The sequence below is a fragment of the Rana temporaria genome, chromosome 9 (assembly GCF_905171775.1).
Source record: "Rana temporaria chromosome 9, aRanTem1.1, whole genome shotgun sequence".
NCBI lineage: Eukaryota > Metazoa > Chordata > Amphibia > Anura > Ranidae > Rana > Rana temporaria.
The window spans coordinates 145147703-145404992 of NC_053497.1; the positions used below are offsets into that span (position 1 = coordinate 145147703).

Genomic DNA, 257290 nt, shown 5'->3' on the forward strand with positions numbered 1-257290 from the left:
TATATACACTTAGAAAGCATGCTGCAGGAATCAAAGGGACAATGACACACTCCACCCACAACATCACACAATGGGTGCAAATGAGTCCCCCTCAATCCACATCTTAGACAGACTTTCTGACTCCATGATAAGCTATTCTCACCTGCTACACAATACACATTCCTTTAGTGAACATAAGTCAGACATCTGACCTTTAGAGTGTGTTAACTGACAACACATATTAGCATCAATATAACTTTCACACAATACAGGGTTAGTTAGCATAGCACCATGAAATATCTTAGGAGCCAGGCTTAATTAATACAATAGACAATAGAATGCAATCACAGCAAGCTTTCATCACTACAGCCTGGTAGCTGGAGGTGATTAACATCAATTAACCTCTCAACAGTCTATGTTCCACATTGAAGGAGACACTCTATTGACCTGTTGTGTTCAGAATGAACAACTTGTAATATTTCAAGATATCCTGCAATACATGAATTATCATTACTATCATTACTATCCCATCTCATGTAATCCATGATATCAGTTCTCAGTCAGTTCTCAGTCATCCTATGTCCCTAGTGGACATAGGATGACCCAAGACACAATAGTCATTGGTGAAGCTGACACAGGAGTACCCCATATCCTTCAAGCGCCTTTGGGTCCCACGGCCATAACGTCACAATGACTTACTGTGTACACCCTGAGTTTTAGCTGTTGTCACCTGCTGACATTCCTGCAGCCAAGGACCTGACCTGTCCATCAGCACTGCTTTTAGCAGCTGTTTCAGTAGTGATCGGCAGAAGCTGATGTACCTGCATAGTGCTTGTTAAAATGGATACAAGTATTGGTGGCAGCTGCAGCTCTTAGCAGTAGTCTATTGTATCTAATTTTTTTTAACACATGTGTTACAGCTCAAGTCTGCCCCCTGTGCTCTTCTCTTGGAGACCCCCACCTGTAGTTTATGTTTTTTTTATATACTATCTATATTTTAGTTTCCATTAGCATTTACAAACAAGTAATGGAATACATTTCACAATCCAACCGTATCGCCTGGTTACTTTTCAGAACTGGTGCTATTGAAATTTAGAGGGGGTCAGAGAGTTAAGTGACTCTGACCATTGTTAATTAATTCAAATTTGGAGCTTCTGTCCTAGCTTGGCTGTGCTGTGGGCTCATGCTGTTGTTCCTGGGGTGCAGTTCCACCCCAGGTCGTCAGGTGGCAGCAGCGAAGTCAAGGTCTGGATGCTTTTCCCCAGCAGCCTATCAGGAGGAGACTTCCTCGCTGTGCATGCTGGGGAGGGGTATTTATGGGGCAGACGCCATATTCCTAGGTCTTCTCCTCGTGTGGCGCCCACCTTTTGGGTAGCCATTCCGCGGCACCCCGGCAAATGGCCTTCCGGGCCGGGGTGCATGGTGCTACGCAGAGATCCTGGCTTCGTGACCACGTTGGCCCGGAGCATTTGATCTGCCGTTTGGGACTCAGTAATCGACTGGGCCCCCACCTAAAGAGGTCCTGGGCTGTCCGTCCTGTTGGAGGAAGCTGTTCGGTGGAAAGTCTGCCTGAGGAGTGCCAAGAGAGGCTGGTGTTCCTATAGGGGCCTGACCATCCATTGGGGTCCAGAGGAACCGGACACTGAGAGGCTGGATGTTGGTCACCTATCAGTCAGTAACCTAATCTAAACTACCTGAAGGAGATCCAGGTGTTTAATTCAGTCAAGGGGATTTCGGACTACTATTTTCTGCAACCATTGGGAGGGTCTGTGGCAGAGACTTAACCCCAAGCTCGAGTGTCATTCTGGCTGCCAGACTTGTGAGAGAGGCCTGTCCAGGTGCCCTATACCCACTCCGGCTGGAGTGGCGAAGTGAAAGTTTGTCATTGTAAGCAGGACTGTTTCCCTTTTGCATACACCTGAATGTGCATTCTCCATCTCTGCTATTCTTCTACTCTTCACCAAGTTCAACTGTTTTACCTTGTTGGGTAAATAAAAGCACAGGAAAAAGAAAATTCCATTACTACGGCTCTCATCAACTACCCTAGACGGCGGAGTCACAGAGGTAACATGCCACCCAAAACAAACCAGCAGCTCCTCTGGGGGTAGTGCTACACAACCATTGTTTAGCAGACACAGGCTTAAAGCTGAATTCCAGGAATTTAGCAACTTTGCGAAAACTGGAGGAGTCTAATTAGGTGCATGTCACCTCCGGGACTTCTCTATTACAGTGCATCCGGAAAAAATTCACAGCGCTTCACTTTTTCCACATTTTGTTATGTTTCAGCCTTACTCCACAATTGATTAAATTCATTATTTTCCTAAAAATTCTACAAACCATGGCCTTCTCCCCGATCGCTCAGTTTGGCCAGGCTGCCTGCTCTAGGAAGAGTCCTGATGGTTCCAAACTTCTTCCATTTACAGGTGATGGAGGCCACTGTGCTCAATTGGACCTTCAATGCTGCAGAAATGTTCCTGTATCCTTCCCCAGATCTGTGCCTCAATACAATCCTGTCTCAGAGGTCTACACACAATGCATTGGACTTCATGGCTTGGTTTGTGCTCTGACATGCACTGTGGGACCTGATATATAGACGGATGTGTGCCTTTCTAAATCATATCCAATCAACTGAATTTACCACAGGTGAACACCAATTAAGTTGTTGAAAAATCTGAAGGATGATCAGTGAAAACAGGATGCACCTGAGCTCAATTTTCAGTGTCATGGAAAAGGCTGTGAATACTTATGTACATGGGATTTTTTTTATTTTTCTCTTTAATAAATTTGCAAATATTTCAAACAAACTTCTTTCACTTATTGTTTGTAGAATTTTGAGATAAATAATGAATTTAATCCATTTTGGAATAAAGCTGTAACATAACAAAATGTGGAAAAAGTGAGAGGAGAGAAGCACACACAGCAGCTATGCTTGCCCCTCCCCTCTGCTGCCCATTCACGGAAACCTTTGTATTTTGTGAATGAGTTGCCATAATACAAAGGCTTCTGCGAATGGCCAGTAGGAGGGGAGAGGTGGGCATAGCAGCTCCAGCGACTCTGCTTTTGAAGGAACTGAGACCACAACGAGCGGCAACAGAGCTCCGGAAGTAATCTTCCTACAACAAAATAAACCCAGATGTGAATAATTGGGGTAAGTCTACGAGGCAGCAGGCACATCATTAGACTTAAAGGAGCAGTAAAGGAAACATTTTTTTTTTCTGAAATGACTGTTTACAGGCTAAGCTCTGGAGCAGATACTCTTACAGGGTGCAACTGCACTTTGCAAAGTGCGCAGTCTAATTGCCTTTAGTAAATTAACTCCAGAGTGTGCTTGCATTTTTTTTTTGCAAAGTACTGTACCTGAATTCCTGGAATTCTGATTTAAAGCCCAAGCTTAGTTAAAAATAACTTTCAAAAAACACAGCACAAGGGACATTACCATCAACGTGGTGTGTCTTCTGTGCTGCTGGATCCTGTTTGAGTTGAAATCTTTCTCCTCTGATCCGTCACTACCCACGCCACTGTAATGTTATGGTGTTAAAAGTGCCGAGAGACCTGTTGTATGCACTCATGTGCTGATTTTTTTCCCCTTGAATTAAACTTTAATAAAATATTAAAATGCTTTAATAATATATTTGCATGTATCTATCTAATGCATACAGTTTACTGTGTATACACTAAATAAGGTCATATACACCTGAGAATTTTATGCTTTTTACATTTTTATATACTTATCTCTTCAGACAGGTCTGTGACATCCAGTACTCCCAAGAGTCAGTACTTACAAGATGTCCTCAGTCCTCTTTTTTGAATGATGTTGGGTATTGTTCCACTCAGAAGACTGAGGACATCTAGTGGAGGAAAGGAAAAACTGTGTGGGGCAGTGCTGGAGAGGAGATGAATATTGCAACTCAATGGGCTAGATTCAGGTAGGGGGACGTAAGTTTGTGCGGGCGTAGCGTATGTTATTTACGCTACGCCGCCACAATTTAGAGAGGCAAGTGCAGTATTCACAAAGCACTTGCTCCGTAAGTTGCGGCGGCGTAGCGTAAATCTGCCGGCGTAAGCGCGCCAAATTCAAATTGTCAAGAGGTGGGTGTGTTTTATGTAAATAAAACATGACCCCACGTAAATGACGTTTCTCACGAACGGCGCAAGCGCCGGCCGTGAACGTATCCCAGTGCGCATGCTCCTAATCACGTCGCAAATAGTCAATGCTTTCGCCGTGAACGTAATTTACGCAAAGCCCTATTCGCGAATGACTTACGCAAACGTCGTAAAATTTTCAAAATTCGACGCGGGAACGACGTCCATACTTAACATTGGCTATGCCTCATATAGCAGAAGTAACGTTACGCCGGAAATCAGTCCGCAGATCTCCACTGAGCCGATGGATGACAAGCTCCTCTCTGCTCACTGACCGGTGAGGGGCTTGTCGGGCACCGCTGTGTCCTATGGATCGATCTAATGAAAACGGACAGCGTGTCCGTTTTCATCAGATCTTACCCGATCTGATCCGCATGGACGGATGGGGACGTGGCCCCCCATACGTCTGTTTTTAGCGGATCGGGTCGGATTCCGACGCTCCATAGCGATGCACCGTGACAGGCGGACCCGAACGGCCCGTCGTGTGAATGAGGCCTAAAATTCCTCCTGGAAAAAGTATAAATCTGCCTTTTTTACACAATGCAGAGGATTAACCCCTTAAGTTCCACAGTGAGTATAACAAGCATGCTGTGCTGCATATACAGACAGATTTTACTGTTGTGGGTTCAGTAACACTTTAAATATTTAAAAGTTCTAGATGGTAACTATTTAACCAAATGCCGTTATACAGCGGCAGGTCGGCTCTCCTGCGCAAATCACTGTAGCTGTACGGCGGCACACTCTCGCTGCAAACTGCAGGAGCGCGCCCGCGGGTCGGGCGGACTCGATGTCCGCCTATTACAGAGGCAGAACGAGGATCTGCCAGGGTAAACAAGCGGATTCCTGTTCTGACAGGGGACGTGACAGAGATATACCCAGTGATTGGAAACAGTGATCTCTGTCATGTCTCTGCCAGCCAATACCCCCTACAGTTAGAACCGCTGAGGGAACACGCTTAACCCCTTGATCGCCCCCTAGTGTTAACACCTTCCCTGCATTTTTAAAGCACTGATCAATGTAATAATGTCACCGGTCCCCAAAAAGTGTCGTTTAGGATCAGTTTTGTCCGCCGCAATGCTGCAGTCCCGCTAAAAATCGCAGATCACTGACATACTAGTAAAAACAATAAAAATAAATAAAAGTCCCTAAATCTATCACATAGTTTGTAGACGCGAATAACTTTTGTGCAAACCAATCAACATATGCCTTACCAAAAATATGTAGAAGAATATATATCGGCCTAAACTGATAAATGTGTTTTTTATATATATTTTTGGGGGATATGTATTATAGCAGAAAGTAATATAAATAAATATTTTAATTGTTTTTCAAAATTGTTGCTTTTTGTTTATAGCGCAAAAAATAAAAACTGCAGAGGTGATCAAATACCACCGAAAGAAAGCTCTATTTGCGGGAAGAAAAGGACGTCAATACCAGAATTGCATTACATACAGAGTGCAGAGTTCAGGGGGTTACAAAACTGTCACTTGTAAACACAGAAACCAGACTTCTGTGTTTACAAGTGATTGTGGTGAGCAGGCACCAAAGGGACTGAGCCAGAGGTGGTGGAACTGAGTTCCCCCAAGTTCCCCCTGAAAAAAAGCCCTGCTCTTACAATCTCCTGTACCATGTCTGTAGTCTTTTACCATATCTTGCATTATAACTGCAGTCTCTGACCATCTCATGTGCCATGTCTGCAGACTCTGACCATCTCCTGTATCATCTCGGCAGTCTCTTACAATCTCCTGTACCATGCATGCAGTCTCTGACTATCTCATGTACAATTCATGCAGTCTCTGACCATCTAATGTACCATCCATGCAGTCTCTGACCATCTCCTGTAACATGTCTGCAGTCTCTGACCATCTTTTGTAACATGTCTGCAGTCTCTGACCACTGCCTGTGTCATATCAGGAGTCTCTTACCACCTCTTTTACCATCTCTGCAATGTCTGACCATCTCCTGTGCCAAGTCTATAGTCTCTGACCATCTTTTGTACCATTTCTGCTGTCTCTGACCATCTCATGTACCATGTCTGCAGTCTCTGGCCACCTCCCGTGCCATGTCTGCAGTCTCTGACCACCTCCCGTGCCATGTCTGCAGTCTCTGACCACCCCCGTGCCATGTCTGCAGTCTCTGACCATCTCCTGCACCATTTTTGCAGTCTCTTACCGTACATTTTATCATATCTGCTGTCTCTGACCATTTCCTGTACCATGTCCTCAGTCTCCTATTATCTTTTGTATCATTTCTGCAGTCTCTGACCATCTCTTGCATCAGGTCTGTAGTCTCTGACCATCTCTTGTATCATGCCAATAATCTTTATTTATATATATCCTATTGTGTGTCTGCTGCTTCTGATAAGTAATATTCCCTAAATTGTATATGCAGCCCTTTGGTGATGTGAAGGGTCTCACTATATCAAGCTGGTTAACCACCACTGTCCTATTTTAAACAATAGTGTCACCTGGCTCTTACTGACATTTTCATGAAGGAGCCCCACTGACAACCACAAGGGAAATGATGGTTTATAACAAGTAGTGATCCACAATAGAAGAGTGCCAGATTGGCCTCATTGGTAATGCATACACAATGCCGTTTGGTAAATGAAGATATGAAGCTGAAGGGCACACTGGGGAGCCATGTGAGTTATCACCGTCTGCCTTACCGCCGGCGCCGTCTATGGCTGCTACTGCCCAGTCCTCCTGCGCCACCTGACTACTAAAAAGGAGTTCTAAAGCTATAAAGTCACTTCTGTAATATATTGCTGGTCTGTGAGATTTCACAGACCAGAAATTAGAGGATTAAAATACTGCTGTGATAATTAAGTTAACCACAGACATAAGACAGCTGATGGAAGGTCTAATTGAGACATAGAATACGACATAGAATAGCGGGTATAGAAGAGAAATGACCCCCCTTTAAAATAATCACATGTTGCTTTGCAGCCTGAAATGAAGACAGACACGGTTTTCGCTTTATCCAGCTGCAACTTATAACACTAACCAGGGGCGGACCGCGGACTGACAACTCATGGGGCCCCCGGGCAATAGAAGATTATGGGGCCCCCGGGCTTACAGATGGCCACCACGCCAGGAGGCAGTGCAGAGGCGGCTAAAATCTCGGGATTTTCACATCAAAAGCATGTCGGTTTCGAACATATCAAGGACAGATCTAAAAAAACATAGATTTTTTACATACTGTACTGAGCCTGGCAACCCTGATGGGGGCCCCTAGTGGCATGGGGCCCTCAGGCAGTGCCCGAGTGACTCAATGGTCAGTCCGCCCCTGACACTAACATGTCAGAAGAAAATAAAACAAATCCAAAAACAGAATTACTGTGATCAGCTGTGATCATTTCCTAGAGCAGGGGTCTCAAACTCAAATTACCTGAGGGCCACAAGACAAGTTTCCATATCCCATGGGGGGCCGCATGCAAACTTTCAAACTTCAAAAACAGTACTGGTGTCAGCGAACGCATTAACCCTGACCACTACACTGCACACTGACCACTCACCATCAGGGTACAGCACATCAGGGCACAGGGCACAGCACACATGAGTGCACAGCGCACATCAGGGTACAAAGCCCAGCACATCGGGGTAAAAAGCCCAGCACATCAGGGTACAGGGCACATGAGAGCACAGCACATAGGGGTACAGCACAACAGGCCACATCATGGTGCACGGCACATGAGGACAGGGCATATCAGGACAGGGCACATGGCACAGTGCAGGACATGGCACATCAGGGCACAGCACATCAGGACAGGGCACATGGCACATCAGGGTACAGGGCACATGAAACAGCACATCAGGGTACAAAGCCCAGCACATCAGGGTACATGGGGCACATGGCACATCAGGGTACATGGGCCACAATCACAGCACATCAGGGCACATTGGGCATATTAGGGCACATACGAGCACACCAGGGCACATGGGGCACATGAGAGCACATCAGGGCACACCAGGGAACATGGGGCACATGAGAGCACATCAGGGCACAGCACATCAGGACAGGGCACATGGCACATCAGGGTACAGGACATGGCACATCAGGGCACAGCACATCAGGACAGGGCACATGGCACATCAGGGTACAGGGCAATTGTACCCCATGTACCCTGATGTGCTGGGCTTTGTACCCTGATGTGCTGTTTCATGTGCCATGTGCCCTGATGTGCTGGGCTTTGTACCCTGATGTGCTGTTTCTGTAAGGGCTTACCTTGAGTGGAGTCCATTTTGCAGATTTGTAAGCTCACCCTTGCAGGTACACACAGCCCACGGTAATACAGGTAAGACACTACCTGGGCTGTGAGTCTGTGCACGGTGGCTAGATAGAGATTAGCCCAGGATAGTCAAGTATAGCCGTGGCCCCGGATTCCAGAGAGAGTCAGGTAAGTACTGACGGAAAGTTCAGGGTTTGCAGACAGGAACCAAAGACAAGTCCGGAGCACAAGCCGTGGGTCAAGGGATGGAGAAGGCAGGGAAAGTCCAAAAGTACAAGCTGGGGTCAGAGGGCAGGAGACGGCAGCAATCCAGGGTACGTAAGCCAAAAGGGTCAGAAGCCGGGGTCAGTCTTGTAGGCTGAAGACAACTACAGGATCACAGGAACCGTTGGCACAGACAGGACTATCAGAGAACAATGAACTGACACCTGCCTCATAGTGAGGCAGGGCTTTATACCCTGGTTGATAAGGAAACCTGCCTCAGCTGGACCAGGATAAACAGGTGCAGATTGCAGGGAGATTCAATAACAGGCAATCAGCACATAGTTCAGAACCAGGCTTTGATGGACAGCAAGCAGAATATGAACTTGAGAAGTGGCAAAGACCTGGAGCAGCAATGGAGAAGTCCTGGGTTCAATCCCACCCAGAGCCACTTGGGGCGTGACCACGCCTCGCTGTCTGTTTGGCACGGTAGCAATCGTGACAGTTTCATGTGCCCTGTGCCCTGATGTGCCATGTGCCCTGTCCTGATGTGCTGTGCCCTGATGTGCATGTCCTGTACCCTGATGTGCCATATGCCCTGTCCTGATGTGCTGTGCCCTGGTGTGCCCCATGTTCCCTGGAAGAAGATCGGTGATCGGCTTCCGTGTAAGGGATATCGGTCCCGAAGAGGAAAAGTTAAAGCCGCCTCATCTGTGCCAACCAGTACCGCCTGCCAGTGCCCACACAGTGTATATGAGAGCCCACCAGTGTATATCAGTGCCAACTATCAATGCCCACCAGTGGTGCCAATCAATGCCTCATCAGTGTCACCTAGCAGTGCTGCCTATCAGTGTCACTTACCAGTGTCCATCACTGCCACACATCAGTGCCCATCACTGCCACCTATCAGTGCCCATCACTGCCAGCTATCAGTGCCACCTATTAGTGCTATCTATTAGTGCCCTTCAGTGCCACCTATCAATGCCCTTCAGTGCTACTCATCAGTGCCACCTCTCAGTGCCCACCAGTGCCACCTCTCATTGCCCACCAGTGCTGCCTCATCAGTGCCCACCAGTGACGCCTCATCAGTGCCCACCAGTGCCGCCTTATCAGTGCCCATCAATGCAGACTATCAGTGCAGCCTCATCAGCATACATCAAAAAAGGAGAAAAAATACCTGTTTGCAAAAAAAATTACAAAACATAAAACTGCTCTGTATTTTTTTTCTAATTTTTTTTACAAAAAATAATAAATACCATCAAAAGAAAGCTCTATTTGTGGGGAAAAATTATAAATAAATTTCATTTGGGTACAGTGTAGCATGATGGCACAATTGTCATTCATAATGTGACAGTGCTGAAAGCTGAAAATTGGTCTGTGGAGGGTTTAAGTGCCCAGTAAGCAAGTGGTTAAAAAAAATCTATGGTCACAACACATGCTTTCATTTTATAAAATCAGCATTGTAATAGCAATACAAACAATAGTCATATTTGACAATCCAATATTAGCTTTCATGAAAAATCTCCTTTCATGTTGTTCTGCCTGTCTAATGGGCACCTCCTTCCACAACTTCCTGGATTCCCTGCATGCTTTGCAGATTCTCCTCTGCTGTTTACTTTCCACTTATAAGGACTATATATCCCATGGTACCTTGCTGCTTGCCAACTGTGATTGCTGTACTGACTCCACCTGCTGAAACTCCTCCTCTCAGCACCTCTGTAGTTCAGAAGGCAGACTCTGTGCAATGTATGACACGGGGCACAGTGACTCTACAAGTCATTGTGTTCAGGGAAGTAAATGTGTGGGGATCTTCACAATGTAAGTTTACAATCTTAACCACTTAAGACCCGGACCTTTAGGCAGCTAAAGGACCTGACCAGTTTTTGCGATTCGGCACTGCGTCGCTTTAACTGACAACTGCGCGGTCGTGCGACGTGGCTCCCAAACAAAATTGGCGTCCTTTTTTCCCCACAAATAGAGCTTCCTTTTGGTGGTATTTGATCACCTCTGCGGGTTTTATTTTTTGCGCTATAAACAAAAATAGAGCGACAATTTTGAAAAAAATGCAATATTTTTTACTTTTTGCTATAATAAATATCCCCCAAAAATATATATATATAAAAAAAAAATGTTTTCCTCAGTTTAGGCCGATAGGTATTCTTCTACCTATTTTTGGGAAAAAAAATCGCAATAAGATTGGTTTGCGCAAAATTTATAGCGTTTACAAAATCAGGGATAGTTTTATTGCATTTTTATTAATTTTTTTTTTCTACTAATGGCGGCGATCAGCGTTTTTTTTTGGGACTGCGACACTATGGCGGACACATCGGACAATTTTTACACATTTTTGGGACCACTGTCATTTTCACAGCAAAAAATGCATTAAAAATTGTTTACTGTGAAAATGACAATTGCAGTTTGGGAGTTAACCACAAGGGGGTGCTGAAGGGGGTTAAGTGTGACCTCATCTCTGTTTCTAACTGTAGGGGGGTGTGGCTGTAGGTGTGACGTCATTGATTGTGTTTCCCTATAAAAGGGAACACACGATCAATGACGCCGCCACAGTGAAGAACGGGGAAGCTGTGTTTACACACAGCTCTCCCCATTCTTCAGCTCCAGGGACTGATCGCGGGACTCCAGCGGCGATCGGGTCCGCGAGTCCCGCGGTCACGGAGCTTCGGACCGGGTCACGTGCACGCGCGACCCCACGGCTGGGCTTAAAGGGCAACGTACAGGTACGTTGATGTGCCCAGCCGTGCCATTCTGCCAACGCTTATCGGCGTGAAGGGGTCGTTAAGTGGTTAAAGATCATTTACATTAATAGGAGTAGACTAGAAATAATACAAATACAATGTGGAAATCAATATAAGTGTAGCACTACCCCCGAAGGAGCTGCTGGTTTGTTTTGGGTGGCATGTTAGCTCTATTCCTTCGCTGTCTAGGGTATACTGTCTAATAAATTTCTATTTTTTATACAATAAAATTATTTTATTATACACCTTGTTTTATACACTTTTCTACCTTGCTGCCTAAAAACCCCATTGGGGGATCCTTCTATGTTTCTATTATAGGGGTGAGCAGCACTCTTCCTTTCCAGTCTTTTCTATTTCCCACCCTGGATCAACTTTACATAAAAATCTTAGTACCCAGTTATATTATGTACATTTAGGAAAGTATCCAGGCCTTTCTTAACCACTTAACCCCCGGACCATATTGCTGCCCAAAGACCAGAGCACTTTTTGCGATTCGGCACTGCGTCGCTTTAACTGAGAATTGTGCGGTTGTGTGATGTGGCTCCAAACAAAATTGGCATCCTTTTTTCCCCACAAATAGAGCTTTCTTTTGGTGGTATTTGATCACCTCTGCGGTTTTTAGTTTTTGCGCTATAAACAAAAATAGAGCTACAATTTTAAAAAAAAATTAATATTTTTTACTTTTTACCATAATAAATATACCCCCAAAAAATATAAAAAAAATTTTTTTTTCCTCAGTTTAGGCCGATACGTATTCTTATACATATTTTTCGTAAAATAAAATCGCAATAAACGTTTATTGATTGGTTTGCGCAAAAGTTAGAGCGTTTACAAAATAGGGGGTAGTTTTATGGCATTTTTATTAATATTTTTTTTTTACTAGTAATGGCGGTGATCATCGTTTTTTTTCGGTACTGCGACATTATGGAGGACACTTTTGACACATTTTTGGGACCATTGGCATTTTTATAGCGATCAGTGCTATAAAAATGCATTGGATTACTATAAAAATGCCACTGGCAGGGAAGGGGTTAACACTAGGGGGCGGGGAAGGGGTTAAGTATGTTACCTGGGTGTGTTCTAACTGTAGGGGGGGTGGCCTCACTAGGGGAAATGACTGATCGCCGCCGGGCACCCGCGATTGCTCGTTACAGAGCGGGGACCGGGAGCTGTGTGTGTAAACACACAGCTCCCGGTCCTGTCAGGGGGAGAAATGCCTGACCGTCTGTTCATACAATGTAAACGTTTATTGCGATTTTTTTTTACGAAAAATATGTAGAAGAATACGTATCGGCCTAAACTGAGGAAAAAATATGTTTTTTTATATTTTTTTGGGGGATATTTATTATGGTAAAAAGTTAAAAATATTTTTTTTCAAAATTGTTGCTCTATTTTTGTTTATAGCGCAAAAACTAAAAACCGCAGAGGTGATCAAATACCACCAAAAGAAAGCTCTATTTGTGGGAAAAAAAGGATGCCAATTATGTTTGGGAGCCACGTCGCACGACCGCGCAATTGTCAGTTAAAGCGACGTAGTGCCGAATCGCAAAAAGGGGCCTGGTCCTTTACCTGCATTTTGGTCCGGGTCTTAAGTGGTTAACAGGGCGTGTAATTACAATTTTTGATGCAATACTTTGCAGCGGGCTTATTCCTGCACTCCAACTAGAGTATCTGTGAGGGGTTGCAGTGTTGTGGCACCAGTGCCTAAGGCCCAATTTTTCTGCCCCTGTGCCCAGTGTTGTGGCACCAGCACCACCACCAACAAAGGCCCAATTTTTCTGCCCCTGTTCAACAGGGGCATGTAATTACAATTCTTGGTCTAATATTTCACAGCAGGGCCCATTCCTGCGCCCACCAAGAGTAACTGTGATGGCTTACAGTGTGTGCCACCACCACCACCAACAAAGGGACAATTTTTCTACCACTGTTCAACAATGGCATGTAATTACAATTCTTGATATAATAGTTCAGACAGCAAAACAAAAGTTACAGGGGTGATAACCCTTCTCTATGTTTTCCAAAAAGCTTAAAAATAGATTTTTTGGCTTGAGCTACACTTTAAAAAAGTACCAGTTCAAAATTACAAACAGATTCTACTTAACAACAAACCTACAGTCCCTGTCTTGTTTGCACCGCCTGTATACTGCTGTTCAAAGTATATAGGGCCAAAGGGGCTGGTAATGACCTGGGGGGGGGGGGACTCATGATATTTTTCTCAATGATTTTCATCCATATTGCAGGAACCAGACATTACATTAAAGCCGCAAGCAGTTTTAAATGACTTTTTTCTTGTAGTAATGTCATTTTGTGCAGGGACAGTTCTAAACACGGGAAACACGTGCCACTTCACAGGCATACTATAGACACCCAGCAGGTACGATATTTAAAATAATTTTTTTAAATTTTTTTTCACTTTAAGCTCATCCCTAGTGGAGGATGATGATGGTGACTGTTGGTTATGGGTATATGTAATGCTGGTAAGGAGTGAGATGATGATGGTGGGAAACGCTGGTGGTGAAGGGTAATGATGTTGGTGGCTGGTGATGCCAGTTGTTAAGGTTGATGCTGATGGTGACAGGTGGCAATGGCAGTGAAAGATGACAGCAATGGTGTTGGTAAAACTAGCAAGTGATGATGGTGATGGCAATTTTTCTTTGGCAGGTCTCCCAAAGAAAGGGGTCTGCCTTGCTTTGGCCTGGTGGACCACAGGTACCCCAGGCCCTGTCATGGGGGAGGACCATGTGTACACCCCTGTGCGCTTTTTTTTGCACCCTGTTAGTTTTCTGTGTCTGCACTGCAGAGCTTAAGGTGCTCTCAGTGCTGGGGGTGTAGGGTGATGACCATGTGGTGGATGGTGACACTGGTAGAGTGTGGTGGTCCCTCATTGGTGAGGTCAGTGCTAGGGGTGGAAGATGATATAGTGGTTGCTCATTGGCAAGGTGCTGTCAGTTCTTGGGTTGGTGGGTGATGGTAGTACAGGTGAATTGTAGTAGTCGCTCATTGGTGAGGTGCTGTCAGTTAGTGGGGTGGAGGATGATGATTAAACTGGTGGTCACTCAGTGGAAAGGTGCTTTCAGCCTGGAGCTGGAGGGTAATGGTGATACTGGTGGGTGATGGTGACCAGGGCCGCCATCAGGGGGGTACAGGCAGTACACCTGTAAGGGGCCCGGAAGTCCCCAGGGGCCCGGATGGCAACCCCCTTTTTTTTTGTAAGGGGTCCGGAGGTCCCCAGGGCCCCAGATGGCAACCCTCCTTTTTTTATTTATTTTTTATAAAAAATATATATTTTTTTTAATATTTTTAAAAAAAATTTATTAAAGGGCCCAGAGGTCCCCAGGGCCCCGGATGGCAACCCCCCTTTTTTATAAAGAAAAAAATACATTTTCTTTATATATATTTTTTTTTATTTTTATTTCTTTTTTTTTATATATGTATTTTTTTTTTTATTAAAGGGCCCAGATGTCCCCAGGGCCCCGGATGGCAACCCCCCTTTTTTTAATTTATTTTTTATAAATTTAATTTTTTTAATATATATTTATTTATTTATTTTTTATTAAAGGGCCCAGAGGTTTATTTTTTTATTTTTATTAAAGGGCCCAGAGGTCCCCAGGGTCCCGGATGGCAACCCCCCTTTTTTTGTAATTTATTTTTATAATATATATATATATATATATATATATATATATATATATATATATATATAATTTATTATTAAAGGGCCCAGATGTCCCATAATTCCTGATGGCGGCCCTGATGGTGACACTGGTAGTGCCTCATTGGTGAGGTCAGTGCTAGGGGTGGAAGGTGATGTAGTGGTTGGGTTGCTCATTGCCAAGGTGTTGTCAGTTCTTGGGGTGGTGGGTGATGGTAATACTGGTGGATTGTAGTAGTCGCTCATTGGTGAAGTGCTGTCAGTTCTGGGGTTGGAGGATGATGATGGCGGGTGGTGGTGATACTGGTAATCGCTCATTGGAGATTTATTTCCAGCGCTGGGGGTGGAGGGTAATGGTGATGATAGTGATACTGGGGGCTGCTCATTGGTAAGGTACTTTTTGCGGAGGGTGATGATGATGGTGCTGGTGATATGGTGGTTGCTAATTGGTGAAGTGCTCAGTGGAGTATGTGTGATGATGGTAATGCTGGTGGGTGACAGTGATACTGGTGGTGGCTCATTGGTGAGGTGCTCAGTGGAGTATGTGTGATGATGGTAATACGGGTGGGTAACAGTGATACTAGTGGTTGCTCATTGGTGAGGTGCTCATTGTTCTAGGGGTGGTGGGGGGATACTGGTGGTTCCTCAATGGTGGCGGGTGGAGGTGATACTGGTGGTTGCTCATTGGTGGGGGTGGAAGTGATGATGGTGATAATGGTGGGTGATGGGGGATACTGGTGGTCGTTTATTGGTGGGGGTGGAGGTGATACTGGTGGGTGATGGGTATACTGGTGGTCGCCCATTGGTGGGGTTGGAGGTGATACTGGTGGGTGATGGTGTTATTGGTGGTCGCCCATTGGTGGGGTTGGAGGTGATACTGGTGGTCGCCCATTGGTGGGGTTGGAGGTGATACTGGTGGGTGATGGTGATACTGGTGGTCGCCCATTGGTGGGGTTGGAGGTGATACTGGTGGGTGATGATGGTGACACTGGTGGTCGCCCATTGGTGGGGTTGGAGGTGATACTGGTGGTCGCCCATTGGTGGGGTTGGAGGTGATACTGGTGGGTGATGGTGATACTGGTGGTCGCCCATTGGTGGGGTTGGAGGTGATACTGGTGGGTGATGGTGTTATTGGTGGTCGCCCATTGGTGGGGTTGGAGGTGATACTGGTGGTCGCCCATTGGTGGGGTTGGAGGTGATACTGGTGGGTGATGGTGATACTGGTGGTCGCCCATTGGTGGGGTTGGAGGTGATACTGGTGGGTGATGATGGTGACACTGGTGGTCGCCCATTGGTGGGGTTGGAGGTGTAGCTGGGGATCAGGATCGCTCCAGAGGAGGCGGCTCAGGCAGGAGGAGACACCGGGTAGCAGTGAGGGGGAGGCGGTACAGAGATCACAGTGATCCGGAGATCGGAGAGGAGCCGCAGGATGAACACATCGCAGGCGAAGGATTACCTGTCGGAGCGGCACATCCCCCGGCTGTTCGAGGTGTGTGTGCCCGCTGTGTGGGTGATGTGATCGGTGTGCCCGCTGTCCGGGTGATGTGATCGGTGTGCCCGCAGTGTGTCCGGGTGATGGATCACATGTGTGCTCGGTGTTGTGCAGTCCGATGTTTTGCTGCAGATGTATGCGGCGGAGATCCCTCTGTGATGTGTTGTGCTGTATACACGATGACAATGTATGGCTGGGAGTCGTTGTGTCCCCTCCTTATCTGGGGGTTCAGTGATCTCCATTGGGGTGTTTATTACTTGTATTTACTGCATCAGATCTGATTAGTAAAGTTAATGACTATAGGAGACATTGTACATAGGAGACATTGCCATCCCTTGCTTCATAAATCTGGTAATCCTTTACTGTGATTAATACAGGCTCTTCCATGCATGAGTTGCTTCTGAAAATGCTAGTTTACTGGCTGCTTCTGGCTTTCCAGTCACTGCACCACTACAAGTGTGCAGCAAGTGAAGTCAGAACTACGCTGCATACTTTGGGGATCAAAATGAATACAACTCAATTGGATCAATCAAGATTTACTGGGGCAGAAACACCTCAAGGGTTAAGGTAGACCACCCCGTCCCAACCACGTTTACATGGGACCCTGGTGAGGCTGCACGTAATGGGCGCTGGTGAGGCTGCACGTAATGGGCGCTGGTGAGGCTGCATTTGATGGGTGCTGGTGAGGCTGCACGTGATGGGCGCTGGTGAGGCTGCATTTGATGGGTGCTGGTGAGGCTGCACGTGATGGGCGCTGGTGAGGCTGCATTTGATGGGTGCTGGTGAGGCTGCACGTGATGGGCGCTGGTGAGGCTGCATTTGATGGGTGCTGGTGAGGCTGCACGTGATGGGCGCTGGTGAGGCTGCATTTGATGGGTGCTGGTGAGGCTGCACGTGATGGGCGCTGGTGAGGCTGCATTTGATGGGTGCTGGTGAGGCTGCACGTGATGGGCGCTGGTGAGGCTGCATTTGATGGGTGCTGGTGAGGCTGCACGTGATGGGCGCTGGTGAGGCTGCATTTGATGGGTGCTGGTGAGGCTGCACGTGATGGGCGCTGGTGAGGCTGCATTTGATGGGTGCTGGTGAGGCTGCACGTGATGGGCGCTGGTGAGGCTGCATTGATGGGCGCTGGTGAGGCTGCATTTGATGGGCGCTGGTGAGGCTGCATTGATGGGCGCTGGTGAGGCTGCATTGATGGGCGCTGGTGAGGCTGCACGTGATGGGCGCTGGTGAGGCTGCATTTGATGGGTGCTGGTGAGGCTGCATGTGATGGGCGCTGGTGAGGCTACATTTGATGGATGCGGGTGAGGCTGCATTTGATGGGTGCTTCATTTAAAAGGTGGGTTATACTTGGGCAGGGCAAAGGGGTGGAGTCAGGGGTGGAACCAAGGGGGCGGCAAAATCAGGTTTTCGCCTAGGGTGTCACAAATCCTTGCACCAGCCCTGTAAACAGCCAAGAGCGGGGCGCCCTGTCCTCATTGGAGGAAGGGTGAGCAACCACACCAATGTCCTGTGTCCCCCAAGGAAATAATAACTTGCTTCTTATGACAGGTTCACTTTACAGCTGAACTCCAGGTACAGTACAGTTCTGTATTCATTTACCAGACAAGTGTGCCATAAACTTGTAATGCAGCGAGTTCAGGTACTTGGCATTACTTAGTATTACCCTCCATTAACCACTAGAAGAAGGCTAGGCAGGGAGCCAATCAGGCGCTGTTTACAATGAAAGTCCCCGCTGCTTCAATGGTTCTCCAATGTGACAAATAAACAACCCCCCGATCCTGTCTGCATTTTTAGTGTGGGTAAAAAAGACTCAGCTATACAGTAAAATGTCTGTGTTGACTTCAGGAGCCAATCAGATCCCTTCATTGATTTTCCACTGTGCAGGGGGAAATTGACATCTGGGTAGTGATGGGTTGCAGCATCATGACAGATACATTCCCTTTCTTCCTGTTCCCAAAGTGAATGTGCAGCCCAATAGTTGGAATAGTTGGGACCCCTGTCTGGAAGTGTCTCATCAGGGAGATCTGTTTCCACTTCCTGTCCCAGAGGCACAGCAGGAAGTTAGAGAAAAGCCTCGTACACACGACCGGTTTTCCCGGCAGGAAAACTGCCAGGAGAGCATTTGGCCTGGGAATCCCGGCCCTGTGTATGCTCCCTAGCAGTTTTCCCGTCAGGAAAACACACGGGAAAATAGAGAACCTGCTCTCTATTTTCCCGACGGGTTTCCCGGTGTTTCCTGCCGAGAAAACCGGTCGTCTGTATGGGTGAAAAACCGCGTATGCTCGATAACACTTCGCCGCATGCGCGGTAGCATACAAGGTTAGTGCGGGGTGTAGTAAGATGGTGGCGACGGCATCGAATGTGACGGGACACCGGCTCGTTGTAGTCGATGACATCATCGCGTTCTTGCCATTCAAAAGAACGGCGGGATTTTGTGTTGCCGTGTGTATACGCGGCTTTTCAGGGCAAGCCTGCCAGGAATCCCGTCGGGAATACCGACGTTCTTTTTCCCGACGGGATTCCCGATCGTGTGTACGGGGCTAAACAGTTGTCAACAGTTATCGTTTTCACTTTGGAAGAGTTCCCCTCTATACCTGTTATGCCGCGTACACACGATCGGAATTTCCGACAAGAAAACCGTGGATTTTTTTTTTTCCCGACGGAATGTTGGCTGAAACTTGTGTTGCATACACACAGGGCCAGATCCTCAAATATCTGCCTATCTTTAGGCAGGTGTAGCGTATCTAAGATACACTACGCCGCCGTAACTTACTTTTTTTTTTGGAATCCTCAAAGAATTTGCGCCGTAAGTTACGTCGGCGTAGTGTATCTTTGGCGGCGTAAGGGCGCGGAATTCAAATGGATGTGATGGGGGCGTTTTTTATGTAAATACGGCGTGACCCGACATAAACTAAGTTTTTTTTGAACGGCGCATGCGCCGTACGCGGGGGTATCCCAGTGCGCATGCTCGAAATTAACCCGCAACAAGCCAATGTTTACGACGGTGAGGTCATTCTACGCAAATCCCTATTCGCGAACGACTTACGCAAACGACGTAAAAAATTCAAAAGGACGGCCATACTTAACATTGAGTACGCCTCATAATAGCAGGGGTAACTATACGCCGGAAAAAGCCGAACGCTAACGACGTAAAAAAATGCGCTGGCCGGACGTACGTTCGTGGATCGCCGTAACTAGCTAATTTGCATACTCGACGCGGAATTCGACGGAAACGCCACCTAGCGGCCGCCGAAAAAATTCACCTAAGATCCGACGGCGTACTAAGACGTATCTTGTTTTGTGGATACAAAACAAAGATACGACGCGGGAACTTTAAAATTACGCCGGCGTATCAATAGATACGCCGGCGTAATTCTTTTGTGGATCTGCCCCACAGTCACACAAAACTCCGCAAGAACGCAGTGATGTACAACCCTACGACGAGCCGAGAAAAATGAAGTTCAGTGATTCTGAGCATGCGTCAAATTGATTCCGAGCATGCGTAGGATTTTTGTGCGTCGGAATTGTTGATAAATTAAACCTGACGTTTGATAAAGTGAACAGTGATTTTTATCTCCCTGAGTCATTGCTGATTAATGGCCGTGGGTCTAGCGTACAAGAGCGATCGGAGGAGTGGAACACCGCCTCACACATTTCTCAGCCTGTGGGACACGTGAAACGTAGCGGCTGAGAAGACAGATCAGCACACACATGATGAGACACATTTGTTTTTGTGCTGGTTGATCACAGCATCTCGTGGAAGGCTCGCTGTCACAGAACACAGATTGGCGTCACATCCTCCTCCTCCTCGTTTATTGCGTTGTGTAAGACTCACATATTTTTGTAGTTCGAAAAAAAAATAGGCTGATGCAAGGCTGCTGTTAGAAATCACGGGGCCCCATACAGCCTACCAGACAGTCCCCCCCTTGCTGGCCGAAAGGGGACTGAGGACACAGATTTACCAGTCCCTTTCTTTACAGTCTCAGCTACACAGATGAATGAATAGGAAGTGCTCTGAGGCTTCCTGCTCATTCACTAACCGAAGCATAATAAACACGGTTTACTATGATTCAGTGGTGAATGAACACAGGAGTGATTGGTACTGATTGCTCATTCAGGAAAGGAAGGGGCCGGTAAATTACATTTACCGGCCCCTTCCCCTGCTCTCCATACTGAAACATCTCCCTATGTGCCGATAGCAGCTGCAGGCAGGAGAGATGAGGAGGGAAGCGCTGTGGGGGGGAAGGGGCACACAGGGGATCTGAACAGAAAATGGAAGGGGCACATGTGCCAGGACCAATCCCAGTGCAGCCGGAGGGAGAAAGAGGAGGAGAAGCTAGCAGCACTGCAGGGGGAAGCAAAAGAGGACCAGTGTCTGCAATAAGACAGTACAGCTCAGCAGGTGCCCGGGCCCCCCCCCCCTTTTTTGAACTGATGGGGCCCGGCCCAGTACAGGAGGGCTGGCTGTACTGCCTTATCAGCGGCTCTGATCATGATCATTTCCATAGGCGTGCGCACAGGGTGTGCCCAGGCACACCCTAATCACCATGTGCAGCATAGATTCCCCTTACTGCCCTAGTAACCCTTCCACCCACACTGCTGCTGGCTTCCCTTCTCTCCCGGTGGCTGATGCTGTGGGGATGTTTTAGGCTAAACGGGGGAAGTGGCCGGTAAATATGTAATTTACTGAGCCCTTCCCTTTTCTGAATGAACACAGCGAGCGATCATTTGTGTATGTTTGAGCTTTGGGGGTGCACACCCTAATGCAATAGGCTGCGCACGCCTATGATCATTTCTACTGTCATTGATCTTAAGCTGGCCATAGATGGATCGGATCTCAGCTGGTTCAGCAGGGACCAGCCCAGTCTCGATCCATCTATTGGCAAGCTGGTTGTACCCAAATTGATTCACCGACCGACTTGGGTACAACCAGCTTGTTGGATTTTATACATGCGATTACTGCCAGCGGCATATAGCCACTAGCGGTGATCATCGTGTTCTGCCGGCTGGGAAGACTTTCTGCCAGCAGAACACAATAGCGCTTGCAGGAGAGAATCGCCCACCAACACTGTGTTGGTGGGTGATTGGATTGGAGCCATTGTTTTTCCTCGTACCCGTGGTGGAAGGAAAGAAAATTCGAGATTTTCCTAGCTTGTGACGGAAAATATTGATTATATGAAGACAGGAGGCGAGTATCTTATGCATTATCTTTCTTTAATAATGCCCATAGCAGAAATACAGTAAACATTTATTGTAGCTTAAAAGAAAAAATTCAAAGAACTACCCTTCCCAGCAGTCCCTGGGCCAGCGTAGCCCCTCCCAGACCGTAATCTATATAAGGGACTGTCTGAGGTAACCTATTCCTCTTTCTTCATGCGAATTAGTGTAAACAGGAACCGAAAGTCCAATTTGACATCTCCGCGGCTGCCGGGAACCTTCCGACCGGAACACAACATCTGATTCTGGAGGAAACGAAAGGACAAGGCCAACACGGACCAACTTCATCCGGACCAACTTCATCCCAACGGTGACTATAGGAAAACCAAAACCACTGACCGGTCAGTCGTCTTCAGGAACATGGACCAACGGATTTAGTCAACGGCATCCCGACTCCGGATCTGGAACGTAGTAGGAGCCTCCATCTGCGGTGAACTAAACCCATGGATCGAAACGGAACAGCAATCCCGACGGGGTTAGTGAAAACGAACTGCCGGGGCGTACCAGCCTCCGACTTGCAGGGTGTGTGGTTCAACAGTCTAGAACGAAAGAGAGACAACCTCGTGACAGGGTTGGGTCGGGAGGGAAGATACTCGCCTCCTGTCTTCATATAATCAATATTTTCCATCACAAGCTAGGAAAATCTCGAATTATACCTCAGACAGGAGGCTCATATCTTATGCAAGTTCAAAGCTATAACAATGCATATATAGATGATAACAAATGAAACAACTACAAAATTGATATAGATATGTGTTCCTCCGATCCAAGCAGAATTGGCGGAAAGCAATCGAGGTTACCAGTCCGCCGCTAGCCGTAAATCCTATAGGGAGCCGCCCGGGGTGATGACCTAGGAGCCACCGCTCCTCTGGAGGGGTGGGCGCCCAACGGGGTTACGTAAGACCCTGCCATTTCCATGATTGATCGTACCCCTCTGGCTAGCGTAGCTGAGGAAACCGGAAACTGAGGTTTAGCGTAGGAATGAGGAGTAGGAAGAGATGCGAAGATCGCAGTGGGACCGTGAAGGACTAAGAAATCCGTAGACAACGGAGTACGATGTGCGGGGAAGAACGGGTAGAAAAAAACGATGAAGTCCCGCCGCTGTCCTACGCACGACGGAAAAACCCAGACTCTCCGAGGCGGGATCCGACGCCTGGAATGGCCAACGTCGTGACACCCGATATGCGTCTGACGGAATCAGACACGAGGGGGCAGTAGCTCAAACGACAATAACCTCCGACAGAGTGAGATTGTCCCCCCAGTCCTGGCGCGTGGTCAGGACCACTGATCACCTCCCAAGAGCGTTGATACCCTGGGTGTGATGGGCGTTGAAACTTAACGCTTACTAAGTCGGTACACCATGGGTGTTATCCCACCGGTAGTAAGTCTACAAGGGAGCGGTAGTCCGAGTTTGCAGCGCAGGGGAGCTATAGGACCTCCCGGACTCAAACGAGTCCACCAGGTAGTTGGTCATCTCAGACGAACGCCTTCATGAAGTTAACTTGTCGTTGATCGCCAACTAACCCAGAGTCCTCCGGATGATCGAAATGTATATCTAGTCCCAAGGCCTAGATCAAGGCAAGTGGAACCCCCGTTATAAAAGAAAAGGTCGCTGTCCGTGACCGACACCCCGAAAACCCAACCATGTGAAGAGAAGTAGGACGTGCGTCGTGAATAGAGGGTGCAGATCCCCGTACAGACTGGGGAGAGAAAGGATCCCATAAGGGAGCAAGGGCCAGGAACCGGTGCAGTCGTCAGTCGATGGAATTGGGCGGGTAACGAGAATTCCAATCTAACACCATAGCGGAAGTGCCTGGGGTACATTTCGCAGCTGGAACGATGTCGCGTTCCAGGCAGAAATGTCAGAGATCTTGCTAGATCCGTTAGGATTTTGGGTCAAGGACCCCCCAAGCGAAGGTCGTACTGGACCGCGGATACGGTGTCCATACGCAAGAACACACAGTAGGTGGACGTGTGTGGCATTAGAGTCCTGATGGCAAGACGGTCGTCAGGATTTCCACGTGTGAACGTGCAGCAGAGACTCCGCTGTGGGCCACGCCCCTCCTGTGGACGAGGGACCGCATCGAGTACCCCAACCGAGGTGGATGGCAACCTATTCCAAGATGAATCCAACGTGGAGTTGCAGGTGGACCTGCCGTGCCGTCTGTCGACCTGACGTAGCCACCACCGTAGTTCAATTATGGCTTCCGTGTCCAGAGTGACGACGTCTGTACAGTGAAGCCCCTGGCAAAGACGTAGGGACTGAGACTCTGAAGGTCTCGACAGTGAAAAGAAGCTGGACAAATGGCCTGGATTAACGCCGGAAACAGGCCGACCAGGCGAGCCAGTCCGCGTAAGGATACCCGTCGTTAGCCCAGCACGATACTGACCTCGTGCAGATGGCGGCCAAGTGGTCATGGGTAGCCGAAGGATCACTAGGTTGGTGTCCACCAAGAACCCTAAAACTCTACCTCCTGAGATGGGGAGAGGATAGATTCCCCGTGATCTATGGGGAACTGTCCCGGAGGCGTGTTCGTTCGCCAGGCGAGGGGTACGAGCCATTAAGAGTAGGTCGTCCAAGTAGATAATCAACCTCACCCTTTGTGTCGCAGAATGTCGTCACTGTATACAGTAATTACGAGAGATTTCTCAAGTTACTACCGGGCTATAACCGCCCTCCTTTCCTGACCAGGAAGACGTTGTTGGGGAAACCCGGGGGGAGCGGGTCCGTCTCCACTATCGTTTGGGTGAACCAGAGGCCCTGCAATTCGTTGTCTATTAGGGCGGTGTTCAGGTCTGAAGACCGAGGAAAGAGGGACTAGGTCCATCTCCGGTCCTATAATCCTGATAGACCGGCACTGTACCGTGTTAGACTTTGATGACGTTTGGGCTCATCCGGGATGGAATAGAGCCCTACCGTCTTGGAATATCTTAATCAGCGTGATCCCGACTAGCCTGCCCTCGGTGGTCGGACCGGGGTCTGATTCGGCTAGGTGAGACAGCTGGGGAACAAGCCACGTTAAGATTCGAGTGGCGGTGTCCAGTCGGACCCGTAGTGTCCACGCATCCCAGGAGGCGACCGCCCGTTGTGCCCAGCCCCGATTTGGGACAGGTCAGTCGGCTGTTCAGCGGCGTGGCCTGCTCACTAAGGTGTGGGATGATGGTGATAGGTCCCAAAGATCCAAGGCCCTGGTCTGTATGATCCGAAGGACCTCTCTATTCCCAGCTTGGGGGATTTCCCGTGTATGGTGGGATACCCCCAGGGTATGGGGTTCACCTCGGGAGTGTGCACAGCCATAAATGGTAAAGGAAGAGGGTTACGCCATGAAAATGATTCGGTGAGTTTTTCGACCGATCTCCGGATCCATTATGTGATATATTGGATCACCTCGGGTGGAGGTGCCCAGTCATCGCAGTGTGGATGGCATATCGCCCCCGGATCTATAATGGCTCTCTACGAGAATCCATAGAGTGTCACCCTGGGAACAGGGTTGGCGTCGTCATAGAGCGCCATGTGCCCACTGCCCTAACACTCATCATCATTCTCATCATCTACAACCTCAGACTCAAGGTGTTAGCCGCTTCAGACTCCGCGGACAACTCTGGAAGAGTCCACGAATGGGTCTGGCTTAGTCCGTCTAACGGATCGCTGCCTCTGCATGTGCATCTCCCCGAGGCTCGGGGGTCGGTCGGAGTCTGGGAGGGCAGTGGGTCGGCAGTCCGGGTAGGGTACTGCCTGGGACATATTATTTACTTCCCCTGTCGGGGAGTCAAGGGCCACAGAAACGTGGCAGCGTTTTGGAACGCCCAGCCCTTCTCAGGGGCGGTAGACCGTTGCCGGATGGTCCGGGCATATGGTGTGCAGGCGGGGGTAACCGACGACATGGTCGTAAAGATTGGTCTACCGATCAGTTTTGGCAACTGTGTAACACTGTTGAGATTTGGCCTCCTAGGACTGTGTCCACCCTATCCGGGGTACCGGCATGAACAATGCCATGATATTCATTAAATTGTAGAATCTTTGTACAATTCAATACAATTTTTTATACATATTTGTATAATTTATTTATATAATGAATATATAATTTGTATAATCCATCTATAATTTATTATTTGTAAAACTGAATAATGGATTTAGTTATATATTATAAGTAATAATATATATTAATAATAATATCATTAATAATAAATGTATTTATTCAAATTATTTAATTTAATTTATTTATTTATTAGATATTGATTCATTGGAATGAAATATATATATTTATATATATATATCTGAAAAGATGTACTGCCATCTAGTGGTTGAAAGCATGGTGAAACAGCAGCAGGTTCCTGGCTATGACACCGCTGGGAAGGACATCCTGCGGTGTGAGGGGAGCCTGACGAGATTCTAACTCCAGAGGCGAAGTCTCGCGAGACTACGGCCTCTGGAGTTCTTATTGGCCCGAGGTTGTGAGGGACGGAACGGTCGATGAGAACTGTTCTCCCCCGTCTCGCTCTCGATACCGAGAGAGGCACCGAAAGAGAGGAGAGGAGGCGAGGAGCGGTCGCGGCGGAGACCCCGCCCCCCACCTGAGTGCGCGAAGGGGAGCGTGGGGAGGGAGGGGGGGGGGACAGTTGCCCAGGCATGGCGCCCGCTGAGGGAGCGAATGAAAAACAGCGCGGATCACGGACGCCGCAGTGCTCCGGCGTCAAAGAAAGGGAAAAAACCCGAGCAAAGAATCAAAGAATTGGAAACAAACAAACGTGGCCTCTCAAACATATCTGCCTGACACCGCTCCGGTGTCAGGCAGACAGAAATAAAGCGCAGAAACGGGGGATAGCAGGGAGAACCCCCAGTATTCCACATCTTCCAAAACTACAGAACAATCAATTCCGACAAAATACCTGACACCGGGGCATTCGGTATCAGGGAGGAATTCCAGGGAAACTCCCCATGTTCCACAATACCTCAAACATATCTATCAGAGACCATATATACAATCAAACAATAAAGGTACATGAAACACCTATCTTGTAAATAATAAAGATACAAGAAGTACCTATCCTGTAAATAATAAAGGTACATGAAATACCTATCTTGTAAATAATAAAGGTACATGAAATACTTATCTTGTGTGCTCTGCCATGAGCAGAAAGAAAGAGGAATAGGTTACCTCAGACAGTCCCTTATATAGATTACGGTCTGGGAGGGGCTACGCTGGCCCAGGGACTGCTGGGAAGGGTAGTTCTTTGAATTTTTTCTTTTAAGCTACAATAAATGTTTACTGTATTTCTGCTATGGGCATTATTAAAGAAAGATAATGCATAAGATATGAGCCTCCTGTCTGAGGTATAATCTAATCATCAATGACTTGCCCTAATGTAAAATATGTCTGCTGTATATCATAGGGAGGTAACGGGGGAGATGTCACTACATTACTGAGGTCCAGATCTGTGGACAGATGTTGGCAGAAGAAAGGAGGGGCAACGCTCCATGGAATTTCCCCTAAATAGCCTATCAGCATCTCAGTTATTACATCCTGCGTCCTCCCCTCCCTTCCATCGCCACAGCAAGCAATTACTAAGAAAAAATGCTATAGTAGTCAATAAGATTAAAAATAAATACCAGAGAAGCAAGAATAATTGGATGCACACAATTACTCTGTAACCTGAATGCTAACCTCCTAACCACTTCAGCTCCGGAAGGTTTTACCCCCTTCATGACCGGGCCATGTTTTGCTATTTAGAAAAGCGCTTCTTTCACTGGTATTTGTGCGGTCGTGCAACGCTGGTTTTTTTATTTTTGCAATATAGACAAAAAACTACCAATTTTTTTTTTTTAACCACTTCCCGCCCGGTCAATAGTCAATTGACGTCCGGGAAGTGGTTGTGTAATCCTGACTGGACGTCTATTGACGTCCAGCAGGATAACATGCCGACTCGCGCCCGTGGGGGCGCGCAGCAGAGCGATCGGTGATGTGGGGTGTCAGTCTGACACGTGATCAGCCGTGTCCAATCACGGCTGATCAAGATGTAAACAGGAAGAGCCGTTGATCGGCCTCTGATAGACGCGAGTAGAGGAGAGCCGATCGGCGGCTCTCCTGACAGGGGGGTTTGCGCTGATTGTTTATCAGCGCAGCCCCCCCTCGGATGCCCACACTGGACCACCAGGGAAGCCCACACTGGACCATCAGAGAAGGGGGCAACAATATAAAAACAAGAAAAAAAGAGAATAGATGCCTATCAGTGCCCACAAATGGGCACTGACTGGCAACATAGGCACTGACTGGCACAATATGGGATCCAAAAGTGATGCCCAGCCATCAGTGCCACCCCTCAGTGCCCATCTGTGCCACCCATAAGTACCCATAAGTGCCCATCGGTGTCGCCTATGAGTGCCCGCCAGTGCCGCATACCAGCGCCGCCTATCAGTGCCCATCAGTGCCGCCTATCAGTGCCCATGAGTGCCGCCTCATCGGTGCCCATCAGTGCCACCTCACCGGTGCCCATCAGTGCCACCTCACCGGTGCCCATCAGTGCCGCCATATCAGTGCCCGTAATTGAAGAAGAAAACGTACTTATTTACAAAATTTTCGGTCTTTTTTGCAGAGGTGATCAAATACCACCAAAAGAAAGCTCTTTTTTGATATAAAAATAGTTTGGATACAGTGTAGCATGACCGCGCAATTGTCATTCAAAGTGCGACAGCACTGAAAGCTGAAAATTGGCTTGGGCAGGAAGGTGCGTAAGTGCCTGGTATGGAAGTGGTTAAATACCATTTTTTGAAAAAAATACAATTTAAAAAAAATATATATATATATTTTTTACATTCGGGCAAAATGTATTCTGCCACTTGGCTTTGGTAAAAAAAAAAAAAAAAAGAATCCTAATAAGTGAATATTGATTGGTTTGTGTGAAACTTATAGCCCCTACAAACTTTGGTTGTGCTCATAAGTTTACATACCCTGGCAGAATTTCGGATTTATTGGCCATTTTTCAGAGAATATGAATGATGACCCAAAACCTTTCTTTCACTCATAGTTAGTGTTTGGCTGAAGCCATTTATTATCAATCAATTATGTTTATTCTTTTTAATTCATAATGACAACAGAAACTACCCAAATATATATTATATATTGCAACGTATTACAATATTTGCCCGGGGCTTTGTCTGCTCTATATAGACACAGAACAATGTAATGGTTGGCAAAGTCAAGCAGTTTCGATAAAGCAAAGGTGTTTGTAGCTAAAAATAAAAAGCTCATAGACTTTCCACTGCAATGATAACATCAAGCAGTAAAAGCATTTGTGATATGTCTGTGACGTATTATATATCTTCTCCACAGAGCCTGCTTACAGGCCTTATGTACTATCGACCCGAAGACCCCATTAATTACCTAGAGTTGTGTCTGCAAAAGGTTCGAGATTTAGGAGGACCCGAAAAGGTGCAGTGGGACACATTCCTGAGTCGCACATTACCTCCGATCAATGGAGGCCAGGGAAAGAAGAACACACACAAATCCGGTGAGTATCGACAACATGACAACATGACACTGATTTAGCTAATGAGGTAGAGGAGGTGACAACCTATGACCTCCATGGTGAACCTTCTACAGAGATTCAAGAATACCCATCCCTGCCCGGATTCAGATAGGAGATACGACGGCGTATCTCCTGATACGCCGTCGTATCTCTGAGTCCGGCCGTCGTATCTATGCGCCTAATTCAGAGAATCAGTTACGCATAGATTTCCCTAAGATCCGACCGGCGTAAGTGTCTTACACCGTCGTATCTTAGGCTGCATATTTACGCTGGCCGCTAGGTGGCGCTTCCGTATAGTTACGCGAGGAATATGCCAATTAGGTATTTACGCCGATTCAGAAACGTACGTCGCATTTTCTTACGTCGTTTACGTTAGGCTTTTTTCGGCGTATAGTTACCCCTGCTATATGGGGCGTAGCTAATGTTAAGTATGGACGTCGTTCCCGCGCCGAGTTTTGAAAATTTTACGTCGTTTGCGTAAGTCGTTCGCGAATAGGGCTGGACGTCATTTACGTTCACATCGAATCCAATACGTCCTTGCGGCATACTTTGGGATATTTCACGGACGGCGCATGCGCCGTTCAAAAAAACCCGTCAAAAACGCGGGGTCATCTTAAATTTAAATAAAACACGCCCACAACATCCCCATTTCAATTAGGCGGGCTTACGCCACCACACATACGTTACGCCGCAGCTAAGGGCGCAAATTCTTTCTGCATACGGAACTTGCGCCCAAAGTTACAGCGGCGTAACGTATCTAAGATACGTTACGCCCGCAGATAGATAGAGTATTCTATCTGAATCCGGGCCCCTATGTCCGTTTTTCATCCATCCGTTTTCGGATGAAAAACGGACGCACATGTATCCCTATGGGATTGCGGATGTCAGCGGATGAACATCAGTCTCTGCTAGGCTCCATTTCTGCAGACGGAGGAAAATCCTATTTTTCCACCTGTCTGCGGATCGGATGAACACTGACAGACGTGTTCATCCGATCCCCCCATAGAGGAGGGCGGCGATCTGACAGGGCGGTCCCTGCACGTGCACAGTGTGCAGGGGCCGCCCTCTCATCTGCCAGCTCAGCGGGGATCAACGGAGCGATCTCTCTGAGCAAACGGGTGTTAAAGGAACAGATCCTCACGGGATCCGTACATGTGAAAGGGCCCTAAATGGTGGAAATTCTAAAGAAGCCCTCCAGGGTTGTAAGATCTCAATTGGTATAAAGAATGATGTAGACATCTTCAGCTGCAATAATAGGGTAGGACCGCCTGGTCATAATTTGAAAAGGAACTAGCAAAAGTGTATGCGTTCATGAAATGATGTAGAATTCGGAAATCCAATAGGTATGAATCATTTTTGGTAGGAATAAAATCTGTTACTAAAGCTAATAGGAATTGCCCTTTGCAGGCAGGGACCATGGGCCCATATAGTGTAGCAGAAAATATGGAAAGTCTATTTAGTGCTAGCTGTCCTAACAGATGGACTACTGCTCCGAGTCAGCTGTTAGGGTCCACGGCTAAGGAGACCAGACACGTATAGCTACACAAAGGAAACAAGACCAAAGGATATATATATATATGTATATATTAAAGTGATATTTATTTACAGTGAGAAATACTGTAGCAAACAATGAACACAGCAAACCATAAACACAGCACACAGTAAACATAAACCACTCCAGCAAACAAGAACAAGAATAACTAATGAACCTAACTGCTATCTATATACAATGGGGTAGATCCACGTACAACAGCGCATTACTGCACCGGGCGTAGCGTATCTAAGATACACTACGCCACTGTAGCTTACTTTTTTTCTTTTGAATCCTCAACGAATTTGCGCCGTAAGTTACGGCTGCGTAGTGTATCTCTTGCGGCGTAAGGGCGCGGAATTCAGATGGATGTAATGGGGGCGTGTTTTATGTAAATATGTTGTGATCCGACGTAAACAACGTTTTTTTTTAACTGCGCATGTGCCGTCCCTGGGGGTATCCCAGTGCGCATGCTCGAAATTTAACCGGAACAAGCCAATGCTTACGACGGTGATGTCATTCTACGCAAATTCCTATTCGCGAACAACTTACGCAAACGACGTAAAAAATTCAAAATTGTACGCGGGAACGACGGCCATACTTAACATTGAGTATGCCACCATATAGCACCTTTAACTATACGTCGGAAAAAGCCGAACGAAAACGACGTAAAAAAAATGCGCCGGGCCGACGTACGTTCGTGGATCGCCGTAACTAGCTAATTTGCATACTCAACGCGGATTTCAAAGGGAACGCCACCTAGTGTCCGCCGAAAATTTGCAGCTTAGATCCGACGGCGTACTAAGACGTATGCCTGTCGGATCGATCCCAGATGCTGTCGTATCTTGTTTTGTGGATAAAAAACAAAGATATGACGCAGGAAATTTAAAATTACGCCGGCGTATCAGTAGATACGCCGGCGTAATCCTTTTGTGGATCTGCCCCAATATCTACAACATAAGGGACAAAGGCAACAGGGATGCAAGGAAGGGAAACACGACTGGGAACAAGGCAGAGGGGTGCAGGACACAGAAGGTTCAGGAAAGGTATCAGGTGCAATCTGGTAGCAAGGAGGCAATCAGACAGGATAGTGGCGCCCTGATGCAAGGGAGGAGCACCTGCTGGTGGACACTGGAACTGCAGCCATCTGCAAAGTGAACCCCAGTGCCACCAGCAGGTGAACTCAACCCTGACATCAGCCTTCTTCAGGGCCTGCCAGCCCTCCTGGCTGCATCTGCCCGACATCACTGCCCGCAACAACACAGTCCACACTACTGGCTCTGCACCCATCCCAGACTGCACACTACCAGTCCTCTCAGGCGTGCCTCCTCTGTCCTCATGACTGTGCATGTCACTCATCAGCCATCCTGGCTGCAACCAGTTCCCTCCTGAAGACTTGCCCAGCAGTACTAGCTCCTGCTGTGCTCTCTGACTCCTCCTGTGCCTCCTGTTCAGATCCTTCATGAGTTCTTGACGTCGTATTTTACGTCGTTTGCGTAAGCGTACGTGAATGGGGCTGGGTGTAGGTTACGTTCACGTCGAAGGCAATGAGTATTTGCGACGTGATTCTGAGCATGCACGCGCATTTGCCGTACGATCGGCGCTTCATTTACATGGGGTCACGATTCATTACCATACAACACGCCCCCTACCTGCCTATTTTGAATTAGGCGGGGTTACGCCGGGCCATATGCGCTACGCCGACGTAACTTAGGAGGCAAGTGCTTTGTGAATACAGTACTTGCCTCACTATGTTATGTCGGCGTAGTGCAAATGGGATGCGCTACGTCGGCGTAGTGCAAATGGGATGCGCTACGCCGGCATTAAGATACGCACCTCTACGTGAATCTGGCCATATGTGTTTACATGTTGTCCATATCCCCCCTTATTCTTCTCTTCTCAAGAGTGAATACATTCAGTTCCTCTAATCTTTCCTCATAGCTGAGCTCCTCCATGCCTCTTATCAGTTTGGTTGCTCTTCTCTGCACTTTCTCCAGTTCTCCGATGTCCTTTTTGAGAACTGGGGCCCAAAACTGAACTGCATATTCCAGATGAGGTCTTACTAATGATTTGTACAGGGGCAAAATGATATCTCTGTCTCTGGAATCCATACCTCTCTTAATACAAGAAAGGACTTTGCTCGCTTTGGAAACCGCAGCTTGGCATTGCATGTTATTATTGAGCTTATGATCTACCAAAACCCCCAGATCCTTCTCCACTACAGATCCCCCCAGTTGTACTCCCCCTAGTATGTATGACGCATGCATATCCTTAGCCCCCAAGTGCATAACTTTACATTTATCTACATTAAACCTCATCTGCCACTTAGTCGCCCAATCAGACAGAGCATTGAGGTTGGCTTGTAAATTGGAGACATCCTGCAAGGACGTTATTCCACTGCATAGCTTGGTGTCATCTGCAAAGACAGAAATGTTACTTTTGATCTCAGACCCAATATCATTTATAAATATATTGAAAAGTAAGGGTCCCAGCACTGAACCTTGGGGTACACCGCTGATAACATTGGACCATTCAGAGTAAGAATCATTAACCACGACTCTCTGAATTATGTCTTTTAGCCAGTTTTCTATCCATTTACAAACTGATATTTCCAATCCTGTAGACCTTACCTTACACATGAGCCGTGTGTGCGTAACTGTATCGCTAAAGCCACCAGCAGTAATCGTATGCAAAAAATCAGACAGGCTGGTTGCATTCAAGTTGATCGATGGATCAGCTTGGATACAATTAGCCTGCCCATAGATGGATTGACTCTAGGCTGGTCCCTGCTAAACCGGCTGCATTTTGATCTACGTATGGCCAGCTTTATTTTCTTTCTTGTTTTCTCCTTTAAAATGTTATGAGATGGGATTTAAAAAAAAAAACACTCCATCTGCAATGTACAGTATATAGTGGTGCACTACTGGCAGCTTGCTGGGAACGTTTTAAACAGGGACAAAAGGTAAAACATCAGAAATCCTAATGGTATAACGACCCTATGCAGGAACAGGAAAAACATCTGTTTAACAATACCATGTTGATTAGCAGTATGAAGTTCAGCACAACAATTAGACTGGACCCATATGGAATATGTAAAGTACTGAAGTCATGCAAAATAGGGCAGTTTGGAGACATTCTCACCCATGGTTCCTCCAGAGATTGTTAGGGTTTCCATGAGCTGCAGCTGATTGACCTCCCATCTCAGTGGCGGCTGGTGCTCCAAATTTTGGGGGGCTCAAACAAACTGAAAAAAAAAAACATCAAGCGCAGCCACTGTGCCCATCAAACGCAGCCACTGTACCCATAAATTGCCACCACTGTGCCATCAAAAGCAGCTACTGTACCCATCAATTGCTGCCAGTGTGCCCATCAATTGCCGCCACTGTGCCCATCAATTGCTACAAGTGTGCCCCATCAATTACCGCCAGTGTGCCCCATCAATTGCCGCCAGTGTGCCCCATCAATTACCGCCAGTGTGCCCCATCAATTGCCACCAGTGTGCCCCATCAATTGCCGCTACTGTGTCCCATCAAATGCTTACCTGTCTCGGCTCTGTCCTCCACGCTCCGAGTCCTCATGTCTTCTCCCATCCTCTTCCTGTCCTCTGCTATGATAGGGCATCCAATCACAGTGCCTGTCGCTTCAGCCAATCTGGTGATAGGGTAACCAGACCCGATTGGCTGAGAGGTGGGTCAGTGTTAGGGAAGCGATTTATTCGCTTCCCTTACACAACACTGTGTAAACAGCGAACGCACAGCATTGCGCCCCCTGGTTATCAATTTGGAAGTCTATTGGAGCCTATGGCTCAAATCAGGACGCCTATTAGAGCCGAAGGCTCAAATCAGGCGATTACAAAAAAAAACACTGCTGTAATTCAGATGCCCGGCACCCGACAAGAGGCCGGACACCTAAATAGGGGGCAGCAGCAACGACAATAGATAAATTCATGCAATGCATGATTCTATCTATTGGTGATTGACAGGTGCAGGAGAGAGGGGGCAGCGCTCCTTTATGGACGCACCGCCACTGTCCCATCTGATAGTACCTCCATAGTGCCACTTGGTAGAGCCAGCTTCATGCCACTAATGATCTTTTTAGCTGTCTGTAAGGGTGGCATTCTAACTGCCACTGTAAACTGGGAATTCTTCCCATTGGCTACCAATATAAGGGGCATTCTCCAATAACCCATCAATGAATTGGTTTTAGCAGGGGTTCCCCGAGACCTAAATATTATTTTAAGGAACGTTTGGTGAAGGTTGGTCTAGAGTAGGTCTCAGCCAGCACTGTGCACAGATAATGTAACACACAGCACAGCCAGAATGTGAGCACATTTCACTGTCCGCAGCCCACATCACAATAAAGCTATGTGAGAGAGTATAGGTATGTGGCCACAGTTGTCTGTATATTGTCACTAAGTTACTGTTTTTATTATAGCTAGCAATACATATCATTTATTTTGGTATAATTACTATTTTTCATGTTTATCTTTCCAGAGGGATCCCAACATATGCGCCGCTATGAGTGTCTTCCCCCCATCCAATCTCAATTCTCCATCGACAGTGATTCGGATATGACCGAATCTTCTGGGCTTATTCAGGAATATGACGTGTTCGATCCAAACAGGGCGAGGCCCAAAATCATTTTTGTCATTGGTGAGTTGTACCTTTCGGTGGCAGTTCTGTCATTGATTGACTCATCTTGGCCCTGCAGAGCCACCATGGTAATTCTACTTTGCTAACTGTATGCAGTCAGTTTAGGCCAGGGGTCTCCAAACTTTCTAGTGCCCCATTGATGGTGTCAGTAGGGAGGGTGGTGCTTCATCATTTGTATCAGTGGGAGGAATAGTGCCCGATCATTGGTGTCAGTGGGATGGGAGGAATAGTGCCTCATCATTGGTATCAGTGGGAGGAATAGTGCCCGATCATTGGTGTCAGTGGGATGGGAGGAATAGTGCCTCATCATTGGTATCAGTGGGAGGAATAGTGCCCGATCATTGGTGTCAGTGGAATGGAGGAATAGTGCCTCATCATTGGTATCAGTGGGAGGAATAGTGCCCGATCATTGGTATCAGTGGGAGGAATAGTGCTCGATCATTGGTGTCAGTGGGATGGGAGGAATAGTGCCTCATCATTGGTATCAGTGGGAGGAATACATACCACCCAACAAGCACGGATTCTGCGGGATTTCCCCGCACTGACTGCATATTCCCGCAGTCCCGCAAAAGGGTTACATTTCCTGCACTGAGAAGATCCGAGCTCCCCCCCCCCCCCCCCCCCCGCTCAGTACTGCAGTACTGTAGGAGGAGGCGGGTATAGATAACAGTTCATGTCCCATCATTTTTTGGGAAAAGAAATACATTGCAATCTGCTGAAATGGGCAGTACTGCTGGAGGAGGCGGGTGGAGCTGAATGGCAGCCTATAGGAGGAGGCGGGTGGAGCTGAATGGCAGCCTATAGGAGGAGGCGGGCGGAGCTGAATGGCAGCCGTCCTATAGGAGGAGGCGGGCGGAGCTGAATGGCAGCCGTACTATTGGAGGAGGCGGGCGTAGCTGAATGGGCAGCACTGCTGGAGGAGGAACCGTAGCACGTCGATGACTGCTGAGGGAAGAGACATTCTGTGCAAAGGTGAGAGGCATCCACTTCTTTCCCCCCCCCGCTAAACAACCTCGACCCCCACCGCTCAACAACTTCGACCCCCCCTCTCCGCTCAACAACTTCGATTCCCCCCCCGCTCGGGAGGTATGGGAATAGTGTCCCATCATTGGTTAGTGGGAGGAATAGTGCCTGTGACAGACTTACCCGGGACACCCTGGACCCTCTTATGTCTAAAATCATCCTATGTCCACTAGGGGCATAGGATGACTGAGAAATTATATCTTGGACTACCTGAGATGGGATTATTATGTAATTATTATCCACAATATATTCCAGGATATCTGTAAAAAAACTATTTACTGTCTGTTGATTCTGAACTCAACGAGTTAATTGTAAGAATGACTCATTCATAATGTTGTGACACATACTGTTAGATGCTAATGCCATCACCTCCAGCCATCTGTCTGTTCTCTGTGCTAATTGACCCTGCTATTGTGTGAAGATGTCCTGTGTTTACACTTATGATAATGTGTATTGTATAGCAGGTGAACGAGGAGAGGTAACGTCTACTCTGAAAGGTCATATCTATGAGTCGCCTAGTCAGGGTAAATGATTAGTTAATTAGCTCATGTTAATTTATGTTCTGGTTACCTCCTCTTTAAACTGTATATAAGGTTGTATTCTTGGTTCTATTAAACACTCCATGTTCAGCAGACAAACAAGTCTCGTCTCATTGTGTGCTTTAACCCGGCAGTTTTCCTATGGGAAAAGACTGCGGTGGAGTATACACACATCCGGGTTTCCCGACCAAAGCTCTCATGGCAGTTTTCCTGTCAGGAAACCCGGTCGTGTGTAGGGGGAAAAAGTAACCAAACCAAACAGGTTCTCGGTTTTCCCCTTTGGTTTCCCAGCGGTAAAAACCTGTATGTGTGTACTAAGCATTAGTTTTGCCCAGAGATTTTTATTGGGGTTTAGGTCTGGCCTGTTTCATGGCCAGTCAATAAGGAAGAGCTATCTACTAACCAAGCTTGCCTTCCCACTGCCTTTACTAATGCTGTATTCCATCTGTATTATACAGAAGTGGAAATAGTTCTTCTTAATCTTTTTTTCCTAGGGGGTCACATGACCTCACATCTCTGGGTCTCGATTGGCTTGATGAGAGCAGCGACTTTACCTCACCGGTATCAGTGTGCTGGGGTTTGTCAGAGTCTCCCCCCACCAGCTGCAGCTCTGTGGTCACGTGACCAATAGGAAACAGTATACCAAAAGAAGACTCTACTGGTAGTCATGGACTTTTTGTGGACTATACAGAGACAAACCGAGTATCATAAAACAGTTCTTTATTACATATCATTAAAACAACAGTGATTCAGTGTCATTAATTAAAGGCCAGTATGTCAAGATGGTAATCAAGACTTGTGTGTCCTAATAGTAACATAAGCTCTCAGTCCATGCTATCAATAAAGAAAAAAATCTTAGGAACAGATTTATAGGTCCTGTGCTTTCCACATCATTCCAGCATTGACCAATAGGAAACAGATTGCACATCTAAATGTTACACATGAGGGCAGATCCACAGAGATCTGCACCCGCGCAGCGTATCAGACATACGCTACGCCGCCGTACCTTACCTGGCTTTAAATCGAATCCTTAAAGATTTTGCGCCGTAAGTCACGGCGGCGTAGTCTATCTCTGGCGGCGTAAGGGCGCGGAATTCAAATCGGCGATTAGGGGGCGTCTTTCATTTAAATGAAGCGCGCCCCCGCGCCGAATGAACTGCGCATGCGCCGTCCCTAAATTTCCCGCCGTGCATTGCGCTAAATGACGTTGCAAGGACGTAATTTTTTTTAACATCCCGATTCACGGACGACTTACGCAAAAAAATAAAAAATTCAAAATAAACGCGGGAACGACGGCCATACTTAACATGGCAGGTCTAACTATACGCGACGAAATACCAGCTTTAACTATACGCCGGAAAAAGCCGACTAGAGACGCTGTAAAAAAATGCGACGGCTGCTCGATCGTCGGAAATAGCTAATTTGCATACCCGACGCGGATAACGACGTGAACGCCACCCAGTGGACGCCGAAGAATTGCATCTTAGATCCGAAGGCGTACGAAGACGTACACCTGTCGGATCTAACCCAGATGCCATCGTATCTTGGTTTGAGGATTCAAACCAAAGATACGACGCGGGTAATTTGAAAGTACGCCGGCGTATCAGTAGATACGCCGGTGTACTCACTCTGTGGATCTGAACCATGGTGTGCAGCACTACTAAAGCAAATGGGCTGGCAACATTGAAAGCTTGATTAGTAGATAGCCTTTCTGTATTCTTTATTAGAATGGGATAAAAAAACTGTCCTTTACAGTCTTGACTGTTATGCCGCACAATCAGAAATTCCGACAGCAAAATTACGATGTGAGCTTTTGAACGGAAATTCCAACTGTGTGTATGCTCCATCGGACTTTTGCTGTCGGAATTTCCACCAACAAAAGATTGAGAGCCGGTTCTCAAATTTTAAGACAGAAAAAAATCCGATTGTCTGTAGCAATTCCGATGCGCAAAATTCTGACGAATGCTCGGAAGCATTGAACTTCATTTTCTCGGCTCCTCGTAGTGTTGTACGTCACCCCGTTCTTGACGTACGAAAATTCAGAGAACTTTTGTGTGACCGTGTGTATGCAAGTCAAGCTTGAGCGGAGTTCCGTCAGAAAAACCATACAAGGTTTTTTCCGACGGAAAATCCGATCGTGTGTACGCGGCATAACAGTTGAAAAATTGTAAGGTAATCTGGAGTGATGCAAATAAAATAAAATATTGATTTTTGGGAGTGTTGGCATGAAAAGTATCCATTGAAGGGTCAGTGAAGACCAGCTTCCAGAGTGATGAAATATCCTATAAGCTGTATGTACTAGGGTTACACGTCTAGTTATACTGTTGCCCGTATTCAATCTGTAGAAAGGATGCAAAATGCTAAAAAATACATGGAGACAATATCGCAACCAACACTTTTTTCTTTTGCTATAAACTGATGACAGCATGAAATGTGATTGGTTGTAGCAAGTTATTCCTGTCCTGTACCCTTCCCTCCCTCCTGATTTGAATGTGTCTTCCGGTATCACAGGTGGTCCAGGCAGTGGTAAGGGGACTCAGAGTACAAAGATGGCGTCTCATTTTGGCTTTGTCTGCATATCCGTGGGTGATATTCTACGTAAGCAGCTTATTCACCACGCCAGCAGTGACCGCAAGTGGGAGCTGATAGCTCAGATCATTTCTAAGGGGGAGCTTGCCCCTCAGGTAGGTGTCTGCTGTTTGGGATATAACTTCTAAAATATTATTTGTATGTAATGCAAGTTTCACATTTGTGCGATGTGGCAGTGCCAATACGTTGCCGCACGTTACAGTGACGGCTGCCCCGTCATTTAAATGAGCTGCCTATGGTGCTTAAAATGGTTGTAAACCTCAGACATGAAATATGAACAAATAGCCAGATTCAGAGAGACGGGCGCATCTTTAGTTTGGCGTAGCGCATCTCATATGCGCTACGCCAATGTAACATTGAGAGGCAAGTACTGTATTCACAAAGCACTTGCTCCCTTATGTACGCCGGCGTAACGTAAATGGGCCCGCGTAATTCAAAGTAGCAAGGCAGTGGGCGTGTTGTATTATAATGAAGCGTGACCCCATGTGAATGCATGGCCGAACGAACGGCGCATGCGCGCGCATGCTCAGAATCACGTCGCAAAAACTCCCTACGATACGACGGCTCAATGCGTACGACGTGAACGTCACTTACGCCCAGCCCCATTCACGTACGACCTACGTAAACGACGTAAAATCCGACAGCACTTCCGACGTCTATACCCTAAACGACTTAGACCAGCTTTTTGGTGGTTTAACGTTACGTTGGAAAAACGCCTTACGTAAACGACGTAGATTACAGCGACAGGCGCAAGTACGTTCGTGAATCGGCGTATCTAGCTCATTTACATATTCGACACGTAAATCAACGGAAGCGCCCCTTGCGGCCAGCGTAAATATGCACCAAATATACGACGGCGTAGGAGACTTATGTCGGTCGTATCTTGGCCAAATTCAGGCGTATCTGGTTTCCAGAATACGCTTAAAGATTCGACGGCGCACATTCAGACTTACAACGGCGTATCTACTGATATGTCGGCGTAAGTCTCTCTGAATCTGCCTAAAAGTATATACGTCTGTAGTGAGTACTTGTCTCACTCCAGAGCACTAAGGGTCATTTCGGTCTGTTGCTTTGTTCCTCTGCTACCAGCATGAGTCACATCTGACCAGTGGCTGCCCATCCATACAGGGCGTAGGGGCGTCTCCCCCCAAATCCATGCATCTGACTCCTAATCTACATGCAGGGCGCCGGTCGCATGGATTGCAATGTTTTTTTTTTTTTTTCTGAAGCACATGATTAGAGCCGTAAACTTTAATTGGCTTAAAAAAGGGTGGGCTCAGGGTGCAGAGCACTGCGCCCTGAGCCTATCCAGTTGTTGACAATAGCGAATTAATATTCGCTATTGTCTTCCTGATTCTCCTCCCGGCCAATCAGGAAGCGGGTCCTGAGACCCGTTTGGCCGAAAGCAAAAGCGACCGTATTGGCCACTGAGGGGACACAGGTGGGCGGGGGGTGGAGTCTGGTTTGTTTTCCACCCCCCCAAATGGAGCACCAACCGCCACTGTGTCTGCTGACAAATTTCCAGACACCAAGAGAAAAGTCCCTTCCCTCTAATCAGCTCTCAAAACTCAACTCACTGATGTAATTTCAGCTCCCCGCCCTCTACTTTTCAGAGGTGAGAAATACTGGGTAATTGCTAGACTTTGAATGGATGTAGGGGACAGACAGCTGTAGATAAACAGGTACAACTTATGTAGGATGATTTATTTCATCCCTGTGCATCTCTTGAGGCAAGTCACTGTATATGGAAGGGTTTACAACCACTTTACCACTTTGCACCAAAGAAGTACATCACCCCTTTTTTTAAATCGTGCCCCACCAAAACGTACGTACTTTGCAAGTATGCATTTTGTCGCAGCTTTGCTGTGGCTGGTGTAAAGACTGATTTGGGTATTTATACTGGCTAGTTACAGTATAATACTTATTTTATACAAAATACTCATCTGGGTTCAGGACTGAAACGTTGAATTTATGTCCTAAAAAAAAAGAAGAAGAAGAAAAAAAAAGGAAAAACCTTTTATAACCGTAGACCTCATTCCATTCACTCAAGGGGCCCCCCTCACACTGCGGAAAGCTCATTCAACACCTGCGCCCTAATACATACTTAATGTCTGTCAGTTAGCAAGTCTATTGGAAGTAATGTATAACTGGCAGTGCAGGGAAAGAATCGGCACTCCCCCTGCAGGCAAACAGGGAATATTACAGCCTCTCAGCTTCAAAATGCGTAGAAATTGGGGGAAGCATAATGAAAATCAATACATAGGAAAACCTTGTTGTTGTCCATACAAAAATTTTGAGCACCAGCCGCCACTGCATAATGGTCTAGTATGGATCACATACTAGCTCATTATGTTCAGTGCCGATCCTGGCCTCCCTGGAGCCCTAAGAAAAATTAAATGTCACATTAAAGTTGAGAAGCGCGGGGGGTGGGGGGGGGGGGTGTTTGGCGGCAGTGACATGTCACATTAAAGATTAAAGTTGAGAAGCGGGGGGAGGGGGTGTTCTGCTGTCGGAAATGACATCTTACATTAAAGTGAGAAGCAGGGGGTGCTGACTTCCTATCTCTTCTCCCATGCAGCCAGCGAGTTATGAAGTGGGGTGAGGGGCCAAAAATGACTTCTCACCAGGTGGGGCCTCTAGTAATTTGGGGGGCCCTCTGCAGCTTTGCGGGGCCCTAAGCGGCTGGCATAGTGAGCCTATAGGGCGGATCGGCCCTGATTATGTTACACTGACTTGCAAATAAAGTGTTTGTACAGCTTAATTGTGATTATACGTCACAGTTGTTTTGTTTTCAGCCTTTTTAAATTACCTTTAAACCCCTTTCACACTGGCACCGCTCCACGTTAGCGTTAAAGCGGCGATAGTTTTAACTGCGCATTACCACCATTTTAGTGGCGCTTTACGGCCGCTAGCGGGGCGCTTTTAACCCCTGGGCACTAGCGGGCGAAGGTTCTTCGGCAGCAGTGCCCATTCATTTCAATGGATAGGGGCAGTGGAGGAGCGGAGTATACTGGTATAAACCACCCCAAAGATGCTGCTTGCAGGACTTTTTCCAACGTCCTGCAAACGCACCGCTCCAGTGTGAAAGCACTTGGGCTCTCACACTGGGGCTGCAGGGGAGACATTTTTCAGGTGCTTTATAGGCGCTATTTTTTAGCCCTTTAGCGCCTGAAAAACTCCCCAGTGTGAAAGGGCTCTAAATCCCAAAAAGATCAGATAATTCTAGGCATTCTACCACCAACTGTATCTTTCATTTCAAACTGTTGGCGATATGTTCAGCCAATGAAGGTGCTTCTAAGATGCATTTGATCAGCAGTCGACCTCCTCCTGATCTGCTTCAAGCGTCCCAATAGACTTGTATGAAAATCTGTTTGAATCAAACAAAAGTCCACTGACACAGGCCTTTTGGGTATTCCTAGTGAAATATACCTCATCAGCGCAAAGAGGTAAAAGGCTTTGGGTACCCTGAGCCCTTTAGTAACCAGGCTCCCACCCCATTCAGGCAGGATCTGTGATGAGCAGCGTATTTGCTATGACCCGGTATATCTCAGAACACCCCGAGGGATAGGCATGACTGAGAAGCACAGACACTAGATGATTGCTAGGAGCTCAGAACACTGCAGGCTGGCAGGTTGTAGACACAAGCACTTTGGCATCCCACCCTTTGCTAACACCCGTTTACTTACATACATAGTCAGGTTGAAAAAAGACACAAGTCCATGTAGTTCAACCAAAAGAAAAAAAATAGAAAGCCTCTATATACACACACACACAATACCCACATTTGATCCATAGGAAGGCAAAAAAATAAAAAATCCCAATTCAACATGGTCCAATTTTATTCAGGAGCAGTGGCGGCTGGTGCTCAACATTTTTGGGGGGGCGCAAACGAAAAAAAAACAAAAAAACAATTGCAGCCTCACTGTACCTATGAATTGTCACCACTGTGCCATGCCATCAAATGCAGTCACTGTGCCATCAAAACGCAACCACTGTGCCATCAAAACGCAGCCACTGTGCCATGCCATCAAAACGCAGCCACCGTGCCATCAAAACGCAGCCACTGTGCCATGCCATCAAAACGCAGCCACCGTGCCATGCCATCAAACACAGCTACTGTGCCATCAATTGTCACCACTATGCCATCAAACACAGCCACTGTGCCCCCAATTGCCGCCACTGTGCCCCCAATTGTTGCCACTGTGCCCCCAATTGTCACCACTGTGCCCCCAATTGTAGCCACTGTGCCCCCAATTATTGCCACTGTGCCCCCAATTGTAGCCACTGTGCCCCCAATTGTTCGCTGTGAATGCTCTCAAACTTTCTGACAACAAATGTCCGATGGAGGATAATCCGATCGTATGTACACAAATCCATCGGACTAAAATCCAAAGTTCAAACGAGCACACAAGTCCATCGGACTGAAGTCCAAAGTTCAAGCATGCATGCTCAGAACCAATGCTAAACATCAGACAACAATAGCAGAAGTTGCCCAAAGGGCGGCGGTAAAGAGCTGAAAAACCACGTGGTTTGGTGAATGTTGGTTGAAAAAGTTCTGCCGTGTATATGCATACCAAGTTCACGGCAAACGCCCCCTTCGGACAAAAATCCACGGAAAAGTCAGATGGAAGTCCGATCGTGCGTATGAGGCTTAAGATTGCTGTCATGTAAACTCATCATAGTAACAAATGTGTGGCCTGCTTGTATCTATAAGGCCCCTTTCACACGGGTCCCTCCATTTATGACACGTGACTAGAAGGATCAAAATTTTCATGCAGTATATCCTTATGGACTGCATGCCTTTATAACCGGGCCTTTTAAGGAACACTGGACCAAACGCAATGGGTCTGCCTGCAGGTCCACTCTTGTGAATCTGACTGGCTGTGAATTGCAAAAAAAAAATGAATGCCATACAAATACACTGTCTAGTTCAGTTTTGTATTTAGTAAAATATTACATGTAGCTTCAAATGCAGCTAGTATAATTATCTGAATATATGTTTATATTATCCATTAACTATCTGCATAGTGGCACTTGTAGTTGGGTTGGGGGCAGCGTGCTGAGCCCATCAAGGCTTGATTGCTTTGCATAGTGCTGTCAGTGTCAGGCCTCGTACACACGACAGAGTTTCTCGGCAGAATTCGTCGAGAATCTCGGTGAAGAGCCGGATTCTGTCGAGAAACTCGGTCGTGTGTACATTTTCGGCCCGATGGAGCCGCCGAGGAACTCGTCGAGCAAATAGAGAGCAGGTTCTCTATTTTCTCGATGGCAGTGGATTTTGGCTCGACGAGTTCTTCATCGGGCTGTTTTTTAAACGAGAAACTCGGTCGTGTGTATGCTAAGAAACCTGTCAAAAACTTAGACACTGGAGACCAACATAGGTAAAACTAGCGTTTGGAATGGAGATAGCACATTCGTGTCGCTTCCAACATTATTTAATCGTTTATTTGCAGCGCTTTACACAATTTTTCCTAAGGGCACAAAACAGCAATATAATAATTTTTTTTTACGATATTCACACAGAGTTCCTTAAAATTAGGTGGAACCTTTTTCTTACTGGACTCAATATTTTTTTTTTTTTTTATTGTCACCTTATTTTGGTCGTGTGTTTTAAATCCTGCTTTTAATCACCTTAATTTTAATTTTTTTAAAAATGCAAATCCTTTTATTTTTTGTAATGTCAAGTTCCCCCCATAGAAACCTTATTGCTTTGTCTTATCTCATGTGTCCCTTTCAAATTACACCTTATATCCAATTTTTACAAAATAAGAACCTGCCTTCTCACTTGCAAAATTGAAATGTAAAAAAATACAAGGACAAGTATGAACTGTAAAAAAAAAATGTACCATTTATTTTGGTAATAAAAAAAAATTTTATATGCAAAAGTCAGCACTGGAGAGCTTGCTGCCATTTGTGCACAGCCAGGTGTGGCCTGATGTGACTGGTGATCAGTTGGAGGCCAAAATGGGGACTTGAGAGGTTCATTCAGGAAGTCACGCATCAAGGTCTTGGACTCCCCGAGGTCAGAAACTGGAGCAGGGCAGGCAGATGTCACCAGGTTGTGGTACTACAGCAGCCTGAACTCTGGTACACCACATGGAAGTAAGGGAGTCACTTTCTTGATTTCTTCAAGGCCTTCCTTGGTGGCTTCCCTGCAGCCTGCTCTTTCACCTTCTCTGCAGCCTTCTCAGCAGCCTTCCTCTTCTGCCTGGCTGGAGGTGGTGCCACAGGGGTAGTACTCATGCCAGGAGGAGGAGTAGACGAAGGTGGTGGAGGATGAGTAGCCGACGGTGGTGGAGGAGGAGGTGGAGGAGGAGGAGGAGCAGTAGAAGGAGGAGGAGTAGTAGAAGGAGGAGTAGAAGGAGGAGGAGCAGTAGAAGGAGGAGGAGTAGAAGGAGGAGGAGCAGTAGAAGGAGGAGGAGTAGAAGGAGGAGGAGCAGTAGAAGGAGGAGTAGAAGGAGGAGGAGCAGTAGAAGGAGGAGGAGTAGAAGGAGGAGGAGCAGTAGAAGGAGGAGGAGTAGAAGGAGGAGGAGTAGTAGAAGGAGGAGGAGCAGTAGAAGGAGGAGGAGTAGTAGAAGAAGAAGAGGAAGCAGAATGTTCAGATGGAGCAGGAGAAGAAGAGGAAGAAGAATGTTCAGATGGAGCAGGAGAAGAAGAGGAAGAAGAATGTTCAGATGGAGCAGGAGAAGAAGAGGAAGAAGAATGTTCAGAAGGAGCAGGAGAAGAAGAGGAAGAAGAATGTTCAGGTGGAGCATGAGAAGAAGAAGAAGGTGGGGGAGCTTGAGAAGGAGCATGAGAAGAAGAAGAAGGTGGGGGAGCTTGAGAAGGAGCATGAGAAGAAGAAGAAGAAGGTGGGGGAGCTTGAGAAGGAGCATGAGAAGAAGAAGAAGGTGGGGGAGCTTGAGAAGGAGCATGAGAAAAAGAAGAAGAAGAAGGTGGGGGAGCTTGAGAAGGAGCATGAGAAGAAGAAGAAGGTGGGGGAGCTTGGGAGTTATGTGGTGTGTGAGGATGGGGATGGCGGCAAATCACAGTGTCCTCCGTGAGAAGACCCCTCACCCCCTGATTTGCGAGGGTGATGAGGAGGCCCTCAAAGAGGAGGCGTTGGTCTAATGTAATTTCTGACATTTTGGCCAAAACCACTGTGACAAATCCCTCCTGAGCAGTGGGAGGCTGTTGCAGGGTTGCATGGGCGTCCCGAATGAGGGCTAGTGAGGCGTCACGCACCCTTGTATCCCTCACCTGCCTTCTCGGACGCAGACGAAGAGGAGACACCTGGCATCTTGTGCTTGGCCCAGCAACCTCGTGCAACCCACTTGGGCCTGCCACCTCATCCGCTCCACTTGGGCCTGCCACCACGTTACTGATACTTTGGCCTGCCAACACGTCCAAGATACTTGGGCCTGCAGCCTCCTCCAAGCCACTCACCCTGTCCTCCTCCTGCCTGGCATTTTCCTGATCCTCCTGCTGCCTGGTCTCGTCCTGTGTATGGAAAAAAAGTAAAGTTTTACTATTTTAAAAATTTTTTGTTTTATTTATTTAAGCTCCTGACTGTTGCATTTTTTTTTGTCACGACTTAGCTAAGCCAATCATTCTGACCCATGTTTTATGGTCAATCACACCACAAAAAATCATGGCCAATACTGACAAATTTTAGGAATAACACTTTTAGATCTAATTTTTATTTACCTTTAATATCTTAATTTACATCTCTTTAACAACATTTAAACACCACACATTTGCACATTGAAAGTACTATATACCTGGCTCCAGCTGGGCAAATCCGGATCTTCATCCAGGATGGAAGGCTGCTGAGAGGGTTCTTCTGCAGAGGGAGCAGCAGGTTGGCTGGAGGGAAGGCTGGACCTTCTGTGGCTTCTGGGGCGAAGGCTAGAAAGTGACTCCCTAACCTCCAGGTGTTCATCCAGGAAGCTCAGTTTGCTGTAGTACCACAACTTGGGTTTAAATACCCGCCCTGCTCCAGCTCCAGACCTCATCGAAGCCAAGACCTTGTTGCGTGCCTTCCTGTAGGTGCCTCTCAAGGTCCCAATTTTGACCTCCAACTGGTCAGTTGTCACATCAAACCCCACCTGTCTCCGCACAAGTGGGAGCAGGCTCTCCAGTGCAGTTTTGCGCAATTCTCTATTTCTAGAGATGGGGTCTTTGGTGGCCCACAGAACAGGAAGTTCTTGCCACCTATCAATGAAGATCTCCAAGAAGTCGGGTCGGTTAAAGAGATTCATCTTTTCCTGTCCAAAACCAAGGATAAAAAAATAATGTCACTACACAATCTATAAAGTCAATTACTCTTTCTCACAAGCTAGCCCTTAAAGGGTCACTAATGGATAACTATATTTTTGGAGGAAATGACTGTTTACAGTGTCTAGAGACATACAAGTGCATACATATAATGTGCCTCTAGTTTCACTTTTGTTTTTAAATTTAGTTATTGTTTCTGTGAAGTAAAGAGACACACAGAACCCAAAAAAAAATAAAAGCAGGGCATATTTTAATTTCTAAAATTATTAGCATTGTTTTGGTTGATTTTTAGACACACAGCTTAGACCACAGTGACAAGCTCCCCTGATAAATTTGAGAGGGAGCAGAACCAGGAAGTGATGATTTATGCAAATGATTACAGCTGCTTAAAAGCAAAAAGGGACAATGAGGACATGAAATCAAGACTGATATAATGTAAAGTTAGTTATTTCTGCCCCAAACAATTTTGGCTTATTGCTCCTTTAAATGTCTGTCTTTCCTGAATATGCCACTGCTGTCCCAAGTTCGAAGCATACCTACACGCTTGTCGTTCAAACGTCTTTCTTACGCAACCCGGTCGTATGGACGCTACATGTGTTCGAGCCTTATATACACTCCGCACACGACATCCGCCCATGCTTAAAAAAAATTGATGTTTCCCCCCCGCCCCTTATCTTCCGTCGCAAAAACGACAAGGTGGAATTGGCAGCAGATCATGTTGGGTCAGTTCCTAGGAAACAGATGACCAGTTGTGTCGAACTAATAAGCCAGATCTCATCCTCATTTGTGTATGAAACGTTAGTTAGATAAAAGCACTCCCGATATAGTTTGGTCAAGACATAAAAGCGACCATTTGCATCATGTTTAAACCGACTTGTTTTTAGAAGACATCCTGATGAGAACCGAGATTGCCCACACAACAGTAGTTGGATCAAAATGCATAATCAAAGCGTTGTTTACGTACGACGGCACTATAGCGGACCATTACCTTCAAATTTCAAACTGGCTATGTTTTAATTTATGAACCTAAGATGTAGGCCACAAAATCATTCAATCAAGAAAAACATGTAAAATGTAGTTACATACCGGTCTTTGACCCGATCGTTATCTCCGCCGTCTTCCACAAACTGTGAACGCCCCTTTTACTCACGTGGTAGCCCTTTATACACGCGCATGTGGGACTTTACGCACGTCTTTCCGCCCCTGACGTTCATGGTATCGTATTTTCCCCGCCCCTTTTCCATCTTTTTTTTGTTGGAAGCACATGGAGAATATGGCAGCACGGCGAATCCGTTGTAAGGCCTCCAACATGACCTTTGAGGAAATGGTGGAGATGGTCCTCATCCTCAAAGCAGAGGACTACGATGGGAGGCATGGGCCATATAAGTACCCGAACAAGGTCAAGGCCGCAATAATGGAGAAGGTGAGGAGGAGTCTCCATCGCAAATTTGGAGTGAAAAGGTCCAAGGAACAGATCCGGAAAAGGTGGTGTGACCTTAAGAAACGTGAGCCGGAACAAATGAAGAGGATCAGGAGAGTGATTAGAAGAAGTAAGTTTGTTATATATTTTGTAAGATTTGTTCCGCGCCATGTGTTTTTTATTTCAGGTTGTACTGTAATATTTTTTTAGGCACAATAATTTGTCGTCAAACTGGACGTCCATTCGGAACGACTAAATATTGTGTTTAAAATCCTACAAATTATGACATTTTTTTAAAATTGTGGTGAGATCAATCGTGAAAATTATGTAGATGTGCTATTAAAACCACAAAACTTTTTTTATTAATTAAATATACAGTAAAAGGAGAGTCTGCTCAGCAGTCGGTGACACATGTGGACTCATTTGCATAATTGTTGTCCCCTTTAATAACCCATTTTGGGCTTCACACAGAGCTGAGGTGATCCAGTGTATACTTTGTTGGCTTACATGTTTAAAAGTAGACCAAAGCTACAAGATTTGTCAGGATCTTTGTGAATGCCTTCAATCCTGTGTTTTGCCCTGAGGGGTTTTTCTAAACATCAATAGTCCCAGAAATTTTATAAAGTGAATCATATTCCTCTTTCAGGCCTATAAGCTATAAAAATCCTGTTTCCATTTTCTTCATTCTCGTAGGGCGTCATGAAGCAAGAAGGGAGCAAGAAGTCCAGCAAGCCACACCCCCGAGGGATGGTGATGATGCGCAGCCTGCCACCACATCAGGTAAAGTAACATATAACTAACCCAGCTTCAGGTAATGTAGATGTAGGCCTGCCTAATTTAAAAAAATTGTTTTGTCCCACATTTCAGGATCAGGTGGTGGCTTGGACAGGCATACTAAACAGATGCTGATCTCCGAAATATGGGCCTGCAGAGAAGAGGTGGAGGAGATACATCTGGCCAACAGAAAAATAAACGAAAGAGCAAGGAGGGTGGAAACTAAATTAAAAAATTTATTGGATGTTTTGGGGAGAGTCTGAATCTGAAAAAAATACCAAAAAAAATTTTTAATACCAGATTTTGATGTTTATTTAATAAAAAAAAAAAAAAAAAAAAAAAGAATATAACCAGATTTAGCTGTTTATTTAATTAAAAAAAAAAAAAATAATAATAAAACCAGATTTTATACTTTATTTAATTAAAAAAAAAACAAAAAAATAATAAAACCAGATTTTATACTTTATTTAATAAAAAAAAAAAAAAATAAATAATATAACCAGATTTTATACTTTATTTAATAAAAAAAAAAAAAATTATAAAACCAGATTTTATACTTTAATAAAAAAAAAACCAAAAAAATTACAAAAATGATTGTATATTGTATGAGAAAAATCACCCACAAAAATACAAAAATGATTGTATATTGTATGAGAAAAATCACCCACAAAAATACAAAAATGATTGTATATTGTATGAGAAAAAAAACCAAAAAAATTACAAAAATGATTGTATATTGTATGAGAAAAATCACCCACAAAAATACAAAAATGATTGTATATTGTATGAGAAAAAAAAAACCAAAAAAATTACAAAAATGATTGTATATTGTATGAGAAAAATCACCCACAAAAATACAAAAATGATTGTATATTGTATGAGAAAAAAAACCAAAAATATTACAAAAATTATTGTATATTGTATGAGAAAAAAAAAACAAAAAAATTACAAAAATGATTGTATATTGTATGAGAAAATATACCAAAAATTTTTGTAGGGTATTTATGAAAAAATAAAAATAAAAAAATTAAGAAAATAAAGAGCTTTTGAACATCAAAAAAGTGTGTGGTGTTTTTCCTAAAATACGTAAAATTTTCTATGTGTTTGGTTTGGGGGTCACCTGGGAAATGTTTGCTAGTTGATAATGAAAATACACTTAGTTACACTTAGTAAAGAACTCCAAACAACACAAGCAAGACATAACAAGTTTAGAAAAAAGATTATGATTTATTTTTTTGAAAGCTACAATTAGGGCAAATTTGATTGAGATGGTATTGCCCCCCTACCCATGAAATAGTCCATGTATTTGTCCCGGACTTCACGGGCACTCTGGGGGGGCAGTCCTGTGTGGCCAGCTTCAAGGCCCGCCAAAGTTTCTGCAGGGGTCAAATGTTGTGCCTCGGGCCCAACCAGGGCCATATAATTTGGAGATTGTCTCCGCAAAAAATTGTGGAGAATGCAGCATGCAAAAATAATTGTATTCCACTTATATTCCACCATGTGGAGAGAGGTGAGGAAAAGGCGGAACCGGCTGGCCATGATGCCGAAAGTGTTCTCAACCACTCTACGTGCTCGGCCCAGCCGGAAATTAAAGACACTCCTCTCTGGGGTGAGGGTGCGCTGAGGGAATGGCCTCATAAGATGGGGTCCCAGGGCAAACGCTTCATCAGCCAGGAAAACAAATGGCAGGCCTTCTACATTCTGGTCATCCGGTGGCAATGACAGATCATCATCCTGAAGGCGAAGCGCGAACTCCGTCTGCCTGAAGGCTCCCCCATCCGATACCCGTCCATTCATCCCGACATCCACAAAAAGGAATTCATACTGTGCTGACACCACCGCCATCAGCACAATACTGTTGAACCCCTTATAATTAAAGAACTGGGATCCTGAACGGGGTGGAGGCACGATGCGGACGTGCTTCCCGTCGATGGCTCCCCCGCAGTTGGGGAAGTTCCATCGGGTCTGGAAGTCCAAAGCCACAGACTGCTACTCCTGTGGTGTGGACGGAAGCTGGGGAAGAAAAAAAGAAAAAAATAGCCACATAACCTTGCAAGCAGATTATACAAAGACATTATAAGCATTATAACATTTCTGGGAACTAGCATATTATATCTAAATATATTTAGCCAATTAACACATTAAACACCCCCTCTGATGGGCCAGTGCCCAAGTTTGGGGGAGGGCTAGATGAGTTTGGGAGTACTAAAAAAAATTAATTTTGATTATTGGTGAACATAGACTTTACAACACATTTTGGAGGGGAGGGCTAGATGAGTTTTGGAGTCCTAAAATTAAAATAAAAAAAAATTAAATATTGGTGAACATAGACTTTACAACACATTTTGGAGGGGAGGGCTAGATGAGTTTGGGAGTCCTAAAATTAAAATAAAAAAAAATTAAATATTGGTGAACATAGACTTTACAACACATTTTGGAGGGGAGGGCTAGATGAGTTTGGGAGTCCTAAAATTAAAATAAAAAAAAATTAAATATTGGTGAACATAGACTTTACAACACATTTTGGAGGGGAGGGCTAGATGAGTTTGGGAGTACTAAAAAAAATTAATTTTGATTATTGGTGAACATAGACTTTACAACACATTTTGGAGGGGAGAGGGCTAGATGAGTTTTGGAGTCCTAAAATTAAAATCAAAAAAAATTAAATATTGGTGAACATAGACTTTACAACACATTTTGGAGGGGAGGGGGGGGACATTACAATGGATATAACACAATACATTGGGAAGTGACTAGACTAGGTAGGTTGGGGCCCAGGATAGCATGCTGGGGAGGTAAGTGATGGGAAATATGCATGTAGGCCAAAAAAGGGGCATCAAAGTTTACATCATGCATGGGGGCAAAGGGGACATTCACAGCATATTCCAGACATGGTAATTAGGGAAGGAGGAGATAACTACAAGACATTAGCATACATTATAGACATAAAATGTGAGATTAAAGGAGAAAACTTACCCTCATATATTCCTCCTGCAGAACCTGGATGATGGCAGAGCAGGTGTCAGGAATGATGAGGCCCAGAGCCTGGGGGGAGATGCCCGTCGAGAACTTTAAGTCCTGAAGGCTTCTCCCAGTTGCCAGATAACGGAGGGTGGCAACTAGCCTCTGCTCAGCACTGATGGCTTCCCGCATAACGGTGTCCTGCCTGGTAATATAGGGGGACACCAAAGCCAACAGGTGCTGAAAGACGGGATCAGACATCCTCAGGAAATTCCTGTAATCAACAGGATTATTTTCCTGAAGCTCCCGCAGCAAAGGCATGTGAGAGAATTGGTTCCTACGGAGCAACCAATTCTTGGTCCATGAACGTGTCCTCCTCCTGTTCATGAACTCATCGTCTAGGTCATAAACAAACAGACCTATAGACAGAAGATGCTTAGCACGAAGTCGGCGACGACTAGGTGCCTGCAACATGGCTACAAGGCTAGTTACGAACGACAAATCAGAATTGCACTAAACAGACCGCAGTGAAGAACAGCAAGACCTATGAAGAACGACCCTGACAATGAAAAACGCGGGGACAGGACCGCAATGTAAAACAATACGACCTGACCGCACGTCTCGATTGCCTAGATACGACCCACACAAGTACAAACTGAACGGCAGAGATCAATCTGAAAGCACAAAGACTGAAAAGCACGAATCGTCACTCACCAAACTTTTACTAACACGCGTAAACACGGAATCAGCAAAAGGAGCCCCAAGGGTGGCGCCAACAAAATCAAACCTCCCCTTTATAGTCGCGTCATACGTCGTGAGCGTCATCGCGCCGGAGAACGACCAGATTTTGGTATGTTACGTGTGTACGCAAAGCAAGCCTGCCGAGCTTCTCGACAAGTTCAACAAGAAACTCGACGAGCAACTCGACGGGCTTGGCACGTCGAGTTTCTCTGTCGTGTGTACGAGGCCTAACACTTGTGTTGGCTTATCACATAAAAAAAACTAAAAAAACAATACATTTTTGGCTGTAACGTGATAAAATTTGGAAAATTCCAAGGGGTATGAATACTTTTTCAAGGCACTGTATGTGTGAACATCGGTAAATGATGACCCCAGTGTGCAAGGTGCCTAACCAGAAATGACCAAGCTGTATTGCTTATCTGCAGTAGAGGAGAATGAGGACATTAAGCTGGCTTGGCTATTTGGCACATGGCATCTGTACCACAAGACTAGAACGGAATTACAATTTCTTTGCCACGATGAACAATCAATGTATATGTATTTAAGTTCTACTTTTTTGCTGAAATTCAACTTGATTCACAATTGCCTAACATGGTGAAATATCTGCCTGTTCGAGGGGAACACCCTTGACAGACATAAGCCTCGTACACACGTACGGGTTCCCCAGCAAACTTTTTACCGCCGGGGTAAAACGAGGGGAAAGACGAAAACCTGCTCGGTCAGTCTCTCCCCCTACACACGACCGGGTTTCCCGACAGGAAAACTGCCATGACAGCTTTGGTCAGGAATCCCGTCCGTGTGTATGCTACATCGCAATGTTTCCCATAGGAAAACAGCCGGGTTAAAAACCACCAGGAATCCCGGCGGGAAAAATAAGAGCTGGTTCTCTTTTTTTTTCCCCGGCAGTTTTCCTGTCGGGAAAACTGTGATGGAGCATAAACACGACCAGTTTTCCCGGCCAAAAGCTCTCATGGCAGTTGTCCCGACGGGCAAAGCGGTCATGTGTACGGGGCTTGAGTGTAGGATTGTGTGATTTTTTTTTTTCCCCTTTTGGATGGACTTTTCCAACCTGACTATGTGACGAATGACTATCTCATGAGTTTCACGTATTCTCATTTCCTCCTAACACATCTGTTTGTCTTTTTGTATACAGGAAACAACAATTGAGGAGCTGAAACAGCAATTCATCAATCAGCGGGATTCCTGTGGATTTGTAGTTGATGGGTTCCCCAGGGACATTGGGCAGGCCTTCACATTTGAGGAACAGGTACTCTTCACATATCTGGGTACTATTCAGTTGAAACAAGTCTGACCGTTGTGAGGTGTTTCTAATCAGGTGATCTTTTGGTCATGGTGGTCACTGGCAGCCAGTACTGTTCCTAATCATGTGTTCTCTTTGAGCCTTTGGTCTTGATGATCATTGGCAGTGACTGGTCATATGATCACGGTGATACTTTGGTTGTGGTGATGTCAGGTAGAGTCCTTTTGGCATACACATTCTCACGCTATGTTTAAAGCGGAGGTAAACTTTACTTTTTAACTTGTACCTACAGGTAATCCTATTTTAAGTCTATATAAACCCCCACATATAAGTCTATATAAACCCCCACATATACTCAGTGAAGAGACTCTCCTCAGGTGACACACAGAGATGAACACACATCCTCCTACAGAGGGGAAAATAATTATTTGATCCCCTGCAGGTTTTCTAAGTTTGCCCACTTACAAAGAAATTAAGGGCCAGATTCTCAAACGAGATACGACGGCGTATCTCCAGATACGCCGTCGTATCTCTAAGTTGCGCGGTCGTATCTATGCGCCTGATTCTTAGAATCAGTTACGCATAGATTTCCCGTAGATCCGACTAGTGTAACTGTGTTACACCGTCGTAATGTAACTGCATATTTACGCTGGCCGCTAGGTGGCGCTTCCGTCGAATTTCGCGTTGAGTATGCAAATTAGCTAGATATGCGAATTCACGAACGTACGCCTGGCCGACGCAGTACATTTACGCCGTTTACGTTAGGCTTTTCCCGGCGTATAGTTACCCCTGCTATATGGTGGCGTAAGTGCGGCGTACCAATGTTAAGTATGGCCGTCGTTCCCGCGTCGAAGTTTGAAAAAGTTACGTCGTTTGCGTAAGTCGTCCGTAAAATGGGGCTGGACGTCATTTACGTTCACGTCGAAACCAATGACGTCCTTGCGGCGTACTTTGGAGCAATGAACACTGGGAAATTCCACGGACGGCGCATGCGCCGTTCGGGAAAAATGTCAATCACGTCGGGTCGCAGTACATTTACATAAAACACGCCCCCGTGATCCAAATTTGAATTAGGCGGGCTTACGCCGGCCGATTTACGCTACGCCGCCGCAACTTACGGAGCAAGTGCTTTGAGAATACAGCACTTGCCTGTCTAAGTTGCGGAGGCGTAACGTAAATCCTATACGTTACGCCGCCGCAAAGATACACGGTTCTATGTGAATCTAGCCCTCAGGGTCTATCACAGGGGTGTCCAAACTTTTTTCAAAGAGGGCCAGATTTGATGAAGTGAACGTGCGTGAGGGCCGACCATTTTGCCTGATATTCTTTGAATCATTACAACTCGTCCGAGCACTAATACACTGCCCAACACGTTTCCAAAAAAAAAATAATAATAAAATAAATAAAATAATTTTAATTAGAGAACTGTGAAACAAAATAAGGGTCAGTGCCCATCATAGCAGCCTAATCAGTGCCCATCTAAAGCCACACAAGTGCCATGAATGCAGTCCCACCATTGCCATGAATGCCATGAATGCAGCACCCCCATTGACATGAATGCAGTACCCCACTGCCGTGAATGCAGCAACCTCATTGACATGAATGCAGTACCCCACTGCCATGAATGCAGCACCCCCATTGACATGAATGCAGCACCCCCATTGACATGAATGCAGTACCCCACTGCCATGAATGCAGCACCCCCATTGACATGAATGCAGCACCCCCATTGACATGAATGCAGTACCCCACTGCCATGAATGCAGCACCCCCATTGACATGAATGCAGTACCCCAGTGCCATAAATGCAGCCCCACCATTGTCATGAATGCAGCCCCACCACTGCCATGAATGAAGCACCACCACTGCCATGAATGAAGCACCACCAATGACATCAATGCAGCTCCCCCATTAACACGAATGTAGCATCCACATTGACATGAATATAGACTCGCCATTGCCATGAATGCAGCACCCACATTGCCACAAATGCAGAACCCCCGTTGCCATGAATGCAGCACCCCCATTGACATGAATGCAGACTCACCGTTGCCATGAAAGCAGCACCCCCATTGCCATGAATGCAGCACCCCCATTGCCATGAATGTAGCATCGACATTGCTATGAATGCAGAACCCACATTGCCACAAATGCAGAACCCCCGTTGCCATGAATGCAGCACCCCCATTGACATGAATGCAGACTCACCGTTGCCATGAAAGCAGCACCCCCATTGCCATGAATGCAGCACCCCCATTGCCATGAATGCAAAATGTACATTGCCATGAATGCAGCACCCCAATTGACATGTATGCAGCACCCACATTGCCATGAATGCAGCACCCACATTGCCACGAATGCAGCACCCACATTGCCACGAATGCAGCACCCCATTGACATGAATGCAGCACCCACATTGCCATGACTGCAGCATCCCTGTTGCCATGAATGCAGCACCCACATTGCCATGAATGCAGCACCCACATTGCCACGAATGCAGCACCCCAATTGCCATGAATGCAGCACCCCCATTGACATGAATGCAGCACCCACATTGCCATGACTGCAGCATCCCTGTTGCCATGAATGCAGCACCCACATTACCATGAATGCAGCACCCACATTGCCATGAATGCAGCATCCACATTGCCAGGAATGCAGAACCCCCATTGCCATGAATGCAGCACACACATTGCCATGAATGCAGCACCCACATTGCCAGGAATACAGCACCCCCATTGCCATGAATGCAGCACCCCCATTGCCATGAATGTAGCACCCACATTGCCATGAATGCAGCACCCCCATTGACATGAATCCAGCACCCCCATTGCCATGAATGCAGCACCCCCATTGACATGAATCCAGCACCCCCATTGCCATGAATGCAGCACCCCCATTGACATGAATGCAGCACCCCCATTGCCATGAATGCAGCACCCCCATTGACATGAATCCAGCACCCCCATTGCCATGAATGCAGCACCCCCATTGTCATGAATGCAGACTCACCATTGCCATCAGTGCAGCCTGATTCATGACCATCTGCAGCCTTGGAGGGGACAGGGAGGGTGACGGGACGAGCGCCAACAGATTACATACAGGAGAAACTGCCAGACTTTGGTCGTGCCTGGTCTATCATTTTCATAATAGATGTATTTTAATCGATAGAGACAGAATATCAAACAAAAATCCAGAAAAACACATGATACAAATGTTATAAATTGAGTTGCAGTTTAGTGAGTAAAATAAGTATTTGATCCCCAATCAAAACATGACTTAGTACTTGGTGGAGAAACCCTTGTTGGCAAGCACAGAGGTAAGGCGTTTCTTGTAGATGGTGACCAGGTTTGCACACATCTCAGGAGGGATTTTGGTCCACTCTTCTTTACAGACCTTCTCTAAATCCTTAAGGTTTCTTGGCTGTCTCTTGGCAATTCAAAGTCTCAGCTCCCTCCATAAATTTTCTATAGGATTAAGGTCTGGAAACTGGCTAGGCCACTCCATGACCTTAATGTGCTTCTTCTTGAGCCACTCCTTTGTTGCCTTGGCGGTACGTTCTGGGTCATTATCATGCTGGAAGACTCATCCACAACCCATTTTCAGTGTTCTGGCTGAGGAAAGAAGGTTTTCATCTAATATTTTACAATACATGGCCCCTTCCATTGGCTCCTCAATGCGGCAAAGTCGGCCTTTCCCTTTATCAGAGAAACAGCCCCAAAGCATAATGTTTCCACTTCTGTGCTTGGCTGTAGGGACGGTGTTCTTATGCCGCGTACACACGATCATTTTTCGGGTTGTAAAAAACAACGTTTTTCAGGCTCTAGAAAAAACGAAGTTTTTTTCAACTTAATCATTAAGCCGGTCTTGCCTACACACGATCGTGAAAAAAAATGCTCTAGCAAAGCGCGGTGACGTACAACACGTACGACGGCACTATAAAGGGGAAGTTCCATGCGGATGACGCCACCCTTTAGGCTGCTTTAGCTGATTTTGTGTTAGTAAAAGACGATTTGCGCTTTTCTGTCTGTTACAGCGTGATGAATGTGCTTACTCCATTACGAAGGGTAGTTTTACCAGAACGAGCGCTCCCGTCTCATAACTTGCTTCTGAGCATGCGGGGGGTTTTCACGTCGTTAAAGCCCACACACGACCATTTATTACAACCCGAAAAACGTAGAATATAGCATGTTCGAATTTTTTTTTGCCCGTTTTTCAGAACCCGAAAAATGCTCTGAAGCCCACACACGATCGTTTTTAATGACAATGACATCATTTTTTAGAACCCGAAAAAACGGTCATGTGTACGTGGCATTGGGGTCATAGTCCCCAATCCTTCTCTGAATCATTTAGATGTTCATTGGCATGAGTGTACATTTGCCTTCACGAGGGAGGCGACTCGCCGTGTTTAGAGGAAGAAAAATGCCCACTATGACCCTAAGAACACCACCCCTACTGTGAAGCACGGAGGTGGAAACATTATGCTTTGGGGCTGTTTCTCTGCTAAGGGTACAGACCGACTTTGCCACATTGAGGGGCCAATGGACAGGGCCATGTATTGTAAAATTTTGGATGAGAACCTTCTTCCCTGAGCCAGAACACTGAAGATGGGTCTTCCAGTATGACAATGACCCAAAACATACTGTACTGCCAAGGCAACAAAGGAGTGGCTCAAGAAGACGCACATTAAGGTCATGGAGGGGCCTAGCCAGTCTCCAGACCTTAAAGGGGTTGTAAAGGAAAAACATTTGCCTAAATAGCTTCCTTTATCTTAGTACAGTCCTCCTTCACTTACCTCATCCTTCCATTTTGCTTTTAAATGTCCTTATTTCTTCTGAGAAATCCTCACTTCTTGTTCTTCTGTCTGTAACTCCACACAGTAATGCAAGGCTTTCTCCCTGGTGTGGAGAAAGCCTCTTGAGGGGGGAGGGGGCGAGCAGGAGCGTCAGGACACTCTATACTTTGCAGATAGAGAAAGGAGCTGTGTGTTAGTGGGCGTCCTGTGTGTTAGTGGGCGTCCTGACACTTTAATTTCTTTGTAAGTGAGCAAATAAACAAAATCTGCAGGGGATAAAATAATTATTTTCCCCACTGTACATAAGTTGTACCTGTTTATCTGTAGGTAAAACCCTTTGCTAAATCCGTTCAATGTCTACAGTTTACACAGCATTCGAGATTGTCAGAAGGCAAGGGATCTGATCACTGCACAGCATAGAGCAAGAAGTTGAGTGTAGTCTAAGGCCTGGTACACACGATAGGATTGATCCGCGGATACGGTCCGCACCATCGGATTGAAATCCGCGCCGAATTCCCATCGCGGTGACGTGTCGCGCCGTCGCCGCGATGATGACGCGGCGACGTGCGCGACGCTGTCATATAAGGATATCCACGCATGCGTCGAATCATTACGACGCATGTGAGGGATGGGTTCGGACGGATCGATCCGGTGAGTCTTTACAGACCACCGGATCGATCCGCTGGTGCCGATTCCAGCGGATAGATTTGTAAGCATGTCTACAAATTTTTATCTGCTGGAATTCGGAAATATCCGCGGAAAAATATCCGCTGGAACGTACACACCAGGGGATCTATCCGCTGAAACCGATCCGCTGAGATTTTTCAGCGGATGGATCCTCTCGTGTGTACGGGGCCTTAGATCTAAGAGGAGGAAGTGGACACAGCGGAAGCTGTCAATCACAGGCTGTGTGCTTGAGCTCCCATCCCCATCCGCCTGGATACCTCTGAGTCAGCATAATCAAAAGTGACTAACGTACATAGCAGAGGAAGAGAGGCAACTGACAGAAATCACAGTAGTCATTTTGGATAGAGGCAGGTAGACACTATAGAAGGATTTGCTTTGTTCATTTCAGAGGTTTACAACCACTTTAACAGTGAACATGTATGTCTCTTTTTGTTGATTGTATACCATTATCATTTATACTAAACCACAGATTTAAGGTCCCTGTGATCAGCAAACATTTCACTCCCTGCAGATTGGCACTCCAGACCTGGTGATCTTCTTGGCATGTTCCAGCCAGCGGCTACGACAGCGCTTAGAGAAGCGTTCTGCACAGCAGGGGCGACCGGATGATAACGCTCACGCCATAGACAAACGATTGGAGAATTTTAAGCAGAACCTGCCACTGATTGTCAAATATTACCAGGATAAAGGGCTGATAGCCAGGGTAAGTGAAATCAGTTCCTGCAGATATCGGCCCGGATTCACAAAGCACTTACGCCGACGTATCTCGAGATACGCCGCGTAAGTGTAAATATGCGCCGTCGTATCTATGCGCCGTGCCCACAGAACTAGATACGCCTGAAAATAGGCTTCATCCGACCGACGGAACTTTCCTACGCCGGCGTATCGTGGGCGCATATTTACGCTGGCCGCCTCATTGAAAATATGCAAATGAGGGAGATACGTCGATCCACGAATGTAGTTGCGGCCGGCGCATAATATACATGGTTTACGTAGGTCGTACGCCCGACGTAAAGTTATTCCCCATCTATGAGGCGCAACTCATGCAAAGGTATGGACCAGGGAACAGGCTTCGTATTTTACGTTGTTTACGTAGTAGTACGTGAATAGGGCTGGGCGTAGGTTACGTTCACGTCGTAGGCAGTGATCCGTCGTATCTTAGGGAGTAGTTCCGACGTGATTCTGAGCATGCGCATTGGGATAAGTCCACGGGACGGCGCATGCGCCGTTCTTTTTAAGTACTTCTATGACGCTTGGCCCATCATTTGCATGGGGTCACGCCTCATTAGCATGGATCACGCCCACTACCACTTACGCTGAGGAAGCCCAACGTATCCTTAACAGCGAGTGGGAGCGAGTGCTTTGTGAATCCAGTGCTTGCCTCTGTGCGCTGCAACGGCGTAGCGTAAAAGAGATACGCTATGCCAGCATAAATATGCGCCAATGTATGTGAATCCGGGCCATCATGTGTATGTTCAAATGTACCCCAGACTTAGAACGCCACCAGGATCCATATAAAGCTGGTCATACATGTTATAATATGAATGTACAAAATCAGCTTAGTCTTCTGTAGATGTATCAACCAATAACGCAAAGACCTACTTGAACAAATCTATTCAACTTACATCCAATCAGGTACTGTGTAATGCCGCATACAGACAATCGGACATTCCGACAACAAAACCGTGGATACATATCCGACGGATGTTGTCTCAAATTGTCTTGCATACACACGGTCACACAAAATTCCGAGCGTCAAGAACGCAGTGACGTACAAGACGTACAACGGCACAATAAAACGGAAGTTCCATACCAAGTGCGCCACCCTTTGGGGTCCTTCTGCTAATCTCGTGTTAGTGGAAGTTTGGTGAGAGACGATTCGCCTCGTACTTTTTTGTCCGTTACAGCGTGACGAATGTGTTATCTCCATTACGAAGGCTAGTTTTACCAGACTGAGCGCTTCCTTCTCGTACTTGATTCAGAGCATGCGTGGAATTTTGTGCATCGGAATTTTCTACACGCGCTCGGAATTTACGAAAACAGATTTTGTTGTCGGAAAAATTGAGAACCAGCTCTCAAATTTTTGTCCGATGGAGCCTACACGCGGTCGGAATTTCCGACCAAAGGTTCCCATCGAACATTTGTTGTCGGAAATTCCGAGCATGTGTACGCGGCATAAGAGTAAATAAATCCAAAGTAGAACACAAATGTAATGTATTTCCAGCTTTCCAGTTCTTAGATGTCAACTGTGGCTGCATTCATCTTCTTTTATCTGGCTTTTTTTCTACTATTTTCACACTTCCTGTCCTAGGGTGACACGCACTCACTGCACTGTATCTATGAAGGAGCAGTGTTGTCACCCTAGAACAAGAAGGCCCCATACACACGATAGAATCCATCCGCTGAAAAATCCCAGCGAATGGGTTTCAGCGGATAGATCCTATGGTGTGTACACTCCAGCGGATCTGTTTCCGCAGATATTTTTCCCCTGGGATGGATTCCAGCAGATCGAATATTTGCTGACATGCAGAACAAATCCATCTGCTGGAATCCATCCCAACGGATGGATCCGCTGGTCTGTATAGACTCACCGGATCCATCCGTCCGAAGGGATCCCCCGCATGCGTCGTAATGATTCAACGCATGCGTGGAATTCCTTATATGACAGCGTCGCGCACGTCGCCACGTCATAATCGCGGCAACGGCGCGACACGTCATTGCTAGGGGTGTAACGGATCGTCACCGATCCGTGATCCGAACGGGCCACCCCGTTCGGATCGGCACACCCCGCGATCCGCGGAGCGCTCCGGAGCCTAGGCCTAGGAAAGTCCCCGGCTTCGGCCTAGCTCCGGAGCGGCGGCCAGTCTGCTTGCCAGAGCCCAGCGTGACACGCCTCCCCGGGGAGGTGTGTCACGCTGTGCACTGGGCTCTAGCAAGCTGAATGGGAATGTTAGCAGTGAAGCACTGGTGTGAGAGGAGGGGGGGGAAAGGGGGAAAAAAGAGCACAATAGCAATTCACAGGGGTGGATTAAAGAGGAAGCAGGTGAGGCTGTTTGGGACTTAAAGTACAATCTTGATGTTTTTTACAGCAAAATATATATATATATATATATATATATATATATATATATATATATATATATATATATATATATATATATATTTTGCTGTAAAAACATCAAGATTGTACTTTAAGTCCCAAACAGCCTCACCTGCTTCCTCTTTAATCCACCCCTGTGAATTGCTATTGTGCTCTTTTTTCGGATCAGCAAAAAAAAAAAAAAAAAAAAAAGGTTCCTTTTTTTAATTGGTCCAAAAAAAAAAAAAATATTATTTTATTATATTTATGGTCGTTACCCTCTGACCGAGAGAGATGTGGATCACATAAACACGCGACAAGACTTACAACATAAATAGACCTGAAGTGTGCCTTGGTGGTCTGGTCAGTATGCCAAGAAAAGGGGGCATACCCAAGGTAAGTAATGGGTAGTTAATTGAAGAAGGATATGCTGAGAAGTGCCCTGAAAAAGGGAAGGGTGGGAGGGTGTCGAATGCGATTGAATGCGCAGACTCACGGACATGAGGTGAGCTGGGAAGAGTCGGCCCAGTGACGTGTAGTACTGCACACTGAACCGACAAAGAGCATGTGTGAGTGGGCTGCTTAAATACCTCCGGGCTCCTCCCATAAACTCAGGCCACCATACTGGCCTTCTTATTTATGGTCGTTACCCTCTGACCGAGAGAGATGTGGATCACATAAACACGCGACAAGACTTACAACATAAATAGACCTGAAGTGTGCCTTGGTGGTCTGGTCAGTATGCCAAGAAAAGGGGGCAAAAGACTCAGATAGGGAAATAGTTTATATTGATTTCTTGTATTTATTTAGCCAGCTTGGTAAAGGCTTGTTCCATTCCTTCATGAGGATTAGGGATGTATGTGGCAAAACAAGGAGACTTCCATCAGCCAGGTATCTTGATTACGTAGTCTGGTACTCCCTGTTGGGAGGCAACTGAGGCTGCTCCAAAGAATGTCCAGAGAACTGACTGGGGTTTGAAGCCCAAGTTACTTAGGAGGATTCTGACATGCTTGACACACTGGCTGACACTCAGGGAGCTGGTTTAGAAAGGGCAGCAATGAGCTACCATCAGATTGGCTGGGTAGATGGAGCAGTAGTGGGTCGAGCACCGTCACTGGGCATCAGGCGTTGTGAGTCTGAAACAGGTTGATGTCAACCCCAGGGGCTGGTTTGTTGCGTTTGCAGACTGTGAGAGTGTAGTGGTTTGAAAGCGAGTCGGGTGGCGTCGGAGCAGTGTGTGACTGCTGGAGCCGCTGACTAAATTCACTAGGTTGTAGGGAACCGTAGAAGGCCTGGTAGATGGCTGTTCGGGTGACTAGTCTGGGCAAAGCCCTAAACAGGGAACGAGTAAGGATTTTAGACATGTCCCTAAAGAGGGGACTCTTGAAAGGTAGGCGCTTGCCACTGACTACAGGTTGGTGCTTCTGTATGCCCTGTAGGAGGGACTTGACTGCATGGGCTCGAGAATACTGACGGTTTACTGGGGTCCTGCAGGGACAGGAAATGCTGGATGCCATCTAGATATGGCGTGATAGTATTGAGAAATGGTCAGCTGCATGTGGCAATACGATATGAAGGCTAGGATGTGTCCAACTGCTGCTTCGGGGCAAGGGGCCAAAAATTTGCGATTAGTGTTCCAAGCAGTGCGATAGGCCTTCAGTGTGTTGCGTGCCAAGGAGTGGTTAATAAGTTGGATTGCGTTGGTGAGATGTGACTTCAGTCCATCGTCAGCAATGTCCATGGTGGGACAGGGATAGTTGTTGGGTCGGCTCCAGGCTCTTGCTGGAAAAACATCCATTCCAAGGTTGGAATAGGAAAGCGCATCAGCTGCTTTTTGCATTTGCCTGGAAAAAGGTCTACATAAGATATTAACTGGTGACGGAGTGACAGCTGCGCGAGCCTGTGCAGGAAGTGATGGGGAGTGACTTAGATCTACCTTAATTGATGATGTCGGCTGTGGCCTGATTGTCTGTGGTGAAGAACAGTGTTTGTAGTCAGAGTCTTCGAGTATGAAACTGTGATAACCCTAACACCCAAGGCCTGAGGTGTGCCTTGGCCTAGCTGGTCGGTATGCCTGAGAAGAGGGCATACCCTGAATGTGAGAATAAGAATAAGAAAATGTAGAAAGAGGAAAAAGTGTGTATGAAGCTGGGGGAACGGGTGGGTGGGGAACCTGAAAATGGCGCCAACACAGGACCCGGCGTGGGAGGAGGCTAAGTACTCAGCAGACTCCTCCCACAAACACAGGCTAGCCTTCGGCCAGCCTTTACACTTGTAGTCAGAGTCTTCGAGTATGAAACTGTGATAACCCTAACACCCAAGGCCTGAGGTGTGCCTTGGCCTAGCTGGTCGGTATGCCTGAGAAGAGGGCAAAAATACACATGTTTAGGTATAGAAGGGTAGAGAACAAACCGTCCAGTGGCGTAGCGTTGTACCTGGAAGGCAACCGTATACGTATCCACTATGACAGGAGAACCCACCGACCCATGACTTTGTGACAGAAGGAAACCCCGTATAGAACCTGCGAACCGTTCAGAACTAAATGACCCAAGAAGATGGATCAAGCCTGATGCCCGAGACAACCCCACCACAAGAATTAACTGCTTGTGACAAGAGGATGCATGGGGGAAATGGAGCAAGGGCCAAGGGATTGAAATCCTTCAACGGTGAAGTGGCTCTGTGAAAATCCCCCAACCCCTGGCCTACCCATGCTGATATGGGGAAGTGAGAGGGTAAGAGCCAAAAAGAACAACTGACAGGAGAGTAAGTGTCAGCTACCTGGAGAATGCATACAAGGCCAATGCACTAGGCAATAGCATCATGGCACATGGGAACCAAGCCAGACTCCCAGACTTAGGGACATAAACCAGCAAACAAGACAACAGACATGCAACAACAACCACCCCCTCTGCACCTACCCAAGTACGAGAACATGAGCAGACACGTCAAGACCACTGCGCGTGAATGAACCTGAAGACAGCCCCCCCCCCCACCCTTGTGTGAGTGGTAAATGAGCCCGAGTAACCTGCAGCGCAGACACAGGCAATTAACTGAACACTCAGGGCTAGTGTACCCACGGAGCGTGGTGGGTAGTCGTATAGGTGTAAGAATGAACGTGCAACGTATGACGTATGGTATACGGGCGAGAAGATTGTGGCCAACAATCATTAAAAACGAAACCTCAGCCCGTATGGATCTGTAGACGTGACAGATCCCGAGATGCGAGTACTAGCTAACTAACCCAGGATGCAACATGACAAAGTACAACGACATGATGACCAACGAAACAACCCCACCATGACAGACCACGCTATGACCGTCACGCTGGGGCAGAAATGACAGAAACGCAGAGACTGGGGCAGAAATGACAGAAACGCAGAGACTAGGGCAGAAATGACAGAAACGCAGAGACTAGGGCAGAAATGACAGAAACGTAGAGCCAGAAATGATAAGTATGAGAATATAACCAAAACGTTGAGACCCCTGTGCGTGAATGCACATGCTAACAGCCGCCCCCCCTAATGTGTTTAAGAAACGAAACCTCCGCCCATACGTATCTGTAGACGTGACAGATGCTGAGATGTGAGCACTAGCTAACCAACCCAGGTGCAACGTGGACAAGTACAATGAGACATGGTAACCACAAAGAAGACAACGCTATGACAGACCAACACTGACAGACATCATGGGGCAGAACACTATGACAGCAATCGTGGAGCAGAAACGCTATAACAGAAATCGTGGGCCAGAAACGCTATGACAGAAATCGTGGGCCAGAAACGCTATAACAGAAATCGTGGGCCAAAACGCTATAACAGAAATCGTGGGCCAGAAACGCTATAACAGAAATCGTGGGCCAGAAACGCTATAACAGAAATCGTGGGCCAGAAACGCTATAACAGAAATCGTGGGCCAGAAACGCTATAACAGAAATCGTGGGCCAGAAACGATATAACAGAAATCGTGGGCCAGAAACGCTATAACAGAAAACGTGGGCCAGAAACGCTATAACAGAAAACGTGGGCCAGAAACGCTATAACAGAAATCGTGGGCCAGAAACGCTATAACAGAAATCGTGGGCCAGAAACGCTATAACAGAAATCGTGGGCCAGAAACGCTATAACAGAAATCGTGGGCCAGAACGCTATAACAGAAATCGTGGGGGCAGAAACGCTATGCCAGAAATCGTGGGGCAGAAATGGTATGAGAGAAAATGCTGAGCCTGACACGTCGAGGCAGAAATGCCATAACCGGAACCTGGGGCAGAAAAATATGAGAGAAATGCTGAGTCTAAACTCCTGAGCCTGTAATGCTGAGGCGGAAATACGATGACAGAACCCTGGGGCAGAACGCTAAGGGAGAAACGCTGCGCCTGAACGCTGAAGACGCTGATGAGAACATGACTCGCACGAGAAACGCAACCCAAGAGGACCTAATTCGCATGAGAAACATCATCGCATGACACGTAATCGCATGAGGACACGAGCATGAAAAACGTAATGTATGGAACAACATAATACATGAGAAACGTGGTCGCATGAGAACGCAATCGCATGAAAACATGAGCATGAAAAACGTAATGCATGAGACAACATAATGTTTGAGAAACGTGGTCGCATGAGAACGTAACACATGAGAAACATAATCGCATGAGAAACTATCCTGTGAACACAATCGCATGCAAACTACCATGTGAACTGTAATCGCATAAGAACGTAATCGCGTGAGAACTACCATGTGACCGTAACCGCCTGAGAAACGTAAACACATGGCATGACTCATGAGAAACGTGATCGCATGAGAACTACCATGCGAAATGTAGCCGCATGAGAACTACCATGCGAACCGTAATCGCATGAGAACGTAAACACAAGGACACGACTCGTGAAACCAAGATCGCCATAAGAAACGTGATCGCAATTGCACGAGAACCACCATGTGAAACGTAATCGCATGAGAACTACCACGCGAAACGTGATCGCATGAGAAGATCGCATGGGAAACGTGATCGCATGAGAAACGTGATCGCCTGAGAAGATCGCATGGGAAACGTGATCGCATGAGAAACGTGATCGCCTGAGAAGATCGCATGGGAAACGTGATCGCCTGAGAATATCGCATGGAAAACGTGATCGCCTGAGAAGATCGCATGGGAAACGTCACCGCATGGGAAACGTCACCGCATGGGAAACGTCACCGCATGGGAAACGTCACTGCATGGGAAAAACATGAGAGAGAGAGACCTGAAACGCAGAGAGAGACCTGAAACACAAAGAGAGACCTGAAACGCAAAGAGAGACCTGAAACGCAAAGAGAGACCTGAAACGCAAAGAGAGACCTGAAACGCAAAGACTAAAACGCCCTGGGGCAGAATGCTGTGACGCAGAACACTAACGCTAAGACAGAAAATGCATCGGCTGGAAACGTGGCGCGACTGAAACGCAATGACAGGACGCTGTCACAACTTGCAGCAATGTAAGAAAACTGCCAGCGCAACCTGTGGGAGGACAACACAAAACCCCCCCCCCCCATGCTGCCAGCTTGATCCCTGAAGAAATGGGTGATAGGCTGCTGGCATGACCCCATGAATGAAGGGTGTACATCCCCCCCCATGCGGGCAGCCCTGCACGTTCCAGCGCCAGCTTGACCCGTGGAGACCCCCCCATACCTCTAACGTGCTTCTACAGAAATGGTGGGACTGCCCCCCCCCCCCATGCTGCCAGTATGACCTCTGAAAATGCGGGTGGACAGCAGCCCCCCCCCCCCAAACCTGCCAGAGGGACCCCCTGCAGCACTGGGATAACAATTCACCCCCCTGCCCTCAAGCTGGGAGCAGTGGATGGATGGATGTATGTATGTGGCACAGCGCCCCCCCCCCCCCGTGCTGGGAGACGTGGATGGATGGACAGATGCAGCACAGATGGATGCCCCCCCCCCCCGCACGAGCAAGGAAGCCAGTGACCCTGGGTGAATGGTGGACAGCCCCCCCCCCCCATGCCGCTAGCATGACCCCGGATATGCGTGTGAGCAGCCCCCCCCCCTATGTAGCCAGCGTAGGACCCCTGCAGCCGTGAGGTGAACACCCCCCCCCCCCCTGCTGCCAGCGTAGCCGGGGAGGAGTGGATGGATCATTGTGCCCGGGAGGAGTGGGTGGACAGCAGCCGGCCCTGCAGATGCTGGAAGCGGGTGGGTGGCCCCCCCCTGAAGCCCGGGGTGCGCCTGGAGAACGGGCGGGCGGGTGCGGGAGGAGGAGCCGGGTCAACTCCGGAGGAAACATGCGGATGGTGTCGGGGCCCCCCTTCCCCTCGTGCGGCAGCGCGCACCCGGGGAAGTGGGCGAGTCCCCCCCCCTGTGGGAAGACAGAGAAGGAAGGCGGGCTCACGCTCCCCCGATGATCGCACATCCAGCTGGAGCCCTGGGGGTAGTGGAGGATGGATGCCCCCCCCCCCCCCCCCCCCGCACGAACGCTGGGAGAAGCGGGCGGCCCAACGAGCAGGAATGAACACGGGTATGGCCGGGAGGACAGGCGAAGGCAGCCCCCACAAGCTGGGTGGGACATGGGAACGAACGAGAGGCTCCACTCCAATGAAGCCCACGAGGCTTCTGCTGCCGCTGCTCTGCCCCTCCCCCCTCCAACCTGAAAATGGCGCCAACACAGGACCCGGCGTGGGAGGAGGCTAAGTACTCAGCAGACTCCTCCCACAAACACAGGCTAGCCTTCGGCCAGCCTTTACACCTGTCCTGTTCAAGTGTGGTCCCAGACCTGGGCAGCTGCCACGATGGGGTGCAGCACGAGGTGTGATGAAGACTGGGTGAAAAAATTAAGAGAATTTCTGGGGGCCAATTTTTGGAGAACCAGTGGCGGCCTAAAAATGGCTGCAAAAGCCTTTGGTGGCTCGGCTGACACTGCCAGGATGAAGATTGAAATGCTGTTCTATCAGGTGGGGAAGTTGTCCCACATAGCTAAGTCTGCTACTGATGCTTGGTCTAGTTTGAGGACTTGGACTGGATCTTGCATTGGTGTGAGAAAATCAAGACAATACACAGGTGCTCAACAAGACGATATACATGCACTCGCAGGCCAACGTGCACTCGCAGGCCAACGTGCACTCGCTGGTGCTGGATGAAAAACCTGAACCAACCGCAGGGAAAAAACAGAGAAAAGATGAGCGGCCCGCGCGCCACTGAAGATGAACGGCCAACTGGGCGCCACTGTGTGGCTGATCGTTTGTCACTGAGGTGTGTTTGCAAGTTTAGTTTGTATTCGGGTTTGCACGTAGGTGCCTGCCGCAAAGTGTTTTATACTACTGCAGACAATATTGTGCGGTTGCAAGGGTGTCAGTGAGTGTCAGGTTGCTGGGACGATATTGTGTGGTTGCAGGGGCCTTGAGTATTAAGGTTTGTTTTGAGACGGCATTGCAAGGGTCTCAGTCTGGTTTGCTGAGACGATATTGCGTGGTTGCAAAAGGTCTCGATAAGTGTGGGGCTGCTGAGACGGTATTGCATTTGCAAGGGTCTGAACTATGGTGTGAGGCTGCTGAGACGGTATTGCGTGGTTGCAAGGGTCTCGATGAGTGTGGGGCTGCTGAGACGGTATTGCGTTCGCAAGGGTCTCAACAATGGTGTGAGGCTGCTGAGACGATATTGCGTGGTTGCAAGGGTCTCAGTCTGGTTTGCTGAGACGATATTGCGTGGTTGCAAAAGGTCTCGATGAGTGTGGTGCTGCTGAGACGGTATTGCATTTGCAAGGGTCTGAACTACGGTGTGAGGCTGCTGAGACGGTATTGCGTGGTTGCAAGGGTCTCGATGAGTGTGGGGCTGCTGAGACGGTATTGCGTTTGCAAGGGTCTCAACGATGGTGTGAGGCTGCTGAGACGGTATTGCGTGGTTGCAAGAGTCTTGATGAGTGTGGGGCTGCTGAGACGGTATTGCATTTGCAAGGGTCTGAACTATGGTGTGAGGCTGCTGAGACGGTATTGCGTGGTTGCAAGAGTCTTGATGAGTGTAGGGCTGCTGAGACGGTATTGCGTTTGCAAGGGTCTCAACAATGGTGTGAGGCTGCTGAGACGGTATTGCGTGGTTGCAAGAGTCTTGATGAGTGTAGGGCTGCTGAGATGGTATTGCGTTTGCATGGGTCTCAACAATGGTGTGAGGCTGCTGAGACGGTATTGCGTGGTTGCAAGAGTCTTGATGAGTGTAGGGCTGCTGAGATGGTATTGCGTTTGCATGGGTCTCAACAATGGTGTGAGGCTACTGAGATGGTATTGCGTGGTTGCAAGAGTCTTGATGAGTGTAGGGCCGCTGAGACGGTATTGCGTTTGCAAGGGTCTCAACAATGGTGTGAGGCTGCTGAGACGATTTTGCATGGTTGCAATGGTCTCAACAGGTGTCAGGTTGCTGGGCCGAGATTGTGTGGTGACAATTTTTCATTTTTTTTTCTTTTTTTTCTCCACTTTTTATATCTCTTTTTGCTTTTTTTTTTTTTTGTTTGCGTTTTGTAAGAGTGTTGCAAGGGTCTTAACAAGGGTGTCAGGCTGCTGAGACAATTTTGTGTGCTTGCAAGAGTCTCCATGAGTGTGGGGCTGCTGAGACGGTATTGCGTTTGCAAGGGTCTTAACAAGGGTGTCAGGCTGCTGAGACAATTGTGTGCTTGCAAGAGTCTCCATGAGTGTGGGGCTGCTAAAATGGTATTGCGTTTGCAAGGGTCTCAACAAGGGTGTCAGGCTGCGGAGACGAATTTTGCGTCGTTGCAACGGTCTCAACAGGAGTCAGGTTGTGGGGCTGAGATTGTGTGGTGGCAATTTTTTTTTTTTTCTGCACTTTATTTTTTTTTTTTGCGTTTTTTTTTATATATTTTTTTTTTTTGCGTTTTTTTTTTTTTGTTTTTTTTTTTTTTTTTTTTGCGTTTTTTTTTTTTTTATATATATTTTTTTTTTATCTATTTATTTGTAAGGGTCATGTGTTGCAAGGGTCTTAACAAGGGTGTCAGACTGCTGAGACGATTTTGTGTGGTTGCAAGTCTCGATGAGTGTGGGGCTGCTGAGACGGTATTGCGTTTGCAAGGGTCTCAACAAGGGTGTCAGGCTGTGGAGACGAATTTTGCGTAGTTGCAACGGTCTCAACAGGTGTCAGGTTGCTGGGCTGAGATTACGTGGCGGCAATTGTTTTTTTTTTTTTTTTTTATATATATTTTTTTTTTCATTTTGTAAGGGTCATGTGTTGCAAGGGTCTCAGCAAGGGTATCAGACTGCTGAGATGATTTGCATGGTTGCAAGGTCTCAATCAATAAGAATTGGGTTACTGAGAAAGGATAGAAACACCTGGTTTGTTTGTACCTTAAGCAAGCAGTATAAGGTAGAAGGACAACGCCTGTTTGAATCGTAGGTTCCGCAGGGGCCACTAATGAACGATATGGGAGACAACGAATGGTAGCAAATTGATAAGACATAAAGAATGTAATAACAAATCTTACTTGCGACAGTGGGCCATGCGAGTGAGTCTGCGGCGGACTGTGGCTGGAGTGAAACATGTCGGGAACGTGTAGCGTGATGCCGTGCATGGGGCAAAACAACGAGGTTTGGTGTAGAAAATAGAACACGAGAAGTACGTATCAATGCTTTGTAAGCTCCACTGCGGGAACCAAACATATGGTACAGGTGACACCATGAGTGGCCACGAATTTGACATGACAAACAAGCTAACGAATCCTACCTGGGACAGTGAACGTGCGACTGGGTTTGCTTTGGACTGGAGTGGATGTGCAACACATCCCAAGAGTGTATTGTGGCGCCATGCATGACGCACAGGCAATAACTTTAGTCAATAAATGAGAGAGAAGAGCCGTGTACAAGCAATTCGTAAGTTCCGCTGTAGGAACTAAAACACACGACATGGGGGAAACAATGAATGACAACGGTAGAAAGTATGCAATGTATCTGATACAAAATGGTTGTAAAATGCATGAAATGAAATCCGATACGAATTGATAGTAAGGAGTATTGAACGAATCTGATACAAATTGGTTGTAGAGTGTATGCTACCCCTTGCTTTGAAACCGAACACCTACCAACCACCCATCCCCCCAGGCTAATCAAGTGCAGAGAAGGCACCATGTGAGTCCAATTACCACCTCAATCTGCCAAAGAACCCATACAAACACATGTCAATCTCCAAATGGATTTACAAATGAATCGTATGTTTGGCAGAAGGAAGTTACAAATGTATTATGCCTGAGCCAAATGATGTTGAAACATAAGCAACAGTAACTCAGAGGCAGTTTTTTCCCAAAAGGGATGCAGGATAGGAAGCATAACGAATTGCAAGATTGCACAAGATACGAAAAGGTTTGAATCCTACCTGCGACAGTAAGCGGGAACCGCCGGCGAAGACCATGAAGGGAGAAGCCGCAAAGCGCTTGCGATGTCGAATGCGATTGAATGCGCAGACTCACGGACATGAGGTGAGCTGGGAAGAGTCGGCCCAGTGACGTGTAGTACTGCACACTGAACCGACAAAGAGCATGTGTGAGTGGGCTGCTTAAATACCCTCCGGGCTCCTCCCATAAACTCAGGCCACCATACTGGCCTTCTTATATATATATATATATATATATATTTTTTTCTTTTTGGACCAATGAAAAAACGGACCCTTTTTTTTTTTTGCTGATCCGAAAATGATCCGATCCGTGACTCCTGATCCGAGGATCGATCCGATCCGTGAGTTTTTTGATCCGTTGCACCCCTAGTCATCGCCAGAGGATTTCGGCGCGGATTTCAATGCGATGGTGAGTACACTCCATCGCAGAGAAATCTGCTGAAATCCTCGAGAGGATTTATCCGCGGAAACGTTCCGCTGGAACGTATTCGCGGATAAATCCTCTCGTGTGTATGGGGCCGAAGTGTGTTAGTTCTGCAGAATATCTGCTTCTCCCCTTATCTCCATAGCATAGGGCTGAGGTGTTCTGTAGTTCACGAGGTAACAGGGTTGCCAACTTTCAGTAAATTTACAAACAGTTTGTAAAATCTGTAATTTTTGCATCTGTCCATGAATGTCCCTCAAGGACGTGTACATCAGACTACACGTCCTTGATGGACATTCATGGACAGATGCAAAAATTACAGATTTTACAAACTGTTTGTAAATTTACTGACGGTTGGCAACCCTGCGAGGTAACATTGCTGCTAAAATTGCTTGAGATAACTCTGCAGAGTAGACAGGATAGTACTGGACTTCTGGCAGAATCAACAGATATGTCTTTTCGATAAGAGCAAAAACAAACAAAACTCTTGGGCCCAGATTCACATAGAGCGGCGCATCTTTTGGCTGGCGTAGCGCATCTCATATGCGCTACGCCGATGTAAAACAGAGAGGCAAGACCAGTATTCACAAAGCACTTGCTCCGTAAGTTGCGGTGGCGTAGCGTAAATTGTCCGGCGTAAGCCCGCCTAATTCAAAGTAGCAAGGAAGTGGGCGTGATGTATTAAAATGAAGCATGACCCCATGTAAATGAAGGGCCGAACGAACGGCGCATGCGCGCGCATGCTCAGAATCACGTCGAATTTACGCCCTAAGATACGATGGGTCAATGGCAACGACGTGAACGTAACCTACGCCCAGCCCCATTCACGTACGACTTACGTAAACTACGTAAAATCCGACGACTGTTCCGTCATCCATTCCTTTGCATTGGCTGCGCCTCCTATTTGGTGGTTTATCTTTACGCCGGACGTACGCCTTACGTAAACGGCGTATACTCATGCGACGGGCGCAAGCACGTTCGTGAATCGGCGTATCTCGGTCATTTGCATATTCAACGCGTAAATCGATGAAAGCGCCCCTTGCGACCAGCGTAAATATGCGCCCAAGATACGACGGCGTAGGAGACTTACGTCGGTCGGATCAAGCCAAAATTCAGGCGTATCTTGTATTGAGAATTAGGCACATAGATGGACTTACGCGGCGTATCAGTAGATACGTCGGCGTAAGTCTTTCTGAATCTGGGCCTTGGAGCCTGTTGGGTTGAGTCATCTGATGGTTTCCTTTGCTGGCCACAGAAACATCATCTTTGCATTTTGTTTTTGAATTGATTGAAACATTTTATAGTACTTGGGAGTACTTTCTTTTAGTGAAGAATGCGTTCATTTTGTGATCAGGGAAGAATGCCCTTCTCTTACATAGGCAAACAGGGAAGAATACCCCCTTATATTGGTGATCAAGGAAGATTATCCCTGTACATTGGTGAACAGGGAATATTACCCCCTTACATTGGTGATCAGGGAAGAATATCCCCCTTACATTAAGGCTCAGTGGAAAGACTGTGCCTCCCTTACATTTGTGGGGAGAATACCCCCTTGCATTTGTTATCAGGGAAGATTATGCCCCTTACATTGGTGATCAGGGAAGATTACTGCCCTACATTGGTGATCAGGGAAGATTACTGCCCTACATTGGTGATCAGGGAAGATTACTGCCCTACATTGGTGATCAGGGAAGATTACCCCCCTTACATTGGTGATCAGGGAAGATTACCCCCTTACATTGGTGATCAGGGAAGATTACCCACTTACATTGGTGAACAGGGAAAATTACCCCCTTACATTGGTGATCAGGGAAGAATATCCCCCTTACATTAAGGCTCAGTGGAAAGACTGTGCCTCCCTTACATTTGTGGGGAGAATACCCCCTTGCATTTGTTATCAGGGAAGATTATGCCCCTTACATTGGTGATCAGGGAAGATTACTGCCCTACATTGGTGATCAGGGAAGATTACTGCCCTACATTGGTGATCAGGGAAGATTACCCCCCTTACATTGGTGATCAGGGAAGATTACCCCCTTACATTGGTGATCAGGGAAGATTACCCCTTACATTGGTGATCAGGGAAGATTACTGCCCTACATTGGTGATCAGGGAAGATTACCCCCTACATTGGTGATCAGGGAAGATTACTGCCCTACATTGGTGATCAGGGAAGATTACCCCCTACATTGGTGATCAGGGAAGATTTCCACCTTACATTGGTGATCAGGGAAGATTACCACCTTACATTGGTGATCAGGGAAGATTACCCCCTTACATTAGTAATCAATGGGAAGACTGCTCCCCTTACATTGGTGGTCAAAAGAAAAAATGCCCCCCCCCCACAATCCCCCTTACATTGGTGATTAGGGAAGATTACCCACCTTACATTGGTGATCAGGGAAGATTACCCCCCTTACATAGTAATCAATTGGAAGCCTGCTACCCTTACATTGGCGGTTAAAAGAAAAAATACCTCCCCATCCCCCTTACATTGGTGATCAGGGAAGATTACCCCCTTATACTGGTTACCAGGGAAGATTACCCCCCTTAAATTGGTGATCAGGGAACAGTGCCCCCCTTACATTAGTAATCAATGGGAAGACTGCTCCCCTTACATTGGTGGTCAAAAGAAAAAATCCCCCCCCCCACCAATCCCCCCTTACATTGGTGATCAGGGAACAGTGCCCCCCTTACATTAGTAATCAATGGGAAGACTGCTTCCCTTACATTGGTGGTCAAAAGAAACCCCCCATCCCCCTTACATTGGTGATCAGGGAAGATTATCACCCTTAAATTGGTGATCAGGGAAGAATTCCCCCCTTACATTAGTAATCAGTGGGAAGAATGCTCCCCTTACATTGGTGGTCAAAAGAAAAAATGCTTACATTGGTGATCAGGGAAGAATGCCCCCCTTACATTGGTGATCAGGGAAGAATGCCCCCCTTTACATTGGTGATCAGGGAAGAATGCCCCCCTTTACATTGGTGATCAGGGAAGAATGCCCCCCTTACATTGGTGATCAGGGAAGAATGCCCCCCTTTACATTGGTGATCAGGGAAGAATGCCCCCCTTTACATTGATGATCAGGGAAGAATGCCCCCCTTTACATTGGTGATCAGGGAAGAATGCCCCCCTTACATTGGTGATCAGGGAAGAATGCCCCCCTTTACATTGGTGATCAGGGAATAATGCCCCCCTTTACATTGGTGATCAGGGAAGAATGCCCCCCTTACATTGGTGATCAGGGAAGAATGCCCCCCTTTACATTGGTGATCAGGGAAGAATGCCCCCCTTACATTGGTGATCAGGGAAGAATGCCCCCCTTACAGTGGGAGTCACAATGCCACCCCAACAAACAGCCAAACAGTTAATTGGTGTCATGTTGCTGGCTCTATCCAGTGGCCCCATCAGATGGGAAAACAATCAGACACCGCTCAAGGAACCCCCAACAACCTCTGGAAAACCAAAAAACATTCCCCTCTGGGTGATCTATGTACATTGCAGGGATTTTAACAAACTTTGTTGCACATTCCTTCCTTTTGCTATTCGGCAGATATAGCCGTTTGTCTGTGTCTGTCCATGTGGTAAGTAAATCTAATGGGACTGATTTCACAATTATCAATCAGCTGCTGAACTTGCTGGGGTTCTAATGAGGAAAGTAGTAGGGTCTCCACCCCCTTAGACGTGATTCCCTTTGGGAGTATCTCAGCATACATGACATTTTTGTTGTAGGGGATGCCCAAAATCTGACTTGTATCTTAGTGCAGACTTCTGGGAAAATCAGTGAGCCAATCACACAAGCAGGAAATGACATATCTGGGGGGCGTTCTGTATACCATCTGTATACCGAACGCCTCCAGGTTGCCATATGGCATTTTACAGAAAATTATAGAACTGCAGATGGAAAATGAAAGGTAGTTTTTAAGAATATTAAATTACAATATGACTTTAATGAAGCGATGATAAATATGCTATATTCATTTTCTATTTTTTTCCCGCAAAAGCAGGGGTTTCAAACTAGCGGCCCCCCTCTTGTTGCGAGACTACGAGTCCCATGAGGCTTTGCAAGGCTGACTTTTACAAGCATGACTCCCACAGGCAGAGGCATGATGGGACTTGTAGTTCTGAAACAGCTGGAGGGCCGCCAGTTTCAGACCCCAGCTTTAAAGTAAACCTCTAACTTCTGCTTCTGAAAGTGCTAGTTGTCTGGCTATCATGCTGATCCCATGGCTTCACTGGTCAGAGTCACTAACCCAAAACAAGTATATAGATAAAGGCTGCTGACTTTTCTGTGACTTTCTTGATCTGCATACTGTGTCGGTGACGATGCGAGATCGGTGGATCAGCATAACAAACAGGCAAATAGCATCTTCATAAGGAGATCAGCAATGGTAATCCTCTCATGTCAGATTAGTAAGTAGTTCTGTTTTTGGTTCCCCACTTCCAGTTTGATGCAGACAGAGAGGAGGACTGTATCTTTGAAGACATTTGTTGTGCTGTACAAGGACTTCTTTTCCCCGATGGTCTTGGAGTCGAAGGTGAGTACACTACTTATATATTCATAATGGCCTCACTACTATGTGATTGCCCTACCTTCAGTGGTAATACCCTTTTCTCCTCTTTGCTCTAGAATTCTGCCCCCAGAATTTCCGCGCCTCTTTTTCAGATGAGCCCATAACACCAAAGGAGTTGGAACCTAAGGAACAGGTAATTGGCATTCCAACTTATTTTCTTACCCAATTAAAGCTGAGTTCCAGGAAGATATAAGAGATGAATATATCAATATTGTTAATGCAAGCAGCGTAAGTACCCATGTATGACCTGATATAAACACCTTACATTCCCTGTACAGAGCTTAAAGCGGGAGTTCACCCATTTAAAAAAAAAAAAAAAATCTCCCCTTAGCTTCCTACTCGTTCGGTCTAGGGGAATCGGCTATTTGTATTAAAATATGAGCAGTACTTACCCGTTTTCGAGATGCATCTTCTTCCGTCGCTTCAGGGTATGGGTCTTCGGGAGCGGGCGTTCCTTCTTGATTGACATTCTTCCGAGAGGCTTCCGACGGTCGCATCCATCGCGTCACTCGTAGCCGAAAGAAGCCGAACGTCGGTGCGGCTCTATACTGCGCCTGCGCACCGACGTTCGGCTTCTTTCGGAAAATCGTGACGCGATGGATGCGACCGTCGGAAGCCTCTCGGAAACCTGTCAATCAAGAAGGAACGCCCATTCCCGAAGCCCATACCCGGAAGCGACGGAGAGGATGCGTCTCGTAAACGGGTAAGTACTGCACATATTTTAAAATAAATAGCCGATTCCCCTAGTAATAACGAGCAGGAATCTAAGGGGGAAAAGTGCCCTCTAAGGGTGAACCCCCGCTTTAAGTACTGTACTGTCCCCGGTGCTGATTTAAATAAAACATATTTTTTTCACATTTTGTCATGTTAGAACCAAAAACCTAAATGTATTTTATTGGGATTTTATGTGATAGACCAACACAAAGTGGCACATAATTGTGAAGTGGAAGGAAAATGATAAATGTTTTTCATTTTTTTTTTTTACAAATAAATCTCTGAAAAGTGTGGTGTACATTTGTATTCAGTCAATACTTTGTAGAACCACCTTTTACTGCAATTACAGCTGCAAGTCTTGGGGATGTGTCTACCAGCTTTCCACATCTAGAGAGTGATATTTTTGCCCATTCTTCTTGGCAAAGAAGCTCAAGCTCTGTCAGATGAAGAGCGTCTGTGAACAGCAATTTTCAGGTCTTGTCACAGATTCTCAATTGGATTTAGGTCTGGACTTTGACTGGGTCATTCTAACACATGAATATGCTTTGATCGAAACCATTCCATTGTAGCTCTGGCTGTATGTTTAGGGTCGTTGTCCTGCTGGAAGGTGAACCTCCGCTCCAGTCTCAAATCTTTTGCAGACTAACAGGTTTTCTTCTAAGATTGCCCTGTAATTGGCTCCATCCATCTTCCCATCAACTCTGACCAGCTTCCCTGTCCCTGCTGAAGAAATGCATCTCCATAACATGATGCTGCCACCACCATGTTTCACGGTGGGGATGGTGTGTTCAGAGTGATGTACAGCGTTAGTTTTCGGCCACACATGGTGTTTTGCTTTTAGGCCAAAAAGTTCAATTTTGGTCTCATCTGACCGGAGCACATTGCTTTTTATGGCTTTCTTTCAACAATGGCTTTCTTCTTGCCACTCTTCCATAACCGATTTGTGGAGTGCACGACTAATAGTTGTCCTGTGGACAGATTCTCCCACCTGAGCTGTGGATCTCTGCAGCTCTTCCAGAGTTACCATGGGACTCTTGGCTGCTTCTCTGATTAATGCTCTCCTTGCCCGGCCTGTCAGTTTAGGTGGACGGCCATGTCTTGGTAGGTTTTCAGTTGTGCTATACTCTTTCCATTTTCGGATGATGGATTGAACAGAGCTCTGTGACATGTTCAAAGCTTGTGATATTTTTTTATAACCTAATCCTGCTTTAAACTTCTCCACAACTTTATCCTGACCTGTCTGGTGTGTTCCTTGGTCTTCATAATGCTGTTTGTTCACTAAGGTTCTCTAACAAACCTCTGAGGGCTTCGCAGAAGCAGATTTATACTGAGATTAAATTACACACAAATGGACTCTGTAGCGCTACCCCCGAAGGAGCCGCTGGTTTGTTGTTGGGATCGGCGTATTAAGTTACCTCAGTGTTGTCTAGGGGTGTAACTGATGAATAAAGTAGTGAGCGAATGTCCAGTACACGAAGAAAGATTTTCAAATGCTTTATTTCAGGCCCAACATAGCCAACATCAACATGCAGTAGGAAGGAAAGGTTGATGAAGCGATAGAGAACTTGCGGTATCAGGCCTGGATATGGAAAGAGCAATCCTGCTCTCTGCAGCACAATAATAGTAGTCACCATTCGTCGCCACTCTAGCCAGAGTTGGTGAAGTGCCCCCGGACAGACTTCTGCCACAAGCCTGGCAGCCGAAGTGTCACTTTGTGTTGCTGGGAGGAACAGGCCTCTGCCATAGACCTAACTCTAGGGCCTCTGCCACAGGCCTAGTACTTGAATGAGCTAAATGGACGAATTGAGCGAATCCTCCCAGTAGATTGAACATAGGTCACCGGATGACAGCAAGAGTACCTGTCAGCATTCCAGTCACCAGATCCCCGATGGTTCGTTCAAGCTCTGTTGGACAACCTGCCTCCGGGTTCTCCTCAAGCCGACCCCCCAATCGAGCGGCCCCCAGCCTGGGATCTTCTCAGTTCAGTGGGGGACCCAGCAAGTCACTGGGGCCCCTCTCTGCAATATGGAGCTCCGCGTAGCATGCGACCCCGGCCTGGAAGGCCATCGCCGTGGTCCGTTGGATGCGCGCACCCTAAAGGTGGATGCCGCACCTGGAACCCGCGGGAAGAACCAATAAAGATGGCGTCTGTCACAGATATACCCCTCCCCAGCATGCCTTGCGAGGGAAAGACTCCTCCAATTGGCTGCTGGGGAAAAGTGAGTCCTCCAGAACCCCTCTAGCACCACCTGTCGCCCAGGGGTGGAATCAACCAGAACCCCTGGAGCGCAGACTGACCTACAGGACAGTTCCGGAATGACAGCAGCCCACAATTTAGAAAATTGTGAATGGGAGCAAAAATAACTCTCCCATTCCCCACTAACTTTAGCATAGTGACCATACTGAAAGTAAGGGGGTGCTACAACTCTATTTACTAATTAGGTGACTTCTTTTTTTTTTAATCCACTTTATTTTTATCTTTTTTCTTTTCTTATTTCATACATAAATATGCCTACTCGGCATCCATTGCAATTCAAATGACATACATTATACAACATTTAGGTGACTTCTGAAGGCAATTGGTACCACTAGATTTTAGTTAGGGGTATTAGAATAAAGGGGTCTGTATACAAATGCACCCCACACTTTTCAGAGATTTATTTCCAAAAAAAACTTTGAAAACCATTTATCATTTTCCTTCCACTTCAGAATTATGTGCCACTTTGTGTTGGTCCATCACATAAAATCCCAATTTAATACATTTATTTTTTGGTTGAAAAATGTCAAAACGTGGAAACATTTCAAGGGGTATGCATACTTTTTCCAGGCACTGTACCCCAGGCTATTCTTCTAGTTTCAGCTTGCTATGAAATTATAAAATGATAAATGCAGCCTGCTTAAATGCAGAGGTTTTTCCTGGGTCATCTGCCACTTATTTCTGATGATCGTTGCCATGAATGTTTGCGAATGTGTTTATGCAAGCTCCTCTGTCATTACACACTATGATAATCAAATGAGCTCCTATTAGAGGGATAGCTGTGTGTTTCCAGACATCTGAAACCAGGTTGTGTGACATGGCCCCTGGTGCTATTATTGTACGTACAAATAAGATGTAGGCACTACCTAGTGTGTAGCTTTTATGTCTCTGCTTGACCTTCCAAATGCCACGCTGCATGGATTGCTGATTGTGCGACACTTTCATTGTACACTTCAGGGACTCAACTGTCTTCTCAGCTGTGGAATGTGTGATAAAAAAAGGCTCAGCTACAGTGCCACTTATTCTAGAAACACAGGTCTGTTCAATGAGAAGTACAGCTACTATTCTGAACCACTTCAGCCCCGGACCATTTTGCTGGTCAATGACCAGGCCACTTTTTGCGATTCGGCACTGCGTCGCTTTAACTGACAATTGCGCGCTCGTGCGACAGGGCTCCCAAACAAAATTGGCGTCCTTTTTTCCCCACAAATAGAGCTTTCTTTTAGTGGTATTTGATCACCTCTGCGGTTTTTATTTTTTGCGCTATAAACAAAAATAGAGCGACAATTTTGAAAAAAAATGAATATTTTTTTCTTTTTGCTGTAATAAATATCCCCCAAAAATATATATAAAAAAAACATTTTTTTTCCTCAGTTTAGGCCGATACGTATTCTTTTACATATTTTTCGTAAAAAGAAAATTGCAATAAGTGTTTATTGAATGTTTTGCTCAAAAGTTATAGTATTTACAAAATAGGGGATAGTTTTATGGCATTTTTATTAATATTTTTTTTTAACTAGTAATGGTGGCGATCTGCAATTTTTATCGGTGCTGCGACCTTATGGCGGACACTTTTGACACATTTTTGGGACCATTGGCATTTTTATAGCGATCAGTGCTATAAAAATGCATTGATTACTGTAAAAATTTCACTGGCGAGGAAGGGGTTAATTATGTTCCCTCATTGTATTCTAACTGACTAGGGGAAGTGACAGATCGCTGTTCATACATTATATTACGTGATTTTGCGCAGCCGAGCCAACCTGCCGCCGTAAAACTACGGTGGGCGGTCAGCAAGCGGTTACGGTACGCCGCCGTAAATTTGGGCGCAAGTTCCGTATTCAGAAAGAACTTGCGCCCTTAGTTACGGCGGCGTAACGTATGTGTGTCGGCGTAAGCCCGCCCAATTCAAATGTGGATGATGTGGGCGTGTTTTATGTATATTAACTGTGACCCTGCATATTTGACGCTTTTTACGAACGGCGCATGGGCCGTTCGTGAAAAAATCCCAGTGCGCATGCTCGAAATTCCGCCGCAAATCGTCATTGCTTTCGACGTGAACGTAAATTACGTCTAGCCCTATTCGCGAACGACTTACGCAAATGCCGTAAAATTTCCAAAACTCAACGCGGGAACGACGGCCATACTTAACATAGGACACGCCTCATATAGCAGGGGTAACTTTACGCCGGAAAAAGCCTAACGTAAACGACATAAAAAAGCGCCGGCCGGACGTACGTTTCTGAATCAGCGTAACTACCTAATTTGCATATTCCTCACGGAAATATATGGAAGCGCCACCTAGCGGTCAGCGTAAATATGCAGCCTAAGATACGACAGCGTAAGAGACTTACGCCGGTCGGATCTTAGGGAAATCTATGCGTAACTGATTCTGTGAATCAGTCGCATAGATACGACGGCCCGCACTCAGAGATACGACGGCGTATCCGGAGATACGCCGTCTTATATCCTTGCTGAATCTAGCCCATAGCGTTTACAAAATAAGGGATCGTTTTATGGCATTTTTATTAATATTTTTTTTTAACTAGTAATGGTGGCGACCTGCAATTTTTATCGGTACTGCGACATTATGGTGGACACTTCAGACACTTTTGACACATTTTTGAGACCATTGGCATTTTTATAGCGATCAGTGCTATAAAAATGCATTGATTACTGTAAAAATGTCACTAGCAGGGAAGGGGTTAACACTAGGGGGCGAGAAAGGGGTTAATTATGTTCCCTCATTGTGTTCTAACTGAAGGGGGGGTGGGACTGACTAGGGGAAATGACAGATCGCTGTTCATACATTGTATGAACAGCGATCTGTCATTTCTTCTCCACACACAGCTCCCGGTACTCGCTCTGTAACGAGCAATCGCGGGTGCCCGGCGGTGATCGTGCCCGCCGGGCACTCGAATTGGCACCAGGGGCGAGCAGGGGGTGCGCGCACACCCCTAGCGGCCGCAATGCAGAATCGCGTTATATTACGTGATTTTGCACAGCAGAGCCAACCTGCCGCCGTAAAACAACCTGCCGCCGCAAATGGTTTAACATGTCCTATTGCTCTGACTGCTGCCAATAAACAATGGACCAGATTCAAGAAGCAATTGTGCCTGTGTAACCATAGGTTACACGGCGCAATTGCTTACTTGCTCCGGCGTAGCGAATGCTCCTGATTCAGGAACATCGCTACGCCGACTGCAGCCTAAAATCTGCGTGGCATAAGGCTCTTATGCCATGCAGATTTTAGGCTGCATTCTAGCGATGACCGCTAGGGGGCGCTCCCATTGTGATCTGTGTATAGTATGCAAATTGCATACTAACACCGATTCACAACGTTGCGCGAGCCCTGCGTACGCAAATTACGTAGTTTGCGTACGTCGGGTTTCGCGCAACGTTACACATCCTAATAGCAGGCGCAGCCAATGCTATAGGATACCCACGTTCCCGCGTCGCGAGATTTAAAATCTACGTCGTTTGCGTAAGTGATTCGTGAATGGCGCTGGACGCCATTCACGTTCACTCTGAAGCAAATGACGTCCTTGCGACGTCATTTGCCGCAATGCACGTCGGGAAAGTTTCCCGACGGAGCATGCGCTCTACGCTCGGCGCAGGAGCGCGCCTAATTTAAATGATTCCCGCCCCCGGCGGGATCATTTACATTGCGCGCGGTTACGCCAGGCAATTTTGGCGGCGCGCCCTCGCAATTTACGGAGCTACTGCTCCGTGAATCGAGGGCAGCGCAAAATATTTGCGGGGGCGCAGGGCAAAATCGTTGCCCTGTGCCTCCGCAAATAAAGCGCAAATGTACCTGAATCTGGGCCAATGAAATCCAATTGGTGGGTAAAGCTGGCTTTACACTGCTCATTTATTTCATTCAGCCAGATTCCTCCAATCACTCCTCCCCCCCCCCCCCCACTGCAGGGACATTGTATTCTGACATTGTTTTTAATCCACTTAATGACCGGAAGGATTTGCCCCGTTAATGACCAGGCAATTTTTTGCGATACGGAACTACCTAAATGTATGTCCTTTTTTCCCTTTTGGTGGCATTTGATCACCTCTGCGGTTTTTATTTTTTGCCCTATAAACAAAAATGTTTTAAAAAAAAATAAAATAATAATAATAATATTTTAGCTTTTTGCTATAATAAATAAAAAAAAAAATAAACACATCTCTACCTCAGTTTTGGCCAATATGTATTCTGCTACATTTTTTGTGGTAAAAATGTGTATATTGATTGGTTTGCGCAAAAGTTAAAGCATCTACAAACTATGGGATAGATTTATGGCATTTTTATTATTATTTTTTTACTAGTAGTGATCTGCAATTTTTAGCGTGGCAGACAAATCAGACACTTTTGACACTTTTTTTGGGACCACTGACATTTATACAGCGATCAGAGCTAAAAATAGATATAAAGGTATTCCCGCGCTACTGTGGAACAGCTAAGTGATTGCTGAGGATGTGAAAAAATATGTATCAACGGCTACAAAACACTGAGAGGTGAACCACAACCTAAGTAAATGCGCTGGGCTTTTGACAAAATCCGGGCGCCTGGTCGCAATTGCAGTCGTTGCAATACTTTCTGTCACACAGTATTTGCGCATCGTTCTTACAAGCGCACATTTTTGGGGAAAAAATACACTTTTTTCAGTAAAGTTAGCCCAATTTTTTTTTATATTGTGAAAGATAATGTTACGCCGAGTAAATTGATACCCAACATGTCACGCTTCGTGGAATGGTGACAAACTTTTACCCTTTAAAATCTCCATAGGCGACGTTTAAAAAATTCTACAGGTTGCATGTTTTGAGTTAGAGGAGGTCTAGGGCTAGAATTATCGCTCTTGCTCTACCAATCGCGGCGATACCTCACATGTGTGGTTTGAATACCGTTAATATGCCGGCGCTACTCACGTATGCGTTCGCTTCTGCGCGCGAGCTTGGCGGGACGGGGCGTGTTTTCTGGCTCCTAGCTTTTTTAGCTGGCTCCTAGATTCCAAGCAAATTTGTCATACCCTGTAAATGCGTATATAAAAAGTAGTGCTGAGCTGTTGTTATATATACTAAAATTATCATAAAAAGCAAACGCTTAAAATCAATAATATAAAACCAGTGCAGGGTGCAGAATGTTTTGCGCAAGTGGCAATAAAGTAAAGTGCAAATCAATAAAGTGCCTAAATGTCCTGACGGTACTAGAAAATAAATACACGTATCTGAACTGCAGATAATGTAAATAAAAACATATGCTGTGTAAACTTTCACAAAAGAATACAAAAGTTCATGGGTGAACGTGCTGAATCACAAATGTGATAATGCAAACAAAGTCCAGAAGTGTGCAATCACACATAAAGTGATGAGTGCCAAGTGATGGCTCTTCAGTGCCTTTTGCTGAGATAAATGGATGGCCACTTACCTCACTGCTGTGAGGTTATAGCATGTAGATAAAGCCTGAGGCCCCGTACACACGACCGAGTTTCTCGGCAGAATTCAGCCAGAAACTCGATCGGAGCCGTATTCTGCCGAGAAACCCGGTCGTGTGTCCACTTTTGGCAGAGGAAGCCGACGAGGATCTCGTCGGGCCAAATAGAGAACATGTTCTCTATTTCCTCGTTGTTCAATGGGAAATTTCGGCTCGCGGAGATCCTCGGCGGCTTCACAAGGAACTCGACAAGCAAAACGATGTGTTTTGCTCGTCGAGTTTCTCGGACATGTGTACGGGGCCTGAAGGTGTTAGCTGTGGTCCAGCCTGCCTGTATGGTCCCTTGGAAGGTATAAGTATGGTCACTGGGATTAGGGAGCGGCTGTTGAGTCCGTGGTATACAGTATTGGATCCCCAAATGCTGTGCATATATAATAGCAGGGGGAAGGTGAAAGCAATCCCAGAATAGTGTAGTATGTTTTAAAAACGAATGGTGTTTATTACATATAAAGCCTCGTACACACGACAGAGGAACTCGACGGGCGAAACACATCGTTTTTCTCGTCGAGTTCCTTGTAAGGCCTAGTACACACGAGAGGATTTATCCGCGGATACGGTCCACCGGACCGTATCCGCGGATAAATCCTCTCGAGGATTTCCACGGATTTGGATCCGATGGAGTGTACTCGAAATCCGCGCCGAAATCCCCTCGCGATGACGTGTCGCGCCGTCGCCGCGATGATGACGCGGCGACGTGCGCGACGCTGTCATAAAAGGAATTCCACGCATGCGTCGAATCATTACGACGCATGCGGGGGATCCCTTCGGACGGATCGATCCGGTGAGTCTGTACAGACCACCGGATCGATCCGCGGGAGCCAATTCAAGCGGATAGATTTGTAGACATGTCTACAAATTTTTATCCGCTGGAATTGGGAAATTTCCGCGGATAAATATCCGCAGGAATGTACACACCATAGAATCTATCCGCTGAAACCGATCCGCTGAGATTTTTCAGCGGATGGATTCTATCGTGTGTACGGGGCCTCAGGCTGTCGAGGAACTCGACAAGGCAAGTTTCTCCATTCCCGTCGAGGAAATAGAGAACTTGCTCTCTTTTTGGCTCGTCGAGTAAATATACACACAACCGGTTTCCACAGCAAAAAAATATCTCCCAGCAAGTTTCTTGCTGGTTTTTGCCGAGAAACTTGGTCGCGTGTACGAGGCTTTAGACATCATATAGGGTACTCACATTATTAACATAAATACAGCTTGTCAATCCACGAGCGCCTGCGTCACTTCTGGTGCCCTTTACCAGTGATGGACGAACATCTGACGGGACGGTTCGCGAACGCTAACCGCAAAATTTTGCAAATGTCCGCGAACCGCAAGTTCGTGGCGGGCCCCATTGACTTTAATGCAGGCGAATATTAAAAACCTGTAGGTCATATTTACAGCCACAAAATACTTACTAGCTGTGCACAAATAGTCCCACAACATGGACACTGACCTATCAGATGTATTAAGTGAATAAACGGATACATAAGTAAGTGTCGGCCATCACAGGCCCAAAACATTAGCCGACAGGTGTTCACCTGACAGCAAACAACTTTGTATTCTGTGGCTGGAGGTACATTAAGCTATTCACCGGATATAAAATTGAGTGGCGGACAGTACAGGCCCCAAAAATTTGCCAACGGCCGCAGGCGTTCACCTGACAGCAAACAACTTTGTATTCTGTGGCTGGTGGTACATTAGGCATTCACTGGATACAGAAGTAAGTGCCGGCCCGTACAGGCCCAAAAAAATAGCCCATAGGCGTTCACCTGAATTTGAATCAAACATGGTCTACTGGTCACATGTGTTGAATTCCTCCAGGATCCATGCCTCGTTCATTTTTATAAATGTGAGGTAGTCAACGCTGTTTTGAGCTAGGAGAGTGTGCTTATCGGTCACGACCCCCCCCTGCTGCGCTGAACGTCCTTTCGGACAGAACAATGCACGAGGGGCAAGCCAACAGTTCCATTGCAAATTGTGCAAGCTCTGGCCAGAGGTCAAGCCTGCCCACCCAGTAGTCCAGGGGTTCATCACTTCTCAGTGCGTCCACATCGGCCGTTAACCTGATGTAGTCGGTCTAGGCGTTCCCTGATGCTGGATCCAGAGGACAGCTGTCGATGGGTCGGCTGAAAGAATGATCTCATATCATTAGTGACCAACACATCTTCAAACCGCCCTTTTCTTGCAGGCGCTGTTGGATTGGTACCTGAAACTGTTTCTCTGTGAGTGAAAATTCCTCTGCCAACGCACGCAAAAGCAGAATGCAGCATTTCTCGTAGCAAGGCCTGGAAGTGCTGCATTCTGATAGCCCTCTGTGATGGTGGTAACATTTCCGCCATGTTTTGTTTGTACCGGGGGTCTAAGTACATTGCCACCCAGTACTGGTCCTTGCCCTTTATGCTTTTTATACGGGGTCCCTCTTAAAACACTTGAAGGCCCCCATTTGCACTAAACTGGAAGCGCTGTACTGGCCTGGCTCCTGCTCATCATCCAGGATAATGTCGTCCTCGTTCTCCTCCCCCCATCCACGGACAACACCAGGGATCCCAGAAAGGTTTAAAGCATGCTCTTCTTGCTCCTCCTCCTCTGCCCTGACATCATCCTCCTCTGACTCCTCTTCAGACTCCCGTTGTTGACTTGTCTCTGGTGGAGTAGCCCCCCCTGGAGTTCATACAGCATTGCGACTTCCTCATCTTCCTGCTCCTGCTCCTCGACGCCTGATCAATGACACGACGCAATGCACGCTCCAGAAAGAAGGCGTAAGGTACAATGTCACTGATGGCGCCTTGGCTGCGACTGATCAGTTTGGTGATCTCATCAAATGGCCGCAGAAGTCTGCATGAGTCGCGCATGAGCAGCCACTGGCGCGGTGAAAAAAAAAACATGCTCCCCAGAACCTGTCCTGCCGCAGAGTTCGTACAGGTAGTCGTTAACTGCACATTTCTGCTGGAGCAGCCTATCAAGCATATACAAAGTTGAGTTCCATCGCGTCGGGCAGTCACAAATAAGACGTCTGACGGGCATCTTGTGTCGCCGCTGAATGTCAGCAAGGCGAGCCATGGCCGTGTAAGATCTTCTGAAATGGGCCGAGATTTTCCTGGACCTCCAGGAGAGGGAGGATGGAGTAGGAGGAGGTGGAGAAGAAGAGGCAGGGCTGCATGCAATCTGTGGCGGTAAAACCAAATCTACATGGGTGCCACGGGTTACATGCTTGACGGCCGTCAGAAGGTTCACCCAGTGGGCAGTTAAAGTTGTATACCTTCCCTGCCCGTGTTTGCTAGACCACGTGTCAGTGTCGGTGCCAAGATACATCTGACCACAGTGTGCCAGAGATACATTCACTTGCCGCTGAACATGGCCATATAGCTCTGGAATGCCCTTCTGTGAAAAATATTTCCGTCCTGGGACCTTCCATTGGCCACAAATTTTCGAAAGGCCTCCGAGTCCAACAGTTTATATGGCAGTAGTTGGCAGGCTATCAGTTTCGACAAGCCAGTGCTCAACCGTTGGGCAAGAGGGTTATCCGGCGTCATCGTTTTTTTTACGATCAAACATTTGGGCCACGGAAGCCTGCCTTTTTTCAGAAAAACTTGAGGAAGGCATGATGAAAGGTGGAGTGGAGGACAATTGTGAGCATAGAGGGGAAGGAGAAGAGGCTGGACGGTGAGAGCCTGAAGTGTGGCTTTGTGGGTTCTCATGGCGTTACTCCCACTGAGCTCGGTGATGGGAGGCCAGGTGCCTTCTTAAGGCGGTCGTCCCAAGGTGAGTGTTGGGCTTACCGCGACTTATGCGTTGACTGCAAAGGCTGCAGATGGCAACACTATTGTCTGCAGCGGACACGTTAAAAATAGCCCACACTGCGGAGCCATGGGCCGGCATCCTGGGAGCGTCAGATGTGACTGTACATGGTTGATGGCTTGCTCCTGAAACATTAGGAGTCTGGTTTGTCCCTTCTGTGCAATGAAAGTTTGGCCTGCTTCTCCTCCCTATCTCCTGGTCCATCTCTCCCTCTGAACTCCCCTCCTCTTTCTCTCTTGTGGGCACCCATGTGACGTCTGTAGACACGTCATCATCGACATCACCTTCCCCATCACTGACAATTGAGATCTCAGAGTAGGCAGCAACAACGGGCATCAACCTCCTTGGGCTGATCTGAGTACTGTCGTCAGACTGCTGAGTGCCGGTTGTTGCTACCTCCTATTCCTGATCGAATGTCAAGAATGGCTGCGCATCGGAAATGTCTTCTGATGGATCGGAAAATAATTCCTATGACTCAAGCGGAGGTTATGTGGTGGTGTTGGTGGTGAGCCACTCAACCAAGTCTGGTGCGTCCTTTGACGTAATCGAACAAACATTGTGCTACTTCCCACTTTGGCTTCAGCCTGGTGCTCCTGCCCTACCCCTACCACCCCTGCGGAAGGGCCTGCCTCTTCCTCTGCCTGTCATTTTTTAAATGACCCTGTGACAAAAGTCTCTAGAGAAGCGCAGTATATGTGGAAGAAGGTATATAACACCCTGCTTCAATCTGTCGTTTTGGGGGGGCCACTGGTTTATCGCACCAGTTTTGAAACTTTTTTTTCAGGAAATTTTGTCACTGTGTGTAGCAGAGGAAACGCAGCGAAAGCGACAAAAATTCTGCAGTACCCAAATACACTATTATGAAAGTATATTTTTAGATAACACCTGCTTCAATCTGTCGTTTTGGGGGGGCCACTGGTTTATCGCACCAGTTATGAAACTTTATTTTCAGCAAATTTTGTCAATGTGTGTAGCAGAGGTAAAGCAGCGAAAGAGGCAAAAATTCTGCAGTAACCAAATACACCACCAGTCACAATGCTGCACAGTACAAATACACTATAATATGCTTTCTATATTCAAAAGTATATTATAAGTGTATTACACCCCTATATACTGCACACCAAACAATAGTACACCTATACCAGTCCTTGAAAGGACTTTTGTGGACCTGTTAGGTAACGATTTGTGTCACTACAGTCTGTCCCTGCTCCACACACAGCAACCTGTCCCTACACTGACAAAAAGTATATGAGTGTATTACACCCCTATATACTGCACAGCAAGTAGTACACCTATACCAGTCCTTAAATGGACTTGTAGACCTTTTAGATACGGTAGCTATTTGTGTCACTACAGTCTGTCCCTGCTCCAAACAGCAACCTGTCACTACACTGTCAAAAAGTATATACGTGTATTACACCCATTCCTATTATGTAGTGTAAACCCACATTCCAGTTATTATGTAGTGTATACCCCCCATTCCAATTATTATGTAGTGTATATCCCCCATTCCAATTATTATGTAGTGTATACCCCCCATTCCTATTATGTAGTGTATACCTCCCCATTCCTATTATGTAGTGTATACCTCCCCATTTCTATTATGTAGTGTATACCCCCCATTCCTATTATGTAGTGTATACCCCCCATTCCAATTATTATGTAGTGTATACCCCCCATTCCAATTATGTAGTGTATACCTCCCCATTCCTATTATGTAGTGTATACCTCCCCATTTCAATTATGTAGTGTATACCCCCCATTCCTATTATGTAGTGTATACCTCCCATTCCAATTATTATGTAGTGTATACCCCCCATTCCTATTATGTACTGTATACCTCCCCATTCCTATTATGTAGTGTATACCTCCCATTCCTATTATGTAGTGTATACCTCCCCATTTCAATTATGTAGTGTATACCCCCCCTTACCAATTATGTAGTGTATACCACCCATTCCTATTGTGTAGTGTATACCCCCATTCCTATTGTGTAGTGTATACCCCCATTCCTATTATGTAGTGTATACCTCCCCATTCCTATTATGTAGTGTATACCTCCCCATTTCAATTATGTAGTGTATACCCCCCCTTACCAATTATGTAGTGTATACCACCCATTCCTATTGTGTAGTGTATACCCCCATTCCTATTGTGTAGTGTATACCCCCATTCCTATTATGTAGTGTATACCCCCATTCCTATTATTATGTAGCGTATACCCCCCCATTCCTATTATGTAGTGTATACCCCCCATTCCAATTATTATGTAGCGTATACCCCCCCATTCCTATTATGTAGTGTATACCCCCCATTCCTTTTATGTAGTGTATACCCCCCATTCCAATTATTATGTAGTGTATACCCCCCATTCCTATTATGTACTGTATACCTCCCCATTCCTATTATGTAGTGTATACCTCCCCATTTCAATTATGTAGTGTATACCCCCCATTCCTATTATGTAGTGTATACCTCCCCTTACCAATTATGTAGTGTATACCACCCATTCCTATTGTGTAGTGTATACCCCCATTCCTATTATGTAGTGTATACCCCCATTCCTATTATTATGTAGCGTATACCCCCCCATTCCTATTATGTAGTGTATACCCCCCATTCCAATTATTATGTAGCGTATACCCCCCCATTCCTATTATGTAGTGTATACCCCCCATTCCAATTATTATGTAGTGTATACCTCCCCATTCCAATTATTATGTAGTGTATACCTCCCCATTCCTATTATGTAGTGTATACCTCTCAATTTCTATTATGTAGTGTATACCCCCCATTCCTATTATGTAGTGTATACCTCCCCATTCCTATTATGTAGTGTATACCCCCCATTCCTATTATGTAGTGTATACCTCCCCATACCTATAATGTAGTGTATACCTCCCCATACCAATTATGTAGTGTATACCACCCATTCCTATTGTGTAGTGTATACCCCCCATTCCTATTATGTAGTGTATACCCCCCATTCCTATTATGTAGTGTATACCCCCCATTCCAATTATTATGTAGCGTCTACCCCCCATTCCTATAATGTAGTGTATACCTCACCATTCCTATTATGTAGTGTATACCTCCCCCATTCCTATTATGTAGTGTATACCCCCCATTCCAATTATGTAGTGTATACCCTCCATTCCTATTACGTAGCGTATACCCCCCATTCCAATTATTATGTAGTGTATACCCTCCCATTGCTATTATGTAGTGTATACCCCCCATTCCTATTACGTAGCGTATACCCCCCCCCATTCCAATTATTATGTAGCTTATACTCCCCAATTCCTATTATGTAGTGTATACCCCCCATTCCAATTATTATGTAGAGTATACCCCCCATTACTATAATGTAGTGTATACCTCCCCATACCTATTATTATGTAGAGTATACCCCCAATTACTATTACAGTGCTTTTAAAATGTATTCATACCCCTTGAAATTTTCCACATTTTGTCATGTTACAAACAAAAACGTAAATGTATTTTATTGGCATTTTATGTAATAGACCAACACAAAGTGGCACATAATTGTGAATTGGAAGAAAAATTATAAATGGTTTTCACTTTTTTTTTACAAATAAATATGTGAAAAATATTTGTATTGAGCCCCCCTGAGTCAATACTTTGTACAACCACCTTTCACTGTAATTACAGCTAAGGGCCCTTTCACACGGGGCAGATCAGTAATGATCCGCCTCCGTGTGCTCCGTAAGCTCAGCAGGGATCGCTCCGTAGATCCCTGCTGAGCCAGCAGATGACAGGGCGGTCCCCGCACACTGTGCAGGGACCGCCCTATCTTTTCTCCGCTCTCCCCTATGGGGGGACCGGATAAACACGGACCGTCTGTCCATGTTCATCCGATCCGCAGACGGAAGAAAAAATAGGATCTTCTTCCATCTGCAAAATCGGATCTTTGCGGAGGCGGGTGATTACGGGTGTCAGCGGATGTTTATCCACTGACACCCGCAATCACATAGGGACCAATGAATGTCCCCTTTTCATCCGCAAATGGATGGATGAAAAAGCGGACATATGATCCGTACGTGTGAAAGGGGCCTAAGTCTTTTTGGGGATGTCTCTACCAGATCTAGAGTGAAACTTTGCCCATTCTTCTTTGGAAAATAGCTCAAGCTCTGTCATATTAGATGAAGAGCGTCTGTGAACAGCAATTTTCAAGTCTTTCCACGGATTCTCAATTGAATTTAGGTCTGGACTTTGACTGGGCCATTCTAACACATGAATATGCTTTGATCTAAACCATTCCATTGTAGCTCTGGCTGTATGTTTAGGGTCGTTGTCCTGCTGGAAGGTGAACCTCCGACCCAGTCTCAAGTCTTTTGCAGACTCTAACAGGTTTTCTTCTAAGATTGTCCTGTATTTGGCTCCATCCATCTTCCCATCAACTCTGACCAGCTTCCCTGTCCCTGCTGAAGAAAAGAATCCCCACAACATGATGCTGCCACCACCATGTTTCACAGTGGGGATGGTATGTTTAGGGTGATGTACACTATTAGTTTTCCTCTTAGGCCAAAAAGTTAAATTTTGGTCTCTTCTAACTAGAGCAATTCTTCCACATGTTTGTTGTGCCTCCCCCACATGACCAGATTTGTGGAGTGCACGGCTAATAGTTGTCCTGTGGACTTCTATTACTCCGTATTCCACACACACTTCTATTACTCTGTATTCCATACACACTTCTATTACTCAGTATTCCACACACACTTCTATTACTCTGTATTCCATACACACTTCTATTACTCCGTATTCCATACACACTTCTATTACTCCGTATTCCATACACACTTCTATTACTCCTTATTCCATACACACTTCTATTACTCCGTATTCCACACACACTTCTATTACTCCTTATTCCACACACACTTCTATTATTCCGTATTCCACACACACTTCTATTATTCCGTATTCCACACACACTTCTATTACTCCGTATTCCACACACACTTCTATTACTCCTTATTCCATACACACTTCTATTACTCCGTATTCCACACACACTTCTATTACTCCTTATTCCACACACACTTCTATTATTCCGTATTCCACACACACTTCTATTACTCCGTATTCCACACACACTTCTATTACTCCGTATTCCACACACACTTCTATTACTCCGTATTCCACACACACTTCTATTACTCCTTATTCCATACACACTTCTATTACTCTGTATTCCATACACACTTCTATTACTCTGTATTCCATACACATTTCTATTATTCCTAATTCCACACACACTTTTATTACTCTGTATTCCATACACATTTCTTTTACTCCGTATTCCATACACACTTCTATTACTCTTTATTCCATACACACTTCTATTGCTCCTTATTCCACACACACTTCTATTACTCCGTATTCCATAAACACTTCTATTACTCCTTATTCCACACACACTTCTATTACTCCGTATTCCATACACACTTCTATTACTCCGTATTCCATACACACTTCTATTACTCCTTATTCCACACACACTTCTATTACTCCTTATTCCACACACACTTCTATTACTCCTTTTTCCATATACACTTCTATTACTCCGTATTCCATACACACTTCTATTACTCTGTATTCCATACCCACTTCTATTAATACGTATTCCTTTCCTTTATTCACTTTTATGTTATTTTGTATTTTTGAACACTCTGTATTTTTTTTTAAGTTTTGTTGGTCCACATCCAGTACACAACTGTCACTCTATATGAAGGAAATTGTGTTGCTCTTTGTATTGTGTAAGGTAAGAGAGTATGCAGGTCTCTTATGTACTTCCCATTTATACACCCAATCTTATATACTTCCCATATTATGTACTCTCTCGTCTTATGTACCATCCCATCTTAAGTACAACTCCCATCTTAAGTACAGCCCCCATCTTACGTACAACCCCCATCTTACGTACAACCCTCATCTTACGTACAACCCTCATCTTACGTACAACCCTCATCTTACGTACAACCCTCATCTTACGTACAACCCCCATCTTATGTATAATCCCCATCTTAAGTACAACACCATCTTAAGTACAACTCCCATCTTACGTACAACCCCCATCCTACGTACAATCCCCATCTTACATACAACCCCATCTTATGTACAACCCCCATCTTACGTACAACACCAATCTTACCTACAACCCCCATCCTACGTACAACCCCCATCTTACATACAACCCCCATCATACGTACAACCCCCATCCTACGTACAATCCCCATCTTACGTACACCCCATCTTAAGTACAACCCCATCTTAAGTACAACCCCATCTTACGTACAACCCCCATCTTACGTACAACTCCCATCTTACGTACAACCCCCATCCTACGTACAACCCCCATCATGTACAATCCCCATCTTACATACAACCCCATCTTAAGTACAACCCCCATCTTACATACAACCCCATCTTACGTACAACCCCCATCTTACGTACAGCCCCCATCTTACATACAACCCCATCTTACGTACAACCCCTATCTTACATACAACCCCATCTTACGTTAAGTATAACCCCATCTTAAGTACAACCCCCATCTTATGTAAAACCCCAGCTTATGTACTTCCCTGTGCCAAGAGTAAGTTTGAGTCTTAGGTCAATGTGATGTCATTAGTCTCTTGTAAATCCTAGATTTCATTCTCTGTAATATCAGACCAGCACATACAGCATCTCAGCTCCCTTCGCTGCTTTCATGCAACAGGTACAATTTTTCCAAGATCCTTTTTGAACACTATTTGTACAGATGATCAGACGTTCCTTATCTCACACTCATTCATGTATATCAGCACAGGTGAACATAATACCTGTCCTCCTGACATAAACAGGTTCATCATTTGATAAGAAGACGTGACTCCCAGAATCCTTTGCAGCGCTGCTATTTAAATGACAAGCCTACATGCCATAACATTGATGTCTTGATGATAGTGAACAGTGATATCACATGCCTTCTAACGGAATGAATGGATTATTCAGGCAGTGACCAGCCTTCCAGTCCTCCTCTCCCCCCTCCCGTCCTACGCCAGCCTCACATCGATATGCAGGTCACATCTTGAGAGATTGCTGTCCTTTACGGATTGTGATATGCAGAGAGATCCCTTTCCCAGCAAGCACTGCACCAGACAGCTATATATAGAGGCAGGGATAGCCAGTGCAGCTGCTTCAAGACACCAAGACATCCCTGCCCCTTGGTCTCCCTTTGCCTAGGCACGAACAGGTCAGTACCCAGGCGGCAGCAGTGCCAGCCTGCAATTTAACATCTTGTTTCCTGGAGGCACTGGACATTTCACTATTGTAGACAGCTTTGTAGGTCCAAATATTCAGTGGGGTGGATAGAAGCGGATGTGTCTGAGCATTGGGTCACTTGTCCCACCTGTTGCTTTCTGCAATGTACTCAGTAGCAAAGTTTTGCTATGCAGATCTTGTGTGATCTACATTTAGAACAATATATATATATATATATATATTTATACCTGAACGTAGTGTATTCGGGCGACTTTTTGGGAAGTGTTAATGTTGCTAGGAAGTGGTGTCTGTTGTCATGCAGGAAAACTCACTAAAAACGTATGTACATGCATTTTTCATGCACTTTTGATGAAATTTCATTGAAGTCTATGAGCCAAAAATGCAATGTGCTGCGTGCAAAAAAGTCCCTGCAGCTTTCCAAAAAACGCATTGCAGGAAACTGCATAGATGCGAATGGGACCCATAAGAAATAAGGTTAAATGGATTGTAGTGCGATTCTGTGGATCTACAAACACACTAAGGGCTAGATTCAGCAACAACATACGGCGGCGTATCTCCAGATACGCCGCCGTAATTTCAAATCTGCGCCGTCGTATCTTTACGCCGATTCTCAAAGGCAGATACGTTGAAAAAATAGGCTTCCTCCGCCGACGTAACTTGAATACGCCGGCGTATAATTGTGTGCATATAGAATATGCAAATGACCTAGATACGCCGATTCACAAACGTACGTGCGCCCGGCGGAATTTTTTTACGTTGTTTGCGGAAGGCTTTTCCGGCGTAACGTTGCTCCTGCTTCTATGAGGCGTACGCAATGTTAAGTATGGACATCGTTCCCGCGTCAAATTTTTAATTTTTTACGTCGTTTGCGTAAGTCGTTCGCGAATAGGGCTGGACGTAATTTACATTCACGTTGAAACCAATACGTCCTTTTGGCGTACTTTGGAGCAATGCACACTGGGATATGTACACGGACGGCGCATGCGCCGTTCGTAAAAAATGTCAATCACGTCGGGTCACCACCCATTTACATAAAACACGCCCCCTCATACTCATTTGAATTAGGCACGCTTACGCCGGCCCCATTTACGCTACGCCGCCGTAACTTAGGAGGCAAGTGCTTTGTGAATACAGCACTTGCCTCTCTGATTTACGGCGGCGTAGCGTAAATACGATACGCTACGCCGCCGTAACAATGCGCCCGGCTACCTGAATCTAGCCCTAAATATATAGATGTTATGTTACAGTGTTGTGATTTTATTTTACATTATGTTATTTTGTTTCAGTGTTGTGATTTTATTTTACATTATGTTACGCTGTTTCAGTGTTGTGATGTGTTAGGCCCCTTTCACACGGGACAGATTCGTTTTGACGGACTCCGCTTGCTCAGCAGGGATCGGTCCGTTGATCCCCGCTGAGCAGGTGGATTACAGATCTGTCTCCGTTCACTGTGCAGACATGGACCTGTCAGAGCCCCTGCTCTCTCCTCTATGGGGAGACTGGATGAAAACGGACCGCCTGTTTCGCTAAGAACTGTCCAGTTTTTAGCGGATTTTGTTGGATGGGATGTCAGCAGGCATGTCGCTGATATCCGCCTCCCCATAGAGGACAATGGGTGGCCCGATTGGGTCCGCCTGATAAACGGACAGGTGGACCCGATCGGTCTGATCGTGTGAAAGGGGTCTTATGTGATGTTTCAGTGTTTTGATGTTATGAGTGTAAGGCACGGTTCACCGTACTGCGACCAAAAAGTTGTGGGTCTTACAGTGCGACTTTTCCAGGTGACTTCCTGGCTATTGCTAGCGACTTGAGTACTACTTTAATGCAAATTTAGAAGCAACTTTTAGTAATGACTGGGTAATCTTCCTGTAATGTCAGATCCAAATCACATCCACATAGATGAGGATCCCACTTGGAGGTGACTTCCATTAAAGTCTATTGCCCTGTACACACGACCGGATTTCCCATAAAAAAAAAAAAGTTGGATGTTTTTTTCGATGGAATTCCGCTCAAGCTTGGCTTGCATACACACAGTCACACAAAAGTTCTCTGAACTTTTGAGCGTTACGAACGCATTGACATACAACACTACGACAAGGCGAGAAAAATAAGTTCCGAGCATGCGTCAAATTGTTTTTTTTTCCTGTCGGAATTCCATAAATACGAACGGTTTTTCCTCTATGAATTTTTTCCGTCGGAGAACCTGCTTGCCCCATACACACGACTGGTTTTCCCGTCTAAAAAAGTCAGTTGAGAGCTTATGGTCGGGAATCACGAGCGTGTGTGTGCTCCATCGGGCTTTATCCAACAGGAAATTTTCCAGACGGAAAAAATTCCTAGCAGAAAAAAAACGTTTGTCTGTATGGAATTCCGACAGGAAAAAAACACGGATGCTCGGAAACAATTCAACGCATGTTTGGAAGCATTGAACTTATTTTTCTCGCCTCGTCGTAGTGTTGTATGTCAATGCGTTCTTAACGCTCGAAAGTTCAGAGAACTTTTGTGTGACCGTGTGTATGCAAGACAAGTTTGAGCGGAATTCCGTCGGAAAAACCATTCAACTTTTTTTTTAGGGGAAATCCGGTCGTGTGTACAGTGCATTTCTCTATCTTTTTCTGCCAGTTTTTCCCGTTGGAAAAAGTCCGATGGTGCATACACACAGTCGGGATTACCGACTAAAAGCTCTCATCTGACTTTTTCAGATGGGAAAACCGATCGTGTGTACGGGGCATTCGGGTAGAAGTCACCTTGAAGTAGTACAGGAACCTTTTGTAAAGTCGGAGTGACGTCAGTAGTGCAAATTAAGACAGTTCTCATTGACTAAAATGGGATTTCGCATGTCATGTGACTTGGGGTCTCACAAGTCGGATCCCAAGTCGTGGCACTGTGAACTGAACCTAATGCATAGACATTAGATAGTGATCTTAAAAAGAAAGAAAGAAAAAAAAAGGCATCATTTTCATTGGTTTGTGCATTCTGATACAAATCAATTGAACCCCAATTCACAGAAATATTTTCTGTATGTGAGCAATATTTTTGTATGTACATTCACGTTCCTTTTACCTGATAACATTGTTTGGTGAATAATTCTCTGCAGAGAAAGATCTTTGGGCCAGATTCACGTAGAATTCCGGCGGCGTATTGCATTTACGTTACACCGCCGCAAGTTTAATGGGCAAGTGCTTGATTCACAAAGCACTTGCCTGTAAACTTGCGGCGGCGTAGCGTAAATCCGTCCGGCGCAAGCCCGCCTAATTCAAATGGGGCGTGTATCATTTAAATTAGGCGCGTTCCTCCGCCGAACGTACTGCGCATGCTCCGTTTTGAAATTTCCCGCCGAGCTTTGCGCGAAATGACGTCGCACCAACGTCTTTTTTGAACGTCGACGTGAGTTACACCCTTTCCTATTCACGGACTACTTACGCAAAAAAAAAAAAGTTGAAATTTGACGTGGGAACGACGGCCATACTTTAACATGGCAAGTCTAAAGATAGGCCACGAAATACCAGCTTTAACTATACGCCGGGAAAAGCCGACTAGCGACGACGTAAGAGAATGCGACGGCCGCGCGTACCTTCGTGAATCGCCGTAAACAGCTAATTAGCATACCCAACGCGGAAAACGAAGCGAACTCCACCCAGCAGGCGCCAAAGTATTACACCTACGATCCGAAGGCGTACGAAGCCGTACGCCCGTCGGATCGAAGCCAGAAGCCGTCGTATCTTGGTTTGAGGATTCAAACTAAAGATACGACGCGGCAAATTTGAAAGTACGCCGGAGTATCAGCAGATACTCCGGCGTACTTCTTCTCTGAATCTGGCCCTTTGTGTTTATAGTACAATCTCTCGATGTACACCGATAGCCCTAACCCATCTGCTGGCTGCCAGAATACCCGAACAGTGGCTGAATTTGATTGGATGCAGGCACTGTCGGTTCCAGTCATAGGATGAAAGGCAGAGCGATGCCGGTGTTGTGACGAGAAATGCCCCCTGTCGAATAATGCCCACCCGGCACTGCGCATGGGCAGTGCTTGCGCAGTACCGAGCCGCCAAAAGCCAAAAACCTCGGAATTGACGAACAGCTGTTGACGGCGCCTGCGCACTATAGCTGACATAGTACCACATACCCCCGCTGCTTGTGCAAGTCTGCAAGGGGCGGATTTGTACAAGATAGGCGTGTGTGAGGGGCAGATGCCTACAGAAGGGGGCGTCATTTGTAATGATGGGCAGGGCTGTTAAGATCGGACCGGAATTTATTAATAAACTCAAACACATCGCCTACAAATATATATCTCCGCTATTCTTCCTACACGTCTTTGTGGCCTATCTTTCCCATGCAATATCATTACAAATGACAGCCCCTTCTGTAACATTGAAGGCTTTTAAGGTTTGGTTACCACTTGTGCGATGCAGGAACCAGCGCGATTCTAGTGCAGTTCCCACATCGCATATCCCCCGCAGGCAGTTCACACGGCCCTCTGCAAACCGCTAATGACACCCGCATATCGGTTTGCAGATCGCATTGCGAACTGTGAAATCAGACAATTTTGAAGTACTAAGGCAAAGACACTCAAATCAGAACACCACATCCCATATATTGCAAATAGGGTAACAAGCCTCCTAAACGGCGTTCAATTGATTGGATAGAAACACAGTAACAGCATTATGCAGTTTCAAGTAAATTTTTATAAAAGTAAAAAACAAGCACAAATAAAAACCATTCGTATTAAATACGTGAAGCTTTGCCATATGCATAATTTGCTGCAGTAAAATCTCTCTACATGTTTCACTCTGTGAGCTTCTTCAGGAGATTTCGATGTTAATGCAGGTTATGCTAAAAATCACAAAGGAACACAAGACGGATGGGACAGCAAGTTAGTTAGTTTGAAGATACAACACTCAAACAATAAATCAATGGGGATGTTATTGGCATAGTGACCAAAAAGGAAAGTATCATTCCATGTTTATAACTGATAATCAAGAAATCAAGATATAACAAAGTAAACAGAATGCAAGCTAGTTAAAGGGGAGGTTCACCCTAAAAACGACATTGGCCCCCCACATTACAATACAATTATGCCTATTATGTTTTTTTTTATGCTGTACATACCTTGGTACAGCTAATTCACCCGTGGCTTCCGGGTTGCGAGTCCCGCGGGAGTGGGCGTTCCTAACATGCTGTTGATTGACGTGATGACAAAAAATGAGCTCCCCCCGTCGCGTAAGCTGCGTCACGATTGGCGAAAGGAGCCGAACGTCGAGTCGGCGCTATACTGCGCCTGCGCACCGCCGTTCGGCTCCTTTCGCCAATCGTGACGCAGCTTACGCGACGGGGGGAGCTCGTTTTTGGTCATCACGTCAATCAACAGCATGTTAGGAACGCCCACTCCCATGGGACTCGCAACCCGGAAGCCACGGGTGAATTAGCTGTACCAAGGTATGTACAGCATAAAAAAAAACATTATAGGCATAATTGTATTGTAATGTGGGGGGCCAATGTAATAATAGAAAGTCGTTTTTAGGGTGAACCTCCCCTTTAATTCTCACCAGAGTGGCCAGCCACAGTATATATAAAGATGGTCACAAATTATTCTGCAAGGTCCCATAAAAGTTCAAAACCAAGACATCCAAATCGCAGCCGCTCACTCAAATAGGCCACAGGAGGAAAAGAGCATTTTGTCTCTATGTATAGTAAAATAAGAGAACACGTGAGGGAACTACATGGAGTCACAACAATGTAATATAACCATTGCCAGATGGTACGTATAATGATGGAAATAGCTGTGAATTGGTGTAAAAATCCATGCGATCCGATTCCAATGCGGACCAAAAAAAGGGTCCTGTACCATTTTGGTCCAAACGCGTTGTGAATTGAGCCTTATAAACTGTATGATTGAATTGGCATCGCACAGACATCGACAGTGTGAACCCAGCCTGAAAGTGGCATTTATGATGCCCATGTGCCCATGAGACCTTGTCAGTCACTATGATGAAAGGAGTGGGGACAGACACAAAATGGATAATGCCCGTTCACATCACGTATCGGAAACACGCTTTCGAAAAATTGTATGATTTTACATGCGATTCTGCATGTCCCGCATAGGGCAGCCCGTTCACTTGAATAGGCTGCCCTATGCCCATATGTCATGGCCAAGAAGCTTGGTGTGTTTTTACACTTGCGTTTTGTCACACAACAATCGCAGCAAAATCGCACCGTGTTTGGGGTGCTATTAAAGATGAATGCCACCCAAATGTGTGTTCTGCCAGAAATGTTAAAACATAAGTGTGAACAGGGCCTAAAGGGCCCCATGCTTTGGATTTCATGGACGCCCCTCTGCCAAGTGCAGGGAAAGGAGGGTAAGGAATTCTAGTCTAATCTGCTGTACCTTTGTTCTAGTTTGGATTTTTCCAGCCTGAGCTTAATTCAGTGATTTATATTAAAGCGTTGTTTTTCTTGGCGGAACAATGTCGTAGGTTTTAATTATGATTGCTCTTTGTTAGATAAATATTCAGATGTGGTTCAGCCTGGAGGAAAGTCAAGTAGACTTAGAGGGTAAAGGAAGAACTGGGGAAGAGGACGCCGCAAAATAAGACCTTGCATGGCATCCATCCAGAATAATTAGGATATAGGCAAAAAGTGGATCCAGCATTTGTTTGTTATATATTTGCATTCTTAGTCATTTATTAAAGCAGTAATAAACCCAAAAGCAAACACAACCCTCCTCCAGACTGACAATGCTACTGCTGTGCCCCCTGTTCTTTTTCATTCAGAGCGGGGGCACTCTAATACAGTAGGGGCTAGATTCAGGTAGGGGTGCGCATTGTTACGGCGGCGCAGCGTATCGCATTTACGCTACGCCGCCGTAAGTTAGAGAGGCAAGTGCTGTATTCACAAAGCACTTGCCTTCTAAGTTACGGCGGCGTAGCGTAAATGGGGCGCGCGTAATTCAAATGAGGATGAGGGGGCGTGTTTTATGTTGATTCTTGGTGACCCGACGTGAATGACGTTTTTCCCGAACGGTGCATGCGCCGTCCGTGGAATTTCCGTGTGCATTGCTCCAAACTACGCCGCAAGGACGTCATTGGTTTCGACGTGAACGTAAATTACGTCCAGCCCTATTCACGAACGACTTACGCAAACGACGTAAAAAATTCAAAATTTGACGGGGCAACGACGTCCATACTTAATATTGCGTACGCCTCATAATAGCAGGAGCAACCTTACGCCGAAAAAGCCTAACGTAAATGGCGTAAAAAAATAGCGCCGGGCGTATGTAAATTTGTGAATCGGCGTATCTAGGTCATTTGCATATTCTACGACGGAAGCGCCACCTAGCGGCCAGCGTAAATATGCACCCTAAGATACGACGGTGTAAGAGACTTACGCCAGTCGCATCTTAGGCTAATGTCGGCGTATCTTGCTTTCTGAATACAGAAAGAAGATACGCCGCGTAAATTCAAAGCTGCGCCGGCGTATCTATAGATACGCCGGCGTAAATCAATGCTGAATCTAGCCCTAGGTGCACTACTGGCCAGATCAAAAAGTGAAAACAGAGGGGAAAAAAGCCTGAAGCCACGTACACGTTCTCGACGTGATTCTTGTCAAGCTTGCCTTGCATACACACGATCGTGAAAAAAAAAAAATGCTCGAGCAAAGCGCGGTGACGTACAACATGTACGACGGCACTATAAAGGGGAAGTTTCATTCAGATGGCGCCACCCTTTGGGCTGCTTTTGCTGATTTCGTGTTAGTAAAAGTTTGGTGAGAGACGATTCGTGCTTTTCAGTCTTCGTGCTTTTCAGTCTGTTACAGCGTGATGAATGTGCGATCTCCATTTCAAATGCTAGTTTTACCAGAACGAGTGCTGCCGTCTCATAACTTGCTTCTGAGCATGTGCGTTTTTTTCCCGTCGTTAAAGGCTACACAAGACCGTTTTTCACGACGAGAAAAACGACAACGTGAAAAACTACGAGAAAAATTAGAGCATGTTCTAAATTTTTAATGCCCATTTTTCATGTCGAGAAAAATGCTCTGGAGCCCACACACGATCGTTTTTGATAACCAATTAAAAAAATTGAATTTTTCTTGTCACGAAAAACAGTCGTGTGTATGCGGCATGAGAATTGAAAAACGAATGCAGCCACCACATCTAATGGTTAATAAGCTGCAATACAATACATTTTTTGGCTTTGGGTTAAGTACCGCTTTAAAGTTACTGATAGGTCCATGTTAAAGTGGATGTAAACCCTCCATACACCCAGTAAAGTGAATACCTCGGATCAACCAAATCTCCCTACATAGGTTTTACATGTATATCTGCTGTCTTCACATTTATATACTGTGTAGAAAGTTCATATCGTTTAGGAGATTTTCTCTTCCTGTTTAACACAGAGTGTGATGTCTGGGCATACAGCCAAGATAGCTAACATTGCTGATTGGAGGAAAGGCACACACCCCCTCTCTCATCATAGGCAGAGACTCTCAGAGGTGTTTTGTAACAGGGCCAGCTCCCTGCTAATCTATTTATAGTAACCTCCCCTGACAGAAATGTCAGGCTGCTTTTATCTGATGTGTCAGAGAATTTGTTAGGAGTTTCAGGCTGATAATAGAGGAACAGTTCAGGAGAGAGCTAAGGGACATTGAAGAGAGATAACAAAATACTGCAGATGTATGTGCCCAGCTCAAATTTCATGAATTGTGTTTACATCCACTTTAATGATTTATAGAGAAATTCCAGGTATGGATATTATATACATAGTTGCATTCTTCCATCTTGTACTAACATAACTACATATATACCATACCTGGCCCATGCCCCTGGAAGCTGGAAATCAATGCAGTACACACCACTACTCCAGTGATCTCCACTTGCTTCCTACCCCAAGCAGCTGCCCTGTTGCATTCTGAACAATCGGCCATTTGGAACGGGCACCATTCAACACCTTCTCTGATTGGATTAGGTGCAGAGTGTGACATCACAGTACAGAAACCAGGCACCTGCTACTGTGTCATCGCTCCATCGCTGGCCTGACCAGATAGAAGTCATTCCTTCAGTGCCCCTTTGCTGGTGGATGAACTCCTTAGTATCAGACGGGTGTTTCTATTTAGCAATCCTGTTGGTAGTGGCAAGATCACCAATCTGACATGGGCCTAGGGGGGAGGTAGTGCTATTTCCTGGCTATTAGCTATTAGGCTATTAGCCTTTTTCCTGAACAAGTCAACCAGGGTCATGGAGGGGCCTACAGGATGACTGCACAGGGCCAGATCTAATACGTAAACGCAGGGCCGATCCGCCCTATAGGCTCACTATGCAAGCCGCTGAGGGCCCCGCAAAGCTGCGGAGGGCCCCCCAAATTACTAGAGGCCCTGCCTGGTGAGGAGTCATTTTCGGCCCCTCACCCCGCTTCTCAACTAGCTGGCTGCATGGGAGAAGAAGTAAGAAGTCAGCACCCCCGCTTCTCACTTTAATGTAAGATGTCATTTCCTACAGCAGAACACACCCTCCCTCTGCTTTAATCTTTAATGTGACATGTCACTATCGGCAGCGCCCCCCCCCCGCTTCTCAACTTTAATGTGACACGTCACTATCGGCAGCGCCCCCCCCGCTTCTCAACTTTAATGTGACGCGTCACTATCGGCAGCTCCCCCCCCCCCCCCCGCTTCTCAACTTTAATGTGACATGTTATTTCGCTTAGGGCCCCAGGGAGGTCAGGATCGGCACTGCGTAAACGTGTCCTTAGACACGGCCATGTTATCTAAGAACCACAATGTAATATATTGCAGCTTATCAGTTCCTAGATGCAGTGGCTGCATTTGTTTTATTTTATCCAGCTAAGAACATTTTCATGAAGTATTTGTTTATTACATGTGCTTATACAGAGCCATCAATTTATGAAGTGCTATATACATATATTGTACATTCACATCAGTGCCTGCCCTCAAGGAGCTTACAATCTAAGGTCCCTAACTCACATTCATACATACACATACTAGGGGCAAATTTAGACAGGAGCCAATTATCCTACCAGCATGACTTTGGAGTAGGGTTGCCACCTTTTCTTCAAGTCAAACCCGAACACTTTAGCGGCCCATGGGAATTTTTTTTATAGTATAACCTATACATATATTTTGCTATTAAACACCATTTCTGATCATATGAAGTTAATACCAAGAGTTCCCCTTTACATCAGAGTCCTCAGAGTTCCCCTTTTAAATCTGAATCCACAGAGTTCCCCTTTTACATCTGAACTCGCAGAGTTCCCTTTCACTGTAAGGGGGGACTCTGCAGACTCTGATGTAAGGGGGAACTCTGGGGGCTCTAACATAAGGGATGCTCTGGAAACCATGATGTAAGGGGGAAAACTGTGGCCTATGGTGTAAAGGGGAACTCTGATGTAAGGGGGAACACTGAGAACTCTGATGTACGGAGAAGACTCTTATGTAAGGGAGAAAGCTGTGGCCTCTGGTGTAAAGGGGAACTCCGATGTAAGGGTGCTCTGAGAACCCTGATTCACCTTTGTGTACTCAATCAGAGGCAGGAGAGAAAAGGGAAAGGGGGAGGGGGACATTCACAGACGGATGGATGGTGAGCTCACTCACCCCTGGTAGTCAGCACCTCTCATCCAGATGTATCTGAGGCTGCTGGACTTCAAATTTCCAACCCCAACTTTCCTTTTATGTGGCACAGCACTAAGGATTGGAGTGTGGGCAGACACAGAGGGGATGGGGTGGGGGGACTAGGTGTAGATCGAACCCTCTCTCAGGCAGTGTGAAAGAGACAACTGCAGCCATAAACCCTGCTGGCAAGCCATAGTCCAGGCTAAATAATGTGTCCGGGTTTCAGGCTTTCTGAAACCCGGACACATGATTTCAAACCCGAACTGTCCGGGTGAATCCTGGACAGGTGGCAACCCTACTTTGGAGCGTGGGAGGAAACCGGAGTACCCAGAGAAAACCCACACAGGCATAGGCAGAACATGCAAACTCCAGGCAGGTAGTGCCATGGTTGGGATTCGAATAAACGACCCCAGTACTACTAGGCAGAAGCGCCAACCACTTAGCCAAATACATAAAATACCTGTTCCCCTGTTCCTACCATGAATGCTGTGTCCTTGTCACTTCCTGTGAGCTGACCTGGAAGCATAAAAAAAGTTTATCTAATTTGTGTAAACATCATCCCATCATCCTTGTTGTAATGGAAAGCAGAAGGGCACACATATTTGAAATTCTCCTTGTATGGCAGCCATGGCTCCCTCCATAGAATTTTTGTTTCTTAGTTTATGTTGTAAAATTTTATAAGTAATTTCTCTTCTTCACTTATGTGCGTTGATGAGGCTCCACTGATGGGCACTAATGAGGCTCCATTGATGGACATAATGAGGCTCCACTGATGGGCACTAATGAGGCTTCACTGATGGGCACTAATGAGGCTCCACTGATGGGCACTAATGAGGCTTCACTGATGGGCACTAATGAGGCTCCACTGATGGGCACTAATGAGGCTTCACTGATGGGCACTAATGAGGCTCCACTGATGGGCACTAATGAGGCTTCACTGATGGGCACTAATGAGGCTCCACTGATGGGCACTAATGAGGCTGCACTGATGGGCACTAATGAGGCTCCACTGATGGGCACTAATGAGGAAGTACTGATGAGCTGCACTGATCTGCACTAATGATCAGTGCCCTGATTATCAATGTAAACAAGGGCCCAGATTCAAGAAGCAATTGCGCCTGTGTAACCATAGGTTACACGGCGCAATTGCTTACTTGATCCGGCGTAGCGAATGCTCCTGATTCAGGAACATTGCTACGCCGACTGCAGCCTAAAATCTGTGTGGCATAAGGCCCTTATGCCACGCAGATTTTAGGCTGCATTCTTGCGTTGGCCGCTAGGGGGCGCTCCCACTGTAATCTGTGTATAGTATGCAAATTGCATACTAACACCGATTCACAACGTTGTGCGAGCCCTGCGTACGCAAATTACGTAGTTTGCGTACATCGGGTTTCGCGTAACGTTACACATCCTAATAGCAGGCGCAGCCAATGCTATAGGATACCCACGTTCCCGCGTCGCGAGATTTAAAATCTACGTCGTTTGCGCAAGTGATTCGTGAATGGCGCTGGACGCCATTCACGTTCACTCTGAAGCAAATGACGTCCTTGCGACGTCATTTGCCGCAATGCACGTCGGGAAAGATTCCCGACGGAGGATGTGCTCTACGCTCGGCGCGGGAACGCGCCTAATTTAAATGATTCCCGCCCCCGGCGGGATCATTTACATTGCGCGCGCTTACGCCGGGCAATTTTGCCAGCGCACCCTCGCAATTTACGGAGCTACTGCTCTGTGAATCGAGGGCAGCGCAAAATATTTGTGTGGGCGCAGGGCAAAATCGTTGCCCTGTGCCTGCGCAAATAAAGCGCAAATCTACTTGAATCTGGGCCAATGTTCTGACAGCCTTTCCGGTTATCCTTTTCTCACACAGACAGCAGGAGGAAAGGACTGCCAATAACCAGCAAGTCTGCTTACATGTGATCAGCTGCAATTGGACACAGCTGATTACATGGAAAATTGCTGCTGTGATTGGCCCTTTATCGCAATATGTAATTAGCCGTGTCCAAATGGGGGGGGGGGCACGTGGGAGGCGGGGTTCTGGGAGGATGTCCTCCCAGAACTGGACGGCCGCGCCATAGCCATCTCTTGGCTTTAGCGTGGTCGGGAAGTCATTTTAAACATGGATTTTTTCAAAAGCCAAGGCTTCATGTTTAGAGGAGGAAGGGCTATAACTCATGCCAGAGGGTGGTCAGATCATACTTGTTCTACCTGCTTCCTATGTCTATAGCCAACCTTAGCTGACTTACTGAAATCTTATCTAAAAGCTCAAGAACTAGCAGCACTGAATACTAACCTTTGGTAAACGTGGTTATCAAGCATTACTATGGTAACTTATCATAAGGAACTGTACATAACATGAGCCGGCATGCAGAAGTTAAATTGGAGCACACTTGGTAAGGTGACACTATCTGGGATCTGCAGATATCAGGTCGTTTCACCTTCCAGGGTGACATTTCAGCTCTAAAACGACACCCCTCTGCGTGTTACATAACCCAGACCATGGGCTCCTCTGTAAACTGTAAAGATAGTCCTTAGGGCCACACTAACCGGCAGAATGGGGCTGCAACCAAATGTCCAATTCTTCATATGTGGCCCTCTCCCTCCTTCTAATCTCCTCCCTGTATAATTCCAACAGGCCTGAATGGTGTTTTTGTAACTCTTGTTACTTCTTCTTTGTGGCCCCTTAACAGATGAAAAATCTAACTGACTATCCTTTGTATGAACACACGATCTGTCTCTTCTCCCCTGAGAGAACCGGGATTTGTGTGTTTACACACGCAGATCCCGGTTCTCGCTCTGTCACGAGCGATTGCAGGTGCCCGGCAGTCATCACGCCTGCCGGCACTTGCGTCGGCTCCCGTGTCGCGCTGCGCGCACACCCCCTAGTAGTCAAAAGGCAAACTGACATACAGTTACGTTGGTTTGCCCAGGGGAGCCAACCTGCGTCGGCAGGTTGGGAAGAGGTTAAAAGGACCTTTAATATATCATCATCTACAGTCTAGACCTTTCCCCAGTTGAAAATATTGGGCACATTTTGAAATGAAAAATATGGCAAAGAAGACCCAGGACTGCTGAGCAGTTAGAATCCTATATCACAGGGGTCATCAACCCCCGGGCCGCGGCCCACTACCGGGCCGTGGCCTTAATACAGACGGGCCGCGGGTGGTATGAGATAGCCAGGCGGCTGGGATATAAGCGCCGGGTGGAAGAGATAAGCGAGCGTGTGGGCAAGCAGTGATGACATCTCTCTCCGCCCCCCGCATCGCTGCTCTTTCGCCCTTTCAGCGTCAATGTCGGAGGTGCGCAGGGATCAGAGAGATGATGACATCATCTCTCTCTGCCCCCCGCATCGCTGCTCTTCTGCCCTTTCAGCCTCAATGTCGGAAGTGCACGGGGATCAGAGAGATGACATCCTCACCGCCCCCCGCATCTCTCACCGCTCTTCTGCCTTAATTTGGCACCCACCACATGGACTAGTGCTGCCACCAATGCAGTGACAATTCGCATCTGGCGGCAGGTGATGTGGCAAGTGACATTCCACATCTGGTAACAGGCAACGTGGTAAGTGACATTCCGCATCTGGTGACAGGCAACGTGGCAGGTGACATTCCGCATCTGGTGGCAGGCAACGTGGCAAGTGACATTCGGCATCTGGTGGTATGCGACGTGGCAAGTGACACGCTCAGGGCTCCCACGGATTCTGCATTATGGTGAGTTGAACCATTTCAATTATTACTACAATGTAATAATAAAAAAAATGCGCTGACAAATTGCCCGCAAAAAATCGCTTACCCCCCGTGTGCCAACCCCAACCCCGGGCCTTGGCACAATTTTCGTCAACGCAGCTGGTCCCTGGTGCCAAAAAGGTTGGGGGACTACTGCTATATCAGGCAAGAATGGGACAACATTTCTTTCCCACAATTCCAGCAACTGGTCTCCTCAGTTCCCAGACATTTACATGTTGGTAAAAGAAGAGGAGATGCTACACCGGGGTAAACATGGACCTGTCCCAACTTTTTTGGGAATTAGGGTTGTACTTTACCAGCTTTTTGTTGCCCTGTCACAACTTTTTTGGGAATTAGGGTTGTACTTTACCAGCTTTTTGTTGCCCTGTCACAACTTTTTCGAGACGTGTTGCTGCCATAATTTTCAAAATGACCTTATTTTTTTTTTTTAAATTGGTACATTGTCTCAGTTTAAAACATTTGAGATGTTTTCTATCTCCCATGTGAATAAAATATGGGTTTTTGAGATTTGCAAATCATTGCATTCTGATGTAGATTTGACACAACGTCCCAACTTTTCTGGAATTGGGGTTGTAACAGATTCCTCCATCCATGCTCTACAACACAGGAGGACAAATCTCCCGCTGTGTCGCCAAATTGCCAAGCAGTGGCTACATCTGATTGGATGCAGGCACTGTTTGTTCGTTTGAAAGTTTTCCATCTGGCTTCATTAAAGTGGATGTAAACCCGTTTTTTTTTTATATCACAATGTACAGTATAAGATTTCCTACCATCTGTGCCCAGTCTTGCCACACAGAGTTAATCCAGCTCTAAGCAATCCTCTTTTATTGTTCAGTGAAATAAAACGGACTTACAGAGAAAAATCTTAGTCCGTTCCGCCCTCTTGCTGTGAGTGACAGGTTATTTACATATCTCATGCACTAGCCTGGAGACAGGCATTATTTAGTAATTCCCACTCCACTCCTTTTCTGAAGTCATGTGATTGCTTTTTTGGGTTTTGACTGGATGTTAGTGATCATAGCAAAATTTAGTGTAAGGAATACACAGGAAAAAATGCATGTTGACAAGGGGAGTGTAGAGGAGGGCAGGGAGTCTACCCACCGAGCTCCAGACAACAGATCCACCCACAGAATCTGCAGTTTTTCAGTTCTTATAACAGACAGAGGGGAGACATTTGACAGGTAAGGATACATGCAGGAGGCATCTATATCCTTATAGATCAGCACTATGGCAGTAGTTTAGAAAGGATGAGAGAGGATTTACATCCACTTGAATTTTTTAAATCAAAGGATGTTGGGCAAGTTGGGAACAACAGGGCCTCCCGTGTAGCAAATATTGACTGGTTTATCAGGAATATAGGCCCGGATTCACAAAGCACTTACGCCGACGTATCTTGAGATACGCCGCGTAAGTGTAAATATGCGCCGTGCCCACAAACTGAGATACGCCTAAAAATCGGCTTCATCCGACCAACGTAACTTGCCTACGCCGGTGTATCGTGGGCGCATATTTACGCTGGACGCATCTGGCGCTCCCATTGATTTCCTATTCACATATGGAAATGAGGGAGATACGTCGATTCACGAACGTACTTGCGCCCGGCGCATAATATACGCGGTTTGCGCAAGTCGTACGTCCGACATAAAGTTATTTCCCATATATGAGGCGCAACCCATGCAAAGGTATGGACCAGGGAACATTTATTTTTTGACAAATAGCTTGTTGCTAAGCAGTGGGCTGGGAAACCAACCACTGCGTCCTTAACAACCAATGACTCATAAGCTGTCAGCGCCCCCACATGTAAATGAGTATCAGGTACATCCTACCACTACCCATTTACCAAAAAAGTGTCATAAGGTAATAAAAACACACAGGCAGTTTTTGACAATTATTTTATTAAACAATAATAAAAACAAAAAAATGTGTCCCACAATGTTAATCCACTGTCCACCCCTTGTGACATCACCGACCCAGCATGCACCGGTCCGTGACGTTACAAGGGGGTCATCGGTTGTTCAGGATGCGGCGGCCGGCGTTCCCTAGGCTGTTCTTTGACAAATATCACATGTGATACCGCCTGCAAAACCCTGGCGGTAATTACCGAATGCTTTTTAACTCTGGTTCGTTTGTGAATTGGACTTAAAGTGGAGGTTCACCCAAAAAACTTTTTTTTTAACATTAGATTGAGGCTCGTTTTGTCAAGGGGAATGGTGTGTTTTTTTTACAATCGAAGCAGTACTTACCGTTTTAGAGATGCATCTTCTCCGCCGCTTCCGGGTATGGGCTGCGGGACTGGGCGTTCCTACTTGATTGACAGGCTTCCGACGGTTGCATCCATCGCGTCACGATTTTCCGAAAGTAGCCGAACGTCGGTGCGCACCGTATAGAGCCGCACCGACGTTTGGCTTCTTTCGGCTACTCGTGACGCGATGTATGCGACCATCAGAAGCCTGTCAATCAAATAGGAACGCCCACTCCCGAAGACCATACCCGGAAGCGGCGGAGAAGATCGCTTTCTAAAACGGTAAGTACAGCTTCGATTTTAAAAAAACTACCCGATTCCCCTAGACAAAATGAGCATCAATCTAATGTTAAAAGATTTTTTTCGGGTGAACTCCCGCTTTAAGAGCTTTTTATGCGGTATTTTCCGACACATTATTTTTTTTTTTTTTTCGGTAAATAATTTTTTGTGTGTGAATTGGACTTAGTTTACCGCATGCAATGATTTATTCAAATGAGTAACATGATACCTTTATCGCATTCGGTAAACATTTGTGAACTGATGGTTTGCGGTCTGTGTGCTCCAACTCCAATAAAAGTGACTCTCCATATTTGTAACATCCCGATGAAGCAGAATGGAGTGCAGGCACACAAGGCGGCCATACATCAACATGCCATCTGCCGGGCTTCACGATGATTTATCCAGACAGCGAAAGCATTTGGGGAATAAAGAGGGCCAAGCAAATGTTCAGTCATCTGTGCCAGATTATAGTGAAAGCAATTAGTGTGCTACAAAGTTGTTGCGGCGTCGATCTCCTGGGTGCGGGTGCTTTAAAGGACCAGTACAATGTACAAGTTCATAAGGCTGTTCAGCAGCATTTTTTTACATGGACTGCATCGGGGGTAAAGTTGCAGTTTTGAAAATTGATATTTTCCTAAATACAAATGACTTTGTATCCAACAATCTCACCAGCTAGACCTATTGGGCCAGATTCAGGTACATCCGCAGCGGCGTAACGTATCGCATTTACGTTACGCCGCCGCAAGTTTTACGGGCAAGTGCTTGATTCACAAAGCACTTGCCTGTAAAGTTGCGGCGGCGTAGCGTAAATTCCCCGGCGCAAGCCCGCCTAATTCAAATGATCCGGGTAGGGGGCGTGGATCATTTAAATTAGGCACGTTCCCGCGCCGATCGTACCTAAAATTTCCCGACGTGCATTGCGGTAAATGACGTCGCAAGGACGTCATTGGTTTCAAAGTGAACGTAAATGGTGTCCAGCGCCATTCACGAAAGACTTACGCAAACGACGTAAATTTTTCAAATTGCGACGCGGGAACGACGGCCATACTTAACATTGGATACGCCACCTAGGGGGCATGTTTATCTTTACGCCGCGTATGTCTTACGGAAACTACGTAAATTTACTACGACGGGCAAGCGTACGTTCGTGAATCGGCGTAACGACTCATTTGCATATTCTACGCCGACCGCAATGGAAGCGCCACCTAGCGGTCAGCGTAAATATTGCACCCTAAGATACGACGGCGCAGGCCGTCGTATCTTAGGCATGTTTAAGTGTATCTCAGTTTGAGAATACACTTAAACATACAACGGGCTTAGATTCGGAGTTACGTCGGCGTATCTACTGATACGCCGGCGTAACTCTATGTGAATCTGGCCCATTGTAAACAGTATCGATTCTGTCACGTCTAGAATGGGGCAGTACCTCGATACATTCTTACAAAAAAGTGTAAGAATGACAAAGTCATACCTAAAAGACACCAAGGACCTTCTAATCTGTCTTCAAAACATCACTCTCACCTCTTTAAAGAGGTTGTAAACCTCTGGGGAAAAAAAACCTGCAAGACAAAGGCATAATGAACTAGTATGCATCGTATACTTACATACCTTATGTAAGTATACATACTTACCTTAGAACGATGCCCTGCAGTGCCGCCCCCACTCTCGTCCCTTCATCTTTCACTAGAGTTACTTCTGTGTTTGCGGCCTCCGGCTGTGATTGGACGGAGCTGCGATGATGTCACTCCCACGGATACGCATGGGTGCTGCCAGTCACGGCACAAGTTTAGGCGATATTTACAGTACATACAGGAAATCCTTGTTATAGGCTTACCTGCAGGTACAAGTTGTGTAACAGAGTTTACAACCACTTTAAATCAGGTGTGAGGAGGTGACACTGTGCCCGGTGACCTTTGACTTCTCCCATGTTGTTCAGGTAGCTCTCCACCTCTTTACCCCTGTACTATAGGATATTGCTGAAATTCACAGCCAGTCAAATTCAAAATTTCAGATACCGGCTAAGATTTTTTTCACAGTTCTTTTTTCAGACCCCTCACTGTGGGGGAAACTTGGGGTGGACAGGAACTGTTTGACAGGTAATGAGGAGGCATTAAGTTGCCACCTCAATGTCTGTTTTAACCCCTAAAAAGCTGTGCCACCACATTACAGCTGTGTACTGCAGGTAAATGGGTCATGTAGTTGGGTGGTACTGCCCACCAAGCACAGGGAATGTTTTTTTTCTGTGCTGTATTGGATAACATTGCAGCCACGGCATGTGGGGGGGACTGTTTTTACAGCCCTCCAATCGCAAATGTAAACAAGGCCTAAGATGGCATTTCCCTTACTATGAGGAGGTTTTCATTGACTTCCTGCCTTATCTTCAGGCAGGCAGTGAAAGGAAATCTTCAGAATGGGAAAGGAAAAACAGGTTACATGGGTTCTAATTATTCACTACTACATGGAACAAACATGGCACTGGTTCCAGGTATGTGCGATCTGGCAGAGACCCGCCGCATGTCTGCACGTGTGTGGGGGATCCTGCCTCTGCACAGACTCTGCCAAGTCCCATATATTTTTAAACCACCAGCCGCATGTTTGCACATGTATGGGCGGTCCTTTTCCACAGGTCTCTGCCAGGCCCCAAATGCTTATATGAAACCAGTGAGGATCCCTCTGAGCGTGCACGCACAGGCTGATTTGTGGTATGTGGGACGTAGAAGAGACCCGCAGCCTGCCTGCACGCACAGGGATTCCCTTACACGTGCACAGACATGCTTCTGATTTCTGGAATCTGAAGGAGATCTTCGGCATGTCTGCACATCCTGCTTTTGCGCACATGGCACAGTTCAATGCCAGGTTCCAAGTATCTGCCAGAGATCAGGTTCATGCCTGTGCATGCACAGGTTCTTGCGGCACAATGCGCCCATACCATAACTTCTTCCTGGGATGTATGACATGGACATCCCAGAAGGCAGCGGACATCATCCTTGCCTAGGCGAGAAGTCAGGAAGTGGAAGGCCGCACAACAAAAAAGGTATTACCTTTTTCCAAAAAAAATTCAAACTATCTGCTAGTTTGAACACTTCATGGGGAAGAAGCCAGTTAGGCCTTGTACACACGGGCCAGAATCTCGTCAGGAAATAACCGTTGTTTTTCCCGACGAGATTCTTGGCAAGAATCTCTTCCTGCTCGAGTGTACACACAGACCTTTCAAAAGAACCGCGGTTCTTTTGAAAGGCAAGAACGTGGTGACGTCATCGCTTATGACGAGCATGCGCTCATCACATTCGATGCTGTCGCCGCCATCTTGCTTCACCCTACCTATGCTGTGGAAGCTACCGCGCATGCGTCAAAGTCATTTCAAACATGCGCAGGTTTCCACGGCGACAGGTAAGTATACACACTCTCGGGTTTCTCGTCGGGAAACAGGCCGACAAGAATCCCGACAAGAAAATAAAGCGCAGGTTCTCTATTTTTCTCGTCGGGATTCTGGCCAGATTTCCCGACGAGAAACCTGAAAGCCTCGTACACACGCTCTGCCAGCAGTTTTCTTGCTGGTTCTTGCCCAGAGAACCTAGAGTGTGTACGAGGCTTAAGAGAAACTTCTTTATAATGGGTGAAGATCGGACAGCAGAAAACGTTCTTGTATAAAGTTAGTAAATTTCGTATGTACCATATATAGGATTTATTTGAATGCTGTCATATAATGCTACAAGAAGGTCCCATTCATTTAGGTGAACATCGTTTGAGGTAGATACGACCTCCCTTCCCATTTAATGACTGCTGAAGGAATGCACAGAGCGTGTGAGAGGCCGGGTGACCCCGGCAGACACTGATCCATACTTAGAACCTGTAAGAAGGCTGAAGGTAGTCACTATGACCTTATTAGGTAAGGGCACAGGGCCAGCCTGTAATGTGACCTGAGACTCCGAGCTTGGACAGAGCGTTGGGTCCATGTGGCATTGCAGCTGTTCAAGCCCCTATTCATTCTGCCATCACGGTTACTGAAAAGACACACCACCTGGTCCTACCGAGAGATTCAACATATACAGATCAATGCACAAACCGCATTAACCAACCACAATCACCTTTCTTACACCAGGCTGTTCTCAATGTACCTTAGCTGGGCTGTTTGTACCGCTGCACTGAACAAAGCCTGGATGGAAAGTGCCGGAATAAACTAAGCCTATTTATTTAATTGGCTATTTATCTGGATCTGTCTACTTTCTAATTAGTCACATCCAGCATCAATAAGTAATACCCATAGGTAGTGAATCAAATTAAATGCCCCTGGTCTGACATTCTGGAGTCATACAGTGTGGTAAAAGGTTACTAATTTGAAAGAGACCAAATATTTAAAAGGAATAAATGTGTCCATGAAAACATAAATAATAACTGAAGTTTGTAGATTTGTAAAACTGTCTTTATACAATGCCCGGGGGATTGCTCTGAGAGTAGACAAATATACCTATGATGGCAGCAGGGGTATAGGCTTGCCAGGTTGGATGGTGCCTGAGCTGTCACCATTAGTGCACAGCAACTACAGTTAAAGAAGAGGCTGCAAAACACTATGGGGTTGATGTATTAAAGGCAACTAGACTGTACACTTTGCAAAGTGCCGTTGCACTCTGCAAGTGCAATTGCTCCAGAGCTTAGTAAATATGGTAAGGCTTCACTTTGCAAAGAATGCCCAATCACATGCAAAACAAATAAAATGCTTGCGCATGATTGGATGATGGAAGTCAGCAGAGCTTTTACTAAGCTCTGAAGCACCTGCTATTGCAGAGTGCAAATGCACTTTGTAAAGTGCACAGTCAATTTGCCTTTAGTAAATCAACCCCACTGTGGGCCAGATTCACAGTGAGAGTACGCCGGAGTATCTACTGATACGCCGGCGTACTTTCAAATTACCCGCGTCGTATCTTCAGTTTGAATCCTCAAACCAAGATACAACGGCATCTGGGTTCGATCCGACAGGCGTGCGGCTTCGTACGCCTTCGGATCGTAGATGCAATACTTCGGCGTCCGCTGGGTGGAGTTTGCATCGTTTTCCGCGTCGGGTATGCAAATGAGCTTTTTCCGAAGATCCACGAACGTACGCGCGGCCGTCGCATTCTCTTACGTCGTCTTTAGTCGGCTTTTTCCGGCGTATAATTAAAGCTGCTATTTTGCGGCGTATAGATAGACTTGCCATGTTAAGTATGGCCGTCGTTCCAGTGTCGAAATTTGATTTTTTTTTATTTTTTGCATAAGTCGTCCGTGAATAGGGATGGACGTAAGTCACGTCTAAGTTAAAAAAATGACGTCATTGCTACGTCATTTCGCGCAAAGCACGGCGGGAAATTTCGAAACGGAGCATGTGCAGTTCAATCGGCGCGGGGACGCGCTTCATTTAAATGAATCACGGCCCCTAATCGCCGATTTGAATTCCGCCGCCAGAAATACACTACGCCGCCGTAACAAAATCTTCCTAGATTCCACATAAAGCCAGGTAAGATACGGCGGTGTAGCTTATCTCTGATACGCTGCGCCTATCTAAATGTATGTGAATCTGCCCCTGTGTATATATATATATATATATATATATATATATATATATATATATATATATATATATATATATTACAAAGTTAGTCAGGTTGAAAAAAGAGAAGTCCATCTAGTTCAAACAATAATAAAATAATAATAATAATACAATGCCATATACAATTCTAATCCCACAGTTGATCCACAATTGATCCTGAGGAAGGCAAAAAACCCTAACAAAGCATGATTCAATTTTCTACAATAGGGGAAGAAATTAATTCCCTGATCCCCTGAGAGGCAATCGGATTTTCCCTGGATCAACTTTAAGGCTGCATTCACACCTGAGCGTAGCGTTTTCCACGATTTTTGCAGCATTTTTACCGTGTTTTTTACCGCGTTTTGCAGCGATTTTGTTCAGGTCCTAGGGTCACCAATGTTAACAGCAGAAAAACGCACAAATTTGCCTAAAAAAAAGTCCCAGAACTTGTTTGAGCTTCAGGCGTTTTGGAACTTCTGGCTTCAGGCGTTTTGGAGTGGAGATGTGAACCATCTCAATAGAGATTAATAGATTTTTTCCCCTCCAGCGTTTTGTAGCTTCAGGCTTCAAGCTACAAAACGCTCAGGTGTGAATGGGGTCTTACTGTGAAGAAACCTTTCCGTATTTGGAGATGAAATCTCTTTTCCTCTAGATGTAAAGTGTGCCCCCTTGTCCTCTGTGATGACCTTAAAGTGAATGTAGAGTCTTTTTTTTTTAAAACAAACATGTCAAACTTAATTGCTCTGTGTAGTGGTTTGCACAGAGCAGCCCAGATCATTCTCTTATTGGGTCCCTCTTCGGTGCTTCTGGCCCCTCCCTCTTGTTCAGTGCACCCACAGCAAGCAGCTTGCTATGGAGGCACCCGAGCCGAGCCACAGCGCACTGTGTCCATTCAGACACAAAGCTGCGGCCTGCTTTCTTTCTCTCCTCGTTGGCTGATTGACTTTGATTAACAGCAGCGGGAGCCAATGGTGCTGCGCTGCTGTCTCAGCCAATGAGGAGGGGAATCACGGGCAGCTGAGAAAAGCCTGCAACATCGTGGGATGTTGAGGGATCTCAGGTAAGTATTAGGGGTCTGCTGCACACGGAAGGTTTTTTATTTTAATGCATAGAATGCATTAAGATAAAAAACCTTCTGCCTTTACAACCTTTTTAAGGTGAATAACTCTACACTGAGTTGACTATATGGACGACTTATATATTTGTACATGTTGATCATATCCCCCCTTAATCTCCTCTTCTCAAGAGAGAATACATTCAGTTCCTCTAATCTTTCCTCATAGCGGAGCTGAAAGAATGGGTTGCTATCAGTCAGGAATTGGCCCAGAAGTTGATTGAGAGCATGCCCAGTCGAATTGCAGAGGTCCTGAAAAAGAAGGGCCAACACTGCAAATACTGATGCCGCGTACACACGGTCGTTTTTTGTGATGAAAAAAAACAACGTTTTTGAAAACATCATTTAAAATGACCGTGTGTGGGGAAAAATGTCGTTTTATGTCTTCTGAAAAACAACAAAAAAAAAAATTTTGAACATGCTTGAATTTTTTTGGGTAGTTTTTCAAAACGTAATTTTTTGGTGTCATTTAAAATGATAGTGTGTGGGCAAAACAACGTTTGAAACAACGTTTTTAAACCCGCGCATGCTCAGAAGCAAGTTATGAAGCGAGCTTAAATGGAACAGAGTGCCGTCGTACGTGCTGAACGTAACCGCGCTTTTCTAGAGCATTTTGAAAAAACGATGGTGTGTATGCTCCATCGTTTTTTAAAATGAAGTTTCAAAAACGTCGTTTTTTTTCATCACATAAAACGTCGGTTTTTTTTTTATCACAAAAAACGACCGTCTGTACGCGGCATGACTCTTTGCATAAATGTCATGTAATTGTCGATAAAAGCCTTTGAAACGTATGAAGTGCGTGTAATTATATTTCAGTACATCACAGAAACAACTGAAACAAAGATCTAAAAGCAGTTTAGCAGCAAACTTTGTGAAAACTTATATTTGTGTCATTCTCAAAACTTTTGGCCACAACTGTACACTCTAAAGAATATTGACAGACAGGTACGTTTCAGGTCCTGGATACCTGCAAGACATTGGCTGTGCATATGCACACATGCTAGAGTTTTTAAGATGGCAGCGCAGAAGGGGGTAAAGGGAGGGAAAAAAGGAGCCACAATCCACTACAAAAAAGGTTCTGGAGCTTCTTTGGGGCGGTTGTTGTGCGTAAGACAGTCCATTCAAATGAATAGGCTGCCGTATGTGCAAGAAGAGGAAATGCTGAAAAAAAAAAAAGAAGATTTGACAAAGCAGCTAAACTGTACGACGCCGCGATCGTACATTTCCGGTCGAATGCTCTGCACACAAGCTATAATAGAATTCGAATGTTGTATGACTAGTAATAATTATATTTATTAATTATTATTACTAGTCAACCAAAATTTGAATTTTTCTATAGCCTATGGACCGAGCATTTGACCATAAATGTCCGCTCGTGGCGATCATATGTTTTTAGCTGCTTCGTCGAATCTTCATGTCTCTATAATGTCGAATCTTTTCTCTCTATGTCGAATCTTCAGGTCTCTATAATGTCGAATCTTCAGGTCTCTATAATGTCGAATCTTCAGGTCTCTATAATGTCGAATCTTCAGGTCTCTATAATGTCGAATCTTCAGGTCTCTATAATGTCGAATCTTCAGGTCTCTATAATGTCGAATCTTCAGGTCTCTATAATGTCGAATCTTCAGGTCTCTATGTCGAATCTTTTCTCTCTATGTCGAGTAATCTTGGACTAATAGAGTACAGTTAGGCACATTCGACCACAGGTTCGATAGACACAGATCGCTATTGTCACCGTCATGTCGAATCTTCTATCTATATCGAACTGTTGTCACAACGAAACGAAAATAAAGCATTTTTTATTTTGGATCTTTCGGATTTCTGACTCGGAATTGTTATCGTTTGTTAAAATGAACGCGAAAATCCCAGAAATTTGGATGAAAATGCATTCGGATGAAAACTAATGCACATGTCTATTAATCAATAAACATTAGAAAGGTGAGCCATACAACCTATATAAACAGATAATATGATGAATAGTTAAAAGTGCAAAAAAAAAAACAGGATATGGTATAAAACAAGAACATGGTCTCATAGTATTTGAATTATTCTACAATTGTAATGTGAGTTTTACATGGGCTGATTCCCCAATGTACAGTAGTTGCTAACCCCGGAGTAATTGATAGTAGGAGGGGGCGTCTGTGCAGGATAGAATATCACCATCCCATGTATATGGACACAGTACATGTGTTGGAAAAGGGCAGACATAACTCTAAATGTCATCTTACCACCAACTCTGCTCAGCAGTGTTCTCGTATATCCAAATGTTGAGTGCAGGAGGCAGAGGTGCTGATCGATTTCTCGGGTTAAAGTACATCCAACGACCAAACCTCTTTTGTAGTTTTAGATAAAGTTGGAGAGCGTCAATACTCTTCTTTTATTTTTTTTGCCATGTTGGGGAGATTTCCCTTCACTTCCTGTCCTGTAGACACAACAAAAATACTGTAGAACAACTATCCCAGTTCAAAGATTTCTATTCTATTCCTGTCCCTGTGACAACTCAAAATGTTGACTTTGCTCTCATGTTCAGTCCCAATACAAAGAGATGAATAAAGAGGCGACTCTCCTTAACAGGAACCCAGACAGAAATTAAAACCTGACAGGGGTAATAATCCTTCTCTACTATACTAAAAGAACAAAAAAATGGCTGTAGATGCACTTTAAATACTTAAGCCCCGGACCATTTCGCTGGTCAAAGACCACTTTTTTGCGATTCGGCACTGCATCGCTTTAACCGACAAATGCGCGGTCGTGCGACGTGGCTCCCAAACAAAATTGACGTCCTTTTTCCCCCACAAATAGAGCTTTCTTTTGGTGGTATTTGATCACCTCTGCCGTTTTTATCTTTTGCGCTATAAACAAACAAAGAGTGACAAGCTTTTTTGCTATATATGAAAAAACACATTTATTCATCAGTTTAGGCCTATATACCGGTATATCACCTCTGCGGTTTTTATTTTTTGCGCTATAAACAAAAATAGAGTGACAATTTAGAAAAAAAATCAATATTTTTTACTTTTTGCTATTGATAAAAAACAAAATTTTTCCACAGTTTAGGCCGATATGTATTCTACATATTTTTGGTAAAAAAAAATCGCAATAAGCTTTTGTTGATTGGTTTGCACAAAAGTTATAGCGTCTACAAAATAGGGGATAGTTTTATGGCATTTTTATCATTTTACTTTTTTTACTAGTAATGGTGGCGATCTGCGATTTTTATCGTGACTGCGACATTATGGCGGACACATCGGACACTTTTGACACATTTTTGGCACCATTGTCATTTTTACAGTGATCAGTGCTATAAATTTGCACTGATTACTGTGACAATGACACTGGCAGTGAAGGGGTTAACCACTAGGTGGCGCTGAAGGGGTTAAGTGTGTCCTAGGGAGTGATTCTTACTGTTAGGGGGCGTGGCTGTGAGTGACACATCACTGATCACTGTTCTCGATGAGAGGGAGCATACGATCCGTGACAGTGTCACTAGGCAGAACGGAGAGATGCTTGTTTACACTGGCCTCTCCCTGTTCTGCAGCTCTGTGACCCGATAGCTGGACACCAGCAAACCTTCGGCAGGGGCATGGCGGGAATTTCAAAGTGACGTAAATATACGTTACTTTGCCCAGGCGTGCTATTCTGCCGACGTAAATGTACAGGAGCCGGTCCTTAACTCCATACCATGCACTTACGCACCTTCCTGCCCAAGCCAATTTTCAGCTTTCAGCGCTGTCGCACTTTGAATGACAATTGCGCGGTCATGCTACACTGTACCCAAACAATTTTTTTATCATTTTGTTCCAACAAATAGAGCTTTCTTTTGGTGGTATTTGATCACCTCTGCGATTTTTATTTTTTGCGCAACTAACTAACTAAAAAAATACCGAAAATTTTGAAAAAAAATATGTTTTTATTTTTTTCTGTTACATTTTTGGGTAAATAAGTAAGTTTTCTACTTCAAATATGGGCACCGATGAGGTGGCACTGATGGGCACAGATGAGGTGGCACTGATGGGCACCGGTGAGGCGGCACTCATGGGGACCAGTGAGGCGGCACTGTCGGACACTGATGGACACTCATAGGCGGCACTGATGGACACTCATAGGCGGCACTGATGGACACTCATAGGTGGCACTGATGGGCACTCATAGGCGGCACTGGCCACTCATATGCGACACTGATGGGCAATCATGGGTGGCACTAATGGGTACTTATGGGTGGCACAGATGGGCACTGATAGGTGGGCACTGGGCATGGATGGGCAGTGAGGGGTGGCACTGATGGACACTGAGGGGTGGCACTGATGGCATTGTTGGGCATCACTTGTTTATCCCAGTGCCAGTCCCATGTTGCCAGTCAGTGCCCCGCATCACCGATCGCCGCACTGCGCGCCCCCATGAAATCCTGCAGGACGTCAATAGATGTCCAGTCAGGATTTCACAACCACTTCCCGGACGTCAATTGTCCATTGACCGGGCAGGAAGTGGTTAAAGACAAATTCCAGGTATGGCTATTTTATACATAGCTACACTGAAACAGCTTGAATCTAACTTTATGTATACTGTACCTGGTTGATGTCTCTGGAGGCTGAAAAATCACCAAAGTATACACTGCTACTCCGGGTCCTGTGCCAAATGACTGCCCTGCTGCATTCTGAACACAGGAGGTTGGCTGCCCAGCACAGGTGTAATTCACAGAAGGCTTTGCATTTTCTAAATGAATGGAAAGCATTTTCTCATTGGTTGAGGTGGCGAGTGTGACATCACCTCTCCACCTCATCCAATTAAAGAACATTTGTTCAGAAAATGCAAAGCATTCTTTGAATGGCGCTCGTGCCGAGATCATTCGAGTAGCTGTGTCTTCTTCAGAGATTTCCAGCTTCCAGGGACATCGGCCAGGTACGGTATGCATAGTTACATTGCTACAAGCTGGAACAGTGTAACTATGTATAAAATATCCATACCTGGAATTCTTCTGCCAATAACATACGTAGGTATGTATATATTTAAAATTTGCTATATCTGTATAGAATGTGATAAAGTCACTATATTTACATTTGACCATATAACTAGTGCACACAGTATTCTTTTTTACAATATCAGCCATTACAGGCTATAGCAGGCCCACCCGGATCTTTTCCATAACTGCCAATAGGGTATGTGGTACCCAGGGCTGGACTGACAACTTATGGGGCCCCCGGGCAATAGGAGATTATGGGGCCCCCGGGCAATATGAGATTAAGGGGTCCCCGGGCAATAGATTATGGGGCCACACAGTATACACACACACATACAGTATGCATACACAGTATACACACACATACAGTATACACACACACAATATACACACACAGTATACATACACTGAGAAGGTTCTGGAGAGGAGGGGCATTTTTAGACCAAAAGGGTGTTGGTAAGGGACATTTCAGGGACAGATGTGAATAATAACAGATTTTTACATACTGTTCCTGGTTTTACTGAGGCTGGCAACCCTGATGGGGCTCCCTAGTGGCATGGGGCCCTCGGTCAGTGCCCGAGTTCCTGAATGGTCAGTAGGCCCTGGTGGTACCTTTGGCTGGAGACATTCTGGTCTGAAGTGATCAGGTTTTTTTTTATTCTCAGATGCTTTAGAGTAGTGGGCTCAAGTGAAGCCCCTAACATCACATAAGCGCCACACATACAATTAAGACAGCAAACACACAACATTTTGTAGTCAAGGACTGTGGACATCATACAAGAGATGGTCAGAGACTACCATAAATATGTAGAAGAATACGTATCAACCTAAACTGAGAGAAAAAAATAAAAACATTTTTTATATATTTTTGGGGGATATTTGGTGATCAAATACCACCAAAAGAAAGCTCTATTTGTGGGGAAAAAAGGGCGTAAATTTTTTTTGGGAGCCACGTCGCACGACCGCGCAATTGTCAGTTAAAGCGACGCAGTGCCGAATCGCAAAAAGTGGCTCGGTCTTTGGACAGCCAAATGGTCCGGGGCTGAAGTGGTTAAGATGGGACTTTCGGCAGCAGTGACAGTTGGAGGACTGCATTTTTAGGCCCAGGTTCACACTGCACCGCATTGCTGTGCAGATCACATGTGATGTCTGTGCGATGCGATTTCAGCCATACAAACTGTATGGCTAAAATCGCATCTCATTCGCACCAAAATGGTGCAGGACCCTTTTTTTTTTGGTCCGCACTGGAATCGGATCGCATGAGTGTTATGCAATTTCGCGTTTCGTCACTACCAGGACATTGTCAATGGGGGTCATTGACATTGACAACGTCCTGGTAGTGACGAAACGCGTCTGGAAGGCTACGTCAGTGACGTCACCACGCTAAGGAGGAGGACTCCTTCATGCCGGCCGGCATTCGTTGTTTTATTCACATGCTGTTTCAAACTCTTCCGCTTGTAAGTACATCTCGTTTTTTAATTAAATTGATATTTTACGGAATTACGCTAAATGCGCCTTTCTTTCCAATTGCATCTCTTAAATGATTCTGTCGGATTGTCTGACATCGTATATTTGGGACGTTTTTGCTCCGTCCGTGATCCCTGGGGAGCTAAAGGCCGTGGCTGGGTTATAGCCAACCGATCGCATTGCTTATCATTACGGTGGAGGGTTCACACTGATTGCATATATGTCACCTGGTGATGTGGAAAGCTAGATCTGTTATTCCAGTCTATCAACCTCTATGAAGCTATACCCTGCTGCTTAAAGGAAAAAATCATTCCAGCACATGTTATATATGGACTTCCTTGATCATTATTTTTATTATCCTTATCATACTCTAATGCCCCATACAGACGATCGTTTTTTGTGATGAAAAAAAATGACGTTTTTGAAAACTTCATTTAAAATGATAGTGTGTGGGGAAAATGTCGTTTTATGTCTTCAGAAAAACGACCAAAAAAAATTCGAACATGCTCGAATTTTTTGTGTCGTTTTTCAAAATGTCATTTTTTGTGTCAATGAAAATGATAGTGTGTGGGCAAAACGACGTTTTTAAACCCGCACATGCCCAGAAGCAAGTTTTGAGACGGGAGGTAAAACTACCATTCATAATGGAGTAAGCACATTCATCACGCTTTAACAGACAAAAAAGCACGAATCATCTTTTACTAACAAGTAACCAGCTAAAAGCAGCCTCAAGGCGAATAGAACTTCCCCTTTAGAGTGCCGTCACTTTGTTCATAATTTTTCAAAATGATGGTGTGTATGCTACATCGTTTTTGAAAATGAAGTTTCAAAAATGTCGTTTTTTTTCATCACTTCAAACGTCATTTTTTTTTCATCACAAAAAACGACCGTCTGTATGGGGCATTAGAGTTTGTCATCAATAATGTTTTAAATTCGTGGCGCGGCTTTTTTTGTCTTTTGTTAACTTTACATTGACACCTCCAGCGGTTCGCAGATCTCAGTGTGAATCACTGTGCGATTCAGGTGCGATGTGGGAACACGCACTGGACTCGCAGGGTTCTCGCATCGCCCTAGCATGCAGTGCATTCTGGCATAACACCGCAGGGGCCCGTTTTATATAAAAAGTGCATAGAGTTTACTGCTGCTTTATACCGTGCATTAGGTCTTCTTTACGGTAGATCAGTACATGATGCATCCTGATTGGCTAATTATTAGAATGAGCTCTTCTTATACTCTGGATTGAATACAACAGATGCTGGAGAGCGGTCATGTCAGTCAGCAGACAGACACTGTATGAGGTTTATTCTTGCTCAGCGCATTAAATATTCATAGAGAGTGCATTAGTTCCTGGTAGGATTATCAGACAGCTCATAGAAAGCAGCAAGACAGAGAAGACATAGGCAGACTGTAAGGTAGGATTCATTTTGTGTTGTACAAGTGTTTTTACAACCACTCTATGTCTATGAACTGGCGACCATGGTGGTATGTGTGCACATCACCGCAACTAACGTGCACTGCTCATTCCTAACAAAAAGAGGTAAGGGTGGAAAAGGAGCGATTCGGGACCTCGCTGAAGATGTTACAAGGAAGGAGGAAATACTATGGTTGTCCCGATACCGCTTTTTTAAGAGTACAAGTACCGATACTTTTTTCAAGTACTCGCCGATACCGATTACCGATTTTATGTCATGTGACGCACTGATAGATGGCACTGGCTGATGGCTGGGACTGATGACTGGGAGTGGCACTGATGGATGGGCACTGATAGGTAGCACGCACTGATGGCTCGCACTGAAGTGACTCCGGGCTCTCTCCTCCTCCTCCTCCTCAGTGACAGTGCATTTTCTTTTAGCATTGATCACTGTATTAGTGTCACTGGTCCCCAAAAAAGTGTCACTTCATGTCAAATTTGTCCGCCGCAATGTCGCAGTCCCGCTAAAAATCGCTGAACGCCGCCATTACTAGTAAAAAATATATTTAATAAAGTCCATAAATCTATCCCATAATTTGTAGACGCAATGGGCCAGATTCAGGTACAAATGCGGCGGCGTAACGTATCGTCTTTACGTTACACCGCCGCAAGTTTTCAGCGCAAGTGCCTGATTCACCAAGCACTTGCGTGTAAACTTTTGGCGGCGTAGTGTAAAGCCGTCCATTTAAATTAGGCGCGTTCCCCTGCCGAACGTTCTGCGCATGCTCCGTTTGGAAATTTCCCGCCGTGCTTTGCGCGAAATGATGTCCCCCGTCGGAATGTTTTGAATGGCGACGTGCGTAACGTACTTTCGTATTCCTGTACGTCTTACGCAAAAATAAAATAAAAATTGAAATTGCGTAACTGATTCTATGAGTATCAGGAGATACGCCGTCGTATCTCTTTTGTGAATCTGGCCCAATAACTTTTGCGCAATCCTGTCAATATACGCTTATTGGGATTTTTTTTACCCAAAAATATGTAACAAAATACATTTTGGCCTAAATTGATGAAGAAATTAGATAAAAAAATTTTTTTATTGGATGTGTTTTTAGCAGAAAGTAAAACATTTTTTTATTTTCAAAATCGTCTGCATTTTTTTGTTTATAGCACACAACATAAAAACCTCAGAGGTGATCAAATACCACCAAAAGAAAACTCTATTTGTGGGGAAAAAATGGACCTACATTTTATTTAGGTACAGCATTGCACGACCGCGCGATTGTCAGTTAAAGCAACGCAGTGCCATATGGCACTGCGTTGGTCAGGAAGGGGGGTGAAACCCTCTGGGCCTGAATTGGTAGTAGATGTTTTTGGATTATATATGGAGTAAGGATATCATTTAGTGTCCCTTTATGTTAACGCTAATTCCCAATAATATCTGCAGATTAAAGTAATATCCACTAGGTGTCACTGCAGACAGTACAATTTTTTACATACTTGATCCTTTGGTCCATTCACACCGTGACACCGTCCACTTCAGCGCATGCATTTTATGCATCAAAGCGCATTTTGTGTGCCTTGAATTGAAATGAATTTGAAATTAATGGGCTGACAACACATCTCAAAACATCAACAAAGAAAAACAGCACAGAGCATTTACAGCTGAGTTTTTCTTATTGTGGTGCATTGCATGAGGCTGTATATGTAAGTTGGGGTACAATACATCTATATACAGTTGTGCTCATAAGTTTACATACCCTGGCAGAATTTATGATTTCTTGGCCAGTTTTCAGAGAATATGAATGATAACACAAAAACATTTCTTACACTCATGGTTAGTGCTTTTGCTCAATATCATTGAGCCACTCTGGGAGATTTCAAATGTGCAGTTCATGCAAGACAGCCCATCTACAGGAACTAAAGGCTTTTTGCCAAGAGGAATGGGCATCATACCATCTGAGAAGATAAGGAGCCTCGTCCACAAAATACTTCAAGCTGTCATTGATATTAAAGGTGGCAATACACAGTATTAAGAACTGGGGTATGTAAACTTTTGATCAGGGTCATTTGGGTAGTTTCTGTTGTGATTATGATTTAAAAAAAGAGTAAACACAGTTGATTGATAATAAATGGCTTCAGCCAAACACAAACCATGACTGAAAGAAAAGTGTTTGTGTTTTTATTCATATTCTCTGAAAAATGTACAAGAAATCATACATTCTGCCAGGGTATGTAAACTTATGAGCACAACTGTGTGTGTGTTGGGGTACAATACATATATAGATGTGAGTTGGGATACAATACATATATAGATGTGAGTTGGGGTACAATACATATATAGATGTGAGATGGGGTACAATACATATATAGATGTGAGTTGGGGATACAATACATATATAGATGTGAGTTGGGGATACAATACATCTATAGATGTGAGTTGGGGGTACAATACATATATAGATGTGAGTTAGGGTACAATACATATATAGATGTGAGATGGGGTAAAATACATATATAGATGTGTGTTGGGGGTACAATACATATATAGATGTGTGTTGGGGGTACAATACATCTATAGATGTGAGTTGGGGGTACAATACATATATAGATGTGAGTTGGGATACAATACATATATAGATGTGAGTTAGGGTACAATACATATATAGATGTGAGATGGGGTACAATACATATATAGATGTGTGTTGGGGGTACAATACATCTATAGATGTGAGTTGGGGGTACAATACATATATAGATGTGAGTTGGGATACAATACATATATAGATGTGAGTTAGGGATACAATACATATATAGATGTGAGTTAGGGTACAATACATATATAGATGTGAGATGGGGTACAATACATATATAGATGTGTGTTGGGGGTACAATACATATATAGATGTGTGTTGGGGGTACAATACATATATAGATGTGTGTTGGGGATACAATACATATATAGATGTGAGTTGGGGTACAATACATATATAAATGTGAGTTGGGGTACAATACATATATAGATGTGAGTTGGGGTACAATACATATATAGATGTGAATTGGGGTACAATACATATATAGATGTGAGATGGGGTACAATACATATATAGATGTGTGTTGGGGTACAATACATATATAGATGTGAGTTGGGATACGATACATATATAGATGTGAGTTGGGGATACAATACATATATAGATGTGAGTTGGGGTACAATACATATATAGATGTGAATTGGGGTACAATACATCTATAGGTGTGAGTTGGTGTACAATACATCTATAGATGTAAGTTGGGGTACAATACATATATAGATGTGAATTGGGGTACAATACATATATAGATGTGAATTGGGGTACAATATATATATATATATATATATATATATATATATATATATAAGTGAATTGGGGTACAATACATATATAGATGTGAATTGGGGTACAATACATCTATAGATGTGAATTGGAATGACATCAGAAACTTCCCTTACATCAGAGTCACCCTTTTACATCAGAAGCCTCCCATCACATCAGAAGCCCACCATGACATCATAAGCTTCCCTTCCATCAGAAGCCCACCATGACATCAGAAACTTCTCTTCCATCAGAAGCCCACCATGACATCAGAAGCTTCCCTTCCATCAGAAGCCCACCATGACATCAGAAACTTCCCTTCCATCAGAAGCCCACCATGACATCAGAAGCCCACCATGACATCAGAAGCTTCCCTTCCATCAGAAGCCCACCATGACATCAGAAGCTTCCCTTCCATCAGAAGCCCACCATGACATCAGAAACTTCCCTTCCATCAGAAGCCCACCATGACATCAGAAGCTTCCCTTCCATCAGAAGCCCACCATGACATCAGAAGCTTCCCTTCCATCAGAAGCCCACCATGACATCAGAAGCTTCCCTTCCATCAGAAGCCCACCATGACATCAGAAGCTTCCCTTCCATCAGAAGCCCACCATGACATCAGAAACTTCCCTTCCATCCGAAGCCCACCATGACATCAGAAACTTCCCTTCCATCAGAAGCCCACCATGACATCAGAAGCTTCCCTTCCATCAGAAGCCCACCATGACATCAGAAACTTCCCTTCCATCAGAGTCACATCAGAAGCCCCTCTATCCCCCCACTCCCATCACACCAGAGGTCTCCCTTCTATCAGAGTCCCTCTTCTACATCACATATCCCCCATCACATCGGAGCCTTCCCTTCCATCTGAGTCCCCCTTTTACATCAGAACCCCATCACATCAGAAGCCCTCCCTTACATCCGAGTCCCCCTGCTCCCCCTGTGTACAGGACAATGTATGGCATTTAAAAAAAAAATAACCTTTAACTGTCCATGAACCTTGGGCTCAATTCACTTAAGCCTCGTACACAGGTTTTTACCGCCGGGAAACCTGAGAGGAAAACCGAGAACCTGAGAGGTAATTTTTTCCCCCTACACACAACCGGGTTTCCCGATAGGGAAAACTGCCATGAGAGCTTTGGTTGAGAATCCCGGCCGTGTGTATGCTCCATCGCAGTGTTTCCCATAGGAAAACTGCAGGGTTAAAAACCACCAGGGATCCTGGCGGGAAAAAAGAGAGCTGGTTCTCTTTTTTCCCGGCAGTTTTCCTGTCGGGAAAACTGCGATGGAGCATAAACACGACCGGTTTTCCTGGCCAAAAGCTCTCATGGCAGTTTTCCCGTGGGGAAAACCGGTCGCGTGTACAAGGCTTAAAAATCTCCTTCCATCCTTCACTGTTATTTGTAATAGGCATTGGTATTTTTTTTTTTTTTTTTTGGTATTTTCAGTCACGTGACTGTTTTTTTCAGAACTCTGGTTCTCACTGCTTCAATTACAGTCACCATGGAAAATAACAAGAGATATGCTGTAGACTGGTAATGTGAGCCTTTTATCTGTTAGGACATGGAAGTCCACTTTCCCTAGGACTGGTTCCCATGTGTATCCATAGAGATAGTAACAATGTGCAGATTGTTGTCTATGGAGTGACTCTTCTGAATTGTTTGTTTTGGCAGTATTGTCCTCACATTAGTGTTTACCATTGATTAGCAATGTCTCTGTCTATCTCTCTTCCTGTGCAATGTAACAGCCAAGCTACAGAATAGAATAGGGGCAGATGTACTGGAGTGTGAATTAAGGTGTAGTTATAATATAGGCAGGCCCGGATTTCCCACAAGGCCACCGAGGCCAGGCCTTGGGGCGGCAGCAGCATGGAGTCCCCCGACGGCCGGAACATACAGTTAAGGGCGGTAAGTTGCTTTCTAGCAGGGCTAAATGTAGTGTGGGGAAATCCGCTGGCTCGTTAACAAGTGATTGTGGCGATGTTGCCGACATCACTTGTAAAATGTGTGCTGCCGTCCGTCCACCCCTCCCCCCCCCCCACATAACTCTCTCTGCAGGCTCTGTATTCGGGACTCCGTTCTCCCCCTAGCTGCCGAGTCAGTCTCCTGTCCCTCCCCCCGATGTACACAGTGTGACAGGAGTTCTAGCACAGTGCTAGGACTCCTGTTTTGGAGGTGACAGGGTCAATAAAGAGAACCTGTCACCTCCAATTGCTATCACACAGGGAATTGTTTTCTCCTGTGTGATAGCAATAAAGTTTTGTAAAAAAACAAAGAAATAATAATTCAATTAATAAAATAAAAAAGTAATTAAAAAGTAAAGAATAAGAAAAATAATATATATAAAAAAAAAGTATACAGAAAAAAAAGTAAACGACAAGCTACAAAAAAAAAAAAGAAACTAAAAATATTTGAACTAACCGTGCTATCCGGTTACCATTCTCCGTTGATTTGGGCGGGGGGTACATTGCGGAACCTGGCCTTGGGGTGGCAGGGAGAGCAAATGCGGCCCTGAATATAGGTACATATAAGTCAGGTCCATCTAGTTCAACCAATAGAAAAAAAAAGAAAGAAAAAAAAATAGAAAATATCCATATATCCCTAGACCCACAGTTAATCCAGACGAGGGAAAATATACAGTGAGGGGAAAAAGGTATTTGACCCCCTGCTGATTTTGTACATTTGCCCACTGACAAAGAAATGATCAGTCTATAATTGTAATGGTAGGTTTATTTTAACAGTGAGAGACAGAATAACAACAAACATTTCTAATTTAAAGAGTGAAATAAGTATTTGACCCCTTCACAAAGCATGACTTAGTACTTGGTGGCAAAACCCTTGTTGGCAATCACAGAGGTCAGACGTTTCTTGTAGTAGACCACCTAGTTTGCACACATCTCAGGAGGGATTTTGTCCCACTCCTCCTACAGATCCTCTCCAAGTCATTAAGGTTTCAAGGTTGTAAGATGATGAAACTCTCTAAGGAGTGTCAACAAATTAAAACAGCGCTATCAAATAACTGTGCATATTTGACAATATAAAATACATTACTACAACCCATATGTAATGATATACAGTGATAATAAACAAAATATATCCAGTTTAAGAAATAAACACTAAACTGTGACTGTAATAATAAACACCCGTGATTGACTTAAACGTGAAGTGAACGCACTGAAAGTGCAAGAGACAGTCTTTAAAAATAATTTAGAACGTGGCCAAACAAAGCAAAGTTCATGTGTATAAGGATCCTGCGATCTTCAAATTTTTTCAAAAACTTCCACCACACCCGACAGTGCTCAGTGACTCCTCCCCCATCAAATGGACACTCACCGGATAGGTATGCCTCACACTCTCGTGTTTTGGCACAAAAAACCTTATCAGATGTAGTTGTTCCCGTCAATAAAGATGTAATCCAAATATGACATCCAATCAGTTCCACATATATGTCAGAGAGAGACAAAAGAAGTGCAAATAGTGTGATACCATCAAAGGTTTAATAGCACACCAAAATAAAACCTCAAACAGTGCACTCACAAACAAAATCTTGTAAAACAGCAGAATATCACATCAAGAAACTCCTTCAAACGTCAAAATGGTGAGAAGCGGTCACGGCGGACCCCCGATCAGCGAGAAAAAGTGAAACCAATTCTCCTACTCACGGTGCCATGGACTTCTGTCAGATGCAGCTGCACATCCACTTAAATAAAAAACTTCAAACGCACTCTGCATCCAAAAACGCAGCACTCACTAGTAAAATTAGACTGTATGGCAATACCCCGACATGTTTCGTTATAAAAACTTATTCATGGGACTAACCACACAGTCATAAATGGTTACCTTATATCTGATGTAGTCAGATCAATCAGCCTATCAGTCCTGGGCGTTTTCCCACTTCCTCCAAAACTGTGGGCGGAAGTAAACGATAATCCCAAACTCCTGTGGGCTGACAGCATCATCCACCACCACTGGCTGGTGTATGAATCAATCAGCCAGTGCAACAGGCGTGGCGCCAGTCCCCAGATTCCAATAGGTGAGAGAGTATGTTAATCACATCCCCCAACAGCAGCAGTCTGAGCCAATCACGTGCTGCACAGCGCATCCCGCTCCGCCTACAACGATGGGCGGGCCTAGAGCGCTTATGCAGCCAAAGCTAGGAGGAAGTCAGCGCCTCCTCCATTGGCTGGCTGTCTTACCCAGCAGCCACAGCGGTAAGCCGACCTGATAGGTCGAGCAGACGCTGCTCATGATAGGCTCGCCGCGGGGAATGGCTTCTAACAGCACAACAGGGGCAAATCAGCTGTTGTATAGGCAGACGTGGGCGGCGGAAATGAGAGGAAAAAAAAAAAAAAGCCGATTTCCGGGTGTCCCCGTGACCACGAATCACATCTACAGCACAATCATTACACTGTGTTTATATTGAATAGCCATACAACAGTTCCTAATTAAGTCATCAGCTGATATATATCAATCATGCGCTGGAGTATATCAACAAATACATATAAAAACATTTGTCACTGGATGAAGGCAATAGTCAGTTAAAATAAATTAATAACATTTTGCATTAGTACATATTAGTATCAAACGCTAATTGCAAATTCATATAAATGATTAAATATATATAATTAAAATATATCTAAAATATGTAAGAAATGCATTAAAAATGAAACTCGATAGAATCAATCTAAAACTGGAACTAAATACAAGTGGTGAATTAGTGATCGCTGAGCTGATCGCAAATGGTCACCGATAACACCCCCACTGGAGAAGGGATTAATTAATAGCAAAATATCAGATAAATGAATAAAAGAGTACATATACTGTAAAGATGCCAGAAAGGGTAATACTAAACCCACGGAGGGAAAGGTGTGGGTATGATAAATGTCTAAGAATTATTGATGAAGCAATTCAAGTCTACCTCTATATTCAACCCCCGCGGAAAAAGACATTTTAGCAAGAATATCCAGTGAGTTTCGCGCTGTGAAAGGTCACGGACTCTGTGTGACCCCCTCCAAGATGGGTAAACCACATCTATGCCACAAAATTGAGCAAGCGTGGGGTCCTGGTTATGTACCTTTTTAAAATGCATGGAAACGCTATGTTCCTCAAAGCCTTTTTTAATATTTGCTAGGTGTTCTGATATGCGGATTCTTAGAAGTCTTTTAGTCCTCCCAACATATAATAACCCGCATGGGCACCATAGCAAATATACAACATATGACGAGTTGCATGTACTGAATTCTTTAATGTCAAACATTGTGCCATCGGAGCTGGTAACTTTGTTAATTCCTTTGTTGTGTTCTTTCACCGTGCGGCAGCAAATACACCTTCTGCAAGGAAAGAATCCTTTCAGATCTATTTTCAATTGGCGATCAGGTGGATCCAATATTTTGCGGACCACTCTATCGCCAAAATTGGGCGCACGTCTATATATAAAACGTGGCTGCTGAGGAATCACTCCACCCAGATGTCTATCTCTGCTGAGGATGTGCCAGTGTTTCTTATATATGGTTTCAATTTCCTTATATTGGATGTGGAAGCCCGTCAGGAAGCTCCACTGGTGTTCATTTGTGGATGGTTCTTCTATTTTCTTCTTAAAACAGTCTTCTCTCGGCTTCTCTGCGATCTCTTGAATCATTGACACCAGGTTGATCTCACCATATCCCTTTTGAGCAAATCTCTTCTTCAGTACATTCGCCTGCTCAAAATAATCTGAGTCATCAGTGCAGTTTCGGCGCACTCGGAGAAATTGCCCTTTAGGGATATTCTTTATCCAAGCAGGGTGGTGTCCACTTCTGATCGATAGATAACTGTTTCGATCAGTGCTTTTAAAGTACACCTTTGTTTTCAACCTGTCATTACATCTTTCTATAGTTACATCCAAGAAGTTAACTGAACACGCACTGATCACATATTCCAGTTTAATGTTGTTCACATTGTTGTTCAATACTTCAAGGAAAACTTTGAGATCTGTTTCCGATCCCTGCCAGATCAAAAAGATGTCGTCAATGTATCTCCGATAGAAGATAAGTTGAGATCTTTGATCTCTGAAGATACTTTTGTCCTCCCACTCCGCCATAAACAGGTTGGCGAGGCTAGGGGCATATTTAGCTCCCATAGCCACGCCAACCTGTTGTGAAAAAAAGAAACCATCGAACCAAAAATAATTATGCGACATACAGAAATCGAGGGCTTGACCCAAAAATCTTTTTTGTGTAAACGGGATCTCCTCCCTCTTACTCAATGCCCAATTGAGTGCCAGAGCAGCGTCCTCATGCTGTATTATAGTATATAGTGAGGCGACATCCGCCGTCACAAGGAAGGTTTCAGTACCTGGATTTATTCTTATATCCTCCAGGGATATGAGCAGATCAGCTGTATCCTTTAAGTATGCTTTGGTTTCCCGCACACTTGGCTGGAGGAATTTGTCCAAGTATTCACCTAACCTTGCCGTGACGGACCCAATGCCGTTCACTATTGGACGGGCCGGTGGCATGGTTGCATGTTTGTGTATCTTCGGTAAGGTGTAGATAACCGGAACTCTACACACAGAAGGAGCCAAATATGCTTTCTCTTTAATATTCAGGGCATTGATCTGGAAACCCCATTGTATTAAGGAATCCAGTTGTGTTTTGTATGCTTCTGTAGGGTCAGAATTCAACCTCTTATAGGTGGTTCGATCTTCCAACAGTGTGGACAATTGCTGATGATAATAGTCTTTGTCCATCACTACTACTCCGCCCTGCTGATAAGGGGGGCGGAGTAGTAGTGATGGACAAAGACTATTATCATCAGCAATTGTCCACACTGTTGGAAGATCGAACCACCTATAAGAGGTTGAATTCTGACCCTACAGAAGCATACAAAACACAACTGGATTCCTTAATACAATGGGGTTTCCAGATCAATGCCCTGAATATTAAAGAGAAAGCATATTTGGCTCCTTCTGTGTGTAGAGTTCCGGTTATCTACACCTTACCGAAGATACACAAACATGCAACCATGCCACCGGCCCGTCCAATAGTGAACGGCATTGGGTCCGTCACGGCAAGGTTAGGTGAATACTTGGACAAATTCCTCCAGCCAAGTGTGCGGGAAACCAAAGCATACTTAAAGGATACAGCTGATCTGCTCATATCCCTGGAGGATATAAGAATAAATCCAGGTACTGAAACCTTCCTTGTGACGGCGGATGTCGCCTCACTATATACTATAATACAGCATGAGGACGCTGCTCTGGCACTCAATTGGGCATTGAGTAAGAGGGAGGAGATCCCGTTTACACAAAAAAGATTTTTGGGTCAAGCCCTCGATTTCTGTATGTCGCATAATTATTTTTGGTTCGATGGTTTCTTTTTTTCACAACAGGTTGGCGTGGCTATGGGAGCTAAATATGCCCCTAGCCTCGCCAACCTGTTTATGGCGGAGTGGGAGGACAAAAGTATCTTCAGAGATCAAAGATCTCAACTTATCTTCTATCGGAGATACATTGACGACATCTTTTTGATCTGGCAGGGATCGGAAACAGATCTCAAAGTTTTCCTTGAAGTATTGAACAACAATGTGAACAACATTAAACTGGAATATGTGATCAGTGCGTGTTCAGTTAACTTCTTGGATGTAACTATAGAAAGATGTAATGACAGGTTGAAAACAAAGGTGTACTTTAAAAGCACTGATCGAAACAGTTATCTATCGATCAGAAGTGGACACCACCCTGCTTGGATAAAGAATATCCCTAAAGGGCAATTTCTCCGAGTGCGCCGAAACTGCACTGATGACTCAGATTATTTTGAGCAGGCGAATGTACTGAAGAAGAGATTTGCTTAAAAGGGATATGATGAGATCAACCTGGTGTCAATGATTCAAGAGATCGCAGAGAAGCCGAGAGAAGACTGTTTTAAGAAGAAAATAGAAGAACCATCCACAAATGAACACCAGTGGAGCTTCCTGACGGGCTTCCACATCCAATATAAGGAAATTGAAACCATATATAAGAAACACTGGCACATCCTCAGCAGAGATAGACATCTGGGTGGAGTGATTCCTCAGCAGCCACGTTTTATATATAGACGTGCGCCCAATTTTGGCGATAGAGTGGTCCGCAAAATATTGGATCCACCTGATCGCCAATTGAAAATAGATCTGAAAGGATTCTTTCCTTGCAGAAGGTGTATTTGCTGCCGCACGGTGAAAGAACACAACAAAGGAATTAACAAAGTTACCAGCTCCGATGGCACAATGTTTGACATTAAAGAATTCAGTACATGCAACTCGTCATATGTTGTATATTTGCTATGGTGCCCATGCGGGTTATTATATGTTGGGAGGACTAAAAGACTTCTAAGAATCCGCATATCAGAACACCTAGCAAATATTAAAAAAGGCTTTGAGGAACATAGCGTTTCCATGCATTTTAAAAAGGTACATAACCAGGACCCCACGCTTGCTCAATTTTGTGGCATAGATGTGGTTTACCCATCTTGGAGGGGGTCACACAGAGTCCGTGACCTTTCACAGCGCGAAACTCACTGGATATTCTTGCTAAAATGTCTTTTTCCGCGGGGGTTGAATATAGAGGTAGACTTGAATTGCTTCATCAATAATTCTTAGACATTTATCATACCCACACCTTTCCCTCCGTGGGTTTAGTATTACCCTTTCTGGCATCTTTACAGTATATGTACTCTTTTATTCATTTATCTGATATTTTGCTATTAATTAATCCCTTCCAGTGGGGGTGTTATCGGTGACCATTTGCGATCAGCTCAGCGATCACTAATTCACCACTTGTATTTAGCTCCAGTTTTAGATTGATTCTATCGAGTTTCATTTTTAATGCATTTCTTACATATTTTAGATATATTTTAATTATATATATTTAATCATTTATATGAATTTGCAATTAGCGTTTGATACTAATATGTACTAATGCAAAATGTTATTAATTTATTTTAACTGACTATTGCCTTCATCCAGTGACAAATGTTTTTATATGTATTTGTTGATATACTCCAGCGCATGATTGATATATATCAGCTGATGACTTAATTAGGAACTGTTGTATGGCTATTCAATATAAACACAGTGTAATGATTGTGCTGTAGATGTGATTCGTGGTCACGGGGACACCCGGAAATCGGCTTTTTTTTTTTTCCTCTCATTTCCGCCGCCCACGTCTGCCTATACAACAGCTGATTTGCCCCTGTTGTGCTGTTAGAAGCCATTCCCCGCGGCGAGCCTATCATGAGCAGCGTCTGCTCGACCTATCAGGTCGGCTTACCGCTGTGGCTGCTGGGTAAGACAGCCAGCCAATGGAGGAGGCGCTGACTTCCTCCTAGCTTTGGCTGCATAAGCGCTCTAGGCCCGCCCATCGTTGTAGGCGGAGCGGGATGCGCTGTGCAGCACGTGATTGGCTCAGACTGCTGCTGTTGGGGGATGTGATTAACATACTCTCTCACCTATTGGAATCTGGGGACTGGCGCCACGCCTATCGCACTGGCTGATTGATTCATACACCAGCCAGTGGTGGTGGATGATGCTGTCAGCCCACAGGAGTTTGGGATTATCGTTTACTTCCGCCCACAGTTTTGGAGGAAGTGGGAAAACGCCCAGGACTGATAGGCTGATTGATCTGACTACATCAGATATAAGGTAACCATTTATGACTGTGTGGTTAGTCCCATGAATAAGTTTTTATAACGAAACATGTCGGGGTATTGCCATACAGTCTAATTTTACTAGTGAGTGCTGCGTTTTTGGATGCAGAGTGCGTTTGAAGTTTTTTATTTAAGTGGATGTGCAGCTGCATCTGACAGAAGTCCATGGCACCGTGAGTAGGAGAATTGGTTTCACTTTTTCTCGCTGATTGGGGGTCCGCCGTGACCGCTTCTCACCATTTTGACGTTTGAAGGAGTTTCTTGATGTGATATTCTGCTGTTTTACAAGATTTTGTTTGTGAGTGCACTGTTTGAGGTTTTATTTTGGTGTGCTATTAAACCTTTGATGGTATCACACTATTTGCACTTCTTTTGTCTCTCTCTGACATATATGTGGAACTGATTGGATGTCATATTTGGATTACATCTTTATTGACGGGAACAACTACATCTGATAAGGTTTTTTGTGCCAAAACACGAGAGTGTGAGGCATACCTATCCGGTGAGTGTCCATTTGATGGGGGAGGAGTCACTGAGCACTGTCGGGTGTGGTGGAAGTTTTTGAAAAAATTTGAAGATCGCAGGATCCTTATACACATGAACTTTGCTTTGTTTGGCCACGTTCTAAATTATTTTTAAAGACTGTCTCTTGCACTTTCAGTGCGTTCACTTCACGTTTAAGTCAATCACGGGTGTTTATTATTACAGTCACAGTTTAGTGTTTATTTCTTAAACTGGATATATTTTGTTTATTATCACTGTATATCATTACATATGGGTTGTAGTAATGTATTTTATATAGTCAAATATGCACAGTTATTTGATAGCGCTGTTTTAATTTGTTGACACTCCTTAGAGAGTTTCATCATCTTACATTCTTTTTGTTCACTTATTATCTTCTAAACAGCAGCTAGGCATCATCCACTCCTCCATAGGCGCAACGGTGGGCGACTTTTTAGGGCGCATTCTATAGATCACCCATTGTTACTATCAAGGTTTCAAGGTTGACATTTGGTAACTCGAACTTTTAGCATTTTCTATGTGATTATGGTCTGGAGAGTGGCTAGGCCACTCCATGACCTTAACTGCTTGCCGCCAGCCCACTGTCAAATGACGGAGGGACGGCGTGGCTCTCATTCTGGGAGGACATCATATGACGGCGCCCCAGAACGGCTGCTATGGCGCACCCTCAGGGTGACAAACTGAGATTAGGAGCACTCCCTTTCACAGAGTGCTCCTAATCTCCCCTTGGAACCAGAAATCACCTTGGAACCAGAAATCTTGCTGAATGATAGGGTATCGTACGATTTTAATTTATTCCTTACAGTACAGTTTATTCTGTTGTACGAGAACTTAGTACTTTAATAACCTATTTGTTTTTAATATGGAGACTAAAATGCAAAACAAAAAAACGGACAATCATTCGTCCGATAACCTAATTGTGTGTACTAGGCTTTAGTTAGAAAAACTAGTCTTATGCCGCGTACACACGGTCGGACTTTTGACCGTGCAAAACTGTCGGAATTTCAGACGGAAAAATAGAGAACCTGCTCTCTATCTAAAGTCCGTCGGAAATTTTGAAAAAGTCAGATGGGGCATACACACGATGGAAAGCTCCCATGGGAGATTCCGACCGTGTGTATGCAGCATTACACAGAGTAAGGGCCATTATAACAGTTGCAGTAGATAGGTGCATGTCCACAGGGCTGGGCTGAGGGGTAGGCAGAAGAGGTTACAATGAATGTGCCATGGTACTAGAGGAAGGGCAATGAGAGTGCCATGATACCAGAGAGGTGGCAATGAGAGTACCATGGTACCAGAAAAAGAGCAATGAAAGTGCCATGGTACCAGAGAAAGGGCAATGAAGGTGCCGTGGTACCAGAAAAAGAGCAATGAAAGTGCCATGGTACCAGAGAAAGGGCAATAAAGGTGCCGTGGTACCAGAGGAAGGGCAATGAAAGTGCCATTGTACCAGAGGAAGGGCAATGAGGTTACCATCGTACCAGAGGGAGTGCACCATGTGTTGAGTCGATGGAAAAGCTGCATGTATTTTAGCAGTTAGCAGGTGGTCCGTTGGGACCTTCCTTGTAACTTTAGAGTGACATTGCTGTAGTGGGCAGCAGGTGGCATATTCAGATCCATTTGACATGTTTTCCAAGCCCTTCTAATCTACTCTGTTAAAAAAGCCTGGCTGTTTACAGAGCCCTATAGCTCAGGGTAAAATTCACATGTGCAAGTGAATGAGTAGTGACTTATCACCATTGAATAAAGCTGGTCATACACTTTACAACATAATTGTACAATCTCCTTGAGATGTCATTCTCCTATGTTATTGACATAGCTTACCTCTCTGGACCAGAGGGGGCCACCCAATGTAAGGAGCTCAGCGTACGGCATGGTATGATAGGCCTACCAGTTATCAGTTCCTCCTGAATTTGTACCTGTAATTTTTTTAAGGTTCTGCTGCTTCTACATCCTGACCTTTGTGTAGAATTATTCTCAAGGGAATTTCCACGGTACTTGAAAATCCCTTTTACAGTAACAGAGAGAATAGTTTTCTGTCTGGAAAGCCTGCATTCATTTTTGCTTGGAAGTTCACTGGTTAATTCTTTCTCACCATCTCCTCCTGCGTCACTCTGCCTCCCATCTCCCTTTTGCTTCCCTCTACTCCTCTGCATGCGGTTTACCAAGCAAACCATCATAGATCTGTCATGGTGAAGCCTACCAGCCTGGCATCCTCACACTGCTCATCTATCCGCTGAGGAGGTGGCCCCTGGAAACTGCTGCAGCCAAGGTCATTGGTGATCCAATTTTATATTTGCATGCAGACAAATTCATTTATTGCATTGAACATTGTCAGTCTTATTTAAGAAGCTAAGAGCCGTAAAGCAGATCAGATCTTCCAAAGCTTGGAGAAATGAAAGGCAATATCGGATTGGTTTGTGGAAGTTACAGCAGTGATATGGTGCTAACAGGTGTCTTGTCAGCATCATCTTCTGCACAACCCGATGTGTGTTTGTGTGTAGTTTAGAGGAGGTGATGGCCGCACTTGTCAGTAGTGTCTTTAGTTGTGTGTGGTGTAGCTATACACCAGTCTATGCATTCTTTTCTACATAGTGATAGGTTTAAGGCCCATTACATGTGCATTAGTGCTAATGCAATTGAATGGACATTTCTGAACTCCTACAGTATAGTACCAAAGGTATTGGGACGCCTACCTTTACATACACATGAACTGGAACTTTAATGGCATCCCAATCTTATAGCTGGATTCAGAAAGATTTACGCCGGCGTATCTACGCCGTCCTAAATTTAAGCGTATTCTGGAAACCAGATACGCTTAAATTAGGCTAAGATACGAGCGGCGTAAGTCTCCTACGCCGTCGTATCTTAAAGTGTCATTTTTAGGCTGGCCGCTAGGTGGCGCTTTCGTTGAGTTCGGCGTAGAATATGTAAATGACTAGATACGCCGATTCACGAACGTACGTGCGCCCGTCGCAGTAAAGATACGCCGTTTCCGTAAGAGATACGCCGCGTAAAGATAAAGCTGCCCCCTAGGTGGCGTAGCCAATGTTAAGTATGGCCGTCGTTCCGGCGTCGAAATGTGAAAATTTTACGTAGTTTGCGCAAGTCGTCCGTGAATGGGGCTGGACGTAATTTACGTTCACGTCGAAACCAATACGTACTTGCGGCGTACTTTGGAGCAATGCACACTGGGATATGTACACGGACGGCGCATGCGCCGTTCGTAAAAAACGTCAATCACGTCGGGTCACGAGTAATTTACATAAAACACGCCCCCATCCTCATTTGAATTAGGCGCGCTTACGCCGGGCCCCATTTACGCTACGCCGCCGTAAGTTAGGAGGCAAGTGCTTTGTGAATACAGTACTTGCCTCTCTGACTTAAGGCGGCGTAGCGTAAATACGATACGCTACGCCGCCTTAAAGATGCGGCGCTCTCTCTGAATCTGGCTATTAGTCCGTAAGGTTCAATATTGAGTTGGCCCCCCCTTTTCAGCTATAACAGCTTCAACTCTTCTGGGAAGGCCGTCCACAAGGTTTAGGAGTGTGTCTATGGGAATGTTTGACGCATTCTTCCCAAAGCGCATTTGTGAGGTCAGGCATGGATGTGGACAAGAAGGCCTGGCTCGCAGTCTCCGCTCTAATTCATCCCAAAGGTTTTCTATCAGGTTGAGGTCAGGACCAGTCAAGTTCCTCCACCCCAAACTCGCTCATCCATGTCTTTATGGACCTTGCTTTGTGCACTGGTGCGCAGTCATGTTGGAACAGGAAGGGGCCATCCCCAAACTGTTCCCACAAAGTTGGGAGCATGAAATTGTCCAAAATGTCGACGTCTTAAGAGTTCCCTTCTCTGGAACTAAGGGGCCAAGCCCAACTCCTGAAAAACAACCCCACACCATAATGCGCCTCCACCAAATGGAACTAAGGGGCCAAGCCCAACTCCTGAAAAACAACCCCACACCATAATCCCCCCTCCACCAAATGGTTTGGACCAGTGCACAAAGCAAGGTCCCTAAAGAAATGGCTGAGCGAGTTACACCAGTGTGTAGTCTGTTTGGTTCTTCATTTTTGTGGTTTGTGCATTTGTGTTAGTAGAGAAGTGTAGTATGCGTTAGCCAGCTCGATAAACCTAGCACCAAATTGTTCGCAGAGTAGCATAGTTTGTCCTGCTCTTGTAAGTAGTTGGCTTTGTGTGTACCGGTGCAGAATGATAAACTGGATTTTTACCTCTCATGCCGCGTACACACGGGACCGTTTTCATCAGACGAACCGATCGTGTGTGGGCCCCATCGTTTTTTTTTCCCATCCAGAAAACCCGAGAATTGAAGTGCCAGTAAAATCACTGAGGTAGACAATGCTATTATATTTACCAAAAATTTAAATTTCAGTGAGCGAATAGAAAGATTGCATGTGCCTCATCTTTATATTGGGGACGAACGAAGTCTGCAAACAAACTTAGTGCCTGGAGTTTAAAAAAGCGCTACTTCTACAGGTTGGCCTTCTGTGCTGCAAGCATTCATTACAAGAAGACATCAGGGAAATGAGGTGACTGATGAAAAAGTTGCCTCCAGAGAGATGTCATATCTTGCCTAAAGCACTAGGGAGGAAATGAAATGTATTTCCCCATCCACTGCAATGCTAATTACTGTATGCTGATTCTACGTCTTAAAGGTTCACTAAAGGAAAAAAATGTTTTAGCTGAAATGACTGTTTACAGGGTATAGAGACATAATAGTTAACTGATTCCTTTTAAAATCTGTCTGCGGCGGATCTAGGAGGCACAAGCGAGTGAGTGAGTGAATAAGATGGAGATGGAGAGTCTCTCCATGGTTGCCGCGGGAGGATGCTACTCTGAAATATCTGCGGTCTCAAGGCCGGGGAGAGTGGGCTGCTTGGACACACGCTGCGGTCGACGTGCCTAAAAAGTCCATTTTTTCCCAATTACAATATTTCCAGGGTGGGTATGTTCACAGGTGGGTATTCCTAGAGGAAATTTAAAGTGAACATGTTGCTTTGCCCAGCAAAGCCAAAATTTTTTTCAGCTGGCCAAAGGCTTAAAACAAATTATGGCCATAAACATTAAAGCTCACCTAGTTGAATAGATAGAGATAGTGTTGGGATTTTTGAGGGTGCAAAATAATAATATATTACTTTTTATTTTGAAGGTCAAAACAAAAAACATATAACATATTAAAACATATGGCGAGTACAAATATCACAATTTTTACAGGACAGCATGGTATGGTCAATTTCCCAACATGTTTCGCCCATAAATCGGGCTTCTTCAGGGGGAAGGGACTGTCCAATTTGAGAGTACAAGCCTTCTAGAAAAAGAGAAGAAACAAACCACAAAAGACATGTGTATATCAGAATTAATGACTCACGTCATAAATTACATTATATTATATTCAATTTCATAGATTATACCGTGTTTCCCCGAAAATAAGCCTGGGTCTTATATTAATTATGCCAACAAAAGACACAGTAGGGCTTATTTTCGGGGTAGGTCTTACCATGTAATGTAATGTCTTCTCTCCCCCTCCCCCTCCCTGCCTGTCAGGAATCCCCAGTGTGAACCGAGTTAAAATGCTTGTACAATCCTAAAATCCACTCCATTACAATAGTATATAATGTACAATGTGTGCGTTTCTGTAATATAATTGTGCCAAATACATTTGTTATAGCGCCACTCTGCACTTCTGTTACCCGCCGGAGCTCTCTTCCCCGCAATTATATTACAGAAATGCACACATTGTACATTATAAACTACTGTAATATAGTGGATTATAGGATTTTACAAGCATTTTTAACTAGGGCTTATTTTCGGGGTAGGGCTTATATTGCAGCCCCCCTGGAAAATAACGCTAGGTCTTATTTTCAGGGTAGGTCTTATTTTTGGGGAAACAGGGTATGCACATGCATCTCCATCCTCAAAGCACGGCTCCTTACCTATACAATAAAGCTCACCTAGCCCATTACAACCTGAATAGACAATCTCCTTTAGATCTCACTTGTAGTACAATGGCCTGCCTATTTGGATGCAAATTTAGGTTTGGGTTGAACCTCACATTACATTGTCTATCCAAAACAAAATATACATTTTTAGAGTAGACATACTGTATACTGAAAGGAGGAAGGCTACTTTTGGGGATGCAAAAGACTTCATGGACTCAAGTACAGGAATGAGTGGGTTCAACCTATGACATTGGCAGTTGGAGGATTTCACCCTCTGGTAACTTAAAAAATAAATCTCACAAATCTCTTTTCTCTTTCCAGGCAGAAGTCCCCTTCAGCCCAGAACCCACAGAAATGGCAGGTAAGACCCCAGATCTCCTCGGCACTCTTTCCCTCTGACTAGCCATCTTTACCAGTTTGAGTTTTTGGCAGCCTCTGTGTGCCACTGATGCCACAATATGTTCTACAGTACACGAGAAGAGGAGTAACCTTATACTAGAAGGTGACCATTCATGTAGATGGTAAAAATGTGTTCCTATGGAATCATTGCCATTTAGAATGTTATAGTAAAAATACATGGGGTTGATTTACTAGAACTGCAGAGTACAAAAACTGGTACACAGAGGCGTCTCTTTAATTAGGCAAATTAGGCGGTCGCCTAAGGCCTCACACTCACAGGGGCCTTGTGGCCGCCTAATTTGCCTCTGCTCAATCACTGTGTGCTAGATCCGTGCAAATTTCTGCAGCCATTTTTATTTGCTTGAATTTTTTTACCCATTATGGGCACGAGTGGGGCCCCCGTATCTATGTTTTGCTTAAGGCCTCACAAAGCCTAGAGCCGCCTCTGCTGGTACAGCTCTACATGGTAGTCAATCAGCTTCTAGCTTCAGCTTGTTCAATTAACCACTTAAGCCCTGGACCTTTAGGCAGCTAAATGCCCAGGCCAGGTTTTGCGATTCGGCACTGCGTCGCTTTAACAGACAATTGCGCGGTCGTGCAACGTGGCTCCCAAACAAAATTGACGTCCTTTTTTTCCCACAAATAGAGCTTTCTTTTGGTGGTATTTGATCACCTCTGTGGTTTTTATTTTTTGCGCTATAAACAAAAATAGAGCGAAAATTTTGAAAAAAAGCAATATTTTTTACTTTTTGTAATAATAAATATCCCCAAAAACATATATACATTTTTTTTCCTCAGTTTAGGCCGATACGTATTCTTCTACCTATTTTTGGTAAAAAAAATCGCAATAAGCGTTTATCGATTGGCTTGCGCAAAATTTATAGCGTTTACAATATAGGGGATAGTTTTATTGCATTTTTATTATAATTTTTTTTTTTACTACTAATGGCGGCGATCAGCGATTTTTTTCGTGACTGCAACATTATGGCGGACACTTCGGACAATTTTGACACATTTTTGGGACCATTGTCATTTTCACAGCAAAAAATGCATTTAAATTGCATTGTTTATTGTGAAAATGACAGTTGCAGTTTGGGAGTTAACCACAGGGGGCGCTGTAACATTTAGGGTTCACTTTGTGTGTGTCTACAACTGTAGGGGGGTGTGGCTGTAGGAATGACGTCATCGATCGAGTCTCCCTATATAAGGGATCACTCGATCGATGCAGCCGCCACAGTGAAGCATGGGGAAGCCGTGTTTACATATGGCTCTCCCCGTTCTTCAGCTCCGGGGAGCGAGGGGGAGGCTAGAAACGAATAGCCGCGCCCTCGTCCCGGATCGGTCCCCGCGGGTTACCGACCCCTGCATGTACCGGGGGGGGGGGGGGTCCCGATCGGACCCCCGACCCGCGGAAAGGCGGGGACGTACATGTACGCCCATATGCCTGTATGTGCCATTCTGTGGACGTATATGTACATGGGGCGGTCGGCAACCGGTTAGGCTTTGATCAATAAATCCTGGAAGCTGATTGGTTTCTGTATAAAGCTGCATCAGATTTTGCCCTCTCCAGTTTTAGCAAATCAATCCCAAAGTCTAGGTGAATGTTCTACTATTAAGTTTTTTAAATAAATGAGGACCTTGGATAAAAAATAAATCTGTTTAAAGGGAATTTTTTTTTGCCCCAAGTTCCAAGCATTCAGCTTTGTTTTCTCTTGAAAAAGGTGAAACGTATCCTATATTGACTGATGGAATCAACTGATCTCCTCCTTGGGACCTATTAACAACAGAATGCATTAAGGAACCAATTCAAATTTGTGGAAAAAATGGATTCTGTTGCATTTTCTTTTGTGTGCGCAGCAATGCAGCTGCGTCCTTCCCAAAGAGGCATTTAGCTTCTATTCAAAAGTCATAGCATGGGTGGCACAATGGCGTACATTGCGATAATTCATACATTTTAGGGCATGTTACTGCAAATGCAGATGTATGAAGGACTCTACTATTTTCGCTTGTGAATGATCTTTTTAAAAAGAGACAATTAATAATCTCCTATAGATCTACCAACAACTGGGTAGTACAAGGGCCTGCTTAAAAAAAAAGGTCCTTGCTGGTGTTAAGGAAATTTGTAAGTTCTGTATATAATTGTATTCTATTTTGTATGTATTGCACACTGCCCTCACTTATCACACGGCACTCATAATGTTTTCATTACATGATTGCATTCTTTCGAGTCCCGATTGGAATTAGTCTGCCTATGTTACGCCCCTTGTTACCATAAACGTACAATTGTAATATTAATGTGATACCTACGTTATCATGTGTTTAAAAACCTTCAATTGCGTCCTAATAAAGCAGAACAGTTATTTGGAAAGATGCTTAGTGTATCTTTTGTATAACAAAAATGCAGAAATAATGAAAAAACTCCAAAAGAGTCCATAAAAAGCCCTGTAGCAGCGCTTCAAACAATGGGCTAGATTCAGGTAGCTGCGCCCCTTCTTACGGCGGCGCAGCATATCGTATTTACGCTGCGCCGCCGTAAGTTTGAGAGGCAAGTGCTGTATTCACAAAGCACTTGCCTCCTAACTTACGGCGGCGTATCGTAAATGGGGCCGGCGTAAGCGCGCGTCATTCAAATGATGTTGAGGGGGGCGTGTTTTATTCAAATTAGGTTGACCCCGCGTATTTTAATTTTTTTACGAACGGCGCATGCGCCGTTCGTGAAAAAATCCCAGTGCGCATGCTCGAAATTCCGACGCAAATCGTCATTGCTTTCGACGTGAACGTAAATTACGTCCAGCCCTATTCGCGAACGACTTACGCAAACGACGTAATAAATTCAAATTTCAAAGCGGGAACGACGTCCATACTTAACATTGGCTGCACCACCTAATAGCAGGAGCAACGTTACTCCGAAAAAGCCTTACGCAAACGACATAAAAAACTACCGCCGGGCGCACGTACGTTCGTGAATCGACGTAACTAGGTAATTTGCATATTCTATGCCGAAAACAACGGAAGCACCCCTAGCAGCCAACGTAATATTGCACACAATTATACGCCGCCGCATTCAAGTTACGTCGGCGGAGGAAGCCTATTTTTTAGACGTATCTGCCTTGGAGAATCGGCATAACAAAACGCCGACGCAGATTTGAAATTACGGCGGCGTATCGGGAGATACGCCGCCGTAAGTGTATGCTGAATCTAGCCCAATGCGTTTGTGTAAATGACAGTCAGTGCAGATGACAGGGATGGCTGTGCTTTAACAAGAGTGCTCCATTCACCAAGGGATGTTCACCACGTGGGGGGATTTGGTCCCCCACAGGGGATACACTCACCAGAGGTAAGGTTTCAAACAGCATTCATTACACCGCCGCATCCACCGTCTATGGTTACCACTTTAATGATACTTGATATTCAATTCCGTGGACACATGTGGAAAATAAAATCCATATAGAGCAGTATCGTTTTTTTAAAGCTTTAATAAACCCAAAAAAATAGATTCCCCCTTTGTACATATATGCGTACCGAAAAGATAATCAATACAGGTAAAAAATGTGTGCTGCATTAGCTCTCACTAACTTGACCCTGAAGACCGCCGTTGTACAGTTCCCCCAGCGTCTTCCTGGTTAATCGTCGTGGAGCGCTGGTTTGGTTGATGGGGTGTCCCGCTCTGACGCGTTTCGTCACTTTCAGACGTAAGCTCTAACGAGCAGGGCCCTCTGATCCCTCCTGTATTGATTTGTATTGTGACTGTACTGTCTTCCCTGATGTAAAGCGCTGCGAAAACTGTTGGCGCTATATAAATCCTGTATAATAATAATAATAATAATAATACAAGAAAGGACTTTGCTCGCTTTGGAAATCGCAGTTTGGCATTGCATGTTATTATTGAGATTATGATCTACCAAAACCCCCAGATCCTTCTCCACTACGGATCCCCCAGTTGTACTCCACCTAGTATGTTATAGGTCCTAGTTGGATACAGATGAATTGGATGGTTTAGACAGGTTTTCATCATTTTATAGTTTTGGTAACTCTTAAGGTGCTTGTAAACCCTGTACAACCACTTTTACCTACAGGTGAGTCTATAATAAGGCTTACCTGTAGGTACCATGAATATCTCCTAAACTTGCATTGTTTAGGAGATATTTACTGTATACACATGTGCCGACATCATCGGCACATGCACACTGAAGAAACAGCTCACTCGTGCCGTTTCTTCAGCTGCTGTGCCGTTACCGGCAGGTTTCCGGAATGACGTCATCACGGCTCCGTCCAATCACAGAGCCGGAGCCCACTAACCCGGAATGACATGTCTTCGATCACAGCAGTGTGCTGGGACCGCTGCAACAGCATTGTTCCAAGGTAAGCATTTCATAATGAGCTAGTATGCGATGCATACTAGCTCATTATGCCTTTGTCTTGCATGTTTTTTTTTTAATCTGGGTTTACAATCACTTTAACCACAACCAAATGTGGCACTAGAGGTGAGGAGGAGGCAGAAAAGATGAGCTTCCACTTTGGGTGGAACTCCACTTTTAGGGCCAGATTCTTAAAAGGCTTACGACGGCGCAAGCCATTTGTTCCGTCGTAAGTCCTAATCTGGGCCGTCGTATCTATGCGACTGATTCTTAGAATCAGTTACGCATAGATATCCCTTAGATCTGACAGGCGTAAGTCTCTTACGCTGTCAGATCTTAAATGCAATTTTTTTTCCTGCCGCTAGGTGTCGCCTCGTCGTTTTCCCCGTCGTCTATGCAAATTAGCTATTTACGCCTATTCCCGAACGTACGCGCGGATGACGCAGTGAATTTACAACGTTTCCGTAAGCGTAAACTTGCCCCTGCTATATGAGGGGCAAGTTTACGAAGGTCCGTCGTATGCATGTTAAGTATGGCGTCGGGTCAGCGTCGTCTTTTTCCGTCGTTTACGTCATTTTCGTAAGTCGTTCGCGAATACGACTTTACGTCAATGACGCTCACGTTGGCGTCATTGACGTTTTCCGTCGTGAGCTGGAGCATGCGCACTGGGCTACTTTTATGCCCGGCGCATGCGCTGTTCGATCGTCGCGGGGGCGAGCTTAATTTAAATACAAGCCGCCCCCTTTGAATTACGCGGCCTTACACCGGGCCATTTACACTACGCCGCCATAAATTACGGAGCAAGTGCTTGGAGAATACGGCACTTGCTCCAGTAATTTGCGGCGGCGTAGTGTAAATGGCTTACACTACGCAAACGCCAATTCTATGAGAATCTGGCCCTTAGATTGTAAATTAACGATCACATCTGCAGTTCCACCATGTCCTCTCATAACACGATTGCTCAAATTACGATCATATTTATGAAAAAAGTATCTCAGCGCTGCAAAACAATTCATCATTTTCCAACCTGGCCAATCAACTCAGTCTGCTCGAATCTGAAAAAACGTCTAAATCTATCAGGAAAAAGGAAAGTAACTCACTTGTTTGCAGATTCACAGGTTTTGATCAAATTGCACATTAATCATATAATAAAGTGTGTGGCCACCATAGGAGATTGTACAACCAGATTGTATAGTGTATGACCAGCTCACCAGCTTTCATTATACTCCAGGTTTTGTAAGTCACGCTGTCTGTGGCTCACGTCCCGGTCAGGACTCCCTCACCCGGTAATGTTTATTGGATCTACAAAGGCAGCGTCAGTGTAGGCGTCAGCTCTGGATTACGTTACATAACTGCAGACTAATAGCAGGATTGCAGAGTACAGCAGAGAGTCCGTCCTCTCATGTCACACCCAGAATGTCGCTATTTCCGTGCGATCGTTGGTCTTTGAACTAGAGGGGAATGTTAATAGCAATGTCTTCTCCCAGGCAGAGACCAAACACTATTTATAGAGATCTAAGTATACGTCTCATAGATGTGTGTGGATAGAGAGAACAGCGTGAAAGACCAGTGACTGTGCTGCGCAACCCAACCCTCACATTAAAGTGTGTCTCTAGGGAAAAAAACGTTGGAGTAAGAGAGGGGTTGGACCCTCTGACAAGTTTTTATTGCTATGTCCCCATTGTGGGGATTCCCCTCTTCATTTGTACAGGTGACCACTGGTGATTGGAAATCCAAGAAGTGAGGGGGATCCTTCCAATGGGGACACCTGCCCTAATAACAGCTACCCAAGGGTTTATTTACACTAGTGGTTGGGGGAGGGCAGTAAACCATGCAGTTGAACCATATTTTTACCACTACCAACCACTCCCTATTTAGCACTGGGGGTGTACATATGGCGCGGGGGCGGCAGAAATGATATCCCCTATCATGTTCAAGTGAATGCACCACGACCGCCCTGCAAACCAAAGTTGCGGCACAGTAGTGTGGCATTTAGAGAGTTAAAACAGGCAGCGACATATGTCCTCACCACCCGTCGAACATCTCTAAAGAGTGATACGAGCATGGATCGCTTTTCAGAGGAGTGATGGTCCTTGCCACTACCGTAAACAAGCCCTTAGGAATCACTGACGCCGGCTTCTTCTGGGTGCTGGTATTCAGCCATCTTTATCGGCTGGTGTGGGATAACATCAGGAGCGCAGTCATCCCGGCATACAGGTGGTGTACCTTCTACAGGGGGCACTGTGATCAGGTAGGTGAGTGGATTTTTATTAAAGAGGAGACCTTGCATGTCTCTTCTGAATTGAAGACCCGGCCTGTTTGCAGTTTTAAAAAATTTTAACTTCAGTTCCGCTTTAAAGTCAAAAAAATATACAACGTAAGTGCGTAAATGTAGGGTAAAGTCCAGTTTACAACAGAATGCAGTGTGGGAAAGGCACATGTGCGTGTGAATCAATGCAATGCCTTTGTGCCAATGCAATGTTAACAGCACCCAAATGAAGGGCGCTTGTGGGCGCCAAATCGCATGGTACAGCAGTACTGTGTGATTTGTTGCATGCACTACTTGTTCTGTGTTCTGGTGCGATTTACAGCCCATTTAGAATAGGCTGCAAAATCACACCACACGGGAATCGAAGAAGAATGTCAACCGACGTGAACCAGCCCTAAATCTGCGTTCCAACGCAGTAAAACACATATGCGTTTCTGCACGTTTCTGGTGCATTTTACACCTGTAAAAAAAGGGCATGTAAATAATAATAATAAAAAAAAAAAAACTGAACCCCAGGTGCGTTTTTGTCACACTTTTGGTGCATTTTCCATTAATTATAGGGCGCCATTCACACCCCAGCATTTTGTAGATAGAAGCTCCAAAACGCTGAGGCTCCATTCACACTGGATGACGATGCGGCTCCCAGCAGGGGGTCCGGTGCGTCCTTGTTCACCATTTCAGGTCCGATTTCAGCCCGAATTTTGTGCTGAATTCAGACCTAAAATGGACCAAAAGACGCACAGGGCACATAGAGAGTCGTCCACATTCTTCTGCAGGATCCTGGGGATCTCGCATCCAATTCGCAGTGTGAACCAGGCTATGGAGATGGTTCAAATCTCCACTCCAAGACGCCTGAAGCTCTAAAAAGTCAACAAGATTGGTGCATTTTTGATCCATATAGCTAGATTCACAAAGAGTTAGGCCGGCGTATCAGTAGATACACCGACCTAACTCGGAATCTGCGCGGTCCTAAGTTTAAGTGTATTCTCAAACAGAGATACACTTAAACCTATCTAAGATACGACGGCTTGCGCCGTCGTATCTTAGGGTGCAATATTTAGGCTGGCCGCTAGGTGGCGCTTCCATTGAGTTTGGCGTAGAATATGTAAATCACTAGGTACGCCGATTCACGAATGTACGTGCGCCCGTCGCAGTAAAGATACGCCGTTTCCGTAAGAGATAGGCCGCCTAAAGATAAACATGCCCCTTAGGTGGCGTAGCCAATGTTAAGTATGGCCGTCGTTCCCGCGTCAAAATTTTACGTCGTTTGCGTAAGTCGTCCGTGAATAGGCCTGGACGTAATGTACGTCCATGTCGAAACCAATACGTCCTTGCGGCGTACTTTGCCGCAATGCACACTGGCATATGTACACGGATGGCGCATGCGCCGTTCGTAAAAAACTTCAACCACGTCAGGTCACCCCCCATTAACATAAAACACGCCCCCTCAGCCTAATTTTAATTAGGCGCGCTTACGCCGGCCACATTTACGCTACGCCGCCGTAACTTAGCAGGCAAGTACTTTGTGAATACAGTACTTGCCTAGCTAACTTACGGCGGCGTAGTGTAAATACGATACGCTACGCCACCGCAAAGATGCGGCATTGTACCTGAATCTAGCTAATAGTGCGTTTTTAAGTGTTTTTCTGCTCAAATGCAATAATTTAATGAAAATAAATAAATAATTGATAAAATAAAGGAAAAAATAAATCAATAATACAAATAAATAATAAACGATGAAAAACTCTAGCCTTAATACTAATATAAACCCCTAATCCTATACCCTAACCCTAATACTAACCCCTTAATCCTTAACCTTTACAAAAAAAAAGTAAAAAAATTTACAAATAATAAATAAAAGCAAATGAAAAAGCTGAAAAACATTGCAACAAATGATGAAACAGATGATACTTTTCTCTACTGGCTAAAAAATGCAAAGCTCAAAAATGTGCATACAAACGCTCAAAAAAAAAACGCCTGAAAAAATGCTCAAAAAAGAGACACTCAGGTGTAAATGCAGCCTTATAGGGAGGTGCGTTTTCAGTGCGTTTTTTTTTTTACTGCACCAAAAATTCAGCAAGCAGGACTTTTATAAACACCCTGCACCCACAACTGACTAGTGGGAAGAGTTTCATAGGATTTAATGAGCTTGGGGCAGATTCTCGTAGATTGGCGTAAAACTGGGCGGGCGTAACGTATCTGATTTACGTTACGCCGTCGCAAGTTTTTCAGGCAAGTGCTTTATTCACAAAGCACTTGCCTGTAAAGTTGCCGCGGCGTAGCGTAAATCACCCGGCGGAATTCAAATTCGGCGGGTAGGGGGCGTGTTTCATTTAAACGAAGCGCGTCCCCGCGCCGAACGAACTGCGCATGCGCCGTCCCTAAAATTTCCCGGCGTGCATTGCTCTAAATGACGTCGCAAGGACGTCATTGGTTTTGACGTGGACGTAAATTACGTCCAGCAGCATTCACGGACGACTTACGCAAACGACGTAATTTTATAAAATTTTCGACGCGGGAACGACGGCCATACTTAACATTGGCTGCGCCTCATATAGCAGGGGCAACTATACGCCGGGAGAAGCCTAACGTAAACGTCGTAACTTTACTGCGTCGGCCGCGCGTACGTTCGGGAATTCACGTATCTAGCTAATTTGCATACTCGACGCGGAAATCGACAGAAGAACCACCTAGCGGGGAAAAAAAATATTGCAGTTACGATCCGACGGTGTAAGAGCCTTATGCCTATCGGATCGAATGGATATCTATGCGTAACTGATTCTAAGAATCAGTCGCATAGATACGACGGCCCAGATTAGGACATACGACGGCGTACATGGCGCTGCGCCGTCGTAAGCCCTTTGAGAATCTGGGCCACAGTAACCTTCTTTTTGTAACTCAAAAACGGAATAAAAACTGGAGCCCTAAAATAAATGGCGTGTCTCCCTGTCTGGAGAAGCCCCATGATTGTGTGCTTGGTTATGACGTCCGCAGTGACAGGCTTGGTTGTCTGTTGTCACTGTGTACAGCTGCCCCGGGTAACGGCTCATCAGGTTAGACTGAGTGTTAGCACACATCGCTAGGACGACGGGCTGCCTGCCATTGACCACAACGACCGGCCTCCAGGGGAGGAGGAGAACAGTTGCCAGAACAGCAGAAAAGGATCAAACTTTTTCTGTAGTCTTCTTTGAGCCTGGAATCGCACAGTCTGCTACCTATGAGAAGACAGTCTGGACAATCTCCACATACACAGTAGACGGACGCATCACGGTGAAGATGGGAGCGTGCTGCGCAAGAAGATCCAAAACTGCTCCAGAGGGACTGGAAACGGGTAAATAACCATAGAGCAGATGATACAGATAACTATCCATCTGTAACACACGCCTTCTGCGTTTTCTCTCTTTCCTGATTTATTTCCTTCCTTTCCTACATTCGCAGTCCTTCCCTTTGCCAGGCCCTCACAGCCCCGCTCACGTGTACAGATTTTGTGTTGATGTCCCAACCACCCATAGACATGAGATGGCCGCTTTTTAGTGGGACCGGGCATCGTTCTCCTGGTTATGGGCCGCTAGGAGGAACAGATGATCCTTTCTTTGGATAAGAGATATATTCAGGGCCAGATTCTGAAAGGACTTACGACGGCGCAGCGCCATGTACGCCGTCGTAAGTCCGAATCTGACCCGTCGTATCTATTCGCCTGATTCTTAGGCTCCATTCACACCTAGGCGTTTTTACGCCTGAAGCGCTACGCTCACAAACGCCAGAGGGATGAAAATACATTATTTGCTATGGTGACTGTTCACACCTGAACGCCGAACGCCCAAACGCCTGTCGCGCGAAGCTCAAACAAGTCCCGGACCTTTTTTTGTCGCGCGAATCGCGCAACAGCGGCGTATTTGAGCGTTTCCATTTCCCATAGAAAGTAATGGAAACGCTCGATTCAAGCGACTTGCGCGACAACGGGCGTTTGCTACGGGCGTTTCGTCGCTTTAATCAATAGAACTTGTCGCCCATGCAGAAGATTAAAAAAATCTACCAACATAGCAACAAGTGATGATCATTGATTGAGATGATCATTTTTCCTATTGGCTAAAATAAAAAACGTCGAAGTACAAAAACGTCGGACAACGATGTATGCAAACGCGCAAATAAGCATGAATACGACAAAACGCCGGAAAAAAACGCCCAAAAAAACGACCGAACGACCGACGCTCAGGTGTGAATGCAGCCTTAGAATCAGTTACGCATAGATATTCATTAGATCCGACAGGCGTAAGTCCCTTACGCTGTCGGATCTTAACTGCATTTTTTCTTTGACCGATAGGTGGCGCTTCCGTAGAATTCTGCGTCAAGTATGCAAATTAGCTAGATACGCGATTTCCCGAACGTACGCGCGGCCGACGCAGTAAAGTTACGACGTTTACGTTAGGCTTTTCCCGGCGTATAGTTGCCCCTGCTATATGAGGCATAAGTGCGGCGTAACAATGTTAAGTATGGCCGTCGTTCCCGCGTCGAAATTTGAAAAAATTACGTCGTTTGCGTAAGTCGTCCGTGAATGGGGCTGGACGTCATTTACGTTCACGTCGAAACCAATGACGTCCGTGCGGCGTACTTTGGAGCAATGCACACTGGGAAATTCCATGGACCGCGCATGCGCCGTTACGCAAAAACGTCAATCACGTCGGGTCACAGTAGTTTTGCATAAAACACGCCCCCCTGATCCAAATTTTAATTAGGTGGGCTTACGCCGGCCGATTTACGCTACGCCGCCGCAACTTACGGAGCAAGTGCTTTGAGAATACAGCACTTGCCCGTGTAAGTTGCGGAGACGTAACGTAAATCAGATACGTTACGCCCACACAATTTTACGCTGCTCTACGTGAATCCGGCCCTTAGTCTCCTCTTCTGGGAAAAATAGCAGCCTAAGGTCCCTTTCACAGAAGAGGTCCACCTGTCCGTTCTTCAGGCAGACCCGATCGGACCCTCCACTCTCCTCTATGGGTAGTTGGATGTAAGCAGACTTGGAAGGCAGAGGGGACCTGTCGTTCCCCTCCGTCTTGCCAGATCAGATCGGAGGGCAGTCAGGTGTTTACAGCAAACGCATCCCCTGCTGAGCAAAACCTGATTCAGCCCATGTGAAAGGGGCCTCAAAGCAGAGTCCCCCCCCCCCAAATACAAGCACATACTGTAGCTGCTGACTTTTAATAATCAGACACTTACCTGTCCTGGAATCCAGCGAAGTCGGCACCGCAGCTGATGTTTCCATCAGTGGTCGGGTGCTGCCCTAGCCATTGCGGGTAAGGGAACCCAGCAGTGAAGCCTTGCGGCTTCACACCTGGGCGCCTACTGCGCATGCGCGATGCGCGCTGAGCTCTCTTACTGACTTGGCAGTAGAGGAAAGAGAAGGAAGGGGCCGAACTTCTGACGTACCTCGCCGCAGCTAGGTCTGACAGAAGTGGAGACGGGGTTCCTGTAAAAAACAGGTACCCGCTCCACCCCGAAAGGTGCCAAATGTCACAATGGACAGGGGGTGGACGAATCAGATAAGCAGAAGTTCCACTTTTGGGTAGAATTCTGCTTTAATGCTCTATCACATGGGCAATAATAACTACAGGCAGCTGAGCTGTGGTTTTACCACCCCTCTAGACACCTACCCAAATCTTAACAATATGGCTGAACAGGCTAAAACAAATGCCCTGGCCATATTGCTTGGCTTTGCAGCCACTGCATTTTTAACTCAGGCTGTAGAGTTTGACAAGCTGTCAAACTTGCCCCATTAAGTCTAATAGGGTCACTGCACAACTGTGAGCCAAGCACTTGGCTTGCACTTGAAACATGGTCCTGCAATATAAAATTGGGATTCAAGGAAGTAAAAAAAAAAATGGTGTCAGGAAGTGGCCAAAGTATCACCTGAATGCCTGTCAGTCGTTGTTATACCACCCTCTGAAAAGAGATCCACTACAGATCACTTTTCAGAGGGTGACAAGCATTACCACTATTGCAAAGGCCTTATGATCCCATTAATAACACTGACATTTTTACTAGCCAGGTGACAACCCTGGGTATAGGCAGCGCCTGCCTGTTCCCCTTTCCCCCCACCAATGTTATTACTAAGCCCCCCTTCACACTTGATTGCCTTTCTGCTCTCTCTGCCAGGCAACACAGAATCCTTTTGTTTTCCAACTGCCCCTCTTAACACTTGTACACTTAGGGCTAGATTCAGAAAGCCCACCGTAAGTTTGTGCGGGCGTAGCGTATCTCAGATACGCTACGCCGCCGTAACTTAGTGAGGCTGGGGCTGGATTCACAAAGAACCTGCGCCCTAAGTTACAGCGGCGTAGCGTGCATCTGCCGGTGTAAACGCGCCAAATTCAAATTCTGAAGAGGTGGGCGTAAATGACGTTTCTCACGAACGGCGCATGCGCCGTCCGTGAACATATGGCAGTGCGCATGCTCCTAATTACGTTGCAATAGTCAATGCTTTCGACGTGGACATAATTTCCGCAAAGCACTATTCGCGAACGACTTACGTAAACGACGCAAAATTCTACACTGGCCCGACGTCCATACTTAACATTGGTTGCTCCTCATATAGCAGGAGCAACGTTACGCCGGAAAAAGCCTTATGCAAACGACGTAAAAAATTACGCCGGGCGCACGTACGTTTCTGAATCAGCGTATCCAGCTCATTTGCATATTCTACGCTGAAATCAACAGAAGCGCCACCTAGCGGCCAGCGTAAATATGCAACTAAAATACGACGGCGTAAGAGACTTACGCCAGTCGGATCTTAGCCTAATTTCGGCGTATCTTGCTTTCTGAATACAGAAAGAAGATACGCCGGCGCAGCTTTGAATTTACGCTGCGTATCAATAGATACGCCAATGTAAATTCTTGCTGAATCTAGCCCTTAGTCACCCTGTGTTCTATGCCCTACTTTCAAAAAAGAACATAGAAAGCAAAGGAGGTTTCGTGACTTTAAATGATGTGCATGATAACATGCATCTCCATCCCTAAATCAGAGATAAGAAAGGTTTTTTTGGGACTTATGCCGCATACAAACGATCATTTTTCAGCATGAAAAAAGCAGTTGTTTTTCAAAAACTTCATTTAAAATGACCGTGTGTGGGCTACACATCATTTTTCAGGTTCTGAAAAACAACAACAAAAAAAATCGAACATGCTGCATTTTTTAACGTCGCTTTAAACTATGTCGTTTTTCGGGTTGTAAAAAATGATCGTGTGTGGACTAAAACTACGTAAAAAACCCGCGCATGCTCAGAAGCAAGTTATGAGACGGGAGCGCTCGTTCTGGTAAATCTACCGTTCATAATGGAGTAATTACATTCATCACGCTGTAACAGACATAAAAGCGCAAATCGTCTTTTACTAACACGGAAACAGCTAAAGCAGCCCAAAGGCGAATAGAACTTCCCCTTAAGAGTGCCGTCGTACGTGTTGTACGTCACCGCGCTTTGCTAGATCATTTTTTAAAAACGATGGTGTGTGGGCAACATCATTTTTAATGATGAAGTTGGGAAAACGTCGTTTTTTGAACATGCTGAAAAATGATCGTGTGTACACGGCATTAGAGTGAGGCCCAAGTCACGTGGTAGGAGAAATTATAAAATGGTTTAATTGACATATAAACAAAGCATACCTCGTAAAAACATATGATACATTGTTGAACATGATTATTTTTATCTATATACAAGGCGATGGCATACAAAAAAGAAATCGCATAGTATCCCATGGAAGTAATTAGTATAAAATGCCAAATGCTTATTGAGTAATGGATACAATAGTGGGTTATTAGATACAAATGAATCACAGTTGAGGTCAAGCTATGTGTTGGAACATTGATATGCTCGATGCGTTTTGTGGCCTGTTGCCACTCATCAGGAAAACACGCAAAGTATATCTGAAAAAAATGAAAAAAAGGTACCAAATAGGATCTAATGTTTTGCCCAGATAGTAAGAAAGAAGATAGGGGCAAGGGGAAACAAGATACCCCATCTTGTTTCCCCTTGACCCTATCTTCTTTCTTACTATCTGGGTGGCGAAGGGTGGAGACAGAACGGCCCGGAGGCTGGGATAGAAGCCAATTTTCGGGACTTCTGCCCGGACAATAAAAAAGCAGGGACGTTTTTCGGGACTGTCCCGGCAAATTAGGGACTGTTGGCAAGTATGCTATGCAAACAAGGAGTGTTTATAGATAAAAACAAACTGTGCAGCTCTGACTAAAGTTAAATATTGCTCTTGGTATAGGTGTAGGCCTGACCTGAAAACTCCCAGGACATGGCTTGAAAGTTGCTAAGTAAGGCCTAGTCATAACTACTCACCTCCACTATCACAGGAGTGAGCTTTTTCTCACATTCAAACCCCCTCACATACTCTCTTTCTCTCCACTGATGTAATAGCTCTGGGTTCAGCATTTAAGAGGTCACTTCTATGATGGAGGTGGTGAGCAGTAACAACTAGGCCTCACTTAGTAACATCCTAGTAATGTCCTGGGAGTGTACCAGTCAGGCTTTATAAGGTGCGTAAAATGCCTACACTGAAAAATAAGAAAAGAGGGTGCACCCGCCTTGCACCCCCCAGCCTTTGTTCTTTTGATTTGCATGTCTTTTGGGGCTCCGGTAGACTGTTCTTTTGATTTACGTAAATTGTCTATGCCAGGGTATTATTCTACTTTAGTCAGGACTGCACAGTTTGGTTTTTATGTACAGACGCCCAATTATCTGCATAGGCAGTTTTTTGGTAAATGTGAACTAACTCTTTAAGGAGAGTGTCTTGGGCCCCCCTAACCCACTGATACTCACCTCACCAGAATTCCCCCACCACTCCTACCTCCCTCACAGCTGGTGGCAATACCTGGTGTTTCCAAGTATAGAGGAACATGGGGCTTCTTCCAATGTGACAGATCTAGCCGCCATTCATGTCACATCAAGGTGGTGATGTTATCATTCCCTCTGCGTCCCGCACTGGCGATCTTTGTGCTGGCTACAACAGAGGAGGCAACGATGAGAAAGCACTAGCCAAATTAGTATCATCAGGTCAGGGAGGCCCTTTTGCATAGAAGCTATTAATGAATGAGGAAGGTGACAGGGTCTCTTTAAATTATTATTTTGGTTTAATTATAAATTATTTATATGTGCCCCTCTTTAGTGTTGCTTTGTATGAATCTGACATTTTTGCTTGCGACTCAGAAGTCACCTGAATTTAGAAATGTGCTACTTTTCCAAGTGTCTAACCTTCCAAGCGATCTCTGAGCTACTAATGCCTCGTTTCCACTGAGCGGATCGGTTCGGTACGGTTCGGTTCGGTACACTATTTTGGGTGTTTCCATTAAGAAAGTGTGCCATAAAACCGAACCGTACCGGACCATTCTGGGTCCTGCTTCAGATGTGGGGCCATAGAAAATGGAACGGTTCCATTAGGGCGGAGATGCAATACATTCCACTGATTGGTGGACGTGCTAGGCATTTTTTCTAAATTCTGTATGGTCCCAACGGACCGATTTGCAGTGGAAACGCTCACGAGAATAGACCGGTCCGTTCTAAACCGTTCCAAATCTACTGACCCGAACCGTTCCGTTCAGTGGAAACAAGGCATAAGTGTACACAACAGTCTAGAACAGTCATTCTCAACCACAGTTTCGTAGAACCCTAGGGTTCATCCATAGGTGTCTAGGGATTCCTTGAGCTGTGGCTAATTGACTTCCCATTTGATGGTGTCTCCATAGTTCTTGGCCCAATTCCCCTTGGTACAGCCAGCAGCATGACACCAATGACCTTTCTATCTATGTGTAAATTCCTAGTACACACGTCCGGGATTCCCGACGGGAAAAGGTCCATTGGAAATCCCGAAGGGAAAGCTGAGAACCTGCTCTCTACTTTTCCCCCATACAGACGATCATTTTTCTCGTCGGGAAAACTCAGATAAGAGCTTTCCAGACTGTGTTTATGCTCCATCTGAGTTTTTCCCCATAGGAAAACTGCCAAAAATGGCCGGTTTCTGCTACACGCGGCCGGGTTTTCTGACGGGAAAAAGTCAGTTGGGAAAACCAGGCTTGGGAAAGAGAGAACTGGTTCTTTTTTTTGTCCAGGGGGTTTGTCAGTTTTCTGGTCGGAAAAACTGAGAGGGAGCGTATGGCCGGGATTCCCGGCCAAAGGCTCTCTTTGCAGTTTTCCCGCCTGAAAACTCGGTCAAGTGTACGGGGAATAAGAGTGGCACTCTGACCAGCATTGTAAGAGTTGGATTCCTCCCACTAGCCACCAACATAATACCATTTTTTCCCACAGATCTCTGATGAATTGGTATTAGTGGGTGTTCCTTGAGACCTGAAAACTATCTTAAGGGTTCCTTTGAAGTACAAAGGTTGAAAAAGGATGGTCTATATTAAGTGTAGCGCCCCCCTACTTTCAGTATGGGCACTACACTAAAGTTAGTGGGGAATTGGAGAGTTACCTTGCTCCCATTCACTAATTGTTTAAATTTCTGGGACTTCTGTCATTCCAGAAATGGCAGCTAGGTCAGTCTGTGGTCCAGGGATGCAACGGATTATCCGATCGTGTGTACACAAGTCTGTTGGAAAAAAATCAAAAGTACAAACACACATGCTCGGAAGCAATGCTAACCATAAGACAACATCAGCAGAAGTTGCCCAAAAGGTGGCGCTAAAGAGCTGAAAAACCACGTAGTTTCTTTGCCGTTTGTATGCAAGACAAGTTCACGGCCAACGCCTTCGGACAAAAGTCCTACGCTTATTGTCCGAGGAAAATCCGACCATGTGTACCAGGCTTTAGCCTGTCAAAGTCTATTGCAGGCACTTGTGTTTTAGGCACGGTTCACACTATCGCCGCATCCGTCGCACAGCAGGGGTCCGGTGCGTGCTGGTTCACCGTTTCAGGTCCGATTTTAGTCCGAATTTCGGGCTGAATTCGGACCTGAAACGCACCGAAAAAGGCACACGTTTTTCCTGCACACCGCAATGGACCTACTGTAGAGATATGTGAACCGGCCCCATAGAGAGCCAGTCACATGTAGCTGCCTTATATAGCAGTAAATACCCCTATGCATACAGGGGCCTTAAAAAGCTTGACTAGGCTACATTCATGCTGTAAACATAACTTAGATCAGTCATTCAGAACAAGAGGACACAGAATTCTCTAACCGCAATAATGTGGAACTTGTTAATATTTTACTGTGAATGAAGCCGCGTACACACGATCAGTTTTCTCGTCGGGAAAACTGTCATGTTTTCTCTTGGACGAGAAAACCGTATGTCTGTAGGCTCTCCAGCAGTTTTCCCGACGAGAAAACCGACGAGAATCACAACGAGAAAATTTAGAACATGTTTTTATTTTTCTTGTCGCGACATCGTGGCGTTTTTTTCCTCTGCAGTTTTCCCTTAGGGAAACACCGCGTGGAGCCTGCACACGGCCGGTTTTCTCGACCAAGAGAAAACATGTCGGGAAAACCAGCCGTGTGGGAAAAGGGACCAGGTCGGGCCCCATGGCGTTTTCACTGCCGAGAAACCCGATCGTATGTACGCGGCATGAAACTTAAACTGAATTTAAAGGAGGTTTATAATAAAGGTAGCCATACACACATCGATTTCCTCCATCCAAGCAAAACAACGTGAATGAATACATCGAGCCCCCCCCCCCCCCCCCGTTGGCTTTTGTATCTGGAAAACGACTCAGCGCCAGTCTGAGTACCCAAACAGTGAATACATCTGATAGGATGCACTCATTTGCCCACAATTTTTCTTCATTTTTTTGGGTTTAGCTAGATGGTGCTGACAGGACCACTAATTCCTCGAATTGCGGCCAGTTCAGCGGGATTTGGGCAAAATTTGAGCCATGAGTGGTCAGTTTAAGAGAAAAGTGGTGGCTGCCACTTTCTGAATACGCTAGTAGGTAGATTCAGTAAGAGTTAGGCCGGCTTATCAGTAGATAAGCCAACCTAACTCAGAATCTACGCCGACTTATGTTTAAGCGTATGCTCAAACAGAGATACACTTAAACATATCTAAGATACGACGGCTTGCGCCGTCCTATTTTAGATTGCAATATTTTGGATGGCCGCTAGGTGGCGCTTCCATTGCGGTCGGCGTAGAATATGTAAATGAGTAGATACGCCGATTCACGAACGTACGCCCGGCCGACGCAGTACTTTTACGCCGTTTACGTAAGAGATAGGCCGCGTAAAGTAAGAGCTAGGCCCTATTTGAATAGTAATGTCAAGTATGGCTGCCGTTCCCAAATTTTTTACGTCGTTTACGTAAGTTGGCCGTGAATCGTGATTTACGTCGTTTACGTCCACGTCAAAATCAATAGGCCCGTGCGGCGTACTTAGCCGCAATGCACACTGGGAAATGTAGGCGCCCGGCGCATGCGCAGTTTGCAAAAAACGTATAAAACGTAAGGTCATGCCCCATTGACATACAACACGCCACCCTCAAACACATTTGAATTAGGCGCCCTTACGCCCGCCGATTTAGGCTACGCTGCCGTAACTTAGCAGGTAAGTACATTGTGAATCATGTACTCGCCTAGCTAACTTACGGCGGCGTAGCTTAAATGCCTTAAGCTACGCCGCCGCAAAGTTAGGCATAGGTACCTGAATCTACCTATAGGTGCCTGGCAGGCTCTGGTTTCAATCTGTTCTAAGTCAGAACTCCTGATCTCCATATTTGTTCCAGGTCAGATATACTGTAGGATGGGCACGATCGCCAGGCAGCTAGCATTCTCCAAAGAGGTGAAGAGTAGCGGGCTACACACTTCTTTACTACAGGTTGCCTTAACTAAAACATAGTAGATTGATCCATATCAACCAATCAGGTGTTTGTTTTCATATCTGCAATAGAAAACGTTTTTTGATTGGTGTTGCTATGGAGAATCCCTCTGCGTTTTCTTCTCTGATAGTTTGGTTGTTGTGGCTTTTAGGTTTTTACATTACATGAAATTATCCTTTCCTACTAAAAACACATTTAATATGTGATCTTCTCTCCATATTCTACCTCTTATTCAGTCCTAAGGGAAATTATAATTCAGTGGGCTGTAGATCTGAATTATGTAGGACTTTGATCCATTAACTGGTTTCTTTTTCCTCCCTCCAGATAAACTTAAGAACAGCAAGATCATCTTTGTGGTTGGTGAGTATGAATAATTACAAACAGAATTTTAAAGAATCATATTTTTATCCAAGCATGAATGTGATTAAGGTCACCCTAATGCCGCTAGGGGATGGAATAATCTGCAAACAGCACATCCACATTAAAAGGTGATCCGCTACATAAGGACTTATGCTCATTGGGCATTTAGCCTTGGTGCATGAGAGTTTAGCATTTAGGTGCGAGCAGAAGGCACAGGCGCACCGCCTAGGCACGCAGCCAGGAGAATGGTAAACTCTATTGCCGCGTATACATGATCGGAATTTCCGACAAGAAAAGTTCGATGTGAGCTTTCGGTCGGAAATTCCGACCGTGTGTAGGACCCAGACTTTTTCTGTTGGAATTTCCGTTGTTCCCTTGTTCCCAGGAAGTCATAGGGGAACCCAGCCCCCCATGGTTTTCTTCCCCTCCTTCATTACCACTTGGGTTGAGCGCCATCTACAGTGGGGAGCACAGACTGCACCAGCTTACAAGCTCGCAGAAATCTCTGCGCCGTACCCATAGAACTAGATACGCCTGAAAATAGGCTTCTTCCGACTGACGTAACTTTCCTACGCCGTCGTATCGTGGGCGCATATTTACGCTGGCCGCAAGGGGCGCTTCCATTGATTTACGCGTCGAATATGCAAATGACCGAGATACGCCGATTCACGAACGTACTTGCGCCCGTCGCATGAGTATACGCTGTTTACGTAAGGCGTACGCCTGGCGTAAAGTTATTCCACCTAAAGCAGGGGTAAGTCATGTTAAGGTATGGACATCGGAAACGTTGGAACAGCCGTCGTATTTTACGTCGTTTACGTAAGTCGTACGTGAATGGGGCTGGGCGTAGGTTACGTTCACGTCATAGGCATTAAGCCGGCGTATCTTAGGGCGTAAATTCGACGTGATTCTGAGCATGCGTGCGCATTCGCGGTTTGTTCGGACCTTCATTTACATGGGGTCACGCTTCATTTTAATAGATCACGCCCACTACCTCCCTACTTTGAGTTAGGCGGGCTTACGCCGGCCAATTTACGTTACGCTGGCGCAACGTAGGGGGCTTGTGCTTTCCGAATACTGCTCTCGCCTCTCACAGTTACGTCGGCGTAGCGCATATGAGATGCGCTACACCGGCACAAAGATGCGCTGCTCTACGTGAATCTGGCCCTAAGTTCTCAATTTTTCCGATAAAAAAAAAAAATTCTATCGTAACTTTCGTTCGTCTGGATGCAATTCCGATGGACTAAAAGCCACGCATGCTTATAATAAAGTCAACCCTTGCTCGGAGGCATTGAACTTAATTTTTCTCGGCTCGTTGTGGTGTTGTACGTCACCGCGTTCTTGACGGTCAGAATTTGGTGTGAAATTCCGTCAGAAAAAACGTCGGAGTTTATTCCGACGGGAAAACCGGTCCTGTGTACCGGTCATTAGTGTAGCGGTCATTAGTCATGATCTCCACCTTGTCCAATCAGTATTATTAATATTAGTTGCGCCTCTATCTGACCAAAAGCGGGACTGTTTGTAAAACATGAAAATAACTTCTCTAACTTGGTTAAAACACTTGAGGTGGGTAATTTCCAGATTGTATGCTGGGTAATGTAATGTTTATAAATGGTTTTGAATTTGAAAATTTGCAAAATGGCAAACTTGGTAATCATCTTCTGAAAACTCTGTGGCTGCCAGAGACATTGTTTGGGTAGAGCAGCTATAATACCTATAATATAATAACTACTTTCCTATATTCTCATCCTAAACATTTCTGCCTCTTTCAGGAGGACCAGGCTCCGGTAAGGGCACCCAGTGTGAGAAGATTGTACAGAAATATGGCTACACCCATCTATCTTCTGGAGACTTGCTGAGGGCGGAGGTGGCCTCTGGATCTGAGCGAGGGAAGACTCTCTCCGCCATCATGGAGAGAGGAGAACTCGTGCCTTTGGTAAGATCACCACTGAAGCTGGACACACACACATTACCTGATCTGTGCAATCTCCTTTAGATTTGCAACTATGCAGTTTACACATTTGTAGCAGGGGTCAAGTCCTGGGGAAAAAGTGTGGGAACTCCCACCCAAGATCCACTCCCCCACCAAAAAAAAAAAAAAAATGATACACTCATATGCATAATTACTAAACCGCATGTTTTTTTTTCGATCCACTGTACCTTAATAATCCTTTCATGTTACTGGCCGCTTCCTGTATATGGATTCATCGGGTAGTGTCCGGGTATTCCGTCACTTCCTCGATGCCGCAAGTTCTAAATCCCGCGATAACTCGCGGCAGACCTCCACAGTGTCTCCTGGGAACAATGACAAAAGCTCCCAGGAGACATTGCGGCATCGAGGAAGTGACGGAATACCCGCACACTACCCAATAAATCCACATACAGGAATCGGCCAGTAACATAAAGGATTGCTAAGGTTCGCCTACCCCTGACAGTGACTCGAGCTGGGCATCCCGCTTAGTGAAGGATTGGCTCGGCTGCTCTAGTCCTGCAAAGGGAACTGAGTTCCTGCTGTGAAAAAAGTGCAGGAACTCCGTTCCCACGCGTTCCCGCAGGACTTGAGCCCTGATTTGTAGGCAGTTTCAAGCACTTTTAACCACTTTCAGGCCGTGATAAATCACAAAAATGGCTCAATGCAATCTGTCAAAAAACGTGTGTGCAGAAAAAGAAAGCTGTGCAGACTGTTGGAGATGGGTTGCCCTAATAAATTCACTTTTGTTCATGATCAAAAGGTGGCTGCCCTGAGTTTGCCCTATGTATGTCCAGCATCAGAGCTCTGCACTTATCCTTAGGGCTCTGCACGGAAAAAAAAAAAACTGCGTCAAACTCTCTGCTTGCTGGTAAAGTACCAAGTCAGGTCCATGTGGTTGTATACAAAACAGTGAGTAGTACGAAAACATTTTTTACATAGCAAACGATTAGATGGTTTTGGAAAAACAGGAACAGATGATTTGCAAAAAACATTTAATTGTCAACCAGATAATTGTTAAGAAATAAGAGTCAGGCCTCGTACACACGACCGAGTTTCTCGGCACAAACCAGCAAGAAACTTGCTGGGAGATATTTTTTTGCCGAGGAAACCGGTTGTGTGTAAATCTTCGTTGAGGAAACTGTCGAGAAACTCGACGAGCCAAAAAGAGAGCAAGTTCTCTATTTCCTTGATGGGAATGGAGAAAATTGGCTTGTCGAGTTCCTTGACAGCCTAACAAGGAACTCGACGAGGAAAACGATGTGTTTTGCCCGTCGAGTTCCTCGGTCGTGTGTACGAGGCTTCAATTGAACACAGCAAGAAAATCATGTATTATCATATACAAAGAGATATACTTCTATATCAAAAGGAACCTCCGTGTATGTGATTAAACATGCAGTATTTTCCCTGCTGGGTTACAGAATTTTATTTTTTTATCACATTTTTATTTTTCGCAGCCTTATTAGTGCCCATCAAATGCAGCCTCATCAGTGCCTATCAATACGGCCTTACCAGTCCCCAGCAATGCAGCCTCACCAGTGCTCAGCAATGTGGCCTTACCAGTGTACCCAGCAATGCAGCTTTACCAGTGTCCCCAGCAATGCAGCTCCACCAGTGTCCCCAGCAATGCAGCTCCACCAGTATCCCCAGCAATGCAGCTCCACCAGTATCCCCAGCAATGCAGCTCCACCAGTATCCCCAGCAATGCAGCTCCACCAGTATCCCCAGCAATGCAGCTCCACCAGTATCCCCAGCAATGCAGCTCCACCAGTATCCCCAGCAATGCAGCTCCACCAGTATCCCCAGCAATGCAGCTCCACCAGTATCCCCAGCAATGCAGCTCCACCAGTATCCCCAGCAATGCAGATCCACCAGTGTCCCCAGCAATGCAGATCCACCAGTGTCCCCAGCAATGCAGCCTTCCCAGTGTCCCCAGGAATGTAACCTCACCAGTGTCCCCAGCAATGTGGTCTTACCAGTGTTCCCAGCAATGCAGCTCCACCAGTGTCCCCAGCAATGCAGCTCCACCAGTATCCCCAGCAATGCAGATTCACCAGTGTCCCCAGCAATGCAGCCTTCCCAGTGTCCCCAGAATGTAACCTCACCAGTGTCCCCAGCAATGCAGCTCCACCAGTGTCCCCAGCAATGCAGCTCCACCAGTATCCCCAGCAATGCAGATTCACCAGTGTCCCCAGCAATGCAGCCTTCCCAGTGTCCCCAGGAATGTAACCTCACCAGTGTCCCCAGCAATGTGGTCTTACCAGTGTCCCCAGCAATGCAGCCTTCCCAGTGTCCCCAGGAATGTAACCTCACCAGTGTCCCCAGCAATGTGGTCTTACCAGTGTTCCCAGCAATGCAGCCTTACCAGTGTCCCCAGCAATGCAGCCTTACCAGTGTCCCCAGCAATGCAGCCTTACCAGTGTCCCCAGCAATGCAGCCTTACCAGTGTCCCCAGCAATGCAGCCTTACCAGTGTCCCCAGCAATGCGGCCTTACCAGTGTCCCCAGCAATGCAGCCTCACCAGTGCTCAGCAATGTGGCCTTACCAGTGTCCCCAGCAATGCAGCCTCGCTAGTGTCCCCAGCAATGCAGCCTCACCGGTGTCCCCAGCAATGCAGCTCCACCAGTGTTCCCAGCAATGCAGCCTCACCCGTGCTCAGCAATGTGGCCTTACCAGTGTCCCCAGCAATGCAGCCTCGCTAGTGTCCCCAGCAATGCAGCCTCGCTAGTGTCCCCAGCAATGCAGCCTCACCGGTGTCCCCAGCAATGCAGCTCCACCAGTGTCCCCAGCAATGCAGCCTCGCCACCGGTGTCCCCAGCAATGCAGCCTCGCCACCAGTGTCCCCACTTACCAGTGCCGACGGGGGTCAGTCCGCCCCGGTTGCCACACATTTGGGGGGGGGGGGTGTCAACCCTCCTCCAGCGGACACTGTAACAAGGTCCCGCCTCCTATAATACACACTGGCATTGTTCTGTCTATCACTGGACTAGGGGGGGAGGACAGGCACGCTGGGATGACCCCCCCCCCCAATATGGGGCAGACTGACCCCCTTTGGCACAGAAGCCCCGCACCACACCCACACTGCCTGCCACAGCTTGCAGTCCTGCAGGACGCGGCTGCTAACGGGAACGGTGTTCCTGCTGTGAAAAAAGTACAAGAACGTCGTTCCCATGCGTTCCCGCTGGACTTAAGCCCTGGTTTTGACTGCATCATACATTCTCATATGATAAGTATGAAACTTGCTCTTGTGATCATGCAACACTTGTTGAATTTATTTTGTACTAGCATTATTTATGAATGAGTACAGCATGATTTAAATTCCAACTCAAGCTAAAGCAACTATCAAGCCATAGATGATGCAGTTTTGTTTCCTGCAACCACATTCTGCATGAAAAGAAAATCGTTTCATTTCCCCATCAACACAGTCAGTCAGCTTAACATTATAAAGAGGAATGTCAGAGATAGCAGCCAGTTATTTCTTACATGACAGGTTTGCTTAACTTTACCCAGTTTTGAGAAGCAGGCACTCTACCTTTACTTTTAAATCTTCTCAGCACCTTTTTACCTATAAACATACCTCCCAACTTTTTGAGATGGGAACGAGGGACACCTATTAGCAAAAGTATGCAGGCATAGGACACGCCCCCTTAAAGGAGAATTATACAAAAAAAATGATTGGTTAAACACATAGGCCCAGATTCACGTAGATAGGCGTAAATATAAGCGGCCGTAGGGTATCGTAGTTACGCTACGCCGCCGCAACTTAGAGAGGCAAGTGCTGTATTCACAAAGCACTTGCGTCTAAAGTTACGGTGGCGTAGAGTAAATGTGCCGGCGTAAGCGCGCCTAAATCAAATGAGGAACAGGGGGGCGTGTTTTATGTAAACTAAGCATGACCCCACGTAAATGACGCTTTTTTCGAACAGCGCATGCGCACTCATGCTCAGTATCACGTAGAATTTTCAAATTAAATTACGCCCGCTCAATGCCTAGACGACGTGAACGTAACTTACGCCCAGCCCCATTCACGGACAACTTACGCAAACGATGTAAAATCCGACGCTGTTCGTACGTTTCCGACGTCCATACCTAACATGACTTACCCCTGCTTTATGAGGGGTAACTTTACGCCGGTCGTACGCCTTACGTAAACGACGTATCTTGATACGCCGGGCGCACGTACGTTCTTGAATCGACGTATCTAGCTAATTAGCATATTTGACGCAGAAATATACGGAAGCGCCACCTAGCGGCCAGCGTAAATATGCACCCTAAGATACGACGGTGTAAGAGACTTACGCCGCTCGTATCTTAGTCGAATTTATGCGTAACTGATTCTAAGAATCAGCCGCATAGATACGACGGCTCTCATTCGGACTTACGACGGCGTACATGGCGCTACGCCGTCGTAAGTCCTTTGAGAATCTGGGCCATAAAGGCTTTTTTTTTTAACCACTGCTATTTTTTTATTCTGGTTTTCAAAATTTACAGATGCAGTCATTTAGAAATTGAATGAAAGTTTTAGCACTGGGAAACACTTTAAGGATAAAAAGTGCATTTTATATAAAACTATAACGATCAGACCAAAATGAGTGACAAATGAGGCTGGGCGCCCCAGGGGGAACCATGGGCAGACACCACGTGGAGTACTCTTATTTTATATGCACACATCACATAAGGATCAGTTCACTTTAAATACATCCGATTGGTTGCTGTAGGAAAAATCACTTTCTATGCCTCTATTTTTTTATTTTTTATAAATCACTTCCTTTTTTTTTTTTCCTAGTCTTAGTGCAAGCCATTTGCCAGCAGGTGGCGATATATCACTGGTGCTGAGAACATAACATTTGTTTTGTATGAAATGCAATAATTTTTTGCAGAATTTTACACTGGGGGTACAATATGCTTCAAAACTGATTTTAAAACAATCGCTGAAAATAACGATCTTTATCCCCATGATAAAGTTTTCTGAATTGAATCTAATATTATATGACTAATAGGGGTTCATTTACTAAAGATGGAGAGTGCAAAATCTGGTGCAGTTGTGCATGGTAGCCAATCAGCTTCTAACTTCAGCTTGTTCAATTAAGGCCCCTTTCAAACCAGCAGACTAATCCGGCTTATTTTTCAGGCAGTCTCAGTTGGACTACCCATTGTCCTCTATGAAGCATTGGATATATGTCCTCTGACACCTGCTGGCATCCAATCTGCTAAAAACAGACGGATGGGGATCGTTCCCCCTTCTGTCCAGCAGATCGGAAGAAAGTCGGAACAGGCAGTCCGTTTCCATCCGACTGCTCCATAGAGAATAGCAGGGCTGTGTCCGTGTCTGCTCTGCATAGTGGAGCGCACACAGACCTGTAATCCAGCTGCTCAGCAGGGAGATCCCCCACTGAGCAGATGGATTCCGCTCCATCTGAAAGGGTCCTATGTTTTGACAAAAAAACACGGAAGCTGATTAGTTTCTATGCACAGCTGAACCAGATTTTACACTCTCCAGTTTTAGTAAATCAATCCCATCGTGTCTGTTATTGATAAAATTGGTACAGACACAGAAGGTGGCACACATAGGTTAAAATGACAATTAGTTTCTGTGTATAAATTGTCAATGAGTTTGTTAGCTCTCAAATGGATGCACTAAGCAGGCTAGACACTGAGCCATGAGGAGGTAAAAAAGAACAGTCAAAAGACCTGAGTAACAAGGTAATGAAACTTTACAAAGATGGAAAAGGATATAAAAAGATATCCAAAGCCTTGAATGTGCCAGTCGGTACTGTTCAATCACTTAATAAGAAGTGGAAAATGTGGGGATCTCTTGATACCAAGCCAGGTAGGGCACTGGGCAGACCACTAGGGACAAGGGGGTGTGTATTTTTTTACATACAGTACTGTAATCTATAAGAATACAGTACACTGTATGTAAGGTGTTTGTTTACCTTTTTGAATTTGGCGCCGTTCTCCGCCCCCGTGCGTCGTAATGTCGCAGGGAACGGAGATCGGTGGCACAGGAGGACACTGTGTGAATCGAGCGAGCACCCGCTCGCTCACACAGCGCGGTGGCATCGCTGGATCCAGGGACAAGGTAAGTAACTTTGTCTCTGGCTGCAGCGTGGCGAGTCCGAGCCTGGCTCGGGGATACCGCTTTTGGTATAAAAATCTTACCCCGAGCCAGACACGGGAATACCACCAGGGGGGTTAAGCACAGACCCCCCTTTAGCACAGATGGACCCCCTTTAAGCACAGACCCCCCCTTCAGCACAGGTGGACCCCAATTCAGCACAAACCCCCCCATTCAGCACAGACGGACCCCCATCCCATTCAGTACCTTAGATGAGCACAGCACAGACACAGCAGGTTCCCTCCCCCTGAGTACACAAACACTGGAGGGGGAGGTGACTTCACTCTGCTCTCTGTGCCTGTGTGACATCCGGCCCGGGACTGCTCAGACAGCCCGCGGCCACGAGCGAAGGGGATGGTTGGTCACTCCGCACCAGACCACCCCGCCCCCCCCCTTGCAACGTCACGGCCAGCAGCTCGCCTCTCTCTCCCTGTTCTAACCTGCCTGTCAACGCTGCGCTGTCACTGCTTCAGTTGCGGAGGGGGTGTTTTCACTCTTTAACGCCTTCTCGATTCTGGGGGGGGCAATTGCCCCCCCTTGCCCTATGGAGCGGACACCCATGAGCACGACTGTACATGCAGGAAATCTGTCACTCAGAACACTTGGATATGCAACACTTGGGTCGAGTTTAGCTACAGTAAATCCAGCATTAGTCTCCAGACCAGGAGTCAAAACAAGGAAGGCCCCAGGCATTCCTCTTGACAGGCATTCTACTATTCACAATGGGCTGTAGGGAATCACATGCAATAAGTGGTGGTTTTCCTGGGACGTAGCCAACCTATGCAGGGGCTGTTTCCTCCTCTAGCAGTTTGTGATCTCCATCAATTACAGGTTGCAGCATACAAATCGTCCTTTATGGCACCTGGAAGTGAAAGATGAGTTGAAGTGAATACCTTCCTAGCTCTTATTCCTAGTGTACAGGCAAGCTAAATGTAAACAATGCAATAACCGTATTTATCAGCATATAACACACGCAGGCATATAACATGCACCCTAATTTTAAGAGGGAAGTATCAGGAAAAAACTTAGATTTTAAATAAAGAACTTTGAAGCAAAATAAGGGTCAGTTGCCCATCAATGCAGCCTGATCAATGCCCATCTGCAGCCCCAAAATTGCCCATCAATGCAGCTTGATCAATGCCCATCTGCAGATTCACAATTTCCCATCAATGCAGCTTGATCAATGCCCATCTACAGCCTCACCATTGCCTATCAATGCAGCTTTATTAATGCCAATCTGTAGTCTCACAATTGCCCATCAATGCAGCTTGATTAATGCCCATCTGCAGCCTCCCCATTGCCATGAATGCAGCCTAATCAATGCCCATCTCAGGGAAGGGGGACGGGATGAGCGCCATCAGATTACATACAGCGAGAATCATCTGTTTACTCGGCGGTCTCTTTAGTACAAAGTCCCGGCTTCTATGAAGACAGAACACTGGTCCAATGCCGGCCCAGGAGACGGAACTTCCTATTACAGAGGCCACTTAGTAAACAGGAGATTTTCGCTGTATGTAATCTGACGGCACTCGTTGCGCCCCTCCCCGTTCTTTGTGAGGCAGCCCAAATTGCAGTATCAGCGTATAACACGCACATATTATTTGCAACCTATTTGCAGGTTGAAAAAGTGAGTGTTAAGGCCCGTACACACGGTCGGACTTTTTGCCAACAAACTTCAAAATGCAAGTTTGCAAAAAAATCCGACCGTGTGTACGCTCCATCGGACAAACTTTTTTGGTTTTCATCGGAAAAAAGTTCGCTCTGCAAACGGACAACTTTTTCGGCAATAAAAGTCCGATGGTGCCTAGTCTGACCATGTGTATGAGGCTTTATACGCCAATAAATACAGTATTTCATCGGCCTGGGCACATGGTTGAATATAACTTGATAACCCTTGACACATAAAATATATTAAATGAATTCATGTTTTATATGTTTAGTTATCTTATAAAATAGCAGATTGTTGTATTTAAGTTTAATGACCACTCACCGCGACACACAGTAAATAAGAATTACACTTCTTGAATGCAATAAAGGGCATTTTGCTTATGCGGATTCTTATATATGAAGGCTTAGTCTATATTTTGAACACCATTGTGGGGGAAACACAATGCACGTACTGCAAACATATCATCATGTAAAGTGCCTTCTTCCTTCCCCAGGACACCGTTCTGGATATGTTGAAAGACGCCATGATCGCCAAAGCTGACACCTCTAAAGGATACCTTATTGATGGCTACCCTCGCGAGGTCAAACAAGGAGAGGAGTTCGAGAAGAAGGTGAGGAACTAAACCAGTACTGGGTTCTAAACTTCATGCCCACAGAAGTCTCATAACCTTTCTTTTCAATTCGTTTTTATTAGAGTTTCATAACAAACAAAATATCAAAGAGTACAACATTGGTCTACATATAACATTAGTCGGAGTAGGAATATGTCGTGATAAATGACACATTATTACCAGGTGGTAGAAATCACAGTCAGACGGAAGCCGCGCATCCTAGGCCCCGTACACACGGTCGGACAAAAACGATAAAAATGGACCGAGGTTCAGTTTCATCGGTCCAAACCGACGGTGTGTATAGCCCATCGGTCTGTTTTCCCTCGGTCCAAAATTTTTAAACATGCTTCAAAACCGAACCAATGGACCCGCTGCCCAATCGGTCCAAACCGATGGTTAGTACAGAAAAGCATCAGTTCAAAACCTGCGCATGCCCAGAATCAAGTCGACGCATGCTTGGAAGCATTGAACTTCGTTTTATTCAGCACGACGTGTGTTTGACGTCACCGCGCTCTGACCCGATCGGTTTTTGGAACGATGGTGTGTACACACATCAGGCCACTTCAGCGGTGAACCCTAGTCTCATAACCTTTCATACATGTAGACAGACTTGGCTGCTGAGTTCATTAAAGCTGGCCATAGATGGAGCGATTTTCTTTCCTGCAACCATGGTTTGCAGGAAAGTAAATCGCTCGATTCCCCCTTCAACACTGACTGAACCATGAAATGTATTAGTAATAGTGCAGCGCCTTACCAGTGCAAAGGCTAAATTATATAGATTACACTTTAAATGGTAAAAAAAATGTCCCAATCTATTACTCCAATTTATCACTTCCTATTTCATAACTTAAATACGTATCAAACTTTCAAATCTATGTGCTAATATCCAAAAACATGAATAAAATGGCAAATCCATATGCTCAGATAGAGAAAAACTGAAATCGGTAGTGAAGTGCATGAAATTAATAATTCAACTTTGGAAAATGAGACACTAGTCCCCAAAAAATGTAATAAAAATAAATAAATGAATGAGAATTAAAAAGAAAAATATATAAGTGAATACAAAATAGTGTAGTAAAGAGTGTAGTCAAACGTTCATTATCCACACAAGTCCATCAATAATATCCTGCAGATATCAAACAAAAAAGATGTGTCTTATGGACACAGAGATCTAGCTCAGGAGTGAGCACACACAAGTTCCCCCATAGCAAGCAGCTTGTTTTAGGGGCACTTGGCAAGGGTCCAGGAGTGCCGGTGGGGGATTGCTCTGTGCAAAACCGTGGCACAGAACAGGTAACTATAACATGCTTGTTGTTTTGAAAAAAAAATGATTGTGCCTTTACAATCATTTTAGGGTTACATGAGCTGCAGAGAGTCTTGCAGCTACTCTTGTAAGAGCCCTTACAAGGCCTACGTCCCCATAGAGATGTTATTATGATTATGCAGTTTTAACAATCTCAGCCCTGGTGATCTGACATAAATTCATGTCACCTGTTGCAGACACCCGGAACAAAGGGGTCAGTATATGTAATTAAAACAGGGTGTTTCCACAAACTTTGACACCTCCCATACAGTTTTTGGCCAATCAAAATCTGTCTTGACACATTCCATGATGATTGGATTTAAGCAGGCCATACACGGTCAAATTTCGAACAAATCTTCTTTTCAAAATCAGAAAGTTCGTTTTTTTTTGTGATCCGATGATGCCACCATTGATTTTCGAAATTCGGCCGACAAAATATTCATGATGCCGGGAATATTCGTTTCTCTCCGGGAATATTCTTTTCTCTCCGGGAATATTCTTTTCTTGCATATGCGCGTTTTTTTTCTATTACATTTCTCGCACGATTCTCCCATCATTGATCAGAAAATCGTTCAGTTTTCGAAAAATTTACATGTCGGATTTCTCAAATTTGTTTGCCGCACGAAAATCGGCTGTTGCTGCAGCCCACTAATGGTGCAAATTCGTACGAAAATTCTTTGATACGATTTTCAAAAGAAAATTATTTCGAAATTCGAGCCTTAAGATGGTAAGGAGTCTTTGTGGCTATAAATGCTGGAATATGTTCCTGACACTCAATAGAAATATAGAAATTGCTTGGATCAATTCGAATGTGACTACTACCATCAGTATAGATTATTTGTATACCAGCCATAGCCTGTCTGTTGTGTATTACCTGTGAGGGGTTAGCTCGGTAGCGGGGTGTGTGACCCCTTGGATGGGTTCACCACACACTGAATTTATACAGACAGGCAGTCGAATATGGTTGAAAACAAAGTTTTGGGTTTATTTTTCCATCTTGCTGGAAAACAATTGCAAGCATCCAAACAGCATAAACAAAATCAAACATAAAAATAAATCCTAGCCACTCTGGGCGTCTACTTTCCACACAGGAACCTATCTATGGAGTCTAACACAGCCTACTGCTGGGTAGACAGTGCTGGACATACAGCACAAAACAATAGTCTTTTGATTTTTATCACACAGAAAAATCAATCCTCTCCTCACCTTCACAGAAGACCTTCTGGCACTGCTCTCCTACTCACACAGCCTTAGGAGTGATGCCACAACCAAGTGGTAATCCTCTGGCTACTTATAAAGGCCTTGATTGCTTCATTCTGAACAGCTGAAGCTTCTCAACGGCCTTTAGCCTTCCTCTAGTTACGTTTGTAGCCAATGCCCGATAACAATCTGTATATCTTCTAAACAAGGCAGAAATGTATGTCCTGTCAGTGACAACACCCACAGATTTACCTGACTTCCTGTCACACACCACAGATTATTCTAACTTTACCATAACTTGTCCATTGTTTATAACTATAGATTATTATACAATGTAATAACAGCTAGCATCTGATCATTTTATATTACGTTAGTTTCTTAAAATGGCCATTACCATTACCTGTCCATTGTGTATCATCACAGATTATTGTAATAAACCATCACTTGTTCATTGTTTATCACTATGGATTAATATAATCACCAACTCCACCTGTCCATTGTAAATCACTATAAGTAATCAATATAGATTTTTTTTTTTTTAAATCATATCTCATCCAGATTATGATAATCTCAGCTGTAACCTGTAAATAGCGTATTACTTTTGATTATTAAAATCAATACCATAACCTGCTGATTGTGAATCACTTTAAAATAATAAAATCACTACCGTAACCGGTCTCTAATTTACCACTACAAATGATTATAGTCTCAGCCATCACCATGTCCCTTGTGTATAGCTATAGATTATACCAGCCATAACTTGTCCATTGTGTATCACCACAGATTATCATAATCTCAGCAATAACCTGTCAATGGTGTATCATTTTGGATTATTATAATCAATACTATCACCTATCCATTGTTAATCGCTATAGATTATTGTAATCTGTCCATTGTTTGTCACTGCAGATTGGTGCACCTTCACTGCTTCTGTACATTGATGCCGGTGCAGACACAATGGTGAAACGGTTACTGAAGCGCGGAGAGACAAGTGGCCGGGTAGATGACAACGAAGAGACCATCAAGAAGAGACTGGACACATATTACAAAGCCACAGAGCCAGTCATTGCTCTGTATGAAAAGAGAGGCATTGTACGAAAGGTATGGAGGAAGAGCAGCCATGGTTGTGGCAAATGGAGATATTAATATGTGGAAAGGCTCCATTTATTTTCATTTTTTTGTCAGACAATTCCTTAAAATAATTGTATGGTTAATTTACATACGCTACTGCATTGAATAGGGATTCCAGGGATAAGTACCCAAACGTACACTGACCTTTTTTTAACAGCATGGTGTTTAATGTGTTGTTTAGCTAATCCGTTTAAAGCGGAGTTCCACCCTAAAAACAAACTTTTGCTTGCCTTTAATGTAAAAATAATAATAATCTTAAAACATTTTTTTTTTACTCAATTCTATATGGCTGTTACTAGGCAGATTTCAGAATCTGTAGTTAGAATTCCTGTTTGTTCTATGGCTTTTGTTGAAAGGGCATGCTGGAAAACCAGCATCTGATCAGCGCTGGTGGCCAATAGGGGGGGGGGTCAGTCCCCTTCAGAACAAAAAGGCACAACGGGGAAGATCGCTGCACTAACTATCGCTTGTGTTAGTTTGGAACATGTCAACCCTAAAGATATTCCACCAAAAAGATGGTGCAGCCAATGTTAAGTATGGACGTCGGAAACGCGTCGAATTTTTAAAAAATTTACGTTGTTTGTGTAAGTCGTCCGTGAATGGGGCTGGGCGTAATTTACGTTCACGTCGAAACCAATAAGTCTTTGCGGCGTAATTTGGAGCATGCGCACTGGGATACTTCCACGGACGGCGCATGCGCCGTTCGTTCAAAACGTCATTTACGTGGGGTCATGCTTTATTTACATAAAACACGCCCACCTCTTCACAATTTAAATTAGGCGCATTTACGCTACGCCGCCGTAACTTAGGACGCAAGTGCTTTGTGAATACAGCACTTGCCTCTCTAACTTACGGCGGCGTAGCATATATGAGATACGCTACGCCTGCCTAACGTTAGGCACGTGTACCTGAATCCAGCTATTTGCGTGTATATCAAGATTCAGGAGATTGTTTCCTGGGGCAGGCAATGAGAAGACAGCAGTTCTTTAGGAGGAGAAGAGTTCTTCAAGAGTAAAAAACGTGTGCAAAAATGTGAGTATCGCACATTTTCAGACATTCCCATTGAAGTCTATGGGACCAAAAATGCTTGAAAACGCAAATAAAAGCTTATGTACTTTTTTGTGTGGAGAGCGTAGGGCAGCTGAGTGTACAAGTGTGAACAAGGACAATTAGAAAGAATGGGATTCTGCATAGTCTGGCGTAGGCAAACAAGCAGAAAAACGCTCAAGTGGGAATGGGGGCTTAAAGGGGTTGTAAAGGTTTGTTTTTTATTTTCTAAATAGGTTCCTTTAAGCTAGTGCATTGTTGGTTCACTTACCTTTTCCTTCGATTTCCCTTATAAATGGTTTTTTTCTTTGTCTGAATTTCTCACTTCCTGTTCCTCCTCAATAAGCTTTCCCCCATCATCCGAGCCGATCTGGCTGGGGGTTAGTCAGAGTGCTTGCCCACTCCCTTGGGACTACATCCCTGCGGGGAGACGCTAGGGATGTAGTCCCAAGGGAGGTGCAAGCACACTTACTAACCCCTAGCCAGAACGGCTCGGATGATGGGGACAAGCTTACTGAGGAGGAACAGGAAGTGAGAAATTCAGACAAAGAAAAAAAACATTTATAAGGGAAATCGAAGGAAAAGGTACCAACAATGCACTAGCTTAAAGGAACCTATTTAGAAAATAAAAAACAAACCTTTACAACCCCATTAAGGAGTAGATGTATACAATATCTTATGTGCTTTATTCTCATGTTTGACATTATATAGAATAACTGATTGAAATCGGTGCTTGGGGCTAAGACTAGAAAGGGATGGTGCCGGCTGGAAAGGTTCAGGAAATGGCTTTGAAAATCACACAAAGCGTTCCAGTCTATTGATATATGTTTATCTCCTCCACAGATCCACGCAGAGGGAACAGTAGATGAGGTCTTCAAACAAGTCAGCACAGCCGTTGACGCCTTGAAATAAACAGAAAAACCGAACAAAAAAATGCCTTATTTTTCTGTGTAAACAACATGCTCCAGCCTTATCCTCCGACCCACCCCCTCCCCCAAAAATAATACAGCACATATTTAAAAAATTTGAATAAGAAACTCGACCCGAGTGTCATTCTGTCTGCCTGTGATCACACCATACCGTCTAGAGACTTAAAGGAATTTGCCCTTTTCCCCGTAGGAAGGTGCGTTCTTCAACCCTGAACCCTTCTGTCTCTCCTCAGAATGTTGATATCCTCACTCTCTTCCTGTTTTCTTGAACAGTAAACCATTCTAAGGAAACACGCGAGGTCTCTTGCCTTGCCTGCTGTTTTTTATTGTCTTCCCTGGTTTTTCCACTCTGTCCTGCTGGAGACGTCAGTTCGCAGTGCAGGAAATGATCGTTTGAAATATGCATCACCTCAGGGGCCAAGCGTGGCTGTTTATCTGCTCGCGTGGTCAAGATGACAAGACCATAAGAATACGGCTGAAGGGTTAAGCTGCACTTGGCGTTCGGCCTGTTTCCTTCTGGAAGCCTGCAATCTCCTTGCAGAAAGCTGGAAGGTCACCTCTGACCTTGATATGAAGGGACAGGCTGTGGTGGGTGGCGGTGAAAAGGAAGAGCGGTAGACCGGATGCTGCTTTGTCTTCTGGGTGGTGTCCAATTCTATATGAATTTATTACATATTTTTGTAGCAGAAAGTGATCCAAAGCTCCTTTAGCATCATCTGAAAGGAATGTTGAAAACGGGAAAAGTCCCCTAACCTCTCACATATTGTCAAATGTTCATGTTTGCTGTATGAGTTAATTAATTGTTGGGATATTGGTTAAGTTGCAGGTCAAGGATTAGACCCATATCTTAATCGTTTTGAACTTAGAAATAATTTTTTAATCCTTGGCAATTTTTAAAAGTTGAAGTGGACACCAGTTGGTTGAATGGGTTGTGTTTCTTTAAATGGCATGGATGGAAAATCTCTCCTGTTGGCTATTGTATTCTTATGCCTAGTACACACGTATGGGTTTCCCGGCTGACTTTTAACCGCCGGGAAACCTGAGGGGGAAACCAAGAACCTTGCTCGGTTACTTTGTCCCCCTACACACGGCAAGGTTTCCCGACAGGAAAACTGTCATAAGAGCTTTGGTTGGGAAACCCGGCCGTGTGTATGCTCCACCGCAGTCTTTTCCCATAGGAAAACTGCCGGGTTAAAAACCGCCGGGAATCCCGGGGGGAAAAGAGAGAGCTGGTTCTCTTTTTTTTCCCGTCAGTTTTCCTTTTGCGAAAACTGCAATGGAGCATACACACGGCCGGGATTCCCGGCCAAAAGCTCTCATGGCAGTTTTCCCGACGGGAAACCAGTACATGTGTACGAGGCTATTATTTTCTGACAGGTGCCACCCATGTCTGTCAGAATACCTGAACAGTGGCTCCATCTTTTTCTATATAGCCCCTTTTCTACTGACAGTTTTTAGCCTGGCTCATTCAATTCTTGGATCAAAGGATGTCGGGTGGGAGTGTGCCAACAGGGCCACCCACAGCTCAAATTGCACCTGTGGGTGGAACCAGCCTACATTTACTCTATGTATGGCCAGCTTAAGGTCACAGCACTTCAACCCTGCTCCATTCAATATGAACAGTGGCGTTAGATTAAGGATTAAGGTATGCTCTACAAAAAAAGATATGACCACATACCTCCAAAAGTTTCAATTAAAACCATTAAACAATGAAAACAGTAGTTAATAGGTTGCCGTAATCCATTCAGTTGTCTCTGTGTTAAAAGTGAAGGGTCAGTTCACCTTGAACTTGTATTTTAGGGATGTCTTAGGGATTCTATTGGTGAGATCTTTGCACTTGAGTTCCTATTTTTAAGAATGTAACAGGAGGAGGAATGGTCGGTAAGAAAACCCAAAACTCTGAGGTAGAAAGGAATAGAGTCAAGGTTATGGCATATTAAGACGTATATGAAGCCTGGAGCTGACGCAACCCACCAGTACACAATTTTTGGGTAGTTCTACCTTCTGCATGGTCTAAAAATAGGCTTATGTAACCCACAAATTAGAAACATAGGGCCAGATTCACAGACGAGATACGCCGGAGTATCTACTGATACTCCGGCGTATTTTCAAATTTGCCGCGTCGTATCTTAATTTGTGATTCACAAACATTTCACAAACGAAAATACGACGGCTTTAGGCTAAGATCCGACAGGCTTACGGCTTCGTACGCCTTCGGATCTTAGGCTGCAATACTTCGGCCGCCGCTGGGTGGAGTTTGCGTCGTTTTCCTGCGTCGGGTATGCAAATGAGCTTTTACGGCGATCCACGACGGTTTTCGCGTTTGTTACGTCGTCGCTAGTAATTTTTTCCCGTCGCAAAGTTAAACCTGCTTTTACATGGCTTAACTTTAGACGAGCCATGTTAAAGTATGTTAAAAGGTGGGAGTTGCGCTAAAAATTATATATGAGTGACCATATAAAATAAAAATAAAAGGAGCTGTACTAGAGACAGCTCGTAAAGGTGACCAAAAGATCAACAAGTTAAGAGTCCCAATAAGTGTGCACATACAAAATTGGTAAAAAAATTGGTTAAAAAATTATTGTTTCTAATAATAGTCCAAAAAATAGGAGATGAATCCAATTCTGTGGTTAGTGTTGGAACAATATCCGAGTGAAAACGTTCAGGCTTAACCCTTACCAGAAGTATAGATCCCCAAGGATCAAAAAGAGCCATCCATGGTGTAGCCAAGAGAAGATCCAACATGGAACGGTGCAGGAGCTCTTACTTCAGTGGACTCAGCCCAGTAGAAAAAGAGAACAAAAGAAAAAAATAGTGCAAAAACGTATGGTGAACCAACACTCAGACTAACTCCCGGTGGCTAATATTGACAGACACTGTGAAGTAAAGCTGGAGTACCACCACCATAAAGACACACTGACCCTTACCAGAACTAGGCGACCCTCAAGGGATCAATATTGCATGTCAGTGTGTTACGGTCAACAGCAGGGAGGCGTTTGTCAAGCAAGTCCTTTCAATCCAGAGATCAGATAGCCAGGAACCATGAAAGATATACAGACTCACATAGTGAAGTACCGCCAAGATTTAATATAATTGAAAAAAGTAGAACACTTACAGTTAAAATGTTTAAAAACAGAAAGGACAAGTTGTAGCCGGCCGGCGAACAAACAAACGAGGCACGTCCTCAATACGCGGTGACGTCAGCACGCCAACCTCCCAACGTTTTGTCTTCGGATAGACTTGATCACGGGAATTGTTAAATGTTAAAGTATGGCCGTCTTTCCCGTGTTGAATTTTTTTTTTCTTTACGCACGTCGCCGTTCAAAAAAATGACGTCACTTCGCGCAAAGCACGGCGGGAATTTCAAAACGGAGCATGCGCAGTACGTCCGGCGCGGGAGCGCGCCTAATTTAAATGGCACACGCCCCATTTGAATTAGGCGGGCTTGCGCCGCCGCCGTAAGTTTACACATGCTTGGTGAATCAGGCACTTGAGATTAAAACTTGCGGCGGTGTAACGTATAGACGATACATTACGCCGCCGCATTTGTACCTGAATCTGGCCCATAATACGTACTGAATGTAGCTATTCTGTATTTCTCAGGTTTTATTTTTTACACTTACGTTTATGAAATGCTTAGTCAGCCAAATTAACAACTATCAGAGGTATTAAAATGTTTACACATGCTCCGACGTGAATATGTTTAAAGGCTTAGTTCACTTTTTTTACAAAACATGGAAAGATCATCTAATGCCCTGTACACACGAGCAGAATTTCCTTCGAAAAAAAGTTGGATGGTTTTTCCGACAGATCTCCGCTCAAGCTTGGCTTGCATACACATGTTGACACAAAAGTTCTCTGAACTTTCGAGCGTTAAGAACGCGGTGACGTACAACACTACGACGAGGCGAGAAAAATAATTTCAATGCTTCTGAGCATGCGTCGAATTGTTTCCGAGCATGCATGTTTTTTTCCCGTCGGAATTCCATACAGATAAACCGTTTTTTACCATCTGAAAAATTGAGAACCAACTCTCAAACTTTTGCTGGCGGAAATTCCGACAGCAAAAGTCTGATGGAACATACACTTGGTCGGAATTTCCTATGAAAAGCTCACATCAGACTTTTGCTGGCAGAAATTCTGCTTGTGTGTATGGGGCATAACTCACAACGCCCTCCCCACATCCCCAGTCTCTGCTGCACTTGCTTCCTTTGGTGATTATCTTTTGCTGCCCCTGCCAGCTGGTGTAGGGGTCTGGGCATTTCTGCCCGGAGTCTGTGTAGAATCATACTGTCTACAATGATGTACGGGTATTGGTCAACACTAGCATGTGACATGAATCTCTCTGGGCCCTCTTTGATCCAGGATGGCATCCCAGAAGTAAGAAGGGTGCAGAAGAGTGCAGCTTTAAAATACCTGGACCACTGCATCAGCTAACATGGGCAATGAAAGATAATCATCCAAGGAGGTAAGTGCAGTGGGAACCAGGGGTGCGGAGAGTGTGTTGCGAGTTAGTTCACCTTTCCATGTTTTGTGAAAAAGGTGAACTAACCCTTTAACTAGAGACGTCACTGCAAAGACCAATATTGTGCTATACAGTGCTGACTCCCATTAGTCTTTCCCCAGCCTGGATAGAGTGGCAAGGGGTTGGAACCATTGTCAGATTTCTATTGCAATCCATTAGGAAGCTTCCCTCTAATCGCCTTGATCACCCATGTCGCCAGGAATGAAAGTGAGGGGAATCTAAAATTTTGAGTTGCCACCAGAACAGGAAAAGAAGAGACCTTGTTCTTGTGACAACTGTCTAAAAAGGGGATATGCCTCACTTTGTAAAGATATCTTCTCCTTCCTATTGAGCCTACAGAACAGAAAATGAATTGGAATCTCCTTAATAAACAGAGTGCACAAAAAACCTACAGAGGTTTAAAACCCTCCTCTAAAGTCCACATGCAAAATGCTCCCTGCCATGAAAATTGTTATTTTCCTTGAAACAGGGAGCTAGGAATGCACGGCTGTGTTCCTAGCTCTGAAGCCTGATTTCAAACACAAATTAGTCAAGTTAAAGGGTTGGTTCACCGTTACAAAAAAAGAATGTCTATGCAGATAAGGGACATCTGTAGATAAAACAAACTGCAGCCTTACTAAAGTTGAATAATAACCTTGCTATAGGTGTAGTCCATTTACATTAGGGTGACCAGACATCCCCAGTTTCAGGGGACAGTCACCTGATTGAGGACACTGTCCCCGGACCAAGTCTGTCCCTGATTTTGTCCCCAGATTGGATTTAATAGGGGGCAGGCGCAATTTCAAAGACAATCAGTGCAGAATTAAAATTAAAAAATTTGAATTACACACCCCGCTCCGCCGTGCCTACTAGCATAGGGGGGTGTATTTTTCCCATTATCTGTGCCCCTTTCTAATGATCATGTGTTGGTCGGAGCAGAGGGAATATTTCTTCAGTTTCGGGCGCATGCCCATTCAGCTTTGCTCACATGTTCTTCTGCCTTGGCTCAAACCCTGGCCAGCCACCTGTCTATCTCCTTGCCTTCCCTGGCAGAGTTATCTTCCTCCGCTCCCCATCCAGTAGTAGCCGGGGCCCGAAGAGTAAGACTTGAGAGGCTGTGAGGCGACGGGCAGAGTCGCTGATTGTTGCCATTACTAGTAAAGAAAAAATATGTCCCCGGATTTCATTTTAAAAATCTGGTCACCTTAATTTACATACCTCTCAAAGCTTAATTGAATAGTTCCAGGATGTTGCCAAGTGAGGCCTAGTTGTTACTTTTCTCCTCCTTCATCAAAGGAGTGAGTTTTTTTCTCAGATTCAAACCCCCTCACATATTGTCTCTCTCCCCTGATACAGTAGCTCTGAGCTCAGTGTTTGAGAGCTCACTCCTGTGATGGAGAAGGTTAGCAGTAATGACTAGGCCTCACTTAGAAAAGTCCTAACAACGTGCCTGGGTGTATTCCAGTCAGGCAGGGAGGTATGTAAATGGCCTAAACCTATAGCAAGTGCATTATTCAACTTTACCCAGGACTTCAAAGTTTGTTTTTATCTACAGATGCCCCTTTTCTGCGTTTTTTTGGGGTTTTAGTAAAGGTGAACTAACCCTTTAAATGATACGGCTAGACTTGTTTGGGGTATCTAAATTCTGCACTGTAGGGCATGACCTAGAGCAGAACATTTTCATTTGCAATACACTAGCTTCTGTTCAGTACTGCGTTAGAAAATATGTGCACAGAACCACCCGGTCGGTGTGAATATCCCGGCCATAGCTCCAATGTAACCAGCACCCTTTGAACCGTTTGGCTATGATGAACGAATGACCCAAGTTCCTGAACGGCTTAGGTACCTTCAAGTAGTCCCAGATGGCCTCTTTGTACCACTGTTCTAGGCTGGCCTTGATCTCAGGCATTATTTCTTTGGGTACATAGGGGAACTCAAGGCCGTACTCAGTGGCTACTCTCTTAATTAGTACTCCCTGTAAGTGGGCGAGCTTAGGCAATGTCCGAGAACTTCCCATCCCGGGTAAGACGTAGGCATCTGGGGACATTTGAATCAGGGCCTGCACAGGTTGGGACAGGGTTCCCACATTGGGAAAAATGTCCTTCTCTGCCCTCGAGTTTGCACCCGAGGTGTGGTGCCCCCGAAGGTCATAGGTGACTCATCGGAAAAGCTATGTCTCAGAGTAATACATTTTCTATTGCTCCATCTCAGCTCCTGAGACATCGTTTCAAAAAGATCGTCATCCCTGGTGTCGGACAAGGAATCCAACTCTGAATCCTCCGCAGGTAGATAAGTGCGGACAGTCTCAGTGACTTTCTCCCCAGCCTCCTTACCGGTTCCTAGCGTGGACTTCCCGGATACATCACCGCTAACGAAGTCCGGTTCCGGCAGGTGCTGGGGTAGGCCTCTAGCGCGGCCGCAGGAGGCCTTGACGTATCCCACCTTCCGTTTCACAGGTGGGACGAGGGCACAAGTTGTGATGGCAGTATCTACTGCGATGTCCGCTGGAGGCTCTGTAGTGGCAGCGACACTTGTTCCGGAGGATGAATCGCAGGGGCGAAGACGGCCTCCTCTGGAGTTACGGTGCACGTCATCCAGTCTATCTGATAGGCACAGGGTGGCACGGTGGGCTGTTCCACCTCGTATTGGTACTCCCCACAGGACATGTACCTTCTGAATGGGCGCAACTGCACAATCAGTCCCTCGCATCCAGGGCACAGCATGCCCAGGGCCTCCACATCCCGACTTGTATAAAGCGTGAAGCGTCCCCAGGGCTTTAGGCGGATACTTGTTTTAAACATGTGCACACTGAAATATTTTGTTTCGGAATTTTGTTTTCGTCCGAAAAATGCATTTATTTCGTTACTTCCGAAATTAGTTTTTATTTATTTTGTTTTTCGTTAGAAATTGCATTAGCCCGAAAATCTGAATGAATTAAGGTCCAATCTGTCATTGAAGGCTTATGGTGTCTGTCGAATGTTCAAAGAAGATTTGTTCCGCCTACAAGCTAGCTATAGTAGAATTCCAATGTTGTATGACAGTAATAATTATAGTTATTAATTATTATTACTAGTCAACCAAGATTATAATTTTTTTATAGCCTATGGGACGAACATTTGACCGGAAATGTATGATTGCAGCTTCGTACAGTTTAGCTGCTCCGTCGAATCTTCTTAGATCTTTCGACAGACACCATAAGCCTTCAATGACAGGCATGTTTTTCGATGCTTTGTTGAATATTCATCGTTCATGTTTAATTGTCAAGTTAGTTCTAGCTATTTTACTGCTCCTCCTCTTTGGTTACAATCAGCCAATAACATTCATCATCATCATTATTTTTATTTTACTTCCCCCACCCAATTCCAGCAGCGATCTTTTCTCTCTATAATGTCAAATCTTTTCTCTCTATAATGTCAAATTTTTTATCCCTATAATGTCGAATCTTTCCTCACTATGTAGAATAATATTGGACTAATAGAGTTAAGGTTAGGCACATTCGACCACAGGTTCGATAGACACAGATTGATATTGTCAGCATCATGTCAAATCTCCTATCTATATCGAACTGTTGTTGCAATGAAAACATAAATAAAGCATTTGTTTATGTCGGATCTTTCGGTTTTCGTATTCTGCGCATTCGTTTTCGTTTTGATAAAACGATAACGAAAATGTACTGCCCGTGTCCTCTGCAGTTTGCACCTAAAGCTACTTGGTGTGTACTGCCCGTGTCCTCTGCAGTTTGCACCTAAAGCTATGTGGTGTGTACTGCCTGTGTCCTCTGCAGTGTGCACCTAAATCTACGTGGTGTGTGTACTGCATTTGTCTTCTGCAGTTTGCACCTAAAGCTACTTGGTGTGTACTGCCCATGTCCTCTGCAGTTTGCACCTGAAGCTACGTAGTGTGTACTGCCTGTGTCCTCTGCAGTTTGCACCTAAAGCTACGTGGTGTGTACTGCCCGTGTCCTCTGCAGTTTGCACCTAAAGCTACGTAGTGTATACTGCCTGTGTCCCCTGCAGTGTGCACCTAAAGCTGATCTAGCTAAACTATACAGTGTATAAATATATATACAACACCTGGGATGCATATATATCCTCTACACACTGTAACTTTAACTGACTAGCGGGGGCTGCCGCAAATTGAGAAGGGGGGGCCCTTTACAAAAAAATAAAAAATAAAGAAAAATATAAAAAACCTGCCCTGTACCCCCCTGATGGCGGCCCTGCTGCTGGATAAACCTATATTATCCTTTTAGACTACTCTGCTTGGTGTCTTGAGAACCTTGAACCCCTTGCTTCTCCCATGAACTTCGTATATAAGCCTTATCTCAGCACTTCCTCTTTGCCAGGTTATTGTGCCTTTTCAGCCAGTGCCTTGTGACTTGTCTGCTCTTCTGCCATTTGTAACCCGTGTTTGACCCTTGACCTGTTCCTGGACTACTCTACTGCCTGATCCCAACCTGCTACCACCCGTGTTTGTTCCTGGACTACTCAACTGCCTGATCCCAATCTGCAACCACCTGTGTTTGACCCTCGGCCTGTTCGTTGACTACTCTTCTGCCTGATCCCATCCTGCAACCACTGGTGATTGATCCCTTGGCTTGTTTACTGACCACGCTGCTGTTTTATCCTTGTCTGCTCATCCGCTACTGTACCCCGGCTTGCTCACATCCTGGTGGGACAAAATTGAGGACCGCCACCTGGTACTAGCTTGCAGCTAAATCCATCGCCACCATTTGGAGCTCCGGGGAAAACCAGCTAGTACTTAGACTATGCACCTCAGGGGAGCCTGTATCATTTGCCAGAAGTGACTGCCTGTCCTGCCACTGCTGTAGCAATTGGCCTTCAAGCCCGACACCTGATCGTGACAGGAGGCTCTGATCAGGTCAGCCCGAAAAACTGACAGGTGGACCTGATCTAAAAACCTGTGTGAAAGGGGTCTTAGAGCGACTTCTTTGGAAAGGGAATGACCAATGGATCGAAATTTGGTTGGTCCCTGCTGAACCAGCTCAATTTCTATCCATCTATGGCCAGCTTAAGAGGCTGATACCAAGTTCAGGTTTTTGTTTAACACACATTCATTGATGTATTAATGAATGCTGTGCTACATTCATTTGTGTCTTTTGTATCTGCAATGAGTTCAGCATTAGGGCCAATTTTCACTTCTCCATTGCAGTGCACTGCGGTAACATATGTGTAAACATGCACATTACAGCAAATAATGGCAGAACTCATTCTCAATGGCACCCCGGAGAAATAAAGCAGCACTCCGACATGCCTACATTGTATAACACCAAATCACTAAATCCTGTCCCGCCCCCCAAATGGTGCTAATTGAAGCAGTATTAAATCTGTAATGAAACGTCCCACACTCTGCTTGAGTGCTTTCGTCATATACCACGTCCTCCCAGTCTGAATCTAGATATGAGATATTCCAACTGCTATCAACGACAAACAAGACGATACTTGCTGATTGCTGAACATGAACTGTTTATTAGAACTAGAATAGTCTTATATACAGTTAAGGAGGAGGTAACCATAAACAAATTAACATGAGCTAATTAACTAATCCCTTAAAGCAGCCTGGTCATTGTTGTGATAAATCAGAATTTCTCTACAGGTCAGACTTGTTGTCACTGAGCTTCACACAGTAGATAGCAGGAGCTCCAGCAGGAGTCGGCCCGTCTCCTACATTGTACAGAAACCAATGTGATCAGCTCTTTCAACTAACATATTGAGTTTAGAATTAAACAAACCAAGAATAGGCTTTTCATATATCCTGGGAGATATTGTGGATAACAATTACTGTCCCATTTTAAGTACCGTATTTATCGGAGTATACCGCACACTTTTTTCCCCCTAAAATCAGGGGAAAATCGTGGGTGCGTGATATACGCCGATCCTCTTCAGAGACAGCCGATCCTCGCTGTATCTGAGCGCCGCCGACAAAGCCCGACAAAGACCGAGCCGAGCCGAGTGTACTGCGTGCAGTACACTCGGCTAGGCTCCGCCCGCAGCCACGCGAGAGGAGCCAAACACACCGGAAATCCGGCTCTGCACAGCTCGACCGAGGCGCCAAATTCAACGCTACAACCCCCGGCAGACGGACGCGATGGACACCGACAAGTAGCAATAGGAGGAAAAAGATGGACAGCCGCACTCCGAAATAACTTTTCAAAAAAGTTGTCTTTTATTTTCAAGCAGGAACATGCATAATCACCACAACCATAAACCAGGACAGCCGACTAGTTTCGCACTCTTGCTAGTGCTTAATCATGACACCGACAAGGCTGGACGGATCAGCAGACGGACGCGACGGGCACCGACAAGGCTGGACGGACCCCGCGCAAGGCCCGCAGACGGACGCCAGACAAGGCCGCCAACAGCAGACGGACACCGACAAGGCTGAGCATCCAAAAAGTAATTTTTTTCCCTAAACTTCCCTTCTCAGGTTGGGGTGCGCGCTATACGCCGGCGCAGTATATGCCGATAAATACGGTAATCCAAGATACATTTTCTCAGTCACCCTGTGCCAGGATGGGGCACAGGGTGACTTAGGAATAAGAGGTGCATGGGGAGCTTAAACAAGGGTATCCCATACTTTCCAAGGGATTCTGGGTTCCATGGGCCCTCCTATCACAAAACCCCCATATTTTTTTTTTACCTGTTGTTCTGGCCAGTAACACACCTTGTGTATTAGCGAGACACAACTCTGGATGAATGAGAACCGAAGGCACAGTAGACAACAGCATTGTCAGTTTGGGGGGGGGGAGGGGAGTATTAAATGCACTAACAGATTTAAAAACACTAACAATTAAAGCCAAACTCAAGCACACATTTTATAACCAGTTACAGCAATTTTATTTTTTCCTTTTGGGATAAAGATTTTACATAAATAACAGCTGATCATTTTATTCGCCCCTGCCAGTGTTAAATGGTTTGTGTTATCCATGTAAACTGATACATTCCACTGGAGAGCTTGTGCTTTTGAAAAACAACAGATTTACTTGCTGGCTCACCAGATGAAAATAGAAAAAAGAAAGTCTAAAAAAAGAAAATGAGAGCAGCCATCACATTTAACAATTGGTAAGCTGCAATATAATAAATGTTTGCTTTTGTGCTTGCGTGCAATAATGCAATGAATGGGAATGAACAGGTCTGAATGGGCCCTGAAGAACTCCAACCAAACCACAAACGTTCTGCTTCTGGGGGTTCCTGGATAATACACAGCCATTATAAACAATGCTCCAGCTCAGCGCATCAACCACCATCCTCTTTCCTTTGTTCAGAGGAACTAGCTGTCAAATGCTGTGAAGGGATTTGCAATATTTGTTGCAGGTACTGGTGCTGTGATGTCCACTGTCCTGGACCAGGACATGTCTCCAATGGTGCACATACATTGCAGTAAAGGGACAACTCTCATTTCAGGACTGCAATTACATCGTTTTTTTTTATTTCGCAATAGTTACCAAAAAATGATCCACGTACTTTATATTCAGCAGAATATTTTTGCTGCCAATCCACAGTATGTAGTTAGAAGAGAAAATCCAAAGTGAGCTAAAACTGCAGCCTTCCATCCTGTGATCTCAGCAGAACTAGAAGCCGTTTCCTTATGAAAAAGGATGTGTCACATTACCGCAGGTCACCCCTCGGTCAGAAAGCAACTTCAGGCAAAACCGGAAAAAAAGAAGTGAGCGCGTAAACAGTTCAAAATGGATTACAGCTATTCTAAATGTAGAAATATCCCCATAATCCTTTGCAAACAGACTTAACAGAGTTTTAGGCCCAGATTCACAAAGACTTACGACGGCGTATCTCCAGATACGCCGTCGTAAGTCCGAATGGCCGCCGTCGTATCTATGCGCCTGATTCATAGAATCAGTTACGCATAGATATGGCCAAGATACGAGCGGCGTAAGTCTCCTACGCCGTCGTATCTTGGGTTGCAATAATTACGCTGGCCGCTAGGTGGCGCTTCCTTGATTTCCGCGTTGAATATGTAAATGAGCAAGATACGCCGATTCACGAACGAACGTACGCCCGTCGCAATTAGTTACGCCATTTACGTAAGACATACGCCGGCGTAAAGATAAGGCTGGTCTCTAGGTGGCGCAGCCCATGCAAAGTATGGACGTCGGAACAAGCGTATCTTTTTACGTAGTTTGCGTAAGTCGTACGCGAATAGGGCTATGCGTAAGTTACGTTCACGTCAAAGGCATTGAGCCGACGTATCTTTGGGCGTAAATACGATGTGATACTGAGCATGCGCGCGCATGCGCCGTTCGTTCAGCCATGGGGTCAAGCCTCATTTAAATACAACACGCCCCCTACCAGCTACTTTAAATTACGCGCGCTTACGCCGGGCCCATTTACGCTACGCCGCCGTAACTTAGGACGCAAGTGCTTTGTGAATACAGCACTTGCCTCCCTAAGTTGCGGCGGCGAAGCGTAAATACGATACGTTACGCCCGCGCAACGTAGAAGGGCCGTACGTGAATCTAGGTCTTAGTTTTTTTTTAAGGTATAGGGTTCTGTATATGAAGGTTGTCTATCATTTATTTATTCTTTTTTTTTTTTCAATTGGTTTAGCTCAATGCAATTTTTTTTTTATATCATTTTTTTAGCCAAAACATGTTTTTAGTTAGGTACAAGAGGATAAATTGGGATTTTTGAGGTGCAGAATGAGATGACATAATATCAACTATGATATATAAAATTTTTTTTAGTTAAAGAGCAAATAAAAAAATGTTAAAAAGATAACAGTTGGCAAGTACATATTAATAAAGTTTTATGGATACGGCACTGTAGAATGGAGTTCCCAACATGTTTCGCCCATATGTTGGGCTTCTTCAGGGGATTCTGTCCAATTAAAGGTACAAGCCTTCTATTGAGAAAAAAACATATGCATATAATAATTACATCAATCGATTTAGGATCACATACCATATACACAGGGCTTTTTTCTCAGAGAATAGGTGCAGTAACTCCTCCCTTCCAAGCCACCCTCGACTCCGCCCCCTACCCACCTCTGAGCACCGTTCCTTGGTTCCACCCCTTACCCACCTCCCAGTACCACCCATTTTAGAGAATACAAAAACTAGTATCATTTTGTGGTGCTAAGTATTTTGTATGGAATGTGTTAATGATAACAAGAAAGGCAGTAAAATAGATCTAGCAAAAATGGACACCCCAGCGACAATAGATCCAGCACGGCAACAATGGACTCTCAACAGCAAGCATCAATATAACCTCCAACAACCAGCAGATCCCTCCTAGCAACGATTAACCCCCTGCAACATAAGACCCACCCACAGCAACAATATATCTCCCACCAGCAACAATATACCCCCTGCAAAAGTAGATCCCCTCCAGAAACAATAGATTCCCCAGTAGCCAGCATCAATAGACCCTCCAGCAGCCAACAACAAAGACCTCAACAGTACATCCCTCTTAGCATAGGGTGATCAGACATCCCCAGTTTCAGGGGACAGTCCCCTGATTGAGGACACTGTCCCCGGACCAAGTCTGTCCCTGGTTTTGTCCCCAGATTGGATTTAATAGGGGGCAGGGGCAATTTCAAAGAAAGTCAGTGCAGAATTAAAATAAAAAAATTAGAATTACACACCCCCGCTCCGCCGTGCCTACTAGCATAGGGGGGTTGTATTTTTCTCCCCATTATCTGTGCCCCTTTCTGATGATCATGTGCTGGTCGGAGCGGAGGGAATATTTCTTCAGTTTCGGGCGCATGCCCATTCAGCTTCGCTCGCATGTTATTCTGCCTTGGCTCAAATCCTGGCCAGCCACCTGCCTATCTCCTTGCCTTCCCTGGCGGAGTGATCTTCCTCCGCTCCCCATCCAGTAGTAGCCGGGGCCCAAAGAGTGAGACTTGAGAGGCTGTGAGGCGGGCGGCGACGGGACTAGTAAAGAAAAAAATATGTCCCCGGATTTCATTTAAAAATCTGGTCACCTTATCTTAGCAACGACTGACCCCCCCCCCCAGCAACAATAGATCCCATACGAGTGACAGAAGAACGCAACAATAAACCCTCCTCCTTCGCAAAAATAGATCCCCTCCAGCAACAATATATCCCCCAGCAGCCAGCATTAATAGACTCTCCAGCATCTCTTTCTATTACATACATTCAGTTTGGGAGGTGCCGGAACTGCGTTCCCCCTCGTTCCTGCTGAAAAAAAGCTGTGCATATACATAATTCTTTATTTATTCCAAGGGAAATACAGTATATTTAAGTACATAACAGTTCTATATACACATGTGCAAGTTTAGTCCGGCGGCAATGCAATTAGGGAATATGGAAGTTTTAGGGCCTGTCCACAGCAGAATGCAATGATCAACACACATTCACATATTGTTTACATGTGTTTTGCATGAGTTCAGATGTATTTTTCCAGTGTGGTTTTTTAACATTTTATTTACAACCTTTTTTTTCCAAAAACCTGCAATCACATGAATTGTGTTGTGTCTGCATTCATTTGTGCTCATTGCGTAAAAAATGCAGCCCACTCTACTTTTTTCTAATGCATGCAGCTGCAGTGGTGTGAACTATACCTATTGGGAAACATTCATTTTTATTGTCATCGCATGTGAAATGCTTTTCAAACTTCTCCAAGTTTGTGCCCCTTAAACTTCTCCAAGGCTCCAAACTTCTCAAACGCCTCCATGTTTGGATTGCTCTTTAGAGGGTTTTTGACAGGCAGGGAGGAGGCGTTATATCACCTTCTCGTTGCCTGTTTTAACCTCCTAAACCCTGTGCGTCATCATGCAAGCTGTGGCAGGGCACCCTCATTCAGTTCAATGGGTCATGGTGGTGCTCAGTGCGGCAGTGGGCATATGTAGGGATGAGCTTCGAGTTCGAGTCAAACTCATGTTCGACTCGAACATTGCCTGTTCGCCTGTTCGGTGAACAACGAACAATTAGGGGTGTTCGCGGCAAATTCGAAAAGCCCGGAACACCCTGTTAAAGTCTATGGGAGAAATCTAAAGTGTTGATTTTAAAGGCTAATATGCAATTTATTGTCCTAAAAAGTGTTTGGGGACCTGGGTCCTGTCCCAGGAAACATGTATCAATGCAATTTTTTTTTTTAAAACGGCCGTTTTTTCAGGAGCAGTGAATTTAATAATGCTAAAAGTGAAACAATAAAAGTGTAATATTACTTTAAATTTCGTACCTAGGGGGGGTGTAAAGTCAGCATGTGAAAAAGCGCATGTTTCCCGTACATAGAACTGTCCCTGCACAAAGTGTCATTTCTGAAAGAAAAAAAGCCATTTAAAACCGGCTTTGCGGCTCTAATGAATTGTCGGCTCTTTCAATTACAGAGATGATTCATTCATAAAGAAAAAAAAATGTGTGGGGGTCCCCCAAATTAAATTACCAGGCCCTTCAGGTCTGGAATGGATATTAAGGGGAACTCCACCCCAAATAAAAAAAAAATGGCGTGGAGTCCCCCTAAAAATCCATACCAGACCCTTATCCGAGCACGTTAACCTGGCCGGCCGCAGAAAAGAGGGGGGGACAGAGTGCGCCCCCCCCCCCTCTCCTGAACCGCACCAGGCCACATGCCCTCAACATGGGGAGGATGTCCCCATGTTGATGGGGACAAGGACCTCCTCCCCACAACCCTTGCCCGGTGGTTGTGGGGGTCTGCGGGCGGGGGGCTTATCAGAATCTGGAAGACCCCTTTAACAAAGGGGACCCCCAGATCCTGCCCCCCCTATGTGAATTGGTAATGGGGTACCTCTACCATTTCACGAAGGAAGTGTAAATAGTTAAAAAAAAAACACACAGACACCGTAGAAAAAAATCCTTTATTAATAATAAAAAAAAAAAAATCCAGCGATGTGAATCCACTGTCTCCTATCCAGCGATGGATGATCTCTCCTGCGACGGATGATCAGCGGTCAGGTCAAGCGAAGCAGAAGATCATCCTTCCAGAGCGCAGCAGGGGAGCTCCACTCTCCGCTGGACACAGCCCAGCGGAATGGCACGCTGGAGCTGTGACATTACTTATATAGGGGAAGCGCCGGCCACCCGTCACGCGACCCCGCCCCCTCTGACGCACCCTCGTACATCACTGGGAAAGCCCTGTCTTGCTGACTTTACACCCCCCTAGGTACGAAATTTAAAGTAATATTACACGTTTTTAAAAAAAAAAATTGCATGTTTCCTGGGACAGGACCCAGGTCCCCAAACACTTTTTAGGACAATAACTTGCATATTAGCCTTTAAAATTAACACTTTAGATTTCAAATGTTCGAGTCTCATAGACTTTAACGGGGTTCTAATGTTCACACGAACATTTGGTGTGTTCGCAAGTTCTGATGCGAACCGAACAGGGGGGTGTTCAGCTCATCCTTAGGCATATGTAGACCTCCCTATGTGGCCTTTGCAACTTAAGAGAAAGTGGTTGGGTGGGGGTGGAGGCTTGCATGTTTTTACTGATCCCCACCACAAGTATAAACTGGGTCTTATGCCCCGTACACACGGTAGGACTTTTTGACAACAAACTTCCAAATTAGCAAGGTTTCAAAAAAATCCTATGCAGTAGGTTGATGTCTTCAGCACCCCGTAGCAAGACAATATCCTTAGTGGTCAGAGAGAGGAGAACCTTCTCCCATATCTCTCCTTTCTGGCCTCTGGGTGATTGGAGTAGTGCCATTGATGTCACTACAATGGCCAGCAAACCAGAAGATGAGCCAAACTCATGAGCAGATGAGAACTTTGTGTGGTCCAGAAACTGCCAGGAATGAAACTGATTATCTGGAGTCTCTAGCCCAAATCTTCCAAGTTCCCACAAACATTATTTATCAACTCTTCATACTTACTGTAGTTATCACTTTATATTTCACACTTATCCTCTTCATACCAGTACCAATGCATAAGACCCTAAAATATTTTTTTCTTTCAATATTTTTAGTATTATGGTTGTAACCAAGTAAAGTACAAGAGACCATACAAAAGCCATAACAAAGCTTAAAAATGATATATCATGACATGAGATCAGGACATAAATGACAATATGGGTAGTATGGGACAATATGGTAGCCATAGCAATACAAGGGAAATCCAGCCGTAAGAGAGGAACATCCATTCTAGCCTAGCGTCATGCAATAGGAAAAATGACCTCCTAGAAGCCAAACAGTACTCTATATTCTCACAGAATACACCTTAGTAAAGGGTCGTCTGGAGCATCATAAAGAATAAATGTGCAACAAAGAAAAAGGAGAGAGAAAAGTAAGAACAAGACAGAAAGAAGCAGTAAAAGGAGTAGAAAGAGAATGGAGGAAGGTTCACTAGACACAATAAAATGGGAGGAGAGACCTGAGCACATTAACCAACCTTAAATATCGATATGAACATAGCTAGCCCATGGGTTCCAAACTCTTTCCAAACATTTAAGCATCATTAAATTTGCTTCGGGCATGCCATCTTAAAATAATTTTACATGTGTGGCACCCTCCTAGGTAAGGTGCTAGAATAGAGCGACAATATAGAAAAAAATGCAATATTTTTTACTTTTTGCTATAATAAATAGCCCCAAAAAATATATAAAAAACTTTTTTTTCAACAGTTTAGGCCAATACGGATTCTTCTACATATTTTGGGTAAAAAAATCGCAATAAGCCTTTATTGATTGGTTTTCACACAAGTTATAGCGTCTACAAAATAGGGGACTGTTTTATGGCATTTTTATTAATATATTTTTTTTACTAGTTATGGCGACGATTTTATCGGGACTGCGACATTATGGTGGACACTTTTGACACCATTTTGGGACCATTGTAATTTTTTAAGCGATCAGTGCTATAAAAATGCACTCATTACTGCAAAAATGACACTGGCAGTGAAGGGGTTAACCACTAGGTGGCGCTGCAGGGGTTAAGTGTTCTCTAGGAAGTGATTCTTACTGTTAAGGGGCGTGGCTACAGGTGACACGATCACCGGGAACAGTCATCAGCAGGGCAGGACTTAGGGTGGTGGGGGCCCCTGGGCTTGAGTGTTGAAGGGGCCCCCTGGAGCCGAGAATTGGGGGGGGATCGAAGTTGTTGAGCGGGGGGGGGCGAATTGAAGTTCTTGAGCGGGGGGGGCGCATTAAAGTTGTTGAGCGGGGGGGGGTTTTGCAGTTGTTGAGCGGGGGGAAGTGCCTCTCACCTGTGCCAACAGCCGGGGCCACAGACTGTCATTAGCCCGGCTCTCGGCTTTCTTCCCTTCAGCAGCCACAGTCCTCCACACACCGCTCCGGTTCCTCCTGCTTCCGTGCTGCCTCCTCTTGCAGTGTGGGAAAATTAACCCTTTTGCGGGACTGCGGGAAGAAGCTGTGTGGGAAAGTCCCGCAGAATCCGTGCGTGTTGGGAGGTATGCGCAGGGCCGCCATCAGGAATTTTGGGGCCCCTTACACAGCTTAAGGCATGGGCCCCCTGGAGCAGAGAACCGGGGCGGGGGGGGGTGCTGCCGCCTGAAATTGAGAAGTGGGGGGGCTGCCGCAAATTGAGAAGCGGGGGGGGGGGGGGCCCTCACAAAAAAAAAGAAGAAATAAAGAAAAAAAAAATATATATATATATATTTAGGACCTCTGGGCCTTTTAATAAAAAATATAAACAAAAATAAAAAAATAAACATTTATAAAAAAAGGGGAGGTTGCCACATGGGGCCCTGGGGACCTCTGAGCCCTTTAATAAAAAAATATATATATAAAAAAAATGTAAATTTTTTTATAAAAAAAAAAAAAAAGTGGGTTGCCATCCGGGGGCCCTGGAGACCCCTGGGCCCTTTAATAATAATAATAATAATAATAATAATAATAATAATAATAATAAATATATATATATATATATATATATATATATATATATATATAAACATTTTTTTTTATAAAAAATTAAATTAAAAAAAAGGGGGGTTGCCGTCCGGGGCCCTGGGGGCCTCCGGACCCCTAAAAAAAAAAAAAAAAAAAAGGGGGCCCCCTATTGGGTGGGGCCCATGGGCTTGAGCCCAGTCAAGCCCAATGGTAAGTCCGGCCCTGGTCATCAGTGACAGTGTCACTAGGCAGAATGCCTTGTTTACCCGCGGCCGCACTCACAAGGCACGAGGCAGGCACGCGCCCCCCGTCGGTGCGTGCTTTCCCGCAGATTTAAAGGGATGTACCTGTGCGCCAATCTGCCTGCCCGTGCCATTCTGTCAACGTAAATAGTCGTGTGGCAGTCAGCAAGCGGTTAAATCATACGGCTTGGTATTTTGGACAGTTATTTTATCTAAGAGAAATTCCCAAAACATGGCCTGTTGGGGCTACTTAAGGACAGGGTTGAGAACCACATGTGTCAAACACAAGTCCCACAGGCTGAATGCGGCCCGCCAGATCATTTCATGTGGCCTTCACACCCAGGGCTTTTTTCAGCTGGAACATGGTGGAAAGGCCAGCTCTTTCCATCTGCTCTCACCTCACCATTGTTACTTGTAAATAAAGAAGCCTTCTGTGTTTACAAGGACCGCTTTCCTCTCTGCGACTCTTACAGAACCCTGCCTATCCTGCACTCATGGTCGGGGCAAGGGAGGTGCAGTGTGGGATGGGGGATCACATGGTAAGTGGCACTGTGATCCCCATCCGTGCCCTGGTGCACAGATGCCAACCAATGATCTCCATTCGGAAGTGACGTGTCCAGCTGCCCCTGAGCCGATTCCGAGAACCAGGAAGCATTGAAAGCCACCAGCACTAGTGTTGAGCAGAATATGCCATATTCGATTTCGCGATATATCTCGAATATATATTCGAATATTCGAGATATATTCGCTAAATTCGAATATTCGTGATATTTTATCGAAATTAATTGATTGCGATTTTTCGCTATTGCGAATGCGAAAATAATTGCGATTTTTTTTGATAACTGCGGTAGGAGCGCTCTGATTGGCTTAGAATATTCGTGATATTTTATCGAAATATCGCAACATGCGAATGCGATATTTATTGCGGAATTTCGAGATATGCTGGAGGAGCGCTCTGATTGGCTCAGAATATTCGTGATATTTTATCGAAATATCGCAACATGCGAATGCGATATTTATTGCGGAATTTCGAGATATGCTGGAGGAGCGCTCTGATTGGCTCAGAATATTCCTGATATGTTATCGAAATATCGCAACATGCGAATGCGATATTTATTGCGCAATTTTGAGATATGCTGGAGGAGCGCTCTGATTGGCTCAGAATATTCCTGATATGTTATCGAAATATCGCAACATGCGAATGCGAAATTGATTGCAGATATTTCGAAAACTGCTGTAGCAGCACTCTGAAATCGAATATGTATGATATTTTAACCAAAATACATATTGCGATTGCGATTTTTCGATCGCGCATGCGCAATTGCGCGAACAACACGCGACCATTTCCTGGAGCCTTGCCAGTTTCCAACTTATGATCGCAGCGCAATCACACAGCAACATGGTTGGAAGCAATTTCACTAAGTCTGAGGAAAAGTTGCTGATTTGTGTAAGTATTTTGACCACTGTTTTTTCATCATCTTCAACTGCATTTTAGTCTAGTTTAAAAGTTAGTATATATGATCAGATATTAGTATTTCACAAAAAATGTGTCTCCTGCTTTTACAAAACTACAAGTCCCAGCCCAGCCCAGCATTTTAGTCTAGTTTAAAAGTTAGTATATATGATCAGATATTAGTATTTCACAAAAAATGTGTCTCCTGCTTTTACAAAACTACAAGTCCCAGCATGCCTGGACAGCTGCAGACACCCTGGTTGGCAAATGTGTATTTAGGCACTTTTCCTTGTTATTTAGCATAATGAATTTAAAAAATTTTTGGACATAGGACGTATGTGAACGTCCTGACTTCAGTGTCCTCAAGGCCCAAGGACGTTCGAATACATATTGCCCTTTAGATGTTGCAGAACTACAACTTCCAGCATGCCTGGGAATGCTGGCACTTCTAGTATTGTAAGTTCTGCAGGCCCCCATTTTTCAGGCCTTTATGCACGGGTCTCTAAACTGTGGCACCCTAGATGCAGCAAAAGTAAAATTCTTAGCATGCACTGCCTGCCCGTGCCATTCTGTCAACGTAAATAGTCGTGTGGCAGTCAGCAAGCGGTTAAATCATACGGCTTGGTATTTTGGACAGTTATTTTATCTAAGAGAAATTCCCAAAACATGGCCTGTTGGGGCTACTTAAGGACAGGGTTGAGAACCACATGTGTCAAACACAAGTCCCACAGGCTGAATGCGGCCCGCCAGATCATTTCATGTGGCCTTCACACCCAGGGCTTTTTTCAGCTGGAACATGGTGGAAAGGCCAGCTCTTTCCATCTGCTCTCACCTCACCATTGTTACTTGTAAATAAAGAAGCCTTCTGTGTTTACAAGGACCGCTTTCCTCTCTGCGACTCTTACAGAACCCTGCCTATCCTGCACTCATGGTCGGGGCAAGGGAGGTGCAGTGTGGGATGGGGGATCACATGGTAAGTGGCACTGTGATCCCCATCCGTGCCCTGGTGCACAGATGCCAACCAATGATCTCCATTCGGAAGTGACGTGTCCAGCTGCCCCTGAGCCGATTCCGAGAACCAGGAAGCATTGAAAGCCACCAGCACTAGTGTTGAGCAGAATATGCCATATTCGATTTCGCGATATATCTCGAATATATATTCGAATATTCGAGATATATTCGCTAAATTCGAATATTCGTGATATTTTATCGAAATTAATTGATTGCGATTTTTCGCTATTGCGAATGCGAAAATAATTGCGATTTTTTTTGATAACTGCGGTAGGAGCGCTCTGATTGGCTTAGAATATTCGTGATATTTTATCGAAATATCGCAACATGCGAATGCGATATTTATTGCGGAATTTCGAGATATGCTGGAGGAGCGCTCTGATTGGCTCAGAATATTCGTGATATTTTATCGAAATATCGCAACATGCGAATGCGATATTTATTGCGGAATTTCGAGATATGCTGGAGGAGCGCTCTGATTGGCTCAGAATATTCCTGATATGTTATCGAAATATCGCAACATGCGAATGCGATATTTATTGCGCAATTTTGAGATATGCTGGAGGAGCGCTCTGATTGGCTCAGAATATTCCTGATATGTTATCGAAATATCGCAACATGCGAATGCGAAATTGATTGCAGATATTTCGAAAACTGCTGTAGCAGCACTCTGAAATCGAATATGTATGATATTTTAACCAAAATACATATTGCGATTGCGATTTTTCGATCGCGCATGCGCAATTGCGCGAACAACACGCGACCATTTCCTGGAGCCTTGCCAGTTTCCAACTTATGATCGCAGCGCAATCACACAGCAACATGGTTGGAAGCAATTTCACTAAGTCTGAGGAAAAGTTGCTGATTTGTGTAAGTATTTTGACCACTGTTTTTTCATCATCTTCAACTGCATTTTAGTCTAGTTTAAAAGTTAGTATATATGATCAGATATTAGTATTTCACAAAAAATGTGTCTCCTGCTTTTACAAAACTACAAGTCCCAGCCCAGCCCAGCATTTTAGTCTAGTTTAAAAGTTAGTATATATGATCAGATATTAGTATTTCACAAAAAATGTGTCTCCTGCTTTTACAAAACTACAAGTCCCAGCATGCCTGGACAGCTGCAGACACCCTGGTTGGCAAATGTGTATTTAGGCACTTTTCCTTGTTATTTAGCATAATGAATTTAAAAAATTTTTGGACATAGGACGTATGTGAACGTCCTGACTTCAGTGTCCTCAAGGCCCAAGGACGTTCGAATACATATTGCCCTTTAGATGTTGCAGAACTACAACTTCCAGCATGCCTGGGAATGCTGGCACTTCTAGTATTGTAAGTTCTGCAGGCCCCCATTTTTCAGGCCTTTATGCACGGGTCTCTAAACTGTGGCACCCTAGATGCAGCAAAAGTAAAATTCTTAGCATGCACTGACAGACCGTGGCTGATGGGAGTAGTAGTTTTGCAACAGCTGGAGGTGGACTGGTCTTGAAACCCAGAGTTAGGTAACAAACCCGTAGTGTTTTGCAACCATTCTGCCTCCAGCTGTTTTTTTCCTGTTGAAAAGCCTGTGGCGTGCAAAACACAACCCAAAAACTCCACCCGGTGCAAGGAAAAATTTGCACACACCTAAAGAGTGACATCACAAAAAACTGCGACGGGTACATACGTCAGTGGCCCTCCGAAAAGGTCCCGTCTCTGACCCCCGGGGCGTTAGGCTCCTGACAGGGAAAAGAGTTAGCAACGCATATCTCCCCTATACGTGTATCCTGTGTTGTTAATAATATATTCATAATTATGCAAATGATAATGGCTGCTATATTTATGCAAAAAAGGTGGCAACCGAAATGGCAGGATATAAAATCTTTCATGTTACCCCTGTCATTGATTAATAAGGCGAGAATGCTTCCAATTGTTGAATAGCATACATTTACGTCATATATCCATAAGGCTGTCAACAGAAGTATTACAATATACTTTGTTCTTCATCTTGCAGAAGTTCCTGGAAACAGGATACGATAAGCTGCGGAGGCAGCCAGAGAAAAGGGCTGTGGTCAGCGCCCTAATCGCTGACTTTGGCGGCCAACACGACCACAATGCAATTGTCAAGAAGTGGTCTGACCTGAAGAGGCGCCAAATGGATCAGGTCAGACGTCTTCGGGCTAAATATCATCCAGGTAAGTTATTGTTGACAGTTATGTTTTTTTTTTAAAAAGTGTATTTTGTGCGTGAACTCGAAAGAGAGAGGAGCCGGCCTGCAGGAGTTGGGAGGCCTCCCCCAGAGACAATCTGCCACCTTTCTCCATGCCCCGGTTGGCAATGGCGGGTGTGAGGGGGTCCTCCCAACCCAACCTCGCATAGCACACCCACCAGGGGCGGGGCTGAGACCACCAAACGCAATTCACAGGTAGCCGAGAGCGGGATCCGAACCCCTAGCTGCAGAGGTGAATCACTTGTCAGTGCAGTGGCAATCGCGTGGAGCCACCGCAGCTCCTTTGGTGACAGTTATGTAAGGTCATATGTAATTCATGTAAGGTCAGATGTTGTTAACCAAGATGCCATGTTGTGCTAACATATATCAGCACCAGCCAAGGTATTCATAGTACTGTTGAAAAAAGACATGGGACAGCAGACAGGAACACAGAAGTTATGTGGGAACATAATTTTCCCATTGCTTTGCATGGGACTTTAAAGAAAAACCCCGACCATGGCAAGTGGGGGTGGGTAAGGTTTAAACCACCTATCCTATGTTTGTGGCTGACATATAAGTAACCTGTGTGCCAAGTTTCATATAAATATCTTTAGCCGTTTGTACGTGATGCTGGAACATACATACATACATACATACATACATACATACATACATACATTTATGCACACACACACGTTGAGTTTTATATATATAGATTACCACTAAATTCCTGTGTTAGGAGTGGGGTTGTTATAGTAATCCCGTGTGCTCCATCAGGCCCTTTTTTTAACATGAGATGGTCTGAACAAAACAAAGGAGACAAAAACAGCTCATTTTAACATGGTTGCATCCCAGCTCACGCTCAGTCCCCTGTAGTGCCCACAAGACCCTTTAATATAACATTGTCCCATTGGTTAACTGTCTATATAAATCAATTTGTATTCATATACAATACAGCAGAGTACACAGAATTTGCATACGTCATTAGAAAACATTTTTATAATATATGAACATTGTGTTATTATAGGAGCTCCAATGCCAGTTGTCCGCGCCAAGCGCAGAAGGCGCCAGGCCGATGAGGAGGAGGAGGAGGATGCGGCAGAGGAGGATGCGGCAGAGGAGGAGATGGATGAAGAGGAGCAGCCAGGGCCCTCCCACTCCCCAACCCCAGCTCCTGCTGAGGAGCAAGCTGAGGAGCTTCCCCCCCCCACCACCCCAACTTCTCAAGCAGAAGAGCAGGAGGAAGAGAGCGGTCCTGTGAGCCTCGTTCAGGAAGGTAAATATGTGCACAATGATTAATAACATTTCAACAATAAAATGTAGATATAAAAATGGACAACATATAAAGCGCACCTGTCAGATTGTAGAACCATAATATGGTATTGATGCTAGAAGTATACAGGTAGTGCATAATTATTAGGCAAGTTGTATTTTTGAGGATTCATTTTATTATTGAACAACAACCATGTTCTCAATGAACCCCAAAAACTCATTAATATCAAAGCTGAATTTTTTTGGAAGTAGTTTTTAGTTTGTTTTTAGTGTTAGTTATTTTCGGGGGATATCTGTGTGTGCAGGTGACTACTATTACTGTGCAGAATTTTTAGGCAACTTAACCAAAAAATAAATATATACCCATTTCAATGATTTATTTTTAAAAGTGAAACCAATATAACATCTCAACATTCACAAATACACATTTCTGACATTTAAAAACAAAACAAAAACAAATCAGTGACCAATATAGCCACCTTTCTTTGCAAGGACACTCAAAAGCCTGACATCCATGGATTCTGTCAGTGTTTTGATCTGTTCACCATCAACATTGCGTGCAGCAGCAACCACAGCCTCCCAGACACTGTTCAGAGAGGTGTACTGTTTTCCCTCCTTGTAAATCCCACATTTGATGATGGACCACAGGTTCTCAATGGGGTTCAGATCAGGTGAACAAGGAGGCCATGTCATTACTTTTTTTTATTTAATACCCTTTCTTGCCAGCCACGCTGTGGAGTACTTTGACACGTGTGATGGAGCATTGTCCTGCATGAAAATCATGTTTTTCTTGAAGGGTGGTGACTTTTTCCTGTACCACTGCTTGAAGAAGGTCTCTTCCATAATCTGGCAGTAGGACTGGGAGTTGAGCTTGACTCCATCCTCAATCCGAAAAGGCCCCACAAGCTCATCTTTGATGATACCAGCCCAAACCAGTACTCCACCACCACCTTGCTGGCGTCTGAGTCGGACTGGAGCTCCCTGCCCTTTACCAATCCAGCCACGGGCTCTTCCATCTGGCCCATCAAGACTCACTCTCATTTCAGCAGTCCATAAAACCTTAGAAAAATCTTTCTTGAGATATTTATTGGCACAGTCTTGACGTTGCAGCTTGTGTGTCTTGTTCAGTGGTCATCGTCTTTCAGCCTTTCTTACCTTGGCCATGTCTCTGGGTATTGCACACCTTGTGCTTTTGGGCACCCCAGTGATGTTGCAGCTCTGAAATATGGCCAATCTTGTGGCAAGTGGCATCTTGGCAGCTGCACGCTTAACTTTTCTCAGTTCATGGGCAGTTATTTTGCACCTTTGTTTTTCCACACGCTTCTTTTGTTTGATGATCACGCTTCAGAAGCTTTGCAACTTTAAGAGTGCTGCATCCCTCTGCTAGATATCTCTCTATTTTGGACTTTTCAGAGTCTGTCAAATCCTTCTTTTGGCCCATTTTGACAAAGAAAAGGAAATTGACTAATAATTATGCACACCTGATATAGAGTGTTGATGTCATTAGACCACACACCTTCTCATTACAGAGCGGTACATTACCTAATATGCCTAATCTGTAGTAGGCTTTCGAGCCTATACAACTTGGAGTAAGACAACATGTATAAAGAGGATGATGTGGTCCAAATACTCATTTGCCTAATAATTCTGCACTCCCGGGATGTGTTAGACACATAACAAGTGTATACACATGATAATGATTGATTAATAAGCAAAAAAAAAATTTTATTTATTTGGTAACGTTATTTTAAATCCAAATTTTTTTTTTATTATATCCTAACAGTATCAAGAAAGATGATGAGGCAGAACGCGCTCATAAAGACAACCCACCAGAGGATCCAGGCAAATCAGCGCCAGATCCGCTACCTTATTCAACAAAATGTGCTGCTGGAGCAGCAGCAATTAAAAAATATAGAGAAGATGGAGCGCCTTCAGAAGCTCAATCAGAGTTATATCTGAAATTATGTTTTTATTAATAAATATTATTTTTTGGAAATGTTTCATTTCTTTTTGAGATAGATTTGTAGGTTTTTCAACACATCTAACTTCACATCAAACAAATCAACATCAACACATTTAACTTCATAATAAGCAAAAACATTTTATACTATTATTTTATTTAACAGTAACCTAGGACAAACTAAAGCACACGACACAGACACGACGAACACAAAATAAACTGTTGAAAAATGAACATAACAAAAGCAACAATATATATATATATATACAAAGAGAGAGAGAGGGAGAGCAAGAAAGAGAGAGAATGCAGATGAGCTCTTGCAGACAGCCCAATGGTTGCAGTATAAATGCCGCAAAACAGGGTTTAACATAAGGTTCATTGTTATAGTTACACTTGCTGTTTAGATCCGGTCTGGTAGCTTGTAGCGGAGGCTGTTGGTGGATCCGCTGTGCCAGAGAGGTCATGAAGCTTTACTCAGCATGGAGGCAGCAGCAGGAGTATTAAAATATAATATAACTAGACAATGCATTTCCTGAGGAAAATGCGAGTGGGAATGCTGAATAGCTTAATTGGTGAGCCCCTTGCCAAAGACATTCACCATAACCACTACACTATCTTTAGGACACACAGCTTCTTTCTCTATCTGCAAAGTATAGAGTATGCTGACTTCCTGGTCGCCCCTCCCCCCTCAATAGGTTTCCCCTCCCCCCCAGGTCAGTGAGGAGGAATATTGCACTGAGGTCAGGAAAGTGATTTATGGAAAGAAATAACATTACAAACGCTTTTAATTCACAGATCTAATACATGATTTAAGCCTCCAAACAAAGCTTAATAAATCCTCAAACGTACATGCAATTGATACAACGACTACACCGTTTGAAATACACGGCCCTTGTAAACGCATCGATATGAAATTTATGTAGATAAACTTAAAAATGTGGCCATGTCTGCGATTTAGAAAAGAGCGTCTTTGTGAGTTCTGCAGCAACATTTTTTAGATAATTTAACATGAGAGTCTATGAGACATAATTTCTGGCTGTTGCTCCAATAACTAAAACTAAAATACGTATCGCAGAATTGATCACATTGCCATAAACCAGACAAGCATAGCTACGTTTTGATATAAAAATTGTGTATGAAAAGTAGATCTTGTGGGCGTGAGACCAATTTGTTTCCCCTTTTTGTAAAGATATTTTTAATTACAAAGATCTCCAATGTTAAGGTCACATGACAGACTCTAAATCCCCTCCATAGGATTACATTATAACCTATCGCATTTTTGTGAAAAATTCGCAAAACGTAAATTGCGTTTTCACCAAAAAATTGTAAACGATAACGATCTGAGAAGTCATAGCCGGATAGCTAAATATTTTGTGATCGCTTTACAGTTTTTTCAGTGTCTGTAAGTGAAAGTATGAAGTAGCTGAAACTTTTGGCAGGGCATGTGAATTCAAAGGGGAAAAGGATGTTCTCATTGACTTCAATGTTAAAAAAAGGGTCTAAAAGCTTAAAATGTATAAAAGTGTAAAAAGTAGGAAAAAACTTGAAGAAGTCCCATCATTTGCTGAAAGAGACGAACATTTTTACAGTTGAATGGTCTCAATAGCTGAAAGTATGCCGAAGTTACGCAGAACCAAAAAACGTAAGGAATAATAAGATTACTAAATTTACGGATATCAATACTGGAAATGTTTATTAAAGCATTCACACTAATTAAGATTAATACATTTATGGGTATCCATACTAGGAATGCTTATTAAAGCATTCCCACTAAGTATCACACAGGCACGATTTACAAGCAGTAGTGGTAATAGTAATACATAGCATAAAAACACTTGGGGAATACTTTACAGCATCAGTAGTGGTCATAGTAGTCAATAGTGTACCAAAAAATTGGGACACAGGTGTCTTGACTGAGCTGTAATAGTAGTAGTAGACATTGACAATACAGTGTCAAATCACTCGGGCAAGAGGTGCCATGATGAACAGCAGTCTTAATAAGAGTATATAGGGTGTGAAATAACTGCTGACATAGGTGTCTTGACTGGGCAGCAGAAGCAGCAGTAGTAGTATTAACAGTAGTAGTTGATACAGAGTCATATCACATGGGCAGGAGGTGCCATGATGAACAGCAGTAGGAATAGGAGTATATAGAGTGTCAAATAACTGCTGACATAGGTGTCTAGACTGGGCAGCAACAGCAGCAGAAGCAGCAGTAGTAGTATTAACAGTAGTAGTTGATACAGAGTCATATCACATGGGCAGGAGGTGCCATGATGTACAGCAGTCTTAATAAGAGTATATAGGGTGTGAAATAACTGCTGACATAGGTGTCTTGACTGGGCAGCAGAAGCAGCAGTAGTAGTATTAACAGTAGTAGTTGATACAGAGTCATATCACATGGGCAGGAGGTGCCATGATGAACAGCAGTAGGAATAGGAGTATATAGAGTGTCAAATAACTGCTGACATAGGTGTCTTGACTGGGCAGCAGCAGCAGAAGCAGCAGTAGTAGTATTAACAGTAGTAGTTGATACAGAGTCATATCACATGGGCAGGAGTTGCCATGATGTACAGCAGTCTTAATAAGAGTATATAGAGTGTGAAATAACTGCTGACATAGGTGTATTGACTGGGCGGCAGCAGCAGCAGAAGCAGCAGTAGTAGTATTAACAGTAGTAGTTGATACAGAGTCATATCACATGGGCAGGAGGTGCCATGATGAACAGCAGTAGGAATAAGAGTATATAGAGTGTTAAACAACTGCTGACATAGGTGTATTGACTGGGCGGCAGCAGCAGCAGAAGCAGCAGTAGTAGTATTAACAGTAGTAGTTGATACAGAGTCATATCACATGGGCAGGAGGTGCCATGATGTACAGCAGTCTTAATAAGAGTATATAGGGTGTGAAATAACTGCTGACATAGGTGTCTTGACTGGGCAGCAGCAGCAGCAGAAGCAGCAGTAGTAGTATTAACAGTAGTACTTGATACAGAGTCATATCACATGGACAGGAGGTGCCATGATAAACAGCAGTAGGAATAAGAGTATATAGAGTGTGAAACAACTGCTGACATAGGTGTATTGACTGGGCGGCAGCAGCAGCAGAAGCAGCAGTAGTAGTATTAACAGTAGTAGTTGATACAGAGTCATATCACATGGGCAGGAGTTGCCATGATGTACAGCAGTCTTAATAAGAGTATATAGAGTGTGAAATAACTGCTGACATAGGTGTATTGACTGGGCAGCAGCAGCAGCAGAAGCAGTAGTAGTAGTATTAACAGTAGTAGTTGATACAGAGTCATATCACATGGGCAGGAGGTGCCATGATGAACAGCAGTAGGAATAAGAGTATATAGAGTGTTAAACAACTGCTGACATAGGTGTATTGACTGGGCGGCAGCAGCAGCAGAAGCAGCAGTAGTAGTATTAACAGTAGTACTTGATACAGAGTCATATCACATGGGCAGGAGGTGCCATGATGAACAGCAGTAGGAATAGGAGTATATAGAGTGTTAAACAACTGCTGACATAGGTGTATTGACTGGGCGGCAGCAGCAGCAGAAGCAGCAGTAGTAGTATTAACAGTAGTAGTTGATACAGAGTCATATCACATGGGCAGGAGGTGCCATGATGAACAGCAGTAGGAATAAGAGTATATAGAGTGTTAAACAACTGCTGACATAGGTGTATTGACTGGGCGGCAGCAGCAGCAGAAGCAGCAGTAGTAGTATTAACAGTAGTAGTTGATACAGAGTCATATCACATGGGCAGGAGGTGCCATGATGAACAGCAGTAGGAATAGGAGTATATAGAGTGTCAAATAACTGCTGACATAGGTGTATTGACTGGGCGGCAGCAGCAGCAGCAGAAGCAGCAGTAGTAGTATTAACAGTAGTAGTTGATACAGAGTCATATCACATGGGCAGGAGGTGCCATGATGAACAGCATTATTAATAAGAGTATATAGGGTGTGAAATAACTGCTGACATAATTGTCTTGACTGATCCAGAGGAGTCATGGGAGAAAATCATGTGGTCAGATGAGACTATAATATAACTTTTTGATCATAATTTCACTAACCGTGTTCGGAGGAAGAATAATGATGAGTACCATGCCAAGAACGCCATCCCTAATGTGAAGCATGGGGGTGGTAGCATCATGCTTTGGTGGTGTTTTTCTGCACATGGGACAGGGTGACTGCACTGTATTAAGGAGAGGATGACCGGGGCCATGTATTGCAAGATTTTGGGCAACAACCTCCTTCCCTGAGTTAGAGCTTTGAAGATGGGTCGAGGCTGGGTCTTCCAACATGACAATGACCCAAAGCACACAGCCAGGATAACCAAGGATTGGCTCTGTAAGGAGCATATCAAGGTTCTGGCGTGGCCTAGCCAGTCTCCAGACCTAAACCCAATAGAGAATCTTTGGAGGGAGCTCAAACTCCGTGTTTCTCAGCGAGAGCCCAGAAACATGACTGATGTAGAGAAGATCTGTGTGGAGGAGTGGGCCAAAATCCCTCCTCCAGTGTGTGCAAAGCTGGTGTAAAACTACAAGAAAGGTTTGACCGCTGTAATTGCAAAGAAAGCCTACTGTACCAAATATTAACATTGATTTTCTCTGATGTTAAAATAGTTATATTCAGCACTGTAAATACATCAGGTCCGGGGCTTCATCAGGGAATGCATGGCAAGGGACCCTTCAGCGCCCTGAACCGACGACGGGTGCCAGAAAGTCACCGCCGATCCAGGACTCATTCATCTTTATGAATGTGAGTCTGTCCACGGAGTCTGTGGACAGACGGGTCCTCTTGTCCGTGACCACCCCACCTGCCGCGCTGAATGTCCGCTCAGATAGTACGCTGGAGGGGGGGCAAGACAATAACTCCAGCGCATACTGAGCGAGCTCGCGGCAGGTGTCCAATCTGGCAACCCAGTACTCCATGGGGTCGTCGGTGCTCATACTGTCAGAAGCACCGACGGACGCCATGTAGTCTGCCACCATGTGGGCCAGCCGCTGGTGGTGACTGCTGCTGCTGCTGGTGCTGGTACTGGGTCGCTCGGTTTGGAAGAACATCCTCATCTCTTCCATTAGGTCCCCTGCTCGGCTGCAGCTGGGTGCAGCCACCTGCTGGGTGAGATGAGGGGGGACAACTGGAGGCCGGGGAGTTGCCTGCTCCAACCGTCTGACAATGGCTGCCTGCAGTTCCTCCATCCGGTGCTGCCTCCGGCTGGCTGGGATGAACTGCTCCAGTTTCCCCTTGCACCTGGGATCCAAAAGGGTGGCCATCCAGAAATCATCCCTCGTCTTGATGGTCTTAACCCGGGGGTCCCTCCTGAGGCATCTCAGCATGTGGGCAGCCATGGGGAAGAGCACAGCCCGCTGTGACTCCTCAATGCTGGCCAGGTGAATGAGGTGCGACTCTTCATCCCTGAGGCGCTGCTGGTCAAACTCAGACATGCCCAACCCCCGGACTATCGGTGCCCCCAACACCGGCTCTCCCTCCTGACCAGGCCCTGACTCCGGGACGACACCAGCAACCACCTCCTCCTCCTCTTCATCATCATCCTCCTCCTCCTCCTCCTCGTCCTGGCCCTGGTCTCGGTGGAGCATTGCTGACTCCTCCTGCTCCACCAAGGCACTCTCCCCAGCCTCGAGCAGGCGATCTAGTGTCCTCTCCAGCATGAACAGTATTGGCAGCACGCTATTGAGGCCGATTTGCTCACTGCTGACCATCTTGGTCGCCTGCTCGAAGGAGGACAACACTTGGCAGACCTGGTTTATCTGCCCCCACTGCGCACAGGCGATGAAAGGGAGTTGTGGTGAAGCCCTCTCAGTGCCTAGTTCCATCAGGTACTCCCTCACCGCCCTTTGCTGCTCCCACAACCTCTTCAGCATGTGGAGGGTGGAGTTCCACCGCGTCACACTGTCCACAATCAGCCTGTGAAGGGGCAGATTGTACTTCCGCTGCAATTTGGACAGGGACGCGGTAGCGGTTGGGGAGCGCCTGAAGTGGCTGGCAATCCTACGCGCCTTTGCCACAATGTCACTCAACCCTGGATAAGTGCGCAGGAACTTCTGCACCACCAGGTTGAGGACATGTGCCAGACAGGGCACGTGGGTCAGACTGCCAGCACTAAGGGCGGCGAGTAGGTTGCTGCCGTTATCGCAGACAACCATACCTGCCTGGAGCCTTCGGGGTGTCAGCCACTTCTGGACCTGAGCCTGAAGTGCTTTCAGCACTTCTTCTCCAGTGTGTCTCCGGTCCCCTAAACTAACAAGCTGGAGCACGGCCTGACAGCGCACGTGCCCCACACTTGAGTAGCTACGGGGGCGCTTGCTGGGAGGCTCAGCAGCTGCGGAGACAGTGGCTTGAGGGAGACCAGCAGTTCTCCCCTGGACACCCCGGGGCGGCACCACAAGATCGGTTGCCGCCGATCCCTCACCGACGCCTCGGAGGGAAACCCAATGGGCCGTGAAGCTGATGTAGCGCCCCTGCCCATGCCTGCTGGTCCAGCCATCCATTGTCAGATGAACCCTGTCGCTGACAGCGTGATCCAGCGACAGGGTTACATTCTGCACAATGTGCTGGTGTAGGGCAGGGACACCAGTCCTGGCAAAGAAATGGCGGCTGGGGACACGCCATTGGGGTTGGGCCTGCTCCAACATCTGCCTGAAGGGGTTGCTGTCAACTATGTTGAAGGGCAGCAGATGTTGGGCAATAACCCTTGCCAGGAGCCCATTGAGGGAACGCACACGTCGGTCTCCAGGGGGGAAGGGAGTGGTGCGGTCAAAGGCGTCTGAAATCGACGCCTGGCGCCGGACGGCAGTGCGGGACACAGACGTGGAGGGTGCTGTGGAAGTAGAGGTCTGGCTGCCGGTACCAGTACCTCTACTAGAGGGAGCGGGGGGGCATGACCTGCTGGAAAGAGATGAAGATGTGGCAGGGGCTGCTGTACCCTGCTCACTTGTGGTGGTGGCGCTGCTACCACCACCACGCTTCATCTCGTCATACACCGCCCAGTGGTTTATCCTCAGGTGCTGGTTCAGGGCTGTGGTACCCACCCGAGCCAAACACTTCCCTCTCTTCACCCTCACTTTACAAATCCGGCAGATGGCCACGGTAGGGTTGTCTGCCACCAGGGTAAAGTAATTCCAGACAGGTGACTTCAGCACCGCCCTCCTGTCAGATGGGGTGACGCTTACTTGCACCTGCTGGGACTCGGTGCGCACAGGTGGAGCTGCCTGCTGCTGCTGCTGCTGCTGCTGCTCCTCCTCCTGACACCTCCTGCTGCCATCACCAGTGGAGACCCTGACGATGGTCTCCCTGGTGGTGACCTGGCGCACCGTTTCACCAGGGTGCCTACCTTCCCCGTCGTCACTGACGTAGTGAGCCGACGCGTCAGATGGCAACCATGATGGGTCACCCTCTTCGCCCCCAGAGATGTCAGACCAAGGGCTGAAATGTGTTGGTCTGAGGGAACCACCTGACATGGAGCCTCTAGCCTGGCTCCGCTGTCCCCTCACCCACGCCTGGGTCTGACTAGGTGCTGCTGTTTCCTGCACCAAAACAGCAGCACCAGTTTGAAGGGATGTCTCTGGGATACTGCCAGCAGGTATCCCATCCTCCTCATCCATCCCTTCAAAAAGGTCCTGACCATCAGGACAGAGCTGGAGGTCTGCCTGATGCATGGCCTCCCCCAAGAGATCCCTCTCACTGTCGCTGTCGAACAGTAAGATGCTGGACTCTTGGGGGCTGGGGGGGGTAGTACAGGCACCGGTGTAATGGTGGTACTACTGTGAGTCGGGACCGACGACTCAGTGGCACTGCTGTGCCCCATGTAGTCCACCACTACTTGAGCCTGAGATGGCAATATCGGGTGGCTGCCCGATGGGAAGAACTCCCGGATCAGGCGTACTCCCCTTGCACCCGATCCTCTACCACTAGTAGGGGCACGAGAGGTACCCCGTGCTGGCAGCGATCCAGCACTGGGAGTAACTCCCCTACCCCTGCTGCCACGGCCACGGATGCCGCTCATTATTGCTGATATGTGTGTGGGGGGGGTAAACTTTATTGGGGGGGGAAATGTGAACAAAATGTGTTTTTGTGTATTTTTTACAAGACAGGCACGCAGACAAAGACGTACACAGACAGCTACTAAACTATAAGAAAAGTAGTACACCAGACAAGGACTACAAAATTAAAGAAAAAAAAAAAAGCACTAAACAAACACTAACTTTTTTTTTTTTTTTTTTTTAAACACAAAACACAGACACTAAACACACACTAAGCTAAGCTAGATGAAATAAATGTACACTAACAGTGTGTACACTTACTACACAAAATTTAACTAAACTGAACACAAAACTTAGCTTTTATAAAAGCTCTTTAGGAAAAACTAAACAAAATGTGAACTGAGATGCCTATCAAATATCACTGAACAGCGAACCTGCAAGATCTAACAGTAACACAAGATGAACAAAACTTAGCTTTTAGAAAAGCTCTTTTATAAAGCTCAGCAAAATGTGTTCTGAAATCTCTAGCAAATATCACTGAACAGCGAGGATTGCAGGATCAAACAGTAACACAAATGAAAAAAACAGCACAAAACAGCACAAAACGTAGCTTTGAAAAAAGCTCTTGGGTCTATTGCTTTGAAAAAAGCAGTTGATATACTGGAAAAGATCCACTGGAATCACTAAATAGCAATGCTGGTGATGATCTAAATCAATCAAGAACAAAGACACAGGAAACCAGGAACACAGAAACAGCCTCCACACTCTATAGCCAGCTTCTGAATCTGCAATGAAATGGTGCTGGGAGTGAGCTTATATAATGTCCATGCAGGCAGGTTCCTATTGGTTGCTAACCTGTGACGAGTGTGGAAGGAGAACTCTGATTGGCTCTGATGCAAAAGGGCGGAGCAAATAATCGCGCAATATTCCTATTGCCGAATATTCGCATTGCGAATATTCGGCAATATAAAATGATCGCTTCAGCTACTCGGCCCAATGGCTCTAATCATACCAGCAATGCTTTCAGACGTCTATGGAGATCACTAGGATGTGATCTGTTTTAAAAATGAAACTGTAAAAATCGCTCTGATGCGGAAGATCGGGGCGAGGAAAGTAATCGCGCGATATTGCGTTTGCCGAATAATCGCATTGCGATCTTTCTGGAAAATTCAATGAACGCTTCAGCTACTCGGCCCAGGGTCTCTAATGATACCAGCAATGCTTTTAGACGTCGATGGAGATATCTAGGATGTGATCTGGTTCAAAAAAAAAATTGTAAAAAATCGAATATTCGGAATTGCGAATATTCACCGCGAATTTCGAAATATAGCGCGATTTCTCGAATATGCTATATTCGAGTCGAATATTCGCAATGCGAATATTCGTGAGCAACACTAACCAGCACAGCCGGGAATGTCAGCTGTCTCTTTACCTGCGGGCCTACTACCTTCCCCCAGGAGTGAATGAATCTCTTATACCTTCCTACATGCACTGTGATCTCTACGATCTTGTGAGTTCCAAATTGTCTGTCCTATATTAAAAATGTTTTAACATTGCTGCACTTAGATGGCGCTGCTCTCTTTTGTGTTTCACCCATGAACTCTGCATTCTGCAATTTGGCCACACTCAATGCAGGGTGTGGCAACAATAATGCTGATGTGGCCCACAATGAGATTGAGTTTGACACCCCTGTTCTGTGGAAATAAATGGGAATTTTTTGAACATATGCACAGGTGCGTGACCCTGTGGTGCAATTACCAAAACAAAAAAAAGGTCAGCAAGTTTTGCTAAGATGCCCCCGACAAATATAAGGGCCATTAGTTTTGTCAGTGAGGTGTACTATATATCACTCCAGTAAGCCAACAGCGCAGATGGGGAGGTGACAAACCAGAGATGTTTGAACCTACGTTGCAATTTGCATATTTTAGAGGGTTTGGAGCCTCCATGGGTTGTTTTTGGTTAACATATGGTCATCTCCGATCTTTGCCACTCTCAACTGATGTAAGGATTTAGGCTGAATGTTGATAAAATCTACACTGCATTATATAATTTTGATGCTAAACACTTCAGAAAATAAGTTATGATCCATTTCACTAAGATAAAATAAAAGCAGTTGTAACTGCAATTTTAATTAAACAAGTGCTATGATCTGGTTCTAGAATTAAGGAGGTTTGTCTCTCAGTAAACTTTATACATTGCTAGAATATTTATCACACTCAGACATACTATTTTGCATGCCTGCTCTAAAGAAATGTTGTGGAGCTCTTAGCTCTGTAATTCTCAAAGTTCTACCACCTATGGACCGTTTCCAACCAAGTTACAGACAATGAAGTCTATCTGTGCCAAACCTACTTTGGAATACTTCTGTTTGGTCTTTGGTCCTTCGCAGATCACACAGTTCAAAATTCTGCCTCTCATTCCCTTCACACAAATCCATAACTCAGAAAACTGCCCCCTTTCTAAAAAAAACTACTGTATTTGCTGGCGTATAAGACTACCTTTTACACTTAGAAAATCTGGCCAAAAAGCAGGGGTCGTCTTATACGCCGGGTCAGCTGCTCGGATGCCTGCTGGATGTGCGGTAATACTTTGGCTACATACAGTATATACCGTTTAGCCAATCCCAGTGAGCGATGTATTCAAATGAACACAGAGCCTGCTTGGATTGGAGTAACAACCTCTGCCAATCCGAGCAGGCTACATACAGTCCGGATTGGCTTTGAGAGTCAGAGAGGCGCGCGCTGATGATGTTACAGCGTCTACCAATCTAAGCAGGCTTTGTATTCATTAATAGAATACATTGCTTGCCGTGATTGGCTCCAGCCCCATCAAGAATGAAGAAAGATAAGGCTCCAGAAGGAAGAAATATGAAGCCTAGGAAGGGGGCTCGTACGGTGAGTACAGGCAAAAAATCTTAAAAAAAAACCTGTAAAATTAGGGGGTCGTCTTATACGCCCAGTTGCCTTATACACCGGAAAATACGGTAAATGCTACTGAAACACAATCTATCCTATCTGGACAAAAGATAGAAAATGATGAACAGAATTGACCTAATCTCTACTCTGGCTTCCCCTGGTGACCATTGTGACATTGATGAGGTCTGATGAACCCCAAACTGAGTGAGGAGAATGAGGATTCGTACTGAGCACAGTACCACCCTCATTTCTCCAAAATCCCCAAGTCAGCGACAAACCATTTACATTTGAATTTGATATTTACGCTGCAGCAAGGGATGACAGCTTTTAAAAGCCACAAACAACACTGAACAACCCCACACTAGAAAACAAAACAACCAGCTTGTTGGAGTGCAAGCCAGAGCTTTATGGCACTCCATGGCTAATGGCAGTTGTAAACTTCTACTAAGCAAAAGACTCAAATTGTTTGTCATAAAATTTAGAAGCAATACACATTTGGAGTCTGGTTCTACTTGACCTGAAACTGCTCTCTTTCAAATTCCTAGCTCTGAAACTCTACATGTGGATACTGTATGTTTGTGATCTCCATTGCTCCTGGAGCCCAGGCACCTTCTTGCAAGATTAGTGGCTCCTGGTGTTAAAGCATGATGAAGTCCTTCTATCAGTCTCTACTGCTCCTTTTATTTGTCAGCTTGTTACAAACTCCGTTACCTTAACAACCGACAAACCTACATCTTGGTAGCTTCAGTTTGAAAGGCACTCTCTTACCTGTTTATTGCAGCGATAGAGACATAGTTAATTAAGTAGTTAGGTTGAAAAAAGACACAAGTCCATCCAGTTCAACCATAAGAGACAATAGACTCTTCTCAAACTGCCAACGGAATACAACAATGGTATCTACATTCCCATTGTATCCAACATTATTTGCTTGAGAAAGTCTGTCTCTGTGAAACTAGAATACTATGAGTCTTATAGAAAAATTATATTTTATATCTAACGCAACACATTCCGCCCTTGATTTTTCTCTATGATTACACACAAAAAAATCTCTTCATTGCTAACTGTGAAGGACTTTTTGCCTATATGCTTCAGTCTAATTCTCTCCCTGCTATTTTAATGCTGTGGGTTAGAGGTAACAGGTGTTTTCATGTGTGACTCATCTCTCTCTGTAAAGACTGTTCATATGTTAAATAAGGCTAGCTTTTGAAAGGCCTTTAATTGTGTGATAACGCTGTCTACAACCTAGTGATGCTCAGAGGTGTTAATAGGTGTCAAACTGGATGCAGACTAAACATCTGCCTAGGAAACTCAAGTGTGTGAAGGTGGTTTGTTGTTATGCTGTTCAAGGAATGTGCAGTGATTAGACATGATAATTGTCGGTCGGTGCCGACCTGTCTAGAATGTTTTAGTAATTAGCCTTAGTGTGTGATTAGGGGGGGGTGGAGATTTGATTGTTGCTTCAATGTCTTGGACTGTATAAAAAGCTGAGAAGAAAACCATTAAAGTGTGTTGTTCCAGCAGTAAGCTTGGCATGTGTGGCTTATTGGGGCGACTCCAGGAATATTCCCCCTTGTGGAATATTGGGTGATTATCTTTATGGGAAGAAGGGAAGACTTTGACGGGGATATCATTCTAATACCGTCACACTAACTAATTTTACACATTCATTTCCTTGAATGCAACCCCTCCCATATTTATGTCACTGAGAAGGTGTTTCTGTCTTTGGCTAAAAGTTCATTAGAAAGTTCATTCTAAAGTTCTTTAGAAACAAGTCCAGGTTTGTAATACACCAAAGGCCTTGCACTCCACAGCTCTTGTGGTCTTCCATCATTCTGTCCATCATGTAACCATGTTTCTCTGGTCTTCCTATGATAAGCCTGTGGAGTGGAAAACAAAGTGGGTTATCTGTTCCTTCTAATAATACATAAACAGTAGATCCCTGCCCTTCAGCTACAATCTCTCCTCTAAATGACTTCTTGCCTGGGTATGTGACCAATACTTTGCCACCTGCCTGTATCCACTTCTGACCCTCCCAAAGAACATAAATAGGGAGGAGAGGAAATATACTGATATTTCCCAGAAGATCACTGCTGTCTGGCCTTGACCTTATCTACTGCACTGACAGGTTTTGTTTTAGACTCCAGTCTAGCTCCCCCAACTAGGTTTAAGAGGGTAGTGGCCTCATGAATCTTGCTGTTTAATCCCAGGCCTCCCAACAAGGACAATAATGGAGTACTGAGATTAAATGGCGTAGACTTCATCAGTTTAGAGCACAGAGCAGACGTAAAGGGTTCCATATCTGGACCCATCCATTCTGGAAATGTATTTAATCCGGTTATACAACCCATCGCGCATACCCTGGAAATGCCCTCTCCTATTGATCTCCAGGAGTAGGTATTTTCCAGATCAGTAGGACTAGCATATACTCGGACTATTCCATCTCTCACAAGGTCTAATGCCACGTACACATGACCGTTTTTCAGGTTGTAAAAAATTACATTTTTAATGGTCTAGAAAAAACAAATTTTTTTTCAACCCGATCGTTAAAACGGCCTTGCCTACTAGTGTTGAGCGGAATACGCCATATTCGATTTCGCGATATATCACGAATATATAGACGAATATTCGTGAAATATTCGCTAAAATCGAATATTCGTGATATTTTATAAAAAAAAAAAAAATTGCGAAATTTCGCTAACGCGAATGCGAAATTGATTGCGAAATTTTGACAACTGTGGTAGGAGAACTCTGATTGGCTCTGATGCAAAAGAAGGGCGGATAAAGTATTCGCGAATATTCGGAAATCGAATATTGGTGATATTTTATCGAAATTTCGCTAATGCGAATGCGAAATTGATTGCGAGATTTTGACAACTCTGATTGGCTCTGATGCAAAAGAAGGGCGGAGAAAGTATTTGCGAATATTCGGAAATCGAATATTGGTGATATTTTATCGAAATTTCGCTAATGCGAATGCGAAATTGATTGCGAGATTTTGACAACTGTGGTAGGAGAACTCTGATTGGCTCTGATGCAAAAGAAGGGCGGAGAAAGTATTCGCGAATATTCGGAAATCGAATATTCGCGATTGCGAATATTCGGCAACATAAAAGGATCGCCTCAGCTTAGCTACTCGGCCCAGGGTCTCTAATCATACCAGCAATGCTTTTAGACGTCGATAGGATGTGATCTGTTTTAAAAATAAATTTGAAAAAATACGAATATTCGTAATAGCGAATGCGAAATTGATTGCGAAATTTTGACAACTGTGGTAGGAGAACTCTGATTGGCTCTGATGCAAAAGAAGGGCGGATAAAGTATTCGCGAATATTCGGAAATCGAATATTGGTGATATTTTATCGAAATTTCGCTAATGCGAATGCGAAATTGATTGCGAGATTTTGACAACTCTGATTGGCTCTGATGCAAAAGAAGGGCGGAGAAAGTATTTGCGAATATTCGGAAATCGAATATTGGTGATATTTTATCGAAATTTCGCTAATGCGAATGCGAAATTGATTGCGAGATTTTGACAACTGTGGTAGGAGAACTCTGATTGGCTCTGATGCAAAAGAAGGGCGGAGAAAGTATTCGCGAATATTCGGAAATCGAATATTCGCGATTGCGAATATTCGGCAACATAAAAGGATCGCCTCAGCTTAGCTACTCGGCCCAGGGTCTCTAATCATACCAGCAATGCTTTTAGACGTCGATAGGATGTGATCTGTTTTAAAAATAAATTTGAAAAAATACGAATATTCGTAATAGCGAATTTTGGCCGCAAAATTCGAGTTATTCGCGAATATTCGAATATGCCATATTCGTAACGAATATTCGAAATGCGAATATTCGTGAGCAACACTATTGCCTACACACGATCGTGAAAAAAAATGCTTTAGCAAAGTACGGTGACGTACAACACATACGACGGCACTATAAAGGGGAAGTTCCATTCGGATGGCGCCACCCTTTGGGCTGCTCTTGCTGATTTTGTGTTAGTAAAAGACGATTTGCGCTTTGTCTGTTACAGCGTGATGAATGTGCTTACTCCATTACAAACGCTAGTTTTACCAGAACGAGCGCTTCTGTCTCATAACTTGCTTATGAGCATGCACGTTTTTTTCACGTCGTTAAAGAATGTTGAAAACGACAGTGTTAAAAACGTTGTGAAAAATTAGAGCATGTTCGAAATTTTTAATGCCCATTTTTTACATCGTGAAAAATGCTCTGGAGCCCACACATTTTTTACAACCCGAAAAACTGTCATGTGTATGCGGCATACCAGTGAAAAATTCACACTGATCTCTCAGGCTTTTCAAATTGCCTGACGCAATTGTGGATCATGGGTTAACACTCCCATAGCCATTGCTTCCTAACCTGACAAAACACTGTCCGCCCCTTCATCCCACAAGCATATGAGCCAACTGAATAGGGGCTCCCCAGACCTTTGTTTGTATTGTTTTGCCAGCTCATGGAGTTCAGTTTGTGTAAACTCCCGTACTTCTTCAAATTCAACATATCGGCCCCATCGGCCATATCCTGTCTATCATGCTGCCGTTTCCTATGCTTTGCAATGAGATGTCTGGCATACTTTTTCTTTCCCACTAGCAGATCATCATCTAAAATATCAAACTCTATCTCCTCATCCTCACTATCATTTGAGGAAAGAACATCCTCACAATCCTGGTTTTGGGATGTGACAATGGCACATACTCTGGCTTTACTAACAGGTTTACGGCCCTTCCTTTTCCTTAAGGCATTAATTGATTTGGTTATGAGAGCTACACGCGGATATTGCAAATCAGCAGCCCGACTAGCGGTTGAACGTACACACTCTGAAGAAACTGCTAGCTGGTCTTTTAATACCTTTACTTCTGCCTCTGCCTTCTCCCTTCTATGTGATTCCATATAAATAGCATGAAGGAAGTACCAACTTACTGTGGACACTGTCCTCTTCTCTTTTTTACTTAAATCCAACCCCTTAAGGCTAAAATCTACAAAATGATCTGAGACTTTATCACCCCAAGTCAGCTTCAAGGGAGAAGCATACTTTACAAATTCTTTAGCAAGAGGCTTCCACTCATTGTCTCTGGCCCAGATAGGTAAGCTGCACACTTCCTTCTGGCAAACAGAACCCTCTGCAGCCTTGCTTTTCCTAAACAGCTTACACAGCATTTTACCTAGCACAAGCTGCACAACACACCACAGAAAAACAGGTCTGCTTCAGTTGAATTATAGCACAGATCGCGGCACAAACCCCCAAATGTTTTGCTTGCGTCTATCTAGCAAGGTTACTTTGTGGTATAAGGAAGCTGAGACTTCTGTAGTGTGTAAATGTGCTTTTCTACTCTCTTACCTGTTTACTGTAGCTATACAGACAAAAGAGGTAATGCCTCGTACACACGATCAGAATTTCCGATTAAAAAAGTCAGACAAATTTTTTTCATCGTATATTCCGACCGTGTGTATGCCCCATCGGACTTTTTCCGTTCTCTTTTTTTCCACGATGGAAAAAAATTCTATCGGAAATTCCATTCGTCTGTATGGAACTCCGACGGAGAAAAAAACATGCATGCTCGGAAACAAGTCGACGCATGCTCAGAAGCATTGAACTTCCTTTTTCTAGGCTCGTCGTAATGTTGTACATGACCGCGTTTTGGACGGTCGTAATTTGGTGTGTCCATGTGTATGCAAGACAGCTTGAGTGGAATTCCTTCGGAAACAACCGTCTGAGTTTTTTCCAACGGAAAAAATGATCGTGTGTACGGGGCATTAGGGAGTGCCTTTCAAACTAAAGCTACCGAGATGTAGGTTTTTCGGTTGTTAAAGTGGAGGTTCACCCAAAAATTAAATTTTTAGCATTACATTCAGCTGAGTTGTCCTAATGACAATCGGCTGTTTTTTTTCTTTTTTTCCCCCGTACATACTGTATTTCACCGCCGCTTCCGGGTATGTCTTCTGCAGGACTGGGCAAAAAAACAGCCGATTGTCATTAGGACAACTCGGCTGAATGTAATGTTAAAAATAAATTTTTGGGTGAACACCCGCTTTAAGGTAACAGAGTTTGTAACAAGTTAACAAATAAAAGGAGCAGTAGAGACTGATACAAGGACTTCATCATGCTTTAACACCAGAAGCCACTCATCATGCAAGAAGGTGCCTGGTCTCCAGGAGCAATGGAGATCACGAACATACAGAACTGGAGTTACCGTATTTTTTGCCGTATAAGACGCACTTTTTTCCCCCAGAAATATGGGGGAAAAGGTCCCTGCGTCTTATAATCCGAATATACGGTATGACACTGCCCCACGCCGCCACTGGCTCCGCCCCCTGTCACCGCTCGCATCTTCTCCCACCGCAACCTCTGGAAGAGAGGCAGGAGAGCGGGGGACAGACTTTCCAAACCCACCTGATCGCCGGGCGATCTTCCGGCTGGCTGGCTCGGGCTGCTCTGTCTTCTGCTAGGTGGTATGACACTGCCCCACGCCGCCGCTGGCTCCGCCCCCTGCCACCGATCACATCTCCTCCCGCTGCAACCTCTGGAAGAGAGGCAAGAGAGCGGGGGACAAACTTCCCAAACCCCCCTGTTCGCCGGGCGATCTTCCGGCTGGCTGGCTCGGGCTGCTCTGTCTTCTGCTAGGTGGAAGAGCAACGTAAGGTAAGGCTGCATTTGTGGCATCTCTCACTCTGCATTCACTATGGTCACTCTGCATTCACTATGGGCAATGGTCACTCTGCATTTACTATGGGCAATGGTCACTCTGCATTTACTATGGGCAATGGTCACTCTGCATTTACTATGGGCAATGGTCACTCTGCATTTACTATGGGCAATGGTCACTCTGCATTTACTATGGGCAATGGTCACTCTGCATTTACTATGGGCAATGGTCACTCTGCATTTACTATGGGCAATGGTCACTCTGCATGTACTATGGGCAATGGTCACTCTGCATGTACTATGGGCAATGGTCACTCTGCATGTACTATGGGCAATGGTCACTCTGCATTTACTATGGGCAATGGTCATTTTGCATTTACTATGGGCAATGGTCACTCTGCATGTACTATGGGCAATGGTCAGACTGCATTCCATGGGCACTGGAAAATATTTTACTACAGTATTTGGTTCAGAATCTTTTTTTTCTAGATTTTACTCCTTTAAAATTGGGTGTGTCTTATATTCCGGAGCGTCTTATACGGCGAAAAATACGGTAAGTAACTTTTAAGTGTATTTCTACTGTTATAGACCATAGGCTGATTATTTGCTAGGCATTTTGCTTGTTATAGATATCGGTCAGTCTTGTATTGTATTCCTAATATTGTAATAGTTTTGTATGTACAGCATCTTTGTATAGTAAAAGCACATTTACACGCAGAAGTCTTGGCTTCCTTGCTTATACCACAAAGTAAAGGGGAAAAGGAAATTGTTGGGACTTTAATTGAAACAGAACACTAGGGCAGAGTGAGTCATTCAATATGATAAAAAAATATTTATTAATGGCATGCTAGGGCACAATGCAATGTAGGTAAACAGAATAGATCAATAAATGAGTTACAATGTATAACAGAAGCATAATTGGTAAATCATATAGCATTCTAATAATAACAAAAATAGACATAATAACACATGATTAACAATGAAACCAGCAATGTGAACCAGAATGACATATAACCATAATAAATAGTAAAATAGAATTGACGATTCAGAAAAATATCAAGCCCATAGTAATAACCATCTTCACTGTGACATGACAGCTATATTGTATGTTCGTATGCTCGTCGCGTTTCGTGGAATACCTCCACTCTTTAGGAGCTACTAGGGGCTAGGGTAACCTACAATGGATAATAATTGATAATGAGAAACTAATTAATGGTAATTAATAAGAAAGGGAAGAGAGGGAACACTACACAGTGATCCTAACAATTTTACCCATGGTTATTTGGTAAAACAATAAAAGTAAAACATTGCGCCCTAGCATGCCTTTAATAAATATTTTTTATCATATTGAATGACTCACTCTGCCCTAGTGTTCTGTTTCAATTAAAGTCCCAACAATTTTCTTTTCCCATTTCATGTTGCCGGGGATGGAGGCCTACGTGCCGGATGGCCATAGCCTCATTTAAAATCCCACCCAATTAGGTTTTAAATTTAGCAATTTAAACTCCATATTTATACCACAAAGTAACCTTGCTAGATAGACGCAAGCATGGCAACCGTCTTTAACAGTTCCTAACTCAAACGTAACAGCTCCTTTCGCCTTCACTACTGAAACAGCTCTGGTGAACGGGAGTGAACCACAACTGCGGCTAGCAAGGAATTTTAATGCACTTTTCTATGTGAGAATTCAGCATTTTCACCCCAGGCGTCACTCCACCCAAACAGGAGTTTGGGGGTTTTCTACATCATCTCTCTCTCTCACATAAAGGAATGCGTTGAGCTTCTAGGGGTGATTGCATTACAACATGCGACCAGAGCCTAGCATTAAAAGATACGATTCATTCGGAGATTTCAATGCACAACTGTATGCAAGTGATTATCAGTATTGGACCCCAGGCGTCACTCCACACAAACAGGAGTTTGGGGGTTCTCTACATCATATCACTTAAACATACAGTAGTGCATTAGGCCACTACGGGAGTTGGTATGTATTACCTTCAACCCTTAGCATAGAAAAGTTAGAGCGAACATGTTCTGTAACTTAGGGCAAGGGCCCTTTAACAAATAAGAACTTATGTCAAGCACGTAGTTAGTATGAATAGTGATAGCAACTAGTAATTGCATAAGAGAGGCATATATAGCTCAGCTTATTGGAAGTATATGTTCCTTTAAGATGTTTCCACAGCAAACAGCCAAAGCACAACAGTAGGTCCCAAAGTTGAGATGATAGTTTACAAGCCAACATTGAATAGCATTTGTTTAGCAACAATATGTGTAGCAGATCTTCCTAAAGCACTACAAGTAAAACATGTGCTACTTATCCGTTTGCAGGGCTTGAGACAAGGGATTCCGTAGTGTAGGGTGTCAGCAAGGAATTCCTCTTAGGGTGCCAGCAGGACTGGTTGTCTGGAGGCAGATAGCATAATGGCTATATAGGCATGAAGATTGCTGGTAAGGTTGATCTGTAGCGTGGAGAACGCTGACAGCAGGATTGTAGCATGACCGAGCTACGGCTGACAATAATAGAACGGCGTGTATCATACACGCCGTGCTGTTTATAGTAGAAGAGCATGTGTGCCGAATGCAGCTGATTGCATTCGGCACTTCCGCGTTCCAGGCTGGAATGCACGCGGCGCCGGGCGATGACGTCATTGCGCGGTCGCCGCGCTGCGATCCAGCGTGGAACGCATTACGGCACCAGACGCTGATTACAACTACAACCTCTCCTTGTAGTTCTTCAGCCCACTGAGCTCCCGGTCTCTCACTAGATTCACTGATTCACTGCCACTGAATCCCTTAAGCTCCGCCAATCTTCACGGTGGTATTTTCCTCAAGCATCAACCCCGCTTTTCTGCTGGGTCCCTAGCTTGGCACTCAAGATACCTCTCAAGCTTTACCCTGCTGGCCTGCTCGCTCCCTGGCTTGACACACAAAGGCTGCTCTGCAAGCACCACCTCCACTGGCTGGATCCCTGGCTTGATTCCCACTGAAGTTTCCCGATTCTTCACCGTCCCTGTATGGTGAGAATGCTGCTACGGTACTTGCTTCAGTTACTCTCTGTGGTCTCTGGTAATTAGGCGGATAGTTCATTACTGGTGACAGCTTCTCCTCTACCTCTGACCACGACAGGTTCGCCGGCCGGCAGAACTGTCACTTTTGGTCGGACTGCAAGCCGCAGTCCCAACCCTGCGCTGCTCTCTTGCTTCTGGATAGGCCCTCAGACAGCCTAGCAGCCAGATGTGCCTGGGAAAGGCCCAATCTCCGGCCTAGCAGTCCGGGCAATACAACACACGTCCACCCAGACAGCCGTCCAGGTGGCACAGAACACAAATCACCTAACCTCATCTGAATATATAGGCTCTCCCAGCAGGAAGGGATCCAAGAAAACCCTCGCCCATTGGCTGAGATACCCCATATACCCATAACCTGAACTTGTGTTGTCCTTCTCATATCTAGTACCACCAAGTACCCTGCCATCTGGGGGTAGAAGAGATAGGTGCAACAAGGCCAAACTTAGGGAGAAATCAAGAGATCTCTAGCAACTAGCGACTAAGTGGCAGATGAGGTTTAATGTTGATAAATGTAAAGTTAGGCAGTTAGGGACTAAGAATATGCATGCATCATACATGCTAGGGGGAGTACAACGGGGGGGGGGTCTGTAGTGGAGAAGGATCAGGGGTTTTTAGTTGATCATAAGCTCAATAATGGCATGCAATGCCAAGCTGCGGTTTCCAAAGCGAGCAAAGTCCTTTCTTGTATTAAGAGAGGTATGGACTCCAGAGACAGAGATTTAATTTTGCCCCTGTACAAATCATTAGTAAGACCTCATCTGGAATATGCAGTTCAGTTTTGGGCACCAGTTCTCAAAAAGGATATCGGAGAACTGGAGAAAGTGCAGAGAAGGGCAACCAAACTGTTAAGAGGCATGGAGGAGCTCAGCTATGAGGAAAGATTAGAGGAACTGAATGTATTCTCTCTTAAGAAGAGGAGAATAAGGGGGGATATGATCCACATGTACGAATATATAAGGGGTCCATATAGGGAACTTGGTGTTGAGTTATTCACTTTACGGTCAACACTGAGGACAAGGGGGCACTCTTTACGTCTAGAGGAAAAGAGATTTCACCTCCAAATACGGAAAGGTTTTTTCACAGTAAGAGCTGTGAAAATGTGGAACAGACTCCCTCCAGACGTGGTTCTGGCCAGCTCAGTAGATTGCTTTAAGAAAGGCCTGGATTATTTCCTAAATGTACATAATATAACTGAGTACTAAGATTTGTAGGTAAAGTTGATCCAGGGTAAATCCGATTGTCTCTCGGGGGATCAGGAAGGAATTTTTTCCCCTGCTGTAGCAAATTGGATCATGCTCTGCTGGTTTTTTTTGCCTTCCTCTGGATCAACTGTGGGTATGGAGTTGGGTGTATGGGATTGTACTGTGTTTTTTATTTTGTTTGTTTATTTTTTTGTGGTTGAACTGGATGGACTTCTGTCTTTTTTCAACCTGACTAACTATGTAACTATGTAATCAACCAGGACAACTACTCCTGGTAAGTAAATTTGTAAGGGGCAACCCTGCCTAAACTCCAGGATGCTACATGCTGGTTGTCAGCAGGGCCGGCTTTAGGTGTTCAGGCGCCCTGTGCGAGCTAATCCCGTGGCGCCCCCCCATCTTCACCCCTCGCCCCCTGGTCACCTAAACATACACAAAGAGGAAAAAATATTTAGAACAAATAATTGTATTTTACTTCTATTTTTTTTTTATTATTTTAAGTCCCTTATATCCTCCTCCCCTTCTGTGTGTAGGCTGGCTATAAAAGTAAATATTTTTTCTTTTTATCTGAAAAAGTAGATGCATGCAGGGCCAGGGGCTCAGTGTGACTTACCTTTTGGTGGTCGGTGCGGCTTTGCATTTAAAAATGGCGCCACCCGGCGCTTAGACTCATGGCAGTGTGCCTGTCGGGGGGCCGGCAGCAGCCATTTTTTTCAGGTGCCGATGCGTTGTCCCAGGGCAGGGGGACCTGGCAGCGCCTGCTGCTGTGATTCGTAGGAGTCAGACTCCTGTGATGTTAATGTGAGTAACTGACTGCTACTCACATTCTGTGAGCTGTGATGGCCGCACAGCGCCCCTTTTGCCCATGGCGCCCTGTGCGGCCGCACAGCTCGCACACCCCAAAGGCCGGCCCTGGTTGTCAGTTTGAAAAACATGATCATCTGAGAATATTGATACAGCACAACTGACATTGAGGAAGTGTTTGCTGAAAAATCATAAACACATGTAGCGCTACCCAAGGAGGAGCCGCTGGTTAGATTTGGGACGGCATAATTATGTTACCTCTGTGATGTGTCTAGGGATGAAGATGATAGTGAGAGCAGTGATGGAATGTCCAGACCGTTGGTTGACGTTTTCAATGCTTTTATTTCTGGTCCAACACGACCAACAGTCAACTCGAGGTAGATAGATTAGGTTGGTGAAAAGAATAAACTTTGCAGATTCAGGCTTTGGATAGAAGTCGCCGGAGTGGGTAAAGTGCCCCTGGACAGGTCCCTCTCACAGGCCTGGCAGCCAAAGCGTCACTTAGAACTTCTGGGGAGGAACAGGTCTCTGCCACAGACCTGGCTCTATTGGAACTTAGGATTTGTAAAGAGACCTCTGCCACAGGCCTAGTATAACAGAACATGAATAGTAGAGCGGATCCTCCCCGTTAATAGTTAGCTTGAATCTCCCTCAGGTGGACTTCTTGTCCTTGAGTCACCGACTGACAATTTGCAGCATACAACCTGTCAGTGTCCGGCCACCCAGATCCCCAATGGTTCGTCTAAGCCCTGTTGGATTACCTGCCTCCAGGTTCACCTCAGACCGACTCCCCATCGAACAGCACAACTCGCTTGGGATCTTCTTGATGAGGGATAAGGCACTCAGTAAATCCCTGGGGTCCCTTTGCAGCATCAGTTGCTCCGGGCCCAAAGTCAGGAACTCCGCGTAGTATGTGCGCCCTGGCCTGGTAGGCCATATCGCCTGGGGCCCGTGATATGCGCACACCCTAAAGGAACCAGGAACCCACAAAGAACCCCACAAAATGGCGTCTGCCACAGAAATACCCTCCCCAGCATGCCCCGCGAGGGAAGCACTCCTCTGATTGGCTGCTAGGGAAAAGGCGCCTCCGCCTGGACCCCTCTGGCGCCACCTGCCTCCCAGAGATAGAACTGCATCTCTGGAGCACAGAATGACCCACAGGATAGTTCAGGGCTGGCAACAGCCGAATTTAGACAGATCAAACTTGGATGAGAGCAAATAAGTCTCTCATCCCACTAAATTTGACATAGCACCTGTACTGAAAAGTACACAGGCGCTACACACATTTCCACACTCCAACCTCAAAAAACTCTGCTACCTTATTACATGGGGGTTGACTCATCTAAAGCAGCAATTCTCAACCTTTTTATAGTCATGACATCCATTAAAAGTATGCAAAATCTTGAGGTACCACAGTCTAAAAATCATAAATTTTATGTATCAATGAGAAACCTGAGACGATGCACACAACAACCTTGATGAAATTAACTGTATGTCAAAAGCTGCCCTTCATATCAGAGGTCCCCAAAGCACTTCAGAGCCCCCTTTCACGTCAGATTTCCCCCATCATGTCAGAGGTTTTCTCATCCTCCCAGGGCCCCCCTATGACGTCAGAGGCCCCCTCATCACATCAAAGTTCCCCTATCACAAATTTACCCTCTAATCACAGAGCCCCTTTCCCGAATCACAGTCCCCTCCTCACATCAGAGTTCTATCTGCTCCAGCAGAGTGCCAGAGGGCAGGAGATGAAGCTGGTCTGGAGGAGCCAGACTTCTGTCCTCACCTGAACGCTGGATTAGCTTCCCGAGTTGCTATGTTCTGGATGGGCCAGCCACCAACACCATAGCAATAAATGACGCTGTGCATACCACAAGCATCACTGGTTGTCATGGTGCTGGTGGCTGGCCTATCTTCACCATTGCAACTGATGACTCTGATTCAAGGCAAACTGGGTTCTATGCTTGTGGCATCCTGGTTGAGAAACACTTATGCAATTGGCAGATGGCAAATATATATTTGTACAGTCTGAACTCATAAGAGGGCTCTTCCTTACACCTCCTGTCCTGTTTGTCCCCTGGGATTGATAACTGGATAAGACAGGACACAGAGTGACACGGGTACCTGTAGTAAGTAAGTAAGACCAGCAAAATAACTAGATCTTGAGTAGAAGCTGAAAAAAACAAATTTGTACTGGATGTTGTCACTGGGCTTGCAACAGCAGGAGGCAGGAATGTGGTGAGACAAGCAGAAGTTGGCAATAGATGGGCAGAGGCAGGGGCACAGATTTGAAAGACAAGAGCGTAAATTGGTTGGCACCGGCCCAAGTAGGGCTAGGTGCCACTGACTATATGAGATGGCACACAGGCAGGGAAGAGTTAAGTGAGTCTTCCCCCCTCCAGGTTTCCCCCCTCCCCTTCCCTGGGATAGGGGAGGTTTTTCCACAGGCAGCATAGGGCCAATAGATAGGCTCAGGGGGTGGACTGGGGACATGTGACAGGGGGGTTTAAGAGTGATTCCCCCTCCCAACTGCTTCCTCTTGCCCGCAGCAGCCCCCAGCAGGTGAGCTCCCCGCCCTCCCGCCCCTTAGGTCTGGTTTTAGCAAGCTAATTTTGCAAAAAAAAAAAAAAAAATATAAGAGAAATGAGTGTATGTAAAGGAGTCACGGATGACAGTGTTTTATGGTGGTACGTTTATACGGATATTATGGTTCTGGCCTTGCAGGCCCCGTTTATTGGTTGCACTATGCGTTTTCTACTTGTTTTAAGTCACAGCTGGCGGTACAGGAGTTAATTATTAAAGAAGGGGAAGGCTTTTATGCCCGTCGGCTTAGGCCGGCGGCTGGCTGGTTGCTTCCCCTTGGAAAATTACGGTGTTAATAAAGGTTAACAAGTTAATGTTATATGGTTATCAATAAAAGCTGTGGCCGACCCCTACGTCCACTCAAGGGTAATATGGTGTTGTGTCTTTATTATGGTAAAGGTGAGACGAACACATGGGTACGGTGAAAAGGGGTATGGTTTAGATAGTCAGGAGCCAAACCGAGGTCAGAAGCACATTGGCAGAAGATGAGATGAAAGGATAAGCAAATTGTGTGGAGACAAGAAACAAGCCAGAGGTCAGGTACCTGAGGGATTGAGATCGGGCATCATCAGAAGGAGCACTGGGGAACTAGCAGGGTCTGGTCACGGGTCACAGGAGCTGACAATCACTCAGCTATGATGATCTTGAGTCTTGCAGTGCTTTAAATAGGGTGCCAAAGCCTATTTAAAAGTGTGTGCTTGTGTTCATGTGCACGCTGATGAACACATGTAGATGCGCACATGGCCCTGATTCTGTGCAGTGCTGTGGACCATTCTGCATGCACACTTCTTTGAGCACGGACATGAACTGGGTTTTCCTGACAAAAGCCACAGGGCTGCTCAGTATTCAAACGACCACCTACAAATTTTTATATGAGATGCTAAAATGTAAATATAAAAATAACGATGTAAATGTAAAAGAAAATAGTTTCAGCAATACAGTATATTTTATGGGTAATGTAAAATGTATGCGGATTGAAAATACAATGTATCTTGTTACAGGGGCAATGGCTGGCAATGCCATGACAGGGTTAAACAATGAAATAGAAGGGAAAACTTCTCAAAACAAATGAGAGAGAAAAAGAAAGCAAACACTGATTGTTCCTGCCAATGTAGAGGGGAATGCTGAGGATTAGTCACCTGTCTCATGCCAGTATGTGACGTACTTCCTGTCTTCCATGTTTTTCTCATATCCAGCGCGGCCCCACGACGCTGCCTTTCCCCCTCCAGCACTCTGACACCATGTCTCTTGACTTATTTGGATAGAACGAGAATTACACAGCGCACAAGTCGTATGAGCCGCAGACAGGGCACTTCCTGACCCTTAACTGTCGCCAGTCATATACTGGGTGACAGACGGGAAGTGCCCCCTGCCATTTATTCCTATTGTAAGAAGCTTGCACAATTATATCCCAAAATATATCTGTCTCTCTATTTCCTGCAGGGGACGTTTTCAGACCAGCAATGTCTCCCAAGCCACTCAAAAAGACTTAGGGCCTGCGGCTTACGCCATCCAGTCCCAGGGACGGAGCACGAGGCCTAATACTTTTGTGTTGTGAAGTCATTCATCAAGTATTTATATATTTTTGTGTATTTGTGTGTCTCCGATCTCTACATCTTTGGCTATTTCGGGTTCCCTCCCTGTCCCACTTGTACTGCGCACATTGCGTGTGACCTGCCATTGTTTTCAATGTGTGATATTGTTTAGAGTACAGTTTTATAATGTTTACGTTGCATGGAAATTTAAGTTTTTGTATAGCAGAAGCTTTCATCTGATAGACCCCTGCGGCGTCTAAAGGATGACATCATTTTTCTGCCTTTGCCGATATTGGCGCTCGGAAACCGGCTGGTCTGTAAACTATTTTATCCAGCTTATTGAATAAAAAAGTGCATAGTGCAAAAGTTTAAAGCCAAATTCCAGGCACAGATGTTTTTAGTTTTGGATTGAGCGAGGAAGAGCTACAATTTGCGTCAGTTTTCCAGTTCGGTTTATGATAAGGTGACCAGATTTTTAAAATGAAATCCGGGGACATATTTTTTTTTTTATTGGCAAATGGTAAAGTATTTTATACGCATATTTTCCTCAAATTATTTATGCAGTCAGTGGCATAGCATAGGTTGTCAGAGCCCGGGATGAGGCAAGAAATGTGCACCCCACTGCCAGACTTTTAGAACTCCCTGAGTCCCTTCCACTAGGACAGTAGTACTGACCAACTTGATTCCTACACTGACCTACCTGACCACTGCACTAACCTACCTGATTCCTACATTGACCACTACACTGACCTACCTGATTCCTACACTGACCTACCTTATCCCTACACTAAAGTGACCAGATTTTTAAAATGAAATCCGGGGACATTTTTTTTTTTTAACTAGTAATGGCGGCAACCAGCGACTCATAGCTGGACTGCGATGTTGCGGCAGACATATCGGACACTAAGTGACACTAATACAGTGATCAGTGTCGCCAACGCCGCCCGCCTCACAGCCTCTCAAGCCTCACTCCCTGAGCCTGGCTACTACTGGGCAGGAAGCAGAGGAAGATCACTCCACCATGTCATGGATATGCAATAAATTCTGGCAGCTTACCTGATCTCCATGTGTTCATTAGAGGCCTGACCCTCCTTCTGACTGTCTTTTATCACCTTCCTCCCTGTATTGCTCCACCCTAGGCTATCCCAGGAAGCCTATATTAACCACTGCACTGCTAGTCTGCTTTGCTGTTCAACCGTGTTGTTAGCTATATCCTGTGTGTTGTGAGGAACACAAGACTCTGGTCTGGAACAATGGATGTTTATTCAGTACAGGCTGTACACTGCAACATGCATCTCAGGACAATACATTTCATGCTTCTTACATGTGCTCTCTCTAAGATGGCTACTATGCCCCTTGACCCTTGTCATCACTGCTGGGTGGAGCCAGCCTTAAAGTGCCAGTACATGTGGAACCCTTCAGGTATAACACCTTCCATCCATCCCTAAGAAAAAAACAAAAACAAAACAAAAAAAAAACACAACAAAACAATAACAGGCACAAAACAGTAACTGATAACTGTCCAATAACAGTCCTCCAAACACAGGAGAATTATGGGACTTCAAGCTTCCAGGAACCGTTGCAGGGTTAATATGTCATCTGATCACTTCCGTCGGCCCCGTCGAAAGTCTCGTAACCGCTCTTGCAACTGAAACCGGTCAGGAGGGCGACAGTGTCGTTGAGGCCGGGCATCCAGCGATTCGGGACCGGAGGAAACAGGGCTGGCCGGAATGGGTACCGGCAGGGCAAAGAAGGGATCCCCCAGCTCAGAGGGTAAACAGACCTCCGGACCAGAGCTGGAGGGCTCTGTTGGAGCTGAGTTCAAAAGTTCAGAGTCCCCACAATCATCAGTCTCTGTGCATCCTGATTCGCTGGGAGCAGATCCTTGAGACACTGGTGGTTCAGCCGGCATCAGGGATTCGGGCAGTTGAGAACGAGGACGCAGTTGGTCCGCATGACGTCTGCAAATGGAACCATCTTCCAGGCGGACCTTGTACATCTTGGGTCCCAAGGTCTCTGCAATGACAGCAGGAAGCCAACGGGTGTTGGAAGCCCCATAAGATCAGGCCCATACCTTTTGTTGGGCTGTGAATCGGGGGAGCTCGTTGTGTTTGACCATCTTGTCTTGGGACTGTAGTACATGTTCCTGGACTGTTTGAGGGCGGAGCATATCCAAAACAGTCCATGGCTGCCGCCCCAGAAGGAGTTCTGCTGGAGTTTTCCCAGTGGTTGCATGTGGTGTGTTTCTGTAAGCAGAAAGGAAGGAGTCCAGCTGCTGGGGTGACAGGGACTGTTGTTTACTTGCAGCCACTGTAGCTTTGAAATAGCGTTTGAAAGTCTGCACAAACCGCTCTGCTTGACCATTTGTAGCCGGGTGGTAAGGTGCGGTCAACTTGTGTTTGATGTTGTGGGCAGTCAGGAAACGCTGAAACTCCTGACTGGTGAATTGTGCACCGTTGTCTGTGACGATTTCTCTGGGGTATCCAAACGTAGCAGCGAGATGTAACAGTATGGAAACCGTTGCCTTAGTCGTTGGCTGAGTAACAGGAGTGACCTCAGGCCACTTTGAATGGGCGTCCACTATGATCAAGAAGGTGTGTCCTCTGATCGGGCCTGCAAAGTCCAAGTGTAGGCGAAACCAAGGAACCGTGGGCCAAGTCCAGGGCTGGACGCACCCTCGAGGAGGGTCTCTTGCCGTTTGTGCACATCCAGCACAAGCATTCACATATGTTGTGATATCTGAGTCTAGGTTTGGCCACCACACATAGCCTCTGGCCTTTTGTTTCATACGTGTGCTCCCGGGATGACCAGTATGTAGCAAGTCCAGAATGGGTCTCTGGAGGGTCTGTGGAATGATCACTCGGTCTCCCCATAAAACACAGTTGCCAGCCACAGTTAATTCCATACGCCTACGGAAATAAGGTTCATACTCCTGTGTGACAGTTGCAGGCCAACCGGACCGTACCCAGGAGAGTATTGTTTTCAGAAAGGTATCCTTGGTTGTATGGGCTGCTATCTCCCCAGAAGACAAGAAGGACAGGCTGGTGTAACGACAACTCTTGACCGGTGGAGAAGAGTCCATGGACCTCCCTGTCAGTCGGGACATAGCGTCCGCATTAGCATTGGCATCATGACCACGATACTGAATTTTGTAGCTGTATGCCCCCAAGAATAGGGCATAGCGTTGGAGGCGGGCCGCAGTAGTCTGGGAGATGCCTTTGTCAGGGCTAAAGATCTGAAGGAGTGGTTTATGGTCCGTCAGTATGGTGAATTCCCTACCATACAGGTAAAGATGAAACTTCTCAATTGCCCATATCAGCGCAAGAGCCTCTTTGTCAATGTGTGAGTAATTGCTTTCTGCTTTTGTCAAAGACCTGGAGGCAAATGCCACTGGTTTTTCTGACCCATCTGGTAAGATGTGAGATAGTACCGCCCCCAGACCATAGGGTGAGGCATCACAAGCCAAGGTGAGAGGCTTCTGGAGGTCATAGTGCACGAGCATGCGTGACGCCAACAGCTTCCGCTTAGAAACTTCAAAAGCACGTTGGCATGCAGCCGACCAGTCCCATCTGGAGTGTTTCTCCAAAAGCTTGTTCAACGGAAACAAGGTGTGTGCCAGATCTGGCAGGAATTTGTGGTAATAGTTCAGCAAGCCAAGGTATGATCGCAGCTGCTGAACGTTGGTTGGGGCTGGAGCTTTGACTAAAGCATCAACCTTGGCTTCTGTGGTGTGTATACCTTCTGCATCCACAAGGTGGCCACAAAACTCCAATTTAGGCACCATGAATTGGCATTTTGCTAAGTTCACTTTCAGACCCTGTTCTTGGAGTCTCGCCAACACAAGCTCCACATTCTGCTTGTGTTCCTGGTCGGTCCGTCCTGTAATGAGCATGTCATCTAGCAGGCACTGAGTGAAAGGAATGTCCGCCAAAATCTCATCCATTTTTCGTTGCCAAATGGCTGGGGCAGAGGCTACCCCAAACACCATCCGATTATATTGATACAGTCCCTTGTGGGTGTTGATGGTCAGAAACTTGCGGAAAGAAGGATGGACCTCAAATTGTAAATATGCTTGTTTGAGATCAAGCTTGGTGAACTTTTGACCTCCTGCAAGAGAGGCAAAAATGTCATCTACTCTGGGTAGGGGATACTGGTCTATTTCCAGTTGAGAGTTCAGTGCCATGCGGAAATCGCCACAAATGCGCAAGTCCCCATTCAATTTCTTTACCGGTACAACTGGTGATGCCCACTCGCTGTGCTCTACCTTTGAGATGACACCTTGTTCCTCCAGCCGACTTAGTTCTGCTTCCACACCTGCTCGGAGTGCGAAAGGTACTGTCCGAGCTTTGAAGAACTTAGGCTGAGCGTTGGGTTTCAGCTTGAGTCTCACACAGTGATGCTTTATTTTTCCCAACTGGTCATCAAAAATATTTGGGAACCGCTGCTTCAGGGACACCACCCATCCCTCATTATCTCCTAATGGAATTGTAACGGTGTTACAGGGACTTATGGCGATGTCTGGCATACCAATGTGAGCAATCCAGTCTCTCCCAAAGAAAGGGGGTCCCCCATTTTCTAGGATATATAATGGCAGTCTCTTTGTCTGACCCTTGTACAATACCTGTACTTTTGAGTAACCCAGTGGGTGGAGTATCTGTTTTGAGTATGTCTGCAGTTTGATTGGTGTTGGGCGGACAGTTTTTCGGGTCTGAAGTTGTCTCCATTGTTTCTGGGTGATAACTGTAACTGCTGCTCCTGTGTCTACATCCATCCTGAGTTTCTTTCCCTCAACGGTTACATCTACAGTCATTGCGGAGGGTGCTGAATGCATATGATGTATGTCTAACCTGTGGAGCACAGCCTCATCCTCTGACTCAGATGATGATGTATATCTTCCCACCATATATGTCTTTGTCTTGGGGTTCAGAGGTTCTTTATCTTGCACCTTCTTGCTACGGCAAACTCGTTTCAGATGGCCGGTCCTACCGCAATTATGACAGGTCTGATCCTTAAACCGGCAGACTTTGTAATCATGGTCTCATGGTAGCAAGCTGACTCCCGGCTTGGTGGGGGTCTGTATTTCCAGTTTGCAGCAGTTGGCTTGACTGCTGTCCTGAAAACTTCCTGCTTCACCTCCTCCCTTCTGCTCTGGGGGTTCAATTCCTCTGTATCTTTCACAGCCATTTCCATCACTGAAGCTATCTCAATTGCCTTTGTAAGGGTAAGGTCTTTCTCTGTTAACAGTCTCTTTTGGGTTGACTCACAATTCAGTCCCATAACAAACTTATCTCTCAGTGCAATAGGTAGGTAGTCCCCAAAAGAACAGGTAGAGGCTAGTCTGCGAAGGGCGAGCACATAAACTTTAATCTCTTCACCTGTCTGCTGCTGCCTCTGATAGAAGCAAAATCTTTCTGCAATTTCAAATGGTTTAGGCTGGAAGTGATCCTCTAGCAGTGTCAGCAGCTCTGCCAATGTCTTAGCTGCTGGTTTTACAGGGGAAAGCAGATCCCTAAGAGTGTCATATGTGTTGGCCCCAACCACTGTCAGAAACACTGCTACTTGCCTGTTGTCTGGGATGGCATTTGCACTGAAATACTGTTCCAGTCTCTCAACCCAGGAACTCCAGGATGTCTGTTCTCCATCAAACTCACTTAATGTCCCGATTAATGACATTTTCCTGCTGGGATCTGTGATTGCTTTTATCCAGGTGACAATCCACAATGTCTTTGTCTCTCTCTCAGACTGATAGACACTTTGTAAATCCCATCCTCGTCGCCACTGTTATATCCTGTGTGTTGTGAGGGACACAAGACTCTGGTCTGGAACAATGGATGTTTATTCAGTACATGCTGTACACTGCAACATGCATCTCAGGACAATACATATCATGCTTCTTACATGTGCTCTCTCTAAGATGGCTACTATGCCCCTTGACCCTTGTCATCACTGCTGGGTGGAGCCAGCCTTAAAGTGCCAGTACATGTGGAACCCTTCAGGTATAACACTTTAGTTCCTGTCTGCAGTGTGCTACGATTATCTTCCTGTGTACCGTTTTTGGCTCGTCCCGGACTTCTCCTGTTTGCCTGTGATCCTGACCTTTTGCCTGTACCTCGGTTACCCTTGTCTGCCTGTTGCCCTGACCTCGGCTTACCCATCACTACCACTTGTCCTGCTTGCTGCTTCCCTTCTCTCCCTGCGAAGCGTGACCTAGGGGATCCCAGGGGTCGCGACCTGGATCCAGCTGCGGCGCAGGCCATCCTCACCACTAGAGGCTCTGGTGAACACAAAGCTGGGTCTTAGACTCCGCGCCCTGGGCGATCTTGGGTTCACGCTTCCTCTCTAATCGCAGCAGTCGGCCATAGGGTTCACTACCCTGTGGTGCATCCCTGACCCCAACAGGGTGCACTTGTCACCTGGCCACAGGTGACCTGACACACCAGGGAAGGCAAGGAGATAAACAGGCAGGTGGCTGGCTGGGTCTTGAGCCAAGGCACAAGAAAGGGGCACAGACAATGGAAAAAATACACCCCTTTAAGCGGGGGTGTAATTCAGATTTTTTTTTTTATTCTGCACTGACTATCTTTGAAACTGCCCCAGCCCCTGTTCAAATCCAATCCGGGGACAAAACTGGGGACAGACTTGGTCCGGCGACAGTGTCCTCAATCTGGGGATGTCTAGTCACCCTACCCTACACTGAACTACCTGATTCCTACACTGACCACTATACTAACCTACCTGATTTCTACACTGATCTTCCTGATTCATACACTGACCACTACACTAAACTACCTGATTCATACACTGACCTACCTGATTCCTATGCTGACCACTACACTGACCTACCTGATTCCTATACTGACCACTACACTGACCTACCTGATTCCTGCACTGCTCACCCCCCCCCCCCACATGAACAGTGTAGATAGGTTGATTTTGCTCATCTCTCCATGGCCTTCATGGTAATCCATCGGAGCAGGGCTCTCCCCAGCACCAGGTACTGTTCTCCGACACCCAGCTGCTCCTCAGTATCCCCTGCAAAGAGCTTCTCTAATAGCCGCCGTACGCTCTGCACCACCCCTCAGCTCCGCCATTCTAACACGCACATGGGTCGCCCGCACCAGAGGGCTCATGGGGGACAGGCTGGAACACAGGAGTCCCTGGGCGGGGGGGGGGGGCAACACAGCACACTTGGGGGGGCCCAGTAATGATTTTGTGACCCCCCTAAATGTTGCACCCGGGTGAGAGTACCAGATGCCCCCTTGCCACTGCAATCCGGGCACAAATCCAGGGACAGACTGGCTCCGGGGACAGTGTCCTCAATCCAGGGACTGTCCCCGGAAACCGGGGATGTCTGGTCACCCTAGTTTATGATCAAATTGGGAAGCTTCTCTCCCCACTTACTGATCTTGTGACACTCATACAAGAAGTGAGGCATTTCAGCGAGCAATAAAAAATTTGCATTTTTTGCATCCATCTGGCGGATCGGATGACAATGGACTCTACGGCCCGTCTTCATCCGATCCCCCAGTGTGCAGAGACAGACCTGTCATCTGCCTGCTCAGCTGGGATCGCTCTGTCGACATGTCCGTGTGAAAGTGCCCTAATAGTGACTGTATACTACAAAAAAAATTGCCGTACGACACAAAAATGTTCGGGTTTGGCTTGAAGAAAAGGTGGCAACCCTAATTCAGATTCATCTTCGGTATGTCTATAATTTGTGTCTTCAGCTAGATAGATAGGGAGGCACTAATTGTGAGATTGATTATTAATTGCATTTTGTTTGTATCTGTTACAGTTTTACTCTGTCTTGTATCAATAAAAGTTCAAAGGATTCTGCGCCTACTGGAATGCATTGGTATGAGAGGAGTTAACAGTGTGCCTAAATACACCTCAGTCACGTGTAGTGAGGGGCATAACAGTAAAACGGAGGCTTCTAAGCACGGCTAGCATACAGAACGCCAGTAAAACGAAGGCTTCTAAGCACGGCTACCATACAGAACGCCAGTGAGACAGCAGTGTTATCAGCTTCCATATAGCGAGACACCATGTCACAGACAAAGTCAGAGCACTTTGCGACAAGGTCGGAAGTTTACTCCACGAGCACAAAGAGGTCAGTGAAAAGCGAAACAATCGCCATTGCCCACGCAAAGTTAAGCATGGAACTGCATTAGAGAAACTAGCTGCAGAGAAGGAGTCAGCGGCTGCTGCTGCCGAGGCAGACATTCTAGAAGAACTTGCAAAGCCCACCAGTGAGCGGCTCAGCAACGTGCTTGGGGAAAAATCCGTCCCTCATGACAGTACAGAGTGTACCTCAGAATATGTGCAGCGACACACCGAACCAGACAATTGCCCGCTTACAGTGCCAAGAGCGAAATCAACTCCCGCCATTCACGCGCCTTATATCAGGGCTGGACTGGGACAAAAATTTGGCCCTGGACTTCATCCAGACTGGCCCACTTTGACAGATCTCTCCCACGGCGGCCGAACAACTCCCACACCACCCGACCACCCAAGCCCCCTCTCCAGGGCTGGACTGGGACAAAAATTTGGCCCTGGACTTCATCCAGACTTTCCCACTTTGACAGGTCTTTCCCATGGCGGCCGGACAACTCCCGCAACCCCCCCCCGGCCACCCAAGCCCCCTCTCCCCCTTCACTAGCCACTAGCCGTTCTACTTTATTACAGTAGAATGGCTGGTACTGGTACTTTTATAGGCAGTATCAGTGGGGAAGCTAGACATTATTTCACCCGTGGAAAAGAATCAGTTCGGTGCCCCCCCCCTTATGGGACAAGATTAGGCAGAAGTGAGAAACTCCCAGGCCATAGCTGTTGAGTCAGCTGTCTGTCCCCTTCCCCATGCTCCTCTGTCGTCGTCCCTGCTCCTCTGGTCCTCCCCCTTCTTCTCTGTTCCCCCCAGGTGAGCACTGCAGGAAGGGAGAGGAGGTGAGCGCTGTGGGAAGGGAGAGACAGAGGAGCGGAGGGGGGCGGCGGTCTGCTGTCACTGAAGCCGGCCCACTGAGCCATCGGCCCACCGGGAAACTCCCTGTAGTCCCAATGGCCAGTCCATCCCTGCCCCTCTCCCCCTTCACTAGCCACTAGCCACTACTTTATTACAGTAGAACGGCTGGTACTGGTACTCTTATAGGCAGTACCAGTGGGGAAGCTAGACATTATTTCACCCGGGTCAAAGAATCAGTTTGATGCCCCCCCCCTTATGGGACAAGATTAGGCAGAAGTGAGAAACTCCCAGCCCATAGCTGTTGAGTCAGCTGTCCCCTCCCCCATGCTCCTCTGTCGTCCCCCCTGCTCCTCTGGTCCTCCCCCTGCTTCTTTGTTCCCCCCAGGTGAGCACTGCGGGAAGGGAGAGGAGGTAAGCGCTGCGGGAAGGGAGAGACAGAGGAGCGGAGGGTTGCGGCGGTCCACTGCCACTGAAGCCAGCCCACTGAGCCACTGGCCCACCGGTAAACTCCCTGTAGTCCCAATGGCCAGTCCATCCCTGCCTTATATCAAGCAAGAAAGTAAACCTGCACTCAGTCAGTTTTCAGCACATTTTGCATCCAGGCTATCAAAACACTACGTCACAGTTGACCAAATCGAAAATGAAGAACGACGGGTTAAAAGACACAACGACAGCATCTCTGATGACTGCAACTACCCTCCAAGTTCCTGGCACAACAGAGCGCCCCCTAGCTACTCACATAATGATCAAGGTATGTCAGATTTCTTCAAGTTCTTAGCACGATTTGAACTGTTAGCAAAGGGACTTGCAAAGTTTAACGATCGCCCTGAAAGTTATAGAGCATGGCGTTCGTCCTTCAGAAATGCAACTAGGGATCTTGGTTTAAAAGCAAGTGAGGAAGTCGATCTCTTAGTCAAATTGCTGGGGAATGAGTCATCAGAGCATACAAGGAGAATCAGAGACATTAACATTAATTACCCAACCAAAGGGCTGAGCACGATATGGGAGAGGATGGATGAGTGTTACGGTTCCCCAGAAGTTCTAGAAAACTCTCTTTTTAAAAGAATAGAGGACTTTCCCAAGATTCCTAACAGAGGCTACCAGAAGCTGAGAGAATTGAGTGACCTAGTGACAGAACTCCAAATAGCCAAAGCAGAAGGAGACTTGCCAGGCCTTGTCTTTCTGGACACAGCCCGTGGCGTTAACCCTATAGTGCAGAAGCTACCTTACAGCCTTCAAGATACCTGGATTACACGAGGCTCCAACTACAAGCAAAGGTACAACGTCCCCTTCCCACCATTCTCTTATTTTGTGGACTTTATTCGCCATCAAGCAAAGGTTAAAAATGATCCTAGTTTTGTCATCTCATCACCTGACTCTTCTCTCCCTAGGTCAAGTAAGCCTGCTCTAACCTGCAACTTCAAAGTCACACCTGTCGCAGTACGCAAAACAAGTGTATTTCCAGCAGAGAATCCAAGCAGAGAGTGTCCTCTTCACAAGAAGCCTCATTCATTGTTAAAGTGCAGAGGTTTTTTTAGAGAAAAGACTCTCCAAGATCGCAGAACCTTCCTCAAAGAAAACAGAATTTGTTACAGGTGCTGCACATCAACTTCTCACATTGGTAAAGACTGTAAGGTGGGCATCAACTGCTCTGAGTTTGACAGCACAGAGCACAACACCGCTCTACATCCAGGGCCAGCGCCATGGACTCTTACCCCCTCACCCCAGGTGGAAGAGCACGGCGGGGAGCAACAAGACACAGTACCTCCTGTATAAAAAACAAAAAGAAGTGCAGCGCTGATCTGTGATAAATATATAGTTCATGAAGATTTATATGAATAAATGTTCATTCTGGAATTGCGAACAGAACCAGAAAAATTTGGAGAGGTCGGTGTGAAAAAGAAACGAGACCTCAAAAACCATTAAGTGATAAAGGTTAAGTGAAATAGTCCAGCATTAATTCTTGTGAGAAAAACAGCTGCCAAGAAAGGTGATGTGATGAACTCCAAGTTGCTGCTAATTGGGATAGATTTCCACACTACACCCGTGAGATAAGTATGCCTGCTTACCAGAAAGAAAGACTGCTTTGCATCAGTCTTATGGAGCATATGGGAAGTCAGGTCTCCCTGTAACCAATCCGTATGTTATTCAGAGTGGAACTCCGCAATGGATCCGGGATAGATGCATGGGCGATAAGAAGAAAGGAACTCTCATAGCGTATTAAGTATTCAAAGAGGTATATTTAATAAGTGGGATTAGGGCACAGAAGTAGTGAAAGCGGTAATCACTCCACTCCAATGTTCCGATGCCTCTCGTTACTCGATCGAAAACACCGCCGGCGTTCAGGACGGAACGCGATGACGTCACGGCACCCTCCTGTAGTTGCACACCAGTGCACCCAAGTATGTGGAGAAGGTTCGTCTAACAAATCCTGCTCTAAGATTTGTCTTGTTACAGTTTACCCCACAGGCCACAGAGAAAAAGCAGTGAAGCTATACGTGATTCTGGACGATCAAAGCAACAGATCACTCGCCAGCTCAGCCTTCTTTGACACCTTCAAAATCAAGGAAGCCAGCTCTGTATACTTACTCAAGACTTGTACAGGAGTAAGTGAGGAGACAGGGAGAGGAGTTAACAGTGTGCCTGAATACACCTCAGTCACGTGTAGTGAGGGGCATAACACCTATATCAGCAATCTTTTAAAAAAAAAAAAATATGGAAAATTCAGCAATAGAAGCTTCTCCACCCCAACCACCAGGATTTGATAAATTCTTGGGGTATAATGGATATAGATCATGCCCCAATACAGGGGGCTAGGCAGTCCAACCGGAAGTGGGAACAGGTACCTGTTTAAGAGTAAGTACCCGCCCCCCCCCCCCAAAAAAAAATAAAGACATGCCAAATGTGGCATAGGAGGGGGGGAATGCTTAAAGCAGAACTTCCACTTTAGGGTGGATCTCTCCCACAGCTGCTTGAATAATGTGGCTGCCAAACCATGACTATACAGTCACTGCTCAATGGATCATTTTCCAGCTGGCCCAGTTAATTTTTAAATCAACTTTTGTCAAGCCAGGAGTTGCTTGTGGGGCATCCATGGTTGGAATTATATCTTATTCAGCAGGAATTGCCATCTACGGCCAATCTTAAAATGTTAATAAACCTAGTAATATGAAAAAAGTTCATATGCCCCCCCAAAGTGCCTACGGCTTATAAATCTTCTTTTTACATGAAACTACTGCCACTATATATCTTTTTGGCTGATCTGTATACCCCAGTCACATGATAAACTGCATGGTCTGCCTGAGTGCTGACTGAACGTAGGATGAGATTTCCACTGTAGCCTGTGTCCTCATGATGTTATGGGAGGCCGATAATCCATGAATCAAGATGTGACATCCCACCCACTGTGTTCTTTTTTAGTTACTGGGCATGAAAGAGGGAGAGACTGGGCTGTCATTTAGGATCTGTATACATGCCCACATATGTGATGTCAATATCATGTGAACTGGCTAGCTCTGATCAACAAGGAAATGTTCTCTCCAGCAAAAGAGACCAAACTGAGCATGTGCAACAGTACTAACCTCACTATGTATTATCTGGCCTTGCCAAGACAGACCCTGCAGGCGAGGGAGGATCTGTGCAGAGAATTAACCCCTTAAGTTCCACAGTGAGTATAACAAGCATGCTATTCTGCATTTACTGACAGATTTCACTGTTGTGGGTTTAATTAAGTCAGGTAAGTTGCCCATGCAAAGAAAAAAGGAACAATAATCATGGGGAATTTATCATCCAATGTACCAACACCAGGGCATTGTTCCTCCCACTGAACATCAAGTCCTGAAATGGCTCAAGTTCTCTTTAAAGTTTTGAAACTCTCTGTTGAGATCTTTATAAGGCCCTGTACACACGACCGAGTTTCTCGGCAGAATTCAGCCAGAAACTCGGTCGGAGCTGGATTCTGGCGAGAAACTCGGTCGTGTGTACACTTTTCAGCGAGGAAGCCGACGAGGAACTCGTCGGGCCGAAAAGAGAACATGTTCTCTATTTTCTCGTTAGTCAATGGGAAAAGTCGGCCCGCCGAGTTCCTCGGCGGCTTCCACACTGAACTCGACGAGGAACTCGATGTGTTTGGCACGTCGAGTTCCTGGGTCGTGTGTACGGGGCCTCAGAGTTGCATAGGGTTTCTGACACTGTGCTGTGCCTGGAGATTGTAACATTAATCTGTACACTGACAGATATTCTAATTGGTGAACTGCTGCATGTCATGGTTCTCTATTATTGGTGACAGAATCATTTCACTCAGGCCGCCAAAATAGCAGCAACAGATATTAAAGTGTATCTCTAAGCCATAATGTGTTTCTGCATTTTGTAAAATAGTGGCAAAGGGTTAGAACCCCTGCTGAGTTTTTACCTCTGCCATAACAGAACATTGAGGGAAATCTTCTCAAAGTGAGGGGAATTTACTTTTTATGCCATGTACACACGATCGGAATTTCCGACAAGAAAAGTTCGATGTGAGCTTTTGGTCGGAAATTCCGACCGTGTGTAGGCTCCATCGGACATTTTCTGTCGGAATTTCCGACAGCAAAAATTTGAGAGCTGGTTCTCAAATTATCCGACGGGAAAAGTTCTTGTCGGAAATGCCGATCGTCTGTATGCAATTCCGATGCACAAAAATCCTACGCATTCTCGAAATCATTGACATTTTTCTTGGCTCGTCGTAGTGTTGTACGTCACCGCGTTCTTGATGTTCAGAATTTCCGACAACATTTGTGTGACCGTGTGTATGCAACACAAGTTTGAGCCAAAATTCAGAAAAAAATCCATGGTTTTATATAATTATGAAATTTTCATTTCCTTTTACTTTCATTTTTTTTGACAATGTGACAAATAGAGAGGTTAGATCTCTTCACTGGAGACACAGAAAGCAATAGGAAAATATGAAAGTTTCTAATCCAACCCTAGAAAAAAGTTTTTGCTGAAGACACCATTGAACCTTGAGTACATAAAAGGCTCTTTCCAAACACAAACCAGCAGTCTTGTGCAATCCTTGAAAATGAGGAACATATAGTAGCTGTGCAGTTTAAAGAGTAATGGGCAATTCAAACCAAAACCCTACGGTGCCATTCACTGAAAACAGAACAAAAAAAAACACAATGCACCACAATGGACCAACGTATGTTTTGCACACCTACTGGCCGGGTCAGTGACTAACTGCTATTTTAACCAGCTAACACACAGAAGCAATGATGTCAGTGTTGGCCTAGGATCTGGTAGTGGAAATCTCGCTCTCAATATACTGTAGCAGCCCACTCTGATGGTTGACCTCTCACTGTTCCCCACGAGAGTGCCTCTGGCTTCTCTTTTTCATCCTGCTCTTCCTGACCTCCCTCCCGGGACTTGTAGTCTCTTCCAGTCCAGCAATGGTAGATTATTCTTACATCTACAGCAGTGGTTCTCAACCTGGGGGTCGAATGACAATTTGGCAGGGGTCAACGAATCCTGGGCTATTCCCGAAGACCGCACTGCTTTCCCAGCCTTTTCTCAGCCGATAGAGAGAGATAAAAGGGAAAGAAAGGAGAACAAAGAGAGAATGGTACATCCTAAAATGTACCATAAGTGGTTTTAATACTGTACGAGTGGAAGGGACTCAGGGAGCGCTAAATGTCCTTGGGTTAGGGGCGCAAATTACATGTCTTGCCTGACAACTCACGCTACGAAAATGTTACTGTTAGGGGTCCCCACAACATGGGAAAATTTTTCAAGGGGTCACGGCACTAGCAAGGTTGAGAACCACTGATCTACAGTGACCACAAATGTAAATTTTCAATAACAATATGTAGCGCCCTGCTCTTGTTGGGTAGGCGCTATATGTAAATTTAAGTTATCTGAGCTGTAGTTTAGCTCGGAATGATTATGTCGAATTATTGGTTTCTGTTCCAGCTTGGCTGCGTTGCACATTTTCCACTTGACTCTAGGTGTCGCTGTCACCACGGGTCCAGGGGTGGTCCTGTGCTGTCTTGCCTGCGGGAAGAAGCCGAACAATTGGGAACTCAATTGGAGGACGCATCCTGGCCAATATACCACACAGTGCTGCCGGCTGGCTGAAAGATCCTGGTACTGTGTAGCTGTGTCTTGGAACTTTTCAAAGTCCTTTGGCAGAGGACTGTGCAACGACTCAACCACACTCATCAAGTCTGTGGCAGAGACTTTTGAATGAGCTTCGCACCGGCTGCTAGGTCAGTGAGAGAGGCCTATCCAGTGGTTGCTGAATCCAGTGTGGAAACGGTTTGTCCTCTGGATCCAAGACCGTACCCGTGATCCGCAAAGCAAACTTGCGTTCCAAACTGTTAACCAACAGGCGTCGCCTACATGCAACGCATGGGGGTGTGGTGATCTGGTAATGAATGCGGAAGTGACTCCTACCGTCTCGTCTCATCTGACAAATGCTGTCATCAACAGATGTGTATGGCTGCAGGTGTAACACCGCACAGAACCACAGGCATAGGGAGGTTACACGGTAAATAAATTCCATGGTCTAACCAACTTAATAGTAAACAGTGCTCACAAATAGACATACTCGCTAGTCTGATGAATACATAAAGGCAACCAATGGGCCAAGGTGTAACAATATGTATTACCAAAAAATAATCAAAAACATACAAGGTAAGTATAAATAACTCAACAGCATATATGGAAAATGATTTCTCCATATATAGATGAATACATATACCGAAGTGCGTAACCAGCTCGGCAAGGTGCAGACATTGAAATGAACACCTGTCTTAACAACCCCATGGTGAGAGCTGGAAATGCACCTCAGCAATGAGAAATACATGAGATCAGAAAAACGATATAAACCAAAGATTAACTAAGAATCAAGCTTAACATGTGTTTTGGAGCTGCCCTCGGATCAAGCAGTTTTGGTCGGAGGTCACCTCTTGTATTTCAGCAGTTTTGTTGACTCCTGTCCCGATGACGACTACAGTATGTTTACTGGGATTAGTGGAGGATGTGGTGCCATCCAGGGCTCATCGGACACTGCTTAACATCCTTTTGTTCTATGGACGGAAGGCCATCCTGTTAAAATGGCGCAAGCCGGAGGCACCTAATTTGCGCTTTTGGAAGGGCCTGGTTAATTCGATGATGCCGTATTATAAGACGACTTACCTTTCCAGGGGTTGTGGGAAAAAATTTGACAGGGTATGGCAGGCTTGGTATAACTCTGACCTGACTGTTGGATAAGGCCTGATGGCGGATATGGGTTTCCTCATACCTTTCAACACTTCAGATACTGGGTAGGGTCGGGTGATGTGGGGTGAAGTGTTTGGATCCTGGGAAGGAGTGGGAGGCGGGACAACTGACAAGTTTCCGGTGGTTTCATGGGAGGGAGAGTGGGAGCTGAGCAAAAGGGTGGGGGGGAGGGTTAGGTTGGTTTGTTAACGTAATTGCGGGTTGTGTACTTAGGCCATGTTGGCCTTTCACCGGCCCAGTGTTATGCTGGGTCGGCTGCCTTTTTCTTTTTTTTTTTTTGTTGTTGTTTTGTTATCTATAATTGTCAAAATCAATAAAAATAATTTTACAAAAAAAAACGAAGAATCAAGCTTTATTAATAAAAGCATTGATATCCCAGTTGATTTTTTTTTTTTTTGAAAAGCCTATGGCGTGTGAACACACCCAAAAAACTCTACCCGGTGCAGAAAAAATGTGCACACACATAAAAGGTGTTCACAAAAACGTGCAGACGGGTACAACGTCAAGTCGTCCTCCTGTGAAGAAAGGACCCAAAACCCTGATCCCCCGGGGCGTTAGGCTCCAGACGGGGACTGAGGTACTGTGGTCCGAGCAACCAAAGCTGACACAGACCCAACTTCCTCGCAGGGACTGCCGAAACAGAACCCTCCCAGTACTAGGTGGGGCTCCCCCGAAGGGAGACCCCATGAGAGCAGGCGAACTAAGCCAGAAGGCCATGTCCACCTACTCCCAAGACGTTCAGGGCTGGCCCGAGGACCGGCACCCTACTGATCACACAGTGAGACAAAACGTGCACAAAAAAAAGACAAAAACGTGACAAAACAATAAATTAAATGAAGTGGGGGAAAGGGATAGTGAAGAGTAGAGTGAAAGAAGTGGTCATTGTGTTAAACAATGACCAGGCCCTCCGGCCAGGAATAAAAAAATCCTCCGGTCCTAGTCAAAAGGCCTGGCCCAGGAGGCAGGTGCTAAAAAAAGCGTGTAGCTGGTGCAGTGACCGTGGTATCTTTAAATCAAAGTGTCCCTCACACACAGTGATTCTCAGATACCCCTGGACTGCCGTCCAGGATTTTCTTTTTTTTTTTATTATCTGTCAGTGTGTTTTAGCCCCCATTCACACCTAGGCGTATATACGCCTGTAGTGCGACGCCGCAGCCGCCCCTGAGACGCTGGAGGGATAATTTCACATTGCCCTCTATGGAGATGGTTCACATCTCCACGCTGAACGCCGTACGCCTGCCGCCTGAAAACAAGTCCCGGACCTTTTTTTCAGGCGGCTTTCGGCCTTCGGCATAGGAGATGTGAACCATCTCCATAGAGGGGGTAAGGCTGCATTCACAATCGCGGCGTTTTGTCGCAATTTGTTGCCGCAACTCGCTGGACAA

The 257290-nt window shown here is 45.3% G+C and overlaps 1 protein-coding gene across 5 annotated transcripts; it reads left to right on the top strand.

Moving 5' to 3' along the window:
• The first annotated feature begins 16257 nt into the window (after positions 1-16257).
• On the top strand, positions 16258-185767 carry AK1 (adenylate kinase 1). 5 transcript variants are annotated; one of them, XM_040324750.1, is made up of 14 exons: positions 16374-16448; positions 29003-29180; positions 35223-35381; positions 39455-39627; positions 54838-54951; positions 60939-61130; positions 78755-78845; positions 78938-79014; positions 149630-149669; positions 169461-169496; positions 171269-171432; positions 179746-179862; positions 183275-183466; positions 185387-185767. In XM_040324750.1, the coding sequence occupies exons 1-14, from the start codon at positions 16389-16391 to the stop codon at positions 185453-185455; spliced, it is 1662 nt and encodes a 553-aa protein (XP_040180684.1). In that variant the 5' UTR covers positions 16374-16388; the 3' UTR covers positions 185456-185767. The 5 variants fall into 5 exon arrangements, with proteins under 5 accessions (XP_040180685.1, XP_040180684.1, XP_040180687.1 ...); XM_040324751.1 differs by lacking the exon at positions 29003-29180 and having other exon boundaries at positions 16258-16448; XM_040324753.1 differs by lacking the exons at positions 16374-16448; positions 29003-29180; positions 35223-35381; ... (3 more) ...; positions 78755-78845; positions 78938-79014 and adding an exon at positions 98306-98387.
• The last annotated feature ends 71523 nt before the right edge of the window (positions 185768-257290 follow it).

Coding starts and splice junctions, on each gene's coding strand:
- AK1 (XM_040324750.1), top strand. CDS start 16,389: ATGAACACATCGCAGGCGAAGGATTACCTGTCGGAGCGGCACATCCCC. Junction 149,670..169,460: donor AGAACCCACAGAAATGGCAG/GTAAGACCCCAG, acceptor TCCTCCCTCCAG/ATAAACTTAAGAACAGCAAG. Junction 179,863..183,274: donor GAGAGGAGTTCGAGAAGAAG/GTGAGGAACTAA, acceptor TTGTCACTGCAG/ATTGGTGCACCTTCACTGCT.